This window comes from Gavia stellata, chromosome 22 (genome assembly GCF_030936135.1).
Source record: "Gavia stellata isolate bGavSte3 chromosome 22, bGavSte3.hap2, whole genome shotgun sequence".
In the NCBI taxonomy this organism is placed as follows: domain Eukaryota; kingdom Metazoa; phylum Chordata; class Aves; order Gaviiformes; family Gaviidae; genus Gavia; species Gavia stellata.
The window spans coordinates 13,965,730-14,224,462 of NC_082615.1; the positions used below are offsets into that span (position 1 = coordinate 13,965,730).

General features: G+C 62.4%; 23 protein-coding genes across 27 annotated transcripts; 14 read left to right on the plus strand and 9 right to left on the minus strand.

Moving 5' to 3' along the window:
- Window positions 1-18,912: 18,912 nt before the first annotated feature.
- RBFOX3 (RNA binding fox-1 homolog 3) lies at window positions 18,913-26,281 on the plus strand. 3 transcript variants are annotated; one of them, XM_059828323.1, is made up of 11 exons: window positions 18,913-19,158; window positions 20,071-20,208; window positions 20,727-20,780; window positions 21,305-21,397; window positions 22,592-22,652; window positions 22,936-22,989; window positions 23,349-23,481; window positions 24,083-24,122; window positions 24,728-24,795; window positions 25,127-25,205; window positions 26,237-26,281. In XM_059828323.1, exons 1-11 carry the CDS (start codon window positions 18,946-18,948, stop codon window positions 26,279-26,281), a joined length of 978 nt encoding a protein of 325 aa, XP_059684306.1. In that variant the 5' UTR covers window positions 18,913-18,945. The 3 variants fall into 3 exon arrangements, with proteins under 3 accessions (XP_059684306.1, XP_059684304.1, XP_059684305.1); XM_059828321.1 differs by having other exon boundaries at window positions 18,931-19,164; XM_059828322.1 differs by having other exon boundaries at window positions 18,946-19,164; window positions 20,074-20,208.
- Window positions 26,282-29,452: 3,171 nt separating this feature from the next.
- Window positions 29,453-33,936, minus strand: ENGASE (endo-beta-N-acetylglucosaminidase). Its single transcript, XM_059828406.1, has 14 exons — window positions 33,836-33,936; window positions 33,577-33,653; window positions 33,223-33,424; window positions 32,776-32,924; window positions 32,487-32,644; window positions 32,215-32,363; window positions 31,870-32,035; window positions 31,418-31,521; window positions 31,087-31,195; window positions 30,810-30,982; window positions 30,418-30,583; window positions 30,211-30,311; window positions 30,005-30,119; window positions 29,453-29,873 (listed from the first exon to the last, which is right to left on the minus strand). Exons 1-14 carry the CDS (start codon window positions 33,934-33,936, stop codon window positions 29,481-29,483), a joined length of 2,163 nt encoding a protein of 720 aa, XP_059684389.1. The 3' UTR covers window positions 29,453-29,480.
- Window positions 33,937-35,289: 1,353 nt separating this feature from the next.
- On the minus strand, window positions 35,290-40,874 carry C1QTNF1 (C1q and TNF related 1). The gene is made up of 4 exons (XM_059828325.1): window positions 40,841-40,874; window positions 37,414-37,570; window positions 37,148-37,293; window positions 35,290-36,722 (listed from the first exon to the last, which is right to left on the minus strand). Exons 2-4 carry the CDS (start codon window positions 37,554-37,556, stop codon window positions 36,172-36,174), a joined length of 840 nt encoding a protein of 279 aa, XP_059684308.1. The 5' UTR covers window positions 37,557-37,570; window positions 40,841-40,874; the 3' UTR covers window positions 35,290-36,171.
- A 1,068-nt stretch (window positions 40,875-41,942) lies between these two features.
- On the plus strand, window positions 41,943-45,643 carry CANT1 (calcium activated nucleotidase 1). Its single transcript, XM_059828245.1, has 4 exons — window positions 41,943-41,955; window positions 43,659-44,298; window positions 44,560-44,763; window positions 45,198-45,643. The coding sequence occupies exons 2-4, from the start codon at window positions 43,680-43,682 to the stop codon at window positions 45,566-45,568; spliced, it is 1,194 nt and encodes a 397-aa protein (XP_059684228.1). The 5' UTR covers window positions 41,943-41,955; window positions 43,659-43,679; the 3' UTR covers window positions 45,569-45,643.
- Window positions 45,644-49,928: 4,285 nt separating this feature from the next.
- Window positions 49,929-59,750, plus strand: TIMP2 (TIMP metallopeptidase inhibitor 2). The gene is made up of 5 exons (XM_059828210.1): window positions 49,929-50,055; window positions 58,130-58,230; window positions 58,314-58,422; window positions 58,812-58,936; window positions 59,375-59,750. Exons 1-5 carry the CDS (start codon window positions 49,929-49,931, stop codon window positions 59,573-59,575), a joined length of 663 nt encoding a protein of 220 aa, XP_059684193.1. The 3' UTR covers window positions 59,576-59,750.
- A 3,636-nt stretch (window positions 59,751-63,386) lies between these two features.
- On the plus strand, window positions 63,387-71,881 carry USP36 (ubiquitin specific peptidase 36). The gene is made up of 17 exons (XM_059828146.1): window positions 63,387-63,492; window positions 63,788-63,890; window positions 64,527-64,594; window positions 65,023-65,093; window positions 65,506-65,588; window positions 65,921-66,032; window positions 66,320-66,460; window positions 66,761-66,861; window positions 67,168-67,306; window positions 67,577-68,254; window positions 68,922-69,049; window positions 69,492-70,022; window positions 70,298-70,464; window positions 70,834-71,004; window positions 71,302-71,417; window positions 71,509-71,638; window positions 71,712-71,881. The coding sequence occupies exons 1-16, from the start codon at window positions 63,402-63,404 to the stop codon at window positions 71,635-71,637; spliced, it is 2,829 nt and encodes a 942-aa protein (XP_059684129.1). The 5' UTR covers window positions 63,387-63,401; the 3' UTR covers window position 71,638; window positions 71,712-71,881.
- A 706-nt stretch (window positions 71,882-72,587) lies between these two features.
- On the plus strand, window positions 72,588-91,666 carry CYTH1 (cytohesin 1). 3 transcript variants are annotated; one of them, XM_059828370.1, is made up of 14 exons: window positions 72,588-72,609; window positions 82,432-82,514; window positions 83,611-83,675; window positions 84,488-84,554; window positions 84,762-84,880; window positions 85,226-85,306; window positions 85,447-85,559; window positions 85,631-85,779; window positions 85,881-85,992; window positions 86,724-86,726; window positions 89,083-89,159; window positions 89,475-89,546; window positions 89,909-90,063; window positions 90,295-91,666. In XM_059828370.1, exons 1-14 carry the CDS (start codon window positions 72,588-72,590, stop codon window positions 90,371-90,373), a joined length of 1,197 nt encoding a protein of 398 aa, XP_059684353.1. In that variant the 3' UTR covers window positions 90,374-91,666. The 3 variants fall into 3 exon arrangements, with proteins under 3 accessions (XP_059684353.1, XP_059684352.1, XP_059684351.1); XM_059828369.1 differs by lacking the exon at window positions 86,724-86,726; XM_059828368.1 differs by lacking the exons at window positions 72,588-72,609; window positions 86,724-86,726 and adding an exon at window positions 79,606-79,632.
- A 1,518-nt stretch (window positions 91,667-93,184) lies between these two features.
- Window positions 93,185-131,865, plus strand: DNAH17 (dynein axonemal heavy chain 17). The gene is made up of 80 exons (XM_059828272.1): window positions 93,185-93,529; window positions 94,309-94,502; window positions 94,738-94,930; window positions 95,017-95,116; window positions 95,208-95,293; window positions 95,452-95,577; window positions 95,903-96,058; window positions 96,139-96,222; window positions 96,625-96,813; window positions 97,041-97,157; window positions 97,357-97,625; window positions 97,751-97,946; window positions 98,092-98,238; window positions 98,595-98,703; window positions 98,994-99,097; window positions 99,201-99,341; window positions 99,750-99,893; window positions 100,130-100,312; window positions 100,412-100,666; window positions 100,802-100,971; window positions 101,227-101,449; window positions 101,529-101,645; window positions 101,778-101,864; window positions 102,143-102,295; window positions 102,879-103,127; window positions 103,355-103,477; window positions 103,646-103,993; window positions 104,073-104,164; window positions 104,386-104,512; window positions 104,741-104,893; window positions 105,328-105,453; window positions 105,618-105,725; window positions 105,867-105,998; window positions 106,485-106,645; window positions 106,729-106,885; window positions 107,323-107,427; window positions 107,917-108,074; window positions 108,669-108,807; window positions 109,296-109,523; window positions 109,685-109,822; window positions 110,391-110,523; window positions 110,803-110,930; window positions 111,048-111,196; window positions 111,312-111,594; window positions 111,740-111,913; window positions 112,649-112,856; window positions 112,953-113,118; window positions 113,742-113,844; window positions 114,038-114,185; window positions 114,553-114,644; window positions 114,827-114,988; window positions 115,141-115,305; window positions 115,466-115,657; window positions 116,127-116,393; window positions 116,938-117,099; window positions 117,674-117,907; window positions 118,101-118,265; window positions 118,377-118,472; window positions 118,565-118,782; window positions 119,004-119,211; window positions 119,525-119,640; window positions 119,975-120,167; window positions 120,284-120,519; window positions 120,813-120,935; window positions 121,698-121,902; window positions 122,452-122,616; window positions 122,764-122,904; window positions 123,049-123,219; window positions 123,405-123,527; window positions 124,244-124,437; window positions 124,568-124,716; window positions 124,874-125,001; window positions 125,771-125,998; window positions 126,582-126,773; window positions 127,482-127,661; window positions 128,007-128,189; window positions 129,250-129,432; window positions 129,692-129,835; window positions 130,381-130,606; window positions 131,380-131,865. Exons 1-80 carry the CDS (start codon window positions 93,185-93,187, stop codon window positions 131,625-131,627), a joined length of 13,413 nt encoding a protein of 4,470 aa, XP_059684255.1. The 3' UTR covers window positions 131,628-131,865.
- On the minus strand, window positions 131,529-150,499 carry PGS1 (phosphatidylglycerophosphate synthase 1). The gene is made up of 10 exons (XM_059828273.1): window positions 150,360-150,499; window positions 145,405-145,594; window positions 144,176-144,253; window positions 142,960-143,059; window positions 142,085-142,274; window positions 141,549-141,727; window positions 140,328-140,861; window positions 135,882-136,030; window positions 133,365-133,507; window positions 131,529-131,561 (listed from the first exon to the last, which is right to left on the minus strand). Exons 1-9 carry the CDS (start codon window positions 150,497-150,499, stop codon window positions 133,388-133,390), a joined length of 1,680 nt encoding a protein of 559 aa, XP_059684256.1. The 3' UTR covers window positions 131,529-131,561; window positions 133,365-133,387.
- Window positions 150,500-153,483: 2,984 nt separating this feature from the next.
- Window positions 153,484-154,269, plus strand: SOCS3 (suppressor of cytokine signaling 3). Its single transcript, XM_059828274.1, has one exon. It carries the CDS (start codon window positions 153,498-153,500, stop codon window positions 154,125-154,127), a length of 630 nt encoding a protein of 209 aa, XP_059684257.1. The 5' UTR covers window positions 153,484-153,497; the 3' UTR covers window positions 154,128-154,269.
- Window positions 154,270-170,750: 16,481 nt separating this feature from the next.
- Window positions 170,751-179,964, minus strand: AFMID (arylformamidase). The gene is made up of 11 exons (XM_059828202.1): window positions 179,935-179,964; window positions 179,709-179,799; window positions 179,482-179,586; window positions 179,363-179,411; window positions 179,104-179,189; window positions 178,958-179,030; window positions 178,477-178,574; window positions 178,074-178,152; window positions 177,678-177,807; window positions 177,319-177,423; window positions 170,751-170,786 (listed from the first exon to the last, which is right to left on the minus strand). Exons 1-11 carry the CDS (start codon window positions 179,962-179,964, stop codon window positions 170,751-170,753), a joined length of 882 nt encoding a protein of 293 aa, XP_059684185.1.
- LOC132318970 (uncharacterized) lies at window positions 172,394-176,194 on the plus strand. Its single transcript, XM_059828257.1, has 7 exons — window positions 172,394-172,496; window positions 172,773-172,856; window positions 173,607-173,695; window positions 173,958-174,143; window positions 174,333-174,470; window positions 174,651-174,843; window positions 175,306-176,194. Exons 1-7 carry the CDS (start codon window positions 172,430-172,432, stop codon window positions 175,641-175,643), a joined length of 1,095 nt encoding a protein of 364 aa, XP_059684240.1. The 5' UTR covers window positions 172,394-172,429; the 3' UTR covers window positions 175,644-176,194.
- Window positions 179,965-180,487: 523 nt separating the features above from the next.
- TK1 (thymidine kinase 1) lies at window positions 180,488-183,619 on the plus strand. Its single transcript, XM_059828223.1, has 7 exons — window positions 180,488-180,553; window positions 180,857-180,888; window positions 180,960-181,073; window positions 181,160-181,253; window positions 181,586-181,675; window positions 181,767-181,886; window positions 182,007-183,619. The coding sequence occupies exons 1-7, from the start codon at window positions 180,488-180,490 to the stop codon at window positions 182,163-182,165; spliced, it is 675 nt and encodes a 224-aa protein (XP_059684206.1). The 3' UTR covers window positions 182,166-183,619.
- Window positions 183,620-184,933: 1,314 nt separating this feature from the next.
- On the minus strand, window positions 184,934-186,441 carry SYNGR2 (synaptogyrin 2). The gene is made up of 4 exons (XM_059828375.1): window positions 186,334-186,441; window positions 185,767-186,004; window positions 185,310-185,449; window positions 184,934-185,192 (listed from the first exon to the last, which is right to left on the minus strand). The coding sequence occupies exons 1-4, from the start codon at window positions 186,439-186,441 to the stop codon at window positions 184,995-184,997; spliced, it is 684 nt and encodes a 227-aa protein (XP_059684358.1). The 3' UTR covers window positions 184,934-184,994.
- Window positions 186,442-187,766: 1,325 nt separating this feature from the next.
- Window positions 187,767-195,956, plus strand: TMC6 (transmembrane channel like 6). The gene is made up of 20 exons (XM_059828374.1): window positions 187,767-187,857; window positions 188,136-188,254; window positions 188,585-188,707; window positions 188,824-188,982; window positions 189,100-189,205; window positions 189,304-189,400; window positions 189,492-189,746; window positions 190,141-190,331; window positions 190,407-190,551; window positions 190,828-190,983; window positions 191,195-191,370; window positions 191,514-191,595; window positions 192,003-192,100; window positions 192,283-192,378; window positions 193,076-193,151; window positions 193,445-193,578; window positions 193,971-194,147; window positions 194,339-194,417; window positions 194,590-194,668; window positions 195,219-195,956. The coding sequence occupies exons 1-19, from the start codon at window positions 187,802-187,804 to the stop codon at window positions 194,659-194,661; spliced, it is 2,397 nt and encodes a 798-aa protein (XP_059684357.1). The 5' UTR covers window positions 187,767-187,801; the 3' UTR covers window positions 194,662-194,668; window positions 195,219-195,956.
- A 1,155-nt stretch (window positions 195,957-197,111) lies between these two features.
- On the minus strand, window positions 197,112-198,469 carry ARL16 (ADP ribosylation factor like GTPase 16). The gene is given in 5 exon segments (XM_059828320.1): window positions 197,112-197,309; window positions 197,520-197,635; window positions 197,944-198,057; window positions 198,160-198,275; window positions 198,337-198,469. Coding segments are annotated over 5 exon segments (651 nt in total). The 3' UTR covers window positions 197,112-197,137.
- Window positions 198,470-198,634: 165 nt separating this feature from the next.
- On the plus strand, window positions 198,635-208,480 carry HGS (hepatocyte growth factor-regulated tyrosine kinase substrate). Its single transcript, XM_059828022.1, is given in 21 exon segments — window positions 198,635-198,671; window positions 199,066-199,150; window positions 199,543-199,618; window positions 200,125-200,217; window positions 202,186-202,309; window positions 203,229-203,281; window positions 203,826-203,894; window positions 204,101-204,225; window positions 204,461-204,539; window positions 204,627-204,725; window positions 205,106-205,201; window positions 205,575-205,613; window positions 205,698-205,904; window positions 205,992-206,205; window positions 206,392-206,564; window positions 206,722-206,862; window positions 206,941-207,118; window positions 207,198-207,331; window positions 207,664-207,780; window positions 207,976-208,071; window positions 208,148-208,480. Coding segments are annotated over 21 exon segments (2,343 nt in total). The 3' UTR covers window positions 208,256-208,480.
- A 585-nt stretch (window positions 208,481-209,065) lies between these two features.
- MRPL12 (mitochondrial ribosomal protein L12) lies at window positions 209,066-212,964 on the plus strand. Its single transcript, XM_059828023.1, has 4 exons — window positions 209,066-209,323; window positions 209,427-209,501; window positions 209,633-209,767; window positions 212,576-212,964. The coding sequence occupies exons 1-4, from the start codon at window positions 209,066-209,068 to the stop codon at window positions 212,690-212,692; spliced, it is 585 nt and encodes a 194-aa protein (XP_059684006.1). The 3' UTR covers window positions 212,693-212,964.
- A 364-nt stretch (window positions 212,965-213,328) lies between these two features.
- On the plus strand, window positions 213,329-220,413 carry SLC25A10 (solute carrier family 25 member 10). The gene is made up of 11 exons (XM_059828224.1): window positions 213,329-213,418; window positions 216,238-216,357; window positions 216,538-216,652; window positions 216,735-216,783; window positions 217,184-217,225; window positions 217,515-217,558; window positions 218,084-218,154; window positions 218,259-218,351; window positions 218,610-218,687; window positions 218,767-218,823; window positions 219,678-220,413. Exons 1-11 carry the CDS (start codon window positions 213,329-213,331, stop codon window positions 219,777-219,779), a joined length of 861 nt encoding a protein of 286 aa, XP_059684207.1. The 3' UTR covers window positions 219,780-220,413.
- Window positions 220,414-229,673: 9,260 nt separating this feature from the next.
- Window positions 229,674-232,820, plus strand: GCGR (glucagon receptor). The gene is made up of 13 exons (XM_059828182.1): window positions 229,674-229,724; window positions 229,981-230,077; window positions 230,189-230,296; window positions 230,469-230,590; window positions 230,691-230,797; window positions 230,937-231,090; window positions 231,156-231,315; window positions 231,405-231,465; window positions 231,715-231,784; window positions 231,930-232,018; window positions 232,135-232,273; window positions 232,396-232,437; window positions 232,524-232,820. Exons 1-13 carry the CDS (start codon window positions 229,674-229,676, stop codon window positions 232,818-232,820), a joined length of 1,497 nt encoding a protein of 498 aa, XP_059684165.1.
- A 5,573-nt stretch (window positions 232,821-238,393) lies between these two features.
- On the minus strand, window positions 238,394-240,396 carry MCRIP1 (MAPK regulated corepressor interacting protein 1). The gene is made up of 4 exons (XM_059828407.1): window positions 240,389-240,396; window positions 240,201-240,319; window positions 239,995-240,093; window positions 238,394-239,865 (listed from the first exon to the last, which is right to left on the minus strand). Exons 1-4 carry the CDS (start codon window positions 240,394-240,396, stop codon window positions 239,801-239,803), a joined length of 291 nt encoding a protein of 96 aa, XP_059684390.1. The 3' UTR covers window positions 238,394-239,800.
- Window positions 240,397-240,899: 503 nt separating this feature from the next.
- On the minus strand, window positions 240,900-242,768 carry PPP1R27 (protein phosphatase 1 regulatory subunit 27). Its single transcript, XM_059828358.1, has 3 exons — window positions 242,555-242,768; window positions 241,297-241,447; window positions 240,900-241,023 (listed from the first exon to the last, which is right to left on the minus strand). Exons 1-3 carry the CDS (start codon window positions 242,739-242,741, stop codon window positions 240,900-240,902), a joined length of 462 nt encoding a protein of 153 aa, XP_059684341.1. The 5' UTR covers window positions 242,742-242,768.
- Window positions 242,769-245,562: 2,794 nt separating this feature from the next.
- On the minus strand, window positions 245,563-255,210 carry P4HB (prolyl 4-hydroxylase subunit beta). Its single transcript, XM_059828100.1, has 11 exons — window positions 255,021-255,210; window positions 254,422-254,628; window positions 253,465-253,598; window positions 253,107-253,244; window positions 249,992-250,096; window positions 249,581-249,706; window positions 248,943-249,143; window positions 248,214-248,334; window positions 247,812-247,993; window positions 247,278-247,364; window positions 245,563-246,628 (listed from the first exon to the last, which is right to left on the minus strand). The coding sequence occupies exons 1-11, from the start codon at window positions 255,187-255,189 to the stop codon at window positions 246,542-246,544; spliced, it is 1,557 nt and encodes a 518-aa protein (XP_059684083.1). The 5' UTR covers window positions 255,190-255,210; the 3' UTR covers window positions 245,563-246,541.
- Between the last annotated feature and the right edge of the window lie 3,523 nt (window positions 255,211-258,733).

A 258,733-nucleotide genomic window follows, 5' to 3' on the forward strand; every position in this document is an offset into this window, starting at 1 on the left:
GTGTCCCCCACTCTGGAGCTGGCCAGTGGGTTGGCTCAGCCCTGCCATGCTGGTGTCCCACAGGGGCTCCCCGCTGCCACGGGGGCATCTCTGAAGGCAGGCAGATGTTGGGGATGGCTGGAGGAGGGAGAGAGGAGACTCAAACACTCCTCAGCTCCCAGAGCGATGCCCGGTTCCCCCACTGCCGAGGTATTTATCCTGGGGAAACATGGCTAGTTCTTGCCGCTGCCGGCAGTGCAGAGGATCTGCACCGGCGGCGCTGGGGTATCTGCCCAGCACGTCACGCCATGTACTCACTCTGTGAGAGAGCAGCGTCTCTCCTTGCCCCACGGCTGGAGCCAGCCTGGACCTTCCCATGACGTGGGCTGCTGGCTCAGGGCAGTGCCAGGGCTCGCAGTGCCACCACCGGCCAGGAGTGCCTTTGAGTCACCCTGCCCGGAGCCGGGCTCCAGCGCGGGGGAGGACGGGCAGATTACCTCATCCTGGAGCTGGCTCCCGGCTCACGTGGTTTGCTTGGTTGGGCATCGCAAGCCCAGAGCATCGGGCCATGCCCTTCCCTTTTCACCTCTGCCTGAGAGCAGTGCAGGAGCCGCGGCGGAGCCAGACCAGCCTGGGGCCTTTGGAGATGCCCGTCACTGTGCCCGGGTGCTGTGCAGTGCTCAGGTGCATGTGGGTGCCTGGTGGGGACCCCTCCTCTCCCACAGCTGCCCGAGGGGCTGTAGGAGGACGTGCTTGTCCCCCAGCCCTTGCAAAGCTGCCCCATGTCCTGCCCCAGGCACTGAAGTGTGTGGGAGAATGCAGCGCCGCGGCCACGGGAGTCCCTGCAGAAGGGGAGCTGCAGGCGAGCGGGGACCGCGCGGTCTGAGTGCCGAGGTGTGCAGGACGGGCTGCTGCATCGGGTTCCTCGTGGTCCCTTGGGAGCTGGAGGGCAAGCGGTCGTACTGGGACATGGGAGCTCACTGCAGCCCATGCTCCTTGCAGAGAGTGGCGGTTGGAGGGTGCTGTTGGTACTGGATGTTGCGGCCAAACTCCTTTTGGCTCTCAGTACCGTGGGGTGGTGGTGATAAGAAACCCTCTCCCTGGCCCAGCATACCCTCCCCGATTTGGCACCTCGCGGTCCCTTTGGAGCGTGGTCACCCCAGCAGCAGGACCCCGCAGGGGGGCTGGCACCCCCTCAGCCCTGGCTGCCGCTTCTTCAGGATGGCTTTTCCCAGAGCTGTTTGTTTCCGCCAGGTTTGCCCGGTGGCTCCGGGACGGCTGTGCCACACGCTGCTGCTGTTGGGTATCTGCAGCAGAAACGGGAACCGCTGCAAGTGTAGCAGGACACTGCAGCATGTCGCTATGTCTGGGGATACTGTGGAAAATCCCAGCCTCCGAATAGGGCTGGTCGTGTGCTGGAGGCTCCGGCAAAGACGGAGCATCAGCAGCTGCTGGCACAGACCTGCCTTTGTGCATCACATTTGGCCAAGATGGAAACTGAGCTGAGCCCAGGTTTCGTTTCCCACATACCCAAGAACAACGCCGTCCCGGCTGCTTTGTCGCCGGCTGCGGCTCTGAAGTCAGCCGTGGTGCAGCACTGGTGGTGTAGGGTGCCGGGCCAGGGACCCCTGTGCCAGCACTGAGCTCTGCAGCACCCGAGGGTGCCGGGGCTGCCGCAGGGCCACAACGGGAGGAGGCGCGAGGTGGGACCAGGAAGCCGAACGAGCACACGTGTGTGCCCACACTGGCTGTCCCTTGCAGGCACCAGCACGTAGGCTATTGCCATGGCAGCTGTGACAGAGGTATGCGTGGCATTGATGCGTCAGGGCTGCTGGCAGCACCGGCAGGCCAGTCCGAAATGCCAGAAAGCCTCTCGAGCTCTGCCAGGGCCAGCACCCTGCCCGCTGCTGGCAGGAGGTGCTCAGGGCAGGGGGTCCCCATTGCTCCGGGGAGCGTGGGGAAGCCGGCGGGCAGGGCCCCTCTGTGTCACCCCAGGATGCCGGGCTCCCCCCAGCCCCCCTTGCCAAGAGGGGCTGGCAGGCAGGCCGAGGGGCTCGCAGGCTGCCGGGAGCAGGCCCCGCCTGGGGTTCACACGCCTTTGCGCTTGGCAGGGCTGAGCCGCCGGTGCCCCGGGAGCGCAGGCAGAGCCGAGGCTGCAGCTCCTCTCACAGGGAAGGCCAGCGGGCTGCTGGCCCTGCCCGCCGTGGCGCGAGCCCGTGGCGGCGCAGCTCGTGGCTGCCGGGGCCGTGCGTGCTGCAGGCGTGAGCAGGTATGTGCCTCTCCGGGGAGGCGGAGCTGGGTCTGCTGCATGGCTCCCTGCCCGTCCCTGCCAGCGCGGCCGTCCCTGTCTGCGTGTGTGTCTCCCGAGGAGAGCGTGGTGTGTGTGCACGTGTCCGGCTGTGTGTGCGTGGGGGAGTCCCGCGGCTGCCCAGCGTGGCGGCGAGGCGCTGCCATCGCGGGGGCTGCACAGCTGGAAGTGCCGGCTGCTCGGCACGGCTTCCTGGGTTGCCCGTGTTGCATCACCGAAACTCCCGGTAAGACCCTTCTTCCCTCGGGAGCCAGCGCCGGGAAGAGAGGCGGTTCTGCCAGCTCGGCCCCATCCTGCCCGCCTGCTTCCCCCATGTGGCAGCGCGTGGCCGGGGGCTGCGAAGGGGCTGCCCGGGCGGCGGGGAAGCCATCTGCAAGCGGCGGCGGCGGAGGGGTTAAGTGCGGGATCAGCTGTTCTCATGTCATTACGGATTCTCTTCATTTTATACAGAGCTCTGTTTGATGTCTGAATGCACAGGGGACTCCCCCTCCTCCTCCGACTCCCACCCCTTTTATTTCGCTCCCTCGCCCTCTCTCCCTTCCTCCTCCCCTTCCTTTCTCTCTCCCCGCTCCCGCTCTGGCTCACACACACCCTTTGCAGACCGTGCGCTCAGTGCCAGTGTCTAATGGCACCGAAGTGAACAGGCGAGCGCTGCTCCCGGGGCGCGCGGCACAGCCGGCCTGCCGCAGATGAATCCCTCCTAACTAGCGCCGAGGGGTCGGGAGGGACGGCCGAGGAGGGGAGAGCCCGAGGGGCGAGCCGGGAAGACGAGGATAGCGGTGTGCGGAAGAGGACGGACCCGCGAGCAGCTTCACGGCTACCTGTCGACACATGCTGTGCTCCATGGCTAACTCGGGCTGCCTCCTTGTCTCCAACTCAGGCATGCTTCCTCACTCTCTCCCCTGTCCTCCAGCCTTCCTCTACCTCCAACAGGTAAGTCACCCTCTCCGGGGGATTTTTTTGCTTTCCGGTTCACACGTGGTTCTGGCCGGTTCCCTCTCGGCGGAGGGTCAGAGCTTAACTGCTTCCTCCCTGGCCGCGGGGCCTCTCCGGCACCAGCCCCGCGGCACTGGCGAGTTGCGTTGCAGTGGTGGCTCGGGGTCCTCGGCCGCGATTCCTTTGGGGTTTCTCCGGTTTCTCTGCCGAGGCGGCTGGGAGTGCGACCGGGGCCGGAGAGCGGGCTGAGACGCGGGCAGTGCGGCAGGCAGAGCTGCCGGCGCAGGTCCAGCGCTTTCCCTGCCTCGGCGCTGCTGACGTTCGGCAGAGGCGAGGGGCGATGATGGATGCTCGGATAAAGAAATGAAGCTCCTGCGTGGCCTGAGTAGAGCCTCTGGGGAGAAGGGAAGGTGATGAGCTTGTGCATGCACACGCGTGTGCATGTATGTGTGTGTGTGCGTGTGCTGTCACATCGTGCGTGTCTGCAGCCAGGCCACGGGGTCGAGCGTGCGTGGGTTTGTCTCGCTGTCGATAGGAATGTGCTGCAGAGGGACCCAGAGGGGGGCGGCGGGTCCGGGTGAGCCCCAGGACCGGGCAGCCCAGCCAGAGGGTGCCTGGGCCGTCGGTTTGGTCCTTAACTTCTGGCCAGGGTGTGCTGCCCCACGGGGCTGCCCTCGGGTCTCACGCTGGACCCAGCGCACCGGGTTTCCGGGCTCGTCATCCTGGGGGAAGCGCAGCTCAGGAGAGGCAGCGTTTTCTTCAAAAGCCTCTTTGCTGCGTCGGAAATCCCGTCTCCCAGCCAGGCGAACTGCTCCATTTGTGCTTTCAGGACTTTAAAAATTCATAGCATCCTCACCGCACTCGGCATGGCCTGCGCGGCTCACCCAGCAGCCGAGGATAGGCAGCGCGGGTACAAACACTCCCGCCCCAGCAGGGAAGGGCTGGGGAGCGTTTTGGTCCCTCGGGACGTCTGTAGCCTGTGTCCGAGTGGGCTTGCAGCCGGAGTGTGACCGCACTGGTGGTGGGGACAGCGAGGTCCAGGGTCGCTCCATCCGGCGCGCTGGAGCTGGTGCTGCCGCTGGTTATACAAGTGCAGCGGCGGCCGTGGGGTGTGCTCGGGGCCAGGGCGCGCACGGGGGCTGCTGCAGAGGCCGGCCAAGACAGGGCTGTGATTTATTGCACCCTCCTGCAGGCAGAGGCTGGGGAGAGCTGGGGCTGGGCTGGATTTCAGTCTCGGCTTCCCCAGGCTGCGCTGAGGTCCCCGCGGCTGCTCCTAGGCTACCCGGGCACGTCTGACACCAAGCAGAAACTGTCCCCGAGCCCCCACCCAGGAAGGTTTTCTATCCCTCTGAAGGGAGCGCATGGATACTTTGAACCGGCAGCCGGCGCAGGGCCCAGAGCCTCTGTCGGGAGCGGGCGGCAGCGTGGGAGATTTCTCTCTCCGGCTGCGATCCCTTCATCCCCCCGGCATCCCCTCGTCCCCCCGGCATCCCCTCATCCCCCTGGCATCTCCTCGTCCCCCGGCCGTGAGGAGGGGCTCAGGTGCGCCCTGCGGAGCACTCCAGCACGGACCGGCTGCATTGCCTGCCGGCTCCGGGGCTGCGGCTGGAGGCAGCAGGGGCTGGCAGCGTTGTGGGCAGGCGTGGGCTGCCTGCTGCCGGCGCCCAGCTGGGCTGTGCACAAGTGGAGTTTGGGGTCCCTGGGAAGGAGGAGCTTTTCCCCAGTGCATGGCTCTCTGCACCCAGCAGCTCCTGGTTCCCCCATCACCCTGTTTGTTTTAATTTGGCCGTCGTGTTTAGTGTCTCTTCCTCCCCGCTCTCCCAGAAGCCTCCTGCTCCTTGGCAGCAGGTCTGGACTCGTGAGCCAGGAAGGAGGGTTTTATTAAGAGATTTGGAGTTGGATTTTCACCCAGCTAATGAGTGCAACAGAGGCCAAAATCTCCATCCTCTTCCCAGCGCTTGTCCCTTGCTGAGGTTCTGTGCCCAGCGCTTGGGGACGGGGTGTTCCTGGTGCGTGTCACGACAAGGCGTCAGGCAGAGGGACATCACTGGCAGCCGTCGCGTGGGGAAGGGGCCCAGGGCACACGCTGCTGCCGGGCTCCTCGTCGTGCCCAGCTGAGCAATGGGCCTGCATGACACACGGTGTTCACTCTGCAGCAGTGCTTTACCCTGAATTCGCTCTGGGTTTTGGACCTGCACTACTTTATCACGCCTGCCCTAGAGGAGTGTGCAGGGAGCGATGCTGCCTCTGCCCATGGGCGTGTGCCCACCCCGGAGCTAGCCTCTGGCCAGCCGGCTCGACTCCCCTGTGCGCGGCCAGAGACGCTTGGAGGGGTTTAACTGACTCTCCCCAAAGATGTTGTGATGTGGGGTCTGTGGGGGGCTCAGTTTAGACCCCCTGGGTTACGGTTCCCTGTCTGGAGCGTGTGTGTACACAGCAAGGCAGATGTCTGTGCATCAGGCCTGGGGTGGGCAAATACACATGGATGGTGCCTGAGCCCTGCGGCTGCAGGGTCCCATGCTGGCCACCGGCTCCTCCCGTGCCGGGACATGCGTCCGGCTGCGCCAGGCTGGGCTGGCCGGGGGGTCCAAGAGCTGGGGGGCTGTGGGGTCTGCACGCAGTAACTGGCCTTACCCCTTCAGGCATGTGCTCTCCCTGCAGCGAGCTTGTTGGTGTTTGCTGTATTTGTTCCCAAGGAGGCCGCTTGTGTTTCGTAGCTCCCCAGCCCCGGCATTTTTGACAGTGTCAGTATTTGAAGGAATGACCAAGAAATGAAGTTGTCTGCAAAACTTTGATTAGCTCAATGCCAGGGAAAATCCAGCTGCCGACAGACTCTGGCAGTGCAAATGGCTCATCCGAGTGGCTGCGGGTGCCTTGCAGCTCGCTCAGCTCAGCTCTCTCCACGCAGCTGCGCGGCTGCCCTGGTCCCAGCCACGGTAGCCATGGTTTGCAGTGCTCTGCGTGGTGTAGCCGCACTGCGTGCAGGAATCACCCCCCGGCCCTGCTACACTCCAGTGCTGGGGCAGGAGCGGGGCTCCTGGGGGGCTGGGAGGGGAGGGGGCTGCAGGGTGGGCAGTGGGAGAGTGGGTGCGTGCCTGCGGAGGAGCAGCCCATGCTGTTGGGGCAGGCAGGAGCACCGTGTCCTTCGGTGGGGCTTGGTGGTAACGTTTAGCTCTTGCTCAGCGAGGACCTGGGCTCAGAGAGAGACTTTGGCGGCTGTGTTTCGTTGACAGAGGAATGGGTTGCTGTTCCAAAACTGTCCCCGCTGTAATTATAAGCGAGCAGCTAATCGCTCCAGGACGAGGCACGGTGCTGGCCTGGAACAGACCCGGGCTCTGAGGCTCAGCATCGGTGTCGGAGCACGGCGCAGACCTGGGTGCAGGCAGTGATGTGTGTACGGGGCTGGATGCGGGCGCAGGTTGATGTGCAGGTGAGCTGAAACCTACTGCAGAGCTGCCCTCGAGGTGCTGCTCGCCAGGGCGTCCCCGGTGCCCGCGGTCGCAGCCCGCAGCGCAGGAGGCTTCTCTGAGCAGCGCCCGGCCCGCTGGGAAACAGCCTCTGCAAAAGGCTGCTTGGAAAATTCCTTTCCAAAAGGGCTGCTGCCAAGTTTAGCATATTATATTTTTAGGGAGCAAGTCTATTCCGAGCAATATTGTAGCGTGTTGCAGCAGTGGGTTCTTTTCAAACCTGGTTTCTCCCCCTGCTTGCGCGTCGCGCGGATGTGAGACCCGGCACGGCGGCTCCCGGCTCCGGCCGAGCGCCCGCACTGCAGCGGCTGCCTTGCTTGCACAGCAGAGGAGAGGCTTTAAAGCTGCAAAAAACACGCTTTTCCTTTCTTTTAATATATTGAAAACACTGACATTAATTTTAGCTTTGCAAAGCTGGTTTTCCCACAATAGCTGTAATTTAGGCCTACACTGCCTGGCGATGCTCTTTTTATAGGTATATTCCTATTTTAGTACTATAGTGATGGGTGAATGAGTAGATTAAATTAGATTTAGTATCTATCATTCTTTAAAGCATTACAGGCGGCCGGTGGAGGGGTACGGTTTAACAAAGAAGAAAGGCTGATTAGGAGCGCAGGCACAGGCTGCCCACGCCGGCTCCCACCACCCCCGGCCCCTGTCTGCCCCCGGCCCGCAGCCGCCCTTGCTCAGGGCCCAGCGTGAAATAGGAAAGTGCATTTGAAACCAGATTTTCCTGCGCTGCCCCGGGGCTGGGACGGCTCCGGGGTGTGTAGCCGGGGCCAGGTGGGATGCCTGGGCTGGCGGGGCCGAGCACCCGGGTCTTCTTGCTTCTCCAGGGATCTGCAGAGTCACGGCGGTGACTTGGCTCCCCGGCTGCTCTCCCCATGGCGCGAGCGCTGCCGCCGGCTCCTGCCCGAGTCCTGCTGCTGCCGGCCCCGGATGGGACTCCAGCGCCTGGGTGCATTGCGTCTGTCGCACCAAAGGGACCTTGGCAGCGAGGCCCTGCCGGCACTAACGCCGGCGTGAGCGCGGTGGCTCTGCGGGCAGCGGGAGTGATGCTGCCCCATTCCCAGGGCTTGCCTCTGTGAAATGATGGGCTTCGTTGTGGAGCTGAAGAGCAGCGGGGGCCCTGAGGGGCACATCGTCCCCTCCAGAAAGGGCATTAGTCCCTTAGGTGCTGCTGGTATTGGCAAGTGGGCACGCTGGGCAGGCATGGGGCTGGGCTGCTGGGAGGGTGCAGAGACGTTTGGGAAAGCGCCGACATGGGGGAACGCTGGGAAGGGTGCCTTGGTATAGGAGGAGATCCAGATGTCCGAGGAAGGAGCTGGGTCTTCCCAGTGCTGGGACGCCCAGGCTGGGGCAGTGGGGCAGAGGAGGCTCCGAGCCTGTGGAAAGCCACGGCTGCAACGCTCCCGCTGGGGCCATGGCAGCTGGGCCAGTCCGGCCTCATCCAGCCGGGCAGCAGGGCACGGAGCAAGGAGCCGGGCTGAGCGGGGAGCGCTGTGGGTCAACTGCAGCCCCCAGCGAGAGCCCAGGGGTGCAGGTGGAGCATGGGCGCAAGCCCTTGGTGCAGGACGCACACGGGCATCTGCGTGCTGGGCAGGGCTTCGAGGCAGTGCAGGCACATCCCTGCTCACACCGGGGTCTCGGCACACTGAGGCTGCTCCCTGCAGGAACGGCTATCGCCCGGTGAGCCCCACTGTGCCAGTGTGAGCACCAGTGAGAGCCCGACAGTGTACGACCAGGGGATTCTGCAATCCCAGCCATGCCATGACTAGCTTGGTGAAATGCCACTGCTGTCAAGTGGACTCGGAGTGCCAGGCTGCCCGCAGGACTTCACACCTCTGCTGCCCGCAGGCAAGTGTGGCTATACTGAGGGCAGCTCTAGCAGAGCTTTAACCTGCACCACCTTTCTCGACGTTCATCCAGCCAGGCAGGAACAGCCGTCTTCCCTCGCTCCCTGGGGCGAGGGCCGCAGCAGCGGTGGCACTGCTGGCACTGCAGCCCAGCTGGCAGCTCAGGGAGCAGCACCCCCCGACCCGAGCTCGGTGGGCTGCAGGTTGGGGGACGCACTGGCCTGGGCACAGAGTCTGGCCAGGGAGGGACGAAAGGCGGGTGACAGGGCTTGTGGTAGCTGTTGCAGGACAGGCATCCCGCGGGGCTGTGGGCGTTGCCTGCAGGGGGGTCGGGTGCAGTTCCCAAATCCCCTACAAGCCCTGCTGTCCCTAGCCAGTGTCCCCCCACCCTGGCTCTCGCTTTGCCCCCCCTGGCACCTTCCTGAGCATCCAGCCGGCTCTAGCGGTCGGCAGCCATGGTGTCCCCCAGGGCAGAGCCCCCGCCCCAGGGGCCTTGGCATCCCAGCTGTGCTGCACGGATCTTACAGACAGGGTTTGCACAGCATCAGCAGGATTCGCTCCAGCCCCTGTGTGAGCAGCACTGCTGAGATGTGATCCCTGGCAGCAATAACCTATTAAACAGAGTGAGACGAGTGCTGGAAGGAGACCCAGTCGGAGGAGGCAGTTTGCAGGGACAGTGCCGGGAGCGGCGCTTGGGCAGCCCCCACCTCTGTGCTGGTGCTGCCAGGGTTTCAGTGTGCGGGACTGGCCGGTGCTGCCAGGGAAGGCAAGCAGGCAGTTTGGGGACCTGTCGGGGTCAGTGCCTGTGGACCCGGGTCCCACTCCCACCCTCGGGGATCTCAGCCATTCCCCCTCTGTCAGAGAGCCAGGGGGCTGCTGCGCCCCGGTCCCGGGAGGGCTCCCACCAGCATGAAATGGGTGCTGGGGCTGGAACGTGTCTGCAGAGCCAGGGTGGCCGTGTGCCCCCCGGGTCCCTGTGGCTGGCACCCAGGCGCAGTGGCTGGTGCATGCTGGCAGGGCCGTGCTGGTGGTGGGGCTCACGGCAGGTTGTAGGGGTGGTGGCAGCCAGCGTGCCCGGTGGTGGCCCCACGGTGGCCCTGTGGCAGGGCAGCGAGGCTGGTCTGGCTGCTCCTGCTCCCCCTTGCCGGAGTGCCGGGCTTGCAGCACTTTGTCATGATTTTCCCCCCGTCTCTGAGCGGCGATCCCTCACCGCTCGCATTACCCGAGTAGAAAATGACACATAAGCTGACATGATTGCCGCGGCTCCCAGCGCCCCGCGGCAGCTCTTCCCCAGCAGTGCGGGGACACGGGCAGGGAGGGTGGCGTGCTGCCTGGCCCCTGGCTCCTCACTCTGTGCTCGCCCCTGCCGTCACATCCCCCTCCAGCCGAGCTGCGGCAGAGCCAGGGAGAGGAGAGGAGGGGCCCGGCGGTGCCAAGGCGGCACATCAGTGAAGCTGAGCGGCAAAGCGCCATGCCCAGCTGACCGTGTGCCCCGTCCTGCCCTAGCTGCTCACCTACCCCTCTCCTCCATGCCCGACACTGTGCCAGGGACCACGCTGCTCCCCTGCATCCCCGTGGCCTCCTGCAGCTCTCGGCAGGGCTGGGGAACCCCTGCAGCGCGTGCCTGCCCAGTCTGTTGGCACCCCTTCAGCGGCTTTTGGGCCTGGGTGAGGCCGGTGTTTACCGGCAGATTCCTGTCCCTGTCCTTTCCCCCAGGCTGGCCGGGGACGTGGCTGGGGATGCGCTGCGCTGGCAGGGCTGGAGCTCGAGCCACGGGGTCTGGGCTGTGAGCCGGGGCTGTGCTGGCTGCGTCCCCGCTCCGGCTGCCCAGCAGGATGCACGGGTACCGGGTGTGCGGCCAGCTCGTCCCCCGGCAGCGGGGCTGGTCGAGGCGTGCGGGCAAAGTCCCTCGTGTGGGCAGGAGCTGCCCAGGGAGGGAAGCAGGGGAAGGACGTGCAGGTCCTGCTTTGGTGCAGAGATCAGAGAGCCCAGGGTAAGCTGAGCTCTGGCTCTGGGACAGGGTCCCCCACGGGAGTAGCTGCGGGGCTGTCCCTGCGTGTGCCCGGAGCAGCGCTGGCACCGGCTGCGGAGGGCAGCAGCCCCCAGCCTGGGGGGATCCCTCGTCCTCCCCCAGCTGCGCCCGCTCAGCGTCTCCCTGCCACGGTGCCGGCCGCAGCCTTCAAACGGCTCTTGTATAAAATCAAAAATGGGGAGAGAAGAGCAGGAGCAGGCGACAGTGGCAGCTTATTTGTGATCTGCATTGTGTGGGGAGCTCTTAATTAGAGCTAATTAGACTAATTAACTTGCAAATGAGAAACTCATCTTTTTCTCCTTTTCTTTCACAAGAAAAAATAAAAAAGACGAACAACAAGATAAATATTGAGGCTAATTGCTTTGTACCTGCTGTAGAGCTCCTCCAGCTCGCTGGACACCCCTCTCCTGACCAGTGTGCCTGCCCGACCTGGTGTGCCGTGGCGTGCCGTGCCTGTCCCTATCCTGGTGTCCTTGCGGTGGCTGTCCCCACTCATGGCTGGTCCCACCACAGGACACGACTGCCCACATCCCTGCAGTCCCCACTGGTGGAGAAGGACCACCCACCGTTGTCTATGCACCCTCGTGCCCCAGTGCCCGGCAAGGATGCGGCACGTGTTCAGGAGCTGGTGGGGGCAGCAGCCTCCATGGCACCAGCCGTTGCCAGGACCCGGCATGCCCTGGCACCCTCCCCACCGAAGCCATCCCATCCCACCCTGGGATCGGAGCAGGGGGAGTTCCCTCTGCAGCACCGCACAGTCCCGGCTGTTTTCCAGCTCTTCCCTCACGGCATCTCTGGTTTCCCCTTCACTCTGCTGCTGCAACACCCCGGGGGCTTTGTTAGCACAACTTGGTTCAAATGTCTGATTAGTCTTTAGGAGATCGAGGGGTCAATTTTCCACAGCTCCTTCCTCTCCATTTAACTAATTTAACTGTGCGATTGTTACAAATTTCATTTTATTATAGCCCTGCTTCTCAGTCCAATTGAATTACCAAAATCTCATTTTCTCAGAAGTGCTGAATATGTAATTAGAGGAAAAATTATGCTTCTGACTGCCTATTAGAGAGGGCTGCGTGAGAGAGTTTGTCCGGGCGCTCACGCAGGTCCGCGGTTCCCCGAGCGCCCACGCTGGCCAGTGCGAGCATGCGTGCGCTTGCGAGGTTGCGCGCGAGCGAGCACCACGTGCGGCTGTGCCAGAGCCCTATCGCGGCGGCGGTGTGACAGTGACAGGGGGCCATGGATGGACTCCTGGGTGTGAAGGGCTTTGCAGCAGCGGGGCCAGGGTCCTGGCAGTGCTGGCTGGGCTCCTCAAGGACCTGCGAGCCATGGGGCAGGGTGCGGGGATGGCGGCTGGAGCCAGCGTGGTGCTCACAGGGGAGGCTTGAGGCCGGCGGACATGGCTGTTCGTCCTGCTGCTTGCTGTGTCTTGAGCTGTCCAGATCCAGCCGGGCTGGACTTGGCTGCCGGTAGCTCCGGCAGTGCTGCACAAGGGCCGCGGCCGCGGGGAGCCGACGGGGGCAGCTGGTGGGGGCAGCGCTGGACCCTGGGCAGGAACAGCTTCTCGGCAGGTGCTGGGAGCAGCCAGAGAAGCGAGCCCAGCGCTGCACCTGCGCTTGTCTTACGAAACCCAGGGCAGGGCTGGGAGCTGGCAGCCCCACCCTCGGGCACTCACAGTGGCCTGGGCACCCTGGACCCCACTCCCTGCACCCGCAGCGGGACCCGCTCAAGGGCCTGGGAGGGACCGTAGCCACCCATGCGCCTTCGCTCAGCAGTGTGGGCTGGGACGCCCGAAGGTGCCCTGTCCCCTCCAGAGCCCCTCTGTGCCTCTCTCTCTGGGTGCACCGGGGACGAGGCTCCCTGCAGCCCTTCCCAGGGCAGCAGCTGCTCTCTAGACCCCCCAGCCCCTGCCAGTGGTGGGGAGGCAGTGGCTGGCGCTGGCCAGCCGTGGCTTGGTCACCCTGGTGCGCAGAGCCGTGCGGTGCATGGGCACCCGCATCCGACGCTCTGGTGTCTGAGGAGCAGGTAGCTCAGGTGGATGCTGCCGAGGACTCGGGTCCTCTCCAGCCCATCCCTGTCCCTGGGCTCTGCAGCCAAGCTTGTGCCTCACGTGCTCACCTGTCGCAAACCCTTTGGTGGCCGTCGGGGACGAAGCACTGCTGGGAATCCCGGCCAACACCGCGTATGCCAGGTCAGCATTGCTCCAATGTGCGTGCAAGAAGAGCTGTGCCGGGGGGGCCAGCCTGGCTGCTGCCCTTCAGCAGCATCTGCTCAGGGCTGGGAGCTGCTGCGGGTGAGCCCTGGCACCGCCAGCAATGCCGGGCCGTGCTCAGGAGGGAGGAGAGTGCCACGTGTCCCAGAGCTGAGGTTCGCCCGCTTGCTGCGGGCCTGATCCTGTCATGTCTCCGGCAGTGATGCAGCCTGGTCCCTCCCCAGTGCAGTGGCACAGGTACACGCGAGCCTGGGAGATGCCAGCCACGCGCACGCGAGGGGCGGCCAGGAGCCCCCCCAAGCACCCCCGTCTCGCCTCGGTTACACAACATTATCATTTCATAATACTCTGAAATATACATGAAGTTGGCTGAATGCAGATGAAATTGCACCATTTACTTCATGAATATTTCATGCAGCCTCAGCTCCAAAGTTTCCGGCTGGCGGAGCCAGGAGCGGGGGCCGGACCCTGCTCCCCCCATGCCCTGCGCAGGAGGTGACGGGGACGCACGGCAGGTCTGCGCCCGGCGCCTGGGCTGACGTCTCGTCTCCCCTCCTGCTGGGTATTGCATGGCTGCCGCGTCCTTCCTCCCCGGGCTCCCGTGGGCAGAGGGGAAGCAGTGTCTGGCCCTGGCCGTGCCCTGGCCCCCGTAGCCGCCGCAGCCGGGTTCTGCTGGCAGGGGCTGACGGGACTGAGGGCAGGAGCCGGCCCCATTGCCCTGGGCCGGCAAAGGGCAGCTCCCTTCTTGCAGGGTCCTGGCATGGGGAGTGGGGGTCAGAAGGTGCCAGGACAGTGTGTGGCAGCCCAGAAAAGTGGTCTTTTTCCTAGGCCAGCAGGCTGCCCTGCCTTCCCCCTGCTCCTCCTCCTCTCGCGCCATCGCTCCTGTCCCTCCGGTCCTGCCTGTTCTCTCCAGCCCCAGTGCTCTTTGCAGAGCTTCCCACTTGAGCATCCCTGGCAGATGCCATTAGCGGGCTCTCAGCCCTCCCCTGCCTCCTCGTTAATGAAGACATTAAGCACGGCGGCTGCTACCTCCGGCCTCTGCAGCTCCTCACCTCCTTGCACAGCTCCTTCCCGGGGGGGTGATTCCCCCGGTGTCCCCCCCCAGCTCTCTGTGGCGCGATGGCCCCTGTTCTGGGGAGGAGAGGAGAAGCGACCCACCGCCATCTCCCGCCAGCTCCCACGGCAGGCAGGGCTTGTCCCTCCTGGGGCCCGGGACGTCCCTGCAGTGAGCACCCTGACCCCACTCTCCCACTGCAGCCTGGGGCTCTGTGGCTGGTGCATGCTTAGGGCCGGGCGCGCTGCTTTGTATGGATGGCGCAGCATTTTGGGTAATGAAATATTCACAGGTCAGTGATTCCTTGAGAAATGACGGGGATCAGTCAATTCCTTTTCAGGGAGTAATTTTCTTCCCCTTCACGGCCTCTGTTTCATGTTGACAGTCATTAGCATGAGCGAGCGGCTGGATCGAAAGGGGGGACGTTATGGCTGTCACGCAGATGAGCCGTGCCTGGCACGGCCTCACGGCAGCCCGCAGTAATGCCACAGCTGCGTGGCCCCTGGGTGCCTGGGGGGCAAGCGGGGCCATGCGAGGACCCTCCTGCCACCCGCCGGAGCATTTGCTGAGGTCGTCTCTGCTGCCCGGTGCAGCATGGCACTGCTGCACCGCCCTGCTGCACCGCCCTGCTCCGAGGCAGCGGGCGCGAGGGTGGATGCTCCCATCGGCCTGCTGTGCGCTGCCCCAGTCCGTCCCCAGTTCTGCGTCCTGCTGGCAGCAATGCGCTGCAGACCTGTTGCAGCAGTGAGCAGCTGCCCTGGCGCAAGCAGGGTCGGGTGCTCTCGGGGGATTGCTCAACACCTTTCTTCGCGCTCGGCTCTGACCTTGGGCTGTCTCGCCGTGCGGCCAGGGGATGCCCTGACAGTGAGAGAGCAAGCAGGAGCCAGTCTGGGTCAGGGTAGTGTGCTTGCTGCCTGCACTGCCTGCAGGATGTGCTGCCCGCTGAGGCTTTGCAGCTTGGAGGAACATCTTGGCAACCTCCTTGGATGCCGTGGTGGGGTTAGGACCCCAGCCCCTTGCTGCACCCCTCGGCGGGTGGCTGGTTCTGGGTGGAGGGAGCAGGACAGCCGCAGGCATCGGGGATGGGAGCTGGGCTGGCTGCCCACAGCTGCCTGCGGATCCGCTGTGCCTTTGCTTCCTGGACACCCGCGGCTGCAGGCTCCTCAGTGCACGTTGCTCTCAGGGCTCCCTTCTCGTTGGCGGTGGGGAGGTGTGCGGTGATGGGACTGTGCCCCCTCCCCAGCTGCTCCGGGGTTTAGCACACTGCTGTCCAGCCAGGCTGCACGTGTGCCATGATCAGGCAGTGCCGTGCCACCCCTGCACCAGCAGCACTGGCCTGAGCGTGGCATGCAGGAAGGGCGCATTTGTGGTGGCCACAGGGTTGCGAAGCAGCCCCAGGACAGGCTGGCGCCTGGCTGTAAATCATGACCGTGTGTGCAAGCAGAGGCTCTGGCTGAGCGTGGGCATGGCTCGCTGGCTGGCCTTGCGGGACAACTGTGGGGCCACCACGCTGCCCGTCCGTGGCCAGAGGTGGGTGGCAGCGGGTGACGGTCGCTCATGAGTGGTTGATAACTCAGGGGAGCTCACACACTGCACCTTCATACCATGCCGGCAGGACGCCCATTGCGGGTGAGGTATGGCAGCACATTGCAGGGTGCCCAGGGCCAGCGGGTCCCCTCTCGTTAGTGCAGGCGCTCTGCGCTTGGCTAATTGCTCAGGCACGTCCTCTGCGTTTGGGGGCTCCTGACGTGTTATTTTCTTAAAAAGGAGCAAATGTTAAAAATGGCGTCGTCAGCCCCGAGCTGACAGGCACAATCACCAAAGTGCGGCGTCGGCAGGAACCGGCCCCACGCGCTAAATGACTTGAAAGGAAATGGCCTGGATTGTGCTGAGGAGGCAGAGTGCGGTGGGGAGAAAGCAAGTGGAGCAAACAAAAAAACTTCATTAATTAAAGAAACTCGTTAATGAGGGACATTTAATCAGCTAAAGATGATATCCACCCCCTGCCTGCTGCGGCAGCCACTGCGCAGGGCTGGTGGTGCGGGGCTGAGCCGCGGGCAGGGCAGGGCAGGGGATGCCGTGTAGGGGACACCATGCAGGGGACCTCAGGGTCCCACTGGCTCTATCTTCCAGGGCAGGGCTCGGGGAGCGGCGTCCCACAGCCGGCTGGATGGAGCCACTCTTGGGGGGCTCCCCTGGCCCCGGGCTCCTTGGTGCGGTGCTCTGCCAAGGAGCCGGGAGGCAGCGGGACACCCGCCAGCCTGTGGGACGCAGCAGCATGTGCTGCGCTTCCCAGAGCCGCTTCTCCCCTTGACAGCGAAGGCCTCAACTCCCCATCCCAGCCTCTCTGCTGCCATCCCTGGGGCCGTGGTGTTTCGGCACAGGGCCATGCCGCAGCCCTGCTGGTGTCCCGCCTGGGCAGACGGGCAGCACAGGTGGTAGGGTGCTGCTCGTGCCCCCGTGCTTTGTTAAATACTGCCAGCTTTGCTCTGCACTCAGTCTCGGGCACCGCACTAATCTCCTGTCTCAATTACTAAACGAGGGCCATGGGCCATTAATAATCAGAATTTCTTTTAATGCAAGTGCAGAAAGCCGCCCCACAAAGCACCGTGCAGGAGCATCCCCTGCGCCCCCGGGAGGGACATGCGGTGCGCGAGCAAGGGACGCCTGTTGGAGCCGCTGTCCCTGGCACCCATGGGCCGGCACTGTGCCATGGGCTCTCCGCAGGGCAGGGCACCCCAAGCTGGGAGCACCCGGCTGCAGGCTGGTGCCATCTGGCTGTCTCCCCTGGGGTGCAGAGGTGGGTCCCCAGGGCCCCCCAGGCACTCGGCGCAGGGAGGGACCCAGAGAAGGGGCTGCTCCTGGTGCCGGCTCAGGGGCTGCTGTGGGGCCGGGGCCCCAGTAACCCTCCCGGGAGGAGCAGAGGGGCCCCAGCACTGCCTGGGGCTGCCTGGGGACGGGGCTTTTCCCACGCTGCAGGCAGCCCAGAGCAGCTGGTGGGGGAAGATGCAGGCAGCGCGGGATGCGGACCTGAGCAGCAGCCGTTGCCCCGTGACGTCAACAAGCATCTCGCAGCCAAACCCGTCGCCATCCCCCTTCCCGTGGGGCCCTCATCCCTGGCAGCCCCCAGCACTGAGCCGAGCAGCCCCATCCCTGCCCAGGGATGGACGGGCAGCGCTGGCCGGAGGAAGGCGCTGGGAGCCGTAGATCTGCACCTCTGCAGCACCAGCAGCCCCAGCGACAGCGAGCAGCAAAACAGGGGAACCTAATGGTCCCTGAATGAAATAATACTTGGGCTGACAAGCACTGCGACAGCCCTAATTAATAACAGATATGAACGTGGCTGTCGGGACAGGCTGGCGAGGAGCCAGTGGGGCCCAAGACCTGGGCAGGTGGGGACGGTCCCTGCCCCAGCACCCATCTGCATCCCCCTGCCCGCTGGCTCTTCCTGCCAGGGCAGCAGTGCCCATCCCGGCTGTGATGGTGGCGGATCCTGCCTATGGTGACAGTAAGGACGAGTGTCCAGTGCTGAGCATGCAGCAGAGCTGCAGGCTGCTCCAGCTGCTGGCTCCATGCACACAGGCAGGGAGGGTTGAGCACTGGGCGTCAGGGAGGCAGGCAGGGAGGGTCAGGTGCTGGGAGCGTGACCGCAGTGACCATTCGGTGTCTGCCTGCTCCCCAGAGCAGGCTCAGGTGCCGGGGCCAGGCTGAGCGCAGGATGGAAACCCTCCAGCCTGCGAGGTGGGGTTTGCACCTGCGGCACAAGCAGGAGTGTTGCCCCGGCTGCCCAGCTTGGGGGCAGTGCCGGGGACGGGGCTCCGCCGTCCTGCAGCATCGGCAGCCCCGGGCCGCGCTGGCAGGTGCATCTGGCTGGCGCGTCCCCGGGCAGCTGAGTCAGCACGGGAAGGCGCTGGCGAGCCTGCCAATGACTTGCAGATCTGTAGCAGGATTATTCACGCTGGGTTTGCATGTGGTCCCTGCCGTGCCCCCGGCATGGGCTCTGCTACCTCCCTCGCAGGCACGACGGCCCTGCCAGCTGGGGGACGGCGGCTGGCAGCACAGCCCCCCTGCCATCCCTCCGCACCATAAATCGGCCGCACACACAATTAAGGAGCTTGTCTCCACTGGCTGAGCCACAGATGTATTTCATGGGCGAGAAGCTGCTGCGGCGGGTTGTAAAGCATCCGAGGGGCTGCCAGCACTGCCCCACACACTGGCTGAGGCGTTTGCAGCCTCTCGGCTGCTGGTGGGGGCTGCTGCCATGTGCCGTGGTGGGTCTCTCTGTGCGGCAGCTGGTGCAGCACACACGTGTGCAAGGGGGGAGAGCCCGCGGGTGCATGCAGGGCTGTGAGGATGGGCGGTGGGTGGGTGTGCAGGAGAGGCGCAGGCTGGCAGCCCCACGCTGCCTCCCCAGCAAGCAATGGGCAGCCCTCAGCTCGTGGCGCAGGTGCAGCTCACCCCGTTTGACCGGGGCGGCCAGGCCAGCTGTGTTAGAGCAAAGGGCCTAATCAAATATTTAGCAGTTAATTGATCCGTATCTGGTGTTTGCCAAGGGACCATCGGCATCCATCCTCTTCCCGGCCGCCTCTCCCTGCCTCCCCAGCCCCACTCCCCTTCACTGCCACCGGGACACAGGGTTTGCTGCCGGCGGGCGCTGATGCTGTGCAGCCCCACCTGGAGCGATGCTGCCAGCCTGGCTTTGCTTTGCCCCATGTTGGGCTCCAAACTGAGGGCTGCCCTGGTTTCCTTCCCTGAGGAGGGGGTGATGTGCAAGCTCCCCTAGTTAAGCCCCACAGGGGGGGCTTCATCTTCCTGCTGCCGTCGCCCCAGCGCATTGGGCGGGCAGGCCCCCAGAGCGGGATGGGGGCTCGGCTGCGGGCAATGCAACCCAGGAGCTGCTGCGGCACAGAAACAGCCCTGGGTTTTGGGGGGACACCAAAGGCTGGGGCGTGGTGGGGCTGGGGGGCCTGGGGCTGGCTGGGGGGACCAGGACCCCTCCCCGGGGCAGGTCGCAGCCCAGGCACCCCAGGGACGTCGGTGGGTAAGGGGGACGGTGCCACTGTCTCGACAGGGTAACCAGGACGCCACGGCTCCGCCGGACGCGATGGCTCAGCCCTACCCCCCGGCCCAGTACCCCCCGCCCCCCCAGAACGGGATCCCCGCAGAGTACGCACCGCCGCACCCTCACCCCACGCAGGACTACTCGGGGCAAAGCACAGTACCGGAGCACGCCATGACCCTCTACACACCAGCACAGAGCCACGCCGAGCAGCCGGGCACCGACGCCAGCACACAGTCCATAGCAGGGACGCAAACGGTACCAGTAAGGGAGCGGCGTCCGGGGGGGCGGGCAGGGGTCCGAGGGCAGCGCCGGAGCTGCTGGGAGGGGTGCTGGGCCAGCAGCGGTCACTTGGCCATGGTCCCTCAGAGCGCTGGGCTGGGTGCCCCCACCGCGGCTGCCGGTTCTCTCCCTCACAGCCCCCCCGTCATTTCTAATCACTTGTAATCTACCTGCTTGGCTGCCTTCCCACCAGATAGCTTCAATTACGGGGTTGTAATGCAGCGCTGGGGAAAGTGCTGAGCTGAGCACTTCCCAGCCCGGCCGCAGCAGCCCCACGTGTGGGCTCTGCCACCCCCCGCCCTGAGCACACCCGTGTGCCACCGTCACAGCCCCCAGGCACCATGCTGCTGGGTGACCACGGGGACACAGGCCAGTGCGAGGCCACCCGATGCTGGCTGGCTCTCTGCAGCGGGTTGCACCCTGCCCTTTCTCAGACCTTGCCCTCCCCGGGGTGTGCTCCCTGTGTCCCCGCAGCGCTCAAGCCCCCCAGGTCCCCAGCATCACTCGTGGGGCAGGTGATGCCCTGGCCCCCCTGGCAGCACTGGCCAAGGCAGGGAGGTGCAGACACAGCGGGTGGCTGTTTCCCCAGGCTGGGCTTTCCCCAACACCCTGCAGGCAGAGATCCCCTCCAGCATCCCCCCAACTCGCCAGTCTGTGCAGGGTGGTGCAGGGAGCACTGGAACCGCGTACACACACACACACACACACCCCCATGCACCCCTCCTGAGAGTGCGCTTGGTCCGGAGCTTGGGGACCACAGGGTCCGGGCTGTCCCTGGGGGCAGGCAGGGCCAAGCGCAGGGGAGGGGGACAGTCCCCAAGTCCAGACCCCCACTGGGATGTGGAGCTGGCGAGGCTGGGGGCTGATGGCCGGCGGTGCTTCCCACAGCAGACAGACGAGGCGGCACAGACAGACAGCCAGCAGCTACACTCCTCAGACAACACAGACAAGCAACAGCCCAAGAGGTTACACGTCTCCAACATCCCCTTCCGATTCCGGGACCCCGACCTGCGGCAAATGTTCGGGGTGAGTCCAGCCCCATCCAGCCACCCACGTCCCACTGCTCTCCGCTTGGGCACTGCCCCGTGGCACTGCAGGGACCCTGGCACTGTCCTGTCCCGAGGGCCCATCCTGCCCAGCCCAGCCCGCAGCATGCCCGGGCGCCTCCATGCTGCTGCTGACCGGGAGCAGTGGTTTGCAGGATTTGCACCCTGGTTAACATCTGGGCTGTTGGACCAAGGCCAGCGCATGGAGGGGGAGTGACACAGAGCTCTTGTCCCCCTCCCCTTGTCCCCTTCCCAGCCCTCATTAGGTTTCAGAGCAGTGCAGGCTAATGAGATTTTGGGTGACACTCTGCAAGTCCTGGAAGAGGATGCCTCGGGAGGGATGGGGGCCATGCTCGGGCTCTCCGCTGCATGGCACCGAGGGCCCCCAGTCTGGCCCCTGAGGCAGTCCCCTGCCCATCCCTGTGCCAGCAGCCCCGGGTGTGGGCGCAGGGCCGGGGGCTCTGTGGGTGCTCACCCCTCTGCTCTCTCTGCTTGCAGCAATTTGGGAAGATCCTGGACGTGGAGATCATTTTCAATGAGCGGGGCTCCAAGGTGGGTGCTGCCTGTGGCCGGTGCCATTACAGCAAGCCCCGGGGAGGGGCCAGGTGGAGTCGGGATGCCTGGGGACTCCTCTGCCTGCTCTCCCCTTCTCTCCTGCCCCACGGGACCCAGGCACGGGGTACCCCATCTCGGGGCAGCCCCGTCCCGCTGCCCTGCGCTGGCTGGGGAGGCTGTGCGGGTCCCTGTGCCCTGAGCGCCAGAGGGAGGGGAGGGCTCGCTCTGCCCCCCCCTGCACGGGCAGCTCTGTCCCTCTGTGTGTGGATGTCTCTGTTGTATCTTCCCTGCTTTCTGTGCCCCTCTCCCGGACTCTTCTCCCAGCTCGCGGGCGATGCTGGGGCCTCAGCCGGGACCCCCGGACCCAGCGGGGGCCCCGACCCAGGCTCTCCACCTCTGCACTGCAGCAGCCTCATCTCCTGCGCCAGCTCTCCTGATTCACCCCCTCTCTCTCTCTGTCCCCGCACCCTCTCTCTGTCTCTCTCTGTCTCTTTCTTTCTCCTTTTCTCCTCTGCTCACAGGGTTTTGGGTTTGTAACTTTTGAAACTAGCACAGATGCCGACCGGGCACGGGAGAAGCTGAATGGCACCATCGTAGAGGGCCGGAAGATTGAGGTGCTCAGATAAGTGTGCTAGTGCCATGCCTGCGTGTGTGTGCGTCCCCTCTGCCCTGCCTGGGGACTGCAGGCAGGGCAGAGCTGCCCGGGGACCTACAGCAGGGGAGAGCTGGGGCAGGGGACGCTTTGGGACAGCCCCAGGTCCCACCCTGGTCCCGCATGCTCCAGGGGAGGCTTACCCAGCGCGTGCATGCGTCCATGAATGCGGCACAGGAGCATGTGTGCCGGCTGCCGGGAAGGTTGTCACTTGGCGCAAGGAGCATCGAGCTCAAACAAACCTCCCGCGTGCGGGGAGAGCTGGGGCACTGGCCGGGGCTCCGGCTGCGTTTTGCCCAGTTACAGAGGGGTCTGGCGGACCCCAGCTGCCCGCAGCCCCCGTGCCCACTGCGCAGCCACCCTGAGCTCTGCGGGGAGGAGAGGGGCTCTCTGCTCCACGTGCCGTCCCCATCTCTGCTGCACCCGGGAGGGAAGGATGCTGCGCAGGGCTCCCACACCCGCTGTGCAGTCAGCTGCCACACTGCCTAGCCCGAGGCTTTTATTTCTTCAAGCCAGGCAGAGGGATCAGGCTCTGTCCCTTCATTGGCAGCACCTTGCTGATCATCAGCAAGTGGTGGGAAGCAGGGCAGCACGTGGCAGAGGGAGCGGGACGCAAACATCTCCGGCAGTGCTGAGCACAGGGAAGGGCAGCCTGGCCAGGCACAGCGATGCCCCATGGATGGGCACTGCCTGTTGGAGAACATGGTCCAACAAAACCGGGCAGGAGCTCGCAGGTGCTTGCAGGAGTGTCTCTGGCTCCTGCCGCAAGCGCATCCTTCCTGCAGGCAGGGTCAGGTGTGGGGTGGGGACGGGAGGTGGCCAAGGCTGGTGGCAGCATGTCGGGGCTTGGCCTGAGCGCAGCACTGCAGCGGTCGGGGCATTGGCCGCCAGCCTGACTGGCGCTCATCACTGGAGCCGGGGCAGGAGCGGGAGGCCTGGGCTGGCCGGGGGTGCGGGCAGGACTGCGTCACAGCAGGGCAGCTGCAGGCAGAGACTCCTCCCGCATCTCCTCGCGCAGCCTGCGTCCTTCGCTCCAGCATCTGAAGCAGCAGCAACGCGCGCTGAGTGCGGCCAAGCGGGCCCTGGACCGCAGCCTCACCGGCCTCTCCAGCCCCGCTGCCCACAGGCGCTGAGCTCCCGTCCCCTCTCTCTGCAGGTGAACAACGCCACGGCCCGGGTCATGACAAACAAGAAGGCTGCCAACCCCTACACCAACGGTAAGGACCAGCGTGAGGAGATCCAGAGCTGTGGTGGGCAGGGGCGTCCCCGGACACCCGCGCTCCCTCAATGCCAGACTGCTGCTGAGCTCCCGCAGCAAACGCCCACTGCGCCCTTGGGCAGACGCGAGAGCGGCCGCTCCCTGCCCAATGTTGGGGTGCAGGCTCCCTGAGCACCCCATGCCCAGGGACAGGAGCTGTGGCCCCTTAGAGCCTAGCCAGGGGACGGGGGGAGCGCTGCACGGAGGGTGCCCCCGGCCTCACCAGCTCTCTCTGCCCGCAGGCTGGAAGCTGAACCCGGTGGTGGGAGCAGTCTACGGCCCAGAGTTCTACGCAGGTAACGTCAGGTTGGGGCTGGCCCCGCCGCAGGTCCCCCCAAATATGGGCTCTGTGCCGTGTCCGACCCCGCCGCAGGTCCCCCCAAATATCGGCTCTGCGCCGTGTCTGACCCCGCTGCTGCTCTGAGCAGCAAGCAGCATCTGGCCCCTCTCCCCCTCCTGCACCCCTGTGTGCACAGCTCCCCCCGCCCCGTCCCCCCACCCCAGCGTCCCCATGGGGCCATGTCCCCGGCACAGCAGGCCCAGGCGACAGAGGCAGGTTCTGGCATGGGATGGCCCGCGGTGGCTGCGGGGCTCCCAGCTGTGCACTGTCGGGAACTGCTGCGGAAGGCCCACATTTGTCCCCTCCCTCCTGCAGTAACGGGGTTCCCGTACCCTGCCACGGGGACGGCCGTGGCCTACCGAGGGGCTCACTTACGGGGACGAGGACGTGCTGTCTACAACACCTTCCGGGCTGCGCCGCCGCCGCCGCCCATCCCCACCTACGGCGCGTGAGTACCCAGGTGGTGGGGGCCATTGCCTGTCTCGGGGCACGGGGTCCATTTGCTGCCGTGTTGCTCCAATTCTGCTGCTATCAGCATCGGCACTGCTGGGTTCTCGCGCTTCGGGAACGGGCTGCAGCTCCCCCAGCACCTGCCTGGCATCAGGCTCTGTGAAACCCCCCAGGCTGCTGCCCCTCGGGGTGACCCACGTGCTCACCAGCCTCCTGTGCCCCAAAGCACAGATGGTTACTCCAGCTGTGTCAGTTGGTTTAACAGAAATACTCGGTCTCACGGCACACATGGCCACTCCGGTGTCAGGCATGGCCGTGGCGATCTGTGGCTGCTCGGTTGCTCCCAGCAGTGATTGTGTCCTGGACTCTTCCACCCCTGTGGCATCCCCTGCCCTTGGCCGTGCTCTCCACCCATCCCCACACCCCTGCCCTCCCTGCCAGCAGTTCCAGCCTGGGATATGCCCCAAGGCTGCCTGGACGGCCACTCCTCGCCCATCGGCTGCAGTGCTGGAAGCAGCTCCCCCGGTTCACCAGCTTCACCCCGATCCTTCTCGGCCGGTGACACAGGCCAGGCTCTGACACGTCTGCCTCATTTGCAGGGTCGTCTACCAGGACGGGTTCTACGGAGCTGAGATCTACGTAAGTGCGGTGCATGGGGCTGGGCCACGCCTGGGACCCTGTGCCAGGGCGGGGGGCGAGCGGCACCGGGTGGCTCCGCGTTGGACTCTTCCCCCAGCCAGCCCCTTCCCCTGGGGAGGGCAGCCGGAGCCCAGGCGTGAGCGTGGATGTGAGCGCGGCTCCTCTGGAGCGAGCGGGGTGGCACCACCCGGGTCCTGTGCCCCCAGTAAGGTCCCTCATGCAGCCAGCACCACGCAGGATTTATGGCCTCGGCAGGCACTGGTGTGCTGTCTTACACCGGCATTTAACCTCCATATTTAAGAAGCCATTGGCGATATTTCAGGCGGGTGGCTGAAGGATTTATCTAACGTGACACCTCATTAAAGCGATCAGGGAGGTGACATTCTCTCCTCTGGAAATTTAATTTTTTAAGGTTAATGTTTGTGAAAGCTCTGGGGAATGGTAATGAGGCTGGTGTGCACCTGGTGGCACAGGCACCGGCTCCCCGCAGCGTCCCACCGCTGCTCTGTGGCAGTGCCCAGGGGGTGCCCAGCTGCCCTGGCCCTCCAAGCCTCCCCCGGCGGGTGCTGTCCCCCTCCCTGACAGCAGTCTCTCCTCTGCTGCAGGGGGGCTACGCCGCCTACAGATATGCCCAGCCCGCAGCAGCAGCAGCAGCAGCAGCGTACAGTGACAGGTAAGCACCACTGTCCCACGAGTATCGCTCCGGGGCTGGGGGGGAAGCCCCATTTCACCCCCTGCACCACCCAGTCTGACACACCCCAGCTTTTGTGCCCCGCGGGACGAGGACGGAGCCAGGCATGATGAGGGTGTCCTGCAAACCGGGGCCCCTGCGCTCCGCTTGGGCTCCTTCTGGCAGGAACTGGTGCCCAGGCAGGGAGGAGCGGGAAGGTCCCAGGGACTCCCAGGCGCAGCAGGGGGAAGCGGCAGCCGGGGTGGGGGGGCTGCTGAGGGGAGACGGGACTCCGTCCCTGGTCACTAATGCCCACCACTGTGTTTGCTTCTAGTTACGGCAGAGTGTATGCAGCGGCAGACCCGTACCACCACACCATCGGTCCCGCCGCCACGTACAGCATTGGCACCATGGTAAGAGCAGCCCCCGCGGCCTTTTTTTGCTTGCCGGCGCGAGCTGCAGCCAGCCCGGGGAGGGGGGCCCGGCACGGCCGGCACAGCAGCCTGGGGAGCCTGTGGGGTGCAAGGGCAGGTGAGGGATGCGGGGCAGCCCCACACGTAGGGGCTGTGGGAGGGGGAGCTGGCGGCAGTGGCGGGAGCAGCACAGCCTGCCTGGCTCTGTCCACAGGCAGGCAAGAGAGGAGGCCCCCCACACCCTGTGCCTCCACCCCATGTGCCCCATTACGCCTGGCGAGCGGCCGCCCTGCGCAGTCCTGCCCGGGCACGCCACTTCCCGGGGGGCCCAGCTGCCCCCCACGCTGGCTGCCTCGGCAGCACCCCAGGGCCCTGCCCGGGGACAGGGACCCCCTTTCTCATCCCCAGTGTGCAGCCACACGCAGGAAGCACGCGTGTACGCGCCAGTGCCTGCAGCCCACCCACACGCCACGGCTTTTAGCTAGCTTCACAACCAGCATCAAAGATGAAAAATCCCACTCGTGGGCAGGATCTCAAAGCCAAAGCATCTTTTTCTTCCTTTTTTTAACCCACTCACCCCGGCTGGGGCCTGGGTCGGGCTGCGAAGCACTCCTCTGCTCCACCGGCCCCGGGCAGCTGCTAGCGGGGGGCCATAGCTCCTCCGCCCCATGGGGATGGGCAGGGCGGGTACCAGCCCAGCACCGCAGCAGGAACGGGGACGGTATCCTCCGCGGTCACCACAGGCGTGAGGAGGCCTGGCCACGGCGGTGCCGTGCTGGAGGCACCAGGGCTCGGGGCACCCTGCAGCCCCTGGCCCATGCACCACCCCAAGACAGCGCCCGCGGCCATCCCAGAGCCCAGGCAGTGCTGGGCACTCTCGGTCCTGCCCACCCCTCACGTCCCAAGGACAAGCGATTTGGTGTCATAAAGAGGAAAGAAAAAAAAAAAAAAGAAAAAAAAAAAAGGGAAGAACTGGGCTTTGCCTCTCTCTCGAATACTGATTGGCTTTTTTTTCATCTTTGATGTTGCAGGCTAGTCTATACCGAGGAGGGTACAGCCGCTTCACTCCCTACTAGCAAGACAGACACAGCCCCTCCCACCACTAACACTGACTGCTCACTAGCACCAAACCAAACCAGGCAGACAGAGCCGAGGCCGGGCCTCTGGAGGAACCGCGGGCCCTGCCCGGCTGGGCTGGGGCTGGGGCTGCGGCTGGGCTCCGCTGAGCCTCGGCAGCCCACACCCGTAGGGTTACCTCAAGCCGCTCCGTCCTGCCGCCCGCCCGCATCTCCTGCACCGTCCGCCTGCCCTGGCGCAGCCCTGCGCCTCGGTGCTGCCCAGCGCCGCGGGACCCCGGGGTGGCTCCTGCCCCCGGCATCCCTGGGGACCACGGGGAGCGGGGCCGGCCCTCGGCCCCAACGGCACCCCGCTCCCAGAGCCGGGTCGCGGGGTCCCCGGGCAGCTCCACGGTGGCCTGAGCCCCCGGCAGGCACTGCCCTTGCTGGGGGTGCAGAGGGCTCGTCCCCCTGCGCGGCAGGAGATGCTCTGCCCGCAGGTGTGGGGGGCACGGCGCTGACGGCAGCCCCGGAGCAGCCCCTCTGCCCCCATAGGAGAGACAGGAGCTGGCGGGGGCTGCTGCATGCTCCTCGGGGATGGAGCCGGGCTGGCGCGGGTGCAGGACCCCGGGGCAGCCCCCCGGGCAGCAGCGCTTCTCTGGGGCGACTGAGCTGCTCTGCAGAGGAGCTCCAGTGCAGCAGGCTGGCTGCGCAGGCGTGGGGCACAGTATGGGGCTCGGGGGGCCGGGCTGCCACCCGTGTCCCTCCTGGCCACCGCCTCGGCCAGGCTGCCCTGCACGCCGCTCCAGCGAAAGACCTGCCTCTCTGTTTCTGTTGTAGTGAAACTGCAGCCGTTTCCTTCTGGGACCAGGAAGGGCAAAAAAAATCCACACACACAAAAAAAATCAAAAATAAAAAAATTAAAAGCAAAGCAACAAAAAAAAAAAAAAAAAGCAAAGCGGCAACAGCCAAGTGAAAGTCCCATACTGTCCACACACGCACCGAGCGAGCGAGTCCCGGAGGAGCGCCGCGGCGAGCACGGACCGGCCAGATGCGCCAGAGGAGCCCCTCTCCGCCCCGGCCCCGCAGCCCGCGGCAGGGAGGGAGAGCCGGCACGCCACCGAGCGCGGGGGTGTCCGGAGGGGCCTTCGCCCACCCAGGCGCAGGGCCTGGTCACCACGTCTTCCTTTCAGCCCCGGCGCGGCGGCGCTGGAGGTGCCGATGGAGCGCTGCGGCACGCCGCCCCTTCCCTGGCTCTGGGGACTGGGCACTGGGGTGGGAACCCAGCTTCGTGTTTCCCAAGCTCCGGCGCTCCGGCGCTTGCCGGTCATCAGCGTGTCGAGTGTGTGAGGCCTCGGCTCCCACGTGGAGCTGGGGCGGCGGCGCAGCCGCTTTGCTGAAGCGCTAGGCGTTGCAGGGGGACGAGCCTCTGCCTTTTAAAGGGAATTTTTGTTAAGAGGAGTTTGCAACTCGCTTGCGATCCCTTTCCCCTCCTTCCCCTGCCCTGCATCCCCTGACGCACCCGGGGCTCCCACCCTGCAGGGAGCAGCCCTGACCAATGTCGCTTACGGCCCCCTGCGCTGAGCCGGGACGGGGACTGCCCCGATCTCGCTCCCACTCCCACCTGCTCCGCGGCGCGGGACACGCTCATGGCCACCCATCCCTGCCCAAGACAGCGGGACCCCGCCAGCCCTTGGCGCGGGGTCTCAGCCATTGCATCGCCCGCGGGGACCGGCCCAAGCCCCAGGGTCGGTCTGCAGCAGCCAGTGCACCGGGTCCGGTGCCTGGCGGCATGGGGTGCCGCGGAGTACACCCCGAGGTGCAGCCCCATCCCATGGGGCGGCCTTGCGCTCAGCCCCCCCGGCCCCCGCCCTGCGTGGCTCCGCCACTCCTCAAACCTCACTTTATAGTCTGCAGACGCCCCCGACGCTCCAGCAGCAAGCTCCCCCTTTTCTATTCCTGGTGTACATAGCCCCGGCCGCCCCAGCCCCGCGCCCCCGCCCCTGTACAAAGCTCCTTCCATCGCTGTACTGGCTTCTTCCTTACAGCAAACCCCTGCGCCGGCCGCCGGCGCGCAGGCTGGCGCTGGCCCATCCTGTATGCTTCAAAGGTGTGACCATTCTAATAAACAGTATTATTATTATTATTATTATTATTATTATTATTATTACAAGGATTATTATTATTATTATTGAAATTATTAATAAAGATTTCTTTCTTCAACCAGGGCGACTCAGGTTTTGACTGGGGTGCTGGCGCAGGGGTGAGGGGCTGCGGCTGGAATGGCAGGTCTGGCTGTCGCGGCACACCGCTGGGCAGGGGCTACAGCCTGCAGCAGGCGAGGGGGGAACCTGCCGGGGCGCCCGGCCTTGCCATAGCAGGGGAGTGGGATGCTGGCACGGCAGGAGCCCTCCCCTGGCTGTGCCAAGCCCTTCATTTTTCAAACCGTCAGATCATGCATTTCAGAGTGAGTCCCCCACCGGAGAAGCAGCAGCTTAACTGCTGACATATTAATTTTCCTGACCCGGAGCCAGCATTGTTTGTGGGACCGGGGCCGGCACTCGGAGGGAGTTGGGGCTGGGTGACCCCACTGTGTGGCGCGCTCGCCTGCCTCCCTGCCTGCTAATTGCTTGCTCACCAGACTGTGAGAAAATAATTGCTGCTATAAATTTTCTCTCCTTCTCCACATAAGATATTCAGGGGAGGCAGCACGGGCATGGCTGCTGCCTGCCAGCCCTGGGGAGAGGGCAGCGAGGGCCAGGCGGTGCTGAGGTGGGTCTGCGGGGGACGGGTGCAGCAGCTGCCCACACTGGGCTGCTCCTCAAGGCTGAGCACCACAGCAGAGCGGGTGCTGGCAGCTCCACATCTGTGTCGGGCTGGTCCCCAAAGCAGGTGGACACAGGGCTGGGGGGGTCTCAGGGCAGGCACCCCCAGCCTGGGTGCACGCAGCTTGCAAGCAGCGAGGGCTGCAGGAGCTGGGGGGGTCCCTGGGCAGCCCCTCGCAGGGCCCTGGCCAGCACACAGAGACCCCCCCACGGCGAGGGCTGAGCCCAGCCACGGTGGGAGAAGAGGGACCTGCTGAACCAGGGCGATGAAATGCAGCCTTCACCCCCTTAGCCCTCCAGCACCGGCCCTGCCGTGCCCGCCGCCTGCAGCCCACCCACCAACATGGAGGAGACACGGACACCGGGCTGCACCACGCTCGCCTTTAATGCCCGTCTCAGCTGGTGCGGCTGGCCGGCTCAGAGTAGACCAGCACCAGCCGTCCCCAGCGGTCGGGGTCCACAGGCAGCTCATCGTGCAGCACTGGCTCCACCAGCAGCTCCAGCCGGCAGGACTGTCCGGCCGCTGGCCGTGGCACCACCAGACCCACGGCGCGGTACAGGCAGGCATGCGCCAGCCCCAGCAGCTGCAGCGACGTCTGGCCCCAGCGGCAGCGGGCGCCCTGGCTGAGGACACGGAAGCAACCGGCCCGGCCAGGCGGGAAGACCCAGCGGAGGGTGAGGCTGAGGGAGAGCTGCTCCACCTCGGGGCCCTCCTGCCACCAGAGTTGCGAGGCCGTCAGGCTCTGCACCTGCGGTGGGGAGGCCGCCATGCTGGCCGCATCCAACACCTACGGAGGGAACCACAGGACTGTTGGGGCAGGGGCCAAGAGCTGCGGGCGCCCACTCACCCTCCTGGCAAAGGGCCGCGTGGGGCAGCACCGGGGCGGGTGGCTCCCAGCCAGCAGCGGTGGGCACTCACCCGGACCTCCCCGAGGAGGCAGGTGAAGGACGTCTCCTGCGGGCTGGGCTGGTGGCGGGACACAAGCAGGGAGAGGTCTCGCAGACTGCAGTCCTGCAGGTCCAGCTCGTAGCACCTGAGAGTGAAGGGGCAGCGAGGGCATGGTGCTGGGGGGCCCCGGCGTGCCCACACCTCCCGCCAGCACAGGGTGCCGGCAGGACACTCACCGGCTGGTCCAGCCGTGGGAGCCGCGGTCACAGGCAGCGAGCAGCTTGGCAAGGCTGGGTGGCGGCGCTGGGAGGAAGCGGGGGTGGTGCCGGCCGTTGGGCTCTGCAGGGAGGGAGCAGGGTCGGGGGGGGGGGGGGGGGGGTGAGGGGCTGAGCTGGTCCCGTGCCCCGCAGCGGGTGCTCACTGCAGAGAGCATGGGGGGGAGCAGGGTCCTCACCGGGCAGGGAGGTGACGTTGCCCTCATAGCAGGTACCCGAGTCCCAGGTGGTGAGCTCCAGCGCAACTGTGAACTCATCGGGCTGCGGCCCCTCCAGCTTGTAGAGCAGGGTCAGGAAGAGCTTGGGCGGTGCTGGTATCTGCAAAGAGAAAAGGCTGATGACCCCAAATCCACCCAGAGAGACAGAGAGAGAGAGAGGAGAGAAAGAGAAGATGCATCAGGTTAGGTCTGCTGGGCAGTGTGGGCAGAGAGCCCTGCGGCATGCTCGCCGCGAGGCCCTGGGGCCGCACAGCTCTGCCCAGGCCATGTGGGCCGTGCCGTGCCAGCATGGTGCCAGCCCAGCGCTGAGGAGGTGGCAAGGGGGCTTCCCTCCCAACTCACCGGATGGCCACATGCTCCTCGCCGGGGGGGATGGTCCCCTGCAGCCTCAGGGAGCTGCCCCCGCACCAGGCGTCCTGCAGGCAGCAGCTGGTGCTCAGCCTGCCCTCGCGCTCCGGGTAGAGGGGCTGGATCTCCTGCGCGCTCAGGTCATACCAGGGCCCGGCCTCTTCCTCCTGCAGGACAGGGCAAGCTGGGCCAGGCGGGGAGCCAGGAGCAGGGACGCTCCTGCCTAGCCCACCCCTGCGCCGCCGGAGCCGAGCCATCGCCCCACACCCACCTTCCCAGCCAGGAACCTGCTGGTGCCCATGCCCAGGCTGAAGGAGGTGGTGAGGGGCAGCGTGCAGATGCTGTGCGTGGGCAGGTACTCGGCCAGCAAGCCCCAGAACCTGGAGGAAAAGGCGGGTGTCTGAGCGGAGATCCCTGCTATGGCCACTGCCCCGGCACGTCTTCAGGCATCACCTCAGCTGGGGCAGAGCTGGGCTAGCCTGGTCCTGGCCGGCAGCCAGTCTCCTGGCAGCCCTGTCCCACCACCCGGCAGCCCTCCTGGCCCAGGGTGCTCCCGGCCCCGTCTCCCACCCACAGCCCCCACCCTGCTGAGCCACCCTCACTTGTTCTCGTTGTGCAGGAAGTTTTCCTCCCCCAGGTGCTCGTAGACCCAGCCGGGAGCGAAGATGGCTGCGGAGAGGCCATGCTGGCGGATCAGCCGCAGGGACTGCAGAGATGAGTGGTGAGCAGCACGGACTGGGCCAGGCGGTCACCTTGTCACCTGTCCTGTCCCCACTCCTCCAGGTCCCACCGGCCCCGTGGTGGGGCAGGACAACAACATGGGGATGTGCTGTGGCATCTCCCTCTTCAGGGACTGCAGCACCGGGATCCCCCAGCTCCCTCTCCACGCATGGCCAGCAGCCCAGCGGTTCCGGGTTCCCCTGCTCCTCAGTGCTGCGTCCCCGGGTTAGCAGCCAGGCATGACATGGCATGGCACAGCCATCGGTGGGAGCTCAGAGCCCTGTGCCGGGGGGAGGCCCAGGGTCCCGCTCTGGCCCGGCCCCGGCACACCCACCTTGTCAGTGTCAAAGCCACCACTGATCACATCCCCGCGGGCAAAGACATCGACGCCGACGTAGATGTCGGTGTGGCGTGGCCCAGCCAGCCTGCGCGTGCGCTCCAGGTGCTCCTCCTTCCAGTTGTAGTTGGTGAACAGTCCGTCGCAGGTGTCGAAGAACACCCTGGGAACAAGGGTCAGGGTGGCAGGGAGGACGCTGCAGCCGTCCCCACAGACCACCCCACCAAGGGCTGTGCAGGCCATGCCCTGACCACTCCTGAGCACTGGGTTTGGGGTGGGCTCATGCTCCCACCAAGGGCTGGTTTTGCCTGGGCAAGGTGGTGGGGCAGGGCCTGGCCTCACCTGTTCTCCTCGTTCAGCTCATTCTGCCATTTCAGTACACCGTTTTGCAGGACGCTGTCATACCAGATCACCAGCCCCCCCGGCACAGCGCTGTGCACCTGCGCCGTCAAGTGTCGCAGGAAGGGGGGCAGGTTCCCCACTGCTGCCGCCTGGCAGGAGAGAGCAGGGACAGGTCAGCACAGGGCGGGGGGGGGGCAAGGTGCCCCGTGCGGGAGCAGCGTGAGGGCAGGGGAGGAGGTGGGGAAGCCGGCAGGGCGCGACCGCCAACTCACGCTCAGCGGGTTCTCCATGTTGACCAGCCAGCCGTCGAAGCGGTAGTGCTGGGCGATGCGGGCTAGCTGCTCGCTCACAGCACGGTACGCTTCCTCCCCACTGGCCAGGAACGCCTCACACAGCTTCTCCCCATCCGTCCACTCCGTGATGAATGTGCCTGGGGAGGTGGCGAGAGCAGTGTCGGCCCAGCACCCCAGCAAACCCACCGCGCACCTGGGGTTCCCCCAGGCCCGGTTCTGCAGCCGCCGGTCCTGCAGCTGCCAGCCCTGCAGCCGGCCCTGCCCTCACCCAGCACGGGGACGCCGTTCCTGTGTGCTGCATTGGTCCAGCACACAGGCGGGATGGTGACGATGTGGTGGCTGAAGTAGACGAAGATGTCGATGTACCGCCAGTGGTAGAAGACGTAGGGGTTGCGTGTGGCTGAGCCCTGGATGAACCTGCAGCAGCAGAGAGGAAAGAGGGTTGGGCAATGTGGGAATGATGCTGGCAGACAGCTGCGGGGCTGGGCAGGACCCTGACTCATGCCGCGAGAGCTGGGCAGAGCTGTGGCACTGAAACACCTAGCTAGGGCTGGCCTGAGCAAGGTCACCGTGCTCCGGCACCAAGAGCCAAGGCCCTCCATCCCTGCCCGCCTGCGGCCCAGCCGCCAGGAAACAAATCAGGCAGAAACAGAAGAGGCTTGAGGTTTGAGATGTTGAGCCCCGCTGCCACATCTCCCCTCTGCCCAGCACGTACCTGTCCTCCAGGTACCCGCCACGCATGTCATGGCACACCAGCGTCCGGGGCCTCTTGCTGTGGAGCGGGGGCTGGCGCTTCGCCAGCGGCACGGCGGAGATGTTGAAGTCGTCGTTGCTGTCAGGCTGCCAGGACAGCAGCTCCTCCAGGCTGGACAAGAAGAAGCTGATGGGCTCCGTCGTACTGGTGTCGAAGTGCCTCGCTGGGGCAGGCGGGGAGAGGAGGGATGGGGTCAGCGGGGAGCGCTGCCCGTGCGGCTCGGCACCGGCACCGGCACCGGCACCGGCACCGGCCCCGGCCCCGGCCCGGTGGGGGCCCGGGGGCGCAGCGGGCGCCCTCCCCGCGGTGCCTCACCTGGCAGGGGCTGCGGGCGGGCGCTGACGGTGTCGTGCAGAACGGTGGTTCCGCGTGGCTCCGCCGCCGGCTGGAAGCTGCCCGGGGGGTGGGGTGAGGGCCGGGCAGGGCACCCGCCGCCGGGCCGGGCCGGGCCAGCACCGCGGCCAGCGCCCGCCGCGCCCAGCCCAGCCCCGGCCCCGATCCCGGCCGCGATCCCGGCCCCGATCCCGGCCCCGATCCCGGCCCCGATCCCGGCCCGGCGCGGCCTGCCGCCCACCTCCGCAGCCGCCGGCCGGCCCGCTCCGCCTCCGCCTCCGCTGGCTCCTCCGCCACGGCCCTCTTGCCGCGCCGCCCGGGCCCCTCCTGCGCCGCCGCCATGGCGCTGCCGCCGCCGCCGCTGCCCGCACTGACGGCGGCGCCGGCCCCGGCCCCGGCCTGGCCCGGCTCGCCCGGAGGCGCGGCCCGCGGAGCTCCGCCCGCCCCGGCCCCGGCCCCGGCCCCGGCCCCGGCCCCGCGCCGCCCCCAGCGCCCGGCCCGCCCCGGCCGCGCTTGGCGCCGCCTGGACCCGTGTGTCCCGGGGTGGGACGTGTGTCCCGGGGTGGGACGTGTGTCCTGGGATGGGGCCGTATGTCCCAGGATGGGGACGTGTCTCCCGGGATGGGACGTGTGTCCTGGGATGGGGCCGTATGTCCCAGGATGGGGACGTGTCTCCCGGGATGGGACGTGTGTCCTGGGATGGGGCCATATGTCCCAGGATGGGGACGTGTCTCCCGGGATGGGACGTGTGTCCTGGGATGGGGCCATATGTCCCAGGATGGGGACGTGTCTCCCGGGATGGGACATGTGTCCTGAGATGGGCTGCGTGTCCTGGGCCGGGGCCATGTGTCCCGGGATGGGACATGTGTCCCGGGATGGGACGTGTGCGGGATGCGATGTGTGTCCCAGAAGAGGCCCTGCTGTGCAGACTGGGACAGAGCCGGTACCTGGGCTGGCGGCTGCCCTGCAGCCTGCAGCATTCCCCTTGGGCCATGTGCCAGCCGCGCCAGCAGTCCCAGCCCTGACTGCCGCCCGAGGGGCTGGGTGCTGCCATGGGGCTTTGCCCCCGCCGCAGGGCTGGACGGGGCCCTGGGCCGGCCATGGGCAGGGCAGCTGCCTCCCACCCCGCAGGGTCCCTGGGGGCACCACCAGCCCTAGATGGCCTGACCAGCCGCACCTGGGCACCCACCCACCACTCCCCCGTGGGGCCAGGGCTGTATTTAAGCTCAGCCCTGAGCCTGCCCTCCCTTCTCTGCTGTGCTGGGGGGGATCTGGTCTCCAGTTGCAGACCTGCTCTGCCTAGCCACGGACTCACCAATCCAGACCCCAGCCTCTGGCTTCCCAGCTTGACCTCAGACCTGCCTCATCACCGTGGACTTGCTGGATGATCTGGACTCTTGGTAAACCTGGCCACCACCCCCAGCCTGCCCTGCTCGTGGGCTGATGGGTCTGTTACTGCACTCAGCTCCCTGGCCTTTAGGGAGCAGCTGGGCCTTGCAGAGCCCAGCTCAGGTCTCCCTGGCTCTCCAGGAAAAGTCTGCTCTTCCCTTCCAGCCACCAGCTCGGCAGCACTGTGCCAGCCCATGGCTTTCAGGGAGCCCCTGCATCCTGGGAGTGAGAACCTGCCCTGAGCTGCTCAGAGCCTCCGCACACACAAAGCAAGAGGATGCATTGAAAGTGTGAGTAGGACTCAAAATCATGAGGTGTTTAATGTGGTCACAAGCTGTACAGAGAGCAGGGGGGCAGCATGCTGCCCCGGACCCCGCTCTGCTGTTGCATCTATGAAAATACAAAGCCTGGCCAGCAGATAATCTAAGTTAAGAGGAAGCGGCTGAGGCTAAAGGCCCCACACCCAGAGCTGCCGGTGGGGAGCCAGCCCCTCCTCGGCAGTGTCGGCACCGAGCAGAGGCTGCGGTAGGGGGAACTGTGACGGGGACTTGTAGAGGGGAACTGACGCAATCTGCTCCCGTGGGAGTGCATGGGGGAAGTGTCAGCCCAGAGGGTACCCGGTGCCATGCTGCAACATCCGTGCCGTTGGGACCTAGCTCTGCGGAAGGAAAGAGGGGCCCTTAGTGGTTTTATTGCCTTTGCTGCTGGATGCTGAGCACCCTCTCTCCTTTTCCAGGAGAAGGAGCCTGCAGACCACGTCACAGTGCGAGCAGGGCAAGGGAGGAACACAGTGCATGTGTCTGTGCTGCTTCGCACCAGGGCACCAGCAGACAGACCTATTCAGCTGGTGCCAGGTCACAGCCAGTGCCACAAATGCCTGTGCCCCAGCAAACCCAGCTCTGAAGCAGGCGCAGGTGGGGATGAGCTCCCTGCCTGCCCCAGGCGAGTGGCTGCTGCCTGGATCACAAATGCAGCAGAGTCTGGAAATGGCTTCAACTCCTCCAGGTGCATCTGATCAGCCTTGAGGAGCTGGGAGTGGGGGTATTAGCACACTCGTGCAGCTGCTGGGGGTAGTGGCACGTAGAAAGGCTAACAGCTTAATGGTGGGTGGCATGCCTGGGGTGAGAGGGCAGGAGGGGCTCCTCAGACTCCTGCCCCAGGGGAGGAGGAGCAGGGTGGACCAGCTGCTCAGGGATCCCCACTATACTTGATGAGGTGGCCGCTGAAGGTGATGTAAGTGTCGTACTCGTCACTGAAGACAGCGTTCTCGCGCTCACCCTTGTAGAGCCGCACCCAGACCTCATCCTGCTCCTGCAGCTCCAGCATGACGCTCTGGCTCTGCATGATGCTGCGGTCGCTCACCTGGGCGTAGAGGATCACCACCTCCACCCCGTTGCGCATGATGTGCAGGTATGTCTCCTTCTGATTCCAGGTGTGCACGTTGAGGCTGAAGTAGTAGATCCCAGGGACGTAGCAGTAAAACTTGCCCGTGAACATGTTGAAGTGGTCATAGAGGTTGACAAACTCCGTGTCAAAGATGAGGGTCTGGTAGTAGTCGTTGCTGTGCAGGGGTTTCTTGCGGCCCACCGAGAAGGCAGCGTAGTGGCTCTTGCAGCGCTCCCCTGGGGCGCCCACACTGCCCTTCTGTCCCTTGGGCCCCGTGTGGCCCCTGCTGCCGGCCACCCCCGTCTTGCCAAACTTGCCCTGCATGCCTCGCTCGCCACGGTCCCCCTTCTCGCCTGGGTGAAGCAGGAGGGACAGTTGTGCTGTCAGAGGTGGTGCCATCTCTAAACCCAGTGCCCTGGAGGCCTGTTTGCCTGACAGAAGGGGATGGAGACAGCAGGGACACCCCCCCTGCCCCCTCCCTGGGCTCTGATGCTGCCTCCAAAGCTGCTGCCCAGAGGCCACCAGAACAGGAGCAGCTCATGCCCCGGTGTGTCTCCTGCCCACCACCCCTCTGCCTGCGCAGGGTGCTGGACCACAGGCACCAGCCCCAGCTTCTCGCTCCCAGTTTGTGCAAGGCTGGCACTCCAGAGAGCCGGCACTGGGAGCCCAGCTTTACGCTGGTGCTGGGGGGATGCTGGTGAGAGGGCAGGCTGATGGTGCCCAGGCTGCGGGTTTGGCTGCGGGCAGTGCCACAGCATGGGGCCCCACCAGCCCTCACCTTTCAAGATGGTCATGTTGATCTGAGGCAGGGGTTGGTACTGGGCGTAGGAGAAGCGCTGGTCAGGCGGCTCACAGCAGCGGACGCAGCGGGGCCGCGGGGGCAGCCCCTCCTGGGCACTGCTGGACTTCTGCTCCCGCGTGGCCCTGGGGAAGGCAGAAAGCAAAGCGCAACAGGGAGCTACAGGTGGGGGCCGGGGCCCTTTGCGGTACCAGGGCTGCCCCGTCCCCCTGCTGTGAAATGCCCCGGCCCCGGGGTCCCCTCACCTGGCAGCGTGGTTCTGGGATGGTGCCTCCTCGGGGTCCCTCTGCAAATGCCGGTCGGGGCTGGGGCTGGTCTGGCTCCCCACGGGGGAGGGCAGCAGCAGGCAGGAGAGCAGCAGGACACCGAGCGCCCAAAGCCCCTCCATGCTGCGGCAGTGCCCTGTGAGATGCCAGGGATGGCTGAGGGGGACGGCAAGGCCTGGCAGAGCCAGGAGCTGCGGAGACACCCTGCCCTGCCGTTCCAGCCTGGCTGTGCCCTGCACTGTCCCTGGGGCAGGACCTGGTGCACCATGCAGCCCTGGGCAGGGCACAGCTGCGCTTCCAGCCCCAAAAAGCTGCTCTTGCAGCAGCCCTTCCCCAGCAGTGTGGGCACGCACATCTCTTGCAGCTGCAGGGACCATGTGTACCTAAACAGCTGCTTTTAGCTGGGCCATGTGCCTCAGTGATGCTGCAGTGGGCACCTGGGAATACTCGTGTTTGGGGCAGTGCAGGGGCTCTGGGCTGGGAGCTGGGGCCATGCGGCCCCCAGAGCCCCGGCACGCATGGAAGGGGGGGATTACCTGTGGAGCCAAGGGTGGAGCAGAGCAGCCCTGTCCAAGGTCTGGGCCAAGCACTGCTGCTCCTACTCAGCCTGGCTCCAGCTGCCTCCCATGGACGCCCAAGAGCTGCAACTCAGGGTGTCAGCACCTAGGAAAATTACAGGCAGCTCCAGATGCCATGGGGCAAATATCAGGGTGCAGCCCTGCTTGTAGTGGGGAACCCCAGCCCTGCCGGGGGGGGGGGGGGAGCAGATCTGCATCCCTCCTCCCGCCCCAGGGTGTGCAAGGATGCCTGCAGTGCAGGCTGCGCAGACCCCCTGAAAGGGGCTCCTGTGCCCCAGGAGCTGTAGCCCTTGGCCCCCATCCCTGGGCCTAGCCCCTCGGTCCAAGGGTTTGCAAGGAGACAAGACCTGCTTCTCTAGAGACATGGATGCGGGCTGGGAGCTGGTCACCACAGGGAGAAACCTTCCTGGGAGCCCACATCCTGCATGGGGCCAAAGCTAATATTTGCAGTAGCCAGTGGCACCAAGGCCCAACCCAGGCAGCTCCACTGCCCTTCCCTGCCTTATCACAGCTGTATCCGCTCAAGGCATGGGGCCGGGCACACAGCACCTCACCCTGCAGCCCCAAAGGCGCCAGGACAGCCGTGGCCAAACATGTGTGCGGCACTGCCCAGCTGCTCGGCATCCTGCTGCAGCAGGGTCTGAGGCAGTGCTGGGGCACAACTGGATGGGCACAGGGCTGTGGGTGTGGGCTGCCCGGTCCCACATCCTGCAGCGCAGGGATGGGGAAGGCTGCTCGCCAGACTCCTGTCTGGGTCAGGTGCCTCCCCAAAGGGGTACAGCCTTTGCCTTTCTCCCCTCCTCCCGTGCTGCCTGGCTGTGCTCCCTGGGCTCTGCTGGGATCCTGGAGCGCCTGCCCTAAGGGGCAAAGGGCACCACACAGCACAGCCCTGTGTCCTGGGGGTGGGCCAGGCTATGGGGAAGGAGTCTGGTGTGGACTCCTGCTGTTTTGGTGGATGCCTGCTCTCTGACCACTGGGGTCCCCAGTCAGTGATTGCCAGGCTGGGCCAGCCTCCAGGCAGGCTGTTCCCATTGTCCCTGGAGCTGGTGGGGACCAGGGACCCTGGACCTGGCAGGCATGCTCCCACAGCGGGTGCAGAGGGCGTTCGAGGCCAGGATGGATGCCTGGCTTATGAGTCACATTTGCTGAGGCCGGGAAGGGGCGGAGGGATGGGGAAAGGCTCCAAAGGGCTTTCCCACTGCTCACACCCTCTGCAAAGGGCCCGTCCCCTCATGGGCTTCCTGGGTGCCTGTGTCCCCCCTGCCTCTTGCCCCATATCTCAGCCTGTGTCCCGCTGGCACTGCTGGGTACGGGGAGAGGCAGGGCTGTAGGCACCGAGTGTGGGCAGCCTGGCACTGCATCCTCCCTGCCTGCGCCCTGGCCTGGTGCCTGCCCACGCTCTGCTGCGTGGGCAGGCGAGAAGTGAACACAGGAATAGAGGCAATGGAGCTGCCTGGCCAGGGGCTTGTGAGCAGATACCATCCAGGGGAGCCTTGGCCCTGGCTGGCTTCACCCTGCTTGGTCGCCAGCTGTGCCAGCCACTTGCCAGTGAGCGTGGCATGCAGCCTGCTGGGATTTTGGGAAGCCCAGTGGCTTTCCCTCAGCTCTGGGACTGTCAAACCAGATATACCCCTGGGACCCACAGCAGGCTCAGCCCTGGGGAAAACACAGCTTTGTAGGCAACTGCTCCACAGGGAGAAGAAATCCTTCACCAGGAAATTCCCACTGAGAAAGGCAGCATGCTTCCCAGGCTGTTGTAGGGCTGGAAACAGAGGCAAGCACAGCATGCCTCTGAGCACACGTCTCCCCCTGCACCCCATGGGCATGCTGGGCGGGAGGTGCCTGCATATGCACGGGCATATACAGTCCTGCTGAAGGGATGCTGTTTTTCCTGTCAGGGTTGGATGCTCTCCAGGAGCGGTTTGGAGATTTAAATTCAGTGGCTGCTAAAGCCTTAGGACTGCAAGTCAAAACATCCTGAAATACATTCCAGGCAGTGATAAAGACCAGGATGAAACAAAAGCAAATCCGGGGAAGGGGGGAGTGAGGGGGCTCAGAGCAGTGGGGCTGTGTGTAGGCAGCAGGACCTGCACACTCGCCTTGCCCTCCCTGTTCAGGGTGGTGGATACAGCCCTCCCCAGGCTGCTGGAGCTGGGATGGCTCCCCTTGCTTTTGGCTGCAGCAGCTGGGATGGTTGCAGAGCTGTTTGCACCGCTGGAGCAGCGCAGAGCTGGTGGGCAGCAGGGTGGGAGCCACGTGGGGCAGTTGTGGTCAAGGACTGACAGGGAGGTCGCAGCCCTCCAGGTCCTGTGATGCCCGGCAGCACCAGCGAGTTGTGCTGGGCACCCCAGCAGCCACCACGTCCCCTGCAGACATGCCTGGGGGTGGCCCAGCCCTGGGTTTGCCGTGCTTGTGGCGACTGGCTTTTTGGGCACACGGCTGAGGCAGGGCTGGGGGAGCCGTGGTGGATCTGTGCAGGGTCGAGCCTGCACTGCAGGCTCCAGCAGTAACCCTCTCCCAGCCTCTGTCCTCCCGGAGCTGCTGCGGGTCAGGCTGTGCCCTCAGAGGACGGTGTGGCTCAGCCCCATGGTCCCCACTACCCCCTTCGCAGGCAGGGCAGGTTCATCACCCGGCTGGCTGGAGGAGGGGGAGGGACGAGTCTCCCTCGCTGGACATGCCCAGGGCACCCATGTGCCTGGCAAGGCTGAGCTACCTCCTGGGTGAGTCCGCACCGATTCGGCAGCAGCCGATGGCACCCGCAGATGGGTACAGAACGAGGTGCTGGTCCCCAGGCCTGCAGGGGCCCCCCAAACCTGCCCCCCACCTACCTCCGGGGCAGGGCTGCTCCCTCCTGGTGCTGCCTTTCCTTCCCTAGAGCATCGCCCCGGTGCTGCCCCGCCAGCCCCCCGGGTGCGGGGCAGAGCCTGCCGACAGCGGATCAGCTGCCTCCCGCTCCGACAGCCTCTTCTCCTCCTTCAGCCGGGGCGGAAATGCACTTTCTGGAAAGTAGAGGAGGCAGCGGAGGAGCGGGATGAGGCGCAGCCCTCCCACTGCCAGATGTGAGCCCAGCGGCGCGGGCGGCCGCCCTTAACCATGTGTGCTCCCGCCGCCTGCCAGCGCTGGGCCCGCGGCCATGGCCGGGGCCGGCCCGAGGTCAGGGGACCGGGGCGGCACGTGCTGGGAAGTGGCTCCAGAGGCTGGAGTTGGGGCGGGGGGCCGGGACCCCGGTGGCTGCAGCTGCGCTGCGGGGCAGGACCCTGCCCCACACCGGGGGAGCCAACGGCCCTTCCCCGGTCCTGGGGGCACCGGAGCCTGCCCGGACCGGGGACGGGCCTTTCTCGGGCGGCCGGACACGCACACGCGTCCCGCAGTGCTGGGCAGGATCTGTCCCCGCTCCCCGCACCCCAAGTGGTGGGGGGCCACAGGGCACATCTGGGCCGGTGCTGGCGTGGCAGGCGGAGCCGCGGGATGGGGGTCTGCCTGCGGCGGGGGCTGCACCGGGGTCGCGCCCGTTGGGCAGCCGGGCTGGGCCCACCCGGGGCTGCGGCCACCCGGGGCTGGGCCCACCCGGCGCTGGGCCACAGGAGGCACCACTCCGCAAGGCCGGCTCGGCCGCCGCACCGCGGCCCGCCGTCGCTGGGCTCCGCCGTGCGCGGGGCGGGGGGGGTCCGGCTCCGGTCGGGGCTGGCCGGGCCCTTCCCGCCGGGCCCGGCCCGGTTGGGGCGCGGAGCAGGTCGCGGGGGGGACTACAGCCCCCAGCAGCCCCCGCGGCGAGGTCGGCGGCGCGCGGGGTCTGCGGGAGTTGTAGTTCCTGCTCCGGCCGCGGCGGTTTGGCCGCTGCCGGCTGCCGTGGCGACGCGCGGGGCCTGCCGGGAGCTGTAGGCGGCGGCGGCGGCTGCGCGCGGCGGCGGGGGAGGCGGGCGGCTGCGCTCGGGCGGCGCCGGTGAGTGGGGACAGCGCGGGGCCGGGGCGGCGGGCGCGGGGCCCGGGTGGCGCCGTGGAGCCCGTAAGGTCGGGCCGGGCCTGCAGGCCGGGGGTCCCCGCCGGGCTGGGGTGGGAGCACCGCGGGCCCCAAGCACGCTGCTCGGGCGGGAGCATCGGGGCTGTGCCCCGGGGCGGGGGGGTCCCAGGGTCCCTCAAGGCCGCGCTCAGGCCGGGCGGTGCGCCGCCCTCCCGACAACTCGCTCGGGGAAGGGGCTCGGGGGTCCCCAAGGGCGCGCCGGGGGGTCCCCGGGTTCCTGCCCAGGGGTCGGGGGGTCCCCGTGGCCGTGCCCGGGGGGGCCCGAGGGCCCGTGACCGTGCGCAGGGTGGGGTGCTGGGGTCCCTACAGCCGCGGTGGGGGACCCTGGGCCTCTGCCGAGGGCGATGCTGTGGGGTCCCGGCAGGACGGAGGGGTGCTCCCTCCCCGCGGGGTCCGTCCCCCGCGGTAGCGGGGCCCCGGGGCAAGCAGCCGTCCCTCACGGGCTCTCCCGTGTCCCAGCCGCGGCCGGGAGCACGCCCGCCTGCCCGGGGCTCGGCCCCCCACGCTCAATGCAGCCTCTGTTCGCACCTCGGGCTGCTGAAAGGCACATTGAGAGCCCTGCGGCGCGGCTGCCTGCGGGGAGCACGGCCCATGCCCAACGCCAGGCCTGGGGCCCCACCGCGGCCGGTGACCAGCCCTTTGGGGACAGCCCTGGGCCTGCGGCTGGGGACCCCTCTGCCCTGCCCTGCCCCAGGCTGGGGGGCCGCTGGCAGGCGGGGCATCCTTGCCCCATGCTGCATGGCACGAGGTGAGAGCCAGTGGCACTGGGGCAGTGCCCAGTCCCCGGGAGCTGCTTGCTCGCCACGCAGCCTGGAGTGCCCGTCTGCAGGAGCCCGGGGAGCTGTCGCATGCCCTGTGCTGTACGGAGGGAGGTGGCAGGGAGAGGCACTGCTGACACCCTGTCCCTGCAGGCGGGCATAGCCCAGATGGGCTGAAGGTACCCACACACAAGTCCTGCCCAGAAGAGACACTGTGACCATGGGCAGGCCTGGCAGCGGTGGACTGCAGCTTTAAGGCTGGGCAGGTCAGGGTGTGTGTCCCTTGGACCTGGGCGCTGTGCTTCCTGCTCAGGCGTTGGCATCCTGCTCGGGCGGAGCTGCCACGTGTCTCCCGGTGTCTCCGTGGGGCCTGGGATCACGCTCACCGCTCACCAGCGTGGCCGGTTCCTGGGGGCCGCAGGAGCTGGGCCAGGCCGGCTGGCTGCTCCAGAGGCAGCAAGGGTCATCCTTGCTGCTGGATGGAAACCTTCTTCCCCGGGGCTGCGCAGGAACGCTGCTCAGCAGGACACCCTGACAGGGGTCCCGGGGGCTCACCCCAGGTCAGGGCGCTTCAGCTCCCTGCCTGGGCTGCTGCGGACCCTGGGGTAGGTAGAGGTGCTGAGCAGGTCGTGCGTGCCTACCGGCGCGCTGAGGCTCGTTCTGGTCTGGGAGTGCAGAGGGGCAGTGAGAAGATGCTGACAGTGGGTCCAGGAGCAAAGCAGCTCCCTTGGCAGCAGCACCTTCTGCTGCAGGAGGGGGGATGGGACCCCTCGCCTCTCCCTCGTGGCTGTGCCCTGCTGCCCCCCGAGCTCAGTGCGGCGCCAGGCTCCAGCTGTCTGACCTGCTTCCTCCACTCTTTGCCACCAGGTTCTCCTCGCCCCCAGTCTGATGCCCGTCCCGCCCTGCCATGAGTCTATGAGCCCTCTCCGGATCAGCGTGGGTGGTCTGCCTGTCCTTGCGTCCATGACCAAGGGTGCTGACCCCCGCTTCCGACTGCGCTGGAAGGCCATTGTGCTGTCGTCAGCCTGCGTGGGGTTTGTGCTGCTGCTCTTCTGCCTGCACCGGTCCTCCCCGGCACGGCCCATCCCGCCCAATCCTCGCAACTGGAAGCTCAGCCTGCAGGCAGGGGACCGATACAATGACACCTACCCACTGTCCCCACCCCAGAGAAACCCCGAGGGCGTGCGCTACCGCATCGGAGTCATCGCAGACCTGGACACGCAGTCCCGGGGCTCTGAGGAGCACACCTGGTTCAGTTACCTGAAGAAGGGCTACCTGGTGCTGTCAGACAGCGGGGACAGCGTGACAGTGGAGTGGGACAAAGACGAGAGCGTGCTGCAGTCCCACCTGGCTGAGAAGGGCAGGGGCATGGAGCTCTCCGAGCTGGTCGTCTTCAACGGGAAGCTGTACACCGTGGATGACCGGACAGGAGTGGTCTACCAGATTGAGGGCAACAAGGTGGTGCCCTGGGTGATCCTCCCAGACGGGGACGGCACAGTGGGGAAAGGTGAGCTCCCCTGTCCTGCCCTGCAGATGCAGAGCCGTGAAGCCCTTGGCTCTTTGCGGCTCACCAGGGTGGAGTGCACCTTTGCCGTGACCCCGTAAGCCGGGCTGGGACGGGGGCAATTCCTGCCTGGGGACTGGCTGGCTGCGTGGCAGAGGCTGTGCAGAGCAGTAGGCCATCTGGTGTGGCGTTTGGGGGAGTGAGAGCCGGTCTGATGTCTGTGTACTGGCCAAGCCCTGGCTCATGCCGTTCTCTCCACTGCAGGCTTCAAGGCGGAGTGGCTGGCGGTGAAGGATGAGCACCTCTACGTGGGGGGACTGGGCAAGGAGTGGACCACAACAACGGGGGAGGTGGTGAACGAGAACCCTGAGTGGGTGAAGGTCATCGGCTACAAGGGCGATGTGGGCCATGAGAACTGGGTGGTGAACTACAACGCACTGAGGGCCGCGGCAGGGATCCGACCCCCAGGTACTGAGCAAGGGTCCCTCCTGCCACCCCGTGTCCCACACCCTCTGTGGGCTCTGGGGCCGAGGTCTCCCTCCCTATAGATACTGGGACTGGTGTGAGATTTAAAAGGACACTGGAGGCCAGAGAACTCCCTCTGTCCTGGTGGAGGGGCCAGAGCCTGCCATGGCCAGTTTTCTCCCCTGTCTGTGCTACAAGCAGCTGGAGAGTGGCTAAGCTGGCACTGTGCCTGGCAGTCAGGCCCCCGGGCAGAGGAGGCCGTGCCAGGGTGCCACTGCCTGGCTCTGGGAGGGATTGCGGGGCTGCTGCACGGGCAGAAACATTCGCAGCGGTCGCCTGCATGGGGCTGCGGTGTCTTTTGGAGCGGGGAAGGGTCCTGCCCCCGCCTGGCAGGTGCCCTCTTTGCCCCGTGCTGTGAGACGCCACTCCCTGCGCAGGTTATCTGATCCACGAGTCGGCCTCCTGGAGCGACACCCTGCAGCGCTGGTTCTTCCTGCCGCGCCGTGCCAGCCACGAGCGCTACAACGAGAAGGCGGATGAGCGGCGAGGCACCAACCTGCTGCTGAGCTCCACCCAGGACTTCGGGGACGTGACTGTGGGACGCGTGGGCGAGGTGGTCCCCACCCATGGCTTCTCTTCTTTCAAGTTCATCCCGGACACGGACGACCAGATCATTGTGGCACTGAAATCAGAAGAGGACAACGGCAAGATCGCCAGCTACATCATGGCCTTCACGCTGGACGGGCGCTTCCTCCTGCCCGAGACCAAGATCGGGAGCGTGAAATATGAGGGCATTGAGTTTATTTAACTGACTTTTGGACTGGACAGGAGGGGTGAGAGGGGGCCGACGGGCGCTTGGGGCAGGCCCTGCCAGCATGCTGCTAGCTGAGCACATGCTCCGGGCTCGGCTGAGGGATGTGGAGCAGTGCTCCCAGCTCTGTAGTTGGCCTTGGTGTCTCCTGTAAAGCATTGGCTCTGCTGCAGCAGGCGTGGTGCGAGTGTTTCGGCAGTGGCACCTGGTGGCAAGGGACTGCCACCACAGGGTGCTGCGAGCTCCAGCCCAGGAGACAGACAGTGAAGTTCCCGTGCTCTGGGTTCCCCAGGCAGGCCCCGCGCTGCAGCCGTTAGCACCCAGCCCCTAATTGCAACAGAAACCCTCTGCGGCGAGTTGGTGGCTCTGGTGACATCCGGGCTCTGGGTTTGCAGCCGAGGAGGAGCCTGAGCCCCAGCTCTGCTGCTCTGCCTCGCATCCTGCCGTGCCACGGTGCTCCCCGGGTGGAGGAGAGGGTGTCCAGCCAGAGCACTGGGCCTGTCCTGCTACTTGGGGGAGTGGGTCAGACCTGGGCCCTGGAGCCCAGCCACGCTGGCAGCCTGTCCTGGGGCCACCCTCCAGGAGAACCTCCAATCCATGACCCCAGCGCCTGACTGGGAAAGCACCAGAGACGGGGGGACAAGCATCCCTGTGGAGAGGAGCATCCTTGAGGGCACGATTGGCTGGATCCTGCCCTGTTCCTGACCCTCCTGGGGTCAGGGTGACTGAGGTGGTCGGGGCCATGGCAGGGCGTCACAGCCAGGGCAGGCGAGGGCCAGCTGTGACATAACCGTGGGGGATTTCATCAGTTTTTTCCCCCAGAAGCTGGTTTTCCTTCCCTTTTTGCATAAGCTGGGTGCGGTGACAGCCAGGGTGACGGGCAGCCCAGGCACTGTTTTCTGGGGAAAGTCTCACATGGGAGGAGACTGCGTCAGTGTCCCTATGCCCCCGTTCTCCAAGGGGGACACAGCAGTTCCCGCACCGCCAGTAGCGCTAGGGAAGAGGCTTTTAGCACCCTCAAGCACCAGCAGCCAGGGTCGCTCCTGGTGCTGCTCTACCGGCCCAGTGGCAGGCCCGTGGGGCTGGGGGAAATGAGTGTGGCCCCAAGCAACTGATGGGGCCAACAGCCATGGCCAGGTGTAATGTGGACACAGCCCTGCGCCTGGCCCTGCACCATTCCCAGCCTGCACCCCAAGGAGGTATGTGCTTCGCTGGCTGTGTGTCTTTTCCCATCCCTGGCTGTGCACGGCTCAGGCACCGGAGGTGCCTCTAGACCCAGGGCTGTCAGCTCCGGGAAGAGCTGGGGCCTGGACTGAAGCCGCTGGGAGCTGGCAGGCAGCGCAGCCCTGCCTGCTCCAAGGGCTGCTGCGCTTGGTGCAGGAAGGAGAGCCAGAAGCACCAGCTTGGCTTCCCGGGGCCAGCAGCAGCTGGGAAGTGTTCGCAGCAGTCCTGGGCTTGGCTGCCCAGGGAGCCCTCCCCAAGCTCGCCAGGGTGTTGTGAAATCACAGCAACAGCCTGCAGACCCCCTGGGAGGAACCTGCACTGGTCTCGGGAGCCAAAAGTGCCTGAGCCCCTGCCCCAGTTCGCAGGGCAGCACAGCTTCACACCAGCCACCAGCAAGGGGCCGGGGCTGGTGTTTGGCTCTGCGGTGCTCCCCTGGTTTGGCAGGGGAGAGCTGCAGGCGTAGGGCAGCTGGCAGGAGACGGGCTGACTGTGGTGTCGGGACTCTCCTCAACACTGGCTGTGGGAACGGGACCTCCCTCCTCCCAGAGCTGGGCTGCGGTCCAGGGCCCCGTGGGGATGGGTCCAATGTGATCCCGGGGCGGCCGCCCGGCAGCCCTGAGTGCATGCAGGGGTGCTGCTGTCAGAGGGACCCTGTGCCCACTGCGGGTGGGAGCAGGCAGGGGGGCAGCTTGATAAGCAGCTGCCTTGTAGCTCCAGGCTCAAGCCCCCAGCTGACACCAACGCATGTTTGGGCTGTCCAGGTGTCTCCCTGCGGCTGGGGGTCCCTGTTACCACCCAGTCCCTCGGGCAGCTCTGCCAGCAGGGCTTCAGAGAGCTGGCACTGGCTATGGTGGTTCAGGGTGGTCCTTGGGTCCCCCATGCCTCCTCTGCTTGCCGTGACACTGCCCTGCTGTGGAGACTGGCCGTGCTGGGGAGAGGGGACCTGTTGCTGCGGTGGCCAGGCTGCAGTTAGGGGGAGGACTCGTCCTCCCCTGCCCCTGTTTACAGTGTCCGGCACCTCCACAAGCCGAGTGAGGAGTGTGTACAAGGCTGGACACGTGTTTTCGTTTAGCCCAGACAATGACTCACACTGGCGCTGGGCTGCAAGCGGACATGCTCATCTCGTCTGCGGGGCAGCTCTGCCCTGGGCACAGACCCATCCCCAGCGCTGCGGGCAGAGCTGGCCTCGGCTCCTGCACATGGCCTCCAGGGCAGTGCAGCACCTGGGGTGCGTCCCCAGCCTGTGCCGGGTGCCAGCTGGCCATGGACCACATCAGCCGCTCTGCCCTTGCCTGCGCTTCACTTGGCACAGCCTCTCCCGGCCTCGCTTGCCCTCCTGGCCAGGGGCCAGTGGCTCCGCAGCACCTGTCCTGGTCCCAGGGCTGTGCTGGTGGCTGTCCCCGCTGTGTGGCTCCTTCTTGTCCCCTGGACTCAGCCAGGCGGGGAGCTCTGCACCCTGCTGGGAAGTGGGGCCTCCCTGTACTGCATCCCCCTGCACGCCCAGACCGTCCCGCCAGCTGCCCTGCCTGCCTGCCCTTGCCCTGGCCCTTTTCCTGGCGATCTGGCAGGACCCCATCTCACGCCTCCTCGTGCAGGCAGGATATCAGGGGCCTGTGAGGCTGCTGGGGCCCTGGGCAGCGGTGTGGTGTGGGCAGCAGGACCATCAGCCCCTGCCTCACTACAAACGGGACCGGGCTGCAGTGTCCCTGGGCCCTCAGACCTTCAGCCCCGCGGTGTTCTCGGAGCAGCGCAAGCGCCCAGCAGCACCAGCGCATGCAGCAGCACCTGGTGCCTTGGGCAGCCAGGCTAGCAGGACTCCTGGCAGCTGGTGCCGAAGCATCTGCAGACCACGTGCCCCGCAGCGGAGTCGGGGACCTGGAGCCCCATCTCCAGGTCTCATCCAACATCCAGGCAGCGTGAACAGGGTCACCTCCCACAGGTTCTCTGCAGGCTCAAGCAGGGCTTGGACCGGGTTTGGCTGCCCACATTTCCGCTGTTTCTTCTCATCCTAAAGGGCAGGCAGCTCTGACGCCTCCCTCAAACGTGAGTAGCTGTGGCAGGGCAGCTCTGTGGCAAGAGGCTGGCTCAGGAGCAGGTTGTGTGGCTGCGGTGCTGGCTGCCCCCGCCAACGTGTGCCCGCGGCGCCCTGCTCAGCTGCGCTCAGAAGCCGCGTCCCTGCCCAGATGCAGAGCTGGGCTCCCTGCCCACTTCGCCGGAACGAAGGCACCGCTGGAGAGATGGAGCGTGCTCGTGCAGCCGGCTGGGCGCGGGAGCACAGGTACGGTGAGACTGGCAGCATCCTCACGCCCTCCGCGGTGATGCAGCCAGGACAGGGACAAGGTGGGGTTTTGGAGACGCGCTCCAGGGCAGTCGGCTGCTGGCCAAGGGGGAGAGGCCCGCGGTCTGTGGGCCCGTGGCAGCGGCGCGGGACCCCCGGGTGAGCGCAGCCAGCGGCCGGCTGCGCCACGGGCGCGGAGGAGGGAGCGGACGAGGGGACACGAGCGGTGGGACGAGCTGAGCTGGAGGAGCCGAGCTGGGCGGAAGGAGAGGAAATGCTTGGGCACAGACATAATCGCAGCCCTCCCCTGCAATTTACCGCTCCGCTCGGCGCAGGCCGGGCGCCAGCTCTGCGAGCTGGGGCCGCGCTCCCGTGCCGGCCCCCGGCGCCTTCCCCTCCCGCTGCGCGGCCCTGCCCGCTGCTGCCAGGCCCCGCCCGGGCGGAGCGGCGGCCGGTGCCGGTCCCGGGGCCGCGGCTGGCGGCGGGGGCGGCCGGGAGCCGGGGGCGGGGGCGGCCGGTGCCCGCGGCGGGGGCCGGGCCGGGCCGGGCCGGGGGCGGCGAGCGCGGCGCGGAGCCGCATCCTGCGGAGGGGCGGGAGCAGCCGGGCTGGCCCCGCGCCACGCAGAGGAGGAGCAGCAAATCCCCGGAGCACGTTAAAAAGCGAGGCTGAGCGGCAGCCGGGGAAGGAAGAAAACACCTCCATAGAAGGCAGCGGAGGAGCGGCCGCACAGCGCCCGCAACGCCGCGCAGGGGCCGCGGCTGCCGGCCCCAAACTTTCCGGCGGCGGCTCGGCCGGGCCCGGCGGTGGATGCGGCTTTCTCGGCCGGGTCGCTGAGCCTGCAGCCCCGCCGCAAGATGCCCGCCGCGCTGCCCAGCCTGCTGGCCTGGCTGGCGGTGCTGCTGCTCGGCAGGGCCCGCCCGGCCGACGCCTGCAGCTGCTCGCCCATCCACCCGCAACAGGCCTTCTGCAACGCGGACGTAGGTGAGCGCCGCCCGCCCCCCCCCCGCTTTGTCCCCGCGGAGCCCCGAGCGGAGCCCCGAGCGGAGCCCCGGCCCGGCCCGCGCCAACTTCCCGGCGGGGGAAGGGGCGGAAAGTTGGCGCGGAGCGGCCGGGCTCGGCCGGGCTCGGCGGGCGGGCAGAGCCGCCCCGGCACCTGCCCGCAGCCCCGCGCGGGTGCGGGCTCCGCGCCCCGGCCGGCCCGGGGGTGTGTCGGCGGGCGCAGATGCGCGGCCGGGCGCGGTCCGCCCGCCCGTCCGTCTGTCCGCCCGGCCGGGGTGTGTCCGTCCCGCCCCGCGCGTCTCGCCGTCTCGGGGGGGACCCTCGCGGCCGCGCCCGGCGTCGCTCCCCGGGGCGTCCCCGGGCGATGCGAGGAGCCGCCGGAGCGCGGCTCTGCCCCCGCCGCGGGGCCGGGACCGGGGCCGGGGCCGGGCCGGGCTCCCCGCTGCGCAGCCCCGGTGGCACGGGTGAGCCCGGCCTCTCCCAACTTTGATTAAACCGCGGTGGTACGTGGCAGCGCGGGGAGCCGGCGGCCGCGGGGGAGGCCGGGGCTCAGCGAGCGCGGCCGCCTCTCGCCCGGCACCGGCCGGGAGCGCGGAGCCAGCAGCCAGCCCGGGAGAGCCAGCCGCGTCGGGCTCGGTCACCTCCCGTCTGTTCCTTATTTCCAGGCATTTCCTCTCCCCCGTCCCACTTTGTTCGGCTTGGATGCTGCTGAAAGGGAGGGCTTGGCAGCGTCGGGATCTGGATTCCTCTTTCTATGAATAATGCCCTTATTAAATTTTAACATATTAAACAAACAGACCAACCCCAGTTCCTGACACTCTCCTTTGCGGGGCCGTTCACAGGCTCAGCTGGAGAGGTAACATTCCCAAACACTTAGGCAGCCCCAGCCTCTGGATGGCCGTGCCCTCTCCCCTGCTCCTGAGCCAGGATGCTCCTGATGGATTCCCAGCCTCCCCTCGCCCCTTCCAGACCCCGCTGCCGGCATTTCTGCTCCGTGAGAGCAACTCCCGTAGCATCTGGCTGCTGCCCAGTGTGCCCCGGCTCTGCCTGGCCTTGCTGCTCAACACAGCATGCCGTGAAGCATGTTGGGGACAGAGAGGTTTCTAGACAAAATGGAGCACTGAATTTTTGGAGCTGCTGCTTGAGCTGGTGTCCCTGGACCGCGGGATCCCCCGTGCCCGCTCTGGGAGCAGGGCTGCGGCTTCCCGTCACACTCTCATCAGAATCAGCTTTCCGGGGCACTCGTGACTCACTGCCTGTCCCGGGGTGCCGGCTCAGCTGTGACTCAGCTGCTGAGTCACCGTCTGTCTCGGCAGCCCCAGCTGTCTCAGCCGTCCCCTGGCAGGGCGCAGGGTGGCCGGGCAGTGGTCGCCTGCGGGTTGGGCTGCCCCACCGCCCTTGGCAGGTGCCAGTCGTGTGGGCACCTGGAGCCCGTCCTGCCAAGGCAGCCTCCTCTCAGGCTGCGCTGCCTGCAGCCCTGGCTCCCAGCCCGAGTCCCCTGTGCGGCTCGTCTGGATCAGTCTTGTCTTCTGTGAGCCCGGGTGGGGACGGTGCCGGGCTTGGGGAAGCAGGGTTCGTCCTGGGATGAGCTACCCAGTCTTCTCTTCCCACACAACACGGATCCGCCTCCTGCAGCCTGTGATCCCTGGCCTTCTTGCTGCTTCTCGTCTTCCCCCTGGATGCTCTCTGGAGCTGGGAGGCTCCTTAGCCAGCTCCCTCCCTGCGGGCACGTGGAGCCCAGGGAGAGCCTGGGGTGCTGGGTGCTGCTGGGACCTTCCCCGGCTGCTGCGGATAGAACAGCTGTGTCCAGGCTGGGCCCTCAGTGGAGACGTGGTGTGGTGGTGGCTGATGCCTTGTGGTGCTGGATGCACCAGGGGCAGCCGATGAGCCCCAAGGCTCCTGGCTCAGCCCTCGGTAAGGGGGAGCTGGGTGAGCGCGGTGTGGGGTCCCGGCCTTGTGGGGCTGGCATCCCCGCTCCATAGCGTGGGCAGTGCCTGCCATGTCTGTCTGTGCCTCCCCATGGCCCCTCTGCCCTCGCTTGTGCCCCTGCAGCCAGCTCTCCCCCGGAGTGGGGCCGGAGCAGCTGGAGCCCAGGGCTGCGTTTCCAGGTGGCGCAGGTGGAGGCGGATGCAACTCTGCCTTGGGCATGGGGTGCCGGAGGGGATGGCGGTCACAGAGGGGCTGGGAGTTGTGTCACCGGAGCTGGTGACTTGGAACAAGTGACCTGGCCTGCCCGCACTTGCACTTCCTGGCCCATGAGACGAGCAGCAGTTTTCTGCAGGGCCCAAGGGCTCAGGGCTGCCCCATCTGCCATTCCTCACCGGGGCCTTGCCCAAGCAGTGGCTGCTGGCCGCTGCTCTCTGCCTGCCTGGGGGATTGCTCTGCTGGGGCTGCTCAGCTGCGGGAGATGCTCGGCTGCTGGGTGGGGATGTGGCTGGGCTGGCGGCCGCAGCAAGAGACCGGGCTTCTGCTTGGTCTCCTCTGGAGCAGCGTGGGGATGGGGGGGGCTGAGGCAGGTGATGCTCACCCCTTCCAGGCACAGCCGTGGCTTTGGCGTTGTGTGGCAGTGCCGGCTCCAGGAGGGGTCTATTGGGCAGTGGAGAGTGCGGGCTCGGTGTGCCGCCTGGGACAGGGGCACCTTGGATGCAGCCCCTGGCAGTACAGTGCCAATCCCAGTTGTCCCAGTGCTTGGCTCCTCAGGACGGGGCGCAGGGAGCGCAGAGGCAGGGGAGGAATGGTGGGGGCTGCTGGCGGCCGGCAGGGACCAGGCCGAGGAGAGGGTTTGGGGAGAGAGGTGGGAGCGGTCCCTGCTGAGGGCTGCCGGGGGGGGAGCGCGGCTGCCCAGCGGGCCCTGCCGAGCCCTGGTGGGGCAGGGGAGCTGCCGGTCCCCGGTGCCACCCTGCCGAGCTCCGGCGGTCAGAGCCCTTCCCGTGCGGCTGGCGCGGAGGGGCCGTGGGCTGACTGCTGGGGCCGCCGCTGATTGGGCCCCATCCCGCTCCCGTCAGAGGGCTGGGATGACGCACGCGGCCGTGGCAGCGCGTAACCCATGGCTCCTGTGCAGTCCGGCGGGCGAGCGGGGCCTGGCGCCCAGGCACTGCCTCCCGCCTCCCCATGGGCACTGCCATGCAGCAGGGGAGCGAGCCCCCATGGCCTCTGCCGCCTCTCCACTGCGGGGCTGCTGTGCTCAGCTCCGCATCCCTCCAGCCTCCGCATCCCCAAAACCGCCCCGCCGCTGTGCCGGGGCAGGGGCGCCCCACTCCGCTGCCCCAGCGGCTGCCGGCATACGGGCAGGCACCTGGGGGCTGGTTGCTGCCTGTGTGCCAGGCAGGCTGGGGTGCAGGCGGTTTGTCAGCTCCCCGGCCCTGCCGGCCTCAAGCGGGGCTGGAGTGACCCCAGGGCTGCCCCTGCTGCGGGGACGGGCGCTCAGGCTGGCAGTGCCAGGCAGGCAGCAGGCAGTGCTGGCACTGGCAGCCGTCCCCTTTGCTCAGCCGGCTGCCAGCAGCCCCGGAGAAGGGAGCTTTGTTCCCTGGCCATTCAGCCCGGCAGTGGCCCCCGTGGTCTGTGGGCACCGGCGCTTCCCAGGCAGCCGCGGGCGGGTGCTAGCAGGGCCGCGTGGTGGGGTCTGGGGTGGGATGGCAGAGGAAGGGGCAGCCATCCGGCACGTCTCTGGCCTGGAGGGGAGTCCTGGGGCTGAGGCTCCTTGTGCTGCCCCTCTGCCCACGGGGCACATGCAGGCAGGCGCTTTTCAGCAGCTGCCCCGAGCTGGGGTGGTGATGGCAGGATCCGCCCTGGCTGCAGCTTCCCTCCTTGGCAGGTCTCACCAGGGCAGGTCACCACTTCCAAACACCCTTTCCTCCTTCCCCTGGGGAGAACCTGAGGCTGCTGCATCTCCCCGCAGGGTCTCGCAGCATCTCCTTGCCGGCTGCCCATGGCGGCTCCTGCTGCAATGGCAACTGTCTGCAGCAGGAGCCCCACTCAGCAGCCTGAAACACGGGATGCAGCCCCCGAGCTGGGGCAGCCGCGCAGCAGGGGCCGGGGCGGACAGCATCCTGCCAGCTGGCAAGCCCAGAGAGACATCCCGGGGGGTTTGTGGCACTGGGTGACTCTATTTGCCCCCAGCTTTGCTCCTGGAGCTGCACCGCAGCCCCAGTCTGTCCCAGCTGGTCGTGTGCTTGTCGCCCAGCCGGGGGGAGTGGTGCAGGGTCGGCTGGGCCCCAGCGTGGGGCCCTTCCTTGTGTCACCGCTGCCTGCCGCAACGTGGGGACCACTCTGCTGCAGGATGTCCTGGACTCCTCTGCCCCGGCCAGCCCTGGCTGGTCAGGGTGGGAAGTCACCACCTCCCACCAGCTCCGCAGGGACACCCACCCCTCTGCAGCCGGGGGCAGGTGCCCCTCTCCCTGCCGGCCCTCGGGCCCATTCCCACATCCCGCTGTGGGCAGGAGGATGGCGCAGTGAGGAGCGGTGCTGGGAGGCAGCCGGCAGCCACAGACCATACCGAGTCAGCTGCAGTGAGGTGTGGGGGGACTATTGAAAGCCCTTGGAACTGGCCCCAGCCCTGAGTCCCCTGAGGCAGCAGGCATGGGGGCAGCCCTGCTTGGTGGCCAGGGGCTCCGAAGGCCCCGGCTGCAAGCGCAGCCCTGCTCATGCAGCAGCTTCTGTGCGGAGTTAAAGGCGAATGCTGGCGTTTCTCCCAGTGCAGAGGCAGGAAGCGGCCAGCCGGCAGCCCCAGCACAGGGGGTGAATTCCCCTGCCCTGCCGGGGCGGTGGCACCGACCCTGGTGGCAGAGGGCAGCAAGGGGACGCGCTGCCTTGCAGGGGTCTGCCCCGAAGGGCTTCAGGATCCTCATTACAGGGTGGCCACGGCTTATAGCCCTGGGGGCCAGCACGGGGTTGTCACCAGTGGGGCTCCCACCCTGCCGGGAGGGGGTTGCCCAGCGGTGTGTCTTCTTGCCCTGGCCTGTCCTGTCTGGGGAAGGAGCGTTTCCAGCATTGCCCTGGTTGGACTCGGTCGTCCAGTGCCGGCGGCATCCTATGCCTGCCCTGTGCCCCGGGAGCTGGGAAAGCCTCAGCTCAGCTTCACGAAGGGTCTGCGCTCCCGTGGCTGGTAGCTGTCCAGGCTGGTGGCAGGAGTGGTGGATGATGCGGCCATCGGGGGCATTGGCATTTGGGGAGGTCCGACTGCCGGTCTCTGAGCACCCAGGGGTTTCCTCTGTCCCTCAGCCCTGCCTCCTCATCCCAGGGATCTCAGCTGGGCTCTCCTCCGGGGCTCCCGTCCACGATCCCTGTGGCTCGCCCTTCTCGCCGCTCTGGTTCCTGGCTGGCGCGGAGCAGCTTGGCTGCGCTGCTGGGGTCTTGGCGGGGAAAGCGCAGCGCAGCCGTCCCCTCCACAAAGCTGCACTGTTCAGAACAAATCCGCCTAGAATTGGGCTGCATTTTTGTCAAGTGATTCATCAGCACGTGAATGGAAAAGGCTGGAGCCCACTGAACCAGTAACCGTTCCCCACGCCTGGAGCTACGGGGCCGGAGTCGGCGCGCGGCTTTCCAGCTCGGTTGCACCCAAGTTACGCCGCAGATGCGCACAGAGCAGCGAAGGGCCTGGCGCACGGGAGGATGCGGCAACCGCTGGGTCGGGGGGCGAGGGGTGGCCCCTGCCTGCAGTGACCCAGGCATGATGCTGGCAGAGGAGCGGGTACAGGCGCTGGCAGCGGGCAGGGACCGAGTCCATGCATGCCAAGCAGAGCTGCTCCAGCCCGGATCAGGGACCGGGGCGGGTGGCTGTGCCGAGGGACTTGCCCTGCTGCCTACTGCAGGCAAGGAGGCTGGGGCTTTCTGCACAGCCGAGATGCTGCCAGTGTGCCACGGCAGCCCGGCCCTTCACCAAGGGAGCGGAACATGGCTGGGAAAGCCCTCGGTGCAGCCCTGGTACCGGTAACAATTGCATCCGCCTGCCCCACACTGAGCGAGTGCCCACATTGACCGGGGCTGGCTGTTCTGGGAATTCTCTTCCCCAGCCCCTGCTCGTGCTCGTGGCCACCCTCTCCTTTCCAGAGTAAACTCAGTTGGCGCTTACCAGTACCCATGTGGGGCCGTGCCCCCCGACCTTCAGCTTAAATAGCCCATCTGTGTGTCCCTGCACCCCACAGTATTTATAGAGCACGGTCAGATTCCCTCTCCTTGCCGTGCCAGACGAAAGAAGGCAAGCTCATCTGTGCCAGGATGGTGGGTGGCCCTCTGCGTGTCCCCGGCTGCTCCCACCCCCGCACCTTTCGGTGGGGGACACGAGCCGGGTCCCCAGCTTGGCTGGCACTTGCCCTCCTGCTGCTCTGGCCAAAGCGCAGCTCCCCGTTCCCTACTCCGCAGCGTGCATGCACAGCGGGGCTGGCAGGGCACCGGGGTGCCCCTGAGGGATGGGGAGCTGGCCTTCCCGTGGGATGACGGTACCCCCAGCAGAGCGGGGAGCCCTGTGAACCCCTGCCCTGCAGCCAGGCCCCCTCCCAGGCTGTGAGGGGGCTGAGCAGGAGCTGTGGCTTTGGAGCTGCCACTGCCCCCTGTGCCGCTGATATCCCCGGTACTGCCTGGGGCCAGCCGGGAGCTCCCATTCCCGCACCGGCTGGGAGCCGCAGGTCTCGGCGCAGGGACCCAGGCCCTGCACGCCTGAGTGGCTGCGTCCACCACACACAGCTGCGACCTGCACAGCGTGGCACCGAACCAGCTGCCCTGTCCCAAGCTGGTGAGTAAGGGTGAGCTGGCTGCCTGCTGCCTGCCTGCCTGCCCTGCCCACCCCGGGCACCCTGCAGGTCACTGCCACGTGCCGAGCACTCACATGCTGGTTTGTGTATCCCTGGGCTGTGCTGCCAGCATGACCGCAGGGACCCTTCCACAGCAGAGCTGTCTCCGTGTTGCTGTCCCTGGGCTCCAGGGTGCCGCAGCCTCACCAGCCCTGGGGTACCGAGCGCTGGGACTGCCCCAGCGCCGCACGGAGCCAGGTGGGCTGTTGCCTTTGGCCAGGCAACTTGGGGCTACTGGCTGGGGAGCTCACTGCCTCCCCTCACTGGGCTGTGTTTTTCCACTGCCCCAGCCCTCAGCGTCCCCGGATTATTTTTTGCAGACAGCGAGGGCAGGAAGTGACACCCTGCAGCCCCTGGCCCTGAGAGGATGCGGTTTCTGCGCCTGCATGGCGTGAGGCTCCATGCAGCAGTAGCTGGGGTCTGGCAGGGAGCCTGCAACCAGAGCCTCGCCCGGTCGCAGCTGGCCCCCTCCGTGGTGGGATGGGGACCCTGTGCTCCGGCTGTGGGGTGCGAAGGCAGCCTCGTCCTGGGACCCCTGCTCCCTCTGCGTGGGGATGCAGCGGGGCTGGCAGGGGCAGTGGGCAGTGCTGGTGCCTGTACTGGCTGCAGCGAGCAGGGACATGGCTCCCACCTCCCTCTGCACCCAAAGGTGATCCTCCAAATAGCTCCTCTGCCCTTTTCTCCTCCAGGCTGGCCAGGTCATGCAGGCATTTGGCTGGGGCCCTTGTCTGAGACTGGTTTAATTAATGACAGTGCGACAAATACCGTGGTGCTCCCAGGATGCTGCTGGCAGGTTTTAGCTGTCCTGGTGCCATCTGGGTGATGGGCACGAGCCCGGGCAGGGCCAGCCTGCACCCACGAATCCGTCAGGGGCTGGGCAGAGACTGAGCCAGCGCTGGCCAAGGGCGACCAGTCTGGCAGAGCTGGCGGTAGTGGGGCTGGACAATCCTGGGGTGACCTTTCCTTATCACCCGCCGTGAGGGTGGTGCTGCAACACTGCCCATCGCCGTCCCATGCGTGCCAGAGTCGTATCCCTTTGGGGACAGTGTGTGACAGCCAGCTCCACGGGTAGCAGGGCTTCTGCGGGGAGGGCAGTGGGGTTCGCTGCAGGCAGCGCAGGCAGCCGGCCCCGTGCAAGAGTGGAGGCCTCAGCCCCTGCGGGATGGGGGCGCTGAGCGGGACTGTCCCTCCCGGGCAGCACCGCGTGGGGCTGGCGGCACCTCCGGTCCCCGGCCACGCCTGCTGACCTCAGCACCTCTCCATTGCAGTGATCCGAGCAAAGGCTGTCTCTGCGAAAGAGGTGGATTCGGGGAACGATATATACGGGAATCCGATCAAACGAATCCAGTATGAAATCAAGCAGATCAAGGTAATGGGGCACATCGGGGCAGGAGACTGGGGGGGACAGGGCAGCCTCCGTGCCGGCCGCTCACTCCTGCTCCTTCTCCCCAGATGTTTAAGGGCCCCGACAAGGACATAGAGTTCATCTACACGGCTCCGTCCACTGCCGTGTGCGGCCGGCTGCTGGACACCGGCGGGAAGAAGGAGTATCTCATTGCAGGTGGGTGGCCACGAGCGAGGGCTCTCGGGGGACGTCGGTGGTAGTGCTGGCCCTGCTGCCTCATGTGCCTCCCGAGACACCTGTGACGTCTGTGCCTGCTCCCCGGGCGTGGCCCACCCCCCCTTCTCCTCCTGCTCCCACCACCAGCCCTCCGTGGACCCCCTGGCTGTGTCCTGGCCGCGCTCGGCAGCCCCAGGCTGTGGCAGGGGCAGCTGAGGGACAAGGCTCTGCTCCCTGCGGTTCACCGGGGACAGTGCGCGGCAGGAGGGGCAGGGTTGCAGTGGCCTCCAGCCCCCCAGGCTGGGCTGAGCCCCAGGCACCCCGAGTCAACGCTGGGTCCCGGGGCGCCTGGGGGGACCCTCTGAGCAGTCTGTCTGGCCTCTCCCCAGGCAAGTCAGAGGGCAATGGCAAGATGCACATCACACTCTGCGACTTGGTCTCCACCTGGGACTCGCTGAGCCCGACCCAGAAGAAGAGCCTAAACCAGCGGTACCAGATGGGCTGCGAGTGCAAGGTGAGCGGCCGGGCTGCCCCCGAGCATGGGCTGCATCCCGCTCCCCGTGCCAGTGGGGTCTGTAGCCCTGAGGCAGGCGTGGGCTCCATGGCGAGATGCTCTTCCCCGTCCTTCAAGGATGACGCTGTGCAGGGGGCGCGGCACATGGCCAGGGATACAGGAAGGGCGGCCAAGCCACTGGCTCTCTCCGGCTGGGAACCGAGGCCAGCCCTTGGACCCACACCCAGGGGTTCCCTCAGTGCCCCCGCATCGGGGTTGTGTCCCTGCCATACCCCACAGGGAAAGGGCAGGCTGGCATCCCTGGTCCAGAGCTGGGGGGGTGGATGAAGCAGAGCTGAGGACCACCAGCCCCAGCTGCCCCATGCTGCTTCCTCCTGCCCCCTTCCCACCCAGCATCCCCCCCTCGGGGTGGTCGGTGACAGTCTCTGTTGTGCGCAGATCTCGCGCTGCCTCTCCATCCCCTGCTTCGTCTCCTCCTCGGATGAGTGTCTCTGGACAGACTGGGCGATGGAGAAGAACAACGTGGATGGGCGGCAGGCAAAGCACTATGCTTGCATCAAGAGGAGCGACGGTTCATGCGCCTGGTACCGTGGCATGGCCCCCCCCAAGCAAGAGTTTCTCGACATCGAGGACCCCTAAGCCAAATGAGCGCATTCCAGTAGCCAGTAGAAAAAAACCTGCGAGATGTTAGACTGGTCCACGCTGATATCAATTCCTGGAGACAGCATGAAAATCCGCTCAGCCGCGGGGGGTCCCCAGGCTGCAGCACCTGCCACGTGCGTGCAGGCACCTGGCAGCCCGTGGCCACGCTGGGCGTTCCTGCGCTCGCGGTGGGGCTGAGCAGGGTGCAGGGGCATCCCCCCGCCGGGGCTGCGTCCCCGCCTGGCCACGCTCAGCCCTGGCACCCCGGCAGCTGTGAAGGAATTGAACCCTCACGAGTGGCGGGAGCTGCCCCGTCTGCGTAGCAGGTCTACCAGTGCCCCCGCCATGGGGGAGCCTCCCCAGCTGCTCTTGGCAGACAGCCCTCCCCACCGCAGCGTCCCCGGCCGCCCTTCAGCACCGGGGACCCTGCTGTCCCCCTCCCCACCCACTGCCCATCCCTCCCTTCAGGGTGCAGGAAGGGTACAGCCTTCCAGGGTGCTTTACCTTGCGGCAGAGCCCCCAGCTGTGTGCGAGGGTCTATGGGCCTTTCGCAGGGCCGGACGGCTCCTGTGCAGGTGTCTTGTCCCAAAAAGCCGCAGGGGCACGTTAGCATGGCTGGGGTGACCACCCTGCATGCACCTGGGCGCTGCTGCCCCTCTCTCCACGTGCTCCCCTCCCCATGGGGACGCAGAGGTGAGCGTGGGGTTCACCGCCTTCCCCACCATCACGGGGGCAGGCTGGGGGGTGTCCATTCCCACTGCAACCTCCTGCCCGGGCAGAGAGCTGCTGCCAGACCCTTTTGCCGCTGCCGTCGGATGGGCTTAGACCCACCAGCCTTTGCAGGCAGGCAGGCAGCAGGTCTCGGCAGGGAGTTCCCCCCTGGCAGGGCACCAGAGGCAGGAGCTCCAGCTGCGCGGATGGAGGGTGTTTATCATCGCCTCGCGCAGCTGTTTGCCGCGCCGCGGCCTTCAGCAGCACTGCGGCATTGCGGCCGGTCGAGCTCCCTCCTCTGCGGCGGCAGGGATGGAGCCCGGCACCTGGCCCAGCGCAGGCGGCAACACAGCCGCACAAAACCCCATCCCCTCCGGTGAACCCTCCCACACACCTCTGGCCCCACTTTCTCTGAGCCATTCCCACGTTGCAGCGGTGCTGGCGCGTGCCATGGAGCTGCCCGTCTGCGACGCGGGCGGCACCGGCACGTGCGCCTGCCGCCCCTTACTGCAGCTTGGGGAGCGTGCCGGGAATAATCCCCGCAGCTCTGCTCCAGGGGCGTTTTCATGCTGTGCGTCCCTGTAAGGTTTAAGATGTCGTACTGGACCAGTCTGGGCAATTTCAACATATTAAAGAGAAAAATTAAAAAGAAAGAAAAAGAAAAAAAAAACCCCAACCTCTAATCAATCCCATATACGACTCCCGTTCGCTTACTGTATGGTTATATCATATGTGCCATTTACTCCTGTCTCTGCTGGTAGTCTATCTTTGAGTTTAATATCGCCACTTGTTTTGCCACCGGCTGTATGGTCCCTGTGCTGTAATTTCTCTCTCCTCGTCAGGCGCTGGAGTCGCACCGGTTTCGTGCGCGGTGTCGCGCCGGGAGCTGCGGGCAGCGCGGCGGCGGAGCGGCTCAGCCGCTGCCCGCCCGGCCCCCCCCGGGGCAGCGGGCGGACCCGGGCCGGAGGGCAGCGGCCGCCCGCCAACCCCCCCCCCCGCCGGCGGCGCTGAGGGCGGTGTCTAACGGCGCCCGGGGCGGGGCCGCCCCGCCCCGCCCCCGCGCACAGCGAACACGTCAAGGCCCGGCCCGGCCTCGCGCTGCCGGGGCCCGTCCTCTTGCCGTAGTGGCCAGGGCGCAGGCGCGGCTCCGCCCTCAGTCCGCGTCGGGGCGCGGAGCGTGGCGGGCGGAGGCGGAGAGGAGCGGGGTCAGGGGGCCGGGCCGAGCGCGCGCGTCGGCGGCAGAGGGCGGGAGCGGTGCTCTCCCCGCCCCCTGGCGGGACAGGCGCGGGAGGAGCGGCCGTCTCCTCTTTAAGGCGGTGACACGTGCGTGCGGCGGCGGCGGCGGCGGTCCGGATGGTGAGTGCGGCCGGGCCGGGCCGTGACGGGCAGCGCCGGGGCCTGCGCTCCGCGCCGCCCTCCCTTGCCCTGCCCGCGGGGCCGGCCCTGGGGCGGGCGCGGCGTAGCGCCGGTACCGGGCGGGCCGCACGTGGCGGCGGGCGGATCGGGGCAGCGCGGCGGCGGGGGCGGCGCTCAAGGACGCGGGCGGGAGGGCGCGGTGCCCGTAGCGGCGGCGGGCGGGGACCCGCCGAGACCTCCGGGGTGCGCGGCGGTGGGGCCGGGCCTGCGGCGGGCCTAGGCCGCGGCCTGTTGCCCGGCAACGCGCGGCCCCGCGTCGGGAGAGGAACGTTCCGGCGCCCCCCGCTCAACCGCCCGCGCCCTCCCCGCAGCCGGGGCCGCCGGGCCCCGCCATGCCGATCGTGGAGAAGCTGAAGGAGGCGCTGAAGCCGGGCCGGCGGGAGGCGGGCGAGGATGGGGACCTGGGCCGGCTGCTGGCCGCCTCGGCCAAGAAGGTGCTGCTGCAGAAGATCGAGTTCGAGCCCGCCAGCCGCGGCTTCTCCAGCCAGCTGGAGCTGCTGCGGGGGAAGTACGTGCTGCTCAACCCGCGGGCCGAGGCCGCCGGCCGCCACCGCGACCCCAGGGAGGGGCCGCCCGGCAAGCAGGGTAAGTAGAGAGAGCGAGGGGGACCCTCCCCGCGCCCTGCTCCCCGCCGCTCACCGCCCCTCTCCCCGCAGGCAGCGGCCATATCCCGGGAGGCCAGGGGGACGGGATCCCCAGGCCCCAGAAGGTGCTCTTCCCCGGGGAGCGCCTCTCCATGAAGTGGGAGCGGATCTACCGGGTCGGCGCCGGGCTGCACAACTTAGGGAACACCTGCTTCCTCAACTCCACGGTGCAGTGCCTGACCTACACGCCGCCACTCGCCAACTACCTGCTCTCCAAGGAGCACAGCCGCGCCTGTGAGTGGGGACGCCCGGCTCGGTGGGCAGCAGGGCCGGGGCGGCCACGCCGGCGGGGAGGAGGAGCGCCCGCCTGTCCTGCTCCCAGTGCTGCACTCAGCACCTCTGCGCGTGGCTCTGGCGAGGGGTGTGCGGGTGTCGGGATGAGCCTTCTCTGCTCCCTCCTGCCCGCTTCTCCATCAAGAGGTCATTCCTGCATATGGCTCGCTTTTCCTGGCCGTAGCAGTGTTCCCGAGCTCTGCATCCTTGTGTCTGGGGAGGCTTTGTCTCTGCTGGGTGTAGCCAGGACTAAGATGGGTCCAACGGGGTCTGCTGGCTTCCTGGGGGCCGAGCTGGGGGTCCCAAACAGCCCCTGCCTGTGGGGACTGTGTGAGGGCAGGGCAGAAGGCTGTGTACAGGCAGCAGGTGCTGTTTATGGTTGGCCTTGAGCTGTTACCAAGGGGAGCACGTGTGGGGATCGCAGCCCCATCCGTAGGGCTCCGGTGGGATCTGCCCCTCAGGGCCAACCCGCGGGCTCCTCCAGCGAGTACCTGTGACCTGTTTTTCCATCCACGTGGATGCTGTCTCGTCTCAGGGGGTTGCAGTGGCTAGTACTGTGACTTGGGCTGTGCCATCTGGGGTGGCGTGTGCTGGTCCCTGTGTACCCAGGATGCCCCAGAGCTGTACCGTAGCACAGGGCTCGTAGGGAGAACTGAGTGTGGCTGAGCTGTGATGGACCAGAGATCCCCTGTGCCCTGTACTGCCTCCATCTCTCCTGGGTTTGTCCCCAATGTCCTGTCTTCTCCTTTCCTACTCCAGGTCACCAAGGAGGCTTTTGCATGATGTGCATTATGCAGAACCATGTGATCCAGGCTTTTGCCAACAGCGGCAACGCCATAAAGCCAGTGTCCTTCATCCGAGACCTCAAGAGTAAGGATGGCTGCCCTCCTCTCCTGTAGCCGTGCAGAAGAGTGGTGACTAATGCAGGAGCAGAACCTTTGAGATTGGGGCAGGTCTTGGCAGACGGCTCTTCTGAGATGACTCACTGAGCCTGCCGGGGGCTGGTGACTTCATGGGCTTCGTGGGGGCTTCCCCCATGGCTGGCATGAGTTTGACATCTGGTTTGGGTTGAGGGGGCTGAAACCGTGGAGTCCCTGCCCCAAGGGAGGGAGGGCCTGCATCTGTTTGCAGCACGTGCTGGGACTGATTCCTCCCTCTCCTGCAGAGATTGCCCAGCACATCCGCTTCGGCAGGCAGGAGGATGCGCACGAGTTCCTGCGTTACACCATTGATGCCATGCAGAAGGCCTGCCTGAATGCCTGTACCAAGTATGTGGGGCCTCTGACGGCCTGTTACTGCTCTTCTCTGCTGTCCCTTCGCAGGTCCCCTGCGCCCGCGGGAGGGAACTGTGGGGTGAACGTGTCCCCCAGGTCAGACTCGCAGGGCCCTCAGGTGGATGACCCAACTGTCTGCCCCTCTGTGACGCAGCTCTGGGCTGTTGTCTGCCTTCTCCCTTTTCCTGACTCCCCCGCCCCAGCATAGCTGTGGTCCAGTCCCAAAATCCTGAGGCTGCTATGGGTTTGGATCCTGTCCCGGTTGCCGAGAAATCCAGGCATGCTTGCTAGTTTAACCCCAGCTCTGTGGCTATGGGTGAGCAGCTTTCCCCTGGGCCCCCCGTCCCCGGAAGCCTGCGTTGCCTCTGTCTGCAGTACCCAGCTCTGAGCTCCGGCTAGGAGTTTCTGCTCCTTCGAGAGGAAGGTGCGTGTTGGAGCCTGGTGCCACCCCTTGAGCTCTGGCACTGGGAGAGCAGACTGGCAGAAGCTGCAACTTCCCTCTGCTCCCAGAGCTCTGCGGCCCATCCACTGGCCAGAGCGCGTAGGGGAGCTGTCCTGAGGACACAGTGGTGGCTTGCGGGGGTGGCCGTTGTGGAGGGGCAGTGTGAGATCTGGTGCTGCTGTCTCTAGGCTGGATCGCCAGACCCAGGCCACGACGCTGATTCACCAGATCTTTGGCGGTTACCTGCGATCCCGTGGTGAGTGCTGGCTGCCAGGTCCTGGGCCTGTGACTCTCAGGGCTGCTGTTTCCCTGAGAGCCTTGCAGTAAAAGTCTTTTGGGAAAGTTGTCAAGCACGTGTAGATTATCCAGAGCTGCAGTTGGTCGGTCTCGCGGTACCTGTGGGTCGTGACCCCTGTTGTGGCAACGGAAAAAGCTGTTGGCTGTGAGTCCCCAGCTCATTGCCACCAGCAAAGGAACTCGTGTTTCCAGCTATCTAGCAACATTCGCTGTCCCAGCATATAGTGGAATTGCCAGCCTTCCTCCTTGCCAGGCTGTGAATCCTGGTGCTGACTTCCCAGAGCCCAAACCTGTAGAGGGGGAATGCCACAGCTGCCTGTGCTGTGCTGGGGTGGTGGCGGGTGCAGGTGTTGTGTCAGGGTGTGCTCATTGCTCGCTCTTTTGCAGTGAAGTGCTTTGTGTGCAAGAGCGTCTCGGACACCTATGACCCTTACCTGGACCTGGCGGTGGAGATCAGGGTACTGTGGCAGGGTCGGGGGTGGGGAGGAGCTCTGCTCTCACGGGGGATGTTCTTGCAACTGCACCATTACTGCTCTCAAGGCTCCTTAACCTGCCAGTGTCAAGGCACGGTGCAGGCAAGAGGGAAGCGGCTTCTGATGCTGCACTGCCTTCTCTGCCTGGCAGAGCAGTGCCTGTTGCCTAAGCATGAGCCACGACTCCTCGTTGAGGCTCCGTGGTGTTGGGGGACAGTGCAGCTGTCCTTGCAGCATGCTGGCCAGTGCCTAGCTGGTGGCAGGCTCATGGGTTTGGTGTAGTCTGTGGCCCTGTGCTTATGCTCTGTGTTATCTCTCAGGGCCAGCATCTCAGCAGGGAGTCGGGCTGTCGCATGGACAGGCCACTCGTGCCCTGACTTCTCTTCTGTCCTTGCAGCAAGCCGCAAACATAGTGCGGGCATTGGAGCTGTTTGTGAAGCCAGACATGCTGGGTGGGGACAACGCCTACATGTGTGCCAAGTGAGTGTGTGGGGCTGCGGGCGGGAAGGGGCCCGCGGGTGTGCTGGTGGGAAGCAGGTGGAAAGCCTGCTGCAATATGGGAGGGCTTCTTTACCTGCCCCACGGCTAAACCGTGAGGTACGTGGCCATGGAAGCCTGCAATGAAGCCTGCCACTCCTCAGCCCCCTGCTCTCATGAGGAGGAGCTGGGCCAGCAGACGTGGCTGTGAGCAGATGCCCTGGAGTGGTGCCTGGTGTCAGCAGGGTCATTTCTGTGGGGTTTGCTGCTTGGCCAGGGCTGGCAATCATCTGGGTGGTGGAACAGCTTGAATAGCTTGAGCTCTTCCTGTGCAGATGCAAGAAGAAAGTGTCGGCCAGCAAACGCTTCACCATCCACCGAGCCTCCAATGTTCTCACACTCTCGGTGAAGCGCTTTGCCGACTTTGGTGGAGGCAAAATCACAAAGGTGAGTGCTCGGCAATCCAGAGCTGGGGCTGTCTCCTGGCCTGAGGCCCTGCTGCCCAGAACAAGGTGGGAGGTAGTCCTGTGCGCAGTGCGAGCTCTGCCGCAGTCCTGCAGCCCTTCTCCAGCTGTGCGATGTGGGAGTTTAGCATCTTCCTCACCATGACCTCTGCCTGGGGAGAGCGGGTCCCCCTCCCTCAAGAGATGGGACTCGTAGGACGGCTGAGCTGCTCTTGCTCTAGCAAGAAGGCTCTCTGCTGTGCAGGCTCCTGACTCATCCTCTCTCTGCAGGACGTGGGGTACCCCGAGTTCTTGAACATCCGCCCATACATGTCTCAGAACAACGGGGATCCTGTCATGTATGAACTCTATGCAGTGCTGGTGCACTCTGGGTACAGCTGCCATGCAGGGCACTACTACTGCTACGTGAAGGTGAGTCCAGGGCGCTTTCTTGGCACCGCCTCTGGGCTGGGGGCTGGTGGGTGCTCGTGGAAGGAGGGAAGGAGGGTGCTCAGCAGATGTATATGGGGTGGAGCACTGTATGGGGGGTACAGGCTGTGCTCCACCGCAGGAAGCATGGAGGTCTGCTCTTGCAGAGTCCCCTTGCCTGCCCTGGGCCACCTATGGGTTTTGGGAAGAGGACTTCTGCCGATGGGTGCTGTTCCTGCTGCTCTTCAGGCCAGGAGGGTCCCTAGACACGGCCCGACCCTATTCTCTCTTCTCCTTCCGCAGGTCAGCAATGGGCAGTGGTATCAAATGAATGATGACGTGGTCCGCCTCAGCAACATCAAAGTGGTCCTCAATCAGCAGGCCTACCTGCTGTTCTACCTAAGGTGAAAGCGCCCTGTGTCTCCTGGCCCCTCTACCCCCAGCTCTCGGCGTTTGGGACAGGGCTGGTAGCACGTGCCTGGGTGTGGGAAGGAGCTTGGCCCAAGTAGCCCCAATGCCTGTGTGCATGCGCTGACTTGGAGGAGGGTGGCAGGGAGAGATCCAGCCCCTTGTCATGGTTTTACTGTAGATCAACTGCACCTCACCTCCTCGGAGCTTCTGGCTCTTGCTTCTTGTGCGCATCTCTGACGAGAGCATTCCAGTCGCTCAAACCCTCTCAGTTAACGCATGCACTGCTCTGTCTTCACCAGAATCCCCAGCCCCAGGAAGAGCTCGGAGGGACCCATTGCCAAGGCAACCTCCAGCCTGCCTGGCCGCACTGGCGGCATCTCTGATCAGGTCAAGAAGACTGTGACCAACGGGCCCCTGTCTTCACCGCTGATGGGCCAGGTGAGTCCTGAAGGCTGCTCTCGGCCAGTGTTCCAGGGAGGTGGGAGCTGCTGCCCCTCTGTCTGCTCTCTGAGGGCAGGGGGGCTGCAGCTTTGCAGGGAGGCAGGCGCACTGCTCCAAATGGGCAGGCGCGAGGGAGGACGGTTTGCAAGAGGGATCCTGCTGAGCCAAGGGTTCCTGTGTGGGCCTGGGGAGGGACGGGGAGGGCAGTGTCGCTCTGTGTCTTGGCTCCTTGAATTCTCTCCTTGCTGAACATCTCTGTTTGTCTAGAGATCAGACACGCTGCCAGGGAAGAAGCTGCCAGAGCCGGAGGAGGTTGGGGTCCCTGTGGCCCGCAGCACGTTTGGGATGGGGCCAAAGCTGCCGAATGGAACTGCTCCGCCGAAGCTGCCCGCTGGGTCCCCGTCACCCAAACTGCCCCTCAAAGCCACCCACACGGCCACAGCACTGCCCAAAGATGCAGCCCAGAGGCCCAAGAAGCCACTCTCCTTACCGCAGCTGCCTCCTGCGCCCAGCAACACCAGCAACACAAGCAGGGCCAAAGCAGAGCTGCCCCAGCAGAGCTCCTCGGAGGGCAAGCAGCCACCTACCTCACCCAAGCTGCAGCTGGAGCCCAGCCCCAGCCAAGAGCCCGGGGACAGTGGGGAGAATGCCAGGACCCTGGAGAGGGACTCCTGCAGCAGCAGTGCTGCCAGCCCAGTGCCTGGCACGGCAGGGAAGCTGGCCAAAGCGTCCCAGAAGGCCAAGAGCAGAACCGGCAGCTTCTGCACCTCTCAGGAAACGGACTGTGGCACCGACCTCCCTGCTGGCCCTGACGCCAAGCCAGCTGCCCCCAAAGACTCCAAGCCGGCGAAATTGAAATCTACCTTGTTGGCCAGCGCAGCTCTGGAGCTGAGCAGTACCATGTCACCGCCACCGGCTAAGAAGCTGGCACTCCGCTCCAAAAAGGTGAGTCTGAGCTTCTGCCTGGTGACTTCAGTAGGTGCCTTGTGCCTTCTGAACTGGGGCTTGTGTTGGGGGCAAGCGTAGAGCTAATGCTGGGTATCTTGCTAAGCCGGAGGTGGGTGGAGAAAGCCCCTCAGCCCCAGGGTTGTAGCAGTTGCTCTGACCTCCCTCTGGGTTGGGGTGCAGGGCCAGGCCCCCACTGTTTGCATCCCTGCGTGATGCAGGAGAAATGTCTCCTGCCTTCTTGCTCAGGACGGAGGGGTGGCTGTGCCAGTCCTTGCAGCAGGGCAGCCTCGCCAGCCTTCTTAGGGTAGCGTGTCCTCTGGGGTGAGTGGGAGTAGGTGATGCTGCAGCTGGAGGGCTGTGGAGTTGCCTTCTCCCTGGGTAGCGCCATGGGACCGGCCCTCTGGGTGCCGCTGTGCAGCCAGGGCTCAGGACAGTGCGCTGGGGTTTCTGTTCTTTAAATTTCCTTCCTTCCTTATTTTCCTTTTGTGCTTCTAACTGAAAACACTTCTGATTATTCTTCTTCTACCACCCCCCACTTTCCTCCCCCCATCTGTGTCTGTTCCCCTCCCCTTTCTCTGGGCTCCCCTTTTTATTTTCTCCTCTTGGCTCACGGAAACCTCTTTTCTTTAGACCACCAAGTTTTTATTTATGTCAATAACTGCAGGGCAGCACCCCACGGAAGGTGAGCAGAAGTGACCGCCACATACAACCTCACCCGCAACGTGCTGACCATACCTACCCCACGAACACCACCCACCCTGACTCCACTCCCTGGCCTTCTGGCAAGTCGAGGTAAGCGGTGCCAGTCGCTCCCAGGCTCCTGCACGGCAGCAAGGCCAGTAGCAGCCTTGGAGTACTCCACAAGGCAACTGTCTGGCATGGCAGCTGGCTCAGGGGGCAATTTTGGCAGCTGGCTCTCCTGTTCTCCTGGGCTGGCAGGGCTTGCTCAGAGTCTCCCTTGTAATCTTCACCATCGGCATGTGCTGCAGCAACACTCACTCTTTCCTAATCCCCATGGGACAGCGTGTGCCCTGCGTGTGGCTGGCACTGGGCAGGTGCAGGGTCACTGTGCACTTGCAGCTGCTGCTCTGAGAGAGGGTCTGATTCAGATTTCGTGGCTGAGATGGTAGCAGTTGGGTGCTGTGCTCGTGCACCTCCGGGTGGGGTGAAAGAGAGGGGCTCCCGCTCCTGACCTGGCTTTCAGATTATGTCAGCCTCTTTTCCTGTCCTTCAGGCTGTCCTCACCTGCTCTCAAACTGCCAAATCCTGAAAAGCCTGCCTTCAGCTTCATCCTCAACTCAGCCCCTTGGTCCCCAGGCTCCCCCCTGACCAACGGTTCCACTGCCCACCCTTTACACCACCTTCCTCCCTGCAGCAGGGAGAAGGGGCCTAGCCAGGTCACCCCTGCTTCCTCCAAAAAGAAGCAGCGAAAGCAGCGTCATGGAGCCGGCAGCAGTCCTTGTGCTCTGGCTGTGAAGGGCAAGGATGAAGTCTCCAGCCCCACCAAGAAGAAGAAGAAGAAGAAAAAGAAGAAGAATCTCGCTCAGGAGGGCTCGGTGTCCCTCGTGGGAAAGGAGGTGGCAGGCAAGAGTCCCAGCGGCGGCAGGGAGGCGCCGGGCTGTCAGGACCTTGAGAGCAGGCCCAAGCAGCAAGTGTCAGACCCCAGTACTTGCCTGGACACAGAGCCCATCTCCCCCGTCAAGAAGAAGAAGAGGAAAATAGAGGAGACAGAAGAGTGCTGCTCTGGGATGCTGTCCTCGGGCAGGTGAGGGACCGGGGGGCACGCAAGAGCCCTGTGCACCTCCGCTTTGCCTGAAGTCAGGCTCCCTGGGCTGTGGTCGGGTGTCTCGTCTTTCTGCGGGTGGGACGAGCCTTGCCATGGAGTCATCTGAAGTGCCGGCTTGCTGCGGGGTGGTTTCACCCCTCCCTGACTGCAGCTCTGGGGTGCAGGTGTCCCTGCATCCCGTTGCCATGCACGGAGCTCAAACTCTTCCCCCTCTGGTCTGGCTAGAGTGAGCTGACCCCTGCTGCCTTCCCCAGCTCTAGGAGTGCTGAGACAGAGCCCTGTAGGACAAAGCAGCGGCGGAGCGTGGAGGCTGGGGCTGGAGAGAGCGAGCACCGCAAGCGCAAGTGGAGGGAAAGCCTCGGCAGCCCAGCCTCGGAGCGCCTGGCTGACAATGGCATCAGCGTCGCAGATGGCACCCCAGGTATGACCGTGTGCCTCCACACCTGCCTGGTGGCCAGTCCCCGGTGCTTCCTAGTCCCCACAACTGCCTGCTGGTGCCTGTCTTCCTGACCCCCGTCCTCGGCTGACCTGCCTGCAGGCCTGTGTGCTGCTCATGCAGGAGAGCTACCCTGGATGAGGGTGTGCTCCTCTCCAGACTCTTGGGCCCCTCGAGGGGTGAAGATTTACCCCCAGTTCCTCCCTGCTCAGGACAGGCCCCAGTGTGCCCAAACATCCTGTGCCATCAAGACCTTGTTAGTCCTGACAGTGTCTCCTGGGGCGAGATGTGCCTCTGAGATGGAGCTACACAGCAGCTCCCTCCGGCTTGTCCTCACCCCTCCTGTTTCCGCAGTGGCAGCATGCACCTGGGACAGCCAGGCTGGAGACACGTGCAGGCGCTACCCAGCTGCCCTGAGCCCCAAGCCTGGCCAGGGGCCTGCCACAGCACCTGGGAGCCAGGAGGAGTCCAGCGTGGTGGAGGAGCTGCTCAGGAACTCCTTGGACAAGGCTTATGGCAAAAAAGGTAGCCCCTGCTCGCCTGCGTGGGTAAACAGCCACGCGGCTCCCCTGCCTTAAGTGCTGGGTGCGGGCGGAGCCCTCCCTGCTCTGCCGGGGCCTGGGCTCCCCCCAGCACCAGCACAGGCAGCTGCGCGGGCTCCTGGAGCTGGGCAGATGCACCTGGCCGAGGGGCTGTTGGGGGTGCTGCAGAATGGGGTGCTGGACTGAGGGGCTCCAGCTGCTGGCCTGGGGTGGGGGCCCTGCACACGTGGGTGCAGTGGAGCACAGCGTGGTGCTCCATGCTGACGGTGCTGCTCCGCAGTCTTGACCTGGGACGGCGAGATCTCGGCTGTCAGCCAGGATGCCATTCGGGACACAGCATTGGCCCGGAGCGAGACCATCATTGATGAGTGGGACAAGGAGTTTGACAGAGGGAAGGTGGGTGCTGGCCACGTCCTGGGCTGGGGCAGGTGGGGGGAGGCAGGGGACTCTGCACTCTGATTCCAAGAGCATTCCTGCCTCTGAACAGGTAAAGAAGGTGAAAAAGCTGAAGCGGGAGCGGGGACACTTCAATCCCTTCCAGCAGCTGCAGAGCAAGCGCAACTTCTGGTCCGTGACGCATCCTGCCAAGGGGGCCAGCCTAAGCAATCGGCTGTGAGGTGAGCAAGCCCCGAGGGGCAGGGAGGGGGGCGGCTGCCTGGTGGGGTGCTAATGCCACTCCTTTCCTCCCAGGTGGAGATCTCTGTTCCCCAGCTGGTGAACAGAGCAGTCTTGGGTCAAGGACCAGTGGGGGAGCATTGTCCTGGGAGCTGCTGGTGGATCCTGCTGCGGAGGGGAGGGGATGCTGGTCCTGTGTGTCTCCAGGGCCCCAGCCCTGGGGTCGTACTGTACCTGGTGTCCTCTGCCTTCCCCTTCTGAGAGCTGCAGGCCCCGGGGTCCCTGGGTGCTGGGGCTGTGTCCCTCTGCTCTGGGGGGCCGGGGATGCCTGCTCCTCCACCAGCTCCTCTGTGCCTCTGCCTGTGCCTGCCTTCTCCCACCCAGCCTGGAGTTTAAGGCTCGGGGGGGGCTCCCAGAAAGTGCCTGCACCTCGTCCCTGCTGCTCCGGATTAACGTGCCACCCACCGGCCCCATGGGGAGGGGAACACCAGCCCCTGCTGCAGCGCGGGGAGCACCGGGGCTGGCGTTCCTCTCCCGGCCGCGGCTCGGAGATGCTCCAACCTCTCTCGCCCTTCTGGCCCCCTCCTGCTCCCTGCCCCGCTCCCCGCCTGCCCCTGTGCGAGTCGCAGTGGAACCCCTGGGCCCCCCCCGGGCAGGGCCCCGCCCCCCCCGGCCCCGCGCTGGACGCGGGAGGCGGCGGTGGGGTCCCCGCGGGGACGGGGCTCTGCCGCCGGGACCGCGGGCAATAAACTCGTGGTGTTTGTGAACCGGCTCGGCTCGGCTCGGCTCGGCTCGGCTCGGCTCGGCTCGGCTCGGCTCGGCTCGGCGGGGCGATCACGGGAGGGGGCGGAGCCTCCCTGGCACCGCCCGCTCCCGCGTCACATGCCGCCGCCCGGAGCGGCCTCGGCGCCCTCGTCACGCGGGCGGGGCCGGAGCGGCGGCGGCGGCGGGATGGAGGAGGAGGGCGGCTACGGTCAGTGCGGGGCCCGCGGGGCGTTGCTGGGGGGTCCCCGGGGGAACGGGGCTGGGCAGGGGGGAGCGTCCAGCACCCCGGGGGGGCGCGGGGCTCTGGGGCCCCCACCTGGACCGGGCCGCGGCGGGGCGAAGGGCCGGGGCGGGTCCCGCGGCCCCGGGCAGGCAGCCGGCCGGGGGCCGGGGCGAGGGGCCGCGCCGGGGGGGTGTCCGCGGAGGGGTGGTCGGGCTCTACCGGGCGGGCAGGAGTGATGGGCCCGGGCTTTCCCAAAGCCGGGGTCGGCGGCTCCAGGTCGGGCTGGGGCTCGGGGGCGGCGGGACCCGCGCCCGCAGGTGACAGGGCGGCTGCTCGCCCACGCGCGGCCGCGGCCTTCGCGGCACCGGCCGGGCGGGGCCGAGGGGACGGTGGGGGAAGCGCGGGGAGGAAACCGGCAACTGGTGCCTGCGGGGAGCGGGACCCGCGGGGCGAGCTGCTGGGGGCTGGTCCCCCTTGCACCCCCCGCAGCCCCGGGACCTCCCGCTTCGCTGGCGGCACCTCCCGCTTCGCTGGCGGCACCGCCTTGTCCTTCCGCGGGGCTCAGCCCCAGTGGCCCCGCGCAGCCGGCGCCGTGCTGCTTTGCCGCTGCAGCTGCCCACGGTGTGGGACCTGCTGCCTGCAGCGTCAGTGCTGCCGGGCCCTGGGACCCGCTGCCTGCACGCCTTCCCTCCGCTGCATTTGGTATTCAGCTGCTGCCTCTGCGCGCTGTCTGAGTTCAGGCTCCGCAGATCTGCAGGGCAGGCTCGTGTCGATGGCATCCGTTGAACGTTTCGCACCACCCTGGCTTGGGAGCGCGTCTGCCTGGCGCGGGAGCGCCTGGTGTGCGCCCAGGGCCCGCTCCCAGGGTGGGCTGAGCGGGGCAAGGTGGCTCAGGGGCTGCAGGCCCCCTCTCTCATGCGTGTGCAGGTTGCTTTCCCGCTTTCCTCCATCCTCTGTGTCTGCAGAGTGTTCCCTCCCAGTGCCGAGGAGCTGGACCGGGCAGGAAGGCGCTGCCTGTGCTTTGACCCTCTGAGGCAGGTTCTGGTGGGTTGGCAGGTGTGTTTTCCTTGAGCAAGGATTTTGCTGAGCAGGAAGCTGGAGTTTGTCTGGATGAGATCTGAAACCAAGGTCCTAATGCTGTGAGCTGTGCTGGTGACCATTCTTCCCGGGAACTGAGGTCACCTGGGTGCTGCTGGTGCCAGTGAAGATGCTGCTGCCGGCAGTGCTGGCTCATGGGCCAGCTTCCTGCCTGCCGCAGTTGTGCAACGTAGCCAATTAGGAGACTGCTGTTCCACCCCAGAAGTGACTGCACTTGGTGGTGGAGAGTTTACTGTGCGAGATAAGGTGCAAACACCCGGCCCCGCTGGTGTGTGGCCCGGCACAGGCGTTGTCAGATGAAGCCCATTAGCGGGGGGGAGAGCACTGCAGGGAGCGATTCTGCGAGCAGGCTCTTGCTGCTTCCCGGAATTGCCTGGAAGACGTCCCGGATCATTTGTCAGCATCAGAAATTGCCCGCTCACCACACCGTGGGTGCCACAGGGCGGCGCACAGGATGGGCGGCACAGCCACCTCCAAATCCCCACCGCTGTCCCTGTTGTGGGGGCATCACGATCTGCAGCTCTCCCAAAGCCCTTGAGCTCTGTTGGTTTTGCAGAGGACAGTCTGCCGAGGCGTCGGCATGGTGGGAGCCCGACAGGGAGGCTCTTGCTGGTGGGATTGTGCTGACGCCAGTGTCTGCCCTGCGATAACACAGCCCCTCTCCAGCCGTCTGCCTCAGCAGAGAGCAAATCCCAGGGTGAGCAGCTGGCAGCACAGATGCAGGCTCCTGCCAGGGTGTGGGACCGCGCTCCCACCCCCTTCTCAACATCTCCCCCCAGGGACAGCGGTGACACTGAACCCATCCCTAGGCTGGAGCTGAGCGAGTGTGGCGGTGTGGATGCAAACGCCTCTGGATGGTGGGGCAGCAGTGTCATGGTAGGGAACTGGCCTGGCTGCTCCTGACCTGCTGAGCTGCAGCACCAGTGAGCAGCCTGCCGCAGGGAGCACGATCCCATCCCGGCACCATGTCCTGAGCTGGGCCCCGTCTTGTCTCAGGCCCAGCCCCGGGGCGAGGATTGGGCAGCGCTGGTAATCCTGCAGCACCCAGGGGATTACTGCTTGCTCTGGCCTTGGGGATTAAGGGATTTCTCTAAGCGGGGCTGATGCAGCCTCCCGCAAAGCAGCTTGTGCCTGGGGGGCCTCGCCGTCTGGGGCAGGATGGCTGGTGTCAGGAGGTGGGGTGGGCTGTGTGAGGTGCGGGAGATCCCTGAAGGGGGGGTGGGCTCTCAGGTCCCCTGGCAGGCTGGGGGGGTCCCCGCCCTCTCCCCGCTGCCAGCCCGCTCAGCCCTGGTTTGCTGGCAAGCCCTGGTAGTCCCCCTGGTGCGGGCTCAGCTGCTTTGGAGGCAGCCCGGGACTGTGGCATGCACCTCTGCACCGAGGGGACTGGGGTCATGGGGGATGCTGCTGGGGGGCTGGCGGTGATGCAGGGGTGAGCCAGGGCGAGTCACTGGGCCCGGCTGGGGGAGCAGCTCTTCTGCATAGCTCTGGAGCTCCCAGGTCGAAGACACAGGGATGGTGCAGAGATGGCACTGGGCTCGGAGAGCAGAGCCAGGGGCTGGTGCCAGCGGGGCTTGGGTAGCACCGCCTTGGGCAGAGGCAATTAGCTGCTTCCTCTCCTGAGATTTTCGAGAGCAGAGGACAATAAGCCATGTTGCTGACACTCAGCAATTATACATCAGGGATGCAGCAGGGCCCGCGTGTCCCTGAGCAGTCGTTTCAGCCCTTCTATGCGCTGGGCCATTGCGGCGGGGTCAGAAGTTTCTGCTCTGGGCCTGAGGGAGGGGGGAGGCTGGTGGTGGGAGGCAGCTCTCTGGGGCCCCGCTTTCTGGCAGGCAGAGGATCGGGGCCCAGAGTCGTGCTTAGCATAACCCCGGGGTGTTTGTAAACACTCCACCTTGCCCAGGCAGGGTGCAAGGATCGAGGCGGGTGTCCGGGTTGCTCAGCCCGGGAAGTGCCGCCTGGTCCTGCTTCAAGCTGGCTGGTGCACCTGCAGGTGCCCTTGCTGCACAGGGGTTTCTCTAGCTGCCAGTCTGGGCCGTGGGCAGGCACTCGCCGTGCCACATGCCAGGCTCAGCCCTGCATCTCCAGGCCCCTCTTGCCTGCTCTTGTGCCTCCCGGCTGCCAAAGGCCCCCGCCGATGTGGCAACCACCGCTTCGGCCCCTGGGAAAGGGAAAGTGGTGCCAAAACCAGAAGGTCAGTCATGTCAGCGGCGAGTGCCTGGCTGCCCTTGCAGCCCCATGAGCTGCCCTTCTCCTCTACCTTTCCTCCTGTCTGCAGCCACGCTGCTCCTGGGAGCTGGGGTCCCCTCCTGCCCCGCACCCTCCTGCCTGCAAGGGCAGCTTCCTCCCAGTGTGCCCTTCCCCGCCGCCTGCCCCGTCAGGGCTCCTGCCTGCCCAGCTCAGCTTTCTCCTAGCTCAGTGGGTCCCAGTGCTTGCCAGCGCAGACAAGCAGAGATTGCTGGCTCCCGGCAGCCAAAAGCCAGCAGCTGGGCTGTCCACAGGACGCTGCCTCATGCCCTGACAGGCTCTGGGTTTTGTTACTCACGGCCGTGCCCTGTGCTTGGGGATCGTTCCTGCTTGGAGGGAAAGAGCTGTCTGTCCGGTTTGGGTTTGCTTGGCGCCTGTGGGGCTGGGGGGACGCAGGTGCTGGGGGGCCGGAGGGCTGCGCCTTCCCCCAGCTTCACAGCTGGTCCTGAGGCTGGGATCCTGGGGCAGGACCCCCTCCACGGTTCCTGCTGCAGGAGCCCCCCAGCACTCCGGGACCGTGGCAGAGCAGGAGGCACCTCCATTGCTACCGAGGCACGCCTGGAGCTCAGCCGTCTGACCAGTATCGCCGGGGGGCTGGCAGAAGGCGCAGCGGGCCTGCCCGTGCATGGCGTGCAGGGCAGGCTCAGCCTGTCAGGGCTGTGCCAGGATCGGTGCCTGGGCCCTGCACCCCACAAGCAGGGGCTGTGGCGGCACCCCCTCTCCCCACGCCTCACCAGAGCCGCGTTATATCTCTTGGTGCACCTTCCTTTATGCAGTGCTGGTTGCTATGCGACCGCCGGCTCCCGATGCTTAACGCTCTAATACTGAGGGATAAAACCGCTCTAAAAATACCCCACTGCCGGCCCCCCGCGGGGGCAAGGGGGCTGCTGGGGGGCAGGCAGCCTGGGTCGGGGGGGCTGCCGGGGAGTTCCCAAACTCCTTGTCCTCTAAGTGGCTTTGAGCTGCCGGCCGGTGCATTGGGAGCAGAGCGGGCTGGTGTGCAGGCAGGGAGCAGCGGGGATTGGCTGGGGCTGGCGCGTGGGCTCCTGCAGCTGGAGCTCCCCTGCCAGAACCGCCTTCCCTGGCTCCAGCAAGAGTGGGGAGTCCTCCGGCTCCCCTGCCTGCACCCTGCCTGCAGGCCCTGGCACAGGGGAGCCTGCTGCTCAGCCACACGGCACCTGCCAGGCCTCTGCCTGCTCCTGCCTGCCTCATCAGAGCTGGCAGCGTCCTGCCCGGGACCTCCACAGCATGGGGACAGTCAGCGAGCTCTGTGCCTCCAGTTTCCAGGCCTTCCTCTGCCCCTCGGTGGCTGCCAAGGCAGGTAGGTGCTTCGTGCCCTCTCCTCTGCTCGCCACAGGGTTCCCATCCCCCCTGGCAGATGTGGCGGTGCCCACAGCTCCGGCTCCATATGGCTCCTGCTGACAGCGGCACAGAGAGTCCTCGCTGTCTTGCCGCCTACTTCCCCCACGCACCGCTGCCCTCCCCAGGCTCGGGCTTCTGCAAGCGCTGAGCCCAGGGAGGACAACCGGGCACCAGGCTGCCTTGTGTGGCATTGCCCTGCACCGGTGCTGAGTGCCAAGCTGGGACGGGGGTTGCTCGGGAGCCAGCGGCGGTGGCCAGGGAGGGTGCATGCAGCCCGGTGCAGCTGTGGCAGGTCCTGTCCCAGCCCCTCACCCTCCTGCCCTGGGCGATATGTGAGCGCTCCTCTGCCCTCGCCGCTGCAAGTGCATGTGGCTGCAAGGGCAGCTTGAGGCAGCGCTCTCCAAACCGAAATCTGTGCAGGACAGCCCAGCGCCTGCTGCTTTGGGGCTGCTGTTGTGGGCCGGCCGCCTGTGTGAGCTGCTGCTGTCTGTAGGTTCCTGCCTGAGTGTGGGACTGGGGCTGGCTGTGCCGTGGGGCATGGAGCTGCGAGACCTCCTCCAGCCAGCCCTGCACCCTGCTGGCAGCTGAGGCCGAGCAGCAGCGGGCTCTGTTCTGCCTGAGGCCCAGCACAGTGAACGGTGCAGAGAGCAAGCAAGGCACCTGCCAGGCGGTGCTCCCGGCACCGGCACAGTGCTCAGTGCATGTGGACATGGCTGAGCCGGTGCTCAGCCAGCCACACCGTGGGCCAGGGCTCTGTGCATGGGGGTGCAGGAGCCTGGAGCTGCTGGGGAGTGAGGCAGTGGCTGTGGACATGGGTTCCCTGCCAGGCTCTGGGCACAGGGAGTGGGGGTGACGGGCAGGGCTGTGCCGAAGCAGCATGAGGGCCCTGGCTGGCTCTGGGTGCAGGGCCTGGCCGCCTGGGAGGGTCTTTCCTGGACCTGCCTGTCCCTGAACCCTTCTCGTGACATACCTCGGCTGTCGATGGGGAAGGACAGGGCTGACGCAAGCCAGGATGCGCACACAGCACGGTGAAAACAGGATGTGGTGCGCTGAGACAGGCAGGAAGTTTTTCGGGGCCCCCTGGGCCCCCCAGCTGCGGGACATGGCAGGCGCAAGCAGCGGCGTCCCACAGCAGAGCCCAGTGACAGCCCTGGCTGGTGCTGTGGGCTTGTCCCCACCGTCTGCCTAAACCCAGTGCCTTTGCCCCTGCGGCGTGGCCCGGCACAGGCCCGGTGTGGGCTGGCGGGAGGGCTGGGTAGTGGTGCAGCACAGCTGTGGGCTGAAGGACTGACGCAAGGCTTCCAAAGCCCTTCCTCCCCTTGCTCCGTAGCCGGTGTTCTGGGTGCTGTTTCTCCATCTTGCACTGCCGAGCAGGATTTAGCTGAGTCAAGGTGGCCAAGGCTTACACGGCCTCTCCAGGCAGCTGACAGCGGGACGGGAACGTGCCAGGGGTTTGCTCCCACTGCAGGCACAGCCCCGCGCGCCCCAGACTCTGCCACACAGTGGTCCCATATGGAGCGGTGGGGTCTGTACAGGGACCCTGGAGCAAGGGGGTGAGACAGTGGGGAGCAGCCTCCCATGGGGACCAGCATCGCTCCTGGCCCTGCTCCTGGTCCCGGTTCTGTTTCTGTCTGGCCGTGTGACCTGCTGTAGAGTCTGCTGAGGGCAGCAGGCACTGGCGGTCCCCACAGCCCTCCCAGTCCTGCCTGGGGCTCAGTCCTTACAGCCTGTGCAGGACCTGGATCTGCAGCGGGGAGTCTGGCAGAGCCAGATGGGGAGCTGTGGGGCAGGGCCGAGGGTCTGCTGGGGTGGGGGGCCCCAGCTGGTGGAGGGGAGGGGACCCCAGCATCGCTGCAGCGAGCTCAAGATGTGCCAGGTGGAGTGTCCTGGGCAGCCCCCAAGGAAGGAAGGGCCAGGCCAGCCCTCGGTGCCTGCCTGGCAGGGCCCCCAACACATCACATCCCCTGACCCCAGTGCTGAGGAGGGGGAGCAGGGCCCTGGCTGCCCCGTTTCCCCGCCCAGCCGGGAACAGAGGAGTTAAGGCACTGGCGGCCCTGGGCTCATTGCGGCAGGAACAGGGTGTTGCTGGTGCTGGCTCCTGGCAAGGCCAGGATGACGCCCAGGCGTCCCCGGAGCTCATTGGCCCGGCATGGCCCTGACTCACCCCAGGAAGCACCAGGGCGGGCAGGTGTCCGCACCCCAAAACAGCAGCACCTCTCCGGAGCCGCAGGCAGCGCGGGCACGGCCGAGGGAGCTGGTGGAGGCGGCCTGCCAGGATGGTGCTCAGGGCGGAGGGCAGCGGTGAGCCTGGCCCAGGGGTGCGGGGAGGCTGGTGGGGCCGGGGCGAGGGGGAGGCGGGCAGGCAGCTCCGCATCTGCCCTGCTCCTGTGCCACTGGCCCTGCCTGCTTGTTTTGGGAGTAGGAAGGAGCATGGGGGGCGAGCATGGCCTTTGCATGCCACGGGGGGCTTTGCTCCGTGTTGGGCACGGAGGGAGTTGGGGACGTGCTGCTGCTCCTGCTCCCAGCTGCCACAGACCCCAGCGACCTTGGAGCCCAGCACAGACGGAGGAATCCTACCAGTGCCCCTTGCTGCCCTCCTGCTGCTGCTGGTGTGCAGGGTCCTCGGGCTCGGCTGTCAGCAGCAGGAGCTGCAGGAGCCCCCGGACCCCCTGCACTGGGGCCACATGCTAGCGGGGAGCAGGTGCCAGTGCTAGGATCCCCACAGTCCTGTGGGTCGCTGTGCCCCAACTCCTGTGCCAGGATGAAGCTGGGGCAGCAAGCGCCGCTCGGGTCTCCCCTTCCCTGCAGCCCACGTCAAGGCTTGCTGGCCTCTCGGGAGCCATTTGGGCTCTGCTCCGCTCTGCGGGGCGGGTGCCGTGCAGAGTGCTGGGGAAGGGTTAACGCCCTCTTCCTTCCCCAGAAAAGCTCTTGCGTCTGGGGTTTCTCTTCCTCTGGCTGCTGCTGACATGGCTGGACCACTGTCACGAGTGCTTACCCTCCACCGCAGCAGCGTGGGCAGGGAGGGACATTCTCAGGCTCCTGTACAGACCCACCGGCCCCCTCTGCCCTGCAGCCTCGCATTCTCTGCTGCGCCTGCCTCGCGGCCTGCCGAGACCCCTGCCCGCTTGCAGGTGGGCAGGGGAGGCAGAGCTGCTCCTGCTGGGGCTCCCTTGCTGCTCGTCAGCTGAGCGCCAGCGGGTCCCTTTGCTGGCTCCAGCCGAGCGCCCTCGGCCAGGTCACCTCAGGGCAGGTCCAGCCCAGGCACTGAATTTCACATCCCCTGTGGCCGCGGTTGGACGGGAGGGTCCTGCGGCACAGCGAGGAGCGCTGCAGCCCAGGGATTTAGGGGGTTTTGTATCTGGCAACAGGCATGCGATGCAGCTCGGCCCTCCCACAGCAAGCCTGGGCTTGCCAGGTGCCCTGGGCACCGGGCAGGAGGGGCCGAGCACCTGCGGGAACGGCACTGGGGTGCGTGAAGGGTGCTTGGATGTTCGATAAGGCAAACCTCCAGTATTTTAAGTTTAAATAACTTTTAACCTGGTGCCATGAGCAGGGTTGTCTGGTTCATACTTCCTAGCGTCGGAGACTGAAAATATTGGGAAGCGTTGCCGTCACGTCTGGAGGGATGGTGTCGCAAGCCAAGGCTGCCTCTAACCTTGGCAGTGGGGGATTTTTGCGAAGGAGGAAGCTCGTCAGAAAGCCTAAGCGGAGCCAAGGAAGTGCTGAGTTCAGAGATTCGGTTTGCGTGGTTGCGATTGCCCCAGGGGCGCGTGCGGCTCCCACGGAGGAGGCGGCGGCGGCTCGGGGAGAAACCATGCGCAGTTGAGGACGGTGCCGGTCCAAAGGCATGTGGCATCCCTGGGCACTGGGACGGGGCAGGCGGCTGTGCTGGGGACGCTTCGGGTGAGTCCAGGCTGGTGGCAGTGGTGGCCTGGAGACCACAGCCGTGGCGGCATGCGGGGCCTCAGCAGAACAGAGCGGTAATGTTTGGGGAAGGAGAGGGCAGTGGCAGCCCTGCCGCACGCCTGTCCCCAGCACCCCTAGGCAGGAGGCCGCGCAAGGGCCCAGCCGGTGGGTGCTGCTGCCACCTCCCTCAGGGACGGTGCTCTGGAGGGACAGTGCTTTGGTGTTTCCACAGGCGGCCTTGATGTGGCATGCAAGGGAGCTGCTGGGAGCTGCTGGAACCTGCTGGCAGAGGTGGGAGGCACGGGTGGTAGACAAGGGCCAGGAGCGCTGCAGGAGGAGCGGGTGACCTTGGGGACGGGCGAGAACAGAAGCGGGATGCCGTGTCGCTGCAGAGTGGGAGGTCACGCGCTGGGGAGCACCAGGAATGTGCCAGGAGCTGCGGGGCTCAGGAGCAAGCAGGAGACGTGCAGCAGCCCCGGGCTTGAGCCTCGGGGATGGTGTTGGGCAGGGGGTGCCTGGCTCCCACCGGGTGACAGGGAGGTGTAGATTGCACGGCATGTGGGTGAGGTTTGTCTGGAGGGTGTGCCGGCTCCGGGCCCTGGCTCAGAAGGACAGATCCAGCACAGAGGGGGCTGCAAGGGTGGCCAGGAGCTGGTTTTCTCCAGGGCTGGCCTGGTGTGGCAGAGCAACCTGTGGGGCTCCAGGTCCGTGTGGAGCCGGGTACTATGGGGCACAGCAGAGCTGCCCAGCCATAGCAGGGACCAGGACAGGCACCAACACCCACCCAGCTAGGGTAGAGTGGAGTTAAACTGGACTTGGTGGGGTGGCAGGGCTGGGGCCGGGGCGAGGAGTGCTGGAGCCAGTCCAGGGGCCGTGCTGGTCCTTGCTGCTTGGCTGCTGCGGGCTGAATCAGCAGGAACCGGCAGTGCCCGGCTCCCCCGCTGTAGCTGCTGACACTGCCTGGCGGGACGATGCCTTGGCCTTTGCATTCCTCACGTGCTGTTGGTGGCACTTGGCTGCTGTGCAGGGCTGGGGGCACTGCTTGATGGCCCGGCTCCTCTGGGCACCCAGCAGGTCCACATCCCAGGTTCTGATGGGCCTTGGGCTGCTGTCTGGGAGCAGAGGCTGTGCCTGGAGCCTGGCAGGGATGATTCCCATGGCCGCATGTGCTGACCTGACCGTGTCTCCATTCAGTGCCCAGTGACCTGACCCCGGAGGAGTGCCAGGAGCTGGAGAACATCCGCCGCCGCAAGCAGGAGCTGCTGGCTGACATACAGGTGTGATGCTGAGGGCCACTGCCTGCACGCACAATCCCCCTGGCCTGGACGTGGCAGCCTCTTGCTCGAGGCTGTCCCCAGGGAGGCAGGGGACAATCTCCCTGCCCATGTCACTGGGCAGGGTCCCTGCAGCCCCATCCAGAGTCCCTGGAACCGCTGCTGGGAAAGGGGAGAGTGGCCCAGGTGAGGCGGGGAGGAGACGCTGCCCTGGCCAGGGCTGTCCGTAATGGCCATGGGATCGGGGTGCAGTGCCCCAGACTGGCAGAACCCACGCAGGAGCAGACCCAGGCAGGGCCATGGGTGGGGTTTGTGCTCCTGTCCCCTTTCCTCACCACCACCCCCCTCCCTGTGGCCCATGGGGGCTCTCATGGACCTTCTGGGGCAGAGGATTGGAGCTGCTGGAACCACAGGGCAGGGCGAGCTGGGCCCGCGGGGTGGGCACCCGTGATCTGCTGCCCCACTGCCCGATAGCACTGCCTCTGCAGGGCCCCAGGGCCGGGGAGAGGGTCCCAGCAGGGGACGTGGGCCTGGGCTGGCAGCTGGCCTGCCCTGCCTGGCCGAGGCAGTCGCGGCTTTTCCTTGCACCCTGCAGAGCTCCGGGCCACGCGTTTGTGCCGTTCCCCGCGGCCCGGGGCACCGTCGTCTCCGTGCCAGCCCCTCCCTGGCACGGGCAGGGACTGTGTCTCTGGGCCAGGCCACTGCCCTGGCAAGTGACTGCGAGGTCAGTGCTCATCTGGGACACTCGTCAGTCATGTCCCTGATTAAGGCAGCAGAGGCTAATTACTGCCATATGCTGGGCATGATCTAAAGGGATTAGGGGGTAATTTTGTTAACCTCTGAATCTCTTCCTTCCTGCACGCTCGGAGCATGGCGATGCTGCAGGGGGATTAGCAGCAGGGTGCAGCCAGCCCCCTCTGCGAGCACCCCAGATCTGGTTCAGCCCCAGGGCAGCACTCGGGGTGGGAAGGAGGGAAGGAAGGGGGGGCTGCCGAGGCCTCCTGGGGGAATGGCCCCGGGACTGCCTTCAGGGCTGGGAGGCTGGAGGGTTTGGGAGGGAGGGAGGCACCTCCTGTCTCAGTGCGCTCTCTCCCTTCAGAGGCTGAAAGATGAGATAGCAGAAGTGACGAATGAGATCGAGAACCTGGGGTCCACGGAGGAGAGGTGAGTCCTCTGCTGTCACAGGGTCCCAGCAGAGCCTGGGGCCTCCGCTGAGCCCCTTCCCCTACAGCGGGGCTGGCCCTGGATGCTGGCTTGCTTGCGTGGTGTGGGAGCTGCGGGCAGCTGAGCGGTGCAGACTCATCCTGTGGGTGCTGGTGCGGGTGGCTTTCCCAAGCACTCTGAATTCCTTGGAGCAGTAGCAGGATCCCAGTCTGAACTGCTGCTCCAAAGGTCTGTTTTTCCAAGCCTCAGCCCCTCTGTCTGGCCACAGCGACTGTCGGACTTTGTTATTCTGAGCTGGCGCAGGCGGTGCCAGCCTGGGATTAGGGGGTCCCGGCAGCCGACGGGAGCTGACTCGCAGCATCGTTTCCGATCACCCACTGGGGCATGAAGGCTGTCACCCTCACGCTGGCCCCACTGGGGCCTGAAGGCTGTTCTCCCCAGACCCCTGCCACACCCAGTTTGCCCTAGCCTCTCCCCATGCAGAGGTGACCTGCTGGGATGCTGTACCCAGCAACCCCTCTGCACAGGGTGTTCCCATGGACGAGGCACAGCAACTCCTCTTTGCTCCAGGGCCCGGCGGGCTGAGAGCAGCCCCATGCTGTTCTGCCGTGGAGCGGGGCAGAGACATGGAGCAGTGTGCTGGCTTCGCCACATGAAGGTTCCACACAGGGGACCTGGCCCAGTCCGAGTTGCTCTGTTCCCGTTCGGTCCAGGCTGACCACTCCCCGCAGTGCTCTGCCAGAGGGGAGAGGGGGCAGGCAGGAGGCAGCCAGGTCTCTCCTGGGTGCTCAGAGCTGCTTTGTGCCTTGCAGGAAAAACATGCAGAGGAACAAGCAGGTGGCGATGGGCAGGAAGAAGTTCAACATGGATCCCAAGAAGGTACTGCGGGATGGGCTGGGCAGGGAGCGGGACAGTTCACGAGCCTGTCTGGGCCTGTGCTGGGCTCTGCCACCTCGCAGTCCATGTGCCTGGCTGCCCGCTGGGGCCGGGGCAGAGCCAGCGTCCAGGGCAGGGGCTGGGGAAGCAGCGGGTGGACTGGCAGGGACAGCAGCAAGCCCCAGAGCAGCACCTCTTGCACCACTCCAGGGCATCCAGTTCCTGATCGAAAATGACCTGCTGAAGAACACGTGCGAGGATATCGCTCAGTTCCTTTACAAGGGAGAGGGCCTCAACAAGACAGCCATCGGTGACTACCTGGGCGAGAGGTACGCTGGCCTGGGGTGGCTCGGGTCTTCTGAGGGTGCCCTGGGCTCTCACCGCCTAAGAGATGGGATGCTGCAGCTCTTTGAGCTTCCAGGGCAGCTGAGTGGGGGTGCATGGGGAGTTGGGCACCCTGAGTGCCAAGGTCAGCTGGGGGGCTGTTCAATCCGTGGCTGGCACTTGTGAGAGGCCAGTGTGTGCAAACCAGCCCAGGACTGCAGCTGAGGGGTAGCTGCAAGTTTTCCCCCACAAATGAGCAGTCTGGAGCAGGGCAGGGAGACGTGGGGCCGCTCGGCAGTCACAGGACTTGCTGATCATGCATCCCTCGTGCTCTGGCTTTGTTCCCACAGGGATGAATTCAACATCCAAGTCCTGCATGCCTTTGTGGAGCTGCATGAGTTCACTGACCTCAACCTCGTGCAGGCCCTGCGGTGAGTGAAGGGGGCTGGGGAACTGAGCCATGTCCCACCAGGGGAGATGGGCAGCGGGCTGGTGGGGGGCTGGAGCAACATGAGTGTGGCCAGAGGGAGTGTGGAGCCCCCAAAGCAGTGCGACGCCTCACTCTTCACAGGCAGTTCCTGTGGAGCTTCCGGCTGCCTGGGGAGGCGCAGAAGATCGACCGGATGATGGAGGCCTTTGCCCAGCGGTACTGCCAGTGCAACCCTGGCGTCTTCCAGTCCACAGGTAAGCACCTTTCTCAGCCCCTCTGTCCGGCCATCCTGCCTTGCAGCTGACTTTCCCCTCCGCCCCTGTAGACACCTGCTACGTACTCTCCTTCGCTATCATCATGCTGAACACCAGCCTGCACAACCCCAACGTCAAGGACAAACCCACAGCAGAACGCTTCATCGCCATGAACCGCGGCATCAACGACGGGGGGGACCTACCTGAGGAGCTGCTCCGGGTGAGGGATGGGACGCAGAGGGGCTGGGGCTGGGCTGCAGAGTTGGCCCGTTGCAGGGCTCCCGGGTGGAACAGAGCTGACGCCGTGTATTGTTGTACCAGAATCTCTATGAAAGCATCAAAAATGAACCCTTCAAAATCCCTGAGGACGATGGCAATGACCTCACCCACACGTTCTTCAACCCCGACCGGGAGGGCTGGCTCCTGAAGCTAGGTGAGTGCTGGCAGCCAGGCAGATGCGGCCCGGGGAGGAGCTGGGCCGTGTGTGTAATGCCTCTGGGCTGCGTGCACCACACCTGCTGTCCTGGCTCCTTGGAGCGTGGCCCTGCAAAGGGGCAAGAGGCTGCAGACAGGGGCACAGCCCCTATGGGGAAGGCATCCATACATCCAGCAGCCCTCTGTCTTCCCTGGGCTGGGTGGCAGGAGTGGACTTACAGCTGATGAGGCCCTGTGGTGCGGCTGGGTGGGCGTCCCGGGGGATTCTGCCTCTAGGTTGAGCAAGCCCTGGGGTGCAGAGCTGGTACCGGGGTCTGGTGTCAGAGCACAGAGACCGTGAGGCCCTTCTCATCACTGAGTCACAGCAGGGTCCTGTCGGAGCAGGCCCCCGGGAGTGAGCGGCGAGCTGCCCCAGGCTGCGTGCGTCCCCCCCTCCATGCCACAGACTGGTCCCTGCCTCACCTTCCCACAGCATTATCACCTCCGCATCCCGGCTCCACATGCAGGCAGCGTGCATGGCATCCCTGCGGCCCCGCTGCACAGCCTGGCTCTCGTGACCGGCGAGCCTGCCCCACGCCCTGGCTCCTGTGGCTTCTCCTCTCAGCAGCTCTGGGGAATCCTCTGCCTGGGTTAAGCGAGGGGGGATGATGGGGTGCTGGAAGGAGCGGGGTCTGGTGGGGGCCTTTCCCTGGGGCTCTCGCTGGGGTCGGGACTCTGTCCTCTCACCAGGGGGTGTTTCTGCTGTATTGCCACCCCCTCGGGATGGGAGAGGGGCCTTACCCCTCCCCGTGCCCTGACCAGTGCAGAGCCCGGCCCTGGGGCTGAGCAAAGGCCATCTGCCTACCGGCTCTGGGGTGGGGGGACATGGGGGAGAGCCCCAGACCTGCCTCTCCTGTCCCTGAGTGAGCTCAGCACACTGCTGGCAGAAGGGCCCCGTGCACGGCAGGTCGGCACCCGCCGCTTGTCGGGGCCGTTGGCAGCTGGGAGGGCAGAGAGGCGGCAGAGCAGCCGTGGGCTCCAGCCCGGCTGCCATGGCTCATCCCACTCGTGGGGCAGGGAGGGACCCCACAGGGAGGCCATGGGGGGGGAGCCAGGCCCTGCACCCCCCCAACCGAGCAGATCTGTCCCACAGAGCCACAGCGAGCCAGGGCAGGTTGGCCCCTGCAGTGGTGCCGCCTGCCCAGCTCCTCACGGCTTCCCTGCTGCAGCCCTGCCCCACTGACCCGCGTGGGGCGAGGGGGGTTCTTTGGGGTTTCCTCTTTTTTTTTTTTTCCCTTTTTTTTTTAATTTTCTTTTCTCCCTCATTTGTATGTTTCCATGATTTTGGCTCTTCCTTTCCTTGCCCCCAACTCCAGGAGGTACGTACCCCTCTCCCCGCTCTGCTCACACCGCTGGGGCTTCGTTTCCTTTTCGTTTTTAATTGCTGGTGATTAGTCTCATTGCTGCTGCTGCTAACCACCCGCACTGCCCCAGGGACCTCGCCTGCTGAGGGGTCAGCCCCGCTCCTGACGCCGCCAGGGCAGGGATGCCAGGGGTGCGGAGTACCGGCCCTGCCGATGCCGAACGCTCCCCGAGGTCTGTCGGCCCCCTCCACTACCCCGGCGCACCCCACAGCCCGGGGGTGGACAGGGTCGCAGCCGCTCCTTGCCCAGCTACTGGCAGGGGCCGCCCACCAGTCCGTGCTTCGCTGTGTGTGCAGGCAGCTCAGCCTGGCCGCAGTGGGTCTTTGCCTCCGGCACCACGAGAGATGGGGATGGGGATGGGTTTGGGATGTCCTCGGGAAGGGCCCCAGCCTGTGTGCAGGGGGTCCGGGGGGCTGCTGAGTGCCTGGAGCTGGATGGGAGCAGGCAGGAGCTGTCCGTGTGGTGCCCTGTGCCGCACTGGGGGCTCGTGGCAGTCCCCGTGCTGTGTGCCAGCACTGCCCTGGCTCCAGCACCTGCAGCCCCAGGGTGCGGGGGACCATCGGTGCTCGTCCCCGGGGCTGCGCTGGCCCTGGGGCCTGTCCCCCATCCGGCCCTGCAAGCGCTGCCTGACCCCGCGGAGCCCTGCACCCCCGCGGGCTCTAAACCCCGGGCTCTTCCTGTGCTCCCTGCGCTGTGGGCCCCTGCTTTGGCACATGGCCTCTTCCCACCTGCAGCCCTGGGAGAAGAGGTGGCCCTGGGGAGGGCTGGGGGCGGAGAGGGTCAAGCCCTGGGTTTTGGGGTGGGCTTGGCTGGAGGGAGGCAGAGGGGGTTTTTCCTCTAGGAAGTGTTGGCCCCAGCCGGGCTCTGGGGCAGACACTGGGGTGGGTGGCCAGCTGGCATGGAGGAGCAGGGAGGCACAGGGCCTTCCCGGCAGGGTGGGGGAGATGAGCACAGCCCCCAGTACACACAGTGCCTCCTTGCATCCACACTGGCCCCTGGGTGCTCGTCCCGCAGTGGCAGCACATCCAGCACCGCCGCGATGGCCAAAGCGCACCGGTGCGGTGGAGGGGGAGCCGGGCCCAGGGGTGAGCAGTCCTGGAGCCCAGGGAGCGGCTTCTCCCTCTGCGGTGACATTTGTGAAAATGCCTCCAACCAAAAGTCTGCGAGCCGTAGCCCTGGGCTCGTGCCTTGCCCTGGCACTGGGCTGTGCTGGCTGGGATGCAGCAGGGCTGTGGTCATTGTGAACCGAAAGCCCCTGCGTCCCCCCAAGAGCTGCATGGCTACAGCGTTCTCTGGCCATGCTCAGTGTTCTGGGTGGGAATGGGTGCAGTGCTCCCAGAATCGCAGAATCATTAAGGTTGGAAAAGACCGGTAAGATCATCAAGTCCAACCATAAGTCCAAGGCCTGGCCCGGCCCCCCCGCCACCCTCCGCCTCCATCCTCATCCGTCTGCTTTCCGCTCCTGCTCGTGCCCTGCGCGGCGTGGTGTGTGCTGCCTGCTGCTGCTGCGCCCGGCACCCGCCGGACTGCCTGGCTCTGCTTGCGCCCCGGCGCCCGGTGCTTGTCTGTGTGTGTCCGTGTGGGCTCCGGCTCTGCCGTAGCCTCTATGTGCCGCGAGCCTCCAGGCGCGTGCCCTGGCCACGCTCTGCCAGGGCTGCGCCCAACCTGCTCCTCTCTGCTCCCAGGAGGCAGGGTGAAGACGTGGAAGCGACGTTGGTTCATCCTGACTGACAACTGCCTTTACTACTTTGAGTACACAACGGTCAGTGACCTTAGCTCGGGGTGTTTTGAGCTGGGGCAGGGAAGGGCGCCAGATCCGGCCCAGTGCTCATCTGCCTGCATGGCGCAAACTGGGCGCAGCATCCCGGCGCGGGGCTGGCAGCCTGCCTCCTGCCATGCTGGGGTGCCGGTGACTGTAGGGGTGCAGGACGCGGCCCTCAGGCCAGGCAGCACTAGATGCCTGTTCAGAGAGGTGTTGGGGATAGGGGTGTTTGCAGCATCCAGCCTTGCTTGGGGCACACGTGTGGGGTTTGGAGGTATCCAGCCTGCAGCTAAAGCCTCTGCTTGGACCCACCAGGATAAAGAGCCCCGTGGCATCATCCCCCTGGAGAACCTGAGCATCCGCGAGGTGGAGGACTCGAAGAAGCCCGTGAGTGCCACGGCAGGGTCCCCCGGGGCTGGAGGGGCAGCCCTGGTGCTTTGGTTGGGGTAGGAGCAGGGCAGGGAAAGCTGGGAGGTGCTGCAGTCCCCGAGGGATGGCCCCGCAGCAGTTGCTGCCTCCACCCATCACAGCAGCGGGGTGCAGACCTGGGGCCAGTTACGGCAGTGTCCAGCGCTGGTGACAGGGCATGCCTGGGGACCATGGGGTGATGGTCACAGCATGTCCATCCATTGGGGGTGGCCGTGCCAGAGGAGCGCCTGCAGCCTCGGTGCTCTGCCTCGTCCTTCCCAGCCCGGGGTCCCTTTTGGAAGCGGGGGCTGCCTCTGAACGGTCGGTCTCCTCCCTCCCAGAACTGCTTTGAGCTCTACATCCCCGACAACAAGGACCAGGTGATCAAGGCCTGCAAGACGGAGGCGGATGGGCGCGTGGTGGAGGGGAATCACACGGTGTACCGCATCTCCGCCCCCACGCCTGAGGAGAAGGAGGAGTGGATCAAGTGCATCAAGTGAGTGCTTGGAGGAGCAGGTGGCACAGTGCTGGGCAGGGGCACAGCGGGGACCTGTCTGCTGTGCTTTGGGAGGGCAGTGCTTCCCAGGGCATCCTGCAAGGATGGGGGAATGGCTTTCCCAGGGGCACAAAGGGACCTGCCCGAGGCCCTGCCAGGCAGGTCAGACCCAACCTACAGCAGTTTTCACCTGGCTGTACAGCTAACCCCAGCCCTTGTTCCCCCTGCCAGGGCAGCAATCAGCCGGGACCCCTTCTACGAGATGCTGGCCGCCAGGAAGAAGAAGGTGTCCTCCACCAAGAGACACTAGCAGCCTCCCCTGGCGCTGCGAGGCTGGCATGCCCCTGGCAGCCCGAGCATCTCCCCTCCCTGGAGAGCTGTGGGGCTGGGGCTGTGCTGCAGCCTGGCCCTCGGGGCCCAGGACCCAGCTTCGCAGTTTCTTTACCTTGGGGAGAGGGAGGGGGCACAGGTGCCTCGGTGGCTCTGGCCTCCACATCACTGCCTCATCTCCAGGACAGCATCTTCATGGGCTGGAGCTGGGACAGCGACACCCCTGGGCGCGGGGAGCTGTGTCCTGTCCCAGGCTTGGCTGCAGGATGGGGAGTGCCATGTGTGTGTACCGTCCTCCCCTCCCGCCTCAGCCAGCTGTGGCCAGGCAGTAGGGCACCATGGGTGCTCTCCCTGCTCCCGATTCTCCCCTAGCAAACGTGCAGCCGCACGTGCTGCTTGGGTCCCCCCCAGCATCCACGTCCTGAAGCACTTGGGGTGTTCCGTCAGGAAGGTGAACAGCTGACGGTTAGCAGCTCGCGGTTTTGGGGTGCTGCAGGCGCTGGGGTGAAGGGCAGCAGCCCCGGGGCAGCTGGGGGGTGGCCCAGTGGAGGCATGACTCCTGGCCCTCGTTGTAGCGGGCCTGGGTCTGTCCTGGGCTTCCCCACATTGCTGCCTTGGACCTTCCCAGCTGTCCCCTGCACCAGGGACGGTCCCCACAGGTGCAGGGAGGGTTGACGGACAGGGAGTTGTCACCATCACGGTGTGCAGTGGTGCCACATGGGGCACAGACATGTCCTTGCCCAGCTGTGGGGTGCCAGAGCTCGGATGAGGGCTCTGGTCCGGCAGCACCAGGTGGCATTGCCCCTGGCATGTCCTTGCAGCACGATCCCCTCAGAGAGGGGCAGGGGAGACTGTGCCAGGTGTGGCTGTCGTCTTCTCAAGCACAAGCCCCCACTCCCAAGCAGGTGGTGAGATATGCCCAGAGCCTGTGCCAGGGACGACTGCTGTTGAGGGGTCTGGCTGGGCTGGGGGCTGCAGTGCCCCTGCCTCTGCCTTGCAAACACCCGTGTCTTGTCCTGTTCCCCCGGCCACTGTGGATGGTCTGGAGAGAGGCACCTGGATCAGTATTAGTCTATTTATCAGAGGTGTAAATACTCCTGTATAGTTTTCTCCTTTTAGATTATTTTGTATGTCGGGTTGTTCTGTGCAGAGGCCTCTCTGGAGGGCGGGGGGTGGCAGGATTTTTTATTCTAATCTCTTTTTGGTTTTTTTTGCCACGGCCTTGTAAACTAGTGCTGAGGATCTGCAGCAAATAAACATCGAACCACGCTTAGCCTCAGCCTCCTGTGGTCTCTGTGCGGCTAGGGATGGGCAGGAGCCCCCGGCACCTCACCGCCAGCTCGTGCCCCCGGCTTTGCGACCGGGTTCACGCTTCTCCCAGCTCCAACATCTCGGTGCCCAGCCCTGCAGTGATGCCTCATTGGATGAAGCTGGCAGTGCTACAGCCAACGTGGACCTGGTTTGAGTCTCTGCCTGTTCCCGTTCAAGGCCTCATGTTTCTTGGTGTGCTGGGAGGTGTTTGCGTGCCTTGTGCCCTCACCAGCTCCCCTCAGCTTCCCACTGGCTGCCAGGAGGGTTCCCTGGGGACCTTGCCACAGGGCTGGGGGGCCGTGGTGGGTCAGGATGGCTCCTGGTCCTGCAACCTGCGTGCCACCTGCCTGGTGTGCAGTGGGGCTGGCACCGAGCTCAGGTGGGTGGTGGGCAGCTACCCACCTGCAGGGACCTAGGGGCTGGACCGTGCAGCGCCGGACCCCCAGCTGCACAGCGGCACACACTGCACTGGTGCGAGGGGCCCGAGACACGGGGGTAGTGGGGCACCCCCTTGGGTACCCCCTGCTCACATCCCAGTTCTCGTCTGGCAGCTGCTGGATGGCTGAGCACCGGGGAGGGGCCCTGCCCTGCCTGCAACGGGGGCCAGGGCGTGTGGGGGGAACCATTGCACCAGCCCTGGTCCTGTGCTGGGCTCTGGGGTATCAAACCTCCCCTGGGTGGAACCAACTGTAAATGGGAACGTGATCGAAAGCTACGTCAGGCCAAGGGGGAGCTGGGAGCCACAGAGCCTGTGCTGGCCATGCTGGGGCTGGGGGACGCTGGTCCAGCCACCTGCACACTCATGCAGAGACCCGGGCCATGGTGGGGAGCCTGGCAGAGCCGGGGGCAGGCCCCGCCACAGACCCTGCCCCCCTTGGGCAGGGCAGCCCTCGGCACCCCGTTGTGAGTTTGGCTAGGGTGATGGGTGTGAGTTTGGCTAGGGTGATGGGTGTGCGGGCAAACAGCTCTTGCCAAGGGAGGCCAGGCAGGGACACTGGGGGGGCGGGGGGCAGGCGTGGGGCCAGCCCTGCAGTTCTGAGGCAGTTGGGCTGCAGCTGGTGTCGGTTGGGGCCGGTGCTGGTGTCAGTTGGGGCTGCAGCCGGTGTCAGTTGGGCTGTGGACAGTGGCTGGAGCCTGTTGGAGGGCTGAGGGGTGCGGCAGGGCAGTGGAGCAGTAGGGGCAGGCAGGAATGGGGCAGGCTGGGGGGCAATGGGGCACACTGGGGGGCGATAGGGCCAAGGATGGGGTAGGCTGGGGGGTGATGGAGCCATGGGCCTGATGGGGCCAGGCAGGGATGGGACCAGCAGCTCCCTGTGAGGCTGCAGTGTGCAGAGGGAAGGCTGAGGGCAGCGGTGGGGGGACAGTGAGGGGAGCATGGAGGGATTGGGGTGTGGGGTCTGCACAGCCCCTGGCTGAGCGGGGCTTCGCCTGCTGCCCCCCCAGGCGCCGGGGAGCCATGGCCAAGCCCGGTGCCAGCGGGATGTCAGCCACACTGGACGAGCGGCACAGCTTCCTGGAGAGCTTCACCACGCTGCTGCTGCGGGTCCAGCCGGACAAGTGGAGCAAGTTTGTGGGCAGTGAGGAGGCCACGGCCGTGCTGGACGAGTTCTTCAAGCAGCAGAATGTGCTGGAGCTGGTGCTGGGGCTGAACCCCACTGGGCAGCTCCTGCTGACCAACGGCTTCCCACCCGCCCTCAGGGGTAAGGGTGTCTACTTCGTGAAGATGAAGAGGGAGAACATCACCCGGGAGAACTGCCGGAGTGGGCTGCTGGTGGGAGACATTGGCCCCTCGCCGGTGGAGCAGCTCGTCACGGTGGTGGAGGAGGTGGGTCGCCCACATGGGGGGGTGCCAGGCACAGGGTTGGGGCAGGAGGGATGAGCGAAGCTCCCCACGTACGCTGCTGCCGCCCGGACACCCACTGCGGGCTGCTGTAGCTGAAACTTTAGGTGGGCTTGAGAAACAACTAAAGGAAATTAATAGAAGAAAAGTTGCCCCTGGCCCTGGCCTCGTGGTGGCTCCCAGCCGCCTGCCCTGCTATGCTGGTGGGCTGACCGAGCCCCACCAGAACACAGAGCTGGGTGAAGGTCACAAGCCTGGTTTTCTCCCAGGGCCCAGCTGGATCGCTTCCTCCCTGTGGTTTTAAAAACGTAGCATAATTCCCCCTTGCCCTGCAGCTGGGAAATGTCTGAGTGGATTTCTCCCAAACTTCCCATAAATATTCCCTCTCAGAGGACTACCAGCCCAGAGCACCCAAAAGCTGGGTCAGACAGCAGGAGCCCCTGCAATTCCTCCCCTTCAGTGCCGGGGTCTTTTGCTCATGCACCAGCCCTGGACCCTGCTGGATGCACTCACTGCACCGCTCCCAGCACTTCCCAAACCATGAGTTGGAAACCCACCACAGGGTGAGGGGACTGCTGGTTGCACTGACGAAAAAAACATCAGCAAAACCCATCGGTGGCTGCCAGAGCTGTGGCTGGGCTGAGACCGAGCTCAGACGGGCAGCAAGAGGATACGCTGTGCAAACTAGCATGGCTGCACACTGCCCTTCAGAACAGGAGAGCTGGTGCTCCTGACGGAGCACCCGACCGAGCCCTCTCCTCCAGGTCGTGTACCCCCTGCTCCTGAGTGAGAAGAATGTGGCGGGCTGGCCTGGGGTGGTGGTGGAGGACGTCGTGCGACAAGTGCACCGGCTGAAGAATGAGATGTTCGTGATGGGTGGGAAGATCCAGGGGAAGCCGCTGCTCCCACTGCCGGAGCACCTGGATGGCCAGGACGACTCCAGCACTGTCCTGGACTGGTGGGTGCTGCCAGCACTGCTTGGTGCCAACAAAGCCTGGCTGGGGCCCGGGGCAGCACAAGCCCCTCTGGGAGGGATGGGAGCCAGGATGCCAGCTCGGTCCCTGAGCATCCCTGGGCACAGCTGCCCCTCAGCAGCAGAGCACCTTTGAGCGGCTCATGCCGGGGCAGCGGGGCTTCCCCAGGGTGGTTCAGGGCCAGTCCCGGTGCTGGAGCATAACCCAGCTGCCTTTCAGCCTGGCGGGGCCTGTGGACATTTCGGTGCTGCACTCCGTCGAGACCATTGTCATCGAGTGGTCCCACCAGATCAGAGATATCCTGAGCAAGGACTCGGCGCAGCCGCTGATGGAGGGGCTGCACCCCCTGCCCAGGACAGAGTTCGAGTTCTGGCACACCAGGATGGTCAACCTGCAGTGCATCAATGACCAGGTACCGCCCTGCCCGCGGGTGGCCGGCAGCTGCGCGTCCCCTGTGCAGAGCCCCCGGCGCTGAGCCTGCCACCGCTCCCCTCACAGCTGCTCTCACCCCGAGTGACAGCACTGGCCGAGATGCTGGAGAAGGCCAGCAGCTGCTACTGGCCGGTGCTCCAGAGCATACTGAGGGACGTCAGTGCCGGTAAGTCCCTAGGCAATGTGGCAGTCAGCTGCCTCTCGCCCCCCTGGCGAGGCTTCCCCATCTCCGACGTGGAGTTTCTCCCCTGGCCCAGGCCTGGAGGAAGCCAAGGATGTCAGCCTCCACCTGCAACCGCTTCAGATCCTGCTGGAAGAGATGGAGCAAGTGGATTACTCCCAGGTAAGTTATATGTGGCAAAATAACCAGGCACCGCCTGGCTTCCTCGTCCAGGTAGAGGCAGCGGTGCTGAGCCCTAGAGGGTGCAGATCCACCCTGGCTCTGCCTGACCCTCGTTAGCATGGCCACAGCCCAGCACTAACGAGGCTCTGCTCCCACAGCTGCAGCCCTACGTGGACAGGGCGCTCTGCACCATCCGCCTCCTCCGGGCTCACTGCCAGCACTACAGCTCACCCGCCCGCGTCATCATCGTCCTGCAGGAGATCTGCAACCTCCTCATGGAGATGGTAGAGCCCTGGGGCTGCCAGCGGCTCCAGCGGGACAGGGGCAGGGCAGCACCGAGCCACCACCACCTCCTCCAGCTGCCCCACTGAGGCACCATTAGCGGGAGGGGTGACATGGGGCAGGCGTGGGGAGCCCAGCTGGGGCGACATAGAGAGACCCCAATCAAGGGACCAGCAGAGCCCCCATGTAGGGCTGGAGGGGGTTTGGGGCAGGTGTGGGCTGCAGGCGATCACCAGAGAGCCCGTGGGGCCGGAGGGCGGACAGGGGCAGGAGAAGCCCCCTTGCTCCCCTCTGCTGACGGCCCCTGCCTGCATCCGCCTGTCCTAGACCCGTAACTTCCTGAGCCCCGAGGACGTGATGAAGGGGCTGCAAGGAGAAACCGAGGAGACCTTAGGGGGAATCAGACTGAGCATTTCCACCATAGAGAAGCTCTTCCAGTCCTACAGCACTTACTGCTCCGACCTGATGCCCACGTTGTTCCCGGTGGGTGCAGGGGATGGTGAGGGTCCGCCTGGCCCTGTCCACACCAGCTCCGCTCGCTGATGGTCCCCCTCCACTTCCAGGAGGAGCCGCAGCTCTGGGAGTTCCCCCCCTCCCTCATCTTCAGGAGGACGGACTCCTTCTTGCACAGGCTCAAGACCATTGAGGTGACAGCACAGCATTTTGGGGCACGGCGCCAGGCCCATGTGGGCTCCCCCTGCCCCGGGGATGCCGGGGTGGTCCCCTGAGAGCGGCACAGCGGCAAACTCTGCTCCGGCCCCGGGGTGGGCTGGGGCCGCTGGCACAGGCGAGGAGCAGAGGGGGGTGGGAGCCCAGCAGCGCTGCATTGCTAGGAGCACAACAGCGTCGTTCCCAGCACACCACCCGTGTCCCTGCACCCCCAGGGACGGACAGGCACCCCCAGCTGGGCCACAAAGCAGCCCAGGGAAGGCTGCTCCTCGGGAGCGGTGAACTCGCAGGATGCAACCCTGCACCAGTGCTGCAGCTCCTGCACCCGCAGCGCCGGGGGACAGGGAGCCAGGGTTTGCCACCCAGAGGAGCTGGGTGAGATGATGACTTGTGCTCGCCAGGAGCTGTACCAGACAGCTAATGAGTTTCTGAGGCTGGAGAAGGTGGAGCTGGGAGGAGTGAGAGGAAACATCCTTGGGAGCCAGGTGTTTCAGATCTACGAGGAGGTCTCTGAACTCATCAAGGGTTTTGCTGATTGCAAATGCGATCCCTTAGATCCTGCAGAAGAGGTGAGTGAATGCTGGTATGGGAAGCGTATGCATTTGCTAATTAAAAAAAAAAATCACTTGCCAGAACATGCTGGAAGAGCTGCGCATAAAACTGTCCCATGGCAGCACACATGCTCGCCTTGGGGCAGGTCACGGGGGGCGTCCAGGTTCAGCAAATCCTTCAGGAAGGATTTGGGAAGGAAGTGCAGAGGCTGCACCGGTTTAAATCGTTTTGCTCTTACTGGCAGCAATTGAACAAAGACTTTGCAGAGTTCCAGGCAAAGATTCAGGATGTCGACAGGCGACTGGCCACCATCTTCTGCCAAGGCTTTGATGACTGCCACTGCCTGGCGTCCGCTGTGAAGGTACACATGCCCCCGCCCAGCTCAACGGGTCCTGCCCTCGGGCACCCGGTGTCCTTGCCTGAGCGCCCGAGGCTGGCAGCAGGCACACTGCCTGCAGCCCAGCACGCTGCAATCACGCACTTGGGAGTGACCATGGGGGTGTCACCGGCCATTCGGTGACGTTCTGGAGCGCAGAACCCAATGCCTCTTTCTTCTGCAGTTGGTGCACATGTTTGCCTCCCTGCTGGAGCGACCTTTGATAAAGGCTGAGGTTTCCCCCTGCTACTCAGCCCTGTTGGGAATGTTCAGTGCCGAGCTGGATAACGTGAAGGCGCTGTATGACACCCAGACCACTTCCCCGCTGCCATGTGGCGGGGGCCCGGCCGTCAACAAAAACATGCCGCCGGTGGCTGGGCAGCTGAAGTGGGCTCTGGAGCTGCAGCAGCGGCTGGAGGGGCCACACAGGGACTTGTTCGCCATTGGCCACCCGTACGTATGGGTCACCCTGTCACCCCACGGGGACGTGAGGCAGCAGCCAGGGCAGGGTCCGGCCCGGCGTGTGTCTCCTCCCGTGCTCTACTGCAGCAGCTGCTTCTTTATCATGACCTTGACAGTGTGATGGTCAGTGCTGAAGCTAGACTGGTGTCTGGGAAGTACGAAGAAATGATGGGACTGCTGCAAGGTTACCGCGAGAAGGTCTATGAGGAGTGGGTGCATGGAGCCGGCCAGGACTGCCGCTTCAGCCTGGAGCAGCCCTTGATCCTGAGGGACCCCGGCTCTTCCCTCCTCAGCGTGAACTTCAGCAAAGAGGTCAGTGCTGACACAGGCAGGCAGCCTGGCGCAAGGGAATGCCAGCTATTACCTGCCTGAATGTAAATCTGACTTTCTCAGACGCTGTGGTGAGACGTTTCGGGTTTTACTAACAAGCCTTGTCTCGGGCCATTGTGTCTCGCAGCTCATCGCCGTTCTGCGGGAGGTGAAGTACTTGAACTTCCAGCAGCAGAAGGATATCCCAGGCAGTGCCGAGAGCCTCTTTGCTCAAAATGAGACTTTCCAAAAGTTTGTGGACAGCCTGGATCTTATTGTTGGCTGGTACAATGAGGCAGGTTGCAAAGGGGAGACAACCTGGCTGCTTTTCCATGCCCTGAGCGCTGGCCAGGCTGAGACTGGCTGGTGACCCCCCGGGGCAGAGGCTCTTATGAAATGGGTCCTGGAAGCCCAGGGGGGTTGGGGTACACCGGGCATGTCACCGGCATCCCGGGTCCCCGCCTGTCCCATGGCTGAGCCAAGCTGCTGCTGCTGCCGTCACACCGGCCTCCTTCTGCCCCCCAAGCTCTGTGTCGGTGGGGTGGGGACCCCATTCCTCTGTAAAACCAGTGCCCTAGCAAGCGCGTCTCAGCAGGAGCGGGGTCCCTCCTCTGCCTGCAGCACTCACCTGCGGACGCGTTGGCCCCCCAGGTGAAGCGGAGGCTGCTGCCGGTGGAGCTCCCGCTGGTGGCGGGGGAGCTGGAGGCCGTGGACGGCCAGCTGGCCACTGCAGAGCACACCCTGTTTTGGCACCATGAAGGTACAAACCCGCCCTTGGCCCCCCAAGGCCAGAGATCCTCTTTGTGCGTTTTTGGGGGTCACCAGCCACCCGGCACCGTCCCACCGCCTGCCCAGCAGCTTCCCTAATGTCCCCACAGCCATCACACCCAAAACACGGACCCCCGCCCTGCAGGGGTGGGTGGGTGAGGGGGGGGGGGCGGGCAGTGTGCCCCCACCGTGCTGAATAGCCCCAAAGTGCCCCGACCACAACTTGCTGCCTCGGAGGCATCTGCGTAACCTGTCAAGCTTGGACGTGGGTTTTCCTTCCAGGTGTCATGGAGTACATCCGAGAGATGAGAGAGATCCTGTACGACTTGCAGACCAGGGTCCAGAAAGCAAAGTTAAACATGGCAAATATCACCCAGCTGATGGAGGTAGCTTTTGCTGGTGCTTTACGAGTGCCTTCCCAGGAAGCCTCCTGAAGGGATTTACCCTTTCCCAGCACAGCGGAGCAGCCCTGTCATCTTTTCCCTGCAGGAGTGCTCAGCCGCTCCCTTGTTTGAAAGGAAAGACAACAAGGAGGCAGCGCTCTTGGACCTGGACGGGAAAGCAAACACCTTAACCAAGCGCTATGCTGCCATTAGGGATGCAGGTGTAAAGATCCAGGAGATGGTCGAGGTGAGGCACGTCCCAGGATGCTTCGGTCGGAATTGGATTAACAAAGGAGTGTGTCCAGCGCTCACGTGCTGCGATGGTCTGAACCCAGTGGTGTCCTCCCTTTTGTAACTGTGAGCGCTGGACTCAAACCTGGGGTGCAATCCTCTGGTCTCTGCTGAGACGAGGCTCCAGTGAAGAACCGTAAAACACTGCACACGGACTCCAGAAATCCGCTGCCCCCTTGGGTGAGGTCTTGGCTGCAGCCTCCGGTGTCGTAGGGCTGGGAGAAGGGAAGGATGCAGGATCTGTGCGACAGCAGGCAGGACAAACCCACAGGGGCCATGAGAGGGGACTCACTCACAGTGTTAGGAGCTGGTACATTTGCTGGGTTTTTATTGGCAAATACTAGTTGTTTTTTCCTGCTTGCAGGAGAATGCAGATCTGTTTAAGGCTGACAAGTCGTCGCAGATATGGCTGGAATATGTGGGATACATAGATGGAATTGTGCTGGATGGACTCTTCAGACTTGTCCACAAATCTCTGCAGCTGCTGCTCACCAACATGGCCCCTGATGTAGGTCCAGGTTTGCTCTGCAGCGCAGTGCCCGTTCTTTGCCCGTGCTTGGGATGTCCCACCACTCGCTGTTTGGTGGCCAAACGTGCCCATGCCAGTGCTCTCCAGCACACCCAGGCAGCGAGCGCCGGAGGTGCTGGTGTCCCCCTTGTCCCCGCCGCAGGGGGACCGTGGGACTGGGGGCCAGGGTGGGCGTCGGGGTGACCTGAAGCACGCGGGTCACTGACCTGTTTCAGGCCAACGTGGCCCCGTTGTTTGAGGTGCGCATGGAGCTGTGCGATGGCAGAGTGCGGTACCATCCCTCGCTGGAGACAGGAGATGACAACAGCTTCTTGGAGCTGGTGGAGAGCCTGCTCAGTGATACCTACGCGTCCACGGCGTGCATGCCTCGGCTGCTGGAGGGGAAGCTGAGCTACAAGGTCAGTTTGTGGCGGGTGGCACCTCCTAGCTCGGCCGGAGGTGGGTGAGGATGCCTAGACCACCCAGTCGGTCCCTGAGAGCTCTGCCCGTCCCTTCAGACCACCCTGGAGGAGCAGGCGGACCTCAGCAGGATGCGGGAGGAGGTGGTGACGCTGGTGGTCAGTGCCATGACAGAAGGCGAGGAGTACAGCGCCGGCTTCGACGAGCAAGCCCACCTGTGGCTGGAGGACCCCGGGGAGTTCCTGCAGCGCTTCCTCACCTTGGGCAGTGCCCCCAGCCCTGAGGAGCTGGATCTGCGGCCAGGGGAGCCCCTGGCTTGTGGGACCCCGTCCCTCCAGCTCTTTCAGCAGGAGGTATGGGGTGGGTGCCCAGGGAGGTGCCGGGTGCTCGGGATGCACCGGGTGCCCGGGAGGACACCAGGTGCTCGGGGAGATGCTGGGTGCCCGGGGAGGTGCCAGCCACGGGCTGCAACCAGCTCTCGTCCACAGATTGATGCATGCGAGGCGCTGTGCGAGGAGGTGTCAGGACTCGCGAACACCGAAGTGTTTGGGGGGTGGCTGCAGAGCGACTGCCGCCCCTTCAAGCAGGCGCTGCTGGGCATTGTCAGGCGCCGGGGCCTGGCGCTCCGGCAGCACCTTGCCAGCCACGTCACCACCAGGTAGGGGCCCAGTGAGCCCCGGCGTGGGGACGGGGCGCTCCCAGTGACCGGAGCCCGGCTGGGCTGTGGCAAAGGCTGGGGCAGGGCTGGACCCCGAGGGACAGAACCGTGGGGGCGCAGGCGAAGCTGCCAGGCACAGCCACGGGGGGCGAGTCCCTGGGGGGCCGTGCCCTGCAGAGCAAGCCCCAGGCGAGCACGGGGGCAGCTGTGAGCCCCGTCGGGGATGCCCAGTGAGCGCCGCCGCCTTCCTCCCAGCCTGCAGGAGCTGGCGGATTTCATCCAAGAGGCGAACGCCGGCTTGAGTAAACCTCTGGAGGAGGGAGACTATGACGGGCTGGTGGAGGTGATGGGGCACCTGATGAGGGTCAAGGAGAGGCAGGCAGCAACCGACAGCATGTTTGAGCCCCTGAAGGAGACGGTTGCCTTGCTCAGCACTTACGGAGAGGACATGCCGGAGGAGATCCACCTGCAGCTCCACGTGAGTCGCTCGGGGTGCGCGAGGCCAGGCACAGGGTCCCTGGGGCCAGGCTACCAATGCTGTGCGGTGCTTGCTGCAGGACCTCCCCGAGCACTGGGACGGCACCAAGAAACTCTGCCAGCGTGTCAAGCAGAGCGCGGCACCCCTGCAAGCCAATGAGGTCAACATCATCCACAGGAAGTGCCAGCAGTTCGAGGTGCCCACCTTGGGGCTTGGGGACAGGATGGGGATGAGCGAGCAGCTTCCCGGCAGTTTCGGGAAGACCCCACTGCTCTCCCTGGCTGCCAGCTCCCGGCTGCCCCCCCTGAGCCCCGTCCTCCCCACGCAGGTCCGGCAGCACGCCTTCCGGGAGAGGTTCCGTGAAAAAGCCCCTTTTTCGTACGCTGACCCAGACCCCTACAAGTCCTTGAACAAGGTAAGGAAGGGGAGGACGTCAGGGCCACCGCTGTCGCTGCTGGCACCGCCTGCCTGCCCCCGGCCCCATGCACTGGCTGCTGCGGCACAGGGGAGCTGGGGAGGGGCAGCCGCTCTGGCTCCAGCTCCGGCTCCCAGCCCGACAAGGAGGGTCTGGCCCTGCGGCAGTGACTCTCCCGTCCCCATCATGCTGCAGCAGGGATGGAGTCATCACTGGCATAGGAGACGTGTCCCTGGCACACAGTCCATGGCTGAGACCTTTTCTTTTTCTCCGGCCAGCAACAGAAGAGCATCGCTGCCATGGAGAGCGACATGGCAGCCCTGTCCAAGTCAGCCGGGCTGTTTGAAGTGTCGGTCCCAGAATATAAACAGCTCAAAGCATGCCACAGGGAGGTGCGCTTGCTGAAGGAGCTCTGGGACATGATCGTCCTGGTACGTGCCACGGTCTGTGAGCCAGCACAACGGGGAGGGCAGGAGGAGGCAGGAGCACGAGGATGTACAGAACAGTTCTTCTGGGCTGTGCTGGGCTGGTCCTCTCAGTTTTGAATCTCCTGAGGCCGTGACGAGCTGCCCGGCATCTGCAGATGGTGGCTGCCAGCAGCCGTCTGCAGTCGAGCACAGTGACTGGGAGCCCTGGGCTCTGTGCTGGCCCTTGTGCCAGGGCACAATGCCCAACGCTGCCTCCAGGCAAGGGCTTGAGAGCAGATGTGGGCACCTGGCGTGGGCACCCTGCACCAGCTGGGCATTGCCAGCCAGAGGTGCAAAGTTGTTGTAGTTCCTCCGAGAGTCTCATTGCCGTGAGAGGTGGGATGAGACACGGGGCAGGTTGTCATAGCCTTAGAGCAGGTCTGCTGGTGCGGGAGCTGTGCACCCCAGCACAAGTGCAACGGGTGTGCGTGGGGGGGAGGCGTGGCGGGTGCACGGGGTGTGCAGGCACTGGGTACACTGCTCTTCATCCTGAGCAGGAATGCTTCTGCTAATTACACGTCCTGTGAAAATGTATTCCCGACTTCAGGTTAACACGAGCATTGGCGACTGGAAGACCACCAGATGGAAGGATATCAATGTTGAACAGATGGATATCAATTGTAAGAAATTTGCTAAGGATATTCGGAGCTTGGATAAGGAGATGAGAAGCTGGGATGCATTCACAGGGCTAGACAACAGCTTGAAGAACATGATAACATCCCTGCGTGCCATCAACGAGCTGCAGAACCCAGCCATCAGGGACCGGCACTGGCATGAGCTCATGCAGGCAACCAAGGTGCTCCCAGCCCTTCCGCCCTTCCCTGGCTCCAAGCCCTGACCCACGAGGCTCCCAAGATTTGCACCCATGAGGGGAAGCATGCAATCTGTTTTAAAAGCTGGCCATACACAAATATTTGTGTAGGGTCTCTAAATGTGGGTGTTAATGAGCTCATTTGGGTGAGCTGCTGGGCTGCCTCTCCGCAGAGGGGAGTCCATGCACTGATGGGGCCGGTTCTGCTCCAGGTGAACTTCACCATGTCCGAGGACACAACCCTCGCGGATCTGCTGCAGCTGAACCTGCACAAGTTCGAGGATGAAGTTCGTGGCATCGTGGACAAAGCCGTGAAAGAGTCGGGGATGGAGAAGGTAAATGGGGTTTGGTTCCTACCCTGCTTTGCTGACAGCCCTGCTCTGATGCGGCTCTGTGGCTGTTAGCGCTCGTAGAGGAGGCATTCCTGTTGCTGCCTTGCTTTTCCGCAGTGTCTGGGACTCAGCACCGCAGAGTCCAGCTCATTTCTCACACCCCATCTGTAGGTGTTGAACACCCTGGACGCTACCTGGGCGACGATGCGGTTTGAGCACGAGCCCCACACCAGGACGGGCATTGTGCTGCTCAAGTCAGATGAGGTGCTCATCGAGACGCTGGAGGACAACCAAGTGCAGCTGCAGAACCTGATGACCTCCAAGCACCTAGCCTTCTTCCTTCAGGAGGTGTTGGGCTGGCAGCAGAAGCTGTCAACTGCCGACTCCGTTATCAGCATCTGGTTTGAGGTGCAAAGGACATGGAGTCACCTGGAAAGCATTTTCATCGGCTCTGAAGACATCCGCAGTCAACTGCCAGAGGACTCAAAGCATTTTGATGCTATCAATGAAGATTTCAAAGTGCGAAGCTCTTTGCCCCCCAGGCCCTTGAGAGCTCGCTGCCAGTTCAGGTAGAGCTGAAGCATTTTTCCTCTTGCAGGAATTAATGTCCGATGCGGTAAAAACTCCCAATGTGATTGAAGCTACAAACAAGCCTGGTCTCTACAACAAGCTAGAAGCGTTGCAGAAAAGGTGAGGTTTGACTCGTTCTGGTGCAGAGTTGCAGAAAAGGTGAGGTTTGACTCGTTCTGGTGAAGCGTTACAGAGAGGCCTCCACCGGCTGGTCTAGGGCCAAAGGAAGAGTTTGATTTCTCCGAAGTGGTGTCTTCCTCAACACGGCAATGACTTAGCAAAGAGTAAAAATTAATATGTGGAGGTTTTAACTGCAGTTTTTCTTCCCTGTTTTCTGTTAGATTGGTGCTCTGTGAAAAGGCTTTGGCTGAATACCTCGAGACCAAAAGACTGGCTTTTCCCAGATTCTACTTTGTTTCCTCTGCAGACCTGCTTGATATTTTATCTAATGGCAATGAGCCAGTTAAGGTATGGGTTGAGTGTAAAGTGTGGAGGCAAGTCCTGCTTCTCTTGCGTGCTAACTTGTTATAGCAGTTTTAAAATATTTTTCATCCTAACGGACAGAACACCATCCCTGGTACCCCCCTTCTCAGGGACACAGCACCCTGAGAGTTGTGCGGGAGTTAATCCACGCCGTGATTACACCTCTGCGTGGGATCGGAGGTCCCTGACCCTCTGCCGTGCCTCTGTTCTCAGGTGTCCCATCATCTGCCAAAGCTGTTTGACAGTCTGGCTAAACTGAAATTCAAGATGAGTCCGGACAAAAAGCCCCTGAAGGTTGGCCTGGGGATGTTCAGTAGGGACGAGGAGTACGTGCCCCTTGACGCAGACTGTGACTTGTCTGGCCAGGTCAGCCGAGATCTGAGATGGGGACGAGCCTTTTGCTTGTTGTGCACTAACAGCCTGGCAGCAGTTTTAAAATGCGATTATGAAGCCTTTCAGCCAAAAAACCCCCCAGAAATGGGATCTGTATTAGGGGTGTAGAACAGCGCTGCAGCGATCTCAGGGTCATATAAACCCACTCCAGCCTTGCAGCCCCTCGGGCAGTCGCAGTGTGTTTTTCCCCTCTGTTCACCCTCAGACCATGCTCCATAAGCTGCCACGGGAAGTGCCCTGCAGGGCCGTGTACCGGGGCCTTTCATGCAGCTTGTTACGACGCGCAGGGAGAAGCTTGCCGCACAGAGCAGCAGGGAGGCACCTACACGCTGCCACGGGGTCGCGCAGCCAGACCGGACATGGGCTAGGAACCGCTCGCTCAGGGTTTGCTGGATGTGACCCTCTAGGTCGAGGTTTGGCTGAACCGAGTGCTGGCGAGCATGCGCTCCACGCTGCGGCGCCTGATCCCTGAGGCCATGGTGACCTATGAGGAGAAGCCGCGGGAGCAGTGGGTGTTCGACTACCCAGCACAGGTGGGAGCTGCGGCATGGGGCCGGGCTGGCCGGCGGCTCTGTGAGCCGAGGTCCAAGAGGAGGAGCAAGCACAGATCCGGGGAGGTGCAGGCGCCTGCCCTGAGCCATCGCGGGGACGGCGTATTTCCCTTTGGCCTCATTTTGTCCCCTGTGGTTTGCTGCAGGTTGCTCTGACGTGCACCCAGATCTGGTGGACCACAGAAGTCAGCATTGCCTTTTCAAGGCTGGAGGAAGGCTATGAGAACGCAATGAGGGATTACAACAAAAAGCAGGTTGGCATCCCTCGGACCTGACCTGGAGCTGTCCTGCAGCCCCTCTCTGCTTGGAAGAGGCGAGGTCCAGTCCGAGGGGTCACCAGGAGATGGACAAAGCGTGATGCCATTTTTCTGTTTATCATTTCTTTCCTTCCTCAGATTAGTCAGCTAAATGCACTGATTTCACTACTCATTGGAAATCTAACTGCAGGAGACAGGATGAAGATCATGACAATCTGTACGATTGATGTCCATGCCAGAGATGTTGTGGCCAAAATGATCCTTGCGAAGGTATTCGTTACAAGAGGATATTTTTACTGCTTTGTTTCTTGGCGCTTCTGAGCAAATATTTCCTGTTATTTTATTACTTTACAATATTTTCCAAGTATCCTGACTGCATGAGGAAACCACACATGGGGTGTTAGGGGTGCACGGGAGCTGGGGAGGTGACAGCACAGCCGGGGTCAGACAAGACTGGACTGGGCCTCGTGCAAAGCCAGATCCAGGAGCAGTTTTGCTGGTTCCTGCCGTGCTTGGTGGGAGCTGGGACCCTCGGTGCAGGGCTGTGCACTGCGGTCTGCGGGTGCAGGGTGGGCTGGGTCATGCGGCGAGATGGTCCTCACCCACCCCAGCATTGCACTGGGACCCATTTTCACACTATCCTTGTGTGCGGAGGCGACAACCGGTCCTAACACGTGTTTGGGAGCTCACTGTGCCAGCGGGTCAGGGCGGGCAGCACCAGTGCCTGCCTGCCCTCCGCATCCGGCTGCTCCGCAGGTGGAGACCGCGCAGGCGTTCGCCTGGCAGTCGCAGTTCCGGCACCGCTGGGATGAGGGGAGAAGGCACTGCTACGCCAACATCTGCGACGCTCAGCTCCAGTACTCCTACGAGTACCTGGGGAACACCCCCCGGCTGGTCATCACCCCTCTGACAGATCGGTAGGGGCTCGGATCCCTGTGCCTCCCGCTGCCCGCACCGCGCTGCCGGCACCGCTCAGCCCTGCCCACCCTCCCCTCCACAGGTGCTACATCACCCTGACACAGTCCCTCCACCTCTTCATGGGGGGGGCCCCCGCCGGCCCTGCGGGCACCGGGAAGACGGAGACCACCAAGGACCTGGGCCGGGCAGTGGGCATGATGGTCTATGTCTTCAACTGCTCCGAACAGATGGACTACAAGGTAGGGCGTGGGGGAGCAGGACGGTGGCACTGAGGCGAGAGCCATGGGTTGTCTGCCAAGACAAGGGGGGGACCCTCTTTCGGGAGGCACCGCTGCAGCGTGCACCCCCTCAGTGTCCAGCTGCAGCATCCATCACCAGTGCCCTGAAGCTGCTCTCCTCTCCCTGGCTCGGCAGCCGGCGAAAAACGTGTGGGTCCAGCAGCAGCTCCTGGTGCCATCCCACACCGCTCACTCCCACCACGGCTCCAGCCAGCTTGTGTCCCTGGGAGCCCGTGGGAGCCTGGTGGGGTAACTGTGGGGCATTTCCCTAGGGAACCGCACAAACCATAAGAGCACAAGCAGCTCCCCGCATTTGAGCTTTCTTAACAAATCCCCCCGTTGCAGTCTCCGTGTAAAAGCTCGGTGTCTGAAGCCCACCTCCGGCGCTTTCTCTCCAGTCCTGCGGCAACATCTACAAGGGGCTTGCTCAGACTGGCGCCTGGGGCTGTTTCGATGAATTCAATCGCATTTCAGTGGAGGTTTTGTCTGTGATTGCTGTGCAGGTATGTACAAAACCAGCAGCAGCGTGGGGTGCCGTAGGGACTGGATGAGCCTCTCAGCGTTTCCAGTTCACATACTGAACGTTGTCTTAGTTAAACCTGACTTTCAAAGGGATGGTTCGTTGCTGTTATTTCCACTGTGTCACACTGGGAGGCAAATGGAGGGGAAGCACAGCAGTACGGAGGCTTTCGGCATGTTTAAGATCACGCAGCCCAGCTGCGTCCCATGCCAGTGACCCGTCACCCCGCCGTTGCCCGGGGACAGGGCGTCACGGGGCCTGGGAAGAAGCTGATTTAAGGCCAGCTCTCCTGAGCCCAGGGATTGCTACGCTGTCATGCTTTCGGCAAGCTGTCGATGTTATTTCTAGCATTGCCAATGGCACGACTGAACCTCCAGACTCGTTTTCTGCGGGTGGTCGGTGAAGGTGAGCCGGGGGTGCAGGGCAGAGCACCACGGGGCTGCCGGCACTGATGCCTCTGCTCGCCTGCCAGGTGAAATGTGTTCAAGATGCAATTCGTGCCAAGAAGAAAACATTCAATTTCCTTGGAGAGACAATCGCTCTGATCCCGTCGGTTGGGCTGTTCATTACCATGAACCCTGGCTACGCAGGACGGACAGAACTGCCTGAAAATTTAAAAGCTCTGTTCAGGTACCCATAGGCAGTATGTAACTGGCAGTTGTTACAGCATTTACCTCTGCAGTAATACTCATCTGCTACATCCATTACATGACCTAAGCCTTTACTAGTGCAAACAAGGATATTTGTGTGTACTGGTGGCCCTTATATAAGGGAGACCTTGGCACCCCAGGACAGCCCTGCTCAAAGCCCCTGAGAGGGTCAGAGGCTGGGAGTGCTGGGCTGCTCAGCCTGGAGAAGAGGATGCTCGGGGTGTCCAGCTGCCTCCTTCAGCTAAAAGTCCGACTGAGAATAAGAAAAAAAGAGATGGTCAAGCACTGGAAGGGGTGGCCCAGGGATGCTGTGGGATCTCTGTCCTTGGAGGAACTCAAACTGTGACTGGAGAAGGCCCAGGGTGACCTGAGCCCTGCTTGGAGCAGGAGGCTGGAGAAGAGACCCCCAGAGACCCCAACCGGCCTAAATTACTGCCCGATTCTCTGATGCTTACAGCAGCAGGGAGCGATTTATGTTGGAAACTCGGGTGCAAATTCTTGCTGTCTGTGGGAGGGCAAGGGGTGTGTGGATGTCTGTGCACAGCCCTGCTAACCTGCCGCTGCTCTTCTCCAGACCCTGCGCCATGGTAGTCCCCGATTTTGAACTGATCTGTGAAATCATGCTTGTTGCAGAAGGTTTTATTGATGCTAAGCTTCTAGCAAGAAAGTTCATTACTTTGTACACGCTCTGCAAAGAGCTACTGTCTAAACAGGTAATTTAACTATATTGCAAGGTTCTTTAAGATGAAAGAGTTAATTTGAACTTCAAACCTGACAGATTGTAGTAGGATTGCTGGTAGTAACGTGCTGGCTGATGTTCTGCATAGTTCAGGTCTATGGCTGAAAAATTCCACTTCCACGCCAGTGCCTCATATGGCATATTTCTGCCTTCTGGAAGAAATCAAGAAGTCCAAAAATAGAATAGAATAGAATATATAAGATGAGAGCGTGCAGATATTATTCATCTCAGCAGAAGTGATTTACAATAAAAATGTGCTTCCAGGAAGCAAGCCAGACTGCCGTTCACCTTGTGACTGGCTGGGGCTTGTCTTGTAAATAAGTTCATTTTAAGTCCAGTCTGCTGGGCACTGCGCGGATAACCTGGCTGGGGGGCGATGGACAGGGTGTTCCTCTGTAGTGCTGTTGAAAGCAGTTCTCCCTCGCCAAAGTGGAATTGTAATTCTTTGCTGCCTGTCGGCAGGACCACTATGACTGGGGTCTGCGGGCTATCAAGTCTGTGCTGGTGGTAGCTGGCTCCTTGAAGAGAGGGGACCCTGGCCGTGCTGAGGACCAAGTTCTGATGAGAGCTTTACGAGACTTCAACATCCCCAAGATCGTGACAGACGACTTGCCCATCTTCATGGGGCTGATTGGAGACCTGTTCCCAGCTCTGGACGTCCCCAGGAAAAGGGACCTCAGCTTTGAGAAGGTACAAGCCCAGGGGCAGCACCAGCACCAGAGACATCTCAGCCCTGGCAGTGTCCAGAGGCTGAAGGTCCATTTGGCACTTCTGGGGGCGGCCAGCTTGTCTCTGTGGTCTTGCCAAGGCCGTGATGGCTGCCCATGGTCAGCGCCCACTCTCCCTCCCAGATCATTAGGCAGTCCATGCTGGAGCTGAAGCTGCAGGCGGAGGAGAGCCTCGTGCTGAAGGTGGTGCAGCTGGAGGAGCTGCTGCAAGTGAGACACTCCGTCTTTGTCATCGGCAGCGCCGGCTGCGGCAAGTCCCAGGTAGCAGCCAAACCATCCCCGACGACACGAGTCCCCTCCTGCCCCCAGCCAAGCACATCCCACGGCCTCCCCCGTCCTCTCGGCGAGGATGTTGCTGCTGGCCTCGGCCGGCCATGCAGACCCCCAGCTGCACCAGCAGCAGTGTCTGGGTAGGGGACGGCAGCACAGCCAGCGTCCACGGCCACGCCGGGCCCTCCAGCACCACACATGCTGGGCTCAGCCCGTGGCACTGAGCAGGTTCAGGATGCACAGCTCGGGGGCTGCTCGGGACCCCCGTGAGCAGAGCGGGGACGAGGCAGGAAGCAGACAGGGGCACGCTCTCACGATGCCCTGCACGCTGCGGTGCCGGCAGGACGGTGCCAGCTGGCGGGGCTCTGGGCTCCCACAACACACAGACAGGAGCCAGCTCTGCCCGGTCTGGAGCCTTATCAGCGGCTGTCCAGGCCTGGGCGCTCTGCACTGGGTGGGAGCAAAGCTCTGTGCCCCTGACTGCAGGAAAGGCTGCCAAAAAGCTGCAGACACCCTCGTAGGAGCAGCGGCCATGGCTGCGCGGTTCCCGTCTCTGCAGGTGCTGAGGTCGCTCAACAAGACCTACCAAAGCATGAAGCTGAAGCCAGTCACCGTGGACCTCGATCCAAAAGCTGTGACCTGCGATGAGCTGTTCGGGGTTATTCATCCATCCACGCGAGAGTGGAAGGACGGTGAGACACCAACGTTTGTGAGCGGCTGCTTACCCCGGGTGGGGCCGGGCGCAAACCATCCTTCAGCAGCGGCTGGCGCATGGGCAAATACCTTCATAAAAGTGTCTCTGTAAATACTTTGTGATGTGGGGATGGGAATGGGAAGACCTTTCTCTGGGGCTTTTTACTGGAGTGTGAGGGAGGAGAAACGTGTTTCGGGGAAGCACCCAGTCCCGTGTGTCCCTCAGCAAACGTGCCTTACGTGGAAAGGACAAACCCATGTGTGTCTCTACGGGGCAGGTCTGTTTTCTTCAGTGATGCGTGACCTGGCCAACATCACACATACGGGGCCCAAGTGGATCATCCTTGATGGAGATATTGACCCCATGTGGATTGAGTCCCTGAACACAGTCATGGATGACAATAAGGTCGGTGCCGTCACACCCCAGGAGCTTTGCTCACTCATTAACTCGGTGTGATCAGTTTGTGTTCATGCCTGGGCCCCAAGATCAGGGCATCCCCCCATGACAGGCCACTTCCCCCAGGTTCTCACCTTAGCCAGCAATGAGCGCATCCCCCTCAACCCCACCATGCGGCTCCTCTTTGAGATCAGCCACCTGCGGACTGCCACACCAGCAACTGTGTCCCGGGCAGGAATCCTCTACATCAACCCCACGGACCTGGGCTGGAACCCGTGAGTCCGGGGAGGGAGGGGGACGGGATGGGATGGCATGGGACAGGATGGCATGGGACGGGACGGGACAGGCCCCCTGTGCGCTCACCTGCAGCCCTGCCTGTCCCTCCTGCAGCATTGTGACCAGCTGGATCGAGACGAGGACAGTGCAGTCCGAGAAGGCCAATTTGATGATCCTCTTTGACAAGTACCTGCCAGTGTGCCTAGAGAAGCTCAAGTCTGGATTCAAGAAGATCATCCCTGTCCCCGAGGTCACAGTGATACAGACAGTGCTGTACCTGCTCGAATGCCTCCTGACGCCGGAGACCACCCCACCAGACTCTCCCCGGGAGCTCTATGAGCTCTGCTTTGTCTTCGCCTGTGCCTGGGCCTTCGGTGGGGCCATGTTCCAGGACCAGGTACGGCTGCAGGACCAACCACTCACACCTGCCCGCTCACCAGAGCCTCCTGCCCAGCTTCGTCCCTCGGCTGCATCCCTTCAGAAAACACTAAAGCAACAACATTGGCCGATTTCTGAGTTTTTCTCTGCTTGGTTTCTCCCAGCTCAAGGATTACCGCCTGGAGTTCAGCAAGTGGTGGGTGAACAAGTTTAAAACCATCAAGTTTCCTTCTCAGGGGACAATTTTTGACTATTACATCGATCCAGAAACGAAGAAATTCATGCTTTGGACTGAAAAAGTGCCAAAATTCGAACTCGATCCTGAAGTCCCTTTACAGGTATTTCCCACAAGCTCTCCATGTTTATGTGTTTTATTTGGTTATTACTCCATGGTCTTCCCCCGAGCAACGCTGGGCAGGGCCCTGCACCTAGAGCGGCGCAGGGATTCGCGCCGGCTCTGCCACGCTGCGCAGGCTGGTGGCACCCGGCAAACGCTGTGGTTTTCTGTGGTTCTGCTTCACCCCACGGAAACCTCAGCAAGTGCTGCAAGTTGCAGCTCTTCTTTTTTTAATTATAGATTAACCTGTGGCTTCATAGATTCTCATGAAATAATTATAACTATTGCCTGAATGCAAAAACATACTTTAAAACTTTATTTGCATGTCTTTTGAAATGCTAACCTGAAGGAGGGGGGTTGTGTCAAAGATGTCAGGGGAAGGGCAATGTGCTGCAGCTGAATTTGGCCCGTGCATTGGCTGAGCAAAGACACAGGGGACAGTTTCAGGAACGGTGCTGTGTTGTTTTGTTTTAATAACTCACTTTTCTGACAGCTCCTATTTTTGGTCAGAAAGTCTTTAGAACAACCAAGCACCTGAGAACTTTTGCTTTAGAGAGGAACCAGGTTTGTATGGAGAGAGAGCATCCTCCGTTAGACCAGCAGGCATTGCTGAGAAAACCAGGGAAGGCTTCTGGTGCGCTGCCCGCTGCTCTAAGGGAGATCCCACCTCTGCCTGCAAACGTCGACTCCGGCAGCAAGAGGTGAGCTCCGGGGATTGATGGCGCGATTTCTCCAGGCCTCCATGGTGCACACGACAGAGACCATTCGTGTACGCTACTTCATGGACCTACTGATGGAGAAACAGAGGCCGGTGATGCTGGTGGGGAACGCGGGGACGGGAAAGTCAGTCCTGATGCGGGACAAGCTCGAAGCACTCAGCGCAGATGAATACCTCGTGCAGTCTGTGCCCTTTAACTTCTACACCACCTCAGCCATGCTGCAGGGTAAGGCTGGCCCCAGCCGGCAGCCGGCCCCGTGCTGGGCTGTGCTGCACAGTCCCCCGGCGCTGCCCCACCGCCCACCCGCTCCTCTCGCTGCAGCTGTCCTTGAGAAGCCCCTGGAGAAGAAATCAGGGAGGAACTACGGCCCACCCGGGACCAGGAGGCTTATCTACTTCATTGACGACATGAACATGCCGGAGGTGGACAAGTATGGCACCGTGGCACCACACACGCTTATCCGGCAGCACATGGACCATGGGCACTGGTAGGTGCCCGGCCAGTGGCCCCCACTGTGGGGGCTTGGTGACCCTCTGCCAGGCAAACCCGTGCCGTGCTGGCACCTCTCCCATGCCAGGGGAGCCATGCCCTGCCTGTGCTGCCTCCTGTGCCATGGTGCCGGCGGAGCTGTGTTGCCTCCTGTGCCACGGTGCCGGCGGAGCCGAGCCGCCCATTCCCCCCAGCTCGTTCCCGGAGCTGCTGGGAAGGCTTTGGCAGAAGAATGGGAAAACTCTCTGCAGGCAATTCCAAACCCCGTCCAAGGCAAACAGCCCTGCTGCCAGGCCGGCAGGGGAAGCCCCGGCGGGGGATCCCCGTGCTTGGCAATGCAGCATGCGGTGCAGGCGGTGGGGAGGGCTTGCTTGGTAAGGGAGGGAGAGGTGACGAGTGCTGGCTGCCGTGGCGGGGTTTGGGGCCAGGTCTGGCTGTGGGGCGCGGCAAGGGCCCCACACAGCATCGCCAAGAGTGGTGCCGGACTGTGCCGAGCTCCGGGGGAATGGCGATCCCCACTCCTGCCTCCCCTCAGACGGAGCTCCACAGGGTCGGTGGGGCACAGCCCAACGGGAGGAACCTGTCCCTGGAGAAAGCGTCATGGTGCTGGTCCCCGCACAGGTACGACAGGAACAAACTGACCCTGAAGGACATTCACAGCTGCCAGTACGTGGCCTGCATGAACCCGACCGCAGGGTCCTTCACCATTGACCCCAGGCTGCAGGTACGCAGGACCCGCGGGGCCGGGTCTGTGCCCCAGCAGGTTTCGTCTCCTGGGACTGGAGCCTGGAGGAGGTGGGATGGAGTGGGATGGGGTGGGACGGGGTTGGGACATGGTGGGGGACCTCGTGGTTCTGGCTGCACGTATCAGCCCCTGGGGGCAAAGTTCCCGCCTGAATTTTTGCCTCTTTCTGCAGCGCCACTTCTGTGTCTTTGCCGTGAGTTTTCCCGGCCAGGAGGCTCTGCTGACCGTGTACAGCACCATCCTCGCGCAGCACCTGGCCCTGCAGAGGATGCCGCCGGCTGTCCAGAAGCTGCAGCCCCAGCTGGTAGCAGCAGCGCTGGGTGAGCCCCTGCCACACCCGGGGGGCAGGAAGGTGACGCACACCGGTGTCGGCCCCCGGGGAACGCACCCACACCCGCCAGCACTGGGAAACCCAACAACACCACAACTGGCCAGTGCCACAGGAGCCCCACACAGCACCTCCGCATCGCGGCACGGTGCAAATGAAACCTCCATTCCTCCTTTTCTTCTACTCACATTCAAAACGCAGCATCGTGTCCCTAGAAATGGTCCAACTAAAACCTCAGGCTCATCCTACCTGCCAAAGGTCACGGAGCGGAGAGCGAGTCAGGCTCAGGGATCCCGCCAGAGGCTGCAACGGTCTCTGGGGACCTGCCTGCCCGCTCACCCCCCATTTCCTGCCAACAGCTCTCCACCAGAAGGTCACGTCCACCTTCTTGCCAACAGCCATCAAGTTCCACTACCTCTTCAACCTCCGTGACCTCTCCAACATATTCCAGGTAGTGGGGAGGCTGTTCCCTTTAAAACACCCTTATTTCTTTCTCTCCTTCATCATGCATCCTTGCAGTGCACCGTGTCCTTGAAAAGTACCATGACCTCTTCCTAAAGACAACCTTTAAACTCAGCTCTGAGTAGCAGTAAAATAAACCCCTGAGGACTGAGGGATTTACATGTTTGTCAGGGTCTGTTGTTCTCCACCCCCGAATGCCTGAAAAGTCCCATTGACTTGCTGCGTCTCTGGCTCCATGAAGCTGAGAGGGTGTACGGAGACAAGCTCATTGATGAAAGGGATCAAAAAGGCTTCAGGAAGATGCTGGCGGAGACCTGCAGGAAGTTCTTTGATGTAAGTTGTGCTGGAAAATGAGGGGACGCCCCAGCCCGGTGGGACTGTGCTGCCAGGCTGAGCTCCCCGGCACGGGCTCAGCGGTGGCACAGGCAATGGTACCCCCCGGGTGCCCCACGGCTGAGCCCCATGGCTGGCGTCGCCTCTCCCAGGAACTCAGCGAGGACCTGGTATTCGCCAAGCCCAATGTCTACTGCCACTTCGCCCAGGGCATCGGGGAGCCCAAGTACCTGCCGGTGCCAAGCTGGCCGGCTCTGAACAAGCTGCTGGGGGAAGCCTTGGACAACTACAACGAGGTGAACGCGGCGATGAGCCTGGTGAGTGCCCTACTGTGGGCAGCTCCGCGCTGGGGCAGCGCTTGCACCACAGAGACACGGCTGCAGCATCACTCTCGCTCATGTTTGTACGTTATGGGGCGTTCACTGCTTTTCCTGGTGTGATTCAGAATATCAAACCTTCCCCTCCTGTTTTCTTCAGGTGCTCTTTGAAGACGCAGTGTCTCATATTTGCAGAATTAGTCGGATCTTAGAGTCTCCCTGGGGCAACGCGCTGCTGGTGGGGGTAGGAGGCAGCGGGAAGCAGAGTCTGGCACGGCTGGCAGCGTACATCAGCAATCTGGACGTGTTTCAGATTACGCTGAGGAAAGGCTACAGCATCCCAGACCTGAAGGTGAGAGCAGCTTTCCTCCTGGCCCCTGGGGCAGTGCCGCCTGCTCGCAGGATGGATCCTGCAAATGTGGAGCGGTGCTAAGCCCTGCGGTGGCTCCAGTGCCTGGGGTGGGTGCACAGGGCTCTGCTCTGCTCTCGCCACTGCATCTGTGCACCTTGCAATCTGCTCAAAGGTGCTTCCTGAACACCCACAAGTCCTGCCCCAAGGGGCCAGAGCGTTTCCCTGGCCAGGGATGGGCAGAAGCCGCTCGTGAGGGAGGTGCGGTGCAGGCAGCCCTGGCAGCTGGCCCCATCGCCGAGCAGAGCAGCCAGCACACAGCACCTTCCTGAAGCCACCTTCCCAAAAGCTCCTTCCCAAAGGCACCATCCTGGCTTCCCAGGGCGGCCAAGGGGCACCGGGGCTGTGCCAAGCCAGTCACTTTGGGGGGTTGAAGAGAGGTGAGGGTGACGGTTTCTCTCTCCTGCCCCAGCTGGACCTCGCCTCCCAGTACGTCAAGGCAGCTGTGAAGAACATTCCCACCGTGTTCCTGATGACGGACTCCCAGGTTGCTGAAGAATCGTTCCTGGTCCTAATCAATGACTTCTTGGCGTCCGGGGAGGTGCCGGGGCTCTTTCAGGATGATGACCTGGAAAACATTATCAGTGCCATGAGGCCCCAAGTGAAGTTCCTTGGATTGCAAGATACAAGGGAAAACTGCTGGAAATTATTTATAGAAAAAGTCAGGCGTCAGTTAAAGGTGGGTGGTCACTCAGGAGGGGGATTTTGTCAGTGCTCCTGACTTGCCTAATCCAAAACCTATTTGCAGACAGGACACAGAAAACCGGGTTTTCATTACACAGTGATGGATTTGGGTGAAAGATGTTTTCAAAGACTCCCCAGCCAACGGTGCACTCCCAACCCCAGGGGCGCAGCTCTTCACACCCACCTATTTACCTCCTTTGGGGCAGAGAGGGGTGAGCAGCCTCCACAGCCGTGAGCCGGCGCCAGGCTGTGCTGGGCGCTCGCAGGGACGCCAACGCAGGCACCGTGCTCAGCTGCTGGCCACAGCCACCAAAGCGGGTCTGGTGCTGGCCCCGAGCCCGCTGAGAGGCACAGGGTGTGCAATCACAGACCATCTCCCACATACTGGGAAAGGGAGTTAATGGGCAGGAGGCAAAGTCCTGGTCTCCAGCAGAACATCTGCAGCGATGCAGAACCCACAGTGATGCTCCTGTCACCCCGCATGCGGGCTTGGCCCCCGCAGCGGGGACGCCCCTCTCACCCGCAGTGCTCTGCCCCAGGTCATCCTCTGCTTCTCCCCTGTGGGCTCAACCCTGCGGGTGTGGGCGAGGAGGTTCCCCGCCGTGGTCAACTGCACGACCATCGACTGGTTCCACGAGTGGCCGGAGGATGCGCTCGTGTCTGTCAGCAGCAGGTTCCTGGAGGAAACAGGGGACATCGAGGTGAGCTGGGACCCCGGGTTGGTGCACACTGTGCCTGTGCACAGCCCTCTGTCCCAGGGGGCTGGGGAAACCAGGCTGCTTTGGGGAATGACCTGCACCTCTGCTGCTCTCATTGCTGCAACACGCCTGCGGATGGGGGTCTGGCATGACCCAGGGTTGACGGGAACAGCGAGCCATGGATGGGGTCTGGGATAAGCTCACAGCTGGCTCCAGGATCAGAGCCTGCAGCCCCACACTGTGCAGGTGGGAACAAACCTTTCCTCGTTTCCCATTTGTCCTTAAAATACCACCACAAATAACAGCCTGCAAACAGCAGCTTTTCCCCAGTGCAGCCCAGGTTAACCTGGGGGATTAGAGCCAGGAAAATCAGAGTGGGGTTTAAGAACCAGCACCATCAGTGCTGTGATCACCTACATTTCTTAGCCACGCGTTGTGCTGTTTAACAAAAAGCAGTGCTTTCCCTCCCGGCCTTTGTGGCTGGATCTAGAACGAATGCTGCGGTGAGGCTCGGTTCTACCCCAGCATTGGCACCGCATCCGCACGCAGCGGCTCACTGTCTGTGTTCCTGATGCAGCCTGAGGTCAAGGTCTCCATCAGCCGGTTCATGGCCTACATCCACACGAGCGTTAAGGAGATGTCCAAGACCTACCTGGCCATGGAGAGACGCTATAATTACACCACACCAAAGACCTTCCTTGAGCAGATAAAGCTCTACCAAAACCTGCTGTTGAAAAAACAGAGCGAGCTCACCGCCAAGATCGAGAGGCTGGAGAAGGGGCTGACGAAGCTGCAGAGCACAGCGTCACAGGTGCCTGCCACAGCATCGCTTGTGCATCGTGCCAGCTGCGGGTCTGACGCGTGGGGGGCGAGAGAAGGCGTGTCCCCGCAGGCTGGTCACAGTGGCCGCGAGGTTCCTGAGCCGTACTGAGCCACCACTGCGCGGCCGGGCAGGGCTTGGCAGGATCAGCCCTCTGATCCTCTCCATTTCTCCCCCTGTCAAGGTGGACGACCTGAAAGCCAAGCTGGCGGTCCAGGAGGCAGAGCTGAAGCAGAAGAACGAGGATGCGGATAAACTGATCCACGTGGTGGGTGTCGAGACAGAGAAGGTCAGCAGAGAGAAAGCCATTGCTGATGAGGAGGAGCTGAAGGTCCAGGCCATCAACACGGTGCGTGGTGCTGAGCTGGTGCCCACCACACCGGGGTCCAACACAGGACAGGGCAGCGTGAGCGCTGTCAGTTCCGGCTGCTCACCCCGTCCCATCCCCTCGCCTCCCCAGAATGTGGCTGAGAAGCAGCGAGCCTGCGAGACCGACCTGGCGAAAGCAGAGCCAGCGCTTGTAGCCGCCCAGGAGGCCCTCAACACGCTCAACAAGGTGGGTAACACCTCGGTGGGAAGCAGGTCCCTGGCTGGTGCTGGCGTCTCCACACCGGGGCAATGCTCAGCGGCCCTGCGGTCCCTTCCCAGAACAACCTGACAGAGCTGAAGTCCTTCGGGTCCCCGCCCCAAGCAGTGGTGAACGTGACGGCAGCTGTGATGGTCCTGACAGCCCCCAGGGGCAAGATACCAAAGGATAAGAGCTGGAAGGCAGCAAAAGTCATGATGGGAAAAGTAGACGCTTTCCTTGATGCTCTAAAGAAGTTTGACAAGGAGCACATCCCCGAGGCCTGTCTCAAGGCATTTCAGTGAGTCCGCGGCTGGTTCCTGCCCTCGTCCCAGCCCCGTGCCCCGTGCATCCAGGAGAGACCCTCACCCAGCGAGTGCAGCGGGGTTCGAGGGGCAGGAGTGGGGTCCAGGCGTTTGCTCTGCTCTCCCACCCTGCCGCCCGTTGGCAGCCCAAGCCCCAGGAGGAGCAGACAGGGCCACTGGCAGCCGTGGCACAGCGCGACGTGTTCTCTCGTTCCAGGCCTTACCAGTCAGACCCCAGTTTTGATCCGGAGTTCATAATGTCGAAGTCAACAGCCGCCGCAGGTCTGTGCTCCTGGTGCCTAAACATCGTTCGCTTCTATGAGGTGTTCTGCGAGGTGGAGCCCAAGAGGCGGGCACTGGAGGAGGCCAACTCCGAGCTGGCAGAGGCACAAGACAAACTCAGTCGCATTAAGAACAAAATTGCGGTAAGTGCGTGCCCCCCCGCCGCAGCCCCCAGCCAGGGCCGGCTGCTGAGCCACTGCTGTTTTCCTTGGCTGGCCCCCATCACGACCCCATCAACCACCGGCAATTGGGCTGCGGGTCACGACCAGAAGCCAAAAATGAGCGAGAAACAGTCTTATAATTCATATAACCTGGAGCCCAGGTGCAAGAGCTGCGTCGCCACGACAGGAGCTGCTGCAAAGCTCCTTCGGGTCTGCAGAGCTCTCTCCTGGCCTGGCAGCTTACTGCAGCTGCGCTGTGTGCGGGAGGCAACTGTAGGTGCGTTGTCTTTTGAAGGACCTGAATGCCAACCTGGCAGCTCTCACTGCAGAATTTGAGAAAGCTACAGCTGAAAAAATCAAATGTCAGCAGGAGGCTGATGCAACTAACAGAGTCATCACGCTGGCAAACAGGTACCGTGCAGATGCGGCTCCAGAAGCGCTGGGACCATGTGCTGCTCCCTGGCATTGCCTGGTGACAATGACACAGGGGTTGTGGAAGCATCAGAGCCCCTCACCCCCCCCAAAATTAAGAAATCCCAAGTATGAATTGGGCCAGAAATTTGGGCGGGGATGCACCTGCGGAGCTGCGCACCCCAGGTGAAGGCAGCCCACCTCTGTCCAAGGGCGTTTGGTGACGGCCGCCCTGGGGCATCACGGCGGAGACATGTTCCCCTCCCACCCCCCGCACAGCACTGGGAGCGGTAGCGCCACAGCAGCCACCATCTCCTCTGACCACCCCTCCCAGGCTCATCGGGGGCCTGGCGTCCGAAAACGTCCGCTGGGCTGAATCGGTGAAGATGCTCAGAGAGCAGGAGAAGACGCTGTGCGGAGATGTGCTGCTGGTCTCCGCCTTCGTGTCCTACGTCGGCTACTTCACCAAGAAGTACAGGGCTGAGCTGCTGGAGAAGCACTGGATCCCTTTCCTCAGGAGGCTGGCGGTGAGTGGCCATGGGCCCCATCCCGGGGTGCCTGGGGTTCCTTCCCCCCAAGCCCACTGGCACCGAGGGGCTCCCGCTCCTCTGTGGCCAGGCACCCAACGGCCCCTCCCTGGCAGGTGCCCATCCCCATCACTCCAGGGCTGGACCCCCTCAGCCTCCTCACCGACGCTGCTGACGTGGCTGCCTGGAGCAACCAGGGGCTGCCCAGCGACCGCACGTCCACCGAGAACGCCACCATCCTCTGCCACACCCAGCGGTGGCCCCTGGTCGTGGACGCCCAGCTCCAGGGCATCAAGTGGATCAAGAACAAATACGGGCAGGAGCTGCGGGCCATCCGCCTGGGTCAGAGGAGGTGAGTTGGGTGCTGCGGGGCGGCCGCGGGCTGGGGATGGAATGGCCCCCCCTTCCCCTGCCACCATAGGGGCAAGGGCACCCCCGTCTCCCATCAGACTCAGGACACCCAAAGGAAGCAGCGTTGATGGGGGCACCCAACACCTCCGTGGGCTCTGTGGGAGCCGGGGCCGGCAGAGCACCACTGGGGTCCCACCGGGGCACAGCAGCTGGAGGGTGCTCGCCTGAGCTCGCCCAAGCTCCCCGCAGCATGCGCACGCTCACCCTACGCCGCGCCTCCCCTCTGGGCCGCAGCTATCTGGACACCATCGAGCAGGCGGTTTCCGAAGGACAGACGTTGCTGATCGAGGACATCGGCGAGACAGTGGAGCCGGTGCTGGATCACCTGCTGGGCAGGAACACCACCAAGAAGGGCAGGTCAGCACACCCTGTTCTCTGGTGCTGAGGAGTTTCACCTACTCTGAGCAACCACTGCTGCCCCAAAACTGCCAATTTATGCCCGTTTGCATGACAGCAGCTGGGGCCTGATCCTTCCCCATGCACATGAGAGCATCTGGCCACATCCCCTAGTTTTCTCCAAGTATTTCCCACTGGGGACACTTGTTGATGTGATGTTTTAGACCATTCTGGTCTGCACAGTCCGTTTCATTTAGTGGTTTAAGAAGAGCGTGTTCCCTGGTGCACCCACAATAAGGTGTGATAAACTGGGAGGGTTCTCTTGGCAGACACAGAAGCTATTCCATGAGGGGGGTTTTGCTGAGAATCCCCTGCCCCATCTCCCCTGTCCCACTCAGTGCTGCCTGCCCCGGACACCACCACCCTTCCTGGCGGCATCCCCAGGGTCTGGCGAGGGCTGGTCCCCCAGGACTAGGGACGAGGCTCTGGGGCTGCCGGGGAGGGAGCTGTGCCATCCTCCCCTTGTATCGTGGCACAGTGCCTGCAAGCAGCAGCAGCCCAGAAGCTGTCTGAGAGCTGCAGGCAGGGCAGCCTCCGGTTCCTTCTGCTCCTCTGGCCTTTGCTGTGCCGGAGCTCTTTTGGCACTTCTGCCCTTGCTACGCCTTTTCCCGACCAGAGAAATACATCTTGAGTGTCCAGGAATGCCACGCGGGTTGAGGGTTTCTGTCTGTGACAAGTTACTGCCAAGTGTACAGTAATTAATTTGTTTAATTAACTGAACAGATACATTAAAATAGGAGATAAAGAAGTGGAATATCACCCCCGCTTCCGCCTGATTCTGCACACCAAATATTCCAACCCTCACTACAAGCCAGAGGTGCAGGCTCAGTGCACCCTGATCAACTTCTTGGTGACCCGAGAGGGACTGGAGGAGCAGCTCCTGGCTGCTGTGGTGGCCAAAGAGCGACCGGACCTGGAGACCCTGAAGGTACGAACCCGGCTGCCGGCAAGAAGGTAGCAGGGAGCAGCCCAGAGGAGCTGTGGTGCCTTTGCTGGCAGGGAGCAGTGAGATCTCACCTCCGTGAGCTTGCTGTTGCTTAGAGAGGGCTGAGCGAGTCCCGATCAGAGCCTGCCATCTGCATGGGCGGCTGTGGGTCCACCGTTGCCCCACAGAGCCTGGCACTGCCACGGGCGCGCTTGCTGCTCCACCCTGTGGAGCACGTCCCAGCACGTCCCAGGAGGGGCCATGTCCACCTTCCTCTTGCATCGGCACTTCAATGACAGCATGAAAAACTTGGCTGGTTTCTCAGAGACCCATAGCTCAGCTGACAAGTGCCTCAGTATGTTGCCTGGGCTGCATTTGTAAAGGGAGAATTTATAATTTGTAGAGGATAAAGTCAGCGGAACTGCTGATGGTCCACAGCCTGTTGCATGCAGTTTGTTAGGGAGCGCCCAGTTTAAGCCATGGCGATTGATGCCGCAGTTTCACCGCAGTATCTTGAATGATGCGCGTCTCTCTGGGGCGCTGGTGTTGTAGGCAAACCTCACAAAGAGCCAGAACGAGTTCAAGATCAAGCTGAAGGAGCTGGAGGACTCCCTGCTCGCCCGGCTGTCTGCTGCCGCAGGGGAGTTCCTAGGGGACACGGTGCTGGTGGAAAACCTGGAAACAACGAAGCTCACAGCCATGGAAATTGAGGAAAAAGTAAGCAAGCTGCCCCAGAGCTGGTGCTGCGGTGCAGCGGGAGAGCTCTCCCAGACCATGCTGGGCACCTGGTGCTCAGCGGGAGGTTGGGTGCTGCTTTGGCACGTGCCAGGATGCTGGATAACACCAACCTTCGTGTGCATCAAGGTTAAAGAAGCTAAAGTCACCGAAGTTCAAATAAACGTCGCTAGAGAAAACTACAGGCCAGCGGCAGAGCGAGCATCCCTGCTGTACTTCATCCTGAGTGACCTCAACAAGATCAACCCCATCTACCAGTTCTCGCTCAAGGTAGATGTGGACCAAGGAGGGAATTGGTTTGTAGGGGCAGGACAGGGTTTGGGGGATCACAGAGATTCAGTGTTTCAGCATTTATGCTGCTAACAAAACACCCAGCAGCCCAGGCGCTGAGCTGCCCGTCCGCCTCTTTCTCAGGCTTTCAACAGGGTCTTTGAGAAAGCCATTCAGCGCACGGCCCCCGCCGATGACATCAGGCAAAGGGTGATCAACCTGATGGATGAGATCACCTACTCGGTCTATACGTACACCTCACGGGGACTCTTTGAGAGAGACAAACTTATTTTCCTGGCCCAGGTTGCCTTCCAGGTAATATGTGCAAATGTTTGGGGCTTCTATAATACTGTACATGAGTTTATGTTGGTTTAGACAGGTTGTTCTCTTATTTCTGTGCTGCTGCTGAATGCCCAGTAGCTTCTTGCCTGGAGCGCAGCCCCTCACGCTAAGGCCGTGTGTGCTGGGGTGGTCGTGACGCTGCACTTTTAACTTGCCAGGTCCTGGCGATCAAGAAGGAAGTGAACCCAGCGGAGCTGGATTTTCTTCTGCGCTTCCCTTCCAAGGCTGGCGTCGCATCCCCCGTGGACTTCCTGCAGCCCCAGGGCTGGGGTGGCATCAAGGTTGGTCTGTGCGGTTGCCCACTGTGCCAAGGTGATGCCAACACAGCCCCCAGCACAGTGGATCCAGGGTCACCTGCAGCACCTGGGAGGGTCCACAAAGCCCCCCCATCCCCTGCGGCTGGTGGGACCCAGCACATCCCAGCCCCTGGCAGGGGCTGTGGGACAGCAGCGTGCTGGCAGTGCGGGGGTCTGCACTCAGCCCTGCGGCAGGCGGTGGGGTCAGCCGTTAAGCTGACCGAGCGCCAGAGACAGCCTGTTCCACCACTCCCCCTCCTCTGCACGTCCCACTCATCCCGGGGGCTGAGGGAAAGCGGGACAGGCTGCTCGCAACGGCAGGAGGACACAGCTAGTGAGGTTGTGCCTCGGCATCGTTTTGGACTGTCGGTGTCCCCTGTGTGCCCAGCTCCTTCCCCGTGAGCTCAGGGGTGTCCAAGCGAAGCCCCACCAGCCCGTGCGCAGCATCCCCGTTTCACCGGGCATCCCCGGCACACCGGGGATGCCTCTGGGACCCCCAGTGCGGCCGTGCCCGGCGGAGGGCAGGTCTGGCAGCCTGCCTGGGCTGGTGGAGCAGGGCTGAGGCACCCCTCAGGGGCTGGCTGTGGCACAGCACCATTCCTGCATGCGCACGGCTCCACAGGTACCCCCCCAGCCAGGGGGGGTCCCCGAGGGCAAGCAGAGCCCAGGATTGATTTAGCCCTTCTCTGCGGGACCTGAAGGTGCTCTCAGAGCTGGAAGAGTTCAAGAACTTGGACAGCGACATCGAGGGCTCAGCAAAGCGATGGAAAAAGTTTGTGGAGTCTGAGGTGCCGGAGAAGGAGGTGTTCCCCAAGGAGTGGAAGAACAAGTCATCCCTGCAGAAGCTGTGCATGCTGCGGTGCATGCGGCCGGACAGAATGACCTACGCCATCAGGTGCGCTGACGCCTGCTCAGGGCGCGTGGCACGGTGCTCTCCTGGCAAGAGCCCCGCGGCGTCACTGCACCAGCTGCACCCAGTGGCCACATTTGTTCCTAGCTGACATTATGGATTTATGTTTCTGTAGGAACTTCGTGGAAGAGAAGATGGGGAGCAAGTTTGTGGAAGGAAGAAGCGTTGAGCTCTCCAAGGCATACGAGGAGAGCAGCCCCTCCACGCCCCTGTTCTTCATTCTCTCCCCTGGTGTCGACCCCCTGAAAGACGTGGAGGCCCTGGGTGAGCCGCTGCCCCCTCCTCGGCCGGCACCAGCCCACGACGGCTGCGTGCTGCTGCTGGTTTGAGCAGTGAATGGCCGGAGCTGCACAGCCCCGTCTTCGTACTAATACTGACGAAAAAGGCGCCTCATGCTGTGGCGGTTTCCTCCCCTCCCCAGGCAGAAAGCTGAACTTCACCATCGACAACGGGAGGATCCACAACGTGTCGCTGGGGCAGGGCCAGGAGGCCGTGGCAGAACAGGCCCTGGCAGTGGCGGCCGCACAGGGGCACTGGGTCATCCTGCAGGTCCGTGGGGTCTGAAGCTCGGGGAGTGGTGGCAGCTGCTCCGCTCCCCCCGTCCCGGTGCATTAGCAGTCATGCATGGTCTCGCTGCTCAGCCCGCACAGCGGCTGGGTCCAGGCTTGTCCTCGGTGGGGGCAGAGCCGAGAGCAGGGAGGGGACCAGGGGCAGCAGCACCACCGGCAGCGGGAAGGCACAGTGCCGCCTTGAGCAGGGGCAGGGGGAAGGGGGCAGGGACGGGACACGGGGGGCTCAAGAAAACAGGGGAGGCTGCGGGGGGGGGGGGGGGCACAGTGCCACTTGCTCCCTGCTGGAGGGGGGGGAAACGCAGTACCAGTGGGCAAGGGCTGCGGCACGATGGCCCATTACCCTCACTGCACTACCACGGGCAAGGCAGGAGGCGAGGGGATGGCGAGGAGGAGGCACCTGTCCAGGACAGACAGACGTTCGGTGTGCACCGAACACCGCCGGCCTGTGTCAAGGGAACTGGAGAGGGGGCACAGAGTAGGAGACCGGCAACAGGGAGTGGAGGCCAAAAGCATGGGAGGCCATCCAAAGAGGGTGGTGGCCCTGCAATGGGGGCACAGGGTTTTTCGTGGTGTACCTCATGTGATGGCAGTGACACTGCCTGGGTTAGCTGGGTGTCCCCAGCCCAAGCGGTGCCGTGTTGTGCTGCACCTGCTCTCTGGGGAGCCACAGTAGGAATCTGGGGGGAACAAGTGATTCCCGAGGTTGTACTTCAGCCCAAGCAGCAGAGGAGGGGTTCCTGTTGCAGAACATCCACCTGGTGGCCCGGTGGCTGGGCACGCTGGAGAAGATGGTGGAGCAGCACAGCCTGGGCAGCCACGCCGACTACCGGGTGTTCATGAGCGCAGAGCCAGCCCCCAGCCCCGAGGCACACATCATCCCGCAGGGACTGCTGGAAAACGCCATCAAAATCACCAACGAGCCGCCGACGGGCATGTATGCCAACCTGCACAAAGCCCTCGACCTCTTCACCCAGGTACCTTTGTCCCACCACGCTGCTCTCCCCTGCTGTGGTCACGCTGTGCACAGCCAGTTCCTTTCAACCATTTTGGATCAGCGTGTTCAGCTCACCCCATCCCTGGGGCTTCACGGGCTGAGCATCTTTGGGGGTGTCACTGCAGACACGGACGCTGCGCCAGGACCCAGCCCACCCCCACATGTCCTCCTGGGGGTGCCCAGAGGCCCCATTTGTCAGGACGTGATTTAGGGGTAACCAGAGCTGCCCAAGGGCTCCCGAACCAGGGAGGGTGCTGAATTACTGGTGCCTTTCCCAAAGCTAAATGTTGAGCTGCTGCAGCTTGGTGCCACAAACAAGCCACCTTGACTGCCAGCGGGGTGGGGGGTGTCTGTATTCCTAATTTTTTTATAAACAAACGAGTGCAAAAATTAACCAAGTAGCAAATCTTTAAAAGATAATTTTACGCTGCTTTTTTTTTTTAAATAAACAACCTTCAGTTCTCCTTTGCCATCATCTGTTAATTTTCTTCAATAGCAGGCTGGCTGATAGCGATATTCACTCATTCACTTGCAAACCCACTCTCATTTTTATTCCACTGCAGGACACCTTAGAGATGTGCAGCAAAGAAATTGAGTTCAAACGCATCTTGTTTGCGCTCTGTTACTTCCATGCAGTGGTGGCCGAGCGGCGCAAGTTTGGCACTCAGGGCTGGAACAGACCTTACCCCTTCAACAACGGTGACCTGACCATATCAATTAACATCCTGTACAACTACTTGGAGGCTAACCCCAAGGTAAGGGACTGACTTACAAAGTGACCATATCTCAGCACAATACACACTATGACAGTCAACCTTTTTTTAAAAAATTCATCACTTTGCTGCACAAATGCCTTCTCTGGAGGAAACACAGCATTGCCAGTCGGTCTTCCCCTCCTCCCCAGAGAGCTGCCTGCACGCTCCGCCAGGCGAAGGTGCAGAGTCCTCAGCGTGACTGAGCTGGGTGGAAAGCGGGCGTTTAGCACCAAGCTGGGATGAGTGCCTGCTCTGGCTCACACCTTGGTGCTTTGTTGGGTTGGGTTTTTTTTAAACTACTTTCCACTTAAAGGGCAAAGCCTGCCCCGAGAATGAAGGTGTGATGAGTAGGATTGAGGTCTCACCCGTAGGAGAGTCCTGCTTTCACCTGGCCTTACAGACATGATCAACCTTGATCTGAATAGAGACAGGATGATGGGGGTTCAAAAAGTATCGATGGCTGTGTCCATACCGGGACAAGGTGGGCAAACACAAGAAACACCTGAAACAAGGTCCCCTGTCTTGCTCCCCTTCACTCTGTCACCGAGCCTCTTACGGGTCCAGGGTCTGTCCCGGGACACTGGACAGGCTGACGCAGGAGCCCTTGCTCCATGGCCCCGCGGCTCTACAGTCACATGCAGCTTCCCCGGGCTGCAGGGGACTTCTGGGGAGCCACACAGAAACCCCACGGTCAGCCTCTCCTTGCAGGTACCATGGGATGATCTCCGGTACCTCTTTGGTGAAATCATGTACGGGGGGCATATCACAGACGACTGGGACCGCCGGCTGTGTCGGACTTACCTGAGCGAATACATCCATGCAGAGATGCTGGAAGGGGAAGTGTACTTAGCTCCAGGGTTTTTGATCCCTCCCAGCTTGGATTACAAGGTAAGAAAGATTAAGGTTGCAATTTGCTGTGGAAAACCACTGCTCTGGATAAATGTGCACTAGTCAGAGCTCCCTCATGCTAACCAAAGGGGAATGCAGGGAAAAAAAAAGTTTCAATCCCATGGAAACATGCAGAATGGCTGCAAAAATAATTCCTGTGGCTGAGGTGGTAAGGGAAAAACTTAGGTAAGACATGAGTAAAAAAACCATCTTGAATAAGCGACGCCAGCTAGCTGTGAAGCACCACCACCAAAAAGTGATGACGTATTTTTCAAGGCTGAAGCAAAACTCACGCTCCTTTGAACACATCTGCTAAACTAATGTCTGCGCCTACCCTGCGCTTAGGGTTACCATGAGTACATTGATGACAACCTGCCACCGGAGAGCCCCTACTTGTACGGCCTTCACCCCAACGCAGAAATTGGCTTCCTGACCGTCACTTCAGACAGGCTTTTTCGGACAGTTCTGGAAATGCAGCCCAAAGAATCAGATGCTGGAAGAGGCTCAGGTGTCTCCCGAGAGGAAAAGGCAAGCAAAGTTTTACACTGCACAATGACAACTCAGACGCCAGGAGGGGGCTAGGTGGGGAGGACAGATATGGGCCCACACACAATGGACAGGAGAACATGACCTGAAATAATAACAGATTTCTTACCAGTGCAAGACAGTAGAGATGTGATTCTAGCCCAGTACCTAATGCTACAAGCTGTCAGCATGGAGAAGGGGGAGCTGCTAGCGCAGAGCTCACGAGAAACGCTGCAGTCTCTGCCTAGCTGGACACTCCTGTCAAGTTTTCATTTAAGTATATTGGCACTTGGTTTCTTTGTGACCAGGCTCTCCCTTCCATTTCAGTAACTTTGACAGTCTTTGGCATTGCTAACGTAAGCAAATGCTTCACCGCCTTACAGCTGCTAAGAGGACAGCACTGATACCGCAGCCCAGGGCAGACAAAGCACTGGCCACAGCTGCTTATTTGTCCCTGTCCCATCTGCAGTTCTCTCTCCCCCCCTTCCCTGCTCTTCCATCAATCTAGATCCCAGGCAGGCAGGCAGCTAGTCACACAGATCATAGGACCATTGGCTGCTCTCCTCCAGCATCTCCAAGAAACCCAAAGGGTAAAGAGAAGGGGCTGAAATGCTGTCCCGGCAGTTTCTTTGTGTTCACTTCATCTGACAAAAGTCAGCAGTGTTCAGAAAGGTTACTCTTTGATGGGGTCGAGATGCGCCAGTGGCAAAATGCGGCTCACATGCTGTGTCCTCAGCAGCCGGAACAGGCTTAGTGATTTCCATTCATGATGGCAACTGCTAAAAATACAGATTTTAAAAAAAAGTCTGACTCCTGACTCCCTGGAATTTACACTTGAATTTCACAGCCTCTGGGGCTTCAGTTCTTACCTTCTTGGCTATCGGAAAAGAGCTGCACCTTTCAAAGATCCAAGAGCAGTTTGTAAAAGAATAGCGTATTAGTAACAGAGGAGGAAGCACAGGAAAACATGAAGGCAGAAAAACCTTTCTTACTACCTTTATTAACTGTCAACCCACAGCATTTTTCCTTAGATAAGAGCAGTTCTATGGTGTATTCTTTCCAGGTGAAGTCAGTCCTAGACGAGATTATGGAGAGGCTGCCGGAGCCATTCAATATGGTGGAGATCACGGCGAAAGCGGTGGACAAGACCCCATATGTTGTAGTTGCCTTCCAGGAATGTGAAAGAATGAACATCTTGACCCATGAAATCAGGCGCTCTCTGAAAGAGTTAGACTTGGGACTAAAGGTATGCATTACGTAGCTGCCTAGAAAGCGCCTCTCCCTACCAAATAACTTCCCGTGATTCGCAAATGGCTGTTGCTCATTTCGAACCTTGTCTTGTACAAAGTGCTTGGCTACCCTTGCTCACACTCTTACACATCCCACTGTGCTGGGTATGGCCAGACAGTACCAGTCTCTTGCTTCGTGATGGGTTTGAGACCAAATACTTCCATCAGTCTTGCTTTCTTCAGATAAAACTGCCCAGACTTTTCTCTTTTTTAAAGGGCGAGCTAACGATTACATCAGATATGGAAGAGCTGGCAAACGCTCTCTTCTATGACAACGTTCCTGAATCCTGGACACGTTATGCCTATCCCTCTCTTCTTAGTTTAGGAGCCTGGTATGCAGACCTGCTCCTTCGGATTAGGGTGAGCACATTTCTTGTGAAAGTTAAAGCTTAGGGAGCAAGCAGATACCACAGAAGACCAGGAATCACCTCCATCAGTGTACAGTGGTTAACTGGTTTATTTTTCAGTATTAATTTAAGCAGTTTGAAGTACCTGAAATGGCCTGTTACCCCAAGAATGAGAGCAGAAGTTTGAAAAGCGTTCACCATTAGAGTATATCACTCTTTCAAAAGAACATTAGCTAACCCCATCATAACTTTATATGTCTCAGAAGAAAAAAATATTTTATAAAACCATCTATTTAAAGTGTGAATTTGTTAAAAAAAATAATAGCAGTGTTTACTGCAATCCAAATAAACAGTTTAAGTTTCAATGCTGCAGTGGAATCTGCTATTTATTCATCATAGACCACCTCCATCCTAGTCTCCCCCTCTGGAAGATTACCTGAAGCTTGTGTTAGGCACAGGGAAGCATCAGCTCTTTGTCACATCATATCTCAAAAGCAGCATTCTGCTGCTCAAAGGCCATGCTTCACTCTGAAGTACGTTGCTGTTTTTATTTTCCAGGAACTGGAAGTCTGGACAACGGACTTTGTGCTGCCTGCAACAGTGTGGCTGGCAGGATTCTTCAATCCCCAGTCCTTCCTCACTGCTATCATGCAGTCCATGGCCAGAAAAAACGGATGGCCACTGGACAAGATGTGTCTTTCAGTGGAAGTGACCAAGAAAAACCGCGAGGATGTAACAGCTCCACCCAGAGAAGGCTCCTATGTGCATGGATTATTCATGGAAGGTAAAAGACTGCATCTTTTATGCAATGCTTCAGACACAGAGAAAGCCCAGTTCAGCCTTAAAAAGTCTTGCCGAGTGAGTGTTAGTACTCAGTGGCTTATCTGAATTCGCACAGCTCTTGCAAAAGCTCCAAGCAGCAGAGCCTTTATTCCGCACTAATGTCAGAGACATGCCAGCTGAGGGCAGCACCCGTCCAGTTTACAAGCAGAGTTTCACGAATCAGAAACCAGTTTCTGGAAATTCAGACTGCATGTTATGAACCTGAGGACTAAGTTGTCTGAAGCTACATGGTTCTAGTGAATAAATGTATTACGCTCTTTGCTGTGTGAGTAAGACAAATCAGGAAACTCAGAACCTAAAATAATTACTGCTAAAAACAAGGGGGAATGAGATGACATTAGCAGAGCACCAAAGGGGTCCACTTAAACAAGAGCACAGACCACATAGGACAGCTTATCATAGTTCCCACCATGGCCAAGTTCTACCTTCAGCTATGCAACTTTCATGCAAACCCGTGCTGAAGGGATGACTGGGGACAGAATTTATTTAGATATCCCACACACAGTAAGGCAAAATGCATTCATGAGTCACAGTGAGATGATAACATGTTAGCCCTAACAACTACTAAGCCATGGCTACCCAACCTTCACCCTCCATCCTGGACTGTGCTGCTAGAGCAACTCCTTCCCACCCATTAGCAGTTATGAAAACAGCCCCCTCTAAGTGAAAAAGCCGTTGGGTAGCTGGTACCCTGACAGTTTCATAATATTGCAGGCGCTCGATGGGATATCCCTTCTGGTGTGATCGCAGACGCTCGACTGAAGGAGTTGACGCCCATGATGCCAGTCATCTTCATCAGAGCCATCCCTGTGGACCGCATGGACACCAAGAACGTCTATGAATGTCCTGTCTATAAGACACGGATGCGAGGTCCCACCTATGTCTGGACCTTTAACCTAAAGACAAAAGAAAAAGCTGCTAAGTGGATCCTTGCTGCTGTTGCTCTGCTTTTACAGATCTAAACTTTGACTACGAAAAACAGCAAATGCTTTTACTTGCAAAAAACCTCAAAGTTGAGTAACTTAGACTAAGTTTGATTGTACCAGAACTATTTTAGCAAAGTATCAATAAAAACATTGCTAGAACTGCTGTCATGTGGAGACTGCTCTTACAATACATGGAGTTTCTCATGACGGATACTGGTTTTCAATTGGTGGTTTCTGATAAAGTGCTGGTTGAGAGCCAGACCACCAAAGGAAGCCAAACAGAACAATTGCATGCAACTATCCAGACTCCTTTCCTTCTCATATCTCTCTGTCTTTCCTTAGCTATTTGTTTGATCGCTCAGTGCTAAATGTGAGCAGAAATTCGTCAAGCCTGTGCATGACATATTCCTGCATGGAAGCATGTATCTGTTTAGACCAGACGGAAGAAGAAAGGCGCAGATTTGGCCCAGTTCTCCCACACGTCTACCTGTACAACCCAGAGAAAGTCCAGCTGCAAACAGATCAATCTCTGAAGTATGTTTCTTTCTATTTCTAGGTTACAGAATACTCTACCATTTCTTTCACAACAAATAATTTGTATCAGCATTAATTCCTATTAATTAGGGTGATTAGATCTGCTCTGGCCACCATATGGAAGCCAATGCCTGTCCCTTTAGCATAACATAATTCACCAAAATCCCACCCTGTGAAATATCTGAACAATTAGTTCTAAAATACAGTTACATAAAACTGCCCTCACAGCTAGTGGTAAGAAAAGCCACAAGGGGAAGCAAGTAGAGCTGCTTGTTTCTCTATAAAGTAGTAGCATTTAGAATAAATTACCATTAAGTTTTACACTTACCTTCAGCCTTTTCAAGTGCCAGAAATCCCTTTTGTTGGCAATAAAAGATCAGAACACACTGCACATACTCCACCAGTGAAACTTGCAGAGCAGCCCAAGCCTGTGCTCTAACACATTTTTATCTGGCTTCCCAACCAACTTCTTTGCAGGGCACGTGTTATGGTTTGAGCTTCCTGCTCAGCAAGTAACATCCAAAAATCACATTGGCACCAAAAGTCCTCTCATGCCCTCTCCACAATTCATGAAAGGCACTCATAACGCATCTTAACACGAAGGAGCCAGATACACAACCCCAGAGATGGATGTGTGAACACTCAGCATCAAGGGCACACACTTAGGTGCCAACTGCATGGACTATGTGCACAGCACAGACAAAAATCTAAGAGCGATTCCGTGAAGCTCAGAAGGGCTCCAGTTATTGGGCAGTCGAACAGCCAGGCAAATCCAGGTCGCTGTACGAAGCAGAAAAGCAAAAACAACTGCCCCTGTTAACCAACATCTACAAGGTTAAAGCAAAGCACTGATCAGATAAAAAGACGACAAAACATTTTAAATATTCCAACAATGTTTTCTATTAGCTGGTCAAGATAAAATAAACACAGTCCCTCTCCACAAAATTCTGAAAGGGACATTTCAGTAATGGAAGTTTTGTTTCTATGCATGGGAAATACCCTTGTATGGGTTCTCTTTCACTGCCCCTTCCAGAAATTCTAGTAGATGAAACCCAATACAGACCTTGAGCAATGATTCTAGTCAGTGGCAAGTACCCCAGAAGAAAAGAGAGGTGCCTGTTTTTTCCCTATATCATCTATGTTTCCACCATCTATTTCTTCCACATGATAAAGAGTACTGCATTTATTAATTGCAGTCAGTGCAATATAAATTCCCCATAAGAACGGCAGAAAACTCACCCAAAGCAGCAGCTTTTCTTTTTTCAAAAGAAATTCTTGATCAGAGGTGTTACCAGCTTCACCCACAGTTTCACATAACGATTTGGCTGCTCAAATGTTGATGATGAGACTACACCTGAGCAGAGGTAAAGCTGCTCCTGCTCCTATACAGGGAAAGAAACATGATCCCATTAAATCCTAATTATATAATGGCCTTTAAGAAAAGTGAATTCTCAGGTAAAACTGGCCATGGATCCTGCCAAAAGGATGCACCATTTCTCCCACAAGCCTGATCATAAGAGTCCCATTCCATGCACCACAACTCACAGAGCAACGGAACCACCAAGGAGCTAGCACAGGATCTGTCCCCCACACCCGTCTACCACAGTACTCCAGTACTTTTGATGACTATCAGTGCGCTAAGTAACTGAACCTCAAGAATTAGCAATTTAAACTTTACAAAGAGCAAAGGTAGAGGGTTTTGCCTTTTTGTGCCCCACAGTTGCAAGAGAGCTAAGCTTCAGTTTCAGAAAAATCCTAAATCCCTCACTGTAATTGCCAGAAAAGGAAACCTTACCATAATCTCAAGAGACCAGCTTACACAGCTCTTTCTAGACACAGCTCAAGCGCAGTGTTCTCAAATGAATATGCAGTCATGATTTCAACTAAATTACCAGAAACACTTAGGCTTCTCCAGTGTGTACACAATGCTGCTGAAGGAGGAAATGAACCATCATGATGATAATACATGCTCGCATTGCACGTGAAAGCAGCTGTTTGATCAAAGGTAGAAGCGGTTTTCTTATCAAAGCCAGTTAGGTTTCTAGATTTGCAGGCAAACAAGGAGCAGACCATCTACTGTAAGTCTGTTCATAATCTTTTTCTCGTTAGCTAGCTGTCACAAACAACAGAAAATATTCTGCACTGTTTAAATTCAGCGTGGAACAGGGAAGCAGGAACCAAGCATTGGAAAGTAACACCAAAAAGATAAATCAACAACAGAAGGAAGACATTTGTGTGTCAAATCAGTCTAATTTTAGAAACCCCAAATGCTCCAAGAGCTATAGTCAGCCCTCCTATGAAGATTATGCACCATGGTCATCTGACACAGTAAAGTCGTCTGATCACTGGAAGCAAGACCAGTTATCTGAATTGAAGTTCAGTTCATTCAGTGGAGCACTCAAAGATACCCAGACCACTCAAATTTCTTCCCAAATCTCATCACACATTTTTAAAATGGAACTGAATGTTACATAGGCAAAGTGATTTCATGGCAGTGTACCAGTTAATGTATTAAGTCTTCCAAACAAAGATCACAGAACAGTAAACAAACAACCAGTCTCAAAATCAGCTTCCAGCAAATGGGAATGGTTTAAAGCCCTGTAAATTAGATCACTGCAGCACTGTTTGAGAAAATTCCTTTGTCATATTTTCATTGATTCTCCCCTTCCATTAGAAACAAGTAGAGGCAAGATATGAATTGAAATATTCAAGCAACTCTTCCAGTAATAGAATTGTTTTTGATTAGATATACTCTGACTCATCCTGTGGAAGAGCCCTGATGCAATAGGGCAATTCCCATTGATCTTGAAGACAACTGTGCCTTCTTATGCCAGGACTTGGCTTAATAGAATACATTTTTGAGATCCCTAAGTCACACACAGAGGAAGCAACCCAATTTGCTTTGTATCAGAGCCCTACATGAGAAATTACTTAGGACAGTGTCAGTTTCAGCAGAAGATTCAGCGTCAAGACAGCTGGAGAACCAGACAGGATTTAGAGAAGCAGCAAAAGCGCTGAGCAGTCCAAGCTGACTAACAAAAAAAAAAAACAAACCACCAAAAACCTGGGACACTGAACATTAAACCACTGAAGAATATTTCTGTGAAGATTATATAATGCCTTATTATTATTCACGATTATATTATGTCATATAACTTCATTGGCAATCCAACCAGGCCAGAAACCCTCCTCTTGTAGAAACTACGCTAAGATCCCCTGCCTTTGTTCACCTCCGCAGCCTGTGGGCAGACACCCAAAAGCTAACTGATTGGCATTTATATTCCTACGAAGAATTTCCCAAATGCCTGAGAAGCAAGGTCCTCCAGAAGTCCCAGATCAGCAATTCAAAGGGCCTGACCTCATTATCCTAGAATATGGTGTGACCTTGGCAATGCCCAAATATCAGGGATAAGGCCCAAGAAAATGCTGTGTGATCAGCAAGCAGAGGAGAGCCAGCAGATCCTCTCTGAGTGCTGTGTCTCTCAGCATCCAGTGCCTGAGCACTCCTGATACTCGAGTTCACTGGGGACACATGTTCTTTCCCGTTATGGCCTCCATTTCCCAGAAACAGGCACTTGCAGCAGGCATCTCATCTCATCAATAGTCACTTAACTGACAGCTCATTGAGACTTCCTATGCTCCAGAAGGTTTTGAATTATTGTAGCTGTAGGTTTTTATTGCAACTGCGTCATCAGCATTCCCTACGTGACCAAGAAGCACAACATCCATGTTACCTCCCCATAATCAGCCACTTACCTGATGGAGTTGCTGCTGCAAAGCTTTATTTTCTGTCACTATCGCAACCTGAGCTTCCAAGTCACGATGAACTGATCGATATCCAAAATTAGGAGAGCCAATCAGAGTTAGGCAGGGAAGATCACTGCCTGCCAGGTACAGCCAGAGGCCTGCAGGAAAAACAGGAGAAGAAAGGAAGCGTGGCAGACAAAGGAAATGACTGGGGTAGCCTCAAACAATCGCTTCACTTAGAAGAAATGAATTAAACATGTTAGGTTACAGTAACTGTAAAAGATCATGACACAAGGCAAGCTCCCTTGCAGATGGTCTAGCATGTCTTGTAAAGCTTCGTATGAATCTTGGGGTGCCCTTGCGCAGCTTGCGCTGTCCAAACTCGCGCGCTCTTAACCGGGGGCTGCAGCACGCTCAGTGCCGCCCCAGGGACACATTCTTAAGAATGTAAATACACTGCATAGAGGGCCCCCAAAATAATCCAGAATGAGTCACTATCATTAAGTTAGAGGTCATGTTGCGCCATGGCATATCTCAGAAACACTGAAATAAGACAAACAGTTTTCCAGTAAAGGAAAACCTACACCAAGCAACAGCACCAGGCAGACAAGCCAGGCCTGGACCAGTCAGTTCCAGAACTGGAAGCGGCACAGTCGCACAGTGATTAACCCCTTTCCCGAGACTGCACAAAACAGTGACGTGAAGAGGCATCTCCCTGCTCTGACAGGTGAATTCACATGAAATAAAGACTAATAGAGAAGTGCAAATTATTACACCCACTCACTTCCTGAGGAGCCACCCGAAGATGAAATCAAACTCTTGACAGGATGAAAGACTCCCAAATCCACTCACCACTGCAGTTCACACTGTTGTTTGTCAACAACAAGAGGAAATGTGATACAACCCAGGACTGTTTATCAAGTAGAAGATGGAAACACCATACTATTCTCAAGCACACCACTGTAGCATGGCAGGAAAGAACAGCTAGGGATGCCACAGGAGAGCCGGGACTACTGCCAAGAAGAGTCTATACAGCCACTCTCTGCATATAAACGGACCCAAGAAGTGTTTGCTCTCCACTTAGCACAGCACAAGCACTTAGAACAGCCCTGGGCAGGTCCCTGATAGATGGCTTATCCCTACTGCAAGTCACACAAAGACTACAACAAAGAAACCGTAGCATAAAAACCACCTAGTCCTTAAAATAGAAGCAGGTTTCCTAACTCAACCCCAGAGCAGTTCCAAGAATGCCTTGAGTAAGAAGCTGCCGATTCACCACTGGTTCCTGTAACCTCCTCCCCGCCCCCACATCGCACACACTCAGCAGCTTCGCTGCCACTTTCAGTTATACCTCCTGGCTCAGAGCTGGCACTGCCCATAACTCAGCGGCATGATCAACTCCTCCACAGGCTCGCCCCCGGCCGCAGAAGGGCAGGAGTGCTGATGCAGGGGTCTCCGGGAGCTGCAAAAAGCACCCGAGTGGCACAGAGATTCGGCAAGTTCTGTCACCAAACAGGACGGCTGCCACGGGCTGCCTGGTGCCTGGGTCCAGCCACAGCAGAAGGCTCCCAACAGTGGGCCAGAGCTCTGCCCGGGCAGCAGCTCCGAGGAACAGGCTTCCTCGCTTTTTCTAAGCAGTCACGCGGCAGCCCTAAAGCCTTTACGGTGTCTCTGGCTTTATGGCCACCTGGCAGGATCTGCTCAAACAGTGACTCACCTTTCCAGAAAGGGGAAGCGCAGTTTCCCAGCCTCCATTCAAAACAGTAATGCATGTTTATCTCAGAGCAAACAGCCACCTGCCTGGCACTCTGTCACCCCACACTTGCATGGAAGGGACCCTAATCCTAAAGGATATACCTGTGTCGTCCACACCACCACACCCAGAAATGCAGCAGAAGATGGGTAGATGTACACTGCTGCAGGTAGGCTTCACGATGTTACACCCAGGAAAGCCTCTCTCATTACAAAGGTTTGCATTTCCTACTCACACATGCATGACGGCTGTGCAGCACTCTGAACTGGGCTGCTACAACGAACCTAAGGACAGTCATAACTCTGGTGGGAATACACACTGCGGGAAGTTGTGCATGAGGATACAAAATGTTTTAAGAGGACCTGGAAGGGTTTACAAAACAGCAGCCACAGTGTTTGACGTAAATCAGCTAAATCCTATAGGAGACTAAAGGGTGTCTTTTGTCTTAGTCCAAAAAGGAAGTATTAACAGGCACTATTTGCTGCTAGGGATCTCACGTCCTCTTCCAGGAGCCAGACTCTATGTGCAGCTGCCCTTCATCTGTCACCAGGGTTTCCTCCTTTTCCCTCTTCTGCCCTGTCCTCTCTTTCACACACTACGTGACTGCTGCAGAAGGAAACCGGGCGAATCAAGCATGTGCCAAAGGGCAGAGTGTGCCAGAGAAGGGCGCTACAAGGTGATCCTTCCAGCACTCTGAAGAGGAAACAGAAAGAAGGCAGCAAACATCTCCAACTGTCTGTCCTGCCATGCACAGGAGCTGCTGAGCTCCTCGAGTCTTGCATCCCTCTCTCAAAGAGAATATCATACAGCAGACAGAACCCAAAGCACTTACATGAGAAAACACAGCTGGCCCAAAAAGGGATTGACTGACACGTGCACTTTGGTAGCTTGGAAAAGCAGCCCATGCCTTCTGAGCTCAATCCATGCCAAACCACAAAATCCCACTCAGAGCCAGCAGTGCCCAGCAAGAGGAGGAACCTGCGAACCACAGATCACTTCAGCACATGCTTCCTGGAAGACAGACCACACACGACTTCCCAGCCAGGCAGGCACCTCCTTCAGGCTGCCCTGGATTGAGATAAGGGGTTTACTGCACTGGAGTTACTGATGTCACTGCAGGAGTGGCACAATGCTCATTAGAAAGGTTTGTAGTTTCGACATAGAGGCAGCCTAGTAACACCCGTGTATTTTCTTTAGTCAAGACAAGACAAGGCCTCGTCAGCAGCTTTCTCTCCCTACCACCTCTGAACCTTCTTCTGAACAGCCCTGCAGGAAGCGGGGCAGATAGAGGCATTCCCACAATCATTAACAGTTGGTCTCCTTAAACAAACACCAGGAGAACTCCAGAACAGGAATGGGCCAGAGTCCCAGGGGCTGCATCTTTCCAGCATTCAAACCAGACACGTGCTGCAAACAATGGAAATGCCCCTCAGCACTGCAGAGACGGCTGGGGAAACTTGCGTGTTAATTAGTGCCAGATTGGGTACTGCTTACAGTAATAGGGTTGTCCTAGGGGACCAGTGAGCCATCACAGGAAGTAGTGACACAGCGCAGAGCTCTGCTTGCAGAAGATTAGAGTAACAGAAGATGCTATGGAACACAGCAAAGATATCTCAGCTCGGCCAAGGGCCATGCCTGACCAGGAGACCAAGTCATTTTGTGAGGTGTTCCACTGGTGCACCTCCACATGGGAAGACCGTAAGAATCTAGATATTTATAAAGTGTTACATGCATCAGACTTCTCAAAAAAAAAAAAAAAAAAAAAAAAAAAAATCCTCAATTAAGTAGACTTCCTAAGCTATTTGCATTATTAAAATCTACTACCGAGCAATCAAATACTTACTACGGTGTATAAAGTAGGAGAACTTAAGAGTCGAGGACTGCACTTTCTGGAAGGAAAATGTAAAGACACAACCAGCAACAACCAGTCAGGGGAAAATATTCATGCTTTGGTCAAGGTGGCATCAAGCAATCAAGCAAGCAAGAAAGAATCTGGGGTCTTTTACAGAAGACCATGATGGCAGTATTAATTATTTTTATTATTAACTACATTTGTTACGCAATATTCATTTCTCAGCAGCTTCCCCTCCAGCTGTCTCCAGCTCCCAGAAGGCACATGGGTGCATTTATTCACTATGCTGCACTTTCCTGTGTGCCGTAAACAGAAGCTGGTACAAATTCCTCAACACCTGGATCATCCCCACAAAGACCGGCTGCCAAGAGAACACGGTGTCCAGGACCACTGCGGAGTCACCACTAGCGAGTTCCCTTCCTGCTTCTGCCATGGATCCCACCCTGGGGTCCCTGACACAGTCATTGCTTCTTGTTGTTGAAACTGGCAAGAGGGATACAAGAAACTGAATCACAACTGTTACAGCGATCATAAATACATCCAGATGCTTCCTTTTCTTTCACATCAAATTTCTCATTGAGACAGTGCCTTACTGTCACCACAGGGACAATTCTTGTATAATCTCTGGGACTATATTCAAATCAGGCAAGACATGACTTTGCATCGTTGTCCCCTGAGTAATCCAAACCTTCCAGGTTTATGCAAGCAAGATGTTTGAACCTCAGATGAGTACTTTGGAGGTTAAGTCTAGACTCAGCACCCAGCCATCCCCTCTCTAGTTGTGCAATCCAAATATGCACAAGTCTCAAATGCCTTCTGAACAAGTCCTCTTGGGAAATGGACATCTTACCTTTGGCATGGAAAGTCCACCCAGCCCTAGAGTACTCCTGCAGCTGGACCCTCTCCTGTTGGTGAAGGTAGCAGACCTCACTGTAAAATTGGTGTTCAATGTAAACATAGGCAGCAGGGATGGCACCTGCCACCCCTTTGGCACCAAAAAAACCATTAACCTCCGGTGAGGCCAGAAGAATCCGATACTCAGCCCTAGTGCCCAGAATGAGGTCCATGTAAGCTTGTGTCAGGTTGAAGTAGCCAGTGGTAAGGTATATCCTGGCATCCCGTTCAGCCTCTGTCAGCAGCGTCTCTGTGACCATCTCATCTATTTGAATCCCAAAAGGTTTCATTTGGATTAAGGGATAGATCCAGGTGTCGGGTTCTGGCTTCAGGCTCCCAGATGCTCGAGAACCTTGCTGGGATAACAAGGAGCTGCCTTGCTGGCTGCTGTGGAAAGTCTTTGCGTGAAGGAGTTCTTGTCGTGTCCTGGCAGAGTTGATCACCTCCATGACTCTTCTATTTGCTATCTCACAGTAAGCCATCCTGTCTCCTGCAGGAGAACCACAAGAGATTGTGTCTGAGACCTAAAGGTACAGAGCTACGCATCACTTATTATGCAGCGGGAAAAACTACCGACAGGACACCAATATCAGACCAAAAAGGAGCTAACACAAAGACCGCACAGCTTTCTTCCCTAAGTCTCAAAAACAGGTGTTTTAAGGTTAGCAAAGCTATGTTACAGAAGAAGAACATTCAGCTTTAAGAGGGGTAAGAACCTTGACTAGCAGCAGCTTGAAAAATCCACTGAGAAATTAAAAGACCAGGGCAAAGCTAAAATGGCAACCAAGAATGAACTGGAACATACAAAATAAACTACTGCCCACAGTCTAAGCTTACATCACCCAGCAGTGCACAAGGCCAGGACAAAAAATTCTATGATGCAATCAGCCTGACAGATAGATGCCCTTCTCCGCCTACTTCAGTGCTTGTTCTCGGTCTTCCTAATCCAATATTCATTTGATTCCCAGAATAGACTCTACTACAAAATATTAATTACCAAAAATAGCACTACATTCACGAAACATTCAGAATATGTACACACAGAACATGTAGAATTGTAAACATTAATATCAAAAGTAAAAAGAAGTTCAAGAAGTTCAAGTCATCCTTAAACCCTGGCTGTCACTCCCCTCCTCTGGATCACACCATCCAACCAGATAAGACAACTCCCTCCTACCTTGGTACGGGTGTACCATCCCCTCCATCATCTGGACTGTATCGTCTCGCTGTAATTGCAGAGACACATCTCCAATGGCATCCACTAGCTCTGTGAAGAAGTCTGCAATCTCAGGAGAGTCCTGCAGGAGAACATAGCGGTCCTGACGATTGGTGAAGTACAAATCACTCAGGTTTGCACTAGGAGAGAAAAAGAAGAGTTGAGTTCCAAAACAGAGCATAGGCACACGATCCTGAACACCCCAGCCTGGGTTACAGATCTCGCTCTGCATATAACTTGACTAAAGTACAAATTGGCCATTTCCTTTTGAATCATGAGAAATCTTTTTTTCCTTTTGAGAAAGACTCTCTCTTTCATATGAGAATCTCATGTGGAAGAGCTGTAGTTGCTCTTCCATCTCAGAAGAGCATTGATATGATCACTACGGAAAGACCAGATGCAAATAACGAAGTTCAGACAACGCTGGTAGCATGCATACCTTGCCTCAAAACCTCAGCTAAATGAACCATAGAAGGGCCTGAAGAGGCAGGACTCACCCGCTCAGGATCACATTATCATCAAAGAGATAGACCTTGATGTGCTGCAGTCCAATGGTCTCATTAAAACGCTCTGGAATCAGGAGTCTGAGAAGTCCACGCAGGTTTGGGGTATGGAAAAGGGACACACGGACTTGCTCGGGAAATCGCTGCAGCAATGGAATTAGCATTGTTCGAGAATTCTTCCTACCTGGGAGACAAGGGGAGTTTCACACACAGGATCACACCAGACAGGGGATAGATACATCATGGCATGGCACCACAGCTCCTCAGCTAGAAGCCGGTTTCAGAATGAGCACCCATCTCATCTGCTGGCACTTAACATGTTTTCCTTTTTTTTTTTTTTTTAAATCACTTTAATTTGCACTATGTCAATATTGAAATCAACATCCAGGACTGTAAGTTCTTTGATGAGTGGGCCTTGGAAACAGTCACTGAGCAGGTCTGACACCATTCAAGCTTCGTAATCAAGCCACACCTAGCATTAGTAACACATGCTACAAAGTCACCACAAAGGTTTCTGGTTAAGTGTACTGCTACTTCCAACAATTCCCATTTTGGTTTAAAAATTAAAATATACAAGAGCATGATGAACAAGGGCAAATGCACTGACAAGTGAACTAAGCAAACAAGAAAGCACAAGTTACACAGAGCAGAGTTTGGCCCTTCTCACTCCTACCACCTATTTTCAGACAAAAAGCTGCTCAGCTTGAAGATTTTCTGTAGTTATTGGTATACAAAAGGCCAGTTTTGAAAAGCATACTATTTAAGCAAGTAGGTCCAATCGGTCAAGACAGCCTCTCTCTGAAAAAACTGTTTATCCAGTCTAACTGTAAAATAAGCCTTTGAAGAAAGCAAAGCCTCGTAATATCTACCCCGAGATCCCCTGGTGTAGTCAAGAAGAATGGAAACTCTGAGGTTAGACGATCCTTTTGCTTGCAGTGATTTCTCCAGTGTTTCTTCTAAGCAATCCACCTGCAGAAAGATATTTCTCTACTCATTATGGAAAGCAAATAAAGCTTTATAAGGAAAGCGTTCAGCAACCAGGAGGCCAGTGGGCATGAAAGCTTCCACACCCTAGTAGGAGTCTTTCCTAGTTATGCAAAACACTGCTAGTTTAGACTTTGCATCTGTCAGACTGGCATCCTACTCCATCAGCCTAAAGCAATACATGAAAGGCATCAATTTTACATGTGCATATTCTTCAGGCCTCTGAACAGAAATTAATTTTAGGAAAAAAAGTCCCAACATCATTCCCAAATCACAGATTTGCATTACCGAAGAGACACCTTGGTAGGAGTTCACAAATGATGCAGAGGCAGTTTTATTCCTTAACTACAAAGCTGTTTGTCACATGCAAATTCTAATCTTGTGAACAAGCCCAGACAAAGCCAGGCACAAAACCCTGTGCAGGACTCCGTCCACCTTTACCCTGCTGTGGAATTTGCATTCTAACATAAGAAACTGACCAAGGTCAGGCTTCTCCCTGAAAGTCTCAGGTAATGCTTTTGTTTCTAGAGGGAAGGACAGGAAACAGAAAAGGTAAACAACATGAAGCAAAACTGACCTCTGTCTTAAATGCAGAAAGCTAATACTGCATCTGCATACTGTGCTTGGAGGACAAAACGTAGCACTACATACATACAACTTTAATCACGTTCAAGAAAAATGCCAGAAAAAAAAATTACCCATGATACCACAGTTCTGCAAAAAACCCTTTGAACGCTATGCCAGTAACCTCTAACAGTCCAAGAGATCCAGGCTCATTATCCCGTGAAAAAGTTCAGTAGTTCCATGGCTCTGTATTAGGCCTAGAACAGAAACTCCGTACACCTCCCTTCCAAATTTCTCCTACCCCCACCCCACGTACAAGTACACAAGTGCAGCCAGGAACCATAACAAAACTCTCAAGGAGAGAAGAAAACACATGTAAAGTGAATCCCTGTATGAAAGTTTTAAGGACATTACAAGCTCACAAATTGCAGCTCACATACACCTCTTGTATCTGCAGGAACATGATGCTTTTTGCAAAGGCAGGCATTTTCTTTCTGCATTCGCTTTCTCCCCTTCCCAAACCCTTTCCACACTCACCAGCTCCTGTTCAAGGAGCCCCGTTCCCAGGTACAGTGAAGCCATCACCACTCGCTGCTTGGCTGTTTTTATCTGCACCTGGGAGTAGCAGAAAATAAGTTCAGGTTCATCCTCAGTCTCTGTGATCACTAGGAGCTAATGATCCAGACCGCAGAAGAGCTGTGGTTCCCCCGAGAAGAATCACTTTAGCCAAATCATAGCATTGTCTCCCTTGCCTTGTAGAAGGAAAGGCACAAGGATAATACACTGATAGCAAAGATGTAGAACACACAGGTCTTTACAGAGCAACATCAGCACCATTGTTGCATCCAAAAATCGAGGAAGAAATCAATGCTTTTTGGAAAACTGAGGAACACATTCCCTGCAGCTAAAACTATTACATACAAGAGCAGTTACTATGCAGTAGCTGCAACATTGGGATTGTATCGGTACTGGCCATCCCAGCTTTCCTTCTGCAACTGCTTTAATCCTTTGTATCTCAGCCTGTGAACTAGCTAGAACCTAGAGACCTCTGTTTACAGAGCTCCTCCTTCCCCCGTGCTCACCACAGATGCCACAGGGGTGGTAGCTGCTGCCTTCATGGCCCACCCAAGGCTTGTTCTCCAACAGCTTACCATGGCGATCTAAGACCATGTTTCAGAAGTACTGGAACTTGCTTTAAATACGCATTGTGAAAAGACTCAAGCAACTGAGCTAAAGAAAGAAATTCTCACCTCAGCCCTACTACTTACCTAAGAGATGCAGTATTACAGGATTCACACTGTAACGACCTAAGAGACCTTTGGGAGGGATTGAGGGGGCTGTGCTTGCTTCACATTCCAAAGAGGAGGCGGGGGGGGCTGATCTAACAGCAGCCTGCAACTACTTGAAGAGTAGTTACAAAGATGACAGAGCCAAACTCTTCTTGGTAGTTACAGCTGAGCAGCAGCCACAAACAGCTTTGGAAAGTTCAGGTCTGACACCAGAAAAAAACCTGTAAACTACTAAGACGGCGCAGCACTGGAACTGCTCACCCAGAGGCAGAACCTCCACCCTTGGCTGCTTTCAAGAGTCTGCTAGACAAAGCCTGCCTGACCTGATCTAGCATTGACAACAATCCTGTTTCAAGTAGAAGGGTGGACTAGTGACCTGCAGGTGCTCCTTCCTAACAATTTGTCTATGATTCTCTGTAACCACTGCAGCTCCCAGCCCCCCAAAACCATTCCCACAACTTGGAACCCACAACTCACCTTCAAAAGTTCATAGAATTCAGCTGGGGATGAAAGCACCTTGACATGTGAGCTGGAGATCCCAAACTCTGGAACCAGATTCCTGATCCACTGGAACCTGTGTGCTCCTTCTGGACAAAGGGAACAAGGCGGGGCTGTGATCAGAGGAACAGGAGGGGTGAGCAATGGGGCTAGAAGCAGCCATGACGATCTGTGAAAAGAAAGATGGAGAAATTCTGTATGATGGAGCCTTTGCTTCCCACAAACAGCCTCCAAGTAGGTAAAGAAAGAGCTGCAACCAGAGCCAATACATTGTAAGGATCCACAATGGCAAGAATGCTTTTCCCTTTCCATAATCCCAGCTGAATCACCAAAGACAAACCTAGAAATAGAAAAACACAAGAAAAAGGTGGGAGAACAGTTCTTGACATCGTCAGCTCCTTCCCCTAACTGGCAGGGGAGAGAAGGGGAAACTATTCTTTCATCGGAACAGGAACACAGGATAAGAAACAGGCTGGAAGCTGAAGAAATTGGGGATGTGAACTCTCCCAAACACCCACAGATCAGATGTCTGGTGGTGCTGCTGTGGTACCAGCTATACCTGTAACCAGTCACTCCTGAATTGTCTTTATCACACACGCGTCAGCTTTGCTGTGGCCAACAGTCACTTTATTGTCCAGCTTAGTTCTCAGCTGGGCTAAAGATTAGTTGTTTCTATTTCAGGTAAAGATGTTTTAAAAATCATGCCACTCTAAAAGTTCCTTAACAAAACAGAAAAAGGCCTCAACCCCTCAAACTTATCCAAAAAAAGATCTACAACACACGAAGTGCCTGAGTGCAAGTCCTAGCAAAGGCAATGAAGTCACAGCACCAGAACGACATACCAAAGGATGTAGTGTGTTTCAACAGGTACAAGCCAAGAACCACAACTGAGAAACATTAGGTAGCCCTCTACAACGATGCCACTTGCATTCTGCACAAGTACTAAAAGAAGGTCAAAACTTCTCTTACAAACTTCAAAGTAACTGTAAGGGTAACAGCAGGAAGCTCCTTCTTCAAAAAGAAATTTCAGAACAAATTTAATTCCTTTGAAGTCGCTTAGGGAAGAATCCAACTTACTGCTAACAGTCATGCTTCAGGGGGTGACAAGAAGCAAAATGCATCTTTTCTTCTCTGGAGGCTTCATGCATGCAAATTCGTCAAGTCATACAATAACTCCTGGTAGGAGTTTGTCCACATGACAAAACCACATTTCAGCACAATTAGCAGCAGCAACTCCCATGAGATCCAGGAATCAATGAGCAAGGGACTGAACTACATCCCCAAACCCGACAGAAAACATTCTGGTCCTCAAATCCTACTCGCAGGAGTCAGACTTGCTGTCAGGACAGAACCACGGCCTCTGGTCTCATCCCAGAGGAACACCAGGTCCCTCGGGCCAACAGGCAGCCACCATCTTGTGACCCATCCTGATGCATTCTGCCACCACCACATACCAAGAAGAAACTTGATTACGACCTTTACCAGAATTTGTTACAAGGAACTTTTAGGTTTTACCACAATCCAAAGCCCAAATGACCACAGATTCCAGGAAGATGATTTCACTCATTTGCTTCATGATAAAACACTGGATCTTCACAAGGTTTCCAAATACCCTTACACAGAAGCCAGACAGTTTGCAGTTGCGTTTCCTGGAAAATCCACTAGTTTGTCACTGACTATTCATCACAACAGAAATGTGAGTCAATTCGTGCAAGGATTCCTAGGATGGCATTTTTCAACAGATCGTGTGGACCAGGCTCAGACTTGACACCCAGAAGTTATATAGGATACCAACACAGGCTGTTAAAAGCAATGGAAATATTCCATAGAAGATGTTAAAAAAAAAAAATATCAAAGTAGAAAAGAAATACAAGAAATACTGTGTTCAAGCACATTCTAGTCAATCTTTACAGAACCTGAGCAGGATCTTTGCGCATCTTTGCTCAACTCGCATCTCAAGGCACAGGCCACATACCAGGAGCAGAGACCCATTGCTACCGCCAAGTGAGCACGGCAAAAAGAGCAAGGAAGACCGAGCTACGTGAATTCAGACTAGCATCCAAAAATGCCTTTTTTAAAAACAACAAAATGCACGGCTTGCAGAGCAGCAACAAAGTCAGGGCTATAACCCAGCCCTGCAGATTACAAATTACGTTCTCTGTAATTATTCCCACTGAGGTAACAGTGACAAATTTTACGCATTTTATGATATTAATCAGCAAGAGGAGATAAATATTTTCCTTATTATTCTATTGGTCAAGCCTGGCCAAATATTTGGCAAAAATGGCCAATACTTCCAAAAGCCAGTACCGTGGCCAAGAAGCCACCTTCCAGAAACACAATTCCAAGAAGCCGTTTTCTGGCAAAGAGTACGAAAACTGCAAGTTAAACTGCATCCTCACTCTACATGGCCGAATGTTAGGTTTAGGGATTGACAAGGCACTCTTCAGGCAGTCCTTTCCCGGTGCTGCTGAGGGAGTAAAATCGATCTGCGTCACCAGCACTATTTGGTTCGAGCCTTCAGATTAATTCTATGCATGTATCGATATCCACTAATTCTATACTCTGGATTTTTTACTGCCTACGCAATTTAGAGTATATCTACACTGGTTGATCTTTTAATCCAATACTGGAATTTTAGAACCTATTTAGTGTTGAGAGTCTAAGGCTTTTATAATTGTCAAATACATCCGTATTTTGCTCCAGCCGACAGTAACAATGGCACAGCAACCATCTACCAAAGTGGCAGCTTCTACCCACCAGTGACTGAAAATAGCTCAAGCGACTCCCCGAGTATAACACAATCCTTTCAACTGTACGCACACAACAGTCAGAAACCATGTAACATTATGATGAAATCATCAAAATTCCGTATTTCGCTAAAACAGCTTTCAGAGAAACAGAAAATGGGGGGGGGAAGCCTTTCCCACGTACTCCACATCATCGAGTTAACCGGAAAGAGGAAACAGAACTAAAAGGAACCACCTCAAATCTTTTCTGCGTAAAAAGTTGACCCTAAATATAAACGAGGGATTTTTTGTGTGTGTGTTCTATTTTTAAAAATTGTGGTTTTGGTAGACAAACTCATGATGGAGCTGAAACACTCTTATTCACTGTAAAACCTCATCTGCAGAGCCAGAGGTGAAGTGAAACTGCAGGATACGACGCCGTCCTTTCACCCACACATACGTCACCACACAGGGGGATCTACAAATTGCTTGACTTTGAATTCAGTTGTCTCTTTCCAGGGCTTAGTCTAATAATTTATCTATGCTAAAAAACACTGATGAAACCAAAAGAGAAGCTTGAAAATATTTTCCTTGGCTTAACCAGGAACATACAGCAGAACACAGGCTAACACCGGGCTCTGGGACAACAGCGAGGACATGTGCAGCACATCTGCTGTCCAGGGGGAAGAGGAGGGTGAAGACATGCCGCGATACGAGAGATGCCACCCTCACAAAAATAAGTTAAACTCGTCCAGAAGATTGTATCAGGCACCATACTAAAACAAAACACAGAACCCTTCCAGAGCTCTTTTACCAGGTACAGTGCAAAGTGATGCCCAAAGACCAGGGGAAAAGACCTTTTTTAAAAAACTTCTTCAAAGCATTTTGTTTGGTCACTTCTGAACCCACGGCATGGTTCTGCAGAAAGACAATCACCTCCGGTTTTTTAATGTATTGGTTTTAGCATGAATTGTACCTCTGATCGCAAAGCCCCACAAAAGCTTCAGCACCAGCAAAGCTAAGCAATGCAGTGGCTAAAATAAGGAGAGGAGACACTGTTCAGGGGAGCATGGTTGCGGAAAGTCTGATGGAAGGAACCACAGTCTGAGGCTGCAACCGTGCGTTCCTTGTAGCACGGCACACAGCCAGTCCAGCACCGAGAAGGGCAGATCTACCTCCCCGCAGCTGCGGCTTCCCCGTCCCTTTCGCTCCATGGGGAAGAAGAGAGGAAAGGGAGAGTTTGGGAAATTTTCAAAGACGTCAGCTCCTGGGTCCTGCTCACTGCACAGCTGCCCAAGGGAGATGTCAGGAAGAGGAACAAAGGCCCACTCCTTCCCACAGCAGCTGGCTCAGATCCATTTAAAATGATGGTGAAAACAGTCTCTGTGTGCAGTTTGACAATCACCTACTCCAGCATAACAGTGACTGCTGCGGGAAGCAGCGGCCCTCTTCCCCCTTCACCTCTCTCGTGCCAGATGCAGCCCCAGCACAGACAGGACTGAGACCTGTTCTCAGGTCTCTTCTGACAGGGAGCGGGGGGCTCTCACCTTCCACGGACAACCCCCAGCCCGGGCGGTTTGTGCCTAACACCTAAACCCCGGCCAGAGCCGCTCCGGAGGCTGACCAGCACTTGTGATAGCCAAGGTGGAAAGCGATTCCTAGCAAGTGAGTAATATCGTTTAGCACCTGAAAGACAGCAGGAGTAAAGTAAATCAAAAATGACATAAAGTACATCTCTTGTCCTGAGGGCAAATGGACAGCTAGCGCAGACTGGCAGCCTAAGGCAAGTTTAAGGACCAGAACCAGCCCGAAGCCTAACCCTAACCCTAACCCTAACCAGCCTTTTCAGCAGCTGATTCGCTGTGGAAAACAGCAACGGCTTCTGCGGAACCAGCCCGGGGGAGGCCGAGGGGTCCCTTGCCGGCAGGGCCGCCACTTCCCGCACCTCCGGAGCGTTTCTAACGGGCTCGGTCGGGCACACACGGCGCAGAAACCCCCGGGCAGCGCCGCGCCGAGAAAGGAGAAGCGGCGAGCGAGGGGGCAGCGCGCTTCCCGGCCGGGCCTTCCCAGATAACGACACCGGAGGCGGCCGAGGGCTCCCGCCCGCCGCGGCCCGGGGGAGGCGGCCCGGCTGCAGGCACAGGAGCAGGGCCCCTCGCCCGCCGCGCCGGGAGGAGCCCGGCTGGGCTCGGCGCGACAACTTACCTGCGGCCGCGGCGGTCGCGGCCGCGGGACAGCCGGTCGGAGAGGCGGCCGAGCAGCGCGGCCAGGCCCAGGCGGCCCCGCGGCAGCCAGGCCGACAGCCGCCGCCACAGCGCCGCGCCCCCCGCCGCCGCCGCCGCCATCAGCCCCGCGCGCCTTCCGCTTCCGGCCGCTGCCATGGCGACGCGCCCGCTCCGCGCTTCCGCTTCCGGGCCGCCGCCGCGCGGGTCCCTCCCCTGGCCGGGTTCCCCCCGGCCTCGGCCGAGCGCGGCGCGGCGCGGCAGGCGGCGACCCCCGCCCTGGGCGGCCCGGCGCGGCGCCTCCGGGGAGGCCTGGCCCCGGCCCGGCCCGGCCTAGCGCCTCCCTGCCGCAGCCCCTCCGCGGCGCCAGCCCCGCCCGAGCCCGCTGCTGCCGGGAGGCCCCGGCCCGGCCGGCGGGCAGACTCGGCGTCTGCAGCGCACAGACCGCCGGCTGCAGTGATTCACCGCGGCTCAGCCCGGCCTGCGAGCGGCTGCCGGCCCACGCCGAGCGCAGAGCCCGCGGTGGCGGCGTGAGAGGCCGCCGCGAAGGCCGCTGCTGGCGGGGGGGGGGGCTTGGGGGAGGCTCGGGAAGGGCTCACGAAGGGCTCACTGTCCGGCGGCGCCGGCCCGGGGGCTCCTTCTGGCCCACGTACACGCAGGACGGCTTTACACGCGCCTCCAGGCTCGCTCGGGAAGCTGCAGCCCGAGCCCCGGGAACTTCATCGCCGTCCCGGCAGTTTCAGCGCCCCCGATCTCCCAGAACCCGCCCCCCGGCCAAGGGCTCCTAAGGGACGGGCACGGCTCCTTCCCGCGGCGGATTCGGCGTTTGCCGCCCCCGCTGCCCGCCCTGGCAGCGCCCCCCCCCCCCCGGGGACGGGCAAGGTTTTGGACCCCGCTGCCCGCCGTGTCCCCGGGGCTTCCCACACCGGGCAGGGCGACGCGGAACCCCGGGGGGGGGCGCGGGTCCCGCCGTCGTGCCCGGCAAAGCCGCCCAGCCCCGGCTGCGGGAAGCCCGTCCCGCTCCCGGGGGGGGTGCGCGAAGCCGCCGCCCGGCTACAGCCCCCCGGCCGGAGCCTCCCGCCCCGCTCCCCTCCCCTCCCCGGCCCTTCCCCCGTGTTTCACCACTCCTGCCTCAGGCAGAGCTCCAGAGCTCGTTTGCATTTCAGACCAGCTGGTTCACCGCAGCCTCACTTCCCAGAACTGCTCTTCTTGTGTTTATTCCTGACTGGCAGAGGCAGCAGCGGCGGCGGCAGCTCCTCCAGGGCAAATTAAACTATTTAAAATAAAATCCACTGGCAAAATCTGGTTTGTTTTCGAGGTCGAAACTGACAATTGCCAAACGAAAATGCAGAGAAACCAGGTGGGGAAGAGGGGCCCCGGTCCCACCTCGGCTCCGCTTGCTGCCTGCTCTGCCAGGCCGGGCACGGGCCTCTCCCAGGGCGCTGGCACCGCGGCCGCCGGCTCCGGCTGCCCGACCCGGGCCAGGGCGAAGGGATGAGGAAACCCCTCCGGGCCAGAGCCCCGCCGCGCCCGCTCGGGGGGCACCCAACCGGGGAAGGAGGGCCCCGGCTCCTCGGCCTCGCAGCGGCTCCCCACCAGCCCGCGACGGCTCCGCAGACCGGCGCCTCGGCCCCTGCCCTCTGCCGCGACGGCTGCCAAAGCACCAACCGCACGGAGCGTCCCCGGAGCCAGCGCTGTCCCCAGCCGCCGGCCACGGGCAGCATCGCCGCCGCCGCCACCGTCCCCCGCCGCCCTCGCGGGGCAGAGCCGCCCGGGAGCGGGGCTGCAGGCAGGGTGGCCGCGCCGCTGCTGACCCGGCCGGCTCCTGGGAGCCGCCAGACGCAGCCTCGGGGGACGACTCGCCCCGTATTGTCCCCAGATGTGTAGATCGAGGGGGGGGTTCTGCCCCACAGCTCTCCCGGGAAGCGCAGCCGAGGCCAGCGGCAGCCTGGCACGTTGTACTTGAAATAAAGGCCGGCCATGTGCGGACGCTGGGTCCGCTCCCCGCTCCACGGCGGCAGCCCCCCGCCGGTGTACCCGCCAGCCGGGCCCGGCCCGCCCCGGCAGGGCGAACCCACGCTGCCCCCCGCGCCTCCGCCCCGACGGGGCCCGGGTGCCCCCCAGCAGAGGGGGGGGGCTTCGCAGTGCCCTCCTGGGGCACCGGCATCCCCGGTTCCCAGCTACCACCCTCCCCGCGGCCGCCCGCGGGCAGGACTCCCGCCCCGGTGAGGGTGTCCCGGGGGGGGCCGGGGCTGCCCCCGGCTCAGGGCAGCCCGGCCTGGCCGGAGCCGGCTCTCCCGGTGGGGAGAGGAGGGAGGGGAGGGCGGGGGGGCCGCTGCCGGGCCCCGGCCGGGACTCTCCTCTTCTTAGAAGGAAAGAGCGTGAAGGGGAGCGGGAGGGGGCGGCCGCGCTGCCCGGAATGGGCCGGCGGTGGCTGGCGGCGCGCCGAGGCGGGCCGGGCCGGGCGGGGCGGCGGGAGGGCGCCGGGGAGCGTTACAAGAAGCCGCGCAGTTCCAGGAACCCGAGGGCGGGCTCTGCGCCCGCTATAAGAGGCCTCCCCGGGCGGCCCCGGCAGCTCCGCCGCCGCCCGCCGCCGCGCACCGGCCCCGCCGCCGAGACCGGGCCCGGCACCCGCGCCCCAGGTACGGCGCTGCCCGCGGCGGGACGGCACGGGGTCCCGGGAGGGGGCGGCGGGGACCGGCGGGGACCGGTGCATCCCGCGGGGAGGGAGAGCCGGGCAGCGGGGATGCCGGTGGCCGCCGGGAGGGGATAGCCCGGGACCGCGGATGCCGGTGGCCGCCGGGAGGGGGTAGCCCGGGGATGCGGGTGCCCCCCGGGAGGGAGCTAGCCGTGGGCCAGCGGAGCCTGTGCCCCCCGGCGAGGGGATAGCCGGGGTCGGGGGGTACCGGTGCCCCGCGGAGGAGGGCGGTGGCCCGGGACCGGAGGTGCCAGTGCCCCAGGAGGGCAACAGCCCGGGACCAGGGCTGCTGGTGCCCCCGGGGAGGGCGAGCCGGGGACCGGGGCTGCCGTGGCTCACCGCTGTCTCTGCCGCAGGTGATGGTGTAGCAGCCGCTGCTCCCGGCAGCAGCACCCCGAGCGCGCAAAGCTGGCTCCCTGCGCCATGGTCACCCACAGCAAGTTCCCCGCCGCCGGGATGAGCCGCTCCCTCGACACCAGCCTGCGCCTCAAGACGTTCAGCTCCAAAAGCGAGTACCAGCTGGTGGTGAACACCGTGCGCAAGCTGCAGGAGAGCGGCTTCTACTGGAGCACCGTGACGGGCGGTGAGGCCAACCTGCTGCTGAGCGCCGAGCCGGCTGGCACCTTCCTCATCAGGGACAGCTCGGACCAGCGGCACTTCTTCACCCTCAGCGTTAAGACGGAGTCAGGCACCAAGAACCTGCGCATCCAGTGCGAGGGCGGCAGCTTCTCCCTGCAGAGCGACCCTCGCAGCAGCCAGCCCGTGCCCCGCTTCGACTGCGTGCTCAAGCTGGTGCATCACTACATGCCACCCGCGCCCTGCGCCGTCCCCGAGCAGCCGGGGGGGGCCCTGCACCCCAAGCGCACCTACTACATCTACTCGGGCGGTGAGAAGATCCCCCTGGTGCTGAGCCGCCCGCTCTCCTCCAGCGTCTCCACCCTGCAGCACCTCTGCCGCAAGACCGTCAACGGGCACCTGGACTCCTACGAGAAGATGACTCAGTTGCCAGCTCCCATCAAGGAGTTCCTGGACCAGTACGATGCCCCCCTCTAAGGGGCCGGCGGAGCGCGGTTACACGCTACAAGCACAAGAGCAGGGGACAGGCACAACGCCCCACCGGCGCGGGGACTCGCAGGGCACACCGAGCCTCTCCCTCTGGGCATGAGAGGAGGGGACTGGGGCGAGCCGCTGTGGGCCCGGGGCTGTGGCCAGCACAGCCTGGCACCCTTGGTGCTGGGGGGACCCCCCGAGGAAGCGCGACGCCCCCTCTCCACGGGGAAGGAGACTGCTCCGGTCGAACTGTGGATGTTACAGTGCGCCCAGCGCGGAAGCCTCCCCGCCACGAACGGGGAGAGCCCGTTGGCAAAGCCCCCACGGGCTCGGGCAGCCAGGACGGCACCCACGGCACGGGGGGACGTGTGCCCCTGCAGCTGCATCCCCGCTGCTGCGGCAGAACCACACCTGGGGGTGTCCTGGCGAGAACCCCCTTCTGCCAGCAGAGAATGGAAAGCACTGGAGTCCAGCTAGTGCCTGATCGCTTTTCCTCGGTTTTAAGGGGAAAGTGTTTTTTGCCCGTACTGTACTTTACCTCTTGCTGCCTCCTTGTGGGTGGAAGCTCCTTTCACACCAGGCCCCAGACTTGGGGGTCGCTGCCTTTTTCCCCTCGCCGCCATTTTCCAGGGGACTAAGCCTTAATATTCTCCCTGCCCCGTGGTCTGGGTTACTGCACATCGTTTGGTGACACTGCGTGATAATGGTCCCAGTGAGGTGCTGTGAAGCCGGAGGGGAAACAGCATGTCCTGACGCCACTGAGAGTCCTGTATGACCTTCTCCGCAAGGAGCACCCTGGAGACTCCGTGCTGCCGCTGGACCGTTCCTCCTGAGTGTCACGCCCCACCTCTGCCTGGCCGCTCCCCGTAGACCCTGGCCATGCTGCTCTGCGAGGGCACCGATTCCCGTGGGAATGTGTCGGAAGGATCCCCTGGAGCGCGTTGTCTCACAAGTGCTTTTCTGTGTCCGCCCGGAGAAGCGGTTGGGTTTTTCTGGCTTTTTTTTTTTTTTTTTTTTTTTTTAACCGAAGGGATGTTTACAGGCCAACGTGAATCACTGTCTTTTATAAAGATTCCATCTTCACCTCCAGCCTCGAGGGCTGAGCAAAACCATGCTTGAAAATTCAACTAAAACAAAACTCAGATGAAACTTTGCACATATTTATATTTATATTCAGAAAGGAAAAGTTTCCATAATTTATAATAAAGAGCACTATTTTTTAATGAAAACCCTCAGATCTGGTTTGTTTTCTCCCTTGCACCCCCAAGGCCACTCGGGCCCCCCGGCGTGACGCACGTCCCTCTCCGGCCGCTGTCCTTGCTGCGACACCGGGATGGTGTTTACACCACGTAAGAGCCGGCTTCCTGGAGCCGCTCTCTGTGCCGGGGTGATCCCGCCACGGTGACTCACAGCCCGGCGTGCGTAAGTGCTGCCCCAGCGCTCAGGTATGTCTGAGCCCCGCAACGTCGCTCTGCCGGCCAACTGGGCCGAGCCACGAGGCACTGCGGGGACAGGACCTGCTCCAGGCACATGGTGCAGCTGCAAACTGTACCTGGACTGTGGGACGTCGGCACGGAGGAGCCAAGTTGGTGGCCACGGCTGCCCCGTGGCACAGCCCCAAGCGCAGCCCCGCTCCACAGCGCTCGTGCCGCGACATGCTGTGCTCTGCAGCGAGTCTGTCCTGCCCCCAGCCCGCTTTTGGGAGGGGAAGGTGGAGGTGGCGTGTGATGGGGTGAAGAGCTGCGGGAACAGGGCACCGAGAGGCGCGGGGTTAGAAAAGGGTTTGTGGCGCTTCTGCTGCGGGCTCAGGGGAGGGGGGCGTTGAGCAGGAAGGCAGAGAGGGTTAAGCAGGGAGGCCGGGGTCCTGCCTACCCCCATGGCACAGAGTTAAAAGCTCCTTCCCCAAGCCATCGGGGCTCTCCTCTGCAGACCCCCACCCACCAGACCCCAGCCTCCCCACAGCAAATGTATGAAAGGGAAGGGTATGAGAGGAGGAGGAGGGAGAGGGTTTCCCCCAGCAGTCTCCCAGCCCCCCAGGAGGGCCTGGCCCCCTACTCTTGCCTCCCGCAGAGGCACCGGCCGTGAGGGTGTGAACCAGACACTGGAATAAACCCGCAGCTCTGGCTAGCTGGAGGGGAGCGCGATGCCTGACTGGAGCGCTGCGTCCGGGGGGTGCGCGGGGGAAACGCCTGGGAAGGGGCTGGCCCCCCGCAACCCTGCAGAGCCCCCGGCAGTGAGGAGCAGGCCGTGCCCAGGCGCCCTGTGCTTCACAGCACCCCCAGCCCCGCACCGTGGGCATCGTGCCAGGCATCATGCACCGTGCTCCCGCCCAGGGAACCCCAGCCGCTGGAAAAAGGCTTCCCTTAGGAATCACCCTGGGGCAGAGCGATGGCGAATGTGCCCGCTCGGCTGCAGGCACGGCATGATCCCAGCGACTATTTTGGTGCTGCTCCCCGGGGCTGTGGCTCACGGGCTGCCAGGAAGCGCCACGCGGCCTGCCCGGGCACCCGCCGGAGCTATGCAAGGAATGTCCATGCGCGCGGGTGGCCGCCCGCCAGGCCCTGCCGAGGCACATCCCCAACGTCAGGGCTCCCGGCAGCACCGGTGACTCCTGGCCTCGCGCCAGGGAACGGGGTGGGAGCAGTGCCGTGGGGCAGAGCAGCCCCCAGCCAGCGGGGAGCATCGCCCCTGTGGCGCCCGCAGCACCTGGGGAGGGACCTGGAGCATCGCAGCCCCCCGGCAGAACCAGGCACAGCAGGGGATGGGGAACCGGGGCCCTGGGGGGGCTGAGCACCCCCACCCCGCCCGGCAGAGTGAGGGGGTTCGCAGCACCCCACAGTGGGGCAGAGCAGGGAAGCTGCCCTCCGAGGAGGGCAGACAGGCTGCCTGCAGCAGCCCTGTCCAACACCCCCAGCCGGACCCCAGCCCTCCCGTCCCGGTGGGAACGGCCCCAGCTTCGCCGCTTCCCAGAAGGGCCCCGGGCTCCCGCACCACCGTTCAGGGGCCTCTTCCCTCCTGCTCGAGCTGCGGCGGTGCGGCAACCCGCTGCTGACTTGAGAGTCCGGGAAGCTCCGCCAGCCCCATGGGTTTCTTGGAATAAACCCAACCTCGCGGCAGCGGTGACGCGGCGGCCGGCAGGCAAATCCCTGCCGAAGGTTTCACAAACCTCTCGCCTTCTCCAGAAAAGCCGAGCGGACTTGGCCCCGCATTTCGTAAGCAGCCGATCGAGTGTGTCACAGGCAGCCAGTTCCCCTCTGCCCCGCAGCCGGGGCCGGGGCCGGCTGAGCTCACCCCCACGGAGGCTTCCTGGACGGGGAAGGCGTTCTCAGCAGTGATTAGAACCTGTCGCTGCATGGTGGTGCCGGGAGCTAGACGGGAAATGGGACAGAAGTGCAAGGGGCCAGGAGCGCGGCTGGGACACCATGGTCCTGCAGCTCCCCTGACCCCATGTCTCCTGGGGCCAGGCACCGGGTGGGTGCAGCGAAGCTGCCTGCTGAGCCGGAGCCGAGCAGGGGATGCCGCAGCCCCGCTCACCCTGAGGCCCCGGCTCCCATCTGCCTGGCCAGGAGCACTCAGGCAATCGGCTGGCATCCCCAGAGAGGGACTTGGGGCAGCCTGAGGACCAGCTGGCAGTGAGCACGGAGGTGGCCATGGCGAGCCAAGCTGGGCAAGCCATCAGCCGAGCAGGGTGCCCGATCTCCTCGCTGTGCTGCACCAGCCCTGGAATGGACCCGGCACCGGCACAACACCAGCAGGGACAGGACAGGACAGGACAGGTCGGGACGGAACAGGTCAGCCCACAGCTCCACTCCGCCTGCTCTGAGCATGAACCACCCAACCCTGGTGTGGCTGGGCTGGGCAAACCAGCGCTGGCCCTGCCCTGCCCAGGGCACTTGTAGGCAACTGCAGCCCCCTGCACTGACCGGCCATCACACCCAACCAGCCTGCAGCACTGGGCTGCGGGGCCCAGCCTGTTCCCAGCTGCCTCCCGGGTGGGGAGACTTCTGGCTTACGCACTTCCCCAGGCAGCGTGGGAGCTGCAGGCTGAAAACCAGCAGAACTCTGCAGCTGTAAGCACAACGCATCCCCAGGGCCACCACCTCCTCCACACTGTGACAGTGGCCGTGCGGAGCAGGGCGAGAGCGAACAGGGCCACACAAGAGCCCGGCAAGGTGCTGGGGCACAGGAGGGTGGTTGGGCAGGGACAGGCAGATGCCCCGCTGCCCCTGGAACCCCCAGCCCTGCCCCTGCCTGGTCTTCCCAGAGCGGCGCGGGGCAGCCGCCGACACTTCCCACCACGCCACCGGCTTGTTACTGGCACAAGAAGGAAGTGTCCGCCGGGATGGCGAACCTGAACCCTGCGGGGTCAGGGGGTGCAGGAAACCTGCTCTGGTGTGTACCAGCATCTGCAGACCCAAAAACAGGAAACAACTGCAGCCTGCGATTGCTGCAGGCAGACAGCCCCCGGCGGGGCAGGCAGCACCGCAGCCGGGGGGGGCTCAGCCGGGCACCACAGCTCTGCTGTGGGTACCCCAGCCGCACAGCGAAGCCCAGCCAGGCACAGCCAGAGGCCATCCCTGGGGAGCAGGACAGACCCACGAGGGCACCCCAGCCCCGCACTGGACCAGCAGCCTGCCCCCGTCTGCCAGCGCACAAAGAGCAGCTCTGTCCCCTCACGGGAGCAGTGTCCGTGCCAGGAGGGGACCTTCCTGCTTGGACCACTTTTGTCCCACCTGGGCCACGCCGGCTCCCTCCAGGCGGGATGTGCAGGCAGGGCAGGCTGCAGTGCAGGCGCCAGCCCCGTGCCGGCTGGTCCAAGAGAGCCCATGGGACAGGCCAGACGTGGGGCCAGGCACTACCCACAGCCTGCGGTGGGAAGGAGGTGGCGCCCCATGGGTGTTCCCCTGGGCTGGCTGGGCTGTCACCCAAGGGGCCGGTCACACACCAGCCTCTCCTGTCTTTGCACCCAGGACTCAGCAGTCACCCTGACCACGGAGGCAGCGAGCCATAGTGCCAGTGGCCACCGGGGTGGCAGAGCCAGGCAGGGAGCTCACTGTGAACACCCCGACCTCGCGGCACACCCCTCGCACACTTCCTCCTGCCTCGGCTCCACAGCGCCAGGACATTCTCACATCCACCGCCGCGTTTCCCAGTAGGATGCAGGAAAGGGCTGTGCAGTAGCCGGGGACTTACTGTAAATGGCACCACCTGCTCCTTACATGGCAATTCCTCTGCAAACCAGGGCCACGGGGACGGTTGGGAACAGGGACCGAGACATCTGCTCCCCAGCGAGCTCTGGCTCTGCGGCACAGCCCCGGGGCTGGCACCGGCTGCCCCAGCTGGGGGCTCGGGACGGGTGATGGCTCCCTGCACTGGAGGTAGAATGGGGCTGCGCAGCCCTGCAGCTCAACGCCCCAGAGGCCCGCAGGAGCCCCCTCATCCCACAGCATCCCCCCATCTCGCCCGTCTGCCCTGGGCAGGCACGCGCAGCACGGCCCTGTGGTGTGGCACGAGATCCCTGGCCTCAGCAGGGGCTCAGCCAGTGGTAGCCCACCCCATCGCCGGCACAGAGAAGGCAGAGTCTCGGCGGCTGGGGGAGCCACGGGGGCTGCCCTGAGCCCCTTCACCACGTGCCTGGCTAACCCCCTGCTCTTCCCAGCCCGGGCAGGGCTGCGAGCAGGCAGGGAGCACGGGGCGGCAGCAGAACCTCCAAGCCCAGGCCAGGGTGTTATTTCAGGATGCAGATGAGCCCAGCGGCCTGTGTACGTCCCCATGGAAACCCCTCTCTGTTGCCGCTTCTCCAGCCAGACCCGAAGTCAGCTCAGAGGGAGCCAACAGCTGTGGATTCCTCACTCCTTCCATCAGCAGCTCCACGCGGGGCTGCGCTGCCCCAGCAGCCACGTCCACCAGCTCGCCCCTCTCCCTCGCCCGCCGGCCGGGCCGGGGGTCCTGCTGCCCTGCCAGCCAGCACTGCCCCGAGCTCTGAGAGACACAGACCCTTCACCTGCCCCACGGGACCTGCGAGGGAGCAGCCTCTCCCACCGCCCCGCAGCCCCTGCCTGCCCCTGCCGCCTCCAGCGCCTGCCTGGGACTTGGTCCTGCACCCTGCGACCACTGGCCACACGGTGCAGGGCACAGCTCTCGCTGCCCACGCGGAGGCGGACGTTCAGAGTGGAAAACCCCCCCGGCGCATTTCCACAGCCTGGGAGGAAGTTTTCATCCCGGCAGTGGCAGCTGGAGCCCAGAGAAAGTCTTGACATTTCAGAGGAAGGTTTCAAACAAAGCCGCGTTGCTGTGGCAATGGCAGCCGCAGGCCCCCCCCGCCCTGTCCCGTGGCTGGGGACACGGCCAAGGTGGAGGGAGCAGCAGCCCAGCGCCAGCAGTGCCGGGGCTGCTGGGTGGGCAGACAGCGGTGGGCCACATCCTGCAGCCCCAGCCCTGCCCCTGCGTTGGGGCCGGAGGGTCCCGCTGCCAAGCGCCGCCTGTGCCGTCCCCGGGAGGGCCATGCCCAGGGTAGGCTGAGGGTGCCAGCACGCGGGCAGACCCCATCCTGTGCCCTCCCTGGGGTCAGCCCTCTCCTGCTCCCCAGCCAGCAACCCCAGCCCGGGCCTGCACTGCTTTTGCACCTGCATTCACAGGGAGCAGCGAGGCACCTGCCGCCGGCCATGGTCACTGCTGGGCACGAGCACGCTGACAGCACGTCAGCACGTCACAGGAGGTCCCCGTGGGTGCTCCGGGCAGCGGGCCGCCAGCTGCCTTGGGTGTGTTTACCCAGCACAGTGCAGAGTCCTTGGATGACCCTGGCAGAGCAGCTGTGGGCAGGTGCCAAACCCCAGCCCTGGAGCATCCCTTGGCCTCGCATCAGCCCTGGCCTTGGCCCCGGTGCAGGAGAAGGCAGTGGCAACGCCGCACACACGGCTGAGGACGGGGCTCCCAGGCACTGGAGCCTGCGTCCGCAGGGCTGGTGCTGCTGCTCCCAGGCCGTCCCTGCCCACCTGGCCCCTCCCCACTGGTGCACGATGCCGGGGGGCTCAAAGGTCCCCCCAAGCCTGGTGGGCTGTGCCTTTCCCGGGGCCCGTTGACAGAGAGCAGCTCCAGCCTGCACCGGCCGGGCTGGGGGCAATAGGCGGAGGTGGCACCACACTGGGCAAGGACGGAACGTGCAGCTGGCAGAGGGCACAGCTGGAGCAGATGTTCCCTAGAAGGACCCAAGGGCCCCGTCTCAGCATTTAACGAGTGGGAATGGGAGCACTTTACTGTAATTCCAGCAATTACATTGTTCATCCCTGGCAGCCGACATCAGTTGGTGTCCAGCACCATGGGATCACGATAAGCCACCTGGCACAGAGACTTGGCAGCACGCCGTGCCGCTGGGCAGCCGGCCAAGGGAGGGCAATAAAGGGCTGCAGAGTGAGGTGTGAGGTACGGTAAGGGCCCGCCCCAGGAGTTCCTGTCACTGGCACGGCGCCGCACGCAGGTGCCAGCAAGGAGGGCCCCAGCGCCCAGGGGTGCCTGCTGAGCCCGCAAGATCAGGGATCCCCAGCCATGCGGCTCTGGGGAGCGGAGCTGCCGCCCAGTGGGAGCCCAGCAGCCTCTCTGCACCGCGGCAGCCCCTGTGCCTTCGCAGCCCTGCCGGGGCGCTGAGCTGGAGCTGCCAGCAGCAGGATGCTCTGGCCGACAAGCAGCAGGGAGGGCTTGGGGCAGCGAGGTGCTGGCGGGGCGGAGGAGAGCCCCCACTCGCCAGGCACAGGAGGGGGCTCAGGGACGGGGCAGAGGCTGTGCTCAAGGGCCTGTAACCCCCAGGGACCCAGCATCCCGCCCAGCCAGCACCTTCCCAGCCTGGGCTCGCCCATTGCTGCTTCCAGGCAGGCGCTGCCCCTGGGCTCTCCTTCCCCACATCACCCGCCTGCCCTGGCCCGGCTGCCGCATATGCTGGGTGGTCCCCACCAGGGCCTGGGGCTGTGCAGGAGCAGGGGACAGTTGGCACCCAAGGGACGGGAGTGTGAGCCCTGCTGAGTCATCACTTTGCTGTTCTCGTTTTTCCATGGTGCTGTTGTGCAGTTTGCTGGAAGCCAGCTAAGAGCCATGACTAATCTGTTCTCAAAACAAGCACAAAGAGAGCAGGGAGGTTTGTGCAAACCCCGCGGGGAAGGGGGGCTGAATCACAGCACGGGGCTGGGGGAGGCAGCAGCCGGGAGCAGCTGGGAATGCCCAGCCAGGGAGCAGCCCCACCGGCAGAACCTGCGCTGGGTGCAGGGCGCGAGCACAGCCTGGCGCTGGGCAGGGGCTGCGAGGACCCCCGATCTCCTCTCCCATCCCTTCCCCGCACGGCGCAGCAGAGACAGACAGGACTGGGGTGCAGGCAGCGCACCGGGGCGCAGTGAAGCAGGCAGGGTAGGCAGGTGTGGGCCATTGGCACTTGGAAACGCACGTGCAGTCGCCAGGGTTGGGGCTCCCATCCTGGCCGTTTCTGCCCTGCAGGGAAGCCACTGGCTGGGGAGGCCGGGGAAGGAAGCGCAGGAGTTTGCTCTGGCCGGAATCGGGCATCCATTGATTTGCTGTTATTAAAACCAGAGCTGCTGTCGGGAACTCTGTAGCCTGGCTGCCCTCGCACACGCTTCCTGGAAAGGGCTGTCCCGCGTGCTCTCGCTGGTGGGGGACAGTCCCCCAAAAGCACCTGGACGAGGCACTGGCCTGCGCCAGGTTCGGGCAGCAGCCGGGGCAGGAGAGGCCCCGCGGGGACGGGAGCCCGGGAGGCTGTTCTGTGCGTGGTGCCCACTGCTCCGCCGCCCAACAGCTCTCAGGACCTGCTGCCCCCGGCCCTCCTCAGCGTGCCCGGCACCCCCAGCACAGCCCGCGGGGTCAGGCCAGCCCCGTCACCCCGCAGCGGGTGCTGGTGGCAGCGAGGGCACAGCAGCACTCGCTGCCCCTTTCGTCTGCTGGGCTGAAGAGGGTTTACTGGAGAGGCAAAGTCATCTCTTCCAGCGGGAGATGAATCACCCCTGTCAGGAATTCGGCCCGGGGGCTTTTCTGTAAGAGCGTGGAATTTCGACACGGCAGAGGGCCGTGGCCGCCGTGCCCTCCCGGCCGTCCGGGTGCCTCCTCCTTGCACAACCTCCCGCCAGGGTTCCTGTTCCCGGCCCCGGCCTCGCAGCCGCAGCAGCTGCCGAGGGGCGCAGGCACAGGCAATCCCAGCAGGGAGGGTCCCCACCCAAGGCGAGGAGTGGGGCCCTGGGAGCCACCACAGCCGGCAAGGGGGCCAGGACGAGCCTGGGTTTCCAGCATGGTGCCGGTGCCCCAACCCACAGAGCTGCGCACCCCAGTGCCCCGCATGGCTGCCCCAGCCATAAGTGGGTCCCCACAGAACTGTGGGCTCGCCGGTGCCACCTGAGCTCAGCACCACGTGGTCACGGCTGCTGGCGGGCAGTCGCTGCAGCGGTCCGCTGCAGTTTGGAGCCCCCAGCTGCACTCGCACCCCCAAGCACGTGCCGACAGAGGGGAATTGGCAGGTCCCAGCTGCAGCGGGCGCAGTGGCTCAGCAGCAGCACCTTCCCTCTGCCTGAGCAGGCACATCCCACCCCCATTAGCGCTGGCGGCACCCCAAACTGTCGGGAGTGGAGTGGGGGATGCCGGCGGGGCAAAGGCATGCAGCCGCAGATGGAGGGGCAGCTCCCAGCAGACACCCGCCCGCTGGCCCCGCCGCCATCCCAGTGCCATCCTGCTGTACTGCTGACCGGCATGGGCTGCTGCAGCCCCAGGGCCAGGCTACGGCTGGAGGGGAGGCAGGCAAGGGGCTGAGGGCTGGGGCTTTCCTGGCTGCCAGTCGTGACCCCACAGGAACCCAGCTGGTCGGTGGGGCCGTGACGAGGCTGGGGTTTCTCTCGGTTTCCACACGCTGCAGAAACTCTCTTTCAGAGCGAGAGCAGAGGGGTTTCTTGATAAGGGGGGAAGCACACTCAGAGCAGGAACTGAAACATCACCTTTGAGAGTGGCGGCTCTTCCCCAGGCCAGCCGCCCGGCACAGCCTCACCACTTTCCCGGTGGCTTTGCAGTAAAGGGGGCTGCCGGAGCGGGGGCTACCCCTGCCCCACGCCCAGCCCAGCCTGCCAGGACCCAGCATCTGCTCTGGCTTTGGCCCCGCTCTCTCCAGCATCCCACTGCAGGCCCTGCCTGCACGGACTCGTACCACGTCCCCCCGTCATGGCCTCCCCTGAGCCTCAGCCCCACCAATTCCCACAGCCAGGGCAGAGTTGAGCCCAGCCCCGCAGCCCCCTCTTTCACTCAAAGCCTCTGCTGCCCAACCAGCCTGCTCCCCCGGGGGGCTCTGCCCTGGGCTCTGCTGGCACCCCGCGGCCAGTCCTGGGGGCCAGAGCAGGGGAACACGGTGGCTGGCATGTGGGAGAGGTGAGGGGGCTCAGACAAACCCCGGCAGGAGCCCCTGCAAGTGAAAGTGAGCCCCAGCCCAGGCTGCGGCTGCAGCAGCTGCACCGTGGTGAGCGCAGCGTGGGGGGGACAGGCTGTGCCGGTTCCCCAAACAAACCGTCCCGCAGGTGAGGAGAGCAAATAGCCAGCTGCCCGCAGCCCCACAGGGCCTGCGCTGGTGAGGCGAGCGCATCGCTGTGGGAAACCAGAGATAACAGGTCCCACTTCCCGGCACCTCCTTTCCTGGACACAAGGCTGCTGGGAGCAAATGCGTGAGAGGCCATTCCCAGAGGCCCTTCTCGATGCGAATCCCCTCCGTGCCCTGCTCTGGGCATCCCAGCGAGGTTCCACTGGGCACGGCCAGTGTCCTGGGCAGGGAAGGGACAGCCAGGTGGGGCAGGGCAGCCCAGCGCTACGTGGGGGTCACAGGACTCGCAGCCTTTGCAGCCTCCCTGTGCCAGCAGCAGCTGGGCACATCTGCTGCAGGCAGCTTTGGTGTAAAGGGCCCACGTGCAGGCCCTGCCACCACGGCGCTGCTTCCCGGCAGGGGCCAGCCACCGTGCGGTAGCCACCAGCCACAGCTGCAGCGATGCTTCCCGGAGGGCTGGGTAATTTGCCTGCCCTGCTTTGCATGCCTGAGGCTGCCCCGGGGGCAGGGGGACGCAGGGTGTGCGGCATGCCCGGTGTGGGGGGCACAGCCACGGCCCCCACCCCAAGGCAGGCCAGCGCTCTAAGCATGCAACAGCCTCTCCGGCTCTGGGGGAAGGGAGGTGGGGGATGTGGGGACGGATCAGGACACAGCAGGACCTCGGCTGTGGGAAGCTGCTTTATTTTGCTTTACACTTTCTACCATTCCTGGAAACAAACAGCCGAAGGGGCCTCTCTGACCTGCCTGCTGGGAAACAGCCACGGCCCCCTCGGCCCCCACCCCTCTCCGCCCTGCCAGGATGCTCCACGCCCAGGGGCTGCCTGCAACTCCCCAAGGAGCCGCTCCTGGCCCAGAGGGGCTCCCATGGCCCCCACAGGGCTGCAGCTGCCAAGCCCAGCATTCCCCTGAATCCGGGCGCGGCTCATCCAACCACCCCAAAACCTGGGGGACGTTCATGCCTCAGTGTCACAGAGCAAGCCCAGTCCCGCAGGCTGGGACGCCTGCGCTCAGCCTCCCATCTGCTGCACGCAGCGCTGGCGAGCCCACAGGCTGCGGTCCCATGCACAGAGGCTGAGCAGCTCCATCCCAGCCCTGAGCCGCCTGCGGGCTGCGGTCCCCGTGCACTGAGGCCGAGCAGCTCCATCCCAGCAAGCCCCACGCATTAGCACCAGGTTGATTTATAGAAATCCAATGACTGGGGCTGCCAGTGCCTCCTGCCAAACCTCATTAACGGTTGGCCTGGGAGCAAGGCAAACAGCTCGTGCAGCAACAAGGAAATCCTTGTTTAAGCATTTCTGGCCATGCAGGGCCCTTCCCCTCATGCCCGGGGGAGGAGAAGGAGGAGGAGGTGCAGGCCACAAGCCCCAAGCTGGCACCACATTGGCAGCCACAAGAAGACACAAGGGGACATAGCGGGGTCTGCACAGGGCGGGAGCCCCCAGGACAGGCTGTGAGCCGGGAGGGAGTGGGAAGCCACAGGGGCACGGTGGGGCGCAGAGGGCTCCCACGCTGCAGCCCCAGGGTCTGCCCTCCTTGCACCACCACAGCGGCACTAGTAGCTGATGTCCCTGTTGGGAGGGACACTGGGCTGCCACCCATGGGGTGCCATCAATGGGTGACCGAGGACTGGCTCAGAAGGGTGGCACTGCTCAGCTGACAGCTTCAGGCAGCCAAGGAGCTTCGTGGCTCACTCCTGCCCCTCTGCCCAGGGCCACTGATCAGCCCTGCTGTGCTGTGCCGTGCCATGCCATGCCATGCTGTGGGGCAGAGCTCTGCCAGGGCTGGCCAGGGCTGTTCCAGAGCGATTCGCCAGTCCACCCTGTGCAGAGCAGCCTGGAAGGAGCTGGATCCTGCATGCTCCTTGGTACTCCCTGCTCCCACCCATGCCAGGTTCCCCGCACAGAGCGCTGGCTGTGGGCACAGCAAGCTCCGGGCACACGGGGCTGCCGGGAGGCTGTGGGAGCCGGTGCCGGCACACCTGCCCTGCAGCGGGCATGGGGCACTGGCATGGCTGGCTCATGGACCGGCAAGCTCCGGAGCAGCCTCAGCGACCTGCATCCGCCTGCCCCATGTGTGGCTCAGGATCTATTTCATCATCTGGAGAAAAGCATTTACTGCCAATAAAAGGGCTAATTAATTCTCCTCAAAGACCTCTCAATTATTCATCTTGGGCCACAGAGAAAACAATTACAGCACTTACCTCAGCCCTGGCTCACCCAGTGCAGCAGCCCGCGCGGGTCCAGGGCTGGCAGCAGGCAGGGCATGGCCAGGGACGGCCTGACACAGCTCCCAGCACAGAGCCCCGGCTCACGGTGCCCGGCCAGCCCGGCTCTGCCCGCCCGACAGGAGCGGCCCCATGGGGCTCTGGGGAAAGGCTGCTGACCCGGCACAGGCACCCAGCCCAGAGCCATCGCCAGCAGCGGTGCTCTCCCAGGCTGCCCCCGAGAGCTGCTCCCGGCACCAGGGCTCAGGAGTAAGAGGACCTACCCAGACCCCTGCACCACTCCTCGCTGCAGGGTGCGTCCTATGGGTCTAACCCTGATCTGCCCACACGCAGCCGAAGCCACTGCATCCCATCCACCGAGAGCATGGCTGTGGTTTGCTCCCTCCTCTTCACCCGCCTGCAGTGGTCTCCTCTCCCCATTCTTGTCGAGCAGCCCAGCCGCCCTCCACACCTCCACCCAGGGACCCACACCTCTGAGCCGTGGCCAGACCCAGCTGCAGGCACCCACTGCGAGCAGGGGCTCAGGCCGCATGTCCCGCGAGCCGGCTCCCAGCACTGCCCAGCCCCACGCAGCACATCGCTCCTGCTCGCCCGGGGACATCCCCCCATCCCAGCTGGGGACCCAACCCCCGGCTGCCCCTCTGCCCCGCAGCCCCAGGGGCCAGGCCGTGCTCGGGTCCCCCTTGGAGAGGGGCTTTTTTCCCAGACCATTCTCCGTCTCCTCAGTACTCGGGATGCTCCTTCTGCCCCACGGTGAGGTTGAGTCCCTGCTCCCTCTGCCACAGCTGCAATTGAGAAGGAAACCCCGCTGCACCGCTGGCACTGCGAGCTTGGGGGTCCCTTCCCACAGCACGGCCGGACCACAGCTGGGCAGGATGCGGGCACAGAGGCCTCCTGGGGCGGGGGTCCGTGCCAGCTCTCTCCCACCCACCTCCCCCGTGCGCGGTGGGTCAGGCTGCTCCAGCACGGCCATCCTGCCGCCCCCGGGACCCCCCCGAGCCCCGGGGAGCGGGTGCACCGCTGTCCCGGGGCGGGCGGCCAGAGCCCCCTGCGCAGCTCCGCGGGGCGCCCGGCCCTGGGCTCGGAGCCGCCGGCCGGGGCAGCGCGGGGGGCCCCGGGCGGCCGCGGGGCCGGGCCGGGAAGGGTTAAGGGCGGCCCGCGCCCCCCCGGCGGCCGAGGGGCGGGCCTGTCGGGAAGCCGGGATTTCTGCGGTGGTTTTACTGGAAAAGTTGTTGCCGGCGGAGGGAGGGGTCACCCGAGCAGCCCCGGCAGGTTGGGGACGGGGGGACCGGGCGGCACCGCGCCTCCCGCCAGCTCCCCTCCCCTCCCCTCCCGTCCCCTCCGCTCCGCTCCCGCGGGCCGGTCCGGCCGCAGCCCCGGGGACCGGCAGCATCCGCCGGGCTCCAGCTCCGGGTCCGCGCTCCGGCCGCTCCAGCACTCCCGGTGCAGGCCCTGCCCGTGGTCCCGCGACCAGCCCAGGGACCAGCGCCGCCAGCCGCTGCCCGGCTCGGGGCTCTGCCCGCCGTGCCCTGTGCCAGGGGCACCTACCGGCCCCGGGCCACGGCGACGGCCGTCGCAGCCGAACCTCACCGCGCACTGGCCGGCACCGCCGGCCTCCTCCGGGCAGTTCCACCCCACAGGGTTGGGGCGGCAGTGCCCGCCCGGTGCGTCCCAACGGGGCCGTCGAGCGTTTGTCCTGGGTTCAGGCTGGTTTGGATGCCACGTGTGCGAGCAGCCGCCGGGGCACGCCCCAAGGAGCCCGGGCCCAACATGCCGACGGCACCGTTACCCTGGGACAGCGGTGGGCTGGGGCTGGCAGAGCGGGCAGCACCCGTCCCTCAGCGCCGCCTCCACCCCCAGTGTGGCCTGGCACTGGCCGCGGCATGGCACGACACGCTGGAGGCCTGGCTGTGACCCTGGCAGGCTGAGCCAGGAGCCCAGCACGTCCCGGCACTTCCAGGCATCGCTCCATGGTTCCCGACAGTAGGAAATCACTTGGCTCCGTGGCTCCTACCCCTCCAGGGATGATTGATGGTGGCTCCCCCCTGCCTGGGTGGGAGTGGGGCCCTCCGGACCAGCCAGCCCCAGCCCACAGGACGAGCTATGGCAGCCCGCAGCGCAAGCAGTGTGGCCACGGGGCCAAGGCAGCTCAGGAGGAAAACACCCTCAAGCTCATGGCGAATGCTGTGCGGTCGCTACCAGGCTCTGCGGCCAGCCCCAGTCGCCCGTCACAAGACACCCATGGCACCGCCTGTGCCACCAGTTAGTCCTGTGCCCGCAGCCCCCGCCCGGCCCGCAGCCCGCTGGCTCTGCTGGGAGCAGAGCGCCGGCGACCAGCCCTGTCCCCAGGGCAGCCATGTGTGCTGGAGAGCAGGCGGCTTGGCCCCAGCCCCGCGATGGCCAAGGAGGCACAGCCATGCTGGCCTCCCCCAGGCCCACAGCTCCCCCTGAGGCACCCACAGAGGGGATGCTCGTGGGGGCCCAGCCCCATGGCTGGGGGGCCGGGACGTGCAGCCGGGTGAGCGGGCAGGGCCTGGCAGCGGCTGCTCCCAGGGCTGCCTGTGGGGCCAGGGGCAGGGGGAGCCCGGCCGGCTCCGGGAATCGCCCCGGCAGCTGCCAGACCTGTGGCAGGGAGGGCGGGGGGAAACCCGATCTTCCCGGCGGGACCCGGGCTCCGCTCCCCGGCCGGGCCTCGGCTGCTAATTTTAGCCCTGGGGAGGCACCGCTGGAGCATGAGCTCAGCCCACCGCGGCCGCACGTTTGGTGGCCGGCGCTGGCAGGTGGCAGCTGCGGGAGCCGCGGCACAGCCCGGCCCCGGGCGAGCCCCCGGGCGAGCCCCCCCAGCCGCTGGCCGAGCCCCCGCCGAGCCGCCAGCCAGGCGTCGGCACTGCCCTCCCGCTGCCCACAGGCCTGCGGCCTTGGCTCAGCCAGCCCCGCAAGTGGCCACGAGCCCTCCCGCGGGCCCCGATGCTGGCCCCACCAAGCCCCCACCAAGGCCCTGCTGGGCCCCGTGTGGTCGGGGGGGTTTGCTGTGTTTGGGGAGACCCCTGAGGCAGCTCCCAGCCCACAGCCCCGGGGAAATGCCCCGGGGGGGCTGGCAGGACACGGGGCTCCGCGGAGGAGGGCGGAGGAGGTCCTGCCACGCTGCAAGGTCCTGCGAAGGATGTGGCCACCTCCCAGCGAAGGAGCCCCCTGCGTGGCCACAGACCCCAGGCCCTACCCGGGCTGATGGGGGGGGCAGTGCCATGCAGAGCCCTGAGCCAGCCCCTCAGGTCTCCGAAAGCAGCACTTGCAGGCGCTGAAACGAGAAATGGGTCCTCAGTATTCAGCAGAACGCTGAAACGGGTGCTCTCCCCTCACCGGACACAGCACTGCAGCCAGCCCGCAGCCCCGTGGGGCACCCCAGGGCCACCCTGCTACCCCCGCTGGGAGCAGTGGGAGCAGGTGAGCAAGCAGCTGGGGAGGCCACAGCCCAGGGATGCTCCAGCCATCCAGCCCTTCCCAAAGGAGCAGAGAGCGGCTCCGGAGCCTGCCCTGCCCCAGGGCAGCTGCCCCAGACACGGTGGGGTCCCCAGCCCAGGGCCCGATGGATGGCTGCACTCCCCCCCCAGCCCTTCACCTGCGGCGTGACCAGCTGGGCTGCCCAGCGCTTACTGGAAGAGGAAGCTGCTGGGAAGGCAGCGCGTGCAGCGGGGCAGCTTTGGGGAGGAGAGGCTCGGCTCAGCAGCCGGCAGAGCTCGGCTGTCCATGCTCCCAGGTCCAGGGCCAGTAACGGGAAGCGTCTGCTCTCAGTGACGGTAAATCAGATCGGGGAGATTAGAGGCCTTTTTGCCTAATCATGAGCAGCTTGAAGTTGGAGGACAAGTTCCTGGAACAAAGAGGAAATGGAGGCAGTAAATAAAGAAAAACTGTTAACATGTGGCCCTGTGTGTGAAAAACGTCTCCATGAAGGACTGTTTATGGCTCACTCATCTGCAGGGCTGACAGCGCGGGCTGCAGCGGGAGGTAGTGATGAGGCCCCGCGTGCAGGGTTGCAGGCAGGGTGGCAGGCATGCAGGCAGCCAGCCGGGGCAGCTGCGGGGGGCTCTCGGATGGGGGAGGGCTGGGGGGGCCGGGGCCCTGTGGTGGCACATGGCGGAGGGAGGAGGAAGGCAGCAGCATAGCGGTGGCCGTGGCACAGGCGGCTGGATCGGGGATGTCAGGGAGGCTGTGTGCACAGGGAGGCAGCGGCACGGCACGTGCGAGGGGAGAAGCACCGGGCAGGCGGGGGCCAGGCAGCATGTGGCCCCCGAGGGGAAGGGGGCACCCGAATGCACCTGCCCCACTGCAACCCCTGCAAGTGCCAGGAGAGGTGCCGAGTGCTGCAGAGCTGTGCCCCCCTCCCTGCCTGCAGCACCAGGGGGGCACGGCCCAGGCTCTCCCAGCAGAGCCCCGTGGCTGTGGGACGGGTCTGCCCCACGGGGCATCACCAGCCTCCAGCCGGTCCAGACCAACGGGGGGAAGGTGGAGGGTCTCATTGCTGCGCCGGGCATGTGCCCCCCTGCTCCGGTGGCAGCGGGGATTTCTGGCAGGAGCCAGATACCCGTGGGCCCCCTCCCTTGTGCAGGCAGAGAGTGCTGAGAGCTGTGGAGCTGCCCACAGCTGACACCAGTGCTGCTGCAGTACGTGCCTGCCCGCGGTGCCACAGGATGGCATGTCAGCTGTTTCCAGGACAGACGCAGCCAGAGGCTGGAGCCGATTCCCAGCAGCAAGGTCACCCCGCGCCGTCCCTGCCGGCAGCGGAAGCAGCATGGCGGGAGCCATCGCTGTTCAGCACGCGGCGCCATGGACCTGTGTAAAGAGTCGTGGTTCCCCGCGGAGCCGTGGCCGAGCGGGCACACACGGCCTCATGCCAGCGCTCCCTCCAGCAGCACGCCCGGGACGGGCGCTCCCGGCAAAGCGAGGGGCCGCGGCAGGCCCGGGGCCGGGGGGCCAGGGGCAGCACCCACCCGTGTCGCCCAGCGCCTCCGCCTGCCCCCGCACCGTGGCTCGGTAGGGCAGAGGCGGGATGGAGGGATGGGGAGGGATGCGGGGGCCGCGCTGCGGGGGCAGCCCCGGGACGTGCTCGGCGCCCACGCAGGAGCCGCTGCCCCGTGTCCAGCCGTCCCTGCGGGTCGTGCGGCCCACGGCCGCGGTGCTAGCCCCAGCCCCGCCCGCGACGGGGACCGGGCGGGGGCCGGGGCCGGCCGGGCGATCCCGATCCCCATCCCGACCCCGATCCCGATCCCGATCCCGATCCCGGTCCCGCCCCGCCCGCAGAGGCCCGGGAGCCCTTGCGGCGGGGCGGTCCCGGCGATGCTGGCGGCGCGGGGCGCGGGCGCAGCGCTGCGGCGGGGCCGGCTGCCCGGGGCCGGGGCCGGGGCCGGGGCCGGGGCCGGGGCCGTGCAGCCGCAGGGCCCCCCCCGCCCCGCTGGGCGCTCGCCGCGCGCCGTGGACCTGCGGAGCGACACGGTGACGCGGCCCTGCGCGGGGATGCGCCGCGCCATGGCCCGCGCCGCCGTGGGCGACGACGACTACGGGGAGGACCCGACGGTCAACGGTGGGCGGCGGGGACGGGCCCCCCGCGGCCGGGGGCCCGGCAGAGGCGGGGGGCCGTACCCCGCGGTGGGGTCCCTGCCTGCAGCCCCCCCCAGCCCAGGGGGCAGCCGGGATGGGGAGCCCAGAGCGGGACTTCTCCGGGGCTGGGGGGCCTTGGGGGGCTGGGAGGGGCTGGGGGCGGCAGCCTGGACATGTGAGGTTCCCGACCGCCCCCCCCCGTGCTCCCCCAGGGCTGGCAGACCCCCCCCCAGGACCTTCATGCTTCTCTCCCCTGCAGAGCTGCAGCGCCTGGCCGCAGGGGTCCTGGGGATGGAGGAGGCTCTTTTTGTGCCCACGGCCACGATGGCGAACCTCATCGCGGGTGAGTGCCGGGGCTGCGCCCAGCCCTCCTTCCCCGCGCCCCCGGGGCGGCCGGGTCACAAACCGAGAGGCAGGTTATGGCCCCATCCCGCGGAGGATGCAGAGGGCGAGAACAGCCCCACTCGTCCCCGGGGTCCCGAGGAGAGCCCTGCTTCTGCTCGGGAAGCTGCCTGGATGACCGCAAGGGAGAGCTGTGGGCAGCAGGTCCTTTCTGGTCTGGGTGCACCTCCTCGCCCCTTCCTCGGCCCCCTCCACCTCAAATCTGTGGCAGCACAACCCTGCATGGACCCCGGAGCAGCTCCCCGCTTCACGCTGCTGAGCAGCTGCCAGCATGGGTCTGCTCATCCCCATCCCGTGCTTGGACTCTGCTCTGCTCCGTTAACCTTCGCCCGCCTCACTTTCCTGCCCTCCTGTGAGCGGGGGTCCACTGTGCACGAGCCTGGGCCCCGCTCCAGCCCCAGCTATGTGCACGCACCAGGGAGGGGAGGCCGTGCCCCCCCAGCCGCTCCCCCACCTCCACCCGCTATGGGCAGCCCTGGTCCAACAGCCCCAGTGCCTCCGGGGACAGAGCGGGCGCCCCGTGCCCGCAGGAGGCCGCGCTGCTGCGGGGCCGCTGTGCTGCGTGCCCAGCCTTCGCGCGCCAGAGCCCCACAAACCGCAGGCAGCCCCTGGGCCCCCCGGCCGAGCCTGCCCACCCTCCCGCACCCGCTGCCCGCGGTGCCCCCTCCCTCACGGCCCCTCTCGCTCCCAGTGATGTGCCACTGCCAGCGCCGGGGCGCTCAGCTGCTCCTGGGCCGGGACGCCCACCTGCACCTCCACGAGCACGGCGGGGCTGCGCAGGTGGGTGCTGCGGGCCGGCGGGCTGCGGCCCGGGCTGGCGGGGCCCGGTGGCACCGGCAGCGCAGGCAGGGGCAGGAGGGCGGCTTGCTGCTGCCCTCCACTGGCTGCCGGGGCCGGGCTGGGCGCAGGGTCACCCGGATCGCCCCGAGCCACAGCCTGGGGCAGGCAGGACAGGAGGGGACGGCGGGGCAGAGGGCCGGGCCCCCCATGCGCCGCCACCATTGCCCATCAGCTCTGCTCTCTACCCTGCCCTGGGCGCAAGGTTGCTGGCGTCCACTCCCAGGCGCTGCCGGACCTGCCAGACGGCACCTTCGACCTGGACCAGCTGGAGCTGGCCATCCGCGAGGCCCACGGCAGCCGGTACCACCCGCGCCCCGAGCTCATCTGCCTGGAGAACACGCACAGCTCAGCGGGGGGGCGGGCACTGCCCCTCACCTACCTCCAGCAGGTAGGAGCCAGTGGCTGGCAGCAGCCCTGGCAGGGCACAGGCAGCCGGACCTGGTAGGATGGCACCGCAGGGGTGCCAGGGCTTTGCCGAGGAGCTCGGAGCACAGCTCGTGTTGGCACCAGCCACCCCACCGGGCTCGGTGCCTCCAGGGGTCCCCCCTGGCCCAGCTCCTTCTCTGCCTCCCCCCAGATCCGTGGGCTCGCTGACCGCTATGGGCTGCGGGTGCACATGGACGGAGCACGGCTGATGAACGCGGCAGTGGCCCAGCATGTGAAGCCGGCTCAGATCACCCAGCACTGCGACTCCGTGTCCCTGTGCTTCTCCAAGGTGTGCCCGTGTGGGGAGGGGGTCCCTGGGGCCAGATGGGACCAGCACAAGCTGGGGCCATGCCCTTGTTTGGGGGCTGAGCACCCAGCTTGCAGGCTGGGGCATCCCTGAGCACATCTCCAGGAGGGGTACGCACAGCCCCCTGGGGCAGCTCGGGTCACCCCTCTGGTGGCTCCGCAGGGCTTGGGGGCCCCAGCCGGCGCAGTGCTGGCTGGATGCAGGGAGTTTGTTGCTGAGGCCTGGCGTGTGCGGAAGCTGCTGGGCGGCGGGATGCGGCAGGCAGGCGTGCTGGCAGCCGCTGCCCGCCTCGGGCTGGAGCATGCGGAGGCGACGCTACGCAGAGACCACGACAATGCCCGACGCTTTGCTGAAGGTATCTTGGGGCCCCTCGGCACACTGGAAGGTACAGGCGCCTGCAGGCTGATGCCGCTCCCCCTGCCCGGCCATGCAGGCTTCCACACGCTGCTGCACAGCCGGGTCCTGCCCTGCCCGACAGCTCGGTGTGGGCCCAGCCTTATCCCCCCCCTCGCCAGCTAGGCTCACTGTACCCAGTACCACCCGGCACTGCTGGGGGTAACAGCAGCGCAGGCACCTTCCCGGGGCAGCTGTGCTGGATCTCCAGCCAGGCAAGGATGCTGGTGGGGTCCCTGCCTGGCTGGAGTGCTGGGACAGTGCCGTGCCTGTCCCCACCGGTGCCCACAGTGGCCCTGGTGCTGCTTGGGGGGGAAGGCAAAGGGCCCTCCTTCGGCCGGGACCTGGGGCAGGGCTTGGGCAGTGCTGCAGCCTCTTCCCCTGGGAAGTCGGGCTCGCAGCCTACCGCCCCTGCCTCCCACAGGCATCCAGGAGCTGAACTCGCCCCTCTTCGCTGTCAGCCTCGCGGCGGTGGAGACAAACATCGTGATGGTGAGCATCAGGGGGGGCTGGCCGTCCCCTGCAGAGCTCTGCGAGCACCTGCGGGCAGTGAGCGAGGAGGAGTTGGCCGAGACCGGCCAGGCTGTCAGCGTCCTGCTGTTCCCCTGGTCGGCACGCACCGTGCGTGCAGTCTGGCACCGCGACGTCTCAGCCCACGACACCGAGCTCGCAAGGAACAAGCTGGAGTTTGTGGCCAGGAAGTGCCAGGAGAAGCTGGCCTTGGGACTGCACCCGACTCCTCCGAGCACGGGGGGAGCCTGAGCATACCCCCAGCCCCAGCCCGGGCGCAGGTGTCTCCCCCCCTCCGGGTGCTGCAGGCAAGCTGGGGGGCTGGGGCGGCTATCCCAGGCCTGTCCTAGCAGCCAGTCGCAAAGGGGCTGGGACCAGCCACAGCGTGCTCCAGGCATGTTCCCAACCAGCTGCAGCACAAGACCCAGCCCCACGCGCAGCCCTGCAAACCAGCGTGAGCCCAGCCCTGGGGAGACCCCAGCCCACCCCCCCAGTGGGAGCACCGCACCTCCCAGGAGGTAGCACTTTCACAGACATGGCCGAAGGGACAGAGGGGAGCCCACATCTCACACCGCCACCCAGACCCTTCCGAGCCAGCGTCCCCATCTCAGTAGTCACCCAGCAAACACATCCTCAGAGCACCCTCTAGTCCTCTACAGAAGCTCTGCTTCTGTAACTCGGGTCCCGCAGACAGCGCCCCAAAGCAGAGCCAGACACCCCCGCCCCAAAGGCCACATGCCGTACCGCACATGTGCAAGGATGTTGATAGGGAGACAGATCCCAAGGGATTGTCAGGGCACAAAATAAATGTGTTCTGGCAGTGCTGTGGGTGTGCTGGATGTTTTCTCCCAAGTGTGCTCCTCCCCTGACCATGCAGCAGGGACATCATCGCAGCCCAGAGGTCCCCATTGACAAGTGCTCCTGAGGATGTGGAAGCGTCTCATAAGTTGGTATCTGGTCAGGACTGGCCCACCCTGCCCAGACAGCTCCCCAGTGTGGTCCTCCATCATCCCCATCCCCAAAGGCTTGCATTACCCCAGTCCTACAGCCTCCCCACAGCCGCAGGTGGGCTCTCCGGGCTTCCCTGCCCGCCGAGCCTGTCGCGTTCTTGGTTGGCAAGTCCCCAACCTCGCCTGTGCAAAGAGCTGGGCCAGGCTCAGTGGTGTGCTCCCTGCTGCTGGCACGGAAGACCCCAGCAGCAGGATGGGAGCTCTGTGCTGGGAGACGAGATTCTCTCTGCAGCAGCCACGTCTAGTGTGTACTCACCGGCTTAGCACAGCCCCAGCTCCCCAGGAAGCAGAGTTACATCCAGGCAGCAGTTACTCCTATTTTATTTTGTATTGGCAATAAGCAGTTTAAAGGAAATTGAGGGAACAAACTTCATTACCCAGTTGTCCAGAGCGAGCCCTGCAGGCCTGCCAGCCCTGTGTGCTCTGGATGGACAAAAACACCCCAGCAATGGAATGCCAGCCCAGGCAAGAACCAGTGATAACTGGTGCTCCCCTGCTCCGAGCCCCCCGGCTCGGCTGCAGGCTGGACGGAGCAAAGGGGGCACAGAGAGTGTCCGGAGGCAGCAGCCACCCTGGGCTGCAGGAGGGCTGGAGCAGGCTGGAGCGAGGAGGGCAGCAGGGCAGGGTGCACGCAGGCTGCCTGTCACCACCACACAGGGCTGTGGTTCCCATCTCAGTTTGCTCCCGATATGCCATCAAGCTCTTGAAATCATGTTCAGAATCACCTGGGATGAGGAACCGAGCCCTGTGAGCAGTGCCTGGCCCTGCTCCTCCACCCCTGGAGATGACAGCCAGCCCCGAAGCCGCAGCTCCGCACTTGCCCCGGTACGCAGGAGAAGCTCGCCTCGGCACGGCCCTCCTGGGCTGCTGATCTTAGCTGTGCTCAGAGAGCAAGGAGAGGACAGTTCTTCCCCTACCTGAGTGAGGACATAGCTCTCCTCTGACAGCTTCTCAACGATGTCAAAGTGATCCACGCCAGCAAGATCCAGCAGGGAGACGGACCAGCCGGCTGCACGCAGGGCCTGCGGAGAAAGCAGCGCTGGCAGGAGGGACCCCGACCCCCACCTGCCCTGGACAGGGTAGCAGGAATGATGGCTCAGCAAGGACTAGCGTCTTCCCCCGAGCCGCTGTCATCTTCGACAGCAGCCGTTGCCGCAGCAGCAGAAATACTGCTTTGATACGGCACACAAGCGCTTCATCGCAGCTTAGCAGGTCCGAGTGGGCTGGCTGGAGCAGCATCCCCACGGAGCTGGGCAGGGTGGTGCCCAGAGCTCACCTGGCTGTACTCCTGCGACTGCCTGCGAAACTCCGGGGAGTCGTGCTGGGCCACAGCCACGAGCACCTCGCAGGCTGCAGGCGCTGCTGGGGTGATGCACAGCATGGGGCTGTTCCTCTGGGCGACCTCCCTGGAGGAGACACCGCAATGACAGCTGACATAGCCCCTCGCTCAGAGAGGGCATCTTTGCCTGCAGAGCACCAGTGTCCTTGGCTGTGTGCACCAGCCAGGCAACCAGGTCAGCTGCCTGCAGCACAGGCAGGCTGTGCGGGCAGGGGCAGAGCAGGCTGCAGAGCTGCTGCCGTTCGCCCGCAGGCTGCGCTGGCCAAAGCCATGTGTGCGCGCAGCCTGCCTGTGCCCTTTCACAGTCGCTGTCCCTGCAGCGTGTGGGCTCACCGGCTCATGTTCAGCGCGTCGTTCACATAGGTGTGCAGGATGGGCTCAAGGTCGTACACGCCGCTCACCAGCACAGCTCCTGGAGGCAGAGGTGCCAGCGGGTGAGGAGCCCTGCAGCTCGGGTCGCTCTCACAGCCCTGTGCGTGGGAACTCCTCTTGCGCCCACATCCCCAGGCTTCAGTGAGCTGCTGGTCGGCACAGGACATGCACACCCCCGGGGGCAGCTTGTCCAGGAGCACAGAGTTCTGCACTCCCAGCGCCTGTGGGCTGCAGTCGGCTGGAGCTACTCATGTCCCTCAGCTCTACAGCCCCCGCAGCCCCGTACGGGTAGCAGAAACGGCTTCGTCCCAGGTGCAGACACCAGTTCTCCTTCAGCCCCTGCACCTGGACACGGCAGTGCTACCTTTGATATCCGGCGCCACTCCGTATTCCGTCCAGTCTGTGGACAACACCATGGCTGCCAAGTGGGCTCCTGCCGAGTGTCCACACAGGTAAACGCCTCTGGAGAGAGGGAGCCATGAGCCAGCGCAGGGAGCAACAGCGCGGCGCCTGCTGCCTGGGAACACCCTGCTCCGTGCGGAGGAGGCGGCACAGCTGCAAGCACCGCAGCCCAAATGCGGCAGCTTGGACATGTTTCCCGGTCCATCGACAGACGCTTCGCGCAGTGGCAAGGGAGCAGAGTCACAGGCGTTGCCCAGGGCTCGGACCGAGGCATCGAAGCCTTTGTCACAGCGCAGGGCTCGTTTGCCCCCTCCTGTTGCTGCCACAGGCACCCCCATGCATCAAACCACTCGGGGAATGACGCAGGCACGGTTTGCCTTGAAGTCCCGACAGCGGCCATAGTGGTGGGGTGGAGGGGACCGCGGGACCTGCGTGCAGCCCACCTGATACCAGAGTACCGCTCCACCAGGAAGGCGAGGCTGCGCCGCACCTGCAGCACCATGGCGTCCATGTGGCCTGGGCAGAGAGCAGAGCTGGGAGGGCGCGGGGCCAGCGCGGGCAGCCTCCACCTCCGCTGGGCAGCACCTACCTTTGGGGGCTGTGTCGTAACCCACCGCCACCACCGCCACGCCCTGCGACACCAGCGGCGGGGCTGCGAATCCCGACTCGTCCTTACTGGGGGGAAAGAGAAGCTAGCCAGGCGGCGGGGGCCGGGGTCTCCTGGGGCCGGCTGGGAGTACCGGAACGGAGTACCCAGAACGAGTCCGGGCGCAGGGAGAAGGGAGGCAGTAAAAGCGGGCCGGGGGGCTCCCTTCCCAAGGGATGCCCTCACCGACAGCCCACCTCACCTCAGGCACTGCCAGTATCCGCCATGGATGTAGACCAGGACCGGGAAGGCTGCGCAGCACAGCCCGGGGTGAGCGGGGGGCACGGCCCCGCCCGCCCCCGCCGCCTGCCCGACACCTACCCCCCGAAGGGTCCCTGGGGAGATAGATGTCCAGCCTCTCCCCCTCCCCGGCACCGTAGGGCACGTTCAGCGAGGTCTGCGCGCCGGCCCGGGCCCGCTGGGTTCCTGCGGCGGGGGGACACGGCGCCTGGGACACGGCCCGCGGGGCCGGGGCCGCCGCGCCCGAGCGGCAGCCCCGCTCCCGGCGCTCTGCTCCCGGCCCCGGCGCCCCCCGCCCCGCTCCTCACCTGCCGCCGTCGCCGCGATGTGGGCCTGGACGACGGTGTCCCGGCCCAGGCGGGGGGACCAGCGGCTGGGGGAGTACTGCTCCTCCAGCGCCTGCGGAGGGGGCACGGGAGCTGCGGCGCCGGGCAGCTGCGCCCGGGCGGCGGCGCTGGGGCGGCGGGGGCCGGGCGAGACCCCCGCCCCGCGGCCCGGGCGAGAACCGCGCCCCACCCGCCCCGCGGGCCCTACCTCCGCGGGCATGTCCCGCCACCCCCCCATGCTGCGGCCGGTCCCGGTCCCGGTCCCGATCCCGATCCGGATCCCGACCCCGGTCCCGGTCCCGACCCCGCGCCCGCCGCGGCGGCCCCGCTCCCCCCGCCCGGAGGCGGGGCCGGAGCCACGGGGCGGGGCCGGCCCGCTCCCATTGGCCGCCCGGGAGGCGGGGCCGGGGCATGGGGCGGGGGCGGGGCACCGGGCGGGGCCGGCCCTCTCCCATTGGCCGCCCGGGGGGCGGGGCCGGGCCGGGGACACCGGGCGGGCTGACAGGGCGATGACGTAGGGGCGTCCCGGCCGCAGGCGGGCGCGCGGTGCACGCCGGGAAGGCGGCGCGGACGTGCGGAGGGAAATAAGAATTTTCGCGCCTGTGCCCCCATTGGCCGGCGCGGCGGCGCGGCGGCGCGAGCCCTCCTCCGATTGGCCGGCGCGGCGGCGCGTGGGCATGAGGCCTCCCCGGATTGGCCGGCGCGGCACCGCTGCGGAGAGACGCGCGCGCGGGCGGCCAGTTCGTCCGTCCGGCGCAGCCATGAACTGCCTGACGGTGCCCGGCGTCCACCCCGGCTCACCCAGCCGCCCGCGCGGGCAGATCCAGGTACCGGGGCGGGCTGACACCGGCAGCGGGTGGACGCCCCGAGGACGCCGTGGGGCCGGCACCGAGCGGGGCAGCGGGGGTGCAGGGGCCGGGCCGGTGCCGGGGCGGGGGTTCCCGGGCGGTGGGGGGTGATGGCGTGGCCGGGCTGGTGTGGGGCGGGCTGCGGGGGGTCGTGGGGCGGCACCAGCAGCGGGCGGGGTGCCGAGGCTCCCAGAGCCATCGGGGGCAGGGCCGGGGGCTGCCTGCGTGGTGCCCCTGCCGAGACGGGCTCTCGCCCGCTGACCCCCGTGGTTCTGCCCCCAGGTGATCTTCGGACCCATGTTCTCCGGGAAGAGGTAGGCCCGGGGCGGATGGCGGGGGGGGGGCAGGGAGCGGCCCGGGGCCTGCTGACGGCCGTCTCTTGCAGCACGGAGCTCATGCGGAGGGTGCGGCGGTTCCAGCTCGCTCAGTACCAGTGCCTGCTGGTGAAGTACGCCAAGGACACGCGCTACTGCACCTCGGGCGTCTCCACACACGACAAGTGAGACCCTGGGGCAGGAGAACCCCCCGCCGCGGGCCCCGCAGCTGGGCTGCCTGGCTCACCCCCTTGTCCTCCTTTCCCCACAGGAGCACGATGGAGGCCCTGCCAGCCTGCCTCCTCAAGGACGTGTACCAGGATGCACTGGGCTCTGCGGTCATCGGCATTGATGAGGGCCAGTTCGTAAGTGCATGGCCAGGGCAGGTCCTGGGGGGCTCTGCAAGAGCCTCTTCAGAGCACCCTGCGCAGATGAAGATCTGAGTCCTCTGTAGGAGGGGGTGGAAAGAAATATCCTGGGGCAGTTCGATCCTGCCGGACTATGCTCGGATAGTCAAACCCTTCCCTTCCCTCAGTCCCTGCAGGCTGAGGACGGTGGGCCTGGAGTCCGTTTCATGGGTAGGCAACATGGCTCTAATTTTCTTTTGCCCTGTGCTACTGTCTGGGCATGTGCTGCTGGATCCTGAGCAAAGAGCTGCCCCTTTTTCCTCCTGACACTCTTTCTGTACCTCCTCTAGTTCCCAGACATCGTGGAGTTCTGTGAAATGATGGCCAATGCTGGGAAAACCGTCATTGTTGCTGCTCTTGATGGGACTTTCCAGAGAAAGGTAAAACACTTTTTTTTTTTTTAGTACAGCAGCTGCTTTGGGATCCTCATAGAACCCACCCAACAGAACTGCCCTTGCTGTTTTGGCACAGGCTTTTGGGAGCATCCTGAACCTGGTGCCGCTGGCAGAGAGCGTGGTGAAGCTGAACGCCGTGTGCATGGAATGCTACCGAGAAGCCTCCTACACAAAGAGGCTGGGAGCAGAGAGGGAGGTGAGTTCCCTTGGAACAGAAAGCACTTCTGTAGCTTCATCTTGCCAGTCCTGCTAGTCTAGAGGGATCTCCTCAGGGGAACTGGGCTCGGCAGAGTCATTGTCCCGATTTTCTTGCCAGGTTGAAGTAATTGGAGGAGCAGACAAGTACCACTCCGTCTGCCGGGCCTGCTACTTCCGCAAGCGGCCTCAGCAGCCTGGGTCGGAAAACAAGGAGAACGTGCCCATGGGGGTGAAGCAGCTGGACGTGGCTGGCTCCCGGAAGATCTTTGCTGCTTGACTGCTGGGCTCCTGCATGGGGAAAAATGAGAGGAAGGAAGCTAAATGCTGTGGCGCTCAGGTGCCAGGTCTGGCTTCCCTTGCTTTTAGCAAAACTGTTAAGTGTCTTAGCTCTACCTGCCAAACCAAGCCGCTGTTCCTCTGCACCGAGCGCCAGGAAAGAGGAGGATCAACGGGACGTGATGCCGGGGGGGAGCTGAAGCGGGAGCCTGACTAAAAGTGAATTCCTTTCTCAGAACACAGAAAAGAGACAGGTGTAGTTACTGATGCTGCCATACAAACAGGTCCTGGAAAACTGTCACAGCAAGCCAGGCTGCAGGGCTTCCATCGCTCACCATAGTTCCGGCCGGCTCTCCTGGTCTTCTGCCTATGTTCAGACTGGCACTGGTGGCTGGTTCACTTGCCTGTGAACGCAACCGTTTCTTTATCTCTTGTGTACTGTTGCTAAATTCCAGGTTCCTTAAGACAATGTACAGTAACTTAGTATTTTAAACCCACTTCCTTTTTTTAACGCAGTCTGAGGAGATACCCTGTCCCTTGTCATAGAGCTGTGGCACAATTTTTCAACTGACACACGTAGCATCAGCCTGGCCCTCAGCAGTTCCTTTGAACGATTGTGCATGGCTTGTCCGTTTGCTGTTACGCTCACTTGCTGTAACTGTCTTGTAAGTTTTTGTTGAAACAGAGGAGGGGGGAAAGGAAGGCTTGACTTGGCGGTCTGACAACAGCCTCTTCCTAGCTTTTCAACTTTAAAAGGGCTAGCAGTAATGTGGTAGTAGTCTGTGTATTAAGGCAGAGTCCTTTTGGAAGAACTAGACTTCATTTCAGGAAGAGCCTCCTCTCCAAAATCAGGGTGGTTTTGCTCAGGTCCAAGCTTGGTGCTGCCACTTCAGTGCTTAGTGAGCTGTGAAGGGTTTGGAGGTGCAGGACTTAATCTGTAAAGGTTTGGGCTACAGTTACTGTGAAGATCCAGCTACTTGGAAAAGGGTCTCTGCTTTGAGTGGAAGGTTCTCAACTCTAGTCATGTATCTTGCTCCCTCCCAAGCCTTCCAAAAATTCTTGAGACTAATTCTTCATCTGCTGTAAGTTGACCAAGGCTCCTCTTCCCCCCTTGGCTTGACCTGGCTTCTGGAAAGGGGTGTGGGTTTTTTTGTTTTTTGTGGTGTGGGGGTTTTTTTTTTTTTTTGGTCTTCTTGCAAAAGTGCTTTTCCCTGTAAGACAGCATCTGCAAGCTCCAAGCAGTAGCTCTTGGTTCTGGCCAGGTCAAATCTCCACATGCAAATGCAGTGCGCTCTGTTTGCCTATGCGCTCCAGTTAGGATGAGGCACCTCCCTAGAAGGTTACAAGAGCCGTCTGAAACCCCCTGCTCCCTCCGCATTACTTGAAGTGATGACAGTTGTAGTACTCACAAGCACTTTGTTGCCAGGCCTGGGCTTTCCCCTTAGGGAAAGAGGAAGGCAGTACTGCTACTGGTTTAGGTTAATAAATAACTTAATGAAATGGTCTCTGTGTGTTTTATACCCGACTGCTCTGAAAAGGCTTCCCTGCAGCTCACAGTGTGCAAGCAGTGCAGGCTCATCGCTCTCAGAAGCAGCCTGAGCTGGGCACAGGGGTGGCGTTGGAGCGGTCTGCTCCAACCTTCTACCAAACAGACTCTGTGAGGAGCAGGAGGAGGGCTTGCCTAAAAATAGACACCAGCATGAGTGTGCTGTTTGCAGTGCAGCAGTTGGCTGGGGCTGCTCTGCCGCTTCCCCACCTGGAACCCCCTGCCCCAGCCCTCAGGGAGAGGAGGAACCCTGTTTTGCTTCCCTGAAGAAAGGCACGTGGTGGCTAGGTGAAAAAGTTTATTCCATCTCTACAGTGACAAAGAACTATTTGAACACCAGCAACAGCTCACATAACCGCACACTGCTGCCGGGAACAGCTTCACAACAGGTGCAGCAGAAAAACACAACCTGAGACAGCAAGCCTGCGCAGGCGCTGGAGCAGCGCCCTCGGGTCAGCCACGAGCACAGGCTGCGAGCAGGGCACTGCCGAAGGAGCAGCAGGCAGGATGTGGGATGGAGGCAGCGCTTAGTGGGAGGCAAGCGAGGGGGACTGAGTACCGAGTCAGCAGGGAAAGCACTCCAGGACTTTCCTTGGACATCTGGAGCAGCCACAGCCCCACAGAGATCCCAAACCACGTCATCCGAGCACCAGCAGCTCTAGTGCAGGCTGCGAGAAGGCACAGCACAGGAGTTTATAGTCAAAAGAAGACAGGGCTTTGGCATCAAGCTCACCCAGCAGCAGCCGAGGTGGGAAGGCAGGGGAAGCCAGCAGCAGGCAGGAGCTAGACCGCACTGCCTGGCTGTGCTATGGCAGCGAGAGCTGGCACTTGAGGGGTTGCAGCCGGCGGGGCTGGAAAGGCACGGGTGCCAGGACGGGCCAGGGCAGCAGTCACAAGGGCACAGCCAGGTCAGAGCCGGGGGGTGCGCAAACCACACACCCACCCTGCTGCTTCCTCCTGCTGCTGCTTCCCCAAGGGCACAACAGCGAGGGCAGGAGCTCGGCCTCGCCGGGGCCGGCCCCACACCCCCCCTCCCCGGAGCCACAGGGCCGCGCTCAGCAGTTGCGAATCACCCACTACACACCGGGCGACGGGGAGCTCAGCTCCACCACCAGGACCAGGCCCCTCCTGCGCCCCAGCACCAAGGCCCCGCGGCCTTCACACAAAGCAGCCGCCACCCTCTCGCCCCACCGTCCCCCTTCAAGTCGCAGGTCCCTCCCCTCCCACCCCTCAGAAGAGAATTGCACTGGTACAGCCGTCCCTGCCGGGCCACCGGGCAGGGGCTCAGTACACCGGCGGGGGCTGGTAGCCCTCCGGGGCTTCTGCCGTGTGGGTGAAGGGCGGCTGCTGGTAGCTGTCGTGGCTGATGTTGGGGTAGCTGGAGTAGGGAGTCGGAACCTCCGGGGTGGGGTCAACGTAGTTGTGAGCAAAGTCCTCCACCCCCATCTTGTACCTCCTGTAAGCGAAGGCGATCAGGAGGCCCTAGAGAGACGAGAGGGTCGGCGGCGTCAGGGCTGCCCTGGGCTGTGTGGCCCGGGGACCCCCACCACACGCCCTGCCAAGTGGGGCAGGGCCGGGCTCTGCCGCAGCTTCACTCACCCAGGAGAAGATGGAGAAGAAGCTGAAGGTGATGGCGGCACGGGCCGAGTCAGCCCCGACATGCACGTCCTCGGCCCGTGTCCAGGCCCACTGGTTGGTCAAGAAACAAAAGCCAATGAACCACAGGAACGTCCAGAGACCTGTGGGGGGAAGGCGGCATGAGGTGCTGGGGCTGTGTCCTGCCGCTCCCAGGCAGGTCCCCAGGCCCGACCCCACTCCCACTGGGCTGCTGCTGCCGTTGGGGGGGGCGGAGGCCAGCACAGGCACCCAGCCCGGTGCAGCACGCGCTGCTCCCCGCAGCTCCTCGGAGTGCTTTCAGCAGGCAGCGCGTGGCCCGTGGGCAGCGTGCCAGGCGGGAGCGACTCCCTTCACCAGGCACCGGCAGCCACGTCATGGGACAAGGGCGGCCATTGTAGCAGCCGCAGAAGGCACAGCCCTGCCCCGCGGCCGCCGGTACCTGAGAAGCCGAGGTCCGCCAAGACCAGGTACTTGCGGTCGGTGGTGTTGCTGATCTGGGGGAAGTAGATGTCCACCATGAAGAAGAAGATGCAGGCGAGGAAGGCGAGGACGCCGATGCCGATGCCATAGCGGCAGGCGTCCTCGTTGTGGTTGAAGATGCAGAAGAGCTCGGAGGAGCTGGGCAGGTTGGTGTAGCCCTCCCCGACCAGGCAGGCGAAGACGATCAGGGCGAAGACCTGCAGAGGTGGGAGCGGGCGTCCGGCGGGCAGCCCGGGGGCGGCGGGGCCCCTTCCAGGGCTGCCCGTGCCCACCCGGGCTGGGGGCACCGGCCCGGGCGGGGCTCAGCCGGGCGCCCGCCACCGCGGCTGCGCCGGGGCAGGACGGGGGGAAGGCTGGGCCGGGAGGGAGGGGAGGGGAGGGGAGGGGAAGGCCGGGCCGCGCCGTGCGGGCTCCGGGTCGCGGGGCCGGCCCGACCCCGCGCTCCTCCGCAGCCCCGCGGCGCGGCCCGGCGGCGCTCTCCCGGCGGGGCTGTCCCGGCGCGGCCCCGTGTCCCGCCGCGACTCACCGCGCTGGCGATCCGCGCCAGGACCTGCGGCTGCTGCACGAAGCGGCCCAGGTCGAAGGTGCCGCCGGCCTTGGCCGCCCCGTACGCGCCGCCGCCGCCGCCCTCCATAGCGCCGGAGCCGCCGCCGCGCTCCCCGCCGCTTCTGCGCGGCGCCGCCCCGGGGAGGGCCGGGCTGGGCAGTCCCCGCTGCCGCCGGGGCGGAGCGGGGCGGGCCGTGCTCGGGCTGGCGGGACCGGCTCTCCCCCGCCCGGCCACCGAGCGCAGCGCCGGCCCCGCCCCGCGCCCCTCCGGTGCCCCCGTGCCCTGCAGCCGCTCGGCCCTGCACAGCGGGGGGGCCGGCAGCCGCCCCCCGCCCGCGGCGGAGGGTCCCGCGCCCGCCCGGCGCTGCCCCCGCTGCGTCCCCCCCTCCCGGTGCCGCGGCTGCGTGGCCCCAGCGCAGCACCCAGGGCAGCGGGCAGCGCCGTGGGCGGGGGGGTGCCGGCCGGCCCCACGCCGGCCCCACGCGGTTCGCCGGTGGGGGAACGCCCGGCGCCTCCCGACGTGCTTTGTGCCGCGGGTCGGGCCCGGCCCCGGCCCCGGAGCCCGGCTCCCACGGGTCGCAGCCCCACGACCCGGCCGGCGGCGGGTACCGGTGAGCGCGGCCGGAGGGGAAAGGGGGGATTTGCGGGGGCTGCTCCCGCCGCCCCCCGGCCCGGCACCGGGAGGTGGCAGGAGGGCCGGGCCGGGGGGTCGGTGCTCCCTCGCCCTCCCCGCTGGTGGACGGCGCTGGCTTCGCACCCACGCCGAGCCGCGGCGCTTTGCCCGGTGCCCGGCGCGGGCGGAGGCGGCGAGAGCCCCGGGGCGCGCCTCCGTCGGTTCCCGGTCCCGGGGTGGCGGGTCCCGCCGCGGTGCTGCTCGCCCGGGGCGGGCGGGGGGCTGCCGGGGAGCCCCGGGCTGGCGGGGGGCCGGGCCGGCAGCGGGGCGCGGCGGGTCCCAGCACCCGGGTGCGCGGGCGGGGTGGCCGGGAGCCCCGCCGGGGCCGCCGCCGGCCCGGAGCAGCCTTAGTCCGCCCGGGGAGGGCTGCGGGGCCTGAGGGCGGTGGAGGGGGAAGACGGAGGGGAGGAAGGAGAAGGCGCTGGGGCACCGGCCCCCCCCCGCCCGGGCAGGAGCAGCTCGGCGGCGGCTGCGCCGCCTCCCCCATCCGCCCGCCCTTCCTTCCTGTCCCGCCGCCGTTCCCAGCCTGCCGGGCCGCCGAGCTGCCTCGGCCCCGGTGTTAGTCCTGGGTTTGGTCCCGGGCTTAGAGCCTCGCGCTCCCGCCCCATCCCGCTCCCGCCTCCGTCCCCGTCCCCGGGGCAGGCAGGACCCCGCGGGAGCCGTGGGGTGACCGTGGGCGCCGGTGGCGCGGCATCGGCTGACGCCCGTCCCCTCGCTGTGGCAGGGCGACGTGTCGGAGAGTGCGGTGTGGAGGGACCCGCTTGGCCCCGGCAGGATGGCCCAGCCGCCCTCCTTCACCCTCCGCGTCCCTGAGGACACCGACAGCAATGGGTGAGTGTGGGTCTGCCCTGCCCTGCCCTCTCGCTGCCTGCGTCTGCCCAAGCTGTGCCCCCACATGCCCGGCCTCCGGGATCCTGCAGCCCCAGACGCGCGAGGCTGGCATCCCCGCTGCGGCAGGCAGCAGCCCTCGTGCCCAGCAGGCACTGGGTGCCCGTGCCGCAGGGTGGCTCGGCTGGGCTTTGGGCTGGCGCCAGGGCTTTGCCGTGGCTGCATCCCCCGGGACCCAGTGCCCAGCCCAGCCCCAGGTGATTGCATCTGTGTCCCTGCAGCCAGGAGCCAAGCCCGGACAATGAAGGAGCCCTGCACACCTCCTTCCACCAACTCATTCAGGAGCAGAGCAGCTTGATAGAGGCGGGCCTGGAGCTGGAGATGCAGGCAAGGGGCAGAGGTAAAGCGCTGCAGCCACAGCCAGGGTGGGACGGGGACGGTGTGTGTGCCCAGGGCCATCTACAATCCTAGGCCCTGCCTGGGCCAGCTCCGGCTCGTGTCAACACCGCTGCCGAAGCACTTGCAGGAGCCTGCTGACGCCTTCGCCAGTGCAGGCAGCAGGGCAGACCTTCCCTTGGGGACACAGAGAGCGTCCCTGGAGAAGGGGGTGCTCTGGGGGGAGCACGCACCGAGGCAGATGCCTGGCCTCCGTGCCAAAGCAGGGCTGCTGGGGCTGGAGCCATGGGTGCTCCGGCTCTCACTGCTCTGTGTCCTGCCCTCCCTCTCCCAGAGGACCCAGCCCGCCTGACCGCCCCAGACGCCTGTGCCACAGAGCCCGGGCAAGGTGAGGAGCACCCCAGCTACTCCTCCGCCTCCCTGCAGATCCTCGCCAGCATGCCCAGCCGCACCATCGGTAGGTGTCACACGCCCTCCCACCCTTCCCCAGGCCCAGGAGCCCGTCGGGAGAGCTCTCCCATCTGCCCTGCTCTCCCACGGCTGCCCACCCCTCTGCTCTGCTCTCACCCACAGGGCGCAGCCGCGGGGCCATCATCTCCCAGTACTACAACCGTACAGCCCGGCTGCAGCGCCGGAGCAGCCGCCCACCCCTGCAGCAGCTCTGCCGCGCGGCACGGCCCAGCTTGCGGCAGTATGACCTGGAGACCGACCCCGCCAGGGCCACACTGGAAGGTGAGGGTCCCCCGGGAGCAGGAGCAGGCACTGCTGGGCACCGTCCCCATGCCGGGTTTGGGACAGGCACGCCTTGTCCTGGCCGACCGTGTCTTGCTGAGCCCCTTGTGCCCCCAGACAAGCGGAGCCTGCTGGTGAAGGGGCTGCTGAACCTCTCGCCCAGCCAGCGCAGCCACATGCTGCTCACCGTGCCTCTCAGCCTGGCAGAGAAACGCACCCTCCGGTAGGTCCTCTCCTGCTGCCTCTGGCCAGGCAGGGCTCCCACAGCCGGAGGCATCCCAGGGCCCGCGCCACCCTCTGACATCCCACTCTGCTGGGCAGGCAGGAGCTGAGTGGGCAGAGGGGCCCCCCGAGGCAGCACTCCCAGCACCGGGCCCCCTCCTCTCCCTGCGGGTGGTCCAAGGACTACATCGTCCTCGTAAGTTTGGGGCACGGGTCTGCACAGCAGCCATCGGGGGTTCTGGTACAGGCTTTGGCCCTGGTGCTCTCCCCTGGCTCCCTCTCCCCAGGGCTGCCGGGACCTCTGGTACAGGCTCCTCTCCCTGCTCCCCGCTGGGCAGCCCTGGCACTATGCCCTGAAGCAGATCGGCGGCCGCTTCGGCTCCAGTGTCCTCTCCTACTTCCTCTTCCTCAAGACGCTCCTCGTGTTCAACATCTTCTCATTCCTCATCCTCCTCATCTTCGTGGTGGCCCTGCAGGCTGCGTATCCCCCTGCCTTGGCCAGCCCCCAGCCCTTCACTGGCCTCGAGCTCCTCACAGGAGCGGTAAGCACTGCCAGCACATCAGTGCCAGCGTATCCCTGGGCCAGGAGCTGCTCCAAGCCCGGGGCCCAGCCCTGCATCCCCTGCCATGGCGATGCCCTGGTCCCTGCCCTGCATCCCCTGCCATGGCGATGCCCTGGTCCCTGCCCTGCATCCCCTGCCATGGCGATGCCCTGGTCCCTGCCCTGCATCCCCTGCCATGGCGATGCCCTGGTCCATGTCCTTGCACAGCCAGTGCCCTGGGACCACCAGTGCTGTGGGTGGAGAAGGGGGTGCCTGGTGCGGCCCCGGCCCAGGGCTCTGTGCCCCCGCGGGCTGGCACAGCTGTGCCAAGCTGGGCAGGGAGCCGTGGGCACCAGCAAGATCACTGTGGGCCCCATTGTGCACTTTCCCACAGGGCTACTTCACTCACTCGCTGCTGTACTACGGCTACTACAGCAACATCACCCTCAACGACCCCTGTGTCTCCAGCCCCAACGGCAGCACGTGCCCCCTCGCAGCACCCCTGCTCCCATACAACATGCCGCTGGCCTACACATTCAGCATTGGGGTCTACTTCCTTGTCACCTGCGTCCTGCTGGTGTACAGGTGAGTTGGCAGCACCTCCGGCACTGCCAGCCTTCCCCTCGCCACCCAGCCCTGATGTCCTCCCCCTCACTGCAGCATGTCCCACTCTTTCGGGGAGAGCTACCGCGTGGGCAGTTCTGCAGGGGAACTGGCCATCAAAGTCTTCTGTGCCTGGGACTTCAAGGTGATCCAGAGGCGCTCGGTGAAGCTGCAGCGTGAGAACATCCGCACCCAGCTGAAGGTGAGGAGCTGGGCTGGAGTCGGCCCCTGCACACCCTGCACCCTGCAGTGGGCAGGCGAAGGCGTTCACAGGAGGCAGTTCAGACCCAGGGCTCAGCACCCCTCTCCTACCTGCTGCACAGGGGAGCCCTGCAGCTGCAAATACCCCCGACCCCCACCCTGCACCACCACTTTGTCCATCAGCTCTCTGGGTCCCACCTCAGTGCAGCAGGACAAACCCTCACTCCAGACCCGGACCTGGAGCATGTTCAGCAGCACTGGCACTGCTCTCTTCCAGGAGCTGCTCGCGGAGCAGCGCTCCCGCTCCCGCTCCCTGAGCCTCTGCCAGCGCCTGGGGCACACCGCTGTGCTTCTCCTGGCCTGGGCCCTCTCGCTGAGCACGGTGCTGGGCTGCGTGCTGGCTGTGCACTACTTCTCGGAGCACATGCATGTGGTGAGTGCCGCCCCTCGCCGTGGGATCCCCTGCTCTGGTGTTGGGGGGCCAGGGCTAGGGTACTGGGGAGGGGGCCAGAGCAGCCCTGGGAGGCAGGGGCAGCCCTGTTGCAGCCCCGTTGCTGCTCCCCCCCGGCATCAGCATTTGCTGCCCTTCCCGAGGGCGCCGGGCTGCTGGCAGCCACGCGCTCACCCTGGTATCCACTCACCAGGTTCAGCAGGACCACCGAGCCCGGGGCAGCGGCGAGCAGCAGCAGGAAGCCATCCTGCTGGTCCTGCCCCTCGTGGTGTCCCTCCTCAACGCGCTGATGCCCCACCTGTACAACTTGCTGGCGATGTGGGAGAAGCAGGACTCCCCCGTGGCACAGGTCTACATGGCGATCTGCAGGTAGGCTGGCTGGGGCGGGGGGAGCATCCTGAGCCCCCACCTGCTGTGTGTGGGGAGGCTTTGGGGCCAGGCACCCCATCCGTGGGGCTTGGCCCCTCCGTCCCCAGGGCTCAGGGGCTCCTGGCCCCGCTCCTGCTCCCCAGGAACCTCATTTTGAAGATGGTGATCCTTGGCCTGCTCTGCTACCAGTGGCTGAGGTGGAGAGTCGTCTGCTCAACAGAGGAGGTCAGCACTGCCGCCCCGGGGCTGCGCAGGGCCAGGCTCTGCACGGATCCCTGCGAGGAGCATGCAGCACGCGTGTGAGGCAGCTGGGCCACGCCATCCGGACTGTCCCTTGCTCAGGGAGCATGGAGCAAAGCCAGGGCTGCAGTCCCAGCACCAGCAGGCAGCAGGGGCAGGGGTCTGGCAGCACGGGGTCTGCCAGACAGCACCGCAGGCACCATCAGTTCCTCTGCTGGGGAGAGGGGGGTGACAGCCAGGCAGGGGCACCCCAAACACGGGGTGGCTGGGGAAAGGGGTGCAGAGGAGGAAAAGGTCCCACAGCCCCTTACACCCCATGGGGGCCATGGAAAAGCCATAGGGGAGGAGAGGTCTCATTGCATGCTTGATGCCACCTTTGCTTGTCTCCCCAGTGCTGGGAGACATGTGTGGGGCAGGAGCTGTATCGCTTCGTGGTGATGGATTTCATATTCACTCTGCTGGACACGCTCTTCGGGGAGCTGGTCTGGAGGTAATGTGCCCCGGGACGGGTTCCCCTGCCGGCGTGGCATCCCTGACACGGCCCCGGCTCTCCGCTGCCGGGGTGGCGCTGCCCTGGTGCACCCAGGCTCTGCCACCGTCTGAGGGGGAGGACGAGGTGCCAAGCGTCCCCCCCCAGCAGCAGTGTGGGAGCAGAGCTCCGCTCCTTCCCAGGCTGATCTTGGAGAAGAGGCTGAAGAGGAAGCAGAGGCCCGAGTTTGACATAGCCCGAAACGTGCTGGAGCTGATCTACGGGCAGACCCTGACCTGGTGAGATGCCATCTTGCCTGGCGTGGCTCTGCTGGCGAATGCCTCGTGGTCCGCTGTGAGCCCCGCAGCTGGCAGGGACCAGGCACGGAGAGCTGCACGTGTTTCACTGAGTGGGGCTGTGGGAGACCCCCCCCAGCCCCACATGGGTGGGACAAGGGAGGTGGGTGGCCTGGCAGTCACAGCACCCGGTGCCAGCACCTTACAGCCACAGCCCACACGCTCACCCGGGAGGTCTGGCTTTGGTGACGGGCTGAGAGCCACAGGGGATCAGCAGCAGAGCGTCCCAGCACCGTCTTGTTTGTCCAGACCATAATGGCACTCGCTGCTCCAGGGGACCTGCTCCCCTCCAGCCTGTCTGCTCAGCTGCCCAGGCCCTTGCTTTGTCCCCCCCCGCCTTTTCTGCAGCCCCCGGCCTCGTGTCCCGCTGCCCGAGGATGGGGTCCACATGTGTGCTGCTGCATTCCCACTCGCAACACACCTGGGAGCCACAAAGGCTACAACCGCCCTGGGGGTCGGTGAGGTCCCAGCACAGGCTGCGCAGCAAACCTGGCACGGGGTGCCGTGTGCTTGCTCTTTGCTTTACAAAAGCCTGATGGCAGCTGGTGACGGTGCCCCGCCACTGCCCCCAGCTCTGCCCACCACAAGCTCCCGTGGGGCCCAGACCCAGGATGAGCTCTTCTTCCCCCCTCTCTCCCAGGCTGGGCGTTCTCTTCGCACCACTCCTGCCGGCCGTGCAGATGCTGAAGCTGCTGCTGCTGTTCTATATCAAAAAGGTGTGAGCTGCCCCCACCCAGCAGCTCCCCATGCATCCCCATGATGGGCAGTCCTGCAGTGACGCTGCGCCCTGCCACAGTAGCATGCAGCAGAGGTGCTGCACCATGCAGTAAGCAGCGCCATCCTCATGGGAAGGAGGAGATGTTGCTGGGGACAGGGTCTTCCCGAGCTTGCTCAGCTCCCGGCGGATGGGAGGGACAGGATGGTGGGGTGGGGGCAGCTGTCCTGCTTGCACTCCTGGGGCCACTTCCCAGGAGACAGCAGCATGCGGGACTCTACTCCCTGTCTGCAGACCAGCCTGATGCAGAACTGCCAGTCCCCCAGCAAGCCCTGGCAAGCATCTCGCATGAGCACCGTCTTCATCACCCTGCTGTGCTTCCCGTCCTTCCTGGGTGCAGCCATCTTCCTCTCCTACACCATCTGGTCGTGAGTACCCACCAGACCATGGCTCGGGGTGCAAAACCACCGGCTGCCTGGCGAAGGAAAGGGACTTGGGGAGACCATGCCTCCTCGGCCCTGACGGCACATGGAGTGCATCGTGCCCAGCACAGGGCTGTGTGGTGCTGCCCCAGGCAGGGAGATGCACAGAGCGTAGCAGCGGTTGGCCTGTGCCCACTTCTCTCAGTTGTTCCCAGCTGTTCCTAATGCAGGACAAGGGGATGAGGACCCCCTCGTCCAGCCGCTGGGTATGGCTGGGGCAGGCGAGGCTTGGTCCCTGGAGGGCTGGACATCTGAGGCCGGGCAGTGCCTTGGGCTGGAGGTGGTGGCCGGCTGGGCTGCCCATCGCTCTGACTGACCCCATTGCTCTGTCTGCTCAGGGTGCGGCCATCAGAAACCTGTGGTCCCTTCCAGGGGCTGGAAACCATCTACAAGTCAGGGAAGACCTGGGTGCAAGTGCTGGCAAAGTCCAACCCGAACATCACCTGGCTTGCCTGGGTCTACCAGCACCTGGTGGAGAACACCTTCCTCCTGTTCTTCATGTCCGGGTTCCTGCTGTGAGTAGGGACCTGAGCCCGAGGCTGAACCCTGGGCCCACGCTTTGAGGTCCCGCTGTCACGGCCCTGAGCAGGGGGCTGGGAGCTGGGGTGTCACTCCAGAGCCCTGCGCCCCAGCCCGGTGCCAGGAGTGCAGCATCCCCCAGCTTCCCGCCGCGGCTACCACTGTCCTGTCCTGCTTGTCATTGCAGAGCCGTAATCTACTTCAACGTCCAGGTGGTGAGAGGCCAGCGGAGGATCATCAGGCTGCTGAAGGAGCAGATTGCCAATGTGCGTGAGCTCCGCATGCTGCCCCTGGCTGGTCCCAGCAGTCCCGGCTGCTCCACACCCTGGTCCAGCCCAGGGACTGCTGGATTTGGGCTCTAGCCCCAACAGCGCTGCCACCTCGGACATGCAAGAGCCCATCCCACGGCTGCTCACTGCAATGTCTCTGCTGTTGCAGGAAGGGGAAGATAAAATATTTCTCATTCAGAAGCTTCATTCTGTTTATGAGCAGAGAGAGAGACGCGCTTGAGTTCCAGGTGAGGCCTGCACGAAGGGGAGAAGGGGCTGCCAGGGTGCTTGGAGCTCGGCCGGGCGCGTGGATGTTCCTCTGCTCCATGCCGGAGGAGGGCCAGTGGGAGCACGACAGTGCAGTGCTGCCAGGGCCAACCCAGCTGCGGCAGAGCGCTGCTTGCTGGGGAGTGGGAAGGCACAGGAGATAATGGAGCAAGACAGCCTTTCCCAGAGGCATTTCTCCTCGCTCTGCTGGCACGGGTGGCAGCATGGCCAGCTCAGCCGGCGGCTGGAGATGCAGGGCTGAGCGCGCTGGGGAGGCTGCTGGGCTGCCCCGGTACCCAGCCTGTGCCAGGGGATGCTGGATCCATGGTGCTGCTGTGGCCAGGGGACAGCACCGGCTGCAAGCAGAGCCAGCACAGGGACAGGGAAGGGGATGGGGACAGGACTGGGACAGGGAACAGGATGGGGATGGGGACATTTAGAGAGCCTCCTCTCTGCTTTCAGCGTGGGGCAGTGCTGTCTGCTCCCGGCAGCAGACCCTCGGGGCCTCAGGGACTGTATCTCTCCTCTTAGTGTCACACTCCCCAGGAAGGAACGGGACAGGACAGGACTCTGCTTGCAGCCAGGGACTGGATTCAGCCCTGTTTCTGAGCCATTGTGGTGTGACACTGGAAACAGCGGGGCCATTGTGTGCTGGGGAAGATCCCCTCCTCCAGGTTGCAGTGGCCAAGGACCCCCTGGAGCATATTGTCTGGGAGCTCGGCGGGGATGCTGCAGCCCAGGGACATGGGTGCTCCCACTGCCCGAAGCTGCTGGGGATGCGGCAGGCACAGCAGGACCAGGGCCAGGACCGCTGTCATGTCCCAGGGCACAGCTCCAGGGAGCCAGCACAGCCCTTCTCCATGGGCGGTTACTGTTAGCAGAGAACAACTCTCCCTCCTGTAAACAACCCCAGCCAGCCACTTCAGGCTTTTTTCAAAAGCCTTTGGGGACAATGAAGCTTTCTGGCTGGAGAGAACCTGCAGCCCTCTTTGCACTGCCCAGGACCAGCGAGGCTGGAGCCAGGAGCTGCCAGGCACCAACCTAGCTCCAGCCCCTGTTTGGCTTGCCAGGAGGACAGCAGCTGGCCAACACCTACCCCACGAACGAGGCCACCCGGACCCGTCCCCCCCAGGCCAGGCAGCCCTGTGGGGACACTGCGCCTGCCAGCAGGATGGGCTCAGGAAAACCACCATGGTGCCAAGTGCTGGGCAGAGGAACCTGAAGGCTCTGGCTCCCCAGCCGCAGGCTGACCTGGCTCATTAAAGCGTATCTGTGCAGGAGGGCTCTGTGTCTGTGCTTGGACCTGTCGGGCTGGAAGCAGGCAAGTGGGTTTGGTGCATTAGCATTTGTTAAGGGTGGTGACTCGGCAGCCGTGGTGGGGTGTGCTCGTGGTGGGGTGTGCTCAGGCTCCTTGGCACTGCCTGCCTGCCCACCAGGCTGCCCTGGGAAGAGCCCAGCTCAGCCCATGTCATGGGAGCAAGGAACACTGCCACCTCATCGCATATGGCCTCAGGAGCCATTCGCCATCGCAGTGTGGTGTCCCCAGCCCCAGGAGCCACTCACCATTGCAGTGCAGCATCTATGGCCCCAGCCGTGAGAGCTGCTTTCCACTACAGCATGCTGTCAGCAGCCCCTGGCCCTGGAAAGCCGGTCGCCCCCGTGGGATGGCACCAACAGGTCCAGGGAGGGTTGTGCTGTGGTGTGTGCCAGGCCTGGGCAGCCACAAGTACCCCCATGACTTCGCACTCATGCCACCGGGCAATGCAGCTGCCTGCCCAGCTGGATGCTAGGCTGAGCTGTCGGCACAGGATGGGTTCTCTGCACCGACCCAGCCGTTCTCTGAGCCCGAGTGAGTGCCAGAGAGCAGCCATGGGCCAGCACTTGCTGCAGCTCGTGAGATAGCCCCGACTGAGGCATCCCTGCAGCTCAGCCTCCCCTGTCTCCCAACACCCACCCAGGTCCCCCCCAGTCTTTCCACACCCCCTCACCCCCCCCCCCAGGTCACCCCATGAGGCCCTCAGGGCCAAAGCTGCTGGCAGGAGCCCCACCTGCACTGGGCCTCCAACCCAGGCAGCGTTACCAGCCCCTGCCCTGCTTAGCCCGGCCCAGGCACTGCTGCACCCCCCAGCCCTGCTGCCCGTGAGCACCATGACCACCTCTCCCACACCCGGAGGTGCCAGCACGGCCCCACAGCAGCACAGTCTGGCCTCTGAGGCTCCTGCTCGTCCCTTCCCCGAAAGGCCGGGGTTTCACCCAAGCACAGGGCAGCTGCCAGTCTGGACAGTAAGGTGGAAGTTTTACTGTAAAGTCCCACAGGTGTCCTTTGCCACCAGCCTGTGACACCATCCTGGGGCCCATTCCCAGCCCCACGCAGGGCAGCTGCTTGCTGGCCGCCTCCTTTGGTGACAGGACTGGCCTGGGCTGCTGCAGGCACCCGGGCAGGGTCAGGGTCAGCGGGGGTCTCCGAGGGCAGAGCGAAGCCACTGCAGGACGTTCGCCAGGCCAGTGCCATCGCGGGCGCTGGTCTCCAGCATCGTGATGGGCTGCGTGGCGCAGGAGACGATGTCCTGCATGCGGAACAGCGACTTCATCTCCGCCAGCGACATGTAGCAGGGCAGGTCACTGCAGATAGGGAGGGGGAGGTGTGTTAGCCCCCTGCAGCGGCTCTCTGCAGGCCCAGCCGGCCCAGAGCCTGCGGCAAAGCGCGGCTGCTGCCCCCCAGGACACATCAGGCTTCCTCAGGCGTCACCTGATGGAAAGGACACGGGAGCTGCTCCAGGCCCTCAGCATGCCCCATGCACCCCCACCCTCTGGGCTGACCCCCCTCCTCACATCTTATTGAAGACGACGAGCACGGGCACGGAGGCGAGCTGCTCTGCGGAGAGGACGGACAGCAGCTGGACGCAGGACGAGGAGACCTGGGTGGGGTTAGCGGCATCGACCACGAACTGGAGGAGGAGAAGGGAAAGCGGCGGTGCGGGTGTGCCCGAGGGCGGCCCCGCATCTGTCTGGGCCCAGACCAGGGCACAGAGGAGGGAAATCACACAACCAGGGTGGAACCAAGGGGCCCGACTCCCCGCAGCGGAGCAGGGTCCAGCGCCCAGCCCCAGGGTGCCCTTCTCCCTGTGCCCACGTCCCCCCCAGCCGGGTCCGTCCCTTCGGATCGTGGCTCGGGACAGGGTCGCCGCAGCCACGAGGTCCCCGCTCGGCTGCCGCCACCCCACCGGTGCGGGGTCGCGGTGCCGTCGTCGCTCACCAGGAGAGCGCTGCACTCGCCGTAGTAGCTGGGCCAGATGGGGCCCATGCAGCCGCCCAGCTCCCGGACCGTCACCTTCCGAGGCAGCCGCAGGTCGGTCAGGTTGGTGCCCACCTGCCGGGACAGGCGGCTCAGCTGGGTGCGGCTGCGCACCGGAGCCCCTCGGCCGTGCTGGGGCTGCCGGCCGGCTCACGGCCCCCGCCGGGCTCTGCCTACCGTGGGCAGCGTGGCCGGGGGCTCGCCCAGCTCCGTGGCCCCCTCCTCGGCGCTCAGCTGTGCCGCGGGTTAAGGACACGATGGCGCCTGGGAAGGGGATGGGGACGCGGCCGCTGCTGCCCGCCCGGGACCCCGGCCGCGCCCCCCCGCCGGTACCGCCCTGGGACCCCTCGGGACCCCCCCGTCCCCGTCCCCGTCCCCGTCCCCGTCCCCATCGGATATGGCGGAGCCGCCGCGCCAGCAGGCTCTTGCCGCCGCCCGCCGCCCCCAGCAGCAGGCACGTGGGCGCGGGCCGCCCCGCGCCCGCCATCCAGCCCCGCCCCGCCGGAAAGAGCCCCGCCCCGCCGGAAAGAGCCCCGCCCCGCCGGAAAGAGCCCCGCCCCCGCCGGAAAGAGCCCCGCCCCCGCCGGAAGCCGGAAGCGGAAGCGCCCGCGGAGGGGCTGTGGGGCAGGCCGGGCCGTGGCGGGGGGTTACCATGGGGCGCGGCGGCGGCACCTTCGAGCGGCTCCTCGGTACCGGCCGCGGTCTCCCCTCGGTGCTGGCGGGCGGGGCGGGAGCCGGGCCGGGGGACGCGCCTCTCGGCTGGGCCGAGGTCCGCAGCGCTCGGCCTCGGGAGCCGGGGCGGGCCCGGGGCTGCTGGCCGCCGCCAGGCACAGCGCGGCCCAAGCCGGGGCTGAGGCCCGCAGGAGCTGGTGCGGCGGGTCCGACGTTACCGAGGGCCCTGGGGCGTCTGAAGGGGAAGAGCTGGCGTGTTCCGGGAAAGATCAGGGTTTTTATCCTCGAGAGCTCGGGTCTGGGGCATCGCCAGTGTCCAGGGGAGCTTTCCTGCAAACGCATCGGCGGTCGCAGAGCAGAGCCGAGATAAACAGAATGCTTGAAGCAGCCTAATAGGTTTATTCCTTGCAGATAAGGCTACAAGCCAGCTTCTGCTGGAGACGGACTGGGAATCCATCCTGCAGATCTGCGACATGATCCGTCAGGGAGATACCCAGTAAGTGCTCTTTGGCTTTTGGATGCGCTATAAGCGCAGCTCTCCTTGTCTTCGCAAGGTGAAGTGTGAGGGTCTTGGACCTGTCAGCCTGTGGGTAGCACGCATCTTGTTATCCCCTTTCAGAAAGATGTTGGAAAAGCAGTACAGTACGCCCTGATGTGTTGAGGTACTTCCCTGACCTGAGGAATTGCAGGTTACCTTTGGCCTGAAATCCTCAGAGAAACTCAAGCCTGAATGTGCTTATTCCTTCTCTTCCCATTTTGCCTCGGGGGAATCCCGTAGACCATGAGCTAACTGTACCCTTTCGTTAGGGTGGGGGTTAGCGGCAGCAGGTGGAATCTCCCCTCGGATTCTTGATTACCTGAGGATGTGTACTTTCTTTCCTCACCCAGAGCAAAATATGCCGTCAACGCTATCAAGAAGAAAGTCAATGACAAGAATCCCCACGTGGCGCTCTACGCACTGGAGGTAACGTCAGCCCAAACCACGAGCACTGCAGGGGCCTGGCTCGCAGGCCAGGGAACTTCACGTCTTTTATAAGCCTGTCTCCTGGGCCGCGCAGTCTGCATAGCGTTCCCTGCCCTGCCCACGGAGCGGCAGATTCACGGCTTGGAGTTTGCCTTTTCCTGGCTCTAGCACAGAGGTTTTGTGGCTGATCGGCAGGCCATGGTTTCAGTTCTTTAATTCCATCTCAGAGTTAGAAACAGACAGAGCCGGAACTTGAGACACTGTCCATGGGGGTCTAAATAGCAGAGGTACAAAGGCCACCGTGCAGTTGAAGCATAGCTAACTCTCCAGCATGGCAGTGTGGATTTCTCTGGTTTGACTGATGCTGCCCTAATGCCACTCGTTGCTTAAACAGTGCCCCTGTCTTGGTGTGCTGGGTGCAGTAACCTGTAACGTGTGCTGGGACTCATTGCAGGCCCCAGAGAAGGAAGAAAGCGGCAGGCTAATATTGTCCTTTGCCCTTGCAGGTCATGGAGTCGGTGGTTAAAAACTGTGGCCAAACAGTCCATGACGAGGTGGCCAATAAACAGACTATGGAGGAACTGAAGGAAATACTCAAGGTAAATATATCTTATTTTACTATTGCTTTTGAGTGGGCTAGTAAGAGAAGCAGCAGAAGGAGTAAGTGCGTGCATCCTCTGTTTTGTTCCCTTTGTGTAAGGAACAGAAGGGTAACTGTTTGGAAATGCATTTCAGAAAAGAGGAAACTGTATTGTGTGACATGAAGGGATGAGTGTAGGGAGCTGAGGAGTGCCTGCTAGGGAGAGATGTCGTGAGACCAAAGGTAATGTTTGGCTGTTCCGTGAAGTAGGGTAGGAATATGCCACAAAGGCCTAGGCCATTTCATGGCAGATGCTCCTGGGTGTAACACTTTGTTTGGCTTGAGACAGCAAAGGAAAACAGAGGTGATGGTCTGGCAGTTGCACCAAGGACCTGAGCAGTGGTGAGGTGAATTCCCTCCTGTAGTACAGTGTAAGTCACGCAGGAAGGTAAGCAGCAAGGTAAAAATTGGCAGAACCTTCCTCTTTATCGTGGTCATTTCATTGGGCTGTGGAATTGTTTGAGGAGCTTTGCAGGATCTAGACCTGGCTGTTTTCACTGACAAGCTATCACTTGCCAATTTGATATAACACGATCCCTGCAGGAGCTGCGCATGTCCTTGGACTGGAGACTTTCACAAGTGAAATGGAAATGGGAACTTCTGTCTCCAGCTCCTGGCCCCAGAACAGCAATGCCCAGACAAGAGCTTGTTAGAGTAGTGCTGTTGCTTCCTTACAGCCTCTGTCTTCTGCCAGAAATAGACAACCAGATGACCCAGATATTTGGTGAATGAGCTGTGTGAGTCCCATAATCTTGCACACTGTAGCAGGGTGTTTCCTGTTAGGGCTGACTCAGTCTCCATGCAGGATCTTCTGTTGAGATAGGAACACTGCCGCAATGTGACGGCCAGGTGTAGTAGCGCAGCCACCCCGAGCGCTGAGGAGATCAGATCAAGAGATTTTGTGGTTCTCTCCAGTTCTTGTCTGCCTCAGTAGTTTCAGAACTGCCACAGACCCATTCTCCTCCTACACTTGGAACTTTACTGCTTGTGAATGCCCAATGCTGGTAAAATGGTCGTAGTTCTGATGAGGTTCAGGGCTGTGACATCTGTGGAATGCAGGATTTTGCCAAATCTGCTAGAAGTTTGGAGCTCCAGGAACTGTCAGTAAGTCACGCTGTGTGGGCTGAGCTCTTGGCTGAAATAGGAGCTTGACAACGCTCCTCCGTTTCCTGGGGATTTCTGGAGCAGCTGGTCATGTGAATGCATGATTACTTGGTCAGCTGATGACAGGGCTGCTCTCAGAGGCTGGCTAGGATAGGAACAGGCTTGCCAAGTTTCCGCCGGCTCCTTGAACTGTGATACAACCACCCCTGCCTCCAAAGGACAGGCTTTCCAGCTGTCCTTACTGCGTCACATCCCGAGATAGCTTTGGGTATTCTTGGGCAGGAGTCTTGGGGCTGGAGGTGCTGACAACCTGGCACCAACACCTTCCAGACACCTTCTAGCTGAGAGCTTGTGGTGCCCTGTCAGCACCCGGGTGAGGCGGACTGTGCTGTTCTGCCCAGCTGGGTAGCTGTAGGTCTTACAGTTTTCTGAGTGTGGGACGAGCAACTCTTGTGAGGAGGTGAACAAAGATGTTGGGCAGGTCAGTGCTCATGCCTGCCCCGGGGAGCAACTGTGCGAGTCTCTGTGGGCATTTTCTCAAAGCATCATAACCACACCTGTTTTCAAGTTGGTCTGTGCTGCTCTGAAGGATGTTTTCTTGTTCATGCTGGAGGGGGGAAGTGAGGAAGCTGAAGGAGTACGTAGTCCTTGCTGTGAATTGTCCTTATTGCAGCTTTCTGAGAGCTGTTACCTTGCACAAATACTCTAAAGTCTCTTTTTCCCTGAATGGTATTTCTGGCTTCTCTTCTGGGGATTTACACCGTCCTTTGGGTTTCAGAGTCTTTTTCTCAGATATTTTTTTCTCTCCTCCCTTTCTGTGCAGAGGCAAGTGGAGACAAGTGTCCGCAGTAAGATCCTGTACCTTATCCAGGCCTGGGCTCACGCCTTCCGCAATGAGCCCAAGTACAAGGTGGTGCAGGACACCTATCAGATAATGAAGGTTGAAGGTGAGGACTCTGTGGGCAAAGGTGGGTGGACAATTGGCCAAGCAGCTCTGCTCTGGAGGAGCCTTGCAGGAGAAGGAATGGGTGTCAGGACCCTGCCTGGTGTTAGCAAAATCTGGATTTGCAATACTGAGCTTTTTCTTGGTGCCTGATACCCAATGAACCTCTTGGAGTGACTGAATCCCACTGCAGAGAGAAGACAGCCCCATTGTCCCAGGACTGGGGGCTGCCTTTCTCTGGGCTTCCAGCCCGGCTAGCAGCTAAGGGTTGGCAGTGAGACCTGAAAAGCAGGAGCTGCAAATGTTCTTCAGGAAACTGGCAGCAAATCAGCATGTCCTCTGGGAAGGGATTTACAGTGGGGCAGTTCCTTCCTCCCAGGCTTTCATTAGTACCTCCAGGATGGGTCCAGGCTCCTGCTTTCTGACACGGTGTCAGTATGGCACTTTCTCTCTTGTCCCAGGAATGGCAGCGTTCCCTGTGAGGGAAGGGACGTGCTGCTGTCTCTGCCTCTTTCTGTGCATCAGAACCTCCATGGGCAGTGGCAAAGCCTGGAGGTCCTTGTCCCCTGCCGAGCCGGTGTTGCCACATGCTTGCCATTCAAGGGGCAAGACTCAAAGCCCTGTCTGCCCACATAGTGGGCTTTTTTCCCCCCATGCTGAGTTCAAGGTCTTGAGAAATAAGCCTTATCCAAAGGGTTCCGATGTCCCTTACGGGTGTACAATAGGGGATAGTCCTGTGCATTCGAGAACGTGGCTGAGAGCCCAGTACTTTGCAGACAGCAGTAAGTGCTGTGCAGGCATTGCCCTCTGGTCTCCTGCAGGAGGAAGATTGCTGTTAGCTGTGTCAGAGTAAGATAAGGTACAGGGCAGGGAGCTGTGCAGAGGAGCCCTCTCATAACGGGACTCTGTCGCTTCTCCCCCAGGTCACGTGTTCCCGGAGTTCAAGGAGAGTGATGCCATGTTCGCTGCAGAAAGGGTAAGCTGTGCTGGTGGGGAGGGAGTTGGCACTGCAGGACAGACCTTGCTCTCCTGTCCCCTTCCTACTAAACCTTCAGTTCTTGCGTTCCTCCAATTCACACAGGTTAGAGACCTTGCTGGGTGCATAGAGCTCCCAGCTGTCATGTGGGCAGTTCTGCGGTGGTGTACAGTAATTTAGCCTAAAACTACCAGCGGGAGGGGAGACTTGACCAGGACAGGGAGTTAGTCTCATCTTGCCCTACCCAGTGGCCTTCCAGCAGCATGGCAGTCTAAGCATGGCAGCAGGGCATTGCTAAAGTGATTGCTGTGCAGACACATTCCTAGAAAATCTCTTGCTGACTGGGAAGGCATCACAGTCTCTAGTAATACAAGAGGAGACAACTTGTGGTGATTAATATTTCCTGTTGAGCTGCAAATGCTTCCAGTCTCCCCCATTCATTAGAGTGCCTTAGTTAGCCATAGGAGCTCCTGAAAGGCTCTGTGGAGACACCCTCCTTGAGGCGCTCCTCCCCTCCTTATGCAAGTTTCCTTAACCCTGACAGGCTCCAGACTGGGTTGATGCTGAGGAGTGTCACAGATGTCGAGTGCAGTTTGGCGTTGTGACGCGGAAGGTGGGTGCTGCTCCTGCCCCTCTGGGTTCCCTGGTCCTGCACAACCCCCCAGGACCTGCAGGACTCCCTGAGCCTGCATGGAAGTGTGTCGGGGCTGGACCACATTCCCTGGCCACTGGCAGGGAAGTGCCAGCAGTGTCCGAGTGATGTTGTCTAATGGTGAAGGAGCGTCTTGCTACCGCACTGATGTCTCCCATCCTTTGCAGCATCATTGCAGGGCCTGTGGGCAGATCTTCTGTGGCAAATGCTCCTCCAAGTATTCCACCATCCCCAAGTTTGGAATTGAGAAGGAAGTGAGAGTCTGCGAGCCCTGTTATGAGCATCTCAACAAGTCAGTACCCTTTGTGGTGTGTTTCTTTGCCTGTAACAGCTGGGACTGAGGGGAGAAGCTTGGTGTGGAGCCACCTTTCTGCAGACCAGAGCAAGGGTTTCCTAAGCTGTGCAGGCTGGGCTGGGTTCCCTTCCTTCCTGGGAATGGGGTTTAGAGGTGTAGTGTTGTGCAGAGCTGGGGCTCCAGTACAGAGAAGGAGCATTCAGTCTGCACTGTCGCCTCTTTCTGACTACAGGAAAGCGGAGGGTAAAGCTGCTGCCACCTCTGAACTGCCCCCTGAGTACCTGACCAGCCCTCTCTCTCAGCAGTCCCAGGTGAGTGGTTGCCCTGTAGGTGATCTAGTGATCCTGACCTGCTTGTTGATCCCTTTACTGATCACCTCCTCATCTTTCTGCTTGCAGCTGCCTCCAAAGCGTGATGAGACAGCTCTGCAAGAGGAGGAGGAGCTCCAGCTAGCTATTGCCTTATCTCAGTCAGAGGCTGAGGAGAAGGAGAGAATGGTTCGTGCCTTGCTTGGCGTCTGGGAGTGGTTGTTGCCATACAGCCCAGATGTGCTGGGCATCTCCTAGTTGGGTGGTAACAGATCTCTAGGCACGTCTTGATGTGAGCAAGTTGCAGGGCCTGTGGAATGAGTGGGTGAAAGCAGAGCCAGGCACATGCTGTGTTGCAGTCCCGAATCTTAGAAGCAGGCTGTGCCCAAGCTGCAAGCCCTGGGGCACACTGGCCCACGGGAATTGTACAAAGCATGAGGCTGGGTCTGCCGGCCGTGCCTGGCCATCACTAGCAGCCTTGCCTACCCAGTGTGCCCAGTCTATTGCTGACTTGGTGATTTGGAAGAGTCTGGACAGTCCCTGACTTAACTGTTTTTTCTCTTTTGCAGAGGCAGAAAACAACCTACTCCATGTACCCAAAAGCTGAGCCCACACCTGTGACCTCATCAGCTCCCCCTGTCAGCACGCTCTATTCCCCACCCGTGGTACGTTCATGGGAGCCTCTGAAGGTGAAGTGGCTGGATGCAGGGCGCTTCCCTAGCCTGAGCCTGCCCTGCTTGGGTCAGATTTAATCCCTGTTCTGAGAGAAAAGATCTGCCCCGTTCAATCCCTTGCTCTTTTCACAGCACTACCGTGTTTTCAGCAAGAAGGTCTGTACTCAGCCAGCATCTAGGTGCCTCTGCTGCTTCCAGTAGCTGCAGCGTGTGTCTGGCTGAAGGAGACGGCTGTCCCCTTTCAGGGTCTTGCTGGTGCTTAGCACTGGTGGTTGTGCATGGCCAGGTCTGAGTAGGACGTCTGTGTGGTAGCTGTGGGTCTCTCGTTTCTCTGAACCAGATTTCCCTCTTTGTCTCTTTCCAGAATTCCTCTGCTCCGTTGGCTGAGGACATTGACCCGGAGGTAAGGATCCAGGCCTTACTAGTCCATGGCACAGGCTTACTCCCAGTGGGGCTGCAATGCTCATCTTCCTTCTCTTTCTGGCAGCTGGCTCGGTACCTGAACCGCAACTACTGGGAGAAGAAACAAGAGGAAGTTCGCAAGAGCCCCACCCCGTCAGCACCTCTGTCCCTCACAGAGCCAGCTGCTCAGCCTGGGGAAGCCCACCCCGCCCCGCTTGGTGTTGTTGAGGTAAGAGGGGGCCAGTACCTGTGTCTGGCAGCTTCTGAGGGGTGAGGAGTGCCCTACTCCTTCGTTCAGCCCAGTCATGCAGCTCTGCAGGCTTGCTGCTGGCTCTTGGCACAGGAGAGCTGAGGCTGACTGGCTGCCCTGTCCTTCCAGCAGCAGTACCAGAACGGCGAGTCTGAGGAGAACCACGAGCAGTTCCTGAAGGCGCTGCAGAATGCGGTCACCACGTTTGTCAACCGCATGAAGAGCAACCACATGCGGGGCCGCAGCATCACCAATGATTCTGCCGTATTGTCCCTCTTTCAGTCCATCAACAACATGCACCCTCAGCTGCTGGAGCTGCTCAACCAGCTGGATGAGCGCAGGCGTACGTGGGAGCTGCCCGGCCATGTGCGTGGGCAGGCGTCCTGGGGAGGAGCAGGAGGCTGCCGGGGTTTCCCCCAGTGTCGGGGTTCGGCATTCCCATGACACGGCCTCTCTGGAGAGAAGCCAGCGTGGTGTGCAGGGGTAGTCAGAGTGCTCTGCCCCAAGAGGGTCCCTTTTCCCTCCCCAGTGTACTACGAAGGCCTGCAGGACAAACTGGCCCAGATCCGGGATGCGCGTGGGGCTCTGAATGCGCTGCGGGAGGAACATCGGGAGAAGCTGCGCCGTGCAGCGGAGGAGGCAGAGCGCCAGCGCCAGATCCAGCTGGCCCAGAAGCTGGAGATCATGAGGCAGAAGAAGCAGGTGAGGCAGGGAAGCGTTTCCAGGGTACCTGGGGCTGCGTCAGCCAGCAGGCCTGCCTGTGCCTTGGGCCAGCCCAAGGCTGGCAGGGATGGCTGCCCTGGCAGGGGGGGATGCTGCGGTGTCCTGGCTTCTAGCCGTCACGGCCCCATTCCCACAGGAGTACCTGGAGATGCAGCGTCAGTTGGCCATCCAGCGACTGCAGGAGCAGGAGAAGGAGAGGCAGATGCGCCTGGAACAGCAGAAGCAGACCATCCAGATGAGAGCCCAGATGCCAGCCTTCTCGCTGCCTTATGCCCAAGTATGGCTGCTGGACCAGAGACCCTCCTGCCAGGTCTCAGGGGACGTGGCCTAAAGCTTGCTTTTCTTCCCTCAACAGCTCCAGGCCATGCCCGCAGCCAGTGGGGTGATCTACCAACCCTCTGGGCCCACCAGCTTCCCTGGCACCTTCAGCCCAGCCGGCTCCGTGGAGGGCTCTCCCATGCACAGCGTATACATGAACCAGGCAGCACAAGGGGGCACGGGGCCGTACACCGCAATGCCCGTCGCAGGGACAGGTACGTTGGCGAGCTGATCCCACGTGGGTGAAGGCTGAGTGCAAGGTGGTTGCTTCAATCTCTGCCCTCTCCTTCCCAGATCCTAGCATGGTGAATGCCTACATGTACCAGCCGGGGGCAGGCAGCGGGCAGGCGGCTCAGCAGGGGCAGGCAGCGCCTACCACCACCCCAGCATACTCGTCCTACCAGCCAACTCCAACGCAGGGCTACCAGGCAAGTGAGGGCAGCCTCCCCACCCTGTAGCAGAGCAGCTTGTGGCCGGCTGGAACGAGGGCTGGGGTGTTCCGTGCGGCTGGCACAATTCATCCCGTGTCCGTGACGGGATCTCTGAGCGGGAGGGAGAAGTGGCTGGTGGTCCTGGATCTGCTGCTGCTTTCTCTGTGGGAGTGGGTTGGGGTCAGAGCCAGTTCTGGGCTCCCCGTGGCGCAGAGGGAAGAAGACACCCTGGTTCTGGTGGAGTGGGGAGAGCGGTGCTGGTCCTGGGGCGTTGGTTTGAGATGAGCCATCGCTGCCTGCACCACTCCTCACTAGCCTCTCCTCCCCAGAGCGCAGCCTCGCAGTCACAGAGCATCCCGGCAATCTCTCAGGCCCCCCAGTCGGGTGCCATGGGCTACATGGGCAGCCAGTCGGTCTCCATGGGCTACCAGCCCTACGGCATGCAGGTGAGCACTCCCTGCCACCCAGGCCCCTTCTTGGGCTCTGCGAGGGATGAGGTGCAGGTGGTCTCCAGCCTGTGAAGCCTTCCTGGGTCTGCGCTGCCGGTGGCAGGGAAGGGGGAGGCTGTGGGCCTTCACCTCTGCCCTGCAGGCGCTGCGCCTGCCCCAGCCCCTCTGACAGCTGCCCCCTCCCTCCTGCAGGGCCTCATGTCCGCCCTGCCCGGCCAGGAAGCTGCGCTGAGCAGCCTGCCAGCCCAGCAGTCCTACCTGCCTGGGCAGCAGCCCCTCTACCAACAGGTGAGTGCTGCCAGCCCTGGGGGTTTGGGGCCCCAGCGGGGTGCGTTTGCTAACGAAGCCACCTCATCTGTTCCAGATGGCACCTGCTGGAGGGCCCCCCCAGCAGCAACAGCCCCAGGCGGCACCCACCCCTGTGCAGCAGCCCCAGGGCAGCGGGGAGGCCCAGCTCATCTCGTTTGACTGATCTCTGCTGCAGGGCGCGGGGGAATCCTGTGTAACACTACTCTTCATCCGGAATCACTTCTGCACTTCAACTACTCCTTCTGCCCCCCCAGCCCCCCCCATACATCCCTGGCCTGGGGGATGTGGGACCACAGCATCCGAGCATCAGCTCTGGGGACCCAGCTGAGGGAGAGCAGCCCTCCACCGCGCTCCCGGCGGCTGCTTTCCTGCCTCGCCCTGCCCTGGCTCGGCCCCTTCTGCCCTGGAAGCCCCCGGCCCCGCGGGCTGCGCAGGAGCCGGCCGGGAGTGGGGCCCGCGGGTCCCCTGGCCCCAGGCCCCGAGGGAGCAGCGCTCCCAGCCGGCCCCCGCTCCCTCCCCGCCGCCTCGGGCCCCGCGCTGTGCGGCGCCAGCCTCGCCCTGTCCCGCCCCTGCGAGCCCCGTTCCCCGCCAGCGCCCTCTCCCCTCCCCGCCCCGGGCCCGCGTCCCCTGGCCGGGCCCGGCCCCGTCCCCGCGGCACAGCCGCTCGCTCCTCGCGGGGGAGACCGAGCGCGAACGGTGATAATAAAGTGTTCGGAACGAGCTGTGGCCCGGTGTGCTGGGGGCGCGGGGACAGCGGCTCGGGGCCCGCTCGGGCAGCGCTCCGCCCCGCCGGCGGCCGGGGCCTACCGGGGCGAGCGAGTCCCGGCGGGTGCGGCGGCTAGAGCGCCCGCCCCGCCCCGCCCCGCCCCGCCATCGAGACGAGGCGCCGGGGCCTAGAGCGGCCGGCGCGGCGCGGGGGCCGCCGGGACCATCGAGCGCGGGGCAGAGCGCCGCCGTGTCCTCTGCGGCCGCCATGCTGCCCGCCGCCCGCGCGCTGCCGCCGCGCCTGCCCCGCCGCCGCCCGCCGCCCGCCTGGCGCTGGGGCGCGGCCGGGCCGCCCGCCGCCGGCCTGCGGGCGCTGGGCACGGGCCGCGCGCGGCGCTCGGAGGCGCTGGCCGGGGCGCCGCTGGACACGGCCGCCAAGGAGTACTCGCCCAAGGTGCGGCAGCTGGTGCGGGACATCGCGGGGCTGACGCTGCTGGAGGTGGCCGACCTCAACGCGCTCCTCAAGGTGGGTGGCGAGGGGCGGCGCGGCCCGGCCCGGCTCATCTCGGCCCTGCCCGGCCCGCGTGCGCCGCCTCACCGGGCCGCCGGTGCCGCTGCTCTTCCCGTAGGAGACGCTGAAGATCCCGGACGTGGGGGTGATGCCGGCGGCTGCCTCCCTCCTGCCCTCCCAGGCGGCTCCGCAGGTACCGGGGCGCTGCGGGGGGGGGGGGGGGGAGTTGGGCCCCGGGGGCTCCGTGTTGGCCTCGCGGGGGGGGCGGGGAGCAAGGCCGTCGGGCCCGGCCGGGTGCCTTCACCGAGCTCTGGCTGCTTCTAGGAGGAGGAGGAGGAGGTCCCGCTCAAGAAAGAGAAAACGCATTTCACTGTCCGGCTGACGGAGCTGAAACCTGCTGACAAGGTGAAGCTGATCAAGGAGGTGAAGAACTTCGTGCCGGGAGTGAACCTCGTGCAGGTGAGGAGGGGGCTCCCCGAGGCTCCGGCCGCCCGCCTTGTCACCCCGAGCCCGGACAGGTTCTGAAGCACGTTGCAAGTGGCCGCCTCGGTTCTCTGTTCAAAAGGGAGCCTGGAGCTCCGTGTTCAAGAAAACAGTCTGTCTGTGTCCACGCCTCAGTGCAAAGATGTGGACAAGGTGTAGAGCGGGAGTCGGTTGCGTCTGTTTGTCTGGCGTTTTTTAGAGAAGGCTGTTCCCTCCCAGCTCTGCTGTGTGGCAAACAACTGAGCCCGTAGCAGAAGTGGTGGGACGAAGGAGGCTCAGAGCAAAGACCTCAAAGTCCTCCGTGCCAGCCTCACCTTCTCCAAATGTAAGAGCTGCTGTGAGCTTTCCTGCAGAACTCGGGAGTAGCCAGGATTCCTCACTGCAGCTGGATTTGGCTTGCCTTCCCCTAAAGTTTTTTGCTTTTTCAGGGCCAATATATCGCTGATTTTAGACGACTTTCTCTAATTCACGCGTCTTGCAGTCCAAGCTTCCAGTGCTTTTCAGAGCTCTTCTTCTTGTAGGTGATGTCTCCTCCTTTTTCCTCAGAGGAGACGGGCCTTTCAGGGTCCTGTGCAGCGTCTGAGCTCATGCCCTTGAGCAATGATGAAGGCTCAGAACAAAGAACGGGTGATACAGCTGCTACTGTGGAAGCATTTAATGTGCTTAGTTCTCCACTGGATGATGCTTTCATATCTTGGGGATAATAATAGCACTTTCTATTTATCCAGTTGCAAGGAAGAAATGCTGAGCATTGTAAAATCTGCTCTTATTTGTAGCTCAGGATATTAGAAGGATTTGCAGAAAATCTCCTGCAGAAAATCTCATCAATATGAGAAAATCTCATATTGATATATTGCAAAGCAAACAATTCGATAACAGAGAACTCTTGTGGCAGAGACTGAGTTTCGTTGGCCCACTGGGTTAATTTAATGACTATCAGCTTGGTTAGTCTGGCAGTTGTTTATCCATTATCAGTCCCAAGCAAACATTCAAATACCAAAACCATGTAACGGACACGATCAGCGGATAATTAAAAGCTGTCTGGAGAAGTAATGCTAAATCAACCTGGCTTAGCATGTGGAACCTGTCAAACAAGCTGGTTACAGTTCGGATGCAGGTACAAGGTTGGTAGGTACAGATTATTGCAGATAAACCATCAAGTGTGACTTACCTGACCTGCTATTTTGGTTAAAACACACACACACAAAAAACAAACTGCTACTAAAGGTTGTTTGTCTCTACAGAGGCTGTATTCAAAGTATAGCTGATAAATTTTTATTGTAAATTTTATTGCCATCCAATTGAGGTGGTTTTAATGAGATTTGTAGGGAGTCTGTTGGCCTGTAAGGCTGTTAATGATTTGGAAGAAAGCATTGGTAGTAAAATCTTTGGACGTTGGGTGCTGATCTGACTCGAACAGGTCAGCCCTGCAGAAACGACTGCTCGATGAGGCAGGCGCATCGACAGCGCAAGCCGGACTCGAGTCCATTTCCACCTCGGAAAGCTTGTTCAGAGCCGGCCCAACAGACACTTACCTTGCGTCTTCACCAGCCCTGGGCTGGCATTCTCGTATGCTCCAGCTGGGATTGGAAACGCATTGCCTCCCTGCCCCGTGGCTGTTACTGTGCAGGTCCAGCTTGGCTCGGGCCCTGCTGTTCCTCCTGCTGGGAGCTCTGAACAGCTGCTTCCTTTGACCAAGGCTGCTTTAGAACAGAAGTTAAGCATTAGTGAGCAAGGATCTTAAATAAATAACCTTGATTGTGTTGCCTGTCCTCATCACAGCAAGCCAGAACAGGCTCCTTTCTGTCCTGGGCTCTGGTGAGTGAAGGCATGCCTGCCCTGCCTGCACAGCTGCACTTTCTCATCCCTAGCAAAAAAGCATTTTCTGCCGCCACGGATACATCGTCACTGCACCCAACGTGAATTGAAATGACAAAACCTTCTTTCTGTCAGCAATGGTCAATCTATCGGTTACCAAAATTGCGGTGCTAAATACGTGCAGTGCCACATGGCAGAGAGCTGGCAGCGGCTCTGCACTGTAGGAACCTCCCCGGGCTTTGTTTTCAAGACGCCAGATAGCTTTGTTGCTGCTGCTTGGTGTAAGAGCAAGAGCATCTGACTGCAGCAGGGGCTTATTGTCCTGGGCTCCTTTCCCTTTCTGTACAGCAGTACTGCAGGAATTCCCTTTAAATCAAGTCAACAGCTTTTCAGTTTGCCTTAAATATTGCGGTACTGCATACTACCACTAGTTTTGTATAAAAAGTCCTGAAAATATCAAGGTTGTGTTGTCAAGCATAGTCTGTACTGGAACTCTTTTTACCCGGTACAGTGGATTCCTGCACAGCCATGTACAAACCCTGCGATGGCCTCTCCTCCCCGCTGGCGGAAATATGTGAACCAAAACATTTGGCTGAAAAAAGTCGACCTAACGAGGCCAGTAGCTGCCTTGGCAGGTTACTCTGTGGTGGCTTATCATGCGTCCCAGGCACCTTCTTAGACCAGGGCTGCAGCTCTGGGAGCACCGTGCACGTCGTGGTTGGAATTTACGGGCGATTACTCGCTGAAAAATGTCTTCCAGGGCTATGGTGGATGTGCTTTCACTTACAGTCAGGTTTAGATGTCTTCCGGCAGGATGTGCTGTAGTTCAAGTAAAAGTCTTGGGTTTTAGACCAGTCGGTGAGTTTCCCTGGTCTGCTTATGCAGAGGTCAGGCTCATGGCTCTAAATCTGTTAATCCAGTTAGTGAAAGCCAGTTTACAAGTCTCGTACTTTGTCCCTCCCGCAGGCAAAGAAGCTGGTGGAGTCCCTTCCGCAGGAGATCAAGGCTAACGCCTCCAAGGAGGAAGCAGAGAAGATCAAAGCGGCGCTGGAGGCAGCAGGAGGGACTGTGGTTCTGGAGTAGGCGACCCCCTCTCGCCGCGGAGGGACTGGCGCGATGGCAGCCTTCCCCGCTGCCGCCCACCCGGGCGCCGGCCGCTGCCTGAGCCGGGGTCCGGACGTTTCCGAGTGTGAGACGTCCCCTAGCCGTGCGGTGGGAATGCTCTCTCGAAGCGATCTGGTGCGAGAATGCTGTACGGTTTGGTGGGGCTGCTGTCTAGTTCCGGCATTGCAATGGACTCTACCTTCATAAATGTCCAAAAAAACCCTGTAAAACGGTTAATCTCTCAAAAGTCAGCCCCGCCTTGGTCGTCCCCTGGCCTCCATGCGTGTACCCCGCTGCCGCACCAGTCAGCGGCCCCCTCCTCAAGCGGCTTTTCGGTGCTGCCGCCGCCGCCGCCCGGGATGGTTTGACCTCCACGTTAGTCATTCGCTGTTAACTATTAACGGAGAGAGGTGCCTTCCTCGCCCTGTGGAGCCGGCTGGGGGGTGGCAACCATGCTCGCGGCGCGGGCGAGCGGCGGCGGCGGCGGCCCTGGGCTCGTAGCGGCGGTGCCGGTCCCGCCAGCACCGCCCCGGTACCGTGAGAGGGGGCGTGGCTTATTGCAGCGGGTGTGGCGTTGACCCGCGAGGGGGCGTGTTTCAGCGCAGAGCGGCGCCGATGGCGGAGCGGCGCGTGTCGCGCTGGTACTTCGGCGGCCTCGCCTCGTGCGGCGCCGCCTGCTGCACCCACCCGCTCGACCTGCTCAAGGTGGGCCCGGCTCGGAGGGAGCGGGGCGCGGCTCGGGGGGGCCGGTTCTGAGGGAGCGGGGCACGGCTCTGGAGGGCCGGTTCTGAGGGAGCGGGGCACGGCTCTGAGGGGCCGGTTCTGAGGGGATGGGGAGCGGCTGCGGGGGGGCCGGGAAGTGGCTGTGAGGGGACAGTTCTGGGGGGCCGGGAAGCGGCTGTGGGACCGGCTCTGAGGGGCTGGGGAACAGCTGCGGAGGACCGGGGAAAGAGCTGCTGGGGGGCCGGTTTGGAGGGGCCGGTTCACGGCTGTGAGGGGACCGAGCGCACGGGGACGCGGCCCTGGGCTCGGGGGGGGAGACGGGCGGCTGTGGGGCCCGGGGGCACGGCGGTGAGGGGCCGGGGCAGGGGGGAGACGGCTGTGGGGCCCGGGGGCACGGCGGTGAGGGGCCAGGGGCAGGGGGGAGACGGCTGTGGGGCCTGGGGACACAGCGGTGAGGGGCCAGAGGCCGGGGGGGAGGTGGCTGTGGGGCCCAGGGGCACAGCGGTGAGGGGACAGGGGCGGGGGTGTGTGCAGAGACAGGGCTGAGGGGCCATGGGCCCGGCCCAGGAGCAGGTGCAGACGTGAGGGGACAGGTATGGGCCTGAGGGGACACGGCTCAGAGCTGTGGGACAGACGGCTCTGGGGAGCTCGGGGTGCCAGCCCTAGGGGCTGTGGGTTGCAAGGGCCGTGGAGGACACCCCAGCTAGCCCTGCCCAGGCGCCTGTGTGAGGCACGGCGGTGACTCCGGGGCCCACGGTGTTGGACACAGGCCCACTGGGCTCCGCGTCCTCAGGCCAAGATGTCACCTAGGCGCTGCGGACAGCCTGGCATCCCAGCTCCCGCACAAAGAGCGCCGCACGCAGCCCTGTGCTGCCAGCACCCACGGACGGGGCGAATGCCAGCCTTGTGTGCCGGCCAAGCAGCGACGAGCCTGGCAGCCAAGCAGGCTGCGGAGGGGGAGCAGGAGAGCGAGCCCAGGCCAGGCCCTGCTGTGCCCAGGGCCATGCCTGTGGGTGAGGCTCAGGACAGGCAGCCCCTTCCCACCCCACCACATGGAAAGAGGGGAAGATGCACTGGGCGCAGGCCCAGGAGAGGAACCAGCACTGGCAGGGGGATGCCACTTCCCTGGTGCTCGGCCTGTTGCTGTGCCCGGCTGGCCCCGTCTGCCCAGCAGAGGTGGCTGGCAGCCTGTGGGAGCTCATGTAGGATGCCCTGGCAGGGTGCTAAGAAGGGGAATTAGTCTGGCACATGCCTCTGTCTCTGAGCCAGGGTGATGGGTGTGACTTTTGGGCTGCATCCCCATGCACTATCCCCTGTGCCCTGCAGCCATGAGCAGCCCAGGCCAGCCGGCTGGTTTTGCCAGAGGGTTCACACCTGAGTATTGAATGCGGACCTGCCTTTGGCCCAGAGCTCCCCCGCAGCAGGGGCTGGTGCCAGGCATGGGGAAGCACGAGGGGCCTCAGGGTCTGGCAGGGCAAGGGGCCACGGACGCTTCACCTCACCTCTGGACCTTGGCCCCAGCAGGAGGCCCCAGCCAGCCCGGCCGAAGGGTGCTTGCACCCCTGCCGGAACCCCTGAACCAGCACTGCGCAGCCACTGGCCGCCCACGGGGCTGCCCGCCCTGCGGCAGTGACCACAGCACAGGCCAGCTCCTCCCCTGCCTGCCTGCCTGCCTGCCCTTCCTGCAGCCCTGGGACGGGCAGGCAGCGGAGCACTTCTAGGCATGGCTCTGGCATACCTGCCTGCCTGCCTGGTCCCTCTGCCCTGGGCTGCCCGGCAGCTGCTCGCCCAGCTGCCCAGCACACCACGAGCTGTGGTCCCTGACGTCCGAAATCCGCCTGCCGGGGTTGAAGGCGGGTCCCTTCCCTGTACCCCTGCTGCTGCCCCGCAAGGGAGACAGAGGCTGTTCCCAGCATCCTGCTGCGTGTCTCACGCCCTGGCCATGCCGGGGCTTCTGAAACAGGAGCCAGGCCTGGTCCTCCGCCAGCAGCCCTTTGCTCTCTTTAATTTTATCTCCTGGGGCCTTTGACCCACACGTGATCTTTGCAGCGTGAGGCCGGGCGGATGCACTTGGAATGTGCTCCAGCACCAGCTGACACGGCTCCTCTGTCCGGTCAGCCCCCGTGCAGTCCCACTGCTGCTTCCTTTGGTGATGGTGGGAAGCGTTGGCCTACTGTGGGTGGGGACGGGAGCGCCCAGACACCCAGGCCGTGCCTGGCTGTGGCAGGGAGCAGTTCAGAGCTGGTGAGCAGGGCTGTGGGTTTGCCTTCCTGCCTCTGCGATTCCTGTGGCTGGGGAGGAGGGGAAGTTACTTCTGGAGGCCTGCTGCCTCGTGTGGTGAGGGTGTAGGGCAGCAGGAGGTCATGAGCTCATCAGCCCTGTCGTGGTCCCTCCGAGCAAACCCGCACTGGTTGCTCGCTCACGTGCTTCTGGATCCTCCCCACCCCGACACGGCCCAGAGCCTTTCTTGGAGGAGCAGGCACTACCACTTCATCTTGGAGCGTGCTGTTGGGGCCACCGAGCTGGGCAGGTGCCTGGGAGGGACTGTGGGCAGGTGCCTTGGCACTCCCCCTTCTCCTGCCAGCCTCCACTGCTCTGATGCTGGGCTGGGCCAGTTTCCAAGTAGTGCTTAGGTGTGGGGAGCCTGGAGCTACTGCTGTTTGCGCAGAAGCTCCTGTGCAAGTGCTAACGCGTTACCCTGACAAGCACTTGGAGCGGTCATCCCTGCTCCGCTGCCCTGCGCTCTCCCATTTCTGCCCAGCACTGGGCTGGTGCACTGACGCTGCCGGACTCTGCCCCAGGTCCACCTGCAGACGCAGCAGGAGGTGAAGATGCGGATGATGGGGATGGCGATGCGTGTGATCCGCACCGACGGCTTCCTGGCTCTCTACAACGGGCTCAGCGCCTCGCTGTGCCGGCAGGTGAGTGCCACTGTGCCCTGACAGCCTCTGGTCCCCCGAGGCCAGCACAGAGCTCCTGCTGCGGGGCACTGCCCTCTCCATCTGACAGCTGGGCTGGAGCTGACAGGCTGCCCTGAGCCATGGGGGCTGAGGAGGCAGGCACCCAGCGGGGCACAATGGCTCATTCTCCCTCTCCTCCAGATGACGTATTCCTTGACTCGCTTTGCCATCTATGAGACCGCGAGGGACCGCTTGGGCCAGGGCAGCCAGGGGCCTCCCCCCTTCTATCAGAAAGTGCTGCTGGGTGCAGTGGGAGGTGAGCAAGGGAGAAGGTTCCTCAGCCCCAGGCTCCCTCGGGCTGGAGGAGCCCCCTGACCCCAGCTCTTCTTTGACCACAGGTTTCACTGGCGGGTTTGTGGGGACACCGGCAGACATGGTGAACGTCAGGTCAGTTCTGCCCGTGTCCCGGTGCTGCTGGTGAGGGAGGCCTGTGGCTGGCATGCGGCAGCAGTTGGGATGGTGGGGTGCTCCCCATGTTCCTGGCTTCCCTCCTGACCAGGCTGCCCGGTGGTTAGTGGCCCAGTTCCGGCGGGGAGCTCTGTATCTGGAAGGCCCAGAGTTGTTCTGCCATTCAGTGTGACAGCCCCAGCCCCTTGCGTGGCCCTCCTGGGGCGGTGGGGCTGGAGGCAGCTTTCTTGTCCCTTTGCAAAAAGGTGATGCAGCCCATCTGCTGGGCCTCTGCCTGCTGCCCTGAGCAGGGACAGGCTTGCCCCAGGCCCCCAGTGCAGGGGGGGGACAACAGCGGGGCACTGGCCCCCACCTCACCCCGTGGTGCTCTGCCTTACAGGATGCAGAACGATGTGAAGCAGCCACCCTCCCTGCGGCGCAAGTGAGTGGGGGACCGGGGCTCCCGGGGCGGCCGGGGCAGCGGGGCGGGGGGTTAGGGGGGACCGGGGCTCCCGGCAGGGGCCAGAGCAGCGGGGCAGGGGACTCCCGGGCCGGGGGTCTGTGTGGCCGCAGGGGGGCAGCACCGCACCGGCGGCGTGGGCCGGTGCCCGGGGCGGGGGGGGGGCCGTGGGCGCGGCCCCGGGAGCTGCAGTCGCCCGCTCGGGACAGTGGTGGTGCCGGGGTGCTGAGGAGCCTCAGACCCTGACACCTTCCCCTCTCGCTCTTTCCAGCTATTCCCATGCCTTGGACGGCATGTACCGCGTCCTCCGGGAAGGTGAGGCTGTGCCAGCCGGGGTAGGGTGAGCCTGCCTGGGGTGTCCTCGCTGACACTGGGAAACCGTGGCAGGAGTGGCCCAGGGAGCTCCGTCTGGGAGCTGCCGCGGGTGCTCACTCAGCCGGGGCAGGGAGAGGGGACGGAGCGTGGCCGTGGGGCCCATGGGGCCAGGGGAGCTGAGAGTCAGGCAGGGCCCGGCACCTCCGCAACATCTGGCTGGGGCACAGGCCAGGCAGGGCCTGGGCAGCCTGCCCCTACTCCAGTGGAAAAGAGAGACCTGCCTGGAGCTGCTGTGAAAAAGCACAAGAGGGTGGAGCAGGTGGGAAGGGGAATGAACGGCAGCAGGGAGGAGGTAGGGCTGTTCTGAAGGATTCTCCTTTCCTGCAGCGTATTTGCTGTTGCGTGTTTTAAGCACTGTTGCATGAGGAGTCTGGGACGCAGACTGGGCAGGGAAGGAGGCTCCCAGGGGAAGGGAGTGGGAATAATGTCCCAGGACCATGCTGATCCCAGTCTGTCTGTCCACAGAGGGCTTGAAGAAACTCTTCTCAGGAGCTACAATGGCATCCAGCCGAGGGGCCCTAGTCACCGTTGGGCAGGTAGGCCAGCTCTGCTGGGCAGTAGGTGCCTGGGGTAGGGACAGGGGTGGTCCCTGGTGTGGCCAGGAGGAGGGCCGTGCCACTAATATGCTCTTTCTCCGCAGCTCTCCTGTTATGACCAGGCCAAGCAGCTGGTTCTCACGACTGGGTTGCTGTCAGACAACATCTTCACTCACTTCTTGGCCAGCTTCATTGCTGTGAGCAGGGCTGGGTGCGGGGAGGCAGGACTGGGACTGGGTTTGCCTGCAGCTGGGCTCAGGACCCCAGGCTGGGGCTGCCAGTGCTGCTTCTCGGGACTCTGATGAAGCAGGGCTGGACACAGAGGCTCCCATGGGTCTCCCGGCCTGGGGTTGGGCCCAGGCAGGGCTCTGGGTTTCTCCAGTGACCATGGCAGTTGCTGGCACCTGGGTCTCCTCCGTGAGCTGGAGCTGCTGACCCCTGCTGACTCTTCCCAGGGCGGATGCGCCACATTCCTGTGCCAGCCCCTGGATGTGCTGAAGACCCGCCTCATGAACTCCCAGGGCGAGTACCGGGTGAGTAGCCCATCCTGTCCCCTTTGCACACTGGCCTCTGCCTTCTGGCACCTCCTCATCTCTCTCCCTCTCGCTCCAGGGTGTTACCCACTGTGCTGTGGAAACTGCCAAGCTCGGCCCCCTCGCCTTCTACAAGGTACCTGGCTGGGGATGCGTGGGATGGGCTGGTAGGGTGGAGTGTGGGGAGACCAGCTGAGAGCAGAGGTTAAGGTCCAGAACAGTTCTGGCGCGGGAGCCTTTCAGGCTCTGCTGCCAGTAGCCTGACTGCTTCCTGCATCAGGCCTTTGTCTGCCAGTCCCTGTCTTGGCCCCAGAGTATTGTGAGCCTTGGCCTCTTCTGGGCTTGCAACCTGGGTCCGAGCACCGCAGCAGCTGCCCTGTTGCACCCATTGGGTTCCCAAACGAGAATTCAGTATGGGCAGTGGTGCTCCAGCATTCATTGGATGTCACTGACCAGCAGACACTGGTCAGCTCTTGGGCCCTACGTGCCCAGGCTTGGTGCGGTCACCCGTGTGTTCAGTCTCACTCCCGGGAGGGCCCCTGAAAAGGGGTTTCACACCCGAGGTTTCTTGCAGATGCTGCCTGTCAGGCATTTTCCCTGTTACAGCCTGTCTGCTCATCTTCCCCAGGCAGTGTCCAACCCCCTTCTGAACCGGGGGCTGTGGAATCTGACCCGGGCTTCTACTGAGATTCTGCCTACGTAGTGGTGATGCCAGCAGTGATGTGTTTGGGGGCAGAGGGGTTGATGCATGATGCTGAGATCTGTGCACAGCAATGGCTGTAGTGCTTCCCTCACCGCTGTGCAGTCTCTGCCTGCCACCAAGGCCCCAGCTCCTCGGCGCTCGTGCTGCATGCCCTGCCAGCCTCTCCCCCATGCTTGCAAGCTCCTGCCGCTCCCTGTGGGTTGGGCTGCTGGGCACCCGTGGCCCTGACGTGTAAGCCCAGGGCCAGGCACACGCTGACTCTCCCCATTCTCGCTGTCCCCTTCCAGGGCTTCGTTCCTGCTGCCATCCGGCTCATTCCTCACACCGTCCTCACCTTTGTCTTCCTGGAACAGCTGCGCAAATATTTTGGAATCAAAGTGATCACCTGAGTAGGAGGGACGGGACCCTGCCTTGCCCAGGGGGGTGAGCGTGCAGGTCACCACTGAGATCCCAGAACCCCTCTCCCCTGTCTGGGGCCAGCGCCGCTCCCCCTACCCCTCGTGCCCACTCCCGTGCCTTGCCAGTGCCTGTGGCCAGCCAGTCCCAGACTCCTCTCTCACCCCCATTCTCAGCACTTCCGTTACCTCTGGGATATTCTTGGGCCTCTTATCCCCTCTGCACTTTTGGTTTGGGTTTTTTTTTGCTGTCTTCCCACTGCCCTACTGGCCACGAGTTCTGCCCTTACCTCCCTCAGCCCTGTCCCTCACAGGCCTCCCGGGAGCAGGGCTGTGCTGTGCTGGGGAGGGTGGGGGATCCGGCCTCCTGCCTCCGTGCCTGGTCACAGAGCCTTACGGGGCTGGTGGGGCCAGTGACCATGCTGCAGTGGAACCTGTGCTAGGCGCAGGGCTGGCTTGCTCCCAGCCTCTCCTGCAAGCAGCAAGGGGAGACACAAGTTTAGCGCAGCGAGGCCCTGTCCTCCCTTAGTGTCTCTGGCCCCACGTGCTCCTCCGTTGACCCCCGGGGCAGCCTGGCATCCACGCTCTGCTTCTTGGCCTCCCGCGATACCCCCTGCTTCTGCTTGGCCAAAACTCACCAGCACCCAACGGCTGCTGGGCTCTTCAGGGATTGTGCCTCATACCAATGATGACAGAGAACGGACCCCGTGGGCAAGGGGCAGCTGCTCGGCCGCCCTGCCCTGCTGGCCAGGCACGGACTGGAGCCCTTCTCGCCTGGCCTGCCCTCACCTGGGGCAAGGTCAGCAGCCACGCCACTGTCCCCTGGCTCTGGCCGGGGCCAGGCAGCATATGCTCGAGAACCCAGCGCTCGCTTGCCCACAGCGTGCTCACCCTCCACCAGACCCGGCCTCGGGTGGGGGCGTCCGTCCAGCACCGCTCTGCGGCCTCACCCAACCGCCCCCCTCGCACCGAGGCTGGGGCAGACCCCAGCGCTGAGTGCACCGAGGCTGCCCGACGGCCCCCCCTCACCCTGCACCACTCTGGGTGTGGGGGCTGCGGGCACCAGCCCCTCTGCCGTGTGCACCCCTGGATGCGGTGGCCCCGAGGGATCAAAGAACTGGAATATCTGTGACCTTAATATATAATAAACAGTGGAACAAGCACAGGGCCTGGTGTCCTGCTTGTGGGGGGGTGTGGGGGATGCTGTGCCCTATCCCTCTGGGGGAGGGCTAAGGCTTGGAGCTGAGCTCCCCAGGAGTGGAGGGAGGAGAGCAAGGCTCGTCCACCTCAGCACCACGCTGAGCAGGGGGGCTCTTCACCCCATTCTGTGCCCCCGGCCCAGCCCTGAGTGGGCATGTGCCCAGCGCCTCCCGGCTTCACGCAGTGGGGAGCTGCAGGCCGGGTTCCCTTGGGCCAGCCCTGCTCTGAGCTGTGCCCGGTCTCAGCTGAGCAGGCAGCTCCTGGGCAGAGCCGGGCCGAGGGTGCCTGCCCACCTCTGCCTTGTCGCAGGAGCTGCCTCCTGGATGTGACACTAATTGGGCGCCAGCAGGCGGAACAGAGCCAGCCTGGGACAGCAGAGAAGTGAAAGCTCGTCACCTTAACGAAGTCTAATGATGCTGGCTGGCATCGCTGCTTCGTTCCTGTGCCTGGCCCCATGTGAGAGCCATGGGCAGGTGAGCGTGGGGTGAGCTGAGCTCTCTTCCCTTGTGAGGGGCTGGGGGCTGCCCAGCCCCCTCTGGGCTGTGGTGGCTTGTGCCCCCAGCCACCCTGGCACTTCTTCCAGGGCTGATGGGTGCTGCTCTGCGCCCAGGCGAAAAGCCAACATGAAGCAGGAGAGCGATGGAGCTGCAGGGCTCTGCCCTGGCCGGCCATCACCCTCCAGTGGCACGGAGCCCCACCTGGCCCTGCGCCGGTCGGCAGCAGGGACGTTCCAGCCAGGCCATGGAGTTTCCAGCTGCACCAGCCCTGCGCTCCCAGCACTCGCATGCCCTCTTCCTACATCTCTTACGGCAGCTGAGCTGCGCCACGGCCAGGCCGGCAGGACAGCATGTGCCAGACACAGCCCGGAGCACGGAGCATCCAGCAGCTGCACAGTATGGGAGCGCTTCTTATCTCTCAGCATCGGACGAAAGGCCTCGGGACTGTCAACAGCCTGTTGCCAGCAGTGTTTGTGTTCGCTGTAGCTGACTGGCCCCTCCTGGTCTCATCCTGCCCTCTGCCCAGGCCGCCACCCGCCCCCAGGCAGCGTGCCGAGCCCAGGCCCTGCTGCCTGCAGGGACTTCTGCAGGTCATCCCTCTGCCAGCACCGGGCAGGGCTGGGGGCTGCCGGTCCTCCCCCTCCACAGCCTCCTCCTGACCCGGAGGGGTGCAAGGGCTGTCTCCCGGGGGGTAGCCGTGAGTCCCCGTCCCCCCCCGGTGCCAGGCGAGGCACCCGCAAGCCCCAGCGTGTGCCCAGGTGGCCGGGCCGCTCCCTCTGCACCCACAGAGGCTTCCAGCAAGCCGGCGGCTGAGCAGAGCGGGGCCCCGGCGGGGGCACCAGCTGGGGGGCTCCGGGGACCCCGGGGGCTGGGCTGGCCGGCCTCCAGGTGGGAGGACGCTCGGCCTCCCCGAGCCGCCACAGCCCGCACGGCCGCCACGGCTGCGGCCCGAGGTAGTAGGTCCGCGCCCCACGGCCAGGGCAGGGCGGCGGGGCGGCTGCCGGCGTCCCGCGGCCGGGGGTTTGCCCGGGCCTCGCTCCAGCCCCAGGCCGGGGGGCTCGGGGGCGCCAGGGCGTTTGCCGCCGCGCTGGGCTGTGTTTACCTGGTTGTGCTGCAGCGGGACACGCGCGGCGGCCGCGGACCCGCCACCGCCAGCGGCGGCCGGAACGGGGGGCGCCGGGGCAGCGCGGCAGAGGTCCGTCCGGGCCCGGGGGCGAGCCCTGCTCCCGCGGCGGGAGCTGCCGGCTCCGCGCACAGGGGCGCGGGACTGGGCCGGGGGCACCGTGCAGGGAAACCCCCCGGGGACCGCAGGAGAGCCCCGAGGCCGCACCGCGCCGCAGGGGCCGGGGCAGCTTCCCCGGGGGCCGCCGCGGCACCCAGCGGGGGGGGCTGCACTGGCCCCCCGGAGCCGCAGGCACCCCCGTCCCGCTCTCTCGGGGGCCGGTGCGGCCGGTCCAGCTGCCCCCGCCGCTCCGCCCGCCCCATCCCCGCCGGCGAGGCGAGCCGGTGCCCGGGAGCGGGGCGGGGCGGAGGAGCCGGCGGCGGGGACCGGCGGCAGGGGCAAACGCCGGCGCCTCCGCAGCTCCCGGCCGCGGCCGCCGGTGATGCCCGGCCAAGCGGGCAGCGCCGCGCCGCGCGCAGCGCCGAGCACCCGGGGCCGGCGGCGCCGGGCGGGGCGGGGGGCCCCGGGCTGCGCCCCCCCCGTGCCGGCGGGAGGAGCGGGGCGGCGGGACGCGGCTCCTCGCCCGCGGTCCCTCCCCCCGCACCGGTCCCTCCCCCCGAGCCGCCACAGCCGCCGCCGCCGCGGCTCCGGCAAAAGTTTTCGCCGGAGCGGCCGAGCGCGCCGGTCCCGGTCCCGGTCCCCGCCAGCACCGAGATGCGCCCAGGAGCCGCCGCGAGCCCAGCCCCGACAGGTACGGGGAAGAGGGGGAAGGAGGGAGGGGAGCGCCCATCCCCGCGGTCTCGGGGCTCCCCGGCCGGCGGGGTGCCGCACGCCCCGTCCCGTGGATGTGGACTCGGGTCGCGGCTGCTCATCCCCAGGGCCGCGGCTCGAGCCCCCGGAGTCGGGAGCAGCAGCTCCCAGAGCCGTCCCGGTGCTGGGCGCCGGCCCCGGTGGGGCTGAGCCCCTCGGCCAGGGGTGTCCTGGGCCGGGGAGGTCCCAGCTGGGCTGTGCCCGCTCCCTGCCTGAGCCGCTGCCTCTGGCATCCCTGGGGAGGGGTTCTGCCATCGGGCATCTCGGCACCCCTGGGTGCTGCCGTGGCTGTTGTGCGCCCCGGGTGAGCGATATCAACTGGGCTCTGACGTGCTGGGAGCATCTCCCTGAGAAGCCCCTCGCCGGGATGGAGCCCCCTGGGTCTCCCTCCGGTGGGCACAGCAGTGCCTGCGGCTTTCTTGCTGAGGGGCAGAAGCAGGGGACACTTTTCCACCCTTCCCAGCACTCCCCAAGCTCTCCGGGTGTTGCAGGGACCCATTGCGAGTGCCCTTTGTGACTCTGTCCCGAGCTCTGCTGTGTCAACATGGTGTTGGTAAATGGCTTTGTTTAACCAGGACATGTTGGGTATGTGACCTTGCCGCCCTCGTGGTTGCAAGCGCATCTCCAAAGCAGCTGCCGAGATCACCTCTGCCTGGTGCTGCGCTTCCCAGCCTGGCAGCTCCCTTGGGACGGCAAGGGAGAGCAGGGCACGCCGATATCAGGCTGGCTCCCCTCAAGCTGTAGCGGCTGGACAGGCAGAGGGGGGGGCATCTGCTGCTGCCCAGCCAGCGTTGCTGAGCGTGCGTCCACCCAGCCCCTCACCATGCACCCTGTAATGCAGCTGCCTTGCCCCACGCAGCACTCAGCAGCACGTCTTGTGGGTGTCCTGACCCATGCCAAATTCAGTGGTTGCCCCTGTGATTCCCTCAGCTTTATCTGTGCATCAGCAGGAAAATTTAGGGCCCTCAGGACCCCTCCTCAGCATGTTAGTGCCGCCCCAGCTGCCAGCTCCTGTCCTTCCCACCAATCCGCACTCCTTTCTGCACACTGCGGTACAGATTTTTTTATGTCCTGTTGCCTGGAGAGGGGAAAAGAAAAAAGGCTGAACGGGGAAGAGGGAAAATGTGGATTAAAAATAGTTAATGAAAAAATGTGACTGCGAGCCCTGATCATCAGTGCAGGGCTGAGACCAGGCACCGAGCGCAGCACTGCTCCGTGCACCTCCCTGTGCCAGGCAGAGGCAGAGGCAAAGGCAGGGTCTGGGCAAGCCGGATGCAGGGGAGATGGGACGGCTGCTCCCCCTGTGCTCCTCCATTGCATCCTGTCCTGTCCTGTGTCCCCCATGGCCAGAGCCGCTGTCCTTGTCTATCTACCCCAGCCCAAGGGGTCTGGGGAACTTGGCTGCCAGCAGCAGGTGCCAGCGGATGGCCGGGCACGAGTGCCGCCCCATAGCACCACCTGCCTCCGGCACGGCTGGTGGCTGGCCGTGCCCAGGTGCTGCGGGTGCCTCGGGACGGGGAGGGACCCTGCCAGGACCCCTTCCAGGTCGGGCTGCTGTGTGCAATGCCATTTGCACATCTGTGCCTTGGCAGAGCAGGGTTTGAGCTCACTCTTCTGTGAGGTACCAGGAGGTTGTTCCGAGCTCCGTGATGACCACAGCGTTCATTCCTGACACGAGCTGCTCTGGGGAGGCGGGTGCTGAGCTCCCAGTGCAGGCGTGCGTGCACACATGCCTGTCTGCACTGACCTTTTCCTAGGCTTTTCCCAGTCTTGTGCTTCCCCTGTGACACGCTAACCACACGTGTCACACCGTGTCTCTCATACTGTCTTCCTGTATTTCATGGGTTTTCATGCAATGTGATGAACAAGAAAAACCCGTTTCCCCGAGCCAGGACCGAGGTGCTGTGTGGCTCAGCATCCCCTCACCAGAGCCTGCTGGGCAGCAAGGTTATTCGACCGCTGCCTGGCTGCCCGGCCGTGCTTGCAGCCCACACTCCCTCTCTGGTACTGGGCAGCTGTGGAAGATGCCCTTGACCATCCCTTTCGGTAGCAGGGCAGTCATGGAGGTGATGCAAAAAACATTCGTCCTGACGGCACAGGGGTGAGTGCCATTTGTTTGCATCCTGTGTTGCTGTTGACAAAAACGCTGTCAGGGTTGGTTTAGGTTTTCTTGGTCCAAAGTGACACAGAACCCGACATTGCCGGTGCCTGGTGACGTCGGCTCTCTCCGTGTGCTGCTGCTTAGTGTTTCCACAATCATGTAGCTCTGTGCAAACGAGCTGCGGTCTTGCAGCGCAAGGGCTGCTCCAGGCAGTTCAGCTGCTCCTCCGCTGCCCACGTTCCTTGTACTCGCTTCACGGGGGGGACTGGAGCGGTTGTGGGTTGCAGGAGGCACCCCCAAGCTCAGGGCAGGGACACAAGTTGGGACAGCACAGGGTGCAGGTCAGACCTCCTGGGACTCCCCACCGCAGCCGTCTCCCCCCACTGCTTGTCCTGCTTGCCATGGTCCTGGGTGGAAAGTGGAGCAGCATCTGCAGGGCCAGGCTCGTGCTGGCATTGCATCAGCTCTGGCCCTGCACCGTCCCCTCCCCTGCCAAGTGCCGAAGCCCCTGCCGCGCTGGCTTGTAGCTCTGAGCTCAAAGCCAAGCCAGCCGTAGAAAGTGCTGCATTAACACACTGGGGGCTAATCCCTGTGTCTGGAGGGCATGCAGCCCCCACCACTGTCTCCTGAGGAGGTGGTGCTGGGCTGGGTGCAGGGTTGCGCTCGCAGGGCTGGGCTACGGTGGGCTACGCCAGCCTCCCAGCACTTGTAGGGGGCTGTGGCTGTGCCAGGGTGCTCCCGGGTCACGTTGCAGATGCCCATGAGTGTCCCCGTGGAGGCTTCATCGAGCCACTGATCCATGTAGCAATCGGCCGCAGCGATCCCAGATGTGGAGCTTGTTCCCTTTCACGTGTGGTAGCAGCCAGAGCCAGGCGCCGGCCAGGGCGGCAAAATCTCCGAGGGAAGCCCACCTGGGCGGGAGGAGGAGACCGTCTCTCCCCTGGGCAGGGCCGGGAGCTCAGCCAGCCGTGGGGGTCTGCACGGGCACAGAGCTGCTGCAGGGAGAGGGGGTCCTTGCTCCGGCTGCGCTGCTGCAGGGGTTGGTACCGCTGGCTCAGGAAGGGCTCAGCACACCAACACGTATGCCAGTGACTGCCCCACTCCCCCCACCCCAGGGGTAGATGATGGTGCCTGGGTCTGACACCTCCGGACCCCCAGCACGGGGGCTGCTGGCATTGACCCCTTCCCCACATGGGCACAGCCAACCCAGGGCTGGTCCCTCCTTCCTCCTCTCCAGTCGCAGGCGCAAGGTCTCCCTCACCAGTGGAGCAGCACCGGGTGTTTGCAGCCCGGCCTCCGCAGGGGGTCAGCAGCCGCAGAGCCGTGACACAGGAACATGCCGGATTGCCCAACACCAGCGTGGGGCAAAAGTCCCCTGTGTGCCCACTGCTGCACACTGCAGCCCCAGCAGATGCACCCGCTCGCATGCTGGTCACCCTCCACCTGGTGCCCATGGCTCGGCACAGCGGAGGGTCCCCCAAAGCCTGGCCCTGGCTGGGGGCGAGGTGCTGGGGCAGGGGAACGCAGGGGAACGCACCGGGGGCCGGTTGGGCATGGCAGGGTGAGGGGAGGTGGTGACGTGGAGCCGGGTCCCTCCAGCGGTGCTGCCTCTGGCAGCAGTGGACATGGCAGAGAGGGGCTTCCGGCACCAGTGGCCATGGCACGTCCAGCCAGCAGCGACGGCTGCTCTGAGCACTGCGGGCACCGATGCTGGGCAGTGCCAGCTCGCGGAAGGTGCTCGGCACTGCCGGTGGTCCGAGCTGCCCCAGACACCGCTGTCCCGACTGCGCAGGGCCACTGCTCCTTCCCTGCTGCTGCTCATCTGTGCCAAACCATAGACAACTGGTCCACTCCTGCACGCCCACACGTCTGCTAGAAATAGCCTGCGTCTCCGAGAGCACACTGTGGGGTGGTCGAGCTGCCTGGGGTCCCTTGCACCGCGGGGAACGGGGAGCCGGCACAGTGCTGTGGCTGCGCGGCACCACGGGCAGCTGGGGCAAAGGGCCTGGGCAGGGCCCCACTGCAAAGGGGGGAGCCCCATGCCAGAGGCGAGGAGCGTGACTGGCCCCGTGCGCCAGGACCCCTCACCCAGTGCAGTCTGCCCAGCTTGGCCGCGGCAGGGCCCCGGGGCCAGGGGAGCGCCTGCCAGCCCGGGGGGGGGAGTCTAGGGCAGAGGCCTCCCCACCGCTAAATCCCACTGCAGGCAGCTAAAAATAGAGACACCTCTGCCCCAAAGCTGCCTACCCGGGCTGCGGAGAGGGGCTGGCAGCGAGTTCGCGGCTGACCCGCGGTGCCCGGGAGGAGTGTTTCCTCCCGAGGTGGGGATGCTCGGGGCAGGGGCCGGGCACCGGGAGGTTCCCACGGGGCTGGGCCACAGGTGGCAGTTGGATGGGGCAGTTGGATGGGGATGCTGGCGTGCGGCTGTTGGGGGACAGGGATGCTGATGTAGGGCTGGTGAGGGGACAGGGATGCTGATGTGGGGCTGGCGGGGGGGGACAAGGACAGTGCTGCTGGTGTGGGGCTGGTGGGGGCAGAAGGACAGGGGATGCTGGCACGGCGCTGGGGGGGGCGTTGAGGACAGGGATGCTGGCGTGGGCAAGGTGGCCGGTGAGCGCCCACTGAAGATCCACGTTCCCAGAGCTCACCCAGTGCGGTCTGTCCCAGGAGACAGCTCCTTCTGTCCTGGGACTGTCTAAATAAGGCGTGCGCCGGCAGGTCCAGCTCCCCCAGCCGCATCTGGAGCCCCACGCACTGATTAATGAGCTTCTCAGGCAGCCACTTGCGACATGGCAAGTGGGTCTGCATGGAGGAAACACGACTTTCCCAGGGATAAAAATAGGCATGGGCAGAGCGGCGAGCCCTGGGAGCGGTGGCTGGTCGGGGAGCACAGTGCTCCGGCTGGTGCCCGGGGGGAGGCCAGGGTGGGGTGATACCACAGTGTTTGCGGTGGCACTGGCACTACTGTCTGTTCTGTCCCCCTGCCCCGGCTCGGCTGCCCTCACCCCACATGGCTGTGCCATGCTGTGGGGCGGCCGTCAGAATGGCCCCTTGTCGGAAGAGCTGAAATCCCACTCAGGAGCCCTGTAACCGGCTTAGGGGGATGGAGGGAATTATGGCACCTCGTGAGCCGGGCTTTGCACAGGAGCTCCTGGGTGCCGTGTCAGACGAGGCGCTGTGTTGCTCACCCGGGCTGGGAGTGATGGAGCTGCGGCAGCACGGCCAGGCAGAGCTGGTCCCGGGGCCACGGCAGCCCTGCAAGCTGGGGATCCCTGTGGGTTAATGGTTAACCGCCCTGGGGCTGGCAGCCGTCCCTGCCGGCTCCCTGCCCACCTCCATCCCCGCTGGGTGCTGCGGCGGGCAGACCTGTGGGGCTGTCCTGGGGGCCTGGCCACCTCCACCCCTGGACGTGGATCCACCGGGTGGTGGCGGGGACGCAGTGGGGTGGGGAGGCAGACCGGGTGCCAGCCCCTGCCCTGAGAAGATGCTCAGGCATGAGGAGGGGTCCAGGGCTCTCAGGGCTCAGCACCAATGTACCGCCAGGCATCAGCACCGGTGTGGGGTGGCCCCAGCCCAGGTCTGTGCGTGGGGGGGGGTCCAGAGGCAGCGTTGCGGCACGAGGGTCTGCCCTGCGCAGGGGTGGTGTCCCACGCGTGGCTGCGCTCCAGCCACACGGGCTGGGGAAGGTGCAAGAGCTGGGGACCAGGGGCGGTCTGCTCTGTGGGCAGAGTGGTGGCGTGGCCGCGGTTCTGATGCCACCCTGGGGAGGAAATGGCAGGTACGCAGTGGCTCTTCAGCCTAACGGGAAAATGCACAAACCACCAGCTGAACGTTAAAGCCAGGCGGGGTCGGGCGAGGACGGGGACAGGAGCGTGGCGCTGTGACCAGGGCCGGCTCTGCACCGGGGCGGCCTCCCCTCCCACGCCTGCCTGCTCTCCACCGTGCATCCCCGGCTCTGCCGCAGAATGCGTCCCGCCGCCTGCATCCCCGTGACCTGGCGTCTCATGCAGGGTCACCCACACACCAGGGCCCTCACCGCCAGGGCAGAGGAGCTGCAGAGCGCCGGTAGGAAGCCAGGCACCCCACGCTGCTCCCCATGTGGCTTGTGGCCCAGTGGAGGGATGTCCCAGTCACGTCTCCTCAGCCTCCTGCTGCTGCTGCTCTGCTGCCAGGTGAGGACAGGCCATCCCGCACGATGGTGCTCTGCCCCGTACCCAGCCCGCTGCCTGCCCCCAAGCCACCGCCGAGCCACCCCTGCCCGTGGCAGCCCCTCCCCACGGCACCGTGTGGCACGGCACCATGCGGCATGGCACAGCACGGTGCATTAGCTTGCGCTCGCACATGGCCATCCCCGAGCTGGGGTTGCTGCCCTGCCTGGCATGGTGGCCCCATGGGCAGGGCCCGGGTGACGCTCCTCGGTGCCCGCAGGGCCCCTCTGCCCAGATCACAGATTTCCTCTTCGAGAGCTGGAAGGCGTACAGCGAGGAGTGCCACCACAACATGAGCCGCCTGCCTGCACCCACAGGTGAGAGCTGGCGCAGGGTCCCAGCGGGACGGGCACCGGGGGGAGAGGGGCCAGCGTGGGACCTGGCCAAGGGTGAGGCCGAGGGCGCTGCCACGTCCCGTCCCTCCACAGAGCTGGTCTGTAACCGCACCTTCGACAAGTTCTCCTGCTGGCCCGACACGCTGCCCAACAGCACCGCCAGTGTCCCCTGCCCCTGGTTCCTGCCCTGGTACCAGAAAGGTAATGGCCAGGCGGGGGTGTGTGTGTGTGTGTATGTGCACGCGCATGCGTGTGCGCATGGGTATGCACACGCGTGTGCAGGTGCTGCTGCAGGTGGTCACACTTGGGCCGGTGCACAGCGCCGGTGGTGGCTCCAGGGCCCGGCACACCCCATCAACCCCTCCCCTTGCAGTGAAGCACAGACATGTCTTCAAGACCTGCGGGCCGGACGGGCAGTGGGTGACGGGCCCCCGGGGACAGTCCCTGCGCGACGCCACGCAGTGCGAGCTTGATGCCGAGGACCTGGCGGCGCAGGTGGGCAGAGCTGGGGGGCAGCTAGTGTGGGGCTCCCGGCCCTGCCCTGCCTGCCCCTGCCCTGCCTGCCCCTGGCCTCACTTGCTCTCTCCCTCTCCAGGAAAAATTTGCCAGGACCTACGGCAGCTTCAAGGTGATGTACACTGTGGGCTACTCAGTGTCACTGTGCGCACTGCTCCTCGCCCTGGCCCTGCTGCTGGGCTTCAGGTAGGGGCACAGGCACGGCCGCCTGTCTGTGGGGCAGGCAGGGGCCATGCCAGGGGGCCGGCAGCAAGAGGGGGGGGGCAGGGGGGGCCGTGCCAGGGGTCCGGGCGCGGGCACTGATGGCAGCTCCCCACCTCTGCAGCAAGCTGCACTGTATGAGGAACTACATCCACATGAACCTCTTCGCCTCCTTCATCCTGAAGGGCGTCTCCGTGCTGGTCATCGACGCCCTGCTCAAGACCCACTACAGTGACAAAATTGACGACTACAATGTGCACATCTGGCTGAGCGACGAGGTGAGCCGTGGGGCCAGCGGGTCTGGGTGCGCAGGCAGTGCAGCAGCCCTGACCCCTGCCCACAGGCGGCTGCAGGCTGCCGGGCGGCCACGGTCTTCATGCAGTATGGCATCGTGGCCAACTACTGCTGGCTGCTGGTGGAGGGCATCTACCTGCACAACCTCCTGGTGGTGGCTGTCTTCTCCGAGAGGAGCTACTTCACCCTCTACCTGTGCATCGGCTGGGGTGAGTGTGGGCGGGCTGGCACCTTGTCCCTGTCCCCTGACCCCGTCTCCTGCCATGCCTCACCTGCCCCCTGCGCACTTCCCCTCCAGGGGCGCCCGTGCTGTTCCTCATCCCCTGGGTCGTGGTGAAGTTCCTCTATGAAAACATCCAGTGAGTACCAGCCCCTGCAGCGGGTCGGCACCTGCGGGTGTGAGGGGCACAGGCGGGTGCACATGGGGCACACTGAGGGATGGCGGGGACGGTGTGACAGCCCCAGAGAGGCTCCATGCCATTGCCCTGTGGAAGGAGCAGGGTGTCGGGCCGTGGTGCTTGCTTGCTGGGGCTGCCGATGCCACGGTAGGCTCCAGCAGCTGCCCGGTCGAGGGGCTGCCCAGCAGTCCTCCTCCTCCCTCTCCGCAGGTGCTGGACCACCAACAACAACATGGGCTTCTGGTGGATCCTTCGCTTCCCCGTGTTCCTGGCCATCCTGGTGAGTCCAGGGCTGCGGCTCTGCCCACCACAGCCCCTCACTTGGCATCTCCAATGGCCCTGAGCCTGCTGCAAAAGGGGCTGCCCTGGGCAGGGGACAGCGCTGCCCTGCCTTGCCTCTCATGGCTCACACTGCTCCATTGCAGATCAACTTCTTCATCTTCATCCGCATCATCCAGATCCTCGTCTCCAAGCTCCGTGCGCACCAGATGCGCTACACCGACTACAAGTTCAGGTGGGTGGCGGGCACAGCTCCAGCCCTGCGTGCCCATGGTGCACAGGCTGGTGCATGTGTGTGTGCACGCACGTCCACCCCGCAATCCTGGTGCTGATGGGCCCCTCTCTGCGCAGGCTGGCCAAGTCCACGCTGACTCTGATCCCACTGCTGGGCATCCATGAGGTGGTCTTCGCCTTCATCACAGACGAGCATGCCCAGGGCACCCTGCGCTACGTCAAGCTCTTCTTCGACCTCTTCCTGAGCTCCTTCCAGGTGAGCCCAGCCCTGCATGGGACTGGCCCTACACAGGGACCGTCCATCTCAGGAGGGACCAGACCAGGGTTGGGGTAGGGGTCCGGCCGTGCGCCTCTTACGCCTCTCCTCCCTCCACCCAGGGGATGCTGGTGGCCATTCTCTACTGCTTCGTCAACAAGGAGGTGAGCAGGATGGTGTGGGAGCGGACAGCCAGGGGGGCTCAGGCAGCCGGCGGGTGTGGGGCCACGCTGATGGCAGCTGCCCGCAGGTGCAGGCAGAGCTGCTGAAGAGGTGGCAGCGCTGGAAGCTGGGGAAGGACCTGGCGGAGGAGTACAAGCACACCTACAGCCATGCGCCCAGCGCCCGCAATGGTGCCGGCAGCGCCTGCGAGAAGCACCAGCTGGTGAGCGGCTGTGCCAACGGGCTGGGGCGCAGCTCTGCTGCTGCGCGCCCCAGCACCCACTACCTCGAGAGGAGCAGCCGCAGCGCCGCCGAGCACCTCGCCCTGGGGGACCGGCACCACTGCTATGAGTTCCCCGAGACCACGGCCGAGAGCCATTTCTGAGCCTGCAGCCGGAGCAGGAGGGCTGTGCCGGTCCCGCTGCCACAGGCTGATCCGGCTGGGGTGGCCGCCGCCTCCCTCCCCAGTCCCGTCCTCCTCTGGGCGCTGTGCAGGCTGTGTGGGACCCTGCCTGCCCCAGCGAGGGTGCTGCGCCGTGCCAGATGTGCATGGGATGATGGACGCGGCTGCGCCGACTGCGGGTGAGGCATGGCGAGCGGGACCTGGACCTCTGTGGGGAGGGGATCTGTGGGGCAGGGTGATCTGTGGGTAGGGTGTGGGGGGGTTCATCCTGTGGTGCTGCCCTCGTGCGCCTTTGAGACCCTTTGCGCAGTGCTGTAATTTATCTGTCGTAACTGTAAATATGTGTGGGCCCATGCTGGGCGGCAGGGCCAGCTCCGTGTGCACCTCTCTGTCTGGAACGGGCGTCCGGGGTGTGGGGACTGGGGATGCCTTGGGCCCAGACCGTGCCCCCGAGCACCTATGGGTGATGGCCACAGCCATGGACGGGGAGCTGGGCCACCCAGCATGGATGGGCTTCACCAGAAGACAGCCCTGCTGCCTGCCCCACAGCCCCACTGCCTGCTCTGCTGCCTGCCCACAGGTGAGCGAGGCAGATGTGAGGCGGCCGCAGCGCTGCTAGCCGGAGCTCCAGCTCCCTGCCAGCACACGCTCTCCTCTGGCTGCTAATCGGCTCTGTCCTCTCACTGCCAGGAGCCCTTAATTAAATCATTTGGCTCTGCCCACCAGCACCTCTGCTCTCCTGGGAGCCGGCCCAGGCCACGGGCTGGGCAGCAGCTGCCGGCAGCACCGAGCACCGTGAGCAGCACCACGGGGTGCAGGGCTGTGGGTGCCCCTGTGGCGGCAGGCTGGGCTGGCTATCCACAGCAGGGGGGGAGCGCAACGGACTGGCACCCTAAGAGGCTTGCACTGCGCACATGAGCACTAAGCCCGGATGCCGCGGCTTTGGGCACCACAACTGCCTGGTGTGCAGGGATTAGCCAGGCGCACTTCCCCGGCGGGGGCACCCTGCCTGATGGGTGGTGGTGGGACAGACAGCTGGCCCTGCCACCCCATGGACCCCGGGCGCGGGGCACTACCGGTCACCTGCCACAGCCGGCCCCGCCTGGCCCTGAGCAGGTAACGGTCTCTGGCTGTCAGGACCCCACATGCAGCCCGGCACAGGGGACTTGATGAGCGAGGTGAGCGCTTAGAGCCATGCCCTGACAGCCACCAACAGCCCTACGCAGTAAACAGCAGCGCTGGGTGGGCAGTCACCCCCACTGCCAAATCCCACCCTATCCCACCATCACCTGCACGGCCATGGCCACAGCCCTGCCAGCTGGCATAAGGGATGGTGGGAGCCACACTGGCTGCCCGGGGGGTGGCGGGGTCCCAGACTGCTGCAAGGGCGAGGGCGCAGGCGTCAGCGGGGCCAGCTGTGGCGTGGGGAGGACATGCCCGCAGCGCCAGACCCAGCTGCGCAGCGCTTGGCTCCTGGCGGCAGCGCCGTGCCGAGCATGCAGTAATTTTCCTCTGTTTACTTGACAACTTGCCGTCTGCCCCAGCCGAGCCGGGACCCGGTGTCCAGGGGCCGGTGCCACACAAGCAGCAGCGACATCGGGCAGAGGGATCTGGGCTGTGGTGCCGGGGGCTGCGAGCCTATGGCAGCAACACCATGGGGCAGCACGGCAGTGCTATGGGGACACATTACCCATGGGGGAGTGGTGCTGTGGGGCTCAGCAGGCGAGGGGAGGGGAGCACAGGGGTCAGAGTCTGCCAGGGCCCCCGAGTGCAGGGATGGGGGGGAAACAGGGATGGACCCTGTCCAGAGGCACGGTGCCGGAGCCAGCCACGGCAGCCCCCGCGGAGCCGTTGGCCCCCACGGCCGCTGCCGTCACTGCGGCCTCCTGACGCGGTAACAAGCCTAATTGAGGCAAATTGCTGGAGCACGAAGCGGTTTCTGGGAAGGTAAATATGGTCATGGAGCCGCGCCGGGCCCTGCGCCTGTCGCTCCAGCGTTGCCATGGCAACACCCCACTGTCATCCCCCGTGGACTGTGATGCCCCACTGGGACCAGGCTGGCCCCACAGAGCCGAGGGCACGGGGAGCCCCCAGACCCTGCCCAGGCAGAGTGACGTGCAGCGCCGGGGCCCTGCATCAGCCACACCAGGACAAGGGACCCTTCGGGGACCCCAAGCCAGCCCCAGCCCACAGGGGTGTCCCTGCGGTAACATCCTGTGTGTCCCTGGCACTGCCCCATGTCCCCACACCCCTCTGTACCCCGCACAGCCCCTTGTCATGTCCTGCCATCCTGGCTGGGTCCAGCACCCCAAGGGGTGTGTGTCGGGGTGGCAGATCCCTGGGCCCAGCCCTGTCTGAGCTGAGGGGGCCGGGGCACATGTCAGGGTCTGGCTGGGGGGTGGTCAGAGCTGGCAGCACTGGGCACAGCCCCGAGCAGGGATGGTGCCTGCTGGTGTCCGGGAGCCTCCTGCAAGCGCCTGATGTCTGCCTGTGCTGGGGCCCTCCCTCGGAGCTGCTTACCTCAGCCCCATAGCACCTGCTGCCAGCCTGGGTGCTGCCTCAAAGCCGGGGCACTGCCCATGCCACAGGGCTGAGCCTGCAGCCCCCATGCCCTGTTCATTGCCCCACTCCTGCAGAGCCAGCGGCTCCCTCCTGTGGCCAGCGGCTCCCCCCAGCACACACAGACCCCCCCACCAGGACTGCTGGGCATGGCCCCTCCTCGGGAGGTGGCACAGCTCCTGGGATCCCAGGGAGAGGGAGCAGGACGACCCGCAGCCCCTGGGAGCGGGGCCAGCCCTGGCCCAAGGAGTTAGCTCCCACGGGACTGCCATCAGCATCCTTTCCCATCACCACAGAGTCTCTGGAAGAGGACAGCCCGCTGCCCCTGTGGTGCCGTGCCCACTGGCTGCCAGGGCTCTGGCTGCACCCAGGGCTGGGGGCAGAGCCTCCACTCACAGTGGGTGCCTGCAGGACACGGCACCCACCCTGCACAGAGCTGCAGGACAGGGCAGGCAAGATGTGGGTGGCTTGGAGGAAGCTGCCCCTGCCCCCCTCCCCCCCCCCGGGACCCTGTTGGGGCTGCAGCGAAGGCTGGGGTTGGGGGACCCCTCCCTGCCATGGCCTTGCACTGCTCACAGCGGGTATCACTCCCGTGTGTACCCTGACAGGGTGCAGTCTTGGCAGCGCAGCCTGCACCCCCACACCGCTGGGGTACATCTCAGGCAGCACAACACACGCATGTGTATGCACGCACACCCGCAGATGCACTCAGAAACACGCACGCCATGCATGCATGCCTCGGCTGCCTGTTCCCAGTGACCAGTAGAATGAAGGCGCTGCCACCAGCCCACCAGCCTGCACACCCCGGGAAGACGGGCCTGGGGCGGCAGAGGTGGGACTCAGCCGCAGCATGGATCCCTGGCTGTGAGGCTAAACCTAAGGCGTGGAGCGGGGCTGGAGCAATAAATTGCCACTCGCCGCCCAACCCGGCCTGCCCGGGCAGTGGCACCCCCGGGGCCGCAGCGCCTCGCAGGAGTACTCCCACTTTATCAACGGAATTGAGCACCACAAATTGGTCTTCTAAGTGGATTCTGCCCGCTGCCGTCCCCTCTTCCCACCGCTTAATTCAATGATACAACACATACCTCTCTTCCTCCCACCATTTAATCTAATGATGAGCACCGTAGCCGAGTCACAGGGAAAATAAACCCTTGCTGAGTTCGATTTTTATAGGTAAACAGCCTGATTTCTCTGGCCTGCGGCCTCGCTTCCCTGCAGGGACAGCCCCCCCGCCACCTGACTGCCACACTTCTCCTGCTCTGCCTCACCACCCTCACGCCCGTGGTTTGTTATTAGTCTTTATAAAAATCACCTGTTTATAGAATGATTTTTGTACGACATGTCATTAGGGTTTGAGCGACTGCTTTGCCACTGGCTTCACCGTGCCCAAGCCAAAAGAAAAACAAGACAGACGCCAGTGGGGTCGGGCTGCAGCACCCCCGTACGTGCCCTCGGGCTCGGGGACACCATTGCAGCCCCCAGGACGGCCCCGGCCGAGGTCTGCGACATGCACCCAGCCGCGGGGAACGGTGCCGGGCCCCACGGCAGCCAGCAGCCTGCCCGGGCCGGGCACCCGCACAGCCCGTCCCGCACCGGCCCCGAGCCCGGCCGGCCGCGGGCAGAGCCGGCTCTGCCCGGCCGCCGGAGCCCCGAGCCAGCCGGCTGCCGCGCTCCGCGCCGGAGCACGGGGCCGCGACCCGCAGCCGAGCTGCTCGGGGCTGCGCGGTCTGGCTCTTGCCCACGCCCGCAGCTCCGTCCCGCTCCCCTCGCACCGCGCCCCGCTCCCCGCCTCGGGCGGCCCCGAGGCGCGGGGGCTGCCCCGCACAGCCGGCCGGGGAGCCCCTTCCCAGCCCCTCGGGACGCGCAGACCCAGGAACAGGCTCCGGGTGCGCGCAGGGCTTCGGGCCGGGGCAGCCCCGCTCGGCTCCGCACTCCCCGGAGGCGGGTCACCCCGCGGGGCCCGTCCCGCAGGAGAAGCCGAAGGAGAGGGGCCGTGACAGCGGTAACTGCCACCCTCCCGCCCCTGCTCCCCCGAGGGCACCCGCTCCCCGCAGGCTGCGGTGAAGCGGGGCCCGGCCGCGCCGGGGCGAGGGAGCGGGTCCCGGGGCGGCTCCGGCAGAGCCAGCAGCGGGGCAGGCTGAGGCACCGTCCTGCCGTGCCAGACCCAGGCAGCGCGCTCCGGCACGCGAGTGGCCCGGGAATGTTTTGGTGATGGGAGGCAAACAGGGTCGTGGCTAAGTGTAAAGAGATGCACTTGAGGAGAAATTCTAGCAATGCTAAGTATAGTTTAAATGCCATTAAAGCAGGGGAGGGAAGAGGATACGAGTGTATTAATAGTCTCAACATTTAAATCTTTGGTCCAGCGACAGCTCCTAGGATGCTGGCTCGCAGGAGGGCTGCCAGAGCCCAAGGGCATTGTGCTGCCGGCATGCAGCACCAGGCTGCGCATGCCTGCAGTGAAATTAAGAGCCCAGAGCAAGTGCAAGGGCAAGATCCCTTCTGGAAAAAAAATAAATAATAAGAGGCAGCTTCTGCTCTCTGCATTACTTCTCCTCAGGACTTGGTCAGGCCTGGAAAGGCATGGAAAGCCCTGGCCTTTATTGCCAGCACTGAAGTCTAAAATGGAAAACACAGGCTTCAGCCACAAAATAGGAATGTTTTGGAAGTCTAAAAAAGGGAAGAACAAGGGTCCTGCCCCAGCAAGGCTGCAGGCACACACAGGCCAGCGCCAACAGAGCAGCAGGCACATGCAGCTTGCAGGCACAGGCAGCCGAGGAACCAAGCGGGGATCGGGCAAGGAACAGCCCGCTGGGATGCCGCAGCTGAGACAAACCTCTCCCCGGCCTTGGCAACGCCATGCCGGGCACGGCACACCAGCATTGTCAGAGGCGGCCAGGCAGCGTCCTGCCCGCTGCGGCCAACAGGTCGGCCCTGCACCCAGCTGAGGCAGCCGCGGAGCTGGGGCTGTGGCGGGCAGCGTCACATGGAGGCAGAGCCAAAAGGACACCAGCTTTTATTTACAACACTCCTCAAGTGACAGACAACAGAAAAAAAAAAAGAAAAGGGAACAGTATAGCTCAAAGACTCAACAAAGGAAAGGTAATGGCAGCCACAACTCCTCCCGCACCTCTCCTGAAGCCCACCAGCGCTGGGCAGAGCCCCTGCAGCCCCCTCCCCGCCGGCTCAGAGCACAGGCGGGCAGGGGGCTGCTCCCACCGCTCCCCAGGGTCTTCTGGGGGCACAGAGACACAGCCAGCCCAGCTGCTCTGCTCAGGAGGGTGAGGATGGCACAGTCGCCCTCCCTTGCTCAGAGACGATGATGCAGAAACCACCTGAGCCTTGCCAGGAGTGAGGGTCCCAAGAAAGCCCCCCCGGGGCGAGTTACACTGACTACAGCAGCCCCCATGCAGCAACATTTCTGCCAGCTGTGGAGGCCAGATCTCTTCCAAGGGTGTACATCTGGAAAATGGTGTTAGTATAGAACAGCATGGCGCTGCACAGGCAAGAACGCCAACGAGCTTCTTTCCGCACAGTCAGCACCAGCCACTCCCCCCACTGCTGCCACCTCCCATGGAGCTGCCAGAGCACTGAGGTCGGGGGGGGGTGCAGAATGCAGCCCAGCACCCCCCTCGGAGCACCTCTCAGGCGCCTGGGGCTGGGGCCAGTGCCGACACCCCGTCTCTCTCCATCTGCAAGGAGAGGGGAACAGCTCCATCTCCAGCACCACACAGGGATCTGGCCCAAATGAAGCACAAGGAAAATCCAGCCTCGGATACGGACCCACGATCTCTGGCAGCACTGACGAGTCCCGAGCACCAGCAGCCCAGGTACAAATTAAGCCCTCCCACCAGGGAGCAAGGAACAGCCAGCATGACCTGCTCAGCAGTCAGCTGCGTGAAGGGTGTTGAACTGGGGCTGCCTGTCTGTCCCACGGCACAAGGAGAGAATTCTCCTTCCTTCTCCCCCTGGCCCGCCCCAGCAGCTGTGGATCCTTGGTGCACAGGAGGGAGTGGAGAACTAGCGCTGCCTCTACCGACAACGCGGCCACTCTGCTCTGCCCTGCCGCGCACCAGAGCCCAGGGAGCCCATGCACTCAACGCACCGGGGCAGAGATGGAAGGAGAACGGGAGATCTGTGAGCCCAGCATGAAGTGGGGAAGGACAGCTTGAGGCCAGAGAAAGCTATGAGTGGGGGACTGGAATCCTTTGCAACAGGCTCTGGGCATCCTCAGTGAGCCCCTGAGCATCTTTGACTTCAGGTAGCTTCAGAGCCAGCCCCAAAGCTGACTGGCTCTCCTGCGGGCTTTTGGGAGTACAGACCAGAGGAGGAAATCAACACAAAATCTCAAATTAAATCTGCTTGAGGACCTTAGGAGACCAGCCGATCCGCAGGGAGGACCCGTCTTAGGACTTCTTTGCATCCTGTGTGTTCCTCCTCTTCAGATCACCCAGGTCAACAGGTTTAAACGCTGCAGGGACGACAAGAGAGACTTTGGCGGCAGAGGCCGCATCGCAGCCCCCTCCCGGCCGCGCAGGCTCCCTGGGGCCAGCCATCCCCTCCGGCAGGAGCCGGGAGAGGGTGCCCCCCGCCCCCTCACCTTTGAGGCTAGGGTTCGGCATCTTCTCCACGTACTCCTCGACCAGGCTGCGCTCGGAGCCCATCTGACTGCGCAGGTCACGCTCCACGCACTGCCAGGCTGCGGAGGGACAGGGGTGAGGGGGCCGCTTGCCTCCGGCACCGACTGGGCGCACGGCCCGGCCGCAGCCGGGGCCCCCCGAGGCCTGCGGCCTCCGCCCCGCTCACCCTCGTAGATGAAGCGCACGTTCTCCTCGTGGGCCGGCGTGAAGATCTCGCTGCCGGCGCCAGGGGAGCGCGGGCCGCCGCTCCGCTTGCCGTTGTAGACCACGCGGGACACGGGGGAGCTGAAAGCGAAGCGCGGGACTGAGCCGGGCCCGGGGCCGCGGCTGGGCCCGGCGCCGGGCGGGGCTCACCTGGCCATGGCGTCGTCGGTGCGGCGGCGGCGGCGGCGGCTCGGCTCGGCGCGGCTGCGGGGAGAAAGGAGAGGGCGGCCAGGCCGGGGCTAGGCCGCGGGCCGCCCCCCGCCCGTCGCCATGGCAACGCGCGCCCCTCACCTGGGCCCGGCTCCCGCCTCCGCTCCCCTCGGGCCGCGACGGAAGCGCAGCAGCGCGCAGGCGCGGCCCCGCCCCCGCGCCAGCCCCGGCCCCGGCTGGCTCCGCCCACACCCCGGCCCCGGCCCGACGTCACCGTCGGCCCGGCCCTGCCCCGGCCGCAGGCCCAGCCCCGGCCCGGCGCAGACACCGACAGAGGCCGTGCCCGAGGTGCTTTATTGGAAAAGTACAAAGTGGTTCCCGAGACGCAGTACCGAGCGAGCCCCCGCCCGGCCGCCGGCCCAGGCCCAGCCCAGGCCCGGCCCCGGCCCTCGGGCCCGGCGCAGCCCCGCCGCCCCGGCCCCTCGAGGCCTGCTCCTCGCCGTGCCCCGCCTCAGTCCATCGTGGTGGCTTGGAAGAGCTCCACCAGGTCCTTGTACTCGGGGTCGATGAGGTCCGTGGGCTTCTCCCCGGCGTCAGTGGTAGCCTCCAGGCTGGCCCCGAGGGAGATGAGGTACCTGCGGGAGACGGGAGCTGAGCCGGCAGGGCCTTGCAGCCTGCCGGGCACCCCTCCCAGCTCACAGGGCTCCCCCAGAACCCTCTGCCACGATGCCCGGGCACAGCCACGGGGAGCTTTAAGGCCCGGGCAGCCCCACATGCACTGCAGGTACCAGGCACCCGCCTGGGAGGAGATGCCCAGAGCCCAGTCCAGCCCCATCGCTGTCGGCTGTGCTTCTCAGGGCTCTGCAATGCAGGATGTCCCGTCACAGACCAGGCAAGGTGCTCCTCACCTGGCTATGTCAGCATAACCATCACTGCAGGCCATGTGCAGGGGCGTCCACCCATTCTCGTCTTTCTGGTGGATGTCAGCGCCGTATTTAACCAGGAGCTTGACACAGTCCAGGTTTCCAGTAAGCACAGCTTCGTGGAGGGCTGCCATGCCTAGAAGGAGAGGATTTGTTAGCCCTGGACGGGGGGAGGAGTCTTTAAATGCTGAGCTTACAAGCGCGCGTAGTCCACAGCCCAGGAAAGAGGGGTGCCAGCAAACCCTCATTATCAGGGAGATGAGTTTGGGGAAAGAAACAAAGACTGAGGAAGCAAGAGGAGCTGCCACAGCTTTCTGTTCCCCTTCTACAGCATAAATACCCTCTCTAAGATGGCATAGCACTCACCTCCCGCTGGGTCAGGCAGGACAGATTAAGGGAGGAGGAGCTGCCCTCTCCTGCAGAACTCCAGGCCCCAAGTCCCAGCCAAGACTCACATGGGGACGCAAGAAGACTGTCTCCGGCGTCCTGCTCTGTCCAAGTTTTGGAAGCTCCTTACGGAGCAAGTAATGAAACAATCAGTATGGATAGGAGGAAGCCCAGGGTCATTTGAGACCCTGTCTCTGTGGCCATGTGACAGCAGAAGTTTAAGCCAAGCACAAGAAAGGGATAAATCTGGGCTCTGCACCAGCCAGTACGGATCAAGGCATTCCATAAGCAGTTGCTAGTGAGGTTGGGTGCAAACATAACTCAATGCCTTCCCCACAAACATAAATGCCGCAAGTCCACAGATCCAGACGTGCGAGAGAGAGCAGTGTTTGTGGGAAATGGACAGAGCCAGGAACCAAATGCAGAGCCTTGCTTCTCCCCGCTCTTCCCCCAAGTCGGCGTGGAAGGCAGGAGTCCCACTGTCCCGTCCAAAGCTCCACAGACCAGCCTGTGCTCATGGCTCCTTTTCTAGGTCCCACCACACCGCAGGTACACGGTCACGCCTTGAAGGGACCCAGGAAGTAAGCTTCCCCCCTTCCCACAGCGTGTGCTGACCACACTGTTGAGGGGAGATGTTGGGGCACTGGCATGGGGTTCTCTTGGGCCCTGCTTGGCAACGCTGGGGGCATTGGAGTACCTCACTAGGGAGGAGAACAGCTCGATTCCAATCTGCCACCCTGCTGAAGGCAGCCCACGTCCTAGCTTTGGCTGCACGGCTCGCTCTCATCTCCCTCGCAGCCCAGCTGAGCCGTGCCACTGCGCAGCTTCCAGCTCTGCCAACCCTGGCAGCACTCACCAGAAGGGTAGATGGTGTCCAGCGTCACCTTCTTGGCACGTATGAATCTGCCCACCTGCTCCAGGTCCCCCTGCCTGATATGGTCCTGAAAGACGACGTCATTGGGGAAGCGCACAGTGCGTGAGGCTCTCAGTCTCTGGGCGTACCGACTGTACCGGGGCATTGAGCCTGGATAATAGTCCTTCATGCTGATCGCAGCCTTCAGACACTGCAGAGGAAGAGGAGGAGCAGAGGCATGCGGGCTGTAGGAGGAGACGGAGTCGCTCAGTGCTCAACCCTACCACTTGCTGGCCTCAAAGCACTGCTTTCTCCTCTTCTCCCTGTCAGGTCCTTCCTCGCTATGGAGGTGTGATGGTACCCGCACCACTGCACTCCCTGCGTGCCCGTGACAGTGTCCGTGCGTCCAATGGGTGCAAGTCCCCCTCACCAGCAGGGAAGCAGCGGCCGCCGGGCTCTCCCTATACTCCCATGCCGCGGGCAGGAGGTGACTCTGGGCACACGCAGTTCACCCACAGGCCCTTGGCCCAGGACTGATGGTTCTCCAGGGGCATTGCGTTATATAGGTTCCCATGGGCTATTTTGAGGACATGCAGCTCATGCTATTTGCCATGATACTTTGTAATTGAGCCGCCCAGGCCCGCAGCTTCCCACTTTTGGGCAGAAGTTGGTGTCTCATCTTACCACCCACCTGTTGATGTGCCCATCCAAGGGGTCAAATCTACTCTTGCTTTTGCATGGGTAGCCCAAGAGCCTGAAAACAGAACTTCCCAGCAGCAAGCCCTCACACACACATGTGCACGTGCCAGGGAAAAGGCACAAGCACGATTACCAAGCGAGGGGAACCAGCCGCTCATGTACCAACCAGCCAATGCAACGCAGACGTGTCAGAGCTATGGTGCCAAATACATTCAGAGCTAAGTCACTTTCCTGTAGTTGCATCAGACGACTTGAAAGGAGCAGAATGAGCTGTGCTGCCCAGCACGACTGCGAGACAGCCTACAGCTAAGCACGGAGACCACCACCAGCGTGTTGGATATTATCAGTGCCCTTGCGAGGACAGAGGGGCTGCTGGCGCTCCTCATACAGGCACAGAACCAGAAGCCTACAATGCCGGTCAATGGTGTTCAACGTCCTACTTCGAACTCAGAACCAGCTGCTACGTAAGGGCAGGCTTTTGCCTGAAGAACAGCCTCGGAAGAACAGCTGAAGAATAGCACCACCACCAGACAATTCCTGCATTTGTTACTCTCCAGCTGTAGCTGTCAAAGGCCCCAAACAGACCATTTACCACAGAGGAATCTTTCAGATCTGCCAAGGGTTCAAGCAACAACTGCCCCTCCATCCTTTTTCCCATCAAAGTTTGGTCATTTCAGATACACGAGCATATTGTGCTCTGTTACATGCTGATGGGGATTGTCTAGGCAGGACAATGAACTCTCCTGCAGTGCATCAGGAAAAATCCCTGCCCTGTGTTAGAAGTCACAGATTTCATTCTGCCCCTTCTGCAGCAGACCCTTGTCCTGAACCCCTGCTAGCAGCGAGGCTGACAGCTCGGTCAGCCTCCCACCTGAGAACTGCCTGCTGCACTTGCTCATCCTCTGGCAAACGCATTGATCTTTTTGCTGAGCGGTACATCAGACAGAACACTGTGCAACAGGAGGCTGAGCTAGCCGCTGTGGAGACAGGACGCTTTTAGCCTGCTTTCTTGGAACAGCAATTAGCTGTGTACACAAGATGACTCTGATGGAGTCCTGCTCTGCCAAGAGCAGCCTTGGTGTATGAGAAAAGTCCCCCTCCTCTGAGCTAGGCAAGGCAGGTCTCAGACTATAAACAGAGGAGAACCACTGCAGAGCTCAGCCTTGTTTACACTTTAACTGTGTCCACAAAATCAACCTTTTTGAGCAGAATCCTAGCCAGCACCTTCCAGTGGAACTTCTTACTAGCAGCGCTCTCTTCCTCCCCACCTCAAAATGCAAGGCAGCTTTCTTACTCAGAAGCAGCTACCACTAACCAGCCCTGGCACCAGCCACTAGCACTGCTTGCTCTGTTGGGGTATGGCAAGAACAACTAGGCTATACTAAGAACAAGTCCCCTGCCTGCCTTCAGACACGTGAGGTCGCAGCCCTGGAGTGAGGCACCTTCAGAGATTCTTCTCCACATAACTGCAGGTCACAAACACAACTGACTGCTAACAAACTAGGCAGTAGCAAACACTGTTTTCTGATCCCATGATCAGCAATTGCCTGTTCAGCCCCAGCACTGCTGCGCCAAAGGTTTGTGCACACCACGCCAGGACTCAGCAGGGTCCTTGTTCCCAGGGGAACCACAGGAGGAAGCTGGAGCTGCAGACAAGTGTCCTACAGCACTTCTGTTCTACCACCCCAGAGTACCCACATCAGTGACAGGCAGCAGTAGCCTCCCAAGTTGCCCTCTAGCTTCACCATGCCCTCCCATGTGACATTTATAGCCTATTTTCTTACAAAAATATTTTCAGCAGTAAGTGACTGGTTTGGAAATAGCAATGTAGCTCACTGGATCATGTGAGCCTGACTAGCAGAGCTACAAGCAGCCCCAGGTTTCCCTGTAGGCAAATTCCTCGGTTAACTGCTCAAGAGCAATGAGGTCCCCTCACCTCAGGCCAGCTGGCAAGCAGAGCTGCTTATTCTCAGAGCCCAAGCCAATGTCTGCTCACTGCTTATAGAGCTGCTAGTTGTCTGCCCGCACAATCTGATTTAATCTGGACATGACATGGTCATGAAGAGCTTTTCCTTTACAGGTTATGCAATAAAAGTTTCTTCAGGTTAAGGTACCAGAAACCACCTGCAAAACTGGAAGCATTCAGGAAGTGTAGTTTCTCTCAATGTGGTATTTAGTGAAAGTTTGAGAAAGCTGACACACACACACCATTTTGGCAGAGTCCCTTGAAAATCACTCTAGAACTCTGATACTCTTTCAGGTCAGGTTCAAATATATTCATTCTATATTCTGATAAAGACAAAGACACATGGTAGTATTAAAATCTCAACTTTATTTGGCCAACAAATTCAGTTCCAATGTTACCACAGCAGAATGCAAGAACCAGCCTGATGCAGCTCAGGCCTTTGAGGCACTCCCCTGTTCAAGTTCCTCCCCAAAACCCAGTAATTGCAAATGTCCTGTTTGATCTATTTTATCAGGCCCTCCCACACCACCCACCTGCCTGGTCAACCCATTCAAAAAAATGCATGGAAAGTGATTGCAAAACAGTCTTGCATTTGATCAAAAGGATGGCAACACAGCTAGGTCTCATCTAAGCTGGTGAGCCAGTGATCACCTCCACCCTCAGAGCCTGCCACAGCCAGTGCACACAGTATTCCACCCTTCCAGGTGTTTAGAATAGTCATCTCCAAGTGTCTTAAAGCAGAGGAGAAAAGAAACATCTGGCCAGCATGGAGAGAAGCACCTTCATATACACCTTTCACCAGGATGATGCCATCAGCCTGCTGCCTCTTCCCTTACATATACTGAAGGCTGATTCCAGGGAAGAATAGCTGAGACCATTAAGGACCCTGCCAGGTGCAGAAATCAAATATGGGGTTTAGTTTTAAACGAAAAAAGGAAAAAAGCTTTCTTGGAAGATGTCAGTGGCAAGGCTCCAGAATGCTGGGCCACTGAACTCATGCTACCACTTCACAATCTGCTTTACCCAGAAGAACAGAATACTTCAAACAAAAGCTGTGTACAAAAAAGTACATCACAATAAAAAAAAATGAGCCCAGCTGGCTGGACTGGCTACCTAGTGACAGATCCCTTCTCAAAAGCGAAAAGAAAGAAAAAGAGTCAAATTTACAGACAAGTGAGGGTAAAGTGTTACTTTAAAAGCCAATCCCTGGATTTCCAGTCATTCACCTTCTGCTTTAAATCTTAATGGGTTTCTGACTCACTGGGCTGCGTAACAGCAGCCAATTTAGTGTCTGATTTTTTGGGTGATGTAGATCAGTCTTCTCTTTACAATTCATCTTTTTGGATTTTCTGCTCATCATCATCACCTTCCTCAAGGTCTGTTTCTTCATCTGTCTCCAGGTCCTCCAGATCCTATATGAGTTACAAAGACAGCTACTGGTTTCTGGTATATTAGGCAGATCCAAAACCAAGCACAGAACAGCACCTCCAATCTGTTCAACTCCCTTCTCTGCTGCCATGTTTACAAAACATAGAGACTTCTACCAAGAGCTCTGAATTTGGCACATTAATGATTAGAAACCCCTGGAAGCTGGTACCTGCACCTGTAACACCTTCCACCCTGGCAGGTGAGGAGCTTCCCACTAGATATACTGCACATGTGATGTTTATCAAAATGCTCAAGTTCCAGGTGCTGAGCAGTTCTCAGATCAAGCCCTCTAAGTACTCCAGCAGTTTGCACAACCACCACAGACAGTTGTGCAAATTTAGAGGTTAAAATATCAACAGTTCCCATACATTTGTGTTTAAGCCTGCCAAGAACATTTATTTCACACCCAGATGAAGTGTTCTCAATAAAAAGAGTCCATTACAGGCCAATGGCCAGCCAGGGTGCAACTGAACAGGTCACATTTTATGCAGGCACTTCTGTTTACCAACAATATCCTTTCCTGCCACATAACAATGCAGGATCTTATTTAGGACTGAGGATTCAAGCACAGCACCAGATCCAACCCATGCTCCATATTCTGAAGGCCCAGAGTACTACAGTAGTATTACTCACATCATCAGCTGCTGCCCCATCCTGACCTCCGCTCTCCAAGAATTTTTTGAAGCCTTCTAGTGTCCTCTCCCCATTATAGTCAATTACCTACACAGGAAAAAACATCAAGATATGGTTATGGGCACCTACAGAACCAGGCCCCTGGAGAGGTGAATTCTCTTTCTGAGCAACAGTTAACATGCCAAGCAAAAGGGAATTTAAAAATTCACCTTCACCCATATGAGACGAAGGAAAACAGCTCAGCCACTAGACTTCAGAGATCACTGCGAGGAAAGAATAGCCTGCAGATGAGCACACTGTCCTCTGCTATGCTCCCTCTTTTCCCCATTCCCACTTCCCACCCCACCAAACTCTTTCCTACAGCCCAGCCCCCCACAAAGGGTCTCAGATGTCCTGTAGACTTGATGTGTTCCATCCCTACAGAATGGAGAACCCTCCCAAAGGCCTTATCCAAAACAGAACTCAAGCAGGCAACAAAGCATTTCTAGTGCTCCCTTGTTATGTGATCTGTATAAAGGCCAGCTGCCTTCTTACATTTCTGCCAGAGCCTGCAGGGAAGAACTTGAGTGTGGGGAAGCTGTGGATTTTCACGGCCTCTACTTCATTGGCTGTCGAATCCATCTTGGCAATGACAATGTTCTCGTGGTCCCTATATGTCTCTCCCAGCTTGTCCCAGATAGGAGCCAGCTGCTTACAGTGACCACACCAGGGGGCATCTGTTAATTAGAAAAACATAGCTAGCACCACCAACCTAACAAGTTACCACCACCACTCCCCCTCAGCCCCCATGCCAGAGTTCACACACATCTTTTCAACCGAGGCACTGCCTTTGTGGCTTAGATTCTCTAAGATGCTTTCTCCCTGATCCTGGTCATGCAGTATTCTGGCACTCCTTTCATGCCAGTTACTTGCAATCAGCTGTTGAAAGACACTTACAGAACTCTACAAAGACATTCTTATTCTCATCAAAAGCAACTTCTTCGAAGTTCTTCCCAACTAGAACTTTGACAGGCTGCTTGTCCCAGTCTTCAGGAAGATCTTGACTCATCAGGTGGGGCTGGAATAAGAAGTGAAATTCAGAGACATGGTTTGCTACACAGCTGCTTGGAATGTCCATGCAATCACAGATCCTGGAAAACCCAAGTTTAACCACCCCCCTCAGTGCCTCAGTCATAGGCTGTGAGCAATCAGATGAATCAGTCACTTCCTCTTCTGCTTACAAGAAGTCTCCTTCCCACCCTGAACAAGCAGGAATAACAGGTGCTCTTGTGCAGGGAGAACTGCAATTGAGCTCTGTAGGAAGGAAACAATATTGCTGACAGTATCATTCCCACAGAACTGAGTTTAGCTAAACACTGTGCCACACAAGTTCACACCTTCCACAGATTGTTGGCAGAAAGAGCAACTGGATAAACAGCACAGTTACCATAAGCAGCAGGAAGAGCAGGCTCTGATTGTACTCAGGTGCCAGTACATAGCTTGCTTTCCTACAGTCTTCATGCCCCAGTAGTTTTACCTTTCATTTCTCAGCACAAAGCCCGCTAGATATTCTGTACATTAGTTGGAAGGATTTTCTCCAGATGACTCACACAACTCCTCACAGGGAGGATTTTTTGTGCTTGCTTAGCCAGCAGGTTTACCACCAGCAGCATTTATCTTCATTACCTTGATCTTGCCCTCCAGGAACTTATTACAGAACTCTTTGATCTTGTCTGCTGTGAGGTCATCTGATTCAGGTTTGTATTTGGTCATTTCTTCCTCTAGTGTGATCAGGCGTACAGCTGGACATTCTTCTTTCTTTAGGCCAAAAAACTCCAAAATCCTCTGGTTGTCACTGTGGTCACTGTCTATGAAGATGAACAGGATCTTTGGAGGAAAAAGTCAAAGGCAGTATGGTGAAGACAAGTACCTCTTGGCTATCAATACTTTACACACACACTTGCATGGGTAGTAGCTGAACTGGCCCCTCTTCCTTCTCCGAGCCCATTAAGAGGGGACCCTGTCAGAGCACAAACACTGGAGCCGCACAGTTCAAGCAGCATGCACACAGACCTGGCACTGACGTTGATTAAGGCAGAGTCAGATTTACATCCGCAAGAAGGAAAGTCAGGAGTTAACTGCTATTCCTTCAACAGTTGTGCAAGCCAGTAAGTGACTCAGTCACCTATTATCAAGAGACACAGGTAGAGAGAGAACTAGCTTCAAGTCCTCCTCCACAACTGTTAAGTGGATATAGACAGACAGTGCTACACTTCTCTGCAGGAGGTGGTCACTTAATTCATAATACAAGAAATCCATCTCACCTTCCCTTTGAAGTTCCCAGCTGCACTCTTGAAGTTGTCCAGTTTTTCTTGATAGTCAGAGACACTTTTTGGTAGGAACAGCAGAATATGAGTCTTAATCTCTCCTCCAAAGATTTTAGGAGCAGTCTGAGGAGTAGAAAATAAACTTTATTTTTTGGAAGAGAGGTAAATCAATGTCAAGACCAGCTTGGCTCTACTATTCTGACTAGACCACAGGAGCCTCCAATACTACAGGACTGCTATGAACAGCAAGCTTATGCCTCCTTTACCTCATGTTCTTCACAATTCTCCATAACCCCAAACTAGTGTCAGCTCCAAGATAAAACACGACCACACAACCTAGAGTTTAAGCTTTGTTATTTTCATACAGTAGCTATGGGAAGAGGCCTCACCAAGTACCTAAAGACCTACCTGTTCAGTGAACTCTATGACCAGAGGCAACGCATTAGACTTGATGAAGTTCAGTAAATTATCTTTCGTGAGATCCCCTTCAAAGTTGTTACGGCCTTCATCAAACTGCAAAACCAGATATTCTTGCATTAGAACACTTCCATATCCCACACAAATCTCTTTCAAGAAATAAGATGCATTCACACCAGAGTCACTGCCCCAATGGATCTCAGCTGCACTTGTTTGGAGCAGACTTCCATCTCTCAACAAGGTCACCACATGTTCACATAAAATCTGGATCAAGGTGTTCATCTTCCTGGCAAGCAAAGCCTTAAATCACCCCCTAGCAGCAAAAGGTGAGCACCAACAAGACAGTCAGCTTAGATCTTGGCATTGCTCTGCACAATCATGAAACGATTTGTGAAACAGGTCACCAAGAAGGACTTTAAACAGCTGCCTTACGGCTTTGTAGAAGGCATTAAACAGACCAGTGAGGAGCTACGAGAGCACAGGCAGCTTTCTGCTCAGCTATGTCAGAGTAGACACACACACTTTAACCAGACAGTGCTAAGAAAGAAGTCTGACAGCAAAGCCCACTATGCACTGCAAGTAAATAGTAATTTACTCAGCTCTGTAGGGTTATTTCAGCCTCTATTGTTAGAGACAACAGCACATGTTTAACACTCACATCACACTAGAGGTGCCAGATCCCTTTTTATATCAGGACACCACCTGTATCCCTGACCAGGTTTCTCAGAACCCTCTCTGGCAGCCTGGAAAGGGAACAGCTGTAGAGGACCATCAAGGTTAAAGAGAGGATGTGCAGGATAACACAGCAGTCTCATGGCAGGGCAATGCTCAAGTTACTGACAGAAGCAAGAGAGTGGACTCAATCTTCTGTTAGAGGAAGCATACCAGTCTCAGCTGAAAAGCTGAGCAAAACACTTAACATTGGAAATCAGCTTTGTAAATACTTTGAAGAGTATTGAACATTGCCTTAGCACCTTCAAAACAGTTGTTCGAGGGTCTTTGCAAGTCTGGACAACTCACACAAAGAATAAGATGAGAATGACTAGCCAAACCCTCTCAGTTTAGACCCAAGTAACTGCACAAAGCTGAGCCAAAAACATAACTGTTGGTAAAATAAACCATCCAGTTCTTATGCCCTGGTATTTGGTTACTGTTGGTGCTTATTTTCACCTTGGGTTGGGGTGGACATATTTGAGAGCTGTCATGGTACTACCATGACATCACACTGAAAAAAGGAACAAGGAGGCAACATTCACAGGCTGAAAAGCATCTCACTTTCTTCCACGCAGGGCAGAGCATTCCTGCAACATCCCAGCCCTCCAGTGGCTCATGAACGGCCTTTCAGACCAAGGTTCCTCCCACTCCTAACACACCTGCCAGAGAAGCTGCCAGATGCATAATTGCTTTTCATTCCGATGTGCCCAAGTTGACTACACTTATGGAAAATAGCTTGAAAATTCCTTTATTGTTAAAGACTGGTCCTGCCATTGCCCCAGTTCTTCAGAAGCAGAGGAAACCTTAAGAGAACTCACAGGACTTAAGGGTTAGAGGATAGTACATCAGATCAAATCAACACATGTCCATTCTACAGAGGGCTAAACATGAGAAAATGTACAGGTAACTAAATAAAACTCATGGTAATAACTTGTCAATGCTGGAAGCCCTAGCTGTATCCTAGCCACTTCAAAACAATCTCATATGTCATCCTGCTTGGAGTCTGATGCTGGTACTTCCCACAGCCCCAAAGAGATGGTCAATTTTAGAGGAGCATTTCTATTCGGACTTCAGTGTTTGCCAAAGGACATGAACACAAGTTGAGAAAACCCCTGCAAACAGCTACTGTTGCCTAGCATTAGTCATGAACAGAGCATACAGAAGATTACATACAGAAAGCTATACATGTGAGAAGAGCAAGATACAGCTAGTAAGTCAGCCAAGAACAAAATACTACTCCCTTCACCCACCTCAACTTTTCTAGCTGCAAAACCCTAGCATTTCAAACTCGTTAGTCAGATAATTTACTTGTACCCTCAGCCATACTGATCTGAGGGACCTCTGACCAAGAATGTAAGTCTACAAGCTTCTAGCACCATAAAAATAACTACAATTTCAGACATGTAATGGAATAAAATATGCTATTTTAGCAAACAAAGAAAGAATGAAATAAGAATTCATTCAACTCTTTAGCCTGTCTTAGGTCAAACTGGTCAGACCAATGACTGATTAGGTTACAGATTTAATAAGTCTGAACCCAAAGCAGCTTTCTGTCCTGCCTCACTGCACCCATGCATGCAGTACCACCAAGTCTAAGGAACCTCTATTTGTCTTCTCAAACCTAGAATGTCATCCCAGTGACTTGGATTTTAATAGTAAAAGGCATCAGTAGTTTATTTCAACTCTGTAGATGGCTAGCATCCCTGCACACATAATCCAACTGCCCCAGACTAGTCAGCTGGAACTGCAAATCCTCTTAGGAACTTTGCTGGAATCACTACACCACAGAACCTACAGCAGTGTGAGAGAGAACACCTCTTGGACATGGCCATCGACTAACTGCAGCAGAGGTCAATATTGAGTATGTTTAAAAGCAACTTTGCTAAGCCACAATCAAACACAGAGCACCATGGCAAGTCATCAATAACTTGGCTACCATTCTGTTTAAGACTTTCAAAGTTTGGGGAGGGGCACAGGACACCTCTCTAGTTACAGCCATGAGTATTTTAAAGATTGTGCTGACCATTACTGCACTGCAGCCAGATATCTGAGAAACAGGGAAGCGAGTGAAGCAACAACCTGGACCCAAAGCCCAGCAGCTTTGGGAGGGCAGCACCAGGCTGGGAGACAAAGCTGCCCTCTGCCGACTGTGGGCCCCTCCGCTGCCAGCTGCACCCTGCAAAGGGACCCGGGGCTCTGCCACCCAGCAAAGGGGCTGCAGGCTCCACTCCTCCCCACCAGGCTCTGATGCTTGGAACCAGCCAGACTGACAGCCCAGAATCTTTTGCTGTTTCATCCAGGGATGCCCTCATTTGAATCTGACTAATTAGAGAAAAGGTAAGAAGAGGCAGAAGACGTAAGTGTGATGCTCATGCTTTGCACCAACCAGTACCTTCTTGAAGAGGACCACACCATCCTTGCTAAGCTGGTACTTGGTGAAGACATCAGTGCTAGAGGAAATCCCAAAAGGAATGTCATCCACAGCTTCTGCTGCCAACAAGAACTCCTTTGCAGCCTCTGATGTCAAATCCTGGAGAATAAAGAAAGGTGTCTCACATGGGACACATCAAACTGAAGCATAAACATCCAGGGCTTACCAGCCAGAGAACTGGAAGATCAAGTAAGGCAGGACAGCAAGTGTTTCACAACTTATGGAGAGCCTTCCCCAGCTGTCAGGTCCCCATGGGGCAGAAAGCAGGGAAGGCCCTAGACATACATAAGAGCTTCTCAAATGGAAGCACAAACTCTACCTTAAAGAAACCAATCACAACCACTTCACTGGAATCCACTAACGTCTCTGCTGCAGCAGCATCTGTCAGGGTTGTTGCAGCCGGGCCAGTGCGTTTCTTCAGCCAGCTGACAATATCATCCGCTTCTCTGCCAGCTACACCAGAAAGATAAGAACACTGATTCACTTTTTCCTCCAACTAAGTTTAAGAACAGAAAACCCCTAAGCTTTGAGATAGACTGTTCAGCAGCTGGCCAAGAGGTCAGGAAAAATCAGGATATCGTTTACGCAACTCTTTTCCTTTCACTCCTAGTGTAATTAAGCTAATCCCTAATTGTTAAGTCAAGGTACGAGGTGCTCCCAGGAGTCCATTCTTCTCTTGCTCCTAGCCCAGGCACGTTCTTAAACTTTGACCAGCAATACACCACTTCTCCAAGATGCTAGTATTTTTCATGCAAATATATCACCTTTTCCTTTCAAAATCAGTATTCTGGATGTTACCCTCAACACAATACAGCTTGGTTTAGCTGAATTCTGCTTGTCTTGGTCTTCCTCGCACCTCTATCTTACATATTGTGTGTGCCCCTTTACCCAACCACGCAAGCATTCTTTCAATTCTGGGTGCTACATTGCTCAAGTAAAGTCAAGCCAAGCAACAAATCAAGCTTGGATTGCTCTGCTTTCCTATACAAAACCAAAGCCATCTGCTTTAGCTCATATTAGGGACTTCCCCAGCCTTAGGTGAGAAAGCCTGTTAAAGGCAGACTCATTCCTCAACACCCGAAGCACAGCACCCACCCGGAGCACACCCGCTGCAGCGCCGCTCCCCCTCACACTCCGCTCCCTAGGCTGCTGTCACAGTGGACCTTGTCCGGCCGCAACAGCGCACGCAGGAGTGCGGGGCCAGGTGCACGGACCCGCCGCCACGTTGCTGCCCTCTGCACCCGGGCCAGGCACAGGGCCAGCCGCCCTGGCTCACCTGTGTACTCCTTGGGAGCGGCCTTGTCACCGTTCCTGAAGAACTTGATGGTGGGGTAGCCACGCACGCCGAACTGCTGCGCCAGCTCCGACTCCTCCGTGGCATCCACCTTGGCCAGCCGGATCTCCGAGCCCTCCGCCTTCAGCTTCGCTGCCGCCTTCGCGTACTCAGGGGCCAGCGCTTTGCAGTGCCCGCACCAAGGGGCGTCTGCGCGACAGAGCGTCAGCGCCGGCCAGAGGCCCCCGCTCCCACCCGGCCCCGCTCCCGGGCGCGACGCCCCCGTAGCCCGCCCCGGCTCAGGGAGCCCCGCGAGCGGGCACGGGGCAGGGCAGAACCCACCCCCCAAGCCCGGCAGCCCCCGCCCCGGCCGAGCCCAACGCCTCGGCGGCCTTCCGCCCGAGCCCAGCCCCGCACGGCCGCCGGCAGCAGCCCCCGCCCCGGGGGAGCCCGGTGCCTCAGCACCTCCTCCCCCCACCCCGGCCCCGCGGTCCTGCCGGCCCCGCCCTCAGCCCCCGGGGCCGCAGCCCGCACGCCCGCTCCTCCCGGCCCGGCGCTCCCGCGGCGCGGCCCCCCCCCGGCCCCGGCCCCCCCGAGCTCACAAAACTCGACGAGCAGGTAGCGGTGCGCGGCCAGCGCCTGCTCAAAGGAGGCGGCGCGCAGCACCAGGACACCATCCTCCTCCTCCAGGGCCGCGGCGGAGTCGCCGGCTCGGGCGGGCGAAGGGAGGAGGAGGCAGAGCAGCGACACAACCGCGCGGAACCCCACCATGGCGCTGATGGCGGCGGGTCGGGACGGGCCGGGACGGGCGTGCGGCCGCGACGCCGCCTCCGCTTATAAACCCGCCTCCCCCGGCCTCCGCCGCGCCCTATTGGCCGCGCCACGCTGCGCCGCCGCCGCCCGCCATTGGCTCGGCCCGCCGCCCGAGCCGCTGCGCGGCTCCTATTCGCCGGCGGGATGGGCACGCCCCGCGCCCGCCGCCGCGGGTTGGCTGCTGGCCTCGCTCTCCTCCTGCGGGCAGCCATTGGCCCCTTTCCCCTCTGCGTCGCCCACGATTGGTCAGCGCCGCCACCTCGAGCGGCCTCCTGCCCTCGAACGTGGCACTCGGGCGGCCCCGGCGGGCGGGCACTGCGCGTGCGCGCGGCGAGGCGCGCGTGGTGGATTCTGACTGGGCCGCGTCCACCGCCCTTTGACCCAGCCCGGAAGGGAAAGGGGCTCTTCCGGTGCTCCCGGAGGGAACGTCCTGGGGCACGTGACGCTGCGGGACACGTTCTGCGGCGCGAGGCCGCCGGGCGGAGGTCGGGGCGAGGCCCGGGCCGCTGGTGGCGGAGGGGGCCGGGAGGGGCGGCCCCGGCCCCGGCCCCGGCCCCGGCCCCGGCCCCGGCCCTGGCCAGCGCTCGGGGCTGGCCCGGGGCTGGCCCCGGGCCGAGGCCCGCCTCGCGGGACCGTGCGGCGGGGGCGGGGCGGCAGTCGCTCGGCGTCACGGCAGCAGCGCTGCCCCGTTGTCCACCCTCATCCCCCTGCCCCGCGGCTGCCCACAAGGCCTGAGCTCCCCCCCGCCGGGTCAGGCCCTCGTCTGGTGTGAGGCACCGGGCACCGCTTCGGCCTAGGGAAGCCCCGTTCTGTTTTGCCGCAGCCCCGGTGGCCCCGGAGATAGACCGTGGGGAACGGGGGTAGCCACGCGTTCCCTTACAGGAAGACAGCTGTGCGATGGCATGCTCGAGGCAGGGCACGGGGGGCACCTCGTCCCCCGGGGCCAAGCAGGAGCCCGTTGCAAGGCGGCCCTGGCTCAGAGCATGTAGTTCCATGCAGTGTCTGCTAAGGGACCCATGAGAAACGAGTCTCGTGACTGTGGCAGGGGAAGACCCTCTCACGCACCTCTCCCTGCTTTGCTCTGGCATCTCCTGACGCAGCACAAGAATCGATTGTTGGAGCCTGGTTGCTCCCAGAGCTTGGCTGGGGAAGGAGAGCCCCTGCGCCCTGGGCAGAAAGCAGCTGGCCTTTGGTGGCGGTGTTTGCACTGCCAATGCCAGGGTATCGGCTGGGTTGCTACGGGCACCTCCTGTGCAGGCAGACTGCCCGCTGATAAGTGCTGGAGTGGGGACAGGCTCGCTCTGGGCTCCCTGGCCGCACCCTGCTGATTCGCCAGCTCAGTAGCTGCCTGCAAAGTAGAGCTACTGCTCTTTCCTCTCCTCCCGCTTCCCCTGGCAGGAGCTGGGCCCAGTGCCCCAGGCCAGCGGCCTTTGGAGCTGGGTGCCCTGCCAGTGCTCCGCAGATAACCTGGTTGTCCTGAGTGCTGCAAGGAACAGTTGTCCGCTCAGGAGCTTTGGCCGGCTGTAGAACTGGATGCCTTTCTCAGGCCCAGAAAGAGTCCAGCGAGATTTTAGATGGCGAAGCTGCACTGAACAAAGCAGCAAGTGCACAGGGGCCATTGTCCAGCTGTTGTTGCTCAGGGCTGTGCAGGCACAAGCATGTCGGGCTGTCAGGGTGGGGAACCAGCTACTGCCAGAACGAGATACTGCATTAATGCTCGGCCACCTTGAAGCCTGCTTGGTGCCACAGGCAAGGGAGTGCTTGGGAGCCATTGCCCTGAACGACGTGGCCCCTTGCACTGCCAGAGGGGCTCTGCAGTGATGCTGTCTGCTGAAAGGGCCAGACCCTGCCTTGGAGCAGGTCCTGCCAGCAAACCCTCGCCTGACACGCTGGCAGGGGCAGGCACAGGCTTAGCCAGTGGCTGAGGGGAAGTGGCACATCCCACTGCCAGCAGGTTTCTGGAGCTCGCGGCAGCGAGCTGTTTTACCACGTTGCCACACGTCAGCGGAGGCAGTGGGGCCCGGCATGGTGCCGGGCCATCAGTATGTGTGCTCAGCAGTTCTGGCAAGGCCAGCAATGGTCGCTGACGCCTTGCAGGTGCTGCAACTCTCTTGTTCTCATTTTTGGTGCTGGTCGGGGATCCCTCCACTGCTGAGTGTAGTGTCCTTGTGCATGCCTTCCGGCACCCCATGAACACAGCAGGGTTCTCCTGTTTTCTTTAAATCCCTTTAAATATCCCTGCACTGCAGCGTCTGCCAAAGGAAAGCCGTGCAGATGGGGCACCGCCTGCCCTCCATGGCGGCAGCACCTCGCCTCTGATGTCTTGCACCCTGCTGGAACTGCCAGCTGGGGCAGTGTGTCACTTGACTTCTATACCTACCAGATGCCAGCAGAGCAGGTCCAGGCCCACAACCGAGGCTCTTCAGCACTGCAAGACGTTAATTCACAAGTTCTCCCCTTCCTCTCGGCCTTGGTTCTCCCAGGCTGGCTTTTGATAGACACAGATGAAAGCTGCCGCGCTTGTGGAGCTGCAGTTCTGCTGCTTCAAGGCAGCTGCTGCATCAGACTGAGCAGCCTGCACCACTCTTACACAAGCTCCAATGACCCGAGGTTTATGAGGTGCATCTCCCGGAAGGGACTGAGGCTTTTGCTTGGAAGCCACAAGCAGTGAGAATCATCCAGCCCACCCAGCCACCGCGTCCTGCCCAGCCCGTGACCGGAGCAGCGCATCCCCTGGGTAGCTTGTGCCTGTGTGCACTCATGAGCTCGGCTGCCAGGCAGGAGAGCCCGGCCCGTTATCCTGCAGCAGGGACCACGTTCTGGAGAAAACATGGGCAGTGAATCACTGCTGTAGCCCCTCAGTCCCCAGAGTTACAGCAGGTCACAGCCATCCTGCGCATCTCTCCCCAGACATCCCACCATCACGCGAACGATCTAACAGAAACACCAACGTCCGTCCAGAGTTGGGAAAGACTTGCCAAAGAGCTGAAGATTGCATCAGACAGGATCTCACACTGACACTAACTGCCCACGGAGCGGCTGTTGGGGGCCAGCACAAGGAGGGCCTTTGTTCACTTTATCAGCACATCTGGGCTCGCTCTAACTGACATGATAGAGGGTGACGCCTGCTCCCAGCTCCTGCTCTTGTGCTGCTTTTCACGTCCCCACGCCGCAGGGAGGGCCGCGGGGGCGTGCCGCTGGGCACAGCTTACAGCAGGGAGCAGCACAAGCGAAGCGCGCCTTCTAGAGCGGGCTCCAGCAGGCACCAGCCACACGCCTGCTTCTCACCCGGCTGTGCAGGCGGCTTATGCCCGGCTGAGGGTGCTTCATTTCAGCCCTTGCACTTCCTTGCAGTTTCCGAGTCGTGTCGTTTCCTTTAGCTGAGGTATCTGGGAGGCGCAGCAGCTTTCCTGGGACCAAGAAGAAAGGGGGCCTGTGCTGTTCGCTCAGCAGGTTCCCTCTTGTATTCAGAGTTCTCAGTTACCGTCATGAGTCTTTTAGA

Excerpts from the sequence above, each read along its gene's own strand:
- SOCS3 (XM_059828274.1), top strand. The coding sequence starts at position 153,498 with ATGGTCACCCACAGCAAGTTCCCCGCCGCCGGGATGAGCCGCTCCCTC.
- PPP1R27 (XM_059828358.1), bottom strand. The coding sequence starts at position 242,741 with ATGAAGGACTATTATCCAGGCTCAATGCCCCGGTACAGTCGGTACGCC. Across the intron at positions 241,448-242,554 it reads GGACACCATCTACCCTTCTG|GCATGGCAGCCCTCCACGAA; the intron begins GTGAGTGCTGCC and ends CTCTCCTTCTAG. Across the intron at positions 241,024-241,296 it reads GGTTATGCTGACATAGCCAG|GTACCTCATCTCCCTCGGGG; the intron begins GTGAGGAGCACC and ends CGTCTCCCGCAG.
- RBFOX3 (XM_059828321.1), top strand. The coding sequence starts at position 18,946 with ATGGCTCAGCCCTACCCCCCGGCCCAGTACCCCCCGCCCCCCCAGAAC. Across the intron at positions 20,209-20,726 it reads ACCTGCGGCAAATGTTCGGG|CAATTTGGGAAGATCCTGGA; the intron begins GTGAGTCCAGCC and ends CTCTGCTTGCAG. Across the intron at positions 22,653-22,935 it reads TGCCAACCCCTACACCAACG|GCTGGAAGCTGAACCCGGTG; the intron begins GTAAGGACCAGC and ends CTCTGCCCGCAG.
- CANT1 (XM_059828245.1), top strand. The coding sequence starts at position 43,680 with ATGCCCGTCCCGCCCTGCCATGAGTCTATGAGCCCTCTCCGGATCAGC. Across the intron at positions 44,299-44,559 it reads GGACGGCACAGTGGGGAAAG|GCTTCAAGGCGGAGTGGCTG; the intron begins GTGAGCTCCCCT and ends TCTCCACTGCAG. Across the intron at positions 44,764-45,197 it reads GGCAGGGATCCGACCCCCAG|GTTATCTGATCCACGAGTCG; the intron begins GTACTGAGCAAG and ends CTCCCTGCGCAG.
- USP36 (XM_059828146.1), top strand. The coding sequence starts at position 63,402 with ATGATGTGCATTATGCAGAACCATGTGATCCAGGCTTTTGCCAACAGC. Across the intron at positions 63,493-63,787 it reads CTTCATCCGAGACCTCAAGA|AGATTGCCCAGCACATCCGC; the intron begins GTAAGGATGGCT and ends CCTCTCCTGCAG. Across the intron at positions 65,094-65,505 it reads ACCTGGCGGTGGAGATCAGG|CAAGCCGCAAACATAGTGCG; the intron begins GTACTGTGGCAG and ends CTGTCCTTGCAG.
- TMC6 (XM_059828374.1), top strand. The coding sequence starts at position 187,802 with ATGGCCCAGCCGCCCTCCTTCACCCTCCGCGTCCCTGAGGACACCGAC. Across the intron at positions 187,858-188,135 it reads GAGGACACCGACAGCAATGG|CCAGGAGCCAAGCCCGGACA; the intron begins GTGAGTGTGGGT and ends GTGTCCCTGCAG. Across the intron at positions 192,379-193,075 it reads TACGGGCAGACCCTGACCTG|GCTGGGCGTTCTCTTCGCAC; the intron begins GTGAGATGCCAT and ends CCTCTCTCCCAG.
- GCGR (XM_059828182.1), top strand. The coding sequence starts at position 229,674 with ATGTCCCAGTCACGTCTCCTCAGCCTCCTGCTGCTGCTGCTCTGCTGC. Across the intron at positions 230,591-230,690 it reads CCGAGGACCTGGCGGCGCAG|GAAAAATTTGCCAGGACCTA; the intron begins GTGGGCAGAGCT and ends CTCCCTCTCCAG. Across the intron at positions 232,274-232,395 it reads TCTTCCTGAGCTCCTTCCAG|GGGATGCTGGTGGCCATTCT; the intron begins GTGAGCCCAGCC and ends CCCTCCACCCAG.
- C1QTNF1 (XM_059828325.1), bottom strand. The coding sequence starts at position 37,556 with ATGGAGGGGCTTTGGGCGCTCGGTGTCCTGCTGCTCTCCTGCCTGCTG. Across the intron at positions 37,294-37,413 it reads TCCCAGAACCACGCTGCCAG|GGCCACGCGGGAGCAGAAGT; the intron begins GTGAGGGGACCC and ends TGCCTTCCCCAG. Across the intron at positions 36,723-37,147 it reads CAACATGACCATCTTGAAAG|GCGAGAAGGGGGACCGTGGC; the intron begins GTGAGGGCTGGT and ends TGCTTCACCCAG.
- LOC132318970 (XM_059828257.1), top strand. The coding sequence starts at position 172,430 with ATGCGCCGCGCCATGGCCCGCGCCGCCGTGGGCGACGACGACTACGGG. Across the intron at positions 172,497-172,772 it reads GGAGGACCCGACGGTCAACG|AGCTGCAGCGCCTGGCCGCA; the intron begins GTGGGCGGCGGG and ends TCTCCCCTGCAG. Across the intron at positions 174,844-175,305 it reads TGCCCGACGCTTTGCTGAAG|GCATCCAGGAGCTGAACTCG; the intron begins GTATCTTGGGGC and ends TGCCTCCCACAG.
- DNAH17 (XM_059828272.1), top strand. The coding sequence starts at position 93,185 with ATGTCAGCCACACTGGACGAGCGGCACAGCTTCCTGGAGAGCTTCACC. Across the intron at positions 96,059-96,138 it reads TGATGCCCACGTTGTTCCCG|GAGGAGCCGCAGCTCTGGGA; the intron begins GTGGGTGCAGGG and ends CTCCACTTCCAG. Across the intron at positions 105,999-106,484 it reads CCAAAATGATCCTTGCGAAG|GTGGAGACCGCGCAGGCGTT; the intron begins GTATTCGTTACA and ends GCTGCTCCGCAG.
- CYTH1 (XM_059828370.1), top strand. The coding sequence starts at position 72,588 with ATGGAGGAGGAGGGCGGCTACG. Across the intron at positions 84,555-84,761 it reads TCAACATGGATCCCAAGAAG|GGCATCCAGTTCCTGATCGA; the intron begins GTACTGCGGGAT and ends GCACCACTCCAG. Across the intron at positions 89,160-89,474 it reads ACTACTTTGAGTACACAACG|GATAAAGAGCCCCGTGGCAT; the intron begins GTCAGTGACCTT and ends TGGACCCACCAG.
- MRPL12 (XM_059828023.1), top strand. The coding sequence starts at position 209,066 with ATGCTGCCCGCCGCCCGCGCGCTGCCGCCGCGCCTGCCCCGCCGCCGC. Across the intron at positions 209,502-209,632 it reads CCTCCCAGGCGGCTCCGCAG|GAGGAGGAGGAGGAGGTCCC; the intron begins GTACCGGGGCGC and ends GGCTGCTTCTAG. Across the intron at positions 209,768-212,575 it reads CGGGAGTGAACCTCGTGCAG|GCAAAGAAGCTGGTGGAGTC; the intron begins GTGAGGAGGGGG and ends TCCCTCCCGCAG.
- PGS1 (XM_059828273.1), bottom strand. The coding sequence starts at position 150,499 with ATGGCGGCGGCGGCGGCGGGGGGCGCGGCGCTGTGGCGGCGGCTGTCG. Across the intron at positions 141,728-142,084 it reads GATAATGTGATCCTGAGCGG|TGCAAACCTGAGTGATTTGT; the intron begins GTGAGTCCTGCC and ends TTTCTCTCCTAG. Across the intron at positions 136,031-140,327 it reads GTGGACTTTCCATGCCAAAG|GCCTCTGGCTGTACCTGGCA; the intron begins GTAAGATGTCCA and ends TTTTTCCTGCAG.
- SYNGR2 (XM_059828375.1), bottom strand. The coding sequence starts at position 186,441 with ATGGAGGGCGGCGGCGGCGGCGCGTACGGGGCGGCCAAGGCCGGCGGC. Across the intron at positions 186,005-186,333 it reads TGGCGCGGATCGCCAGCGCG|GTCTTCGCCCTGATCGTCTT; the intron begins GTGAGTCGCGGC and ends CCACCTCTGCAG. Across the intron at positions 185,450-185,766 it reads GGCGGACCTCGGCTTCTCAG|GTCTCTGGACGTTCCTGTGG; the intron begins GTACCGGCGGCC and ends TTCCCCCCACAG.
- SLC25A10 (XM_059828224.1), top strand. The coding sequence starts at position 213,329 with ATGGCGGAGCGGCGCGTGTCGCGCTGGTACTTCGGCGGCCTCGCCTCG. Across the intron at positions 216,653-216,734 it reads GCTGCTGGGTGCAGTGGGAG|GTTTCACTGGCGGGTTTGTG; the intron begins GTGAGCAAGGGA and ends CTTTGACCACAG. Across the intron at positions 217,559-218,083 it reads GTACCGCGTCCTCCGGGAAG|AGGGCTTGAAGAAACTCTTC; the intron begins GTGAGGCTGTGC and ends GTCTGTCCACAG.
- TK1 (XM_059828223.1), top strand. The coding sequence starts at position 180,488 with ATGAACTGCCTGACGGTGCCCGGCGTCCACCCCGGCTCACCCAGCCGC. Across the intron at positions 180,889-180,959 it reads CCCATGTTCTCCGGGAAGAG|CACGGAGCTCATGCGGAGGG; the intron begins GTAGGCCCGGGG and ends CGTCTCTTGCAG. Across the intron at positions 181,887-182,006 it reads GGCTGGGAGCAGAGAGGGAG|GTTGAAGTAATTGGAGGAGC; the intron begins GTGAGTTCCCTT and ends TTTTCTTGCCAG.
- P4HB (XM_059828100.1), bottom strand. The coding sequence starts at position 255,189 with ATGGTGGGGTTCCGCGCGGTTGTGTCGCTGCTCTGCCTCCTCCTCCCT. Across the intron at positions 254,629-255,020 it reads CTACCTGCTCGTCGAGTTTT|ACGCCCCTTGGTGCGGGCAC; the intron begins GTGAGCTCGGGG and ends TCTGTCGCGCAG. Across the intron at positions 253,245-253,464 it reads TTGTGATTGGTTTCTTTAAG|GATTTGACATCAGAGGCTGC; the intron begins GTAGAGTTTGTG and ends TTTATTCTCCAG.
- TIMP2 (XM_059828210.1), top strand. The coding sequence starts at position 49,929 with ATGCCCGCCGCGCTGCCCAGCCTGCTGGCCTGGCTGGCGGTGCTGCTG. Across the intron at positions 58,231-58,313 it reads ATGAAATCAAGCAGATCAAG|ATGTTTAAGGGCCCCGACAA; the intron begins GTAATGGGGCAC and ends CCTTCTCCCCAG. Across the intron at positions 58,423-58,811 it reads GAAGGAGTATCTCATTGCAG|GCAAGTCAGAGGGCAATGGC; the intron begins GTGGGTGGCCAC and ends GCCTCTCCCCAG.
- AFMID (XM_059828202.1), bottom strand. The coding sequence starts at position 179,964 with ATGGGGGGGTGGCGGGACATGCCCGCGGAG. Across the intron at positions 178,575-178,957 it reads GAGCGGTACTCTGGTATCAG|AGGCGTTTACCTGTGTGGAC; the intron begins GTGGGCTGCACG and ends CCCTCTCTCCAG. Across the intron at positions 177,808-178,073 it reads GACGCGCTGAACATGAGCCG|GGAGGTCGCCCAGAGGAACA; the intron begins GTGAGCCCACAC and ends TGTCTCCTCCAG.
- MCRIP1 (XM_059828407.1), bottom strand. Across the intron at positions 240,094-240,200 it reads CGTGCGCTTCATCTACGAGG|CCTGGCAGTGCGTGGAGCGT; the intron begins GTGAGCGGGGCG and ends GTCCCTCCGCAG. Across the intron at positions 239,866-239,994 it reads GCCGAACCCTAGCCTCAAAG|CGTTTAAACCTGTTGACCTG; the intron begins GTGAGGGGGCGG and ends TCGTCCCTGCAG.
- ENGASE (XM_059828406.1), bottom strand. The coding sequence starts at position 33,936 with ATGGCGGCGGCGCAGGAGGGGCCCGGGCGGCGCGGCAAGAGGGCCGTG. Across the intron at positions 32,925-33,222 it reads GGCGGGTACCTGGAGGACAG|GTTCATCCAGGGCTCAGCCA; the intron begins GTACGTGCTGGG and ends CTGCTGCTGCAG. Across the intron at positions 30,584-30,809 it reads GAGGAGCATGTGGCCATCCG|CCTTTTCTCTTTGCAGATAC; the intron begins GTGAGTTGGGAG and ends TGGGGTCATCAG.